The sequence below is a fragment of the Macaca fascicularis genome, chromosome 5 (assembly GCF_037993035.2).
Source record: "Macaca fascicularis isolate 582-1 chromosome 5, T2T-MFA8v1.1".
In the NCBI taxonomy this organism is placed as follows: domain Eukaryota; kingdom Metazoa; phylum Chordata; class Mammalia; order Primates; family Cercopithecidae; genus Macaca; species Macaca fascicularis.
This window is the reverse complement of record NC_088379.1, coordinates 28,904,957-29,193,314: the sequence shown is the minus strand read 5'-3', so window position 1 is coordinate 29,193,314 and position 288,358 is coordinate 28,904,957.

Genomic DNA, 288,358 nt, shown 5'->3' with positions numbered 1-288,358 from the left:
TATTTAGATTGAAAAAAGTCACCTGAGGCTAATTGTTTACTACCAGTGTTTATTTCTAACCTCTCAGCTTTTCTCACTCAAATATCCTACCCACTCAACAAGATAAATGGGTTTATCTGATTATCAATACAGCCTTCAGCTGTCCCAGAGCTCTTCTGGCCTAAAGCATCTGTCTGAACAAATCAAAGCCTTAGAATGAATACTATGTCAGGTTCTTTCAGAGAAATATCCATATAAAATAATCCACATTCTTGAACCTATATAACGAGGCAGTTGATTATTTCTAATGTAATCATATGAAACAAGATTAGTTGAATAATAAATTTTATTTTGAGATAGCGGGATATTGTTTAATAACTTGAGTATGTTTAAAAATATATGACAGCTTTCCTACTCATAGCAATTAGCAAGTATCTAGATCACAATTATTCATTTAGGCAGTGTAAGCCACATTTTTCAAGGAACTTGAATTTCTACTGCTACATGACCAAATAAACTCAACTGTTAGTAAGATGTTATGAATTTACTATTGGAATATAAGGAGGACTTAGATATGATACTGAATACCTGAAACAAATAACAGTTTGTTCAGCTATAGCAAACTAAAAAGACTTGCTAACTAAGCTGACTAGAGACTAGGATTGATATTATGTTATAAAGGTAGTCAGTTCCCCAAGGAGCAAAACTTGGACTACTTCAATAATCATCAACTTAGTGTAACACAGCACACTCATTAGAAACTATGACTTTCTAAAGTGTCAACTTCACTAGGATAAATTACCTTTCCAGAATTCCCTTGTTAGGGTGGGCTACAAGAGACATTTTTGCATGTGATTTGTGAAGCAATGGCATAATTGTTTTTTTGTGCTCTAAAGGTTGAGGCAAGGTCCACAGAAGATTTGGAGTTCACATATGTTATTTGTGTGCTGAATCACCTTGTTTATATGGGCAGAAGCTGGGTCCACAACTTTGCCACCTTCCCTTCCTTTAGCTTTTTCAACTTCCAGGCCGAATGTGGAATTAGCTCCCTAAAATGGGCAACTGCTTTTCACGAAAGGCACTACATCAGCAAGGTTGGCGGTAGTAAGAACTGGCACATTGTGGGTGGGTAGAATATTGCCCCCCACTAAGGTATCCACGTCCTAATCCCCAAACCTGTGCAAATATTACCTTAAATATTGAAGAAACTTTGCAGATATGATTAAGTTAAAGATCTTAAAATGGAAAATTCATCTTGGGTTATCAGAATAGGCTCAATGTAATCACTTAAGAACTTAGAAGAGAGAGAGACAGGAAGGTCAGAATCCAACAAAGTAATGTGGCAATAAAAGCAGTAAAAGCAAATATCATGATGAAGATACTATGCTGCCGGCTTTTAAAGTGGAGGAAGGAACCATAAGCCCAGGAATGTAGGCAGCCTCTAGATGCTGGGAAAAGCAAGGAAACAGATTCTCCTCCAGAGCTTCCAAAAGGAACAAATCCCTGTAAACAACTCAATATTATTTCATCAAGCCCTATTTCAGATTACTGACTCCAGAACTGTATGATAATACATTTGGGTTTTTCAAGCCAATGCATTTGTGGTAGTGTCTTAGAGCAGCAATAGAAGATTAATATTCATAGGTTCCAGTTCATTTTTGTGTGTATGAGCCCACGATTATGGACTCCACTTTGTTTTTGATCTTTCTCACTTTACATATATCTTCCTTTCCCAACTGTCTACCTTGAGGACTTAAATCTGCAGTAATAGGCATGAAGAAATTTGCCTTAGAGAGAGTTTTCAGCCAGCTCTCACAATTACATAAGCTAGAATCTCTATAACAAATTGTATATAACATTTATAGTGCGCTTGCATCTCTGCACCCTGATTACACCAAAGGTTCTGTCCTTATCTGGACATTGTTCTTCAAAGTGCTTAGAACTTTGTGGTTAAAGCATAGCATCTTAAAAGATGTTTCCCCATTTTTGTCATGATAATTTCTTGTTCAGAAATGTATCAGCCACTGTTAGGAATAGTTTGGGGTCACTAAAACACTCTTCTACCAACTTTTTCTTCTTAATTGACCATGGGAAACATTACCCCAGAGTTAGCTTGATGCAGAGAATCTCAACTAAACAATGATAAAATTATTTAGGGATGAAACAAAAATATTAGCTGCATATGCACAAAATGAATTTCGATCATTCAAGAGATGGTACTTTTGTACAAATTTTGCATTCAAATTATATCTAGTATATGACATTTTAGGTATATAGTGTTTAGAGGATGATGGATTTTTTGATATTCCAGATAAACATGACTTTTGAAATGCTGTTTTAAAAATTTGGAATCCTTAGGGAAATCTCTATATGGAACTTCATAAAGTTCCATTTCATGTCTTTTTCTTTTCATGGGGTTTGCAAAGTATACTATTTTCTATTTATTTTAATCTAGTTCATCCAAGGTGTATGGCTTTCTTATAAGAAAGTAAGTTGTCTATTTATAATGAAAAAGGAGACATGTAACACTTTCAAAATACCTGCAAGGCATCTGTCTTTGTATAGAAGTAGTATATCTTTGCTTCCTAGTTTATAAAGAGAAATTTGTCTATTAGATTCTGAAGTAAAGTAAAGTGGAATTGTGCTTATATATGTCTCTTCCTGTAATTTCCTCCTACATAAATGATATAGCTTCATTTTATCTCCTGGAGGCGGTGAGCCTTTTTTCTTGAAACAGTTTTGCAATAAGCTCTGAAAAATCCTTTCAGCTGCCTCAAACCCAAGACAAAGGAAGTTCATACTACACAATTTCTGGGGCATTGAAAATGTTCAGGCTGTTGGTAAATATCATCTCATCCATGCATTTCTCTCATATATATTCCTATATATATGTAGACATAAAATTATATATATATAATTATCTATCTATCTATCTATCTATCTATCTATCTATCTATCTATCTATTTATCTTTATTTTTAGGCAGAGTCTCACTCTGTCACCCAGGCTGGAGTGCAGTGACACGATCTTGGCTCACTGCAACCACCACCTCCCGGGTTCGAGTGATTCTTCTGCCTCAGTCTCCCAAGTAGTTATGCACCACCACCAAGCCTGGATAATTTTTTATATTTTTAGTAGAAAAGGGTTTTCACCGTGTTGGCCAGACTGGTCTCGAATGCCTGACCTCAAGTGATCTGCCTACTTCAACCTTCCAAAGTGCTGGGAATATAGGCATGAGCCACCGTTCTGGGCCTGTTCCAGAATATTTGACTAGCATTCTCATGAAGTGATTGAGGCAGCTATGGAGGACTCCAATTATAGCAAGAAATATCAATTTTTAAAAACTTTAGTTTATAAATGGTGCTTGAAGGTGAAGGTGTAACCTTTAGACACCTCTCTTCTTTTCCTGAACAGAAAAGAAAATCAAGAATAAAATCTAACATTTAAATGGTGTATACAAAAGTGCTGCAAAAGAATGAAAAACATTTTCAAAATGGAAAGACAAAAAGTAGAAATCACAGAAAGTGGTGTCCTTTAGGCCAAAGGAAAAGAAAAACCTAATATAAGAATCAAATGGTTTTGGAGGTTTCATTCACCACTTTAGAGCAGGGTCAACCTCAAATGATCAGACTCCTTTTTCTCTTTTTATATTAATTGTTTTAGTTACATGAATGATATACTCTCTTTCTGAAGAAGAAGTAGAGATAATCATCATTCATATTTCTTGGAATTATGATCATGTCATAAACAAACACACAGAAACACACATATCTAAAACACACACACACATCCATTCCTCTATCCACTTAACTACTTATGTATTTACATGTTTGTTTTATATCAAAGCATTACATTATACTACATAGGTATGCTATGATTTAGCTACTTCTCTATTAAACATTTGTAGTTTTTCCCCCAAATTACTCTCTATTCTTCTGTCAGATAGCGATATAATTTAGAAAGTTAATATGAGATTTTTAAATTGATATTTATTTTAGACTTAATACATGAAATATCTGTGCAATTCAGACGGAAACATTTAAAATGCTAAGAAATGTTTGAAATATTTTCAAAATTTTAAGTTTTTATAATTTGAAGGACATCAAAATCAGTGTTAACATATGGGTAAAACTGGGAGAAATACTTGGAAAAACTAACACAAGAATAGAAGGAAGAATACATAAGAATGAATATAAATCAAGGATTAAAATCCAATCACGTGGGATAATGGTAAAACTTTTATAGTTGGTAATTCAAGGCAAAGAACTACAGGTGGTATTGAATACGAACATCATTAGTCTCACTATTGAGGAAAAGTCAAACCGACCCATTGATTGAAGTGTCTACATGATATCATCTTGGGCCCGGAATCATTCTACTCCTCCAAAGTGCTCTGGCCACTTGGGTTAATAGCAGATTCCATAATTCCAGAGACTTCACCACACCGAAGAATGGCAATTCTGTTGTGGTCACTTGTCCCAAGAGTCACGGGCAGAGGCACAATGTTTAACCTCACTGGTTGCTTTAAGTGCTGTTTTCCCAAGTAAACAACTTTTTGTTTGATCTAGAACCCACTTATGCTTTTATTATCCACCACCTGTGGGCATGGGGTTCCCACACTGATCACATTTTGAAGCTCATTTAGCCTACAGTTTTCTCACTTTGGATTGTTTAGATATTATATTCATCTTCTACTTTATCAAGAATTCCTGTTATAAATATTTGGTTAGTAATACATTTTACCCTATATCTTTTTTATAATTTCCATGATTAAGGGAGAAGATGGCAGTGCATATATCCAGTGGGCTATCTTGAATTGAAAATTTTTCAATTATTTATCAAATATTTACCCTTAGTAAGTCTTTTAAAGATAATACCATGCTAGAAAGTAGTGTCCAGTTTTCCTCTATGAGATACTCTCCCAATTTTCCATTCCCTGAAATTTTCCCTCACTCTCACTTTCACATCCCTATTCTTATCTGTCTTAAATATCCTATTTCTCCCACAGAACACTAAATTTCTTGTCAATTGTCTTATATTTTCCTAAATTTGAAGCAATGCTGGTGAATTTATCTGCTTCCATTTTCTTCTTTGTGACAATCTCTGAAATTAAAGAGCTGGGCTCCATTCTAATTATGAAGGGAAAGAAAAATATGGAAAATTTTAATGAGTATGTGTTCCTGTTAGAAAAAATAAGAAAATCTGTTGGCTATAAAGGGAAGTGGAAAACCAAGATAATATTACAATGGTTTTACTGGCCACTTAACAGTCTTTATGCATCAAGAGAAATTTGAATTTTATTTAAGGTTAGAGAAATCCAAGGGAATAAAGAAGATATGTAGAATTTTGAGACTAATGCACTGTATCTTTATATAAATCAATGAAATATTTTCAAATGGTAATTGAGTCTAGTTAGCGTTATTTAATTCATAAGTAAGAAAATAATTAAATTTAGGTTATATGAAGATAATTGCATAATTATCATCAAACTAAAAATATAGTACGATGTATAGCAAATCATTTAAATGTAATTGCAAAGCAGTATAAAAAGTTTCCCCAGAAATCTGTGTAGACGTTACACAAAAAGAATCTAAAATTTGAACAAATTATGATTTAAGGAAACAGAGAAAAGCAATGTAAGATATGTAATTTTTATATAAAGATGATAGCTACTTTAACAAAATTTTTAATGCAATAAAATTCATATTAAAAGAATTTCAATAAAGAACTGACTGTCCTTAAAAAGTTAAGATTAGATTACCTTAGGCCAAAATAATCAGTACCCATTTTATAAATCTATTCATGAATAGTTGGCTTGCTAGAAAGTCTGGAAATCCTCCTTATAAATTCAGGTTGTTAACTTTTGGTATGTTCATTTCTTCCTACGTTTTGCATTAAATATCTAGTGCCTACTTAGTCCCACTGCAGAGATGCCAAAGCTCTTAGTCTAATCCACCGTTAGGTATCACCTATGCCTCAGAAGGTGCTGCTTTTTCTCTGAACTTTATCAGGACTACACAATATAGAGCTATAATTGTGATGTCCTCATTTTGAATAGAGATTAAATAAAACAGTGACTTAGTGTTATCTCTCTTGCTGATCTGAAGGGGTCAAATTTTGACAAGTGTGCGTAATGTTTAAATACAAAAATCAGGTAAACAATCCAATACTTGTGCAACCCTTGTTTTTATCTCCTCACTCCTAAAGACAAAGGACACCCTGCAGGAAGGAATTCATTGGCTCATAAGATTTGTGATGCAAATACAAAGTCTTGCATAAAATACAATTTGCATTTGATCTCTAAGTGATAGAGATCTTAGTTTCCATGTTACTGCTTGACTTGACTACCTTTTGCCAAGATAGCCAGTAAAATGCAAAGTCAAATCGAAGTTGAAGCGAGACCAGGTCAGAGAATATTAAGCTCAGCAGTTCTATGGACTCTACTAGAGATATGTTTTTCATATACTTGGGCTTAAAAATTCTTCTTTTCCTCTTCCTCTTTTTTCTTTGTCTCATGTTTATTCATTCCCATTATTATTTTTTTTTGTATATACTCATACCAATTTCCTATTAATACTTTCAAGTTTACTATTATGTAGGATATGTATACTTATAATTTTAGACAAACCAAGCCACATATTAGATTTTTATTATTAAAGTTTTCACTCCTTAAAAGTTTTTCTTTCTGCTTTTCTGGCGATCCAAGATTCATAATGATTTTGTTTGAACACCATACATTTCCAGTGTGTGGTGAAATTGTATGTTTTAGAAGGGTCAAGTCAGTAATGATAAATTCTAGACTTGTTGGAGGTAAGATAATTTATTGTTCTAGTCTAAAACATGCTGACAATAGACCTTTGTTATTTGATGAATTAAGATCCAGTATGCTTTTGGTCAGAGTTCTTTCTAGGAAAATGTAGTTATCTATAAGCTTTTACACATATCTGTTTTACTTTACTGTTCTTGCTAAAAAAAAATACAAATATTATCAAGTACTTTGAGAAAAAATAACACGGGATAATAAAATAATAAATGAAAAAAGTAGTACCCTTGTATTACACGCTTTAAGAAAATTTCAAAAATCAAAGATGATCCCGTCACAGTACGAGATTAATTCTCTGTTGTTGCTTTATCCCCTGCGAGTTGATTTATCTTCATGTACTTTTTACAAATGTCTGCTAAACACTTTGTATTTAATTTAAAGACTTTATAAACAATCATAATTGTGAAAAACAGTAACTCATATATGGAGAGCAAGAGAGTTTTGAAATATCTTTCAAAGTTCTTGCTTAGTTATTGGTTCAGCCCTTGTACAAAATATTCACTGTCTGAGCTGAGCATGGTGGCGCGTGCCTGTAGTTGCAGCCACTTGGGAGGCTGAGGTGAAAAAGTTGCTTGTGTCCAGGAGTTTGTCCAGCCCGAGAAACATTTAGAAAAAGGAAAACATTCACTCTCTCATATAGATAACATTACCAGACAATGCTGATCACTATCACATGCAATTTATGAAATCAGTCATAACATAGATTTGAAAAGGTATCTGTTTTCTTATCTTTGGAAAGCGTTTCATCAGATACCTAAATTTCTTTAAAGAGTCATTAATTTCCTCAATGGTCATATGGAATAAAACACATATATAATGATTCTTACAGTGTTATATGATGGTAGTTATCTAAGTTTGAAAATTTTGTTTCAAAATGTAAATTAATTTTAAAATTTAGATTTATTGTCAATATTTCAGCATTTTATTAAGGATTTTTGCATTGATGTTCATCAGGGATAAGGGATGTAAAGGACCTCTTCAAGGAGAATTACAAACCACTGCTCAGTGAAATAAAAGAGGACACAAACAAATGGAAGAACATACCATGCTCATGGATAGGAAGAATCAGTATCGTGAAAATGGCCATACTGCCCAAGGTTATTTATAGATTCAATGCCATCCCCATCAAGCTACCATTGACTTTCTTCACAGAATTAGAAAAAACTACTTTAAGTTTCATATGGAACCAAAGGAGCCCATATAGCCAAGACAATCCTAAGCAAAAAGAACAAAGCTGGAGACATCACACTACCTGACTTCAAACTATTCTACAAGGCTACAGTAACCAAAACAGCATAGTACTGGTACCAAAACAGATATATAGACCAATGGAACAGAACAGAGGCCTCAGAATAACACCACACATCTACAACCATATGATGTTTGATAACCTGACAACAACAAGAAATGAGGAAATGATTCTCTATTTAATAAATGGTGTTGGGAAAACTGGTTAGCCATATGGAGAAAACTAAAACTGGACCCCTTCCTGACACCTTATACAAAAATTAACTGAAGATGGATTAAAGTCTTAAACATAATACCTAAAACCATATAAACCCTAGAAGAAACCCTAGGCAATAACATTCAGGATATAGGCATAGCCAAAGACTTCATGACTAAAACACCAAAAACAATGGCAAAAAAAGCAATTTCAAAAAAAAGCACCAAAATTGACAAATAGGCTCTAATTAAACTAAAGAGCTTCTGCACAGCATAAGAAACTAGCTTCAGAGTGAACCAGCAACCTACAGAATGGGAGAAAATTTTTGCGATCTATCCATCTAACAAAGACCTAGTAGCCAGACTCTACAAGGAACTTAAACAAATTTACAAGAAAAAAACAAATAACCCCAACAAAAAGTGGGCAAAGGATATGGACAGACACTTCTCAAAAGAAGACATTTATGTGGCCAAAAAAGATATGAAAAAAAGCTCATCATCACTGGTCATTAGAGAAATGCAAATCAAAACCACAATAAGAGACAATGGCAATCATTAAAAAGTCAGGAAACAACAGATGCTAGAGAGGATGTGGAGAAACAGGAACGCATTTACACTGATGGTGGGAGTGTAAATTAGTTCAGTCATTGTGGAAGACAGGGTGACCATTCCTCAAGCATCTGGAACCAGAAATATCATTTGACCCAGCAATCTCATTACTGAGTATATACCCAAAGGATTATACATCATTCTACTATAAAGAAACATGCACACGTATATTTATTGCAGCACTATTCACAATAGCAAAGACTTGGAACCAACTCAAATGCCCATCAGTGATAGACTGGATAAAGAAAATGTGGCACATATACACCATGGAATTCTATGCAGCCATTAAAAAGAATGAATTCATGTCCTTTGCAGGGACGGGGATGAAGCTGGAAACCATTACTCTCAGCAAACTAACACAGGAACAGAAAACCAAACACTACATGTTCTCACTCATAAGTGGGAGTTGAACAATGAAAATATATGGGCACAGGGAGGGGAACATCACACACTGGGACCTGTCAGGGTGCGGGGGCAAAGGGATGGATACTATTAGGAGAAATACCTGATGTAGATGATGGATTGATAGGTGCAGCAAATCATCAAGGCACATGTATATCTATGTAACAAACCTGTGTGTTCTGCACAGGTATCCCAGGACTTTAAGTATAATAAAAATAAAATAATAATAATATTTGCTTTATATATGTGGGTGCTCCAGTGTTGGGTTTATATATGTTTAAAATGGTTATATCTTTTTGCTGAATCCTTGTCTAATGAATGTCATTCTTTGTCTCCTTTTATACTTTTTGTCTTGAAATCTGTTTTGTCTGATAGAAGTATTACTACTCTGGTATTTTCCAGTTTCCTTTGGCATGGGGTATCTTTTTTCATCCTTTTATTTTCAGCCTATATTTAAATTTATCTTTATAGGTGACATATGTTCATTGTATGAGACATATTATTAGGTCTTTTTTTTTTTTTTTTCATTCGTTCAGCCACTCTCTGTCTTTTGATTTAAAAGTTTAGTCCATTTACATTCAATGTTATTATTGATAAATAGGGAACTGCTCCTGCCATATTGTTATTTTTTTGGAGGGCCGTTTTGCAGTCTTCTTGCCTTTCTTTCCTTTTTTTCTATCTTCCTTTTAGTCAAAGTTATTTTCTCTGGTGGTATGCTTTGATTTCTTGCTTTTAGCTTTTGTGTATTCATTGTATGTTTTTTGCTTTGTGGTTACCATGAGGCCTGTAAATACAATCTCATAATCCATAATTTCAAATTGATAGCAATTTAGCCTTGATTGCATAAACAGACTAATATAACAAAAGAAAACTGAAAAACCTCTACACTTAACTTTATCCCTCCACTTTTTAATTTTTCGCTATTGCTCTTTATATCATATTGTAATGTTTATGTCTCAAAAATTGTTGTAGTTTTTTATTGTTTTATCATTTAGTCTTTCTACTTAAAAGAAGTTTATACACCATGATTGAAGTGTTATAATATTCTGTGGTTTTCTGTGTGCTTATTATTGCCAGTCAGTTTTGTACCTGTAAATAATTTTTGCTTGCTCACTGACATCCTTTTCTGTCAGGTTGAAGAATTTCTTTGAGCATTTCTTATAGGACAGGTCTGGTGTTCATGAAATCTCTCAGCTTTTGTTTGCGGGATGTTCTTTTGCCCTTCATGCTTAAAGGAGGTTTTTGTGAATGTACTATTCTAGGGTAAAAGTTTCTTTTGTTTTTTGTTTTCCCTTCAGCATCTATGCTATGACACTCTCTTGTGGCGCCTGAAAAGTTTCCACTGAAAAGTCTTCTGTAAGAAGTATTGGAACTCTATTATATGTTAGGTGTTTCTTTTCTGAAGCTGCTTTTAGGATCCTTTCTTTATCATTGACCTTTGGGAGTTTGATCATTAAATGCCTTGCAGTAGTCTTTTTTGGGTTAAATCTGGTGTTTTAAAACATTCTTGTACTTGAATGTTGATATCTTTTTCTAGGTTTGGGAAGTTCTCTGTTGTTATCCCTTCAAATAAACTCTCTATCCCCATCTTTTCCTCTACACCATCTTTAGGGCTAATAACTCTTAGATCTGCCTGTTAAAACTATTTTCTAGATCTTGTAGGTGTGTTGCATTGTCTTATATTGATTTTTTCTTTTGTCTCCTCTGACTGTGTATTTTCAAAGAGCCTGCCTTCAACCTCGTTAATCTTTCTTTTGCTTGATCACTTCTGCTAGTAAGTGACCCTAATCCATTCTTCAGTTTGTCAATTGCATTTTTCAACTCCATAATTCTGCTTGATTCTTTTTTATTATTTCCTTTAATTTGTTAAATTTATCTGATAAAATTCTGAATTCATTTTCTGTATTATCTTGAATTTCTTTGAGTTTCCTCAAAACAACTATTTTGAATTCTCTGTCTGAAAGGTCGTATACCTCTGTGTCTCCAGGATTCATACCTAGTGCCTTATTGAGTTCATTTGTTAAGGTCATCTTTTTCTGGATGATGTTGATGCTTGTAGGTCTTCATTGGTATCTGAGCATTGAAGAGTTGGGTATTTATTGTATTCTTCACAGTTGGTCTGTTTGTGCCTGTCTTTTTTGGGAAGGTTTCCCAGGTATTCGAAGGGACTTGGGTCCCAAGCCCAATAACGCTGTGTGTTTTGTAGACTTGGAGAAACATACCACTTTGTGGTCTTGGATAAGATCCAGAAGAATTCTCTGTATTACCTGGCAGAGACTTTATTTTTTTCCTTACTTTCTCCCAGAGTTTCTCTCTCTGTGCTGAGCCACTTGGAACTAGGGATTGGTGATGCAAGTACCCCTGTAGTCACCACCACTAGGACTGTGCTGGTTCAGATCTGAGGACAGCACAATGCCTTGCCTACGGACCTTCCCTTTAGGGCGACAAGTTCTCCCGGGCCCAGTGCATGTCCAGAAATATGTGGGAGCTGGGGGTTAGAGTGAAAAACATTAGCAATTTACCTTATGTTCTATATTCTACTACAGGTAAGCTGGAACTCAAGCCATAATACAAAGTCCTTCCCATTCTTTCCTCCCCTCGTTGCTCTACCCCACTGTGGCTTAGCTGGTATTTTGGGTGCAAAACAAGTCCCCTTTACTTTTTTCTCTATTTTTCTCACACAGAAGGAATCTCTCACCACAGCCACCACAGTTGGGATTATGCTGGGTCACTCCTGAAACCAGCAGGTCTCAGAGTTTTAGGCCCAAGGTATACTCCCTAGGCATTGTTGATGGTTACTCAGGGCCAAAGGCACTTCAGGCACCAGGTGATGAGTCCTGTCAGGACTGTGTTCTTTGCTTTAAGGCAGGGAGCTCTCTTTCAGCCCAAGGTGTATCTAGAAATGTCTGGGAGCTGGGGCCTGCAATGGGGCCTCACAGCTCTGCCTGGTGATGCCCTATCCTACTGTGGTGGAACTGCTATCCAAGCTGCAACGCAAACCCCTCTTTACCCTTCCCTCTCCTCTCCTTAAGCAGAAGAAAGGAGTAACTTCGATTTTTATGAGCTACACTGCCTAATGCTGGGGGAGGGATGGCACAAGCAATCCCTTAGCTGCACCAGGTGGTGTCTGTCTAGATCATGTGCCACCCTAGTTCACTGGCTCTATGCCCAGGCTAGCAGTAGGAATTGCCTAGGAATTGTATTTTTTTTTTTCATGATATAGTGTCATTACTATTATTATTATTATTATACTTCTCATAGGTGGGAATTGAACAATGAGAACACTTGGACACGGGCGGGAACATCACACAATGGGAATTGTATTCTTTATTTCCTAATCTGCCTATCAAGTTTACCCAGAACCTCAGAACACTTAAGTTCATGGTAAGGAGGCATGCTGAGAAACTCAAGTCCTAATTGCAAGACTGATTGATTCCCCTCTGGCTAGGGCTGGTCCAAATTCTCCGTTCATGAGTACATGAGCACTGGCCGAGCTTAGCATGGCTTTATTCTCCATTGTGACAAAGCAGCAATGAGTTCAATGTAAAGTTCTTCAGTCACTTCACTCCAAAGATTTCCTGTCCATGCCTCACAGCCACTGCCACGGGTGGTGTTGGCGATTTACGACTGTCTCTCCTGCCCTCCTCAATTCCTCTTACCATGATATAAAGTTAAAACCAGGTACTGTGACTGCTCGCCTGATTTTTGGTTCCTGTGACAGTGCTTTTCTGTGTGTGGACAGGGGTTAAAATTTGGTGTTTCAGTGGAAGGGGAAGCAATGGCATAGGTTTCTATTCTGACATCTTGCTGTGTTGCTGGAAGACTTTTTGTCTGGCACATTTTGCCTTTAGTGAGTCCAAAACTGAAGTTGGGCCGGGCGCGGTGGCTCAAGCCTGTAATCCCAGCACTTCGGGAGGCCGAGACGGGCGAATCACGACGTCAGGAGATCGAGACCATCCTGGCTAACACGGTGAGAACCCGTTTCTACTAAAAAAATACAAAAAACTAGCCAGGCGAGGTGGCGGGCGCCTGTAGTCCCAGCTACTCGGGAGGCTGAGGCAGGAGAATGGCATAAACCCGGGAGGCGGAGCTTGCAGTGAGCTGAGATCCGGCCACTGCACTCCAGCCTGGGCGACAGAGTGAGACGCTGTCTCAAAAAAAAAAAAAAAAAAAAAAAAAAAAAAAAAAAAAAACCCGAAGTTGTCTCTTTTTAATGTATAAATTAATAAACATATGTTATTCTATGTCCAAAGTCCTAAAATTCAAGTATTTTATGTTAAATAGTAAGAAAATATGCTTGGTTATATGACTAACTTAAAATAAAAAATATTTAATTTGACCCATAGCTAGATTTTTAATATAATGTATTTTATATAAAGAGAGAGAAAAAGAGAGAGAGAGTTAGTTTTAAGGCCTGTGATAGAAGGTTTTTACATACATTAAATACTATTGAAATGTATTACCTAAATACCAGCAAACCTGGGTTGTCTTGAAAATTAGTTTTCTCATATCAATGTGAAATAGACCGTAATAAGAAACTGGCAGAATCATCCAGACATCACTAAAGTAAGCCAATATTAAATAAAGCTTTCCTCTATAAGCAAGCTTGCTCCTATCAATATTATTTCAAAAGAGAAAGCAACAAAGGTAATAAATAAATAGAACTATTTAGGAAAAAAGTTTCTTAAATAATTTTTTCCATTTACAGTAAACTCGGTTTACACATTGATGAAACCAACAAATATAGTGTTGTAAATAACAAACACATTTGCTTGAGGGCACCACAGACTAACAGTTCACCATTTCTAACACTGAAGATTTTCACGTTTCAAATCGGCCGCCTTCTCATTTTCCTGCTCTGTCATTCATTCTCCTTGCATTTCCCTCCAACCACCTAATTCTTATCCCATCATATTTCGTTTCTGGTTGTTCCTTCACATAGTTCTTCAAAACATTAATATCCCCAAACTTTATGGCCCATGATGTTCTCATTTATCCACATTGTTGTTTGTATTGAAAATCATCAATTAAGTGGATTGAGAATGGCTTAGTGTGAAATAGCATCTTAAACAATGTTTCTAAAAAGAATGCTGGGCACTACTTTTTGAAAAAGTGCCTCTTTTTAAAATCAGTTCTGCTTAGGACAGTCCATTGGTTCTTTGACTTGCTTTGTCAGGATTTTAGCTGCTGCATCACTTAGCTCTGGGTATAGTTGGAAGCAGGTCAACCTGTGACTTATGCCTTAATAAAATGTTCTTATTATTAGCTTACCTTGGCCTTATGTGTTCACTGCTGACTCAATGGTAGTTCTAATTAAAATTCTTAATTCTTGGCTATTTCAGTACCTGAATATTGTATTGCAGCTGCTGTTGTAATCGAATGAATCAATAGAAAACAAGTTATAAAAAATTAGTTCACTTATTGTCATGCTTATATTCTGCAGTGTTGGGTAGATTTCTTTTTTTTCTCTTCTTTATCTGGTCACCAAATTTGGTTAGATTGTCATGTTCCCTTAGATAACAAATCCTGAAAATTGCTTTCAAAGCATGGCTCTATATTATTTCTAAGTGAGAACATCTTCTTCTCATGGCGTAATAGGCAATTCAGACATCCCTGGGCGTTCTAAGTGAGATATAAGACAGGTCATCCTCTGAGTTTGAAGGAGACGAATGTGGTAAAACACCATCCTGATGATGCTTTAGATTGCTGACCTTGGTGTGGGAATGAAAAGTGATTTTAAATTCAAAGCAAAGTTAGTAGAGCTTCACTGCAACCTATTAAGCTGATATCCTATGCTTGCATTTTTTCCACTTTTTGTGCCTGACCCTATCAGCCTCTGGAATTCATCACTACAGTCTAAATGCCCTCTTCCTTTGTCAGTATCTAAACACGTCCCCAAGCTTTTTGCAAGCTAGCACAGCAGATTCTCAAATAACCTGTACAACCAGTCTACTTCCCCTTAGAATGGTATCTCGTGCATATCCACTCTTGTTTTAGGAACAGTGCATGCTTTTTTTTTTTTTTTTTATGAAGCATTTTCTGAAAGTTTTAGACATCTGCCCAATACTCCTCCTCAAAGTGCTTTTAATACAATAGCGCGTTTCACACTATCTTGTATTCCTTGCTAACATGCATACTTTCCTTGTCAAACTGCAACATTGATAAAGAAAACTCTGTGCCCTATTAAAATTTGTACTTTTTGCATCTGGTATAATGTCTCAAATATACTACGTCTTCAATAAATGTTTATAGAATGAATGAAAGAATGAATGACTGTTCTATGTCATCAACTGGACCGTCAAAGCATGGTGGGTAAGTGTGGCAGATCTTACCCCCCTAAAATTGAGTTCATGTCTTGACTCTGCCTCTGACTAGCACTGCAAGTTTGTTCACATCACTTCTTTCACTCTCAATGTGTACTTATTTATAAAACGTGATGATAGCAGACCGAGCTTCATAAATTTATTATAAGAAGTAATGAGTACAAGTTTTATCAAAATGCCTTGCCTAATGACTGTGGGTGTGTTCATGCCTTTTTAGGTAATATATTTTTAATTATTCATAAATATTGAATAATATACAAGGTATCCCATATAAGTTGGTTCTACATAACGTAATAAAGAGAAATATAAAGACATACACCTGTATATTCGTCTATATTGTTGGTATTGGGGAATATGGAAGTTATTCCCCTTCACTCAAATAGATGAATTTTTATTTTTGTCATTTAGTTTTGTTTTCTCTCAGAAATACAGTAATAAACAAATGAGCTCCTCTGATGTCTTCTCTTTTTCCAGGAAAAATCACCTGTTTTATGATTATGTGGAAACAACATCTCCTTCAATGAATTACAATAATGCAAATTATTTTTCCCTCTTTCAACACTATTGTATTTTTCTTAAAAATAGTTAAGAATTCTGAGTCTCATATCTCTCAGTTGTAAAATGTATGTGTTGAAATAGATGATTTCTAATTACTACTCATATCAAGGAATCAGCTAATTTTTTCTGAGCGAGTGTTTACATCCAGGGCACCATGGCAAATGTCCAACAAAAGTATAACAATAATTTCATCCAGAAAATAAATGAAAACTTGAAGAGGAGTTTAGGGTATAGAATGAGCAAAATCAGAATTGATCATTAATTAATTCACATGTGCTTTATTCAATAAATGTGTTGTTGACCTTTTACTATGGACCAAAGGACTACTCTGTGCTGAGTGTTTAAGATTTTCTAAATATTCTTTACATAAATAATATTATTGAAATATTTTCAATTTTCTGATGAATTTTACTGTTTCCTTTGTTCTACAGATAAGGGAATTGAGATACAAAGCTATTAAAGAACTTGCTTAATAGCTCTGTATCTCAGTTCATTTATCTGTAGAACAAAGGAACAGCAACAGAGAACAAAGATGTTAAGATCACATAGTAGGTACTTGGGAGATATGAGAATCAAACTCATGTCTTTCTCAGTTTAAATCTCTTCACTAGCCTTGCTTGAGAGGATAGCATTTTCTCTGACTGGAGAGATTGATGTGTACTCTAAAGAGAGAGAAATGATGCTCCAGGCTCTAAGAAGGAAGCCCATGTTATATAATGATGAATTCCAAGGTGTCATGAGGTTCAAGGGCATCTAAGTCCAAAGTTCTCATTCTTTCATTATTATCACCATTACATCTAAAGAGAAATTTATCTTGCAGCCCTTAATATAAAGGATGCTTAGTGCAAAAACCAGAGCATCCATTCATTCCAGTATTTATTTATTTAGTCTTGAAGATATTGATTGAGTTCCTACTTGTGTAAACACAGCGCGGAACACTACAGACATAATCATGAATGAAGCTTTGGCTCTGCTCTCAATAACTAAAGAATGTATTGATTATTTATTTGCCTGTTTCCCTACTCCTGAAGGGTCTTCCTTAATCCTCTCCTATTCTTCAAAGTCCTCCTCATTGTATTGCAAGGTCTTTCTTGATCTGACACAATTTTAAAAAAAAGTTTTCCTCCTGACGTTTATTTCATTAAAATCTACTTGTCTATCTTTTCCATTGCTGGTGTTTCTTTCTCGGCTTCTTTACCTCCTCTGCACTCATTTACTCTGATTCACTTGTTCTTTTTAGCACTTTTCATTGCCTCCAAAATGACATGTAAGTTCTGGAATGTGCTGTGCTAAAGCTGGCTTGTCCTATTTGATACCTAAAGGGGTATCAATAGTTAATTGTGCTCATCTCTTCTTAATTCTGTTTAGTAACTTTATGGTGAAATCTTGAAATCAGCTTTGTGGCAGTTTGTACACCAAGAAAGTTGGAAAATATTACTAATCAGGGCTTTAAAAATTATCCAGCATGCTACTTTTGATAAGTATATCTCCTCAACTAGCCTAAGAGGACATTTTTGTCTAGTGCTCTAAGTCAGAGGGCCCGAAAAGTATCTGAAACAGTGGGCAATGCTAAATTATTATTACATGAATAATATTGAATAATCCTTTATAAAAAGTTAAATAAATTGTGACTTGATAATTTCCTAAGCAAACATTTTAAATAGTGTGTTATACCTTTAAGTAGTGTGTTTTACCTTTAAGTAGTGTGTTATACCTTGGAAATAATTAAACACGTATTTCCTTAGAAATATAATAAGTGAAGTGAGTAAATGAAGCTCCCTTATGCATTTACTGAAGATAACTTGAATACAATGATTTCTGTAATTATGCCAAATTATTCTTCGAGGAAAAAAATACTGAAAACATACCTTGGGGAGCACAGTCCCAACTCTGCCAGGCAATTAGTTTCTTAGAATATAACTGAGCAGCCCTTTTACCTGCTGGGAAATCATTGCAAAGCAAACATTGTACAAAAGTGAGTACAAGATGAAAACAGACTCAACTTTTGGTCACTTGTAAAATTAAACTATATGGAGTTTAAATGTTACTCACAACTCCATTTGTATCTATGTAGTTTCTCTTTCTTCCCGAAAGAAAGCAAAGAAACGCTTGTTTCTAGAAGAGCAATATTGAAAACTAAAACTTGTATTTTTCCACGTTCTTTTGCAAGCCTTAAGTTGGAATAGTGAGCAGGATAGAACAATTAAAAAGCACTGATTCTAGATTCTAATGTCTAATGGCTTGCATTTTTATCCAGCTTCCACTAATTAGTAGCTATCTCATTAGAAGAAAATAATTAACTTCTCTGTACCTGTGTTTCCTCAGAAGCAAAAATGTTCATAATAATAACATTACTTTTACTCAGAGTATGATGTAAAGAATAAATATGGTAAAATCTGCATAACACTTAGAACAATGTCCGGAATACTTAGTAAGTCACAGCTATTTAAATACCATATTTGCTGTACGGTCAATGCTTTATTCATATATGCAAATTCCACAGTATTTATTTTCAGTTTAGCAAGCTAATTTATTTGAAACTAGCAATTGTGTTGTGTGCTATGAGTTTTGGAAGACTAGGAAAACACATTCATTCAGAAATTCAGCATTTTCTCAGTACTCACAATGTTCTAGCACTATAGCAGCGAGCAAAATGGGTTAAAATAATCCTTACTTTTGTGGTGCTTAGACTCTATTGTTCCTTTCTTTTGAAATTTCATGATAAGTAGAGACAGTATATAAGCCACATATTATATAACAAATACCTTAATAAAGTTAATAAACCCTAGATAGTAGGTTAATTCCCAACTGGAGAAATAATGGCAAAAACTGTTGAACAGCATCTTCTTCCAAAGGAAGTTCATCTGGCTGTACACGGAGCACAGCATCAGGATCTACCGCTGGTGGGGACCTCAGGAAATTTCCAATCATGGTGGAAGGCAAAGGGGAGCCGCTGCATCTCATGGGGAAAGAGGGAACAAGAGAAAGGGAAGGGTGTCTGGTGTCTGGCTCATTTAAACATCTTGCTCCTGTGTGAATTAATAGAGTGAGAACTCACTCATTACACAGAGGAGAGCACCAAGCCATTCACAAGGGATCCACCCCTATGACCTCTCACCAGGCCTCACCTCCCACACTGGGAGTCAAATTCAATACAAGCTTTGAAGGGGACAAATTTCCAAAACATGTCAAACTGCAACTTTAAAGATGAATGATAGTGTATGCTCCCCTCCCCCCAAAGAAAGAAAGAAAAAAAAAAAAGAAACAGAGAAAGAGAAATAATTCACATTCAGTATGCTTTACTCAGCATACTTTACTAGATATAATCTAGTGTTAGTTTATAATTGAGTGGTTATTTTACAACAGAAAGAGACTATTTTTCTAACTTGTTGACATCCATCAAGGGTTTCTTGTTGTGTATTATTTCCATATATTAGAGGTTGAAATTGTGTAATGCTGACATGCATATGCTGATTCCCCACTCCCAACTACCCCAGAATATGACTGTATTTGGAGATGGAGTATTTAAAGAGGTCATGAATATTAAATATTATGAGTATTTAAAGAGGTCATAAATATTTAAAGAGGTCATGAATATTTAAAGAGGTCATGAATATTTAAAGAGGTCATGAATAAGGTCATCGAGTTATGCCCTAATCTGGTATGACTGGTGTCCTTATAAAAAGAAGAGATTAGGACACAGACAAAAGAGACAGATGAAAGATCACACGAGAACATGGCAAAAAGGTGGTTACCTGTGAGTCAAAGAGAAAGGCTGTTTGAGCAAAACAAACCTTCTGACACCTTGGTCTTGAACTTCTACCTTCTAGAACTATGAGGAAATGAATTTCTCTTGATGAAAACATCCAGTCTGTGGTGTTTCTATGGAGGACCTAGAACATGAATACACTATACTCTTAATTTTCTTAGCAGAAATTCTCTGGAAGAAAGCAGTGGTCTAATATTGATGAGATGCAGACATGAATAAGTCACAATTTAATTTCAACATTGTATTGGAAATGGCAATAGTCAAAATCCAAATATCTATTTTTTAGATTGGATGTTAATTTTTCTGATAAGAGAAATCCAAAAGCATTGGAGCAGGGTTCTGTAAAGACAGAGATGGATAATCAATCAGTTTTACAAATATTGATTCATTAATGCTTCCTGCTGTAGGTGGAATTAAACTAGATCTTGAAAGATATGAGGATGTTAACAGATCTGGAGTCCAAGGAAAAGGAACTGCACGGACAAAACAATGAGGCAGTACTTTTTGTTTATTTTCTCCAGAAAACCAATTTTCCCTTTTGTGTTGTAGATTCAGGTATGTTTAGGAAGGCCTACTGATGACTATATTTTCAGACTCTGGAGATAGTAGTTTCAGCACCAAAGCATGTATCTATCTTGGGAAAACACTTAATTTCTGAGGCTTGATTTCTTCAGCTGACAAGTGTAATAATAATAGCAACTACTTCTTAAGACTATTGAGAATGTCAAAAAATAAAGTGTATAAAATAACGTAACAATAGTGACTTGCAGAGTGTAATCACTCAAAAATGTTAGCTGTTTTTGTTATTTGGAAAAAGTTGCACCTGTAGCATTTATTTAAACGGCTATTTGTTGATAAACTTGAAAACATATGTCAATGTCAAAATATGGATGATAATGAAATAATTTTCTTTAATGAAGGGCACATATAAAACTGGAACCTGTTAAATAGAAGACTAACATGATGAGGAGTTGGAATTTATTGTGTTGATGCTATGATTACTTAGTAAGGCATCATCTCCTTAAGTGTTTCTGTGATAAACGTTTAAAGATTTCAGAGGACAAAATGATAAAACAAAAAAATTATCTGAAAGGACAAGTTGCTCCAAGATTACTTTGTGACATAGTACTTATTTTTGGTTCTCAATTTTCAAATTTCTTGTATGTTCTTTTGCTTTCTTCATCTTTTCCAACTGATGACCTCCTTTTAAACCTTTCTCTGAGGTTTAGAAGATGTGAACTACTCACTGACAATGAGTTACGAGACAGGTGTGTCTCATTCTTGTCTGGGTGGTACATCTAATTTTCAACTTTATAGGGCATGAGACATTAAAACAAAGGGTAATTTTTGTGATGGAACCTTAAATAATTTGTTGGTAGAGCAAATTTTGGGGGATTAAAGAAATTTTCATTGTTATCATTAGAGGAAATTTACATCAAAAGCTTTTTTATTAAAATTATAGTTTGTCTCTCTCCACTGAAGTTTCACAGTACACAATTGGTACTTACCTTATTTTTTTTGCATATTTTCTTGGTAAATGTAAAAAAAGGTTGTGATACTAACCATTGTTTTCCAACATATAATAATTCTAAGTAATTATAGTTGCTATTTATTTTTAAAAACCACTTTTTATTAATTATATCATGCAGTTATGAGCTTAATAAAATTTATCTCAGGAAGTTATTATTCTTATTAATATTTTATTCCTAATCTTTTTTATGTAGAAAAAAATAGTTAATTGGAGAAATTTGTGGACTGATTACTATTTGTACATCACAATTACAAATGACTCAATTGTTGAAATCTTAATTCGTTTTAGTAATGATTAAATTATAATGACATGCTTTCTCTCCCATTCTAAATTCATGTAAAAACAAGTTAGCCATGTGTTATTTCATGATTATGTAAATAATCATATAAAATTCTTAAAACTATGGTATGTTAAGCGAAAAATATTATATGGAAAAAGATCACAATGTATTATCACCAAAATAATGTGAGTAAACTTACTAAATGATAAAGCTGATATTTGAAAATCCTGGCTCTGTCTAAGATATACTAAATCTTAATATATACTAAACTTATGCAAATTCTCCAAAAAGCTATGTTTACTAAGTGCTATGTTTATTATAATTAAAGTAAAAAAAAAAAAAAAAAACTTTAATTAAGTGTATGGCAGATTCACAAGAGATCAATAAAAGCCTGGCATGTTTAGTGTATATATTTAATCCTTTTTATTCCCAGAAACCCAGAACAATACGAAACAAAATATTTCCCTTCTCTCACATCCCTATACTGTCATTAAACATGACATGGAATGGAAATTTTTGTCCTACTAAGTCAACCTTTATAATCTTAAATAGGCACATTTATAGAATGTAAAGAGTGTAAAATTTATATATAGCAACAGAAATGTTTTTGTAAATATCTATAACTTGTTTTTAGATAGTGTTTTGTGTTTTTGTTAACGTGATATAATCAACACATAAATAGATGAAATATTACGTAAATTTTTAAATATATTCATTTTATTCTCACCCTTTCCTATAGTCAAAACAGCAAGTTCATGACTTCAAATAATAATGATTTATATATCTGCTTGTTATTACATAAAAATAGTTGTACATAACATTTTTTCCTGAAATCTTTTTAAAGAATTTTATTGCAGAGCCTGGGAAAGTTGGCAGTAAGTCTAATTTTTTTTTTTTTTTTTTAAATTTCAGCACTGATAAACCTTTAGTGTGAAGCCTTTCATGGATAATCAAATTCCCATTTTCATAATACTGCAATTTATCAAATTATTTGCCTTTGCACTCTACAGCCAAATCCATTGTAATTAACAATACTTTCTTGGCCAAAGAGGATGCCATTGGAAACCTCAGATTACACTTTTTGGAGATGAAGACACAGTGTAAGAAAGGGGAGAAAAAGTAACAAAAACATTAAAAGACCACCACAATTACTCATACACATACAATGATACATTTGTTAAAACATTAAGTTTTTCTAATCTTACTATCTTCAGGTATATGTCAAAATGCTCCCCTCTATTCCAATATTTAAATTGTAATGAAATATAGTAAGACATATATACACCTTATAAAAACTATTATACAATTGGAATGTGACATATAAAGATTTAAAATGTCTGTTTACTGACCTGAAATTGAATATGAGCCACATCACGTCACAGGCAACATTAAGAACAGTAGTCATTATGGAATCATTAAATGAATAATCTTAATTTAAAAAATGCAAGCAGGGACTTTATTATTCTTTCAAATTAAACTCTCCTCCTAACAGAGACCTAGCAGAGGCAGTAAAAAAAAAATTAATTGAGGTATTTCTCTTAAGAAAATACATTTATTAGCAATGATTTATGTGAACTGATTTTCTTAGTATATGTTATGTCTAATATGTATTTTACATGTGTTCATTATATTAATCATACACACACAGAGGAGTCTTGGAATTATAAAAATAGGTAGAGTAGTGTGATTTTGATTATATAACAAGTTATGTAATAGGTTAATGTTTTTGTTTTAAAGTCATGATATTTGCTTCTCTTTTGTATATTCTAGAGATACATGCAAAAACAAAGAAAAGTAAAGTAAGCAAATCTGGTGTTCATGAAAGCCATCTTCCTTGATCTCAAACTTTTTGACAGATGAAGTATACATTTTGGCCACAGGAAAAAATAATATATTTGGTAATTTGTCTAGAGGTGCCAAGAGAAGAAAAACTGCCAAAATGGAATCTATTTTTTTTTTTTTCTGAATGAATAGTTAATTATACAACAGGAAATAAATGAAGACAGATCTTTACCACACTGAAACATTCATATACCAATGAAGATGGAAATTTTAATGATAGAGTTAGTATATGAGTTCTTCAGGTAAAAATAAATGTTAAAACATTTATAAATTGACGATAGCCATATTTATAACTATTTTCTCCGTATGTTTTTGTCAGCCCTGTGGTACTAGATTATAAATTGCTGAAACTATTTTTATTCGGTTAGGTCAACTGTTCTAATAATGTTCTTGGAAAGGCAGACTATAAAATGATGTCTGAAAATATACTTTTCTACTTGCTGCTAATTCTTTTCAATGTTTTGTGTTTTGTTTTCCCTTTACAGACTAGTGTATTAGCTCCTCATGGACAGGGTTTAAAGTCCTCTATGATGTGATCCCAGCTCATTTTTACTGTTGGTCATCATACATAAGTGCTCCAGCCAAACAGAAATATTAGCAACTTACACGTTTCATATTTTCACACATTATTTAGTATATGCTAAACCTGCACTTGAGTCGGAATGACGTATTTCCCCATGATTCAATATTTTTAAAAGTTTGTTACTACAGTTTAAGACCTCTGTCCTGGAAATTCCCAGAGCACTTTGTCTGTATGACACGTAGTAGAACTTAAATATTTTAGTCACCTCAGCTGTGAGCATCCCTGACAATGGCACTGAGTGCTATTCATCTTTGAACTTTTTTCATGCTATCCAGGATATAACATATACCTTAAAAATTAAATATTGTTTCTTGAAGAAAATACAGATGGCCCTCCTTTAAATAATACCATGGAGGAGAAAACATAAATATATTTTAGTAGGTGCTGTTGCAAAGTCAGTGTTGTGTGTTGCTAGAAGGTTAGAATTTTATAAAATCATTTTCAACATGCAATCATGAGACTTACTGGTTATGAGTTGTTTCTATTACTTATTAAAAAATTACTTGAGGTATTTCTCTTAAGAAAATACATTTATTAGAAATGATTTATGTGAATTGATTTTCATAGTATATGTTATGTCTAATATGTATTTTACATGTGTTCATTATATTAATTAATCATACACCCACACAGAGGAGAGGGAGAGAGAGAAAGAGAGAAAGAGAGAGCATTTCTACTGAACCCTGCTTTTTTCTAGGGAAAAGTATTATTCATTTGTGAAAACTAAAACAGTAAAATACAATACTTAAAGCTACCGCTGAATTAGAATTAAAATTTATAAGCATTTTTTTGGTTACAAAAACAAATGATAGTGTAAAAAAAAAAGAGTCTCATATATAAAACTTTAATAAATTGTATTTAAGTCTATTGTCGAACACATTTTCTACTTACCTTTTTGTTTTGGCTTTTAGTACTCCACACTAAACTTCAGCTCCAAATTATAACTTTTTTTAGTCTATATTTTTGTTACAATGTATTTTTTAATTTTTATTTTTATTTATAAATAAATTATAAATATTTATTTTATTTGTATTTTTTATTAAAATAACAAAAACAATAAAACGTAAAGACAAGAAGCCACATTAGGGTTTATAATAAAATCCAGCAGTCCTTTAATTAAGGTCCTAAATTAGTTAATTTTACTCATGAGGTGAGCTGTTTGGTTTTTTTGTTGCTTTTATTTTATTTATTTATGTATTTATTTAGTGGCAGGGTCTCGCTGTGTCGCCCAGGCTGGAGTGCAGTGGCATAATCATAGGTCACTGCAGTGTCCATCCCAAGTGCTCAAGTGATCCTCCTGCCTCAGCTTCCCGAGTAACTGGGACCACCGGCACACAACACTATGCCTGGCTGATTTGTTTATTGCTTTGGTAGAGACAAGGTCTCACTATGTTGTCCAGTGTGGTCTCCAACTCCTGGACTCCCCTCACCTCGGCCTCCCAAAGTGCTGAGATTACAGGCTTGAACCACCTCACTTGGCCCAAAGTGAGTTCCTTATAAAGAGAGTTTGGAGGTCAGAGAGAGAGAAGATTTTCTGTTAGCCTTGAAGAAATAAGTTTCCATGCTGTGAGAGAGGCTACAAGAATGTCACATGGCAAGAAACTGCAGTGGCCTCTAGAGGACAAAAGCAGACCAGGGTTGACAACCAGCAAGGAAACGGATGTTTGATCATACCTCAGTTAGGAAATTAATTCTGCCAACAACCTGATTAAGCTTAGAAAAGCAGAATCTTCCCCAGAGTCTCCAGATGACGCACCCTAAATTTGTCCTTGTGAGATCCTGAGCAGAGGACCCCACCTGGACCTATGACCTTCAGAAACGTGAGATAATAAATGGGTGTTGTTTTCAGCTGCTCAATTTTCAGTCATTTGTTATGCAGTAATACCAAACTAATACACGGTGAATAGGAGTAAATGTTGAAACCTTGGATTAAGACATGAAAATATTTTAGTCTCACACACTTAAAATGATTAATATTCTTGTCTGCTAGTTTCTTTATGTTATTTCTGATGTGTTTCTATTGATTATTATAGGTTGAAAATAAAATCCTTCACAATTTACAAAACATTATTTGAATATCTCCTAGATTTCAACGCTGTTCTTGAAGAGTCAGCTTCTAGTCTATGTATTTGTCTTGACTCTATTGTTTTGTGGTTACTATGTGGTTTAGAGTATACATCTTATTTTATCTCAATTCACAAAGATAATTATAATACACCACACATAGTCTATTTTACTTCCATATTCTTCCATTTCTCCTTTTCCACACATCGTGCTATTGGTGTCATACATTCTAGGTCTAAATATATTACAAAACCCACAATATACTATTACTGGTTTTGAATTATATAATCATATTTTAAAGAGTTCAAAAAGTGATTTTAAAGTCTCATACTCACTTGCTTATTTTGCATTTCAGGATTCTTAATTCCTTTACACAGATCCAGATTGCTATCTGGTATTATTTTCCTCTGCTTGAAATTTGTATTTAAAATTTATTGTGCTGCAGGTATGTTGACAATAAATTATCTCAGCTTCTGTTTGTATGGAAAATACCCTATTTTGCTCTCCTTTCCAGAATACATTAACCTAGGTAAAAAATTTAAGGTTGAGAGTTTTTCCTTCAATATTTTAAGGATGCCATTCCATTATCTTTTAGGTTGCATTGCTTCTCGTAAGAAGCTGGCTATCATCCTTAACATTGTTTCCTTCTGCATACTGTGCTCTTTATAAATATTTTGATAATTTGTTGATTGCTTGTTTAAAAATATTGATTATGATAGGCCTTATGTTGGTTCTGCTGGGGATTTCTTGATAGTGGAACTGTGGGTTCCATGCTTTCATTCAATTAGGATATGTTTTGGAAATCTTTCCTTCAACTATTCTTTTTCCACTTTCCATTATCTTTTGTAAGTATTTGGAACTACAATTACGCATATGACACATTACCGAATTATATCAAATAACGTCTTGATACTATAATTTCTTTCAATCCTTTATTCTCTGTGTATGTTTTTAGTTAGGGTTTTTGCTCTGTCTTTAACTTCACTTTTATTTTGTTATGCAGTGTCTAATCAGTGGTTAATTCCAATCAATGTACTTTATTTCAAAGACTGCATTTTTCTAGAAGTTTTATATAAGAATTCTTTTCTCTCTTCCAGTACATTTCTTATTATTTCCTCTACCTTCATTAGCATGTGAAACATATTTTTGATACCTATTTTAATATTCTTGTCATCTAGTTTCTTTACGTTATTTCTTATCTATTTTCTCCTGGTTATGAGTTATACTTTGGCTACTTGGGTCGTATTTAACTAAGTGATATATTTAATTAAATATCGTTTGCTGGATGTAGTTTTATTTTTAATGTACTAATGAATTTTACTCTACTATAAGTTTAAGAGAGTAGAATCAGTTGCATTTCTTCAAGTCATAATTTTAGGTTTGATGTAGAGTACTGATCAGTGATCAGAAGAATTTTTGGCAGCGTTTATTCACGGGATTATTTATTGCCATTAGTAAGGCAGTACATTTTCTACCCAATAGTCTACCTGATAAAAATAAATTATTTCAACCTTTGTGAACTTTGTGAATTGTGCAGAATACTGGTTAGAGATGATATTGTTCTCGTCATTAGATAGTTGCTATTCACACACGGACAACTCAGTACTCAACTAATGACTTACAATGACTGTTCTTCTAATCATTAGAGCTCCCGTCCAGTACATCTCCACCTCCCTTCACAAATTCTGGCCATGTTGGCCTCCTCAAACTACAACTCAATCTCTTTAATTTAGGAAGCTTGTTATACTTTCTATTGGTTCTCTCACTTGTGTTGTGAAAGTGCCTCCAGGCAATATATTGATGCAATCCTAGTTCACCTTGTTTATCATTCTTCTTTCAGGGATGACAATTATTCACTTCCTGCTGTCCAGTGAATGTAAATCATTACTGTTTTCTAAGTTATTTAAGAAAAAAGGTTTAATCCTACCCATTATTCCATCTTTGTAAGTATTAAGATTCCCTTAAATTAAAACAGTGTAGTAGAAAAAATAAGTTCCACTATTATGAAAAATGCGTTTTAAAGGGGTAATGACATCTCATGTCAGTAATAAATCTATTTTACAAGTTTTAGATAAAAATTAATTTTAATCTTCAATGTATGCCCACTAATTCATTAATTACATTTTAAAACATTTATAACAATATCAACAGAAAAGACTTCTAAATAATTGTAATAGGCCACTTCACACCATACTAATTTTTTCTCTTTGTGTACATACAAAAAGTTAATTATGTATATGTTTTGTCAAATAATATTTTTATTTCTAGATATTTGGGAAAATAGTTAAATGACATTTTTTCTCAGAACATTTTAATACTTAGTAATATTCACTTTAAATCTTTCAGATATGATTCCAAATTTTCAGCCACTTTTCCTTAATTTCTAGTTATTCCATCATTCCTTTAGAGACTTTTTTTTTCACATGTTATATTTCAGTCATATTACATTAAGGCTGCTTGGGCTTGATTTAAAATAAACTCATTCTGCAAAATGACAGTAAAAATCAACAAAATAAAATGTCATTGCAAACTGCCAAACTGTCTTATGTTTTGTGGCCAAAGATGATAAACATTGACTATATGATCTTTAACGATCAGGTTGACAGATCATTGGCCAAATTTCTGTCAATTCCTAGTTTCAAATTACTGGAGCAATAAATATAAGACAATAAGATAAAATGAATCAATAAATTCTGTTAGGTATTTTAAAGTGGAAAAAATATATAATAAAAACAGAAAATGTATAACAGTTATTAAATAAATGAATATACTATGTCTTGTATTATTTTTGAAAGACAAATATGTAAACATTTGTACTTCTCTTTATACCAAAAGTAAGTGGGTAAGCAAAGACAGGAACTCTTACCTAACTCAAAATTAATCTATGTGAGGCTTAAACTTGATTGCACTTCAGTCTAGTATCCATTTTCATGTGTTGCACTTATGTTAGGGAAGTTAATAGAATAAATATAGTGTTAGATACAAAACAGGTGCTTAATAAACCCATGTTAAATTGAATTTAGAACCTTTATTCCAAAATATCTTCCCTGGAGTCAGAGATCTATCAACAATAGATTGAGTAAGCAGCATCCACCAAGCTAAAAGACTTGTATTCACATAACAACACCTTAATAAAGATTACTATAGTGGTATAGATGTATAGATATTTTGGGAAAGAACATAGACACAGTTAAATGCTGAAGTAACATAATATGCAAACGGAGTAGTGTACTGTTTGACTCTTCTAGTGTGAAGTTTGCTTCTGTGGAAAATTAGACCCAGTGGGCTCTGTTTATAAATGCAGAAAGGTTTATAGGGTCTGGGTTAAGGAGTAACCAGTGCAGTTTTAAAATGACTTTCCCAAAATAACATACAGAAAGCCCTTAATTAGTGATTGCCATTCCATTTGAAAGATGAGCTGGTTAATGATGCAAATAGCTTCATTTTCTATTTTGAAAATTTAGGTTCTGTCTCAGTCAAATAAACTAGTGCCCCCAAGGTTAGTGCTATCAAGTTAACATACATTTGGCTTTTTCTGTTGATCCTAAATTTCACACATTTTGCACCCCAAGCAAATATTATGTTAATATTAAATTAACATGTTCCAGATAGCTACATGTGATGCTGAAAGCCTCAACTAGCTTGGCTTTAGAATTTGTGACAGACTGAAATCGTTGTCCCCCTCTACCTCAAAGATATTCATTGAAATGAGGAGATAATTCCAGATTATCCAGAGAGGCTTGATGTAATTACAAGGGTCCTTGTGTCAGGGAAGCAGGAGATTCAGAATAAAGAGAATGCAATGTGAGAATGGAAGACGATTGGAAGGATTCAGCTAGGAGCTAAGGAATGCCTGTAACCTTCTTGAAGTTGGAAGAAACAAGAAATGTAGGCTCTCCTGAATCTTCTAGAAGAAACCAGCCTTGTGAACATCCAAATTTTAGCATAAGAATCATGTCACTCTTCTGAGCTCCAGACTTGAAAGAGAAATTTATATTTCTTACAACACTTAGTTTGAAGTAATCTGTACAGTAATGATAGGAATCTAATAAAGAGAAGGAGACAATGTTTAAAAAATTGGCATTTTCCTTGGTTGTCTACACACGGTCATCTTCTTTACCCTTATTGTGATTTATGAAATTTGTCATTCTTTGGCTTTAATTTCCAAGTTTCCTTATTTATTTTTATATCTTATCTCACTGTCAGTAGAATATAATGTCCACAAGAGCCTGTACGTTGTTTTGTTCTCTGCTGTAATGTAACAAGACCTGGCATATGATGGGCACTCAGTGAATTTCTATCAAACAATGAGTAAAAACATGAATGGACACTATTACCATATTCGGGTTTAGAACTCTGTAATAAGAATAATGTTTACTCAGCAATGGAGTAAAAATTCCTTTAGAAAATTAGTAAAGATTTAAAATAATAATACATTACATTGAATATTGCTTTATGATTGATATACATTATCATGTATGTTTTTGAATTATAATGTAAAGTTTGAGAAACTAAAGGTCATTTTTCTTTTATCTTTCTAGTGACAATGTGTAATACAGTTTAATTATAAACAAATAACATTAACTATGACATACTTATGATCTGTCATATACACTGCTAAGAATTTCTCTTTCATCATTTTTTCATGCTAGGGATAAGGGGAAAAAATGAATTTCAGTTGTTTATCCAACATTTCATAGATGTTAAGTGGCAATTAACTGTGATTCAGCACCATTTAATGTTGACCTTATGGCCCAGGATCTCAATATGAAAAAAGCAAGAAGCCAAGTTGTCAGGTATTAAGGGGACTATATTTGAACAAAATTTAAGTCTTGATGAGTGTGTGCATATAGGTAAGAAGGAGAGATATCAGTAAAGATGAATTCAAATGCATCCATAGAAAAAGTAATATACATTGAACAGTAACCATAGGTATGGCATTAAACACAGAGTTTCTTTCCTTAAGATCATAATAATCTATTTTTGTAGACAATCATTAGAAAAATACTACGAATGATGATGTGTGGCTGTGATAGCAACATGTGCATGGACTTCTCTTACCTCCCTTCCACAGACTTCTACATCCCTCTAAATTAAGGCAGACTGGTCTTTTCAAATGCAACCACTTGCTGAAAACATTCTATAACCTTTCATGTTACTCTTGGAAAAATTATTATTCAGCAATATTAATAACCTAATCCTTGTTGCCATCTCAAGCTTTTTTCCATGACCATTTGCTAGGAGTCCCACTTTCTTTTTAATATATATGTTTGCCCATAGGAATAACTACTGCAGAAGACCATAACTCTTTCTAGAATGTTCTATGCAAACAATATGAATTTCATCACTTGGCAAATATTATGTTTTAGTAAAGACTTCCTTAATGCCCCATACATAGTCACCATTTTACAATTGACAGCCCCATGTTTAACAACTGATGAGATAAACTCTCAGAAAAATATTGTCATGGAAGAAATAAAAATTATAACCAAATTTTTACTATAATTTTTAAAACTGAATAGCAAGTGATTTTACTTTCTAAAGGAAAACCACAAAGTAGAAATGCAATGATTAAAATTCAAATAGGATAAAACAGATAAAATAAACCTATTGCCAAGGAAATATTAAAAAATAACTGGATGAAAAAGATTGTGAAAACCAAAATGGGAAAGAGGACAAGCAAGAATAGGTACACCAGAATCTAAAAGTAAAAAAAATAATAAATAGTCAACAAAAAATGGCCACTGATAGTTTTGTAAAAAATTAGAAAAAGAATGATAGATACAGAAAATAGACAATGAAGACCATTACCGACCTACTATTAAACTCCAAATAAAAAACAAAATTACAGAAGACAATATTATTTGAAGATGTAGTTGAGAAGACTTTTCTAAATACAAGAAGAGTTTACATCTACAAGTACAATGTAGTGATTAAAAGTGCATAGATTTATACCAGGCTTTCTATGTTCAAATCATGACTTCAATGATTATCTGGTTATTTAGCCTTTTGTTGCCCTACTTTAGCCTTCTAAAAAATGGTGACTTTTGCTCTTACTCCATAGAGTAAGAAGCTAATTGAATTAAATAATTTAGTCTATGTGAAGTGTTTAAACAATATCTACACAATGTACATGCTCAGTATGTGTTAGTCTTAAAGTTAAATATTTTGAGGGCACACCAGGTTCAGGGGGAATTGAGCCAAAATGGAAAGTCTCAAATATTTTGTAGTAAATGAATGTCATAGAAATGAAAAATCCACTGGGCAATTATAAAAACACATCATGTCACATATAATGATAAGAACAACTCAGACAAACTTACATTTTTCCAGTGCAACACTGAACTACAAATAGAAAAATGCCTAAAAGATCTTGCAAACATATTGTAATGTAAAATTGTATATCTATCAAAGTTACAACTTTCACTTAAAGTCTATAGAAAAACAATTTTAAAAGTCAAGATTTTCAGAAATAATTTTAACATGAATCTTACAAAAAATAAATACTTTCCTTATGGCTCTCAGAACAGCAAGCACTATGGCAATTGGCAAGAACAAGTGCCTTACAAAAGGCAGCAAAAAGGAAGCCACAAATAAAGTGGTTGATTCATTTTCTAAGAAATATTGGTATGATATGAAGACACCAGCCATATTCAATATTAGATATATTAGAAAAACACTCATTACAATAACTAAAGAGCCAAAATTATACTTGGTAGCTTCAAGAACTGTGTTTTTTGAAGTAAGCTTTGTATAACGATAAAATTGCTTTTAGAAATTTCAGGTTAATTATTAAGGAAGTTCATGGCAAAAGCTGTCTCAGTAGGATATGTACCTTACCCCGACCAAATGGGATCATGCTCAAAAAATGGCAGACTATGATTGAAACTCACGTTGGTGTCACCACTATTGACATTTGGGTGGTTCACATGTTTTGTGATATTTTTACTATAAAAGGAAACAGATGTGGAAGACTTCTGATGGTCAATACCAATAGGTCCTTCATATCCAGAAGAAAATGTTGGAAATCATAACCCAAAAGGTGCAAAAAAATGCCTTGGAAGAAGTGGCCAACAAATTGACTGCAGACAACATTGGGAAATATATGAAAAGCTTGAAAATCTAGTCATCTTCTCCGTGGTATTCCCTTAGAAGATTAAACATGCTATGAAGCGCATATTTGAATTGGAAAGCTCATGGAACTTTATGATGAAGGTAGGAGTTCTGGCAAAGACTGTGGGGAAGGCCCCAGCGCGGTGGCTCACACCTGTAATCCCAGCACTTGGGAGGTGGATCACAAGGTGAGGAGTTTGAGACCAGCCTGACCAAAGAGACCAGCCTGGACAACATGGTGAAATCCTGTCTCTACTGAAAATATAAAAATTAGCCAGGCGTGGTGGCAGATGCCTGTAATCCCAGCTACTTGGGAGGCTGAGGCAGGAGAATTACTTGAACCTTGGAGGGGGAGGTTGCAGTGAGCCGAGATTGCACCATTGCACTCCAGCCTGGGCAACAGGGTGAGACTCCATCTCCAAAAAAAAAGAAAAAAAGAAAAAAAAAAAAAGAGTGTGGGGATGATACAGGTATGACAATTGAAAGAGCTTATAGATGTAATCCACTAGTTCAATAATCTGTTTACAATACAAACTTTTGTTTTTTTTTTGATACGGAGTCTCGCTCTGTCGCCCAGGCTGGAGTGCAGTGGCGCTATCTCGGCTCACTGCAAGCTCCGCCGCCGGGTTCTCACCATTCTCCTGCCTCAGCCTCCCGAGTAGCTGGGACTACATTGAATACACCACAAACAATAACAGACTGCAGCTATAGAGTAAGAAAATGCAATTAATATAGCCAAACCCATAATTTTGTATGTAAAAACAAAATGAAGCAAAAGCAACCGATTAGAAGAGATAATTGGAGTGAAGACCTTATTTATAGTAACAACCAAAAAAGCTGAAATGCTTTAAACTACTGAAATATGTTGCATCCATGTATAAAATACATACATAGACTCTGGAAAAAAACAAGGAAATAGATGTACACAATGAAACAAAGATTATGTTTCTGTATAGTACCATTGAACATCATCAATGTATCTTGAATTAATATGCATATCTATAATCTCATTAATATAATACCTTTAAAATATTTCCATTTTAACTGGACAAGTCATAATACAGTTTTTACTATGGATTAAATGATAGTTATATAAGCTATTATTTATTTGAGTGATATTTGCTAGATATTATTTAAACCCCTTAAATGTATACATAATAATCCTCTCATGTAAGTAATATTAATATTTCCAAAGATGGAACTGATTAAGGACCTTGCTGAAGATCTCAAGACTATAGAAACAGGACTTTGAATTCATATGGTGTGTGTACAGAGTCAGCACCTTAAAAAATATGCTACATAAACAATCAGGAAATGCTGAACAACAAGAACAATGAATGGTGACTTGCTCTGCCAAGTGCAAAACATATTTTAAATCTTTAATAATTAAAATAATTAAATATTCATATATGCCAGGTAAATGGACAAGTGACATCCAGATATAGAAAGAACTATAAACAAATATTAAGTAATATATATGCTAATAATCCCATCTTAATTTAGTGAGAGAAACATGACCCTTCAATATTTTGGGTTTTTAACAGTTGGATACTATTCTGATATTAAATGTTAATTGAATTAATAATCAGACATCTTATTAATGAATTTTTTTTTTCCAATTATATAGATTGAGGAGGTCCCAGTGCAGGTTTGTTTTAAGGGTCTAATGTGTGGGGTATGGTTGAACCTTTCACCGAGGTAGTGAGTACAGTACCCAATAAGTAGTTTTCAACACTTGTCCTCATTTCTCCCCCCTACTTCTTGTAGTTGCCAGTGTCTATTATTCCCATCTTCATGTCCAGATGTACTCAATATTTAGCTTCTACTTATAAGTTAGAATATGTAGTATTTGATTTTTCTGTTTCCATGATAGTTCTCTTAGGATAATGTCTCACAGCTGCATCCATATTGTTGCAAAGAATGTGATTTCTTTGGGTTTTTTTATGGCTGTATAGTATTCAATGTTATTAATGTATATTTACCATATTTTCTTTATTTACCCCATCTTTATTTAATCCACCATTGATGGACACCTAGGTTGACTCCATGTCTTTACTATTGTGAATAGTGCTGCAATGAACACATGAGTGCATTTGGCTTTTTGGTAGAATGATTTATATTCCTTTGGGTAAATATCCAGTAATGGGATTGCTGGACAGAATGGTAATTCTACATTTAGTTCTTGGAGAAATCTCCAAAATGCTTTCCACAGTGGCTGAACTACTTTGCATTGCCACCAACAGTGTATAAGCATTATTTTTTTCTCCACAGCCATGCCAACATCTATTATTTTCCGACTTTTAAATAATGGCTATTCTGACTGCTGTAAGATTTGGTACAAACTCAAATTCTAAAATAATAGCTACAAAAATTTCCTAAAATAATACAAATTGTTATTATTTTAAAATTTTAGAACGTTGAAGTTTTTTCTAACTTTGTTTCAAAATCTCTAAAATGATTGGGAAGCTCAGTATATTCAACTACTCACAATGTAAGGAAAATGGGTGTGGCATAAAAAAACTACAAGCAAAATGTAAAGGTAAAATGACAAACTGAGAAACATTTTACAATTCATATCATAGACAAAAAGGTAACTCTTCAGGTATATAAACAGTTTCTACAAATTAGGTTAAAGCACAATTCAGTTGAAAAATTATCAAAAGCTATGAATATTCACAGAAACTCTCAAATATATAAATAATGCTTACCATTTCTTGTAAATAAAGGAAATTAAAACGACATTATTTTTAAATTCCTGAATTGTTAAAAGATAAACATTGGATTAAATTATGTTTTAACAGATATATTCATTCATTATTGATGAGGTTGCACATTGTTAAACACTATATGGAGATCAACTTGGCCATATCTATTGAAATAAAATTACATACACCCATGTGTGTCTAGCATTTCAAATGCTGAACAATTTATAATACATATAAACATGTTAAAAATAACGTATATGTCATTTTTGAATGCATTACTGTCTGTAATATCTGAAAATGCTTGGAAGCAAGACAGTTTTCCATCAATTAAAATATGAATATTATAAAATGTAAGATGCTCCTCTGTGCCAATATGGAAAGTTTGACAAGATGAATTGCTAAATGCAAAATCAGGGTTTAGAACAATGTGTATAGCATCCTATTGCTGTTAAAAGCAAGGAGTTGGAAGAGAAACATATGTTTGTATTTGATTGTGTACACTTTAAAACATCTTTTGAAGGATCACTAAAATTTAATAAAAATTGTAAGCCATTATTTTTTAAAGTGTTTATTATTTTCTGCTGCAAGGCAAAAGGTGAATTGGTTGGATGGGATCAGCTATGGGAGACAAGTAATTTTTGCAAATAAACTGGTTATATAGGGTAGAGTGAAAATGTTCTATCTTCATACCAGTTTATGTAACTGAAAGTAAATGTGGGTATAATTATGATCTTTAACCTTTCGTGAAAGAAGAGTACAACGTCTGATGAAAAGTAGAATTATAAATTATTGAACAGGAGAAAATAACATATTTTCTAGGACTACTTGGCTGCACAATCTTTTTAAAATCTTACCTATGATAAATAAAGCAGATCTTCATTCCTTTTGGCTAGCTTTCATCAGCATATAGTTTCTTCCTCTTAATGAGATAAAGCAACGATGATAATATTGTAGCATATTTACCCTGTAAACTGGTGTTTTGTTAAGGACAAATTTTTCATTGTATAGTTTAGGAAAACAGAAAAGGGGGTGAAAAGAAATCAACTTGCACGCCATATCAAAATAAGATGAGTAAAAAGCCAAAGGAGAAGGTAGAACTTGAAATCACAATAAATGTAGATTTCTTTTTCCTTTTCATCTGGCAAGAAGACTAAAATAGATAGTAAAATAAAGAAGACACATTGTAAACTGTATACTGAGAGCTAGTGTTGGACTAACTAAATTAGGCACAGTGAAATTCAGATGAATTCTGTTTTCTGAAATGTAAAATAATGAGGTAGTTAAATAAGTATCAAGATTTGTTGACTCTTCAAGAAAGTATTTAATTTTCTGTTTTCAAGTGACAGTGCATGTCAAAATAAGAGGCATAAGGAAAGTATACTTTAAAGGTTTTGAAAAGGAGTATGTTTATTTACAAGCAGTATACATTATATTACAAGTTGTGTGGACTAAATAGGCAAATGTTTCCACATGATTTATATGGCAAATTTACAATCTGTTCTCTTATCACAGTCTCAGTTTTAAACATTCTCTTGCAATGTCCCCAGAAATCACCAAATGTTCCAAAAATATTGGCTTTCAAGATTCTTTTTTTTTGTCAGAATAATTGTCTCAAATTTCATTTGGTTTTAGGATGTTTTAAAAAAGTAGTTGTGTCTATGTGTTATGTTCATCTGAAAAAAAAAGTGGCTTCAATTATTTTATTAAGGATTTATAAATGCATAAGAATTGTCAATTAATGGTATTACATAAAACCTTAAGTGTGTATGTGTATGTATATGCATATGTATATATACATATATACATGTAAACATATAAATATATAATTCTCATATATATGTATACAGATATATTATATATATATAAATAATATGTATATGTATATAGAGACATAGAATTTTTAGAGAAATGAAGTCTTGCTATATTGTTCCTGGGCTCAAGTGATCCTCACTTTAACCTCAGGCATCTTTTAAAAAGGAGCTAAAGTTTAAATGAGAAGATTGTGGGGCAAACAGTCAATGATTTTTTTTTTTTCTCTCTCATCCAAGGTGTCACAGGACTTTGGCAAGTGTCAACCTGTTCCCCACAGTTAAGTATCAAGAGAGGCTGGAAACTAGTTCCATTTCAGGAACTAGGAATCAGTAGTAGGAGTATCACATGCAGGACTAAGAGCCAAGTGGTTTTAATGGTGACTTTATTCCTACAACAGCATTGCAGGAAGCAGCGTACATACATTACAATAAATTTTTCGCAAAGAGCCTACATGAAGAAGCTGTGAGCAATACTCACCATGTTCAACAGTAGGTGTGAAATTGCCAGAAAACAAAACCGAAGCCAAGGAAAACAGAGCTGAAGGAGGGAGGAAGATGGGCCCCCGATGACATGTTTAAGCACCTGAATCCTGCTGTACCTGAAGCCATGCCATCTCAGAACATCCTGCTAACAACAAGCTTCCTTTTATCTTTTTCTTTTTTCTTTTCTTTTCTTTTCTTTTCTTTTCTTTTTTTTTTTTTTTGGTAGGCTTTCACTCTGTTGCCCAGGCTGGAGTGTAGTGGCCGAGTCACTACTCACTGCAGTCCCAACCTCATGGGCACAGGTGATTCTCCCACTTCAGTTTCCTCAGTAGCTGGGACTACAGGTGCATGCCACAATGCCTGGCTAAATTTTTGTACAGATGAGGTTTCTCCATGTTGCCCTGGCTAGTCTTGAACTCTCAGAGTCAATGCTGTATAGATACATAACCAAGCACAAAAAGAAATATATGATATATAATACTGTAATTTTATTGTTAGAATTAAATATCTGTACATTAAATAGTGAGATTTTGAAAAAATGTATATGAAATTGAAATACTCTCAGGTTTAAGAAGGAGTCTGGCAAATGCCATGTTGGAAAAGTCAGATATGGAATCAGGGTGACAATAGATTGGAGGTCAGATTTGAAAAAATGAATTACCCCAAACTTTCTTATCTGAAGCCTTCAGCCTAGCATTTCTAAAAGAAAGGTGCCCAGTATTACTTATATGGATTTATTTGCTAATACAAGCACACCTCATTTTACTGTTTCACTTTGTTGCTCTTCACAGAGGCTGTTTTTTCACAAATTGGAAATTTGTGACAACCCTGCCTGAAAGAAGTCTGTAGCACCATTTTCCCAACATGTGCTCGCTTCCTGTGTCTGTCAGCATTTTTAGCAATAAATTATTTTTAATTTAGATATGTACCTTGTTCTTTAAGGCATAATTATATTGCACACTTGTTTATAACTGTTGTATGCAGTGGGAAACCAAAACATTTGTTTTGCTCACTTCATCATGATAATTTTATTGCACAGGCCTGGAACTGAACCTGCACTATTTCCTAGGGATGCCTGTATCCCCAAAACTTATATTTGATTAAGGCAATTTTTAGTAAATTAAATATGGTTCACTTTCAGAAAAGCCATTTTTAATTTTCAACTATTATTTTATTTGCTAATTCATTAGATATTTTTTAGAATACTAAAAAGTTAAAAGCACAGTGTTTTGCATTAGAACATGCAAGAATGAATAAGAAATCGTACATGCTTTTAAGTAGCCCATCCACAATTTTTTTAATGAGTTCTAGAATTCAAACAACTTTCCTACCTGTTGTTAGGTTGTAGTATTTGAACTGATTTACTGATTTAATAGGCCAGGTAAAATTCTCATGTACTGTCTGAATTCTATGTTACAGCATTTCAAGATAAAATAGGAGTGCATCTTTAATCAATTTTCAGAACTGGAATGTGCATTATGGCAAACATTCCTCTAATACTCTTAGGGAAGTAGGACATTTTAACTCATATAGTGGCTCTAGCCTAACGCCCGGGATAAATAAGAAGTAATAAAATGAACAAATAATTAATATTCATTTTATTTTGATTAATTTTATTGTTTTAAAAATTATAATAGTATTTATACTACATGCTATAACTAATTTGTAAAAATAAATGTAATGCCAATTGTATGCAGTATGTTATTCTGACACTCTACAGATACAATTTTTTAAAGTAAAATATAGGTAGTGACTTTAGGAACTTTGCTATGTTAGATGAGATGAAACAGAGTTCTTCTGACAGGGCCACATGTGAGTTATCAAACAAGGTTCCTTAGTTGGACTTGAGTAGTATCCATTTTCTTTAGATAACTTTCCAGTTTGACACTGTGACCATCACTACCCAAAGCTGGCTTTACTATTTATATCAGTTTTTTCTTCTCTGTGGGCATTGAGATTGTAATACCTGAAAGAAAATATGTTTGTAACCATAGAAAATGCAAGGGAGAATGATGTTCACTAAGAGAAGTCTATGCAAAAGATGGCGAGAGTTTTCAAAAGAAGATTACTTCTGGTTGAAATATCAGGATAGGTTTCATTGAGAAAGTGCTACATGACCAGAGTGAATTGCCTTGCAATTGCATTAAAAATACAGCCTTCACATCTTCACACTTTCTGAGAGGCCTTTCTCAAATTCTCAAGTAAGTACTGCCCAATTTTTGAGCAATAGCTCTGTCAGTCACTGTAAGAACTAAGAAGTAAGAGCAAACAAATATTTTCCTGCCTTCATGGAGTTTACATGTTTGTCTTAGAAGCTGTGTATTAAATGAATAATTCAATGTAGGGGAGATATAACAGAGGAGAAACACAGGGTGCTATAATATTGTCATGCTACCTTTGAAAATGGTATTTCCTCAATATTTCATTTACATTTTATAGTAACTGGAAATAGGGAATTCAAGAATATGCTCAAAAGGGTTGAAAACATGATCTCAAATGCATCATGGCACAGCTAGAATAAGCATCTTGAGAAAATATCCTTCTCAATTGTTTAAAAACTTAGAGTCTCATGAATGTATTATAATGAGATAATTGAGCATATAGTAATGATTTTTCCTAGACCTTTTCTCAGAAAATGAGACACTTCAAGGTCATTATTTCTATGTTCCTTTTTGGTTATGGTGTTTATCTCTATAGGATCTCTCACTTCTAATCTATTACTGCTTAGCTTTCCTCTTCTAAGCAGATACTCCTCAAGTTAGCTACAAGTTTACTGCTGTTCAGACACTGTGCCCCTCTTGCAGCAATCTTCCAAGACATGAAATTTCTAGCAAGAAAGCCTCAGTAACCACGAATGTTTCACAGGCTGATGTATGAGGTTCTAGAAAACAGTTGAAAATATGATTAAACTGATGAGGAGTATGTATGAAGAGAAATATAGTTTACTATATCATCATTCTGAAAATAACAAATTCTTTATTCCTAGTATTTTAACAATGATAGATTTTATTAATTTTCATTTATCATCTCTTTAGATTTGGGCTCTAAGGATAACATAAAGAGGCCAGGATAAATTTGTTTAGCATCAGGCAATATGTGCAAATGATTGTAAATTAGATAAGCATTAATAACAGTCATGATTTCTTGTCGACATATTTGTGTCTCAAAAATATATATCTGCTTCTAATGAGTATATATGAAACATAAGCCATAATTCTGCCCCTTCCTGAGGTTACAGGCATTGTATGGTTCTTCCATGGCTTTGATTACAGTTGTACAGTGAAATATGTTGTTCATCCCTCTCTTCTCTCTCTCACACACACATGCATCTGCAAACAAACACATATACTCATATCCATAACATCAACTATCACAAAATATATTAATCTGAATACTGTTCAAATATCCATCTAGAAACTCCATGCATTTCAAAAATATTAAGTAAGATACTTGAATGCCCACACTTGAAGGAGGTTGCTAGGTAACATCCAGTGACCTCCCAAACTCATCTCACATTCTCATCCTGATGATCAAACTTCAAATCAGGCATTCCCATTTATAAGGGTCTCATATTTAGCAGCATTCAGGTAAGCTAGGTTTCTATCATAAAACATAAAAGAGGCCGGGTGCCGTGGCTCATGCCTGCAATCCCAGCACTTTGGGAGGCCGAGATGGGTGGATTACCTGAGGTCAGAAGTTCGAGACCAGCCTAGACAACATGGTGAAACCCTGTCTGTACTAAAAATACAAAAATTAGCCAGGTGTAGTGGCACATGCCTGTAATCCCAGCTACTTGGGAGGCTGAGGCAGGAGAATCGCTTCAACCTGGCAGATGGAGGTTGCGGTGAGTCGAGATTGTTCCATTGCACTCCAGCCTAGCTGACAGAGCAAGACTCTGTCTCCAAAAAAAAAAAAAAAAAAAAAAAAAAAAAAGACAGTCAAAAAGATTGAGCAAGAGTTAAAACTCATTAAAATATCAGAAACATCACCTCTGTTCAATAAACTAAATATTACTGCTACCACATTCTCATCCATGATGTTCAGATGAGCATTACTAATATTTGCATTGACATTTCTTTGCTCTTTATTTATTTTTTTAATTTTCAGCCCAAACTCTTCCTACTGACCTCATCTTTCTTTAGCATTTTCATTACTTATAAAGGTTACAAGCAATTCCACTGTTCTGGTAATCATTTGGTCTTTTTGAGGTGACTTTGCACATTTGGTCTCACATCCATGATTAGTTATTTCATGTAACACTTATATGACAATCTTACTTATCTCATTTTATAAATCCACATAATGAGCTGACTTTTCCTAGTGAATAACCTACAGTCATTATATTGTTTGAAGTTGAGTCTTTTCTTTTTGCCAATAGGGATTACTTGCCTTTATCTTATAGCATGCTTTAGCCGTATGTTGAGATAAAATTTCAACAAGGTTTTAAATAAACTGATTAATAAATAATCATCAAAACAGCCATACCCAGTAGTTTATATTGTGGGTATTAACATTTTTAAAAGCCACATTAATAAAAGTAAATTATATTTCGACAATATATATTTGATAAAATATTTCATTGAACCAGTATTTCTAAAAGTGTACCATTTCAATATCTAATCAATACAACATTATTAATGATATATTTTAACTTTTTCATACAAGTATTGAAAATCCAGTGTGTATTTTATACTTAAAGCACATATCAATTTAAACCAGCCACATTTCAAGTGTTCAGTATCCACAGATGGCTAGTGGCTACATTAGTGAGAATAGCCTCAGAAATACAAAAATGACCCCAATTTGCAAACTTGAAAATTTTCATAAATGATTACCTTAGTTCTTTTGTAATGATTTGTATATTCTTTTTTATATTTGAAGATTAAGTAGCTTTGACATATGATAATTGATGTTGTGACAGCCTCTCCATAAAATATCACCTTCAAATATATGGGAAATAATTTGGTTTTATTTATCACTATTATCTCTCTATTAAAGTATTTTAATATTATAGTAGCTCTCTAATGTATCAAAAATATACATTTATTTGATTGAATACACGCAGGCATTGTCTATTTTTCACATCTTATTTAATGTAGTGTTTAAACATTTGTAATAGCATTACCTGGTCCAAATTTTTCACTTGTAGATTTTAAAGTATTTCAAAAGGATTCCAAATGAAAAATTTTGAGTGTTCATTTCAGTATTCAATCTTTTTAAAAATTAAGTGATTATATGAACAAAAGACTTTTTTTTTTTGTATCATGAAATAACAACTTAATGTCATTTTTGAAATTAGAATTGTAGGAAGCCTGTATTGCTTGAATTTATATTCAAGACACTGTATAATTTTTGTGAAGACCTTTAAGCTGTCCTCAGATAACAGGAATAGATATTTAAATTACTTTCTTTTATTTTAGGTAATAATCAACGTCATACAATTCTGAGAGACTGGTATGTGGCATGCAGGCAAAGATTTTCAATTCAAATACCTGGTGTGTTTTGGTGGAATTACACTTAATTGGAACAGTAGATTTATGAAAGATATTCAATATCTCATATCAGAAGACAAATTTTATTCACTATGAACAAATTCCAAAGGTAATAAAAAACTCTTTTGCTAAACCTTGATGTAATGTTATTTGTCTGATATTTTATCATGATTAGCACTCTTTGAACATTTTTAGTTTAAGGACCCATGATTTATGTATCTTTAAATTACTTGTAAATATACTTAATAAAGTGTTTTTACATAACATACTGTCTTTAAATATGGATAAATGAAACATGATATATTAGGTAACTAAATTATTAACTTTTAAAACAATCACTTCATAAGGGAATGACCCACATGAACAACATCCTTGACCAGTAACTCAACACTCAACTTTCTCTTCTGTAAATTGACCTATAAGGAAACAGTATTTTCTATGATAACTTTTTACCAGGACATCTTCTGTTCTTAAAATATTTCTGTTTGTATGTTTTAATAAAATGCTCTTTAAATGATTAATAAAGTATTCATTTTAATTATAACCATTATTATATCATCAGACAACCTTTCTTCTCATTATATTTTACTTTAGTTGAAAAATAATGTACTTACTGAAAATGTACATTATACTTTTAGAAACATTAATACAAAACAATGAAATGTATATAAAGAATAGTTTTTAAAGTAATTTTTATTTCTAATTTTTATAGGTATACAGTAAGTGTATATAATTATGAGTTACACGAGATATTTTGATACAGGTATCCAATGTGTAATAATCACATCAGAGTAAATGTGGTATCCATCACCTCAAGCACTTATCCTTTGTGTCACAAACACTCCAATTAAACTCTTTTCATTATTTTAAAATGTACAATTAATTTGTTTTTCACTGTAGTCACGCTGTTGTGTTAGCAAATAGTAGGTCTCATTTATTCGTATTTTTTTGTACTAAAAATACTTGTAATTACAGAATGATTTTAGAAATCATGTGGATAGAATGAATAAAATGTTGCCTTTCATTGGCTTGACTGTAATCCTTACACATGTAACTACCACATTTGACAATACTTAATTCCCAAGAAAGCAAACATTCATATTAAATTAAATTAATGTTTTATAGTGCAAAATTTATTTTGTTTCAATAATATGGTGCGCATACAGTGTAGTTTCTATAAAGTTATTTATTTTTATTTATTTATTTGTTTAATAAACAGAGACCAGGTCTCATTTGGTTGCCCAGGCTCGTCTCAAACTTCTGGGCTCAAGACATGCTCCTGGCTTGTCCTCCTAAAGTGCTAAGATTGCAGGTGTGAGTCACCACACCCAGGCTATAAAGTTTGAATACCTTTATATACTAAATAAGTATCAGACACAAAAAAAGAAAACATGAATCACTATGGCTTTTTTAGAGCGGAGAGTAAATAAGGTGTTTATTGAATGAATGTATAATTAACATAAGTAAATGTCTTTATGATATTAATCAGTTGATTTTAAATACCCAAACGAATAACAAGGTTGTTTTTTATCTCTAAGTGAATGTGGGGCTTTGCAGACATGATGGTATATTTGTTATCATGGGCCTAGTGGAAAGGTGAAGAACAAAATCTTGTTAATGTGTATCTACATAACCTCATTTTGGGTGTTTTAACAATCTATCTTCAGAAGAAGACATGGCATTTGTTTGTAGATGTCTAGGAGATTGTGACAAGCTAGGGTGAGGATTTGTAAAGCAGGGAAAAAAAGAGTAACTGCAGTCTTAGAAAGGTAGAGTTTACAGAGTTGAGTGTGAACATGTGAGAAACGCCACAGTAATGGGGCAAAACAGCTATTATCTTATATCAGTTGCTTTCTCAAGAGGAAAGTAAGAGAACAAAATTCACCCACTGAACGGTCAATTCTCAACCAGTAAATACGGCACTATGCAATTTGCAAAATATCTAGGTTTTTGTGTTATTAGTCTGCTCTCACACTGCTATAAAGACACTAACTTATAAAGAGAAGAGGTTTAATTGGTTCACAGTTATGCATGGCTGGAGAGGCTTTAGGAAACTTATAATCATGGTGGAAGGTGAAAGGGAAGCAAGGTACATCTTACAAGGCTACGGGCAAGAGAGAGAAAACATATGGGGAACTGCCACTTTTAAACCATCAGAACTCCCTCACTATCAGGAGAACACCATGGAAGAAACTGTCACCATGATCCAATTACCTCCCACTAGGTTTGACCCTCCACACATGAGGATTACAATTTTGGATGAGATTTGGGTGGGGACATGGAGCCAAATCATATCAGCTTTCAATCACATTTTGTAACCTTTGGTCATATGCTATTTTAATGATATTTTAGCTGATCTGTGATTGCTAAAGGAATTATATGATTACTGAAAAGAGAAGATAAATAAGACATATTTGCCATATAGATTTAAATAATTACTTTTCAGCTACTTTTAAACTGGCTATGTATTTTTGTATTTTAGTGCCATGTATGGCATTTAGAATTCATGATTTCTAAATCAATCCAGGTAAATCTTAATTATATCCTATGATAATTGACAGCCACTATAAAACAGTCATCAGCAGTAAATAATACAATTCTAGTGCTCAGTTAACACAATTAATAAGATTACATAAAATGTACTGACAAAATTAATGGACACTGTTAGCCGTTACATAAACTGTGATATATTTATGTCATTTTATTCTAATTATGACATGAGCAATGTGAATGTATTAGAATTATGAAATGGTAGACCTAGGATATAAAAACTATTTTTAAAAACCTTGAAAAGTATGAGGGATAGGTATATAATGTCTGTTTTTACTTTTTACTTTTCATTTTAATTTTTAATATATGTCTATTAATATATGGAATTAACTGAGAAAACAAGCACACTCATATACACACACGAAGTCAAATGTTAAACATGTCTAGTTCTTCTACACTATGGCATATGAAGACATTATTATTTTAAATATCTTTCTGTTAAATGCTGTGACTGTGATGCAGTTTAAGGGATAGAGTTTTACTATTGAAAGTGTTTTAATACTTTCAATATTTTTGAAATATTTTGAAATATGCTTTAAAAAATTTCTATATATATATATATATATATAGAGAGAGAGAGAGAGAGAGAGAGAGAGAAGACCTCTGTCTGTTGTTCAGGGTGGAGTACAGTGCAGTAAACATCACAGCTCATTGCAGCCTCAAACTCCTGGGCTCAAGCTGTCCTCGCACCTCAGCTTCCCAAGTAGTGAGTAGCTAGAAATAAAGGCATGCACCACCATGCCTGGCAAATTTTAAATTTTCTTTTGTAGACACAGGATCTTGCTATGTAGCTCAGGCTGGTCTCAACTCCCAGTCTCAAGTCATCCTCTGGTCTTAGCCTCCCAAAGTCCTGGGATTACAGGTGTGAGTGACCAGGCCTGGCTAATATTATTATTTTTTTCACATGTGCCAAAGATAATTGGCTGTATAAACATTTTATTGATTGAATGTGTCATTAACTAGTAAAGTATTATGTTGATTATTTTAAAATATTGAGGATTCATGGAAAAATAAATTGGAAATAATATAGTTAAAGCAAAAGAAAAAAGACAATTTATTATCTGCTTGTACAGATGAAATCACAGAAATTTACTAAATGGTGTATTTTCTTTAAAATTATTTTCTTTTAATTTTAAAATTCTGTGCATGTTAATGTTATGTAACTAAAATGAAGATAAAAAATAAACAGTGTTCTCATTCACTGCATGAAAATCCTTAAGGGTTAAAATAACTTTTATTTCGCTCCCTGGCCTGTTTTCAGAAATTAGGTCTTCGTGTATTTTCATGTGTGTGTGTTTAAAAATTATGTTCAATTACTTATAACAATTTGACAATTGATATCCCAGGGCATCAGTTTATACTTATATAATTAAAATACAGTTTATATCATAACCTCTAATATTATAAACTTGACAGAAAATTAACTACTCCAAGTTTTGTTCAAGCAAAAATATAACGAAGAAAAAAAAGAAAAAGAAAAAGTAATATGTAAATGTTAAAGCATGAAAGCATATTATTATTCAAATGAAAATTTCATAGAATATTAAAAGGGTTTTAAAAAAATTTTCTAGTACGAATTACTTGTATTGCTATATGTTATATAACCTTTAACTATTGCTGTCTGACAAACCACCTTCAATTCTGGTAACTTAAGGAAAATAATTACTATATCTCAGCAATCACAGGGCTGTGACTTTGCGTGTCTCACCTGGGATCACTCAGGTTTCTGTGCATGGTCTGGCTTATGCATCTAGAGGTAGGCTGAAGGCCTCATTCAAGGTTGGCTTTGCTAAAAGAAGACGCTTAACTGGGGCAGCCTTGCTTCACGTAGCTTTTATCCTTTTTCAGCTCTGGAGGCCAGCCTGGGCATATTTCTAATGAAGATGATGAAGGTATAAAAGGCAAGCAAAACACACTGGATATCCTGAGATTTAGACATAGAACTGTCAGCATTACTGCTACTTGCACTCAGTTAGCCAATGTGTGGTCTAACTCACTGTTTGGACCTGCTTTTCACCCACAATGGAAGTAAACTGCAAATGGCATACATTCAGAGTGACCATTTATGCAAAGTTACTATAAAATAATCAATTTTCAATAAGATGTATATACATAATAAAAATATTCTTGTGGATATTTAGTCTCATAAGTAAATAGAGAAGAGAAAATTAATAAGATACCATTTCTTCAATCAGATTTCAAAAAATGATATTAACTTTATGGAGGCATACCCTTTCAAAAAGTAATGCAAATAAATAAAGCCAATCTGGAAAATTGTCAATATTTGCTAATATTGAAAACTTCGAGAAGCTGTAACTGAGAAATTTGCTTTCTAGATACTTAAACATTTTGCATTCATACGTTTGTGAGAATTTGATAATGCATGGGTACTCATTTCTCAGACAAGTTCACATGAAGCATACACAAGATTTATGTATTTTCAGGTGTTTCATTTGCAGTCTACAGCCTATACAATATTTCCTAAGGGCTTATGAACCCCATTCAGAGGCACATGGGAATTATAGAGAAACATATTCACAGCAACACTGTCTGCAATTGCAAAATTTGGAATTATGCTACAGGTCTAGACATGAAGGTCTAGAGAGTAAAAATGTGGTACTCTTAAGAAGTATATCATGAAGCCATCCAAACAGATGTCAATATCGATGAGTCTCAATTGCATGATAATTACTTAAAAAACACATAAAATTCAAAATTAAACTTTGAGTGCTAACGATTTCTCAGCTAAGAAACTCAGAAAATGCCAGTATATTATTCTGAGTTCACTTGAATGGGAATTAGAAGACTCACGTTAAGTATCTTAGCAAGTATTGACTATGAAAGTAGAATTCAGATTTTAATTGAAATAAGGCTAGAAGTGGGGAAAGGGAGATACATGTCTGAATAGAGGATTATAATATACCTTTAACTAATGTTATTATATAATTAACTAGTAATTATATTAAGGAGTATAGTTTATGGAATAGGTCAAAATTTATGCCCCTGAGGTCATACAAAAATTTTATTTTATTTTTCTAAAAGAAAATAAATAACTACATATATATGCAATTGCACAAGTTTTTTTTACTCTCCTAGACTCAGATTCCTCACATAGTAAGAACACGCACAATGCCAGTCACTATCAGATAAGTCTGTAATGAAGATTAATTGAGATAATGTATGCAAAGTAATAATAAGCGATTGACTTATTGAAGAGTTGTTTAACATTTATTTGTTGAATAGTGTGATGGCTAATTTGAGGTGTTAGCTTGATTGGGCTATGGGATTTCCAGATACTTTGGCAAACATTATTCTGCTTATTTTCTGTTGGATGTTTCTTTTATGAAATTCAACATTTAAATTGGTGGCTTAAATAAAGTAAATTGTCCTCATAATATGAGTGGGCCTCATTTAATCATTTGAAGACTGGAATAGAACAAAGAGTCTGATGCTACCCCTAATTAAGATAATTCTTCCTGTTTGGTAACCTCTGATTTAGGACATCAGCTTTTGTTCTGTTTCCAGACTCAAAATGGAACACAGGCCCTTCCGGGTTAGGAGCTTGCTGGCCTTTAGACTGGAATTCTACCACGTGCTCTTCTGGTTCTGAGGTCTACAGATCCGACTGGTGCTACCCCATTCGCTTTCCTAGGCCCCCAGATTACTGATTCACCCTGCAGATCTTGGGATTTGGCATAATAATATGAGACAATTCCTTCATATCTCTCTCTCTCTCTCTCTCTCTCTCTCTCTCTCTCTCTCTATATATATATATATATACACACACACACACACACACACATACACATATATGTGTATATAAATATATGTATAATTTAGAAAATTCATTTTCTTTCTCTGAACCCAGACTAATACAAACACCAGATACAAACATAAGCCAGGGTAATAACAACAATGAAGTGATCAATGGAGTTTCTTTATTCATTGAGCTTGAATTTTAGATGGGTGATGATAATAAAAGGAATGAATCAATGAATGGAAATATACAGATGTGTGAATCAATGTATGCATCGATGACTTGATGGATCCACAAAGAAAAAATCAAAGAGTAATAACTTAAATGTAATAATTAATATTTAGTGATATCAAAGTGTGTGTTTGAGAGGCCAACTTTAGATTTGATGACCAAGGACACACTTTTTAAGAGGGCTACATTTAAATTATAATATAAATAATAAGAAAAAAAACAACCTTTTAGTTTCAGAACTAAAGTGGGGGAGATAATTTTAGAAAGTGGGGGAGATAATTGCAGGAAGAAGGAAGTCAACCAGGTAGAATAAAGTGTTCAACTAGTTCTTTTTAATTCAAAGAATGAAAAAGGCCTGGGTGGTAGGACTATTATAGGGCTGGCTGGAGAAGAATGGTAAGCCTAGTCACAGAAAGCTATAGGAACCATATTTGTTTGTTTTCTTCCCTGTTCATTTGTTTATTCATTTATTTTTATTATACTTTAAATTCTAGGGTACAAGTGCACAACATGCAGGTTTGTTATACATGTGCCATGTTGGTTTGCTGCACCCATTAACTTGTAATTTACATTAGATATTTCTAATGCTAAAAACCAAGTAAAGAGTCATCATTTGATTCCAAATGCAATATGAAAACATACATGGTCTTAAGAAAGTGAGTTATATGATATGATTTATGTTTTAAAATGATTGTTTTGACTATCCTGAGGATAAGGGATTATTGGGGAATAAAAATTTGAGAGGACATTTTAGGAAACTCTTTAAGTATTCCAGATATAGATAATAGTGCTTTAATTAGGGCAATAATAATGAGAATGAAAAAACAGCAGACATGTTCAAGAGAAGCTTTTCCCATAGATTCTACAAGACTCCTTGAAAAATTGGATGTAATGACTGAAAGAAAGAAAAAAGCCAGAACATTTTCTAGCAATTCATTATTGCAAGATAATTCATAGGAATTTTCATACTGGGTATTGTCTTTCCTTTGATGACCTTAATTAAGATCTAAACAAAATGGTATATGGAAAGACCTTAAGATCCAAACAAAATAGTATATGCAAATAAATATCTATACTGTATATAGGTATATCTATAGGTTTATTTACAAACTACCTATCCTCTTAAAAATATTAGCAGTGGCATATTAAGAAAACATATTTTATGTATTCTAATACTTAAAAATTTCTCATAAAGGCAGCAAAATAATTAGCTACAATGTAAAGGTAATTCTTAAACAGTAAGGCAAGAAAAAAGACTTGGCTTTAGATAGTTCTGGTATTTAAATCCAAAATTTATTTCTAAGACTTCATAAGTCAAAGTCAAATAAGAAATTCAATGGATTAACAAAGTATTAGTTTTCTGCTAGCAGGATTCATCTGAGAACATCAATGGACATCTCAGACTTTTAATGACTCTGAATTGAGAGAAATTGTGATATGATCATTTAAACAATGTAAAGAACAGTATATTCTCTGAATTCCTTATATTTTTGGCTTAGTCATGGTGAAAGGATAACTTAATATCACTTTACAGATGACACTGCTCCTGCATTCCTTTGGCCATGCCTTACACTCTGAGGAATCCAACCAAATATCTCTTTTATTATTGACACCATATTTCAGGAGATGATTTATATCTCATGGATAGGAACATTGTTATGTTCAATCCTTCTGGATTCCATGTAGCCAAATCTCGCCTGCCTACCACCCCAGCCCAAGAACAGTGAGAAAAAAAAATTCTCTTATTTTGCTATTCCACCCAATAACCTCTCAGGTCTCTTTCTTGGGACTCAGGCCCCCTTAAAAAAAAGAAAAAAGAAAAAAATCAAAAAACAGTATTTTGCATTATACCACGTATAATCTGGAGCAGTAGAGCTCTTTACTTCAGAATAATATTTGAGCTTTACATCTGCATAGGCAAGTGGCCTGTTGAAGCAGAGCCAAATTCAATCTCTTGCTGCGCAGAAAGAAAATGTTGGCAGCGTTTAAAGAGCAATTTGTCCCCAGTGAATAGACAATATCGTTTATGAAATAGCCTCGAGTTCCTTAAGAGCCCAGCATGCAATTAATTACATTATTCATTTATTTAACAAATATTTGCTATTTATTATTTGTGTTAGTATGATTTCACTACAACTGTTATTTATAATAACTGAAAAGAATGTAAATAAAGATCAAGTAGGTTCTTTGTGCATCGTGGAAAGGCATGCATACGGGCAGCAAAATATAACCTAAGCGTTAAGTGATAATTGAACTGAGCCATTTGTGGATAAAGACCTGGGAGCGGGATATATATGAGAGAGATTTGCTTGTTGGTATGTTTGCTTTCCTAAATGGAGCACCTGTTTGGAAAGACCTTAGAAAAGGTGTTCTATTTAAATAGAACTTCAGAAACATAACGTTTTCAGACAAAAGAAAATGGTGGAAAAGCACATCACTGGGAAAAAGTAAACACACATTGCAAAAAAAAAAAAAAAAGGGGGGGGGGATATAAAGAGAAAAAGAAATGATGAATAGTTGACCTTGGCTTGAGGCTTTGTGTTTTAAAGATGAGTGCTAGAGATAAAGTTCAAAATATAGGTTAAAAATGAACTGCAGGAGCTTTGTTCTTTCCTTCCAAGAAAATAGAAATATATTCATCATAAAACATATATTAAAATGGTGCTCAGGAAAATTAATATGGCAACAAAGAGGAGAAGTAAGATGAAATCCTCCTGGATCTAATCTGGTTCCTTTCAGTCATCATCTGATACTGACACTTTTAACAATTGCCTTGCCTTAGTCCAGTGCACGACTTAAAACTTTGCAAATAAATAGTACGAAAGACTAAAGGTAATAGAAATCTCTAGCATTTCAGAGGCAGCGTTGTTAATAAAGGAAAGATGGATGGCTAAATTCTCACATTTATTCATGAAAGGGGGATGGGTAGAGAAAAACATTTTAAAGAGAAGAAATGAGTGTGCCTCTCCATGATAAAAACGAGGAAACTTTCACTAGTCATGTACTTCTGTATACATTTATACTTTTAAGGAATAAGAAGTACTGCTGCATTATTTTCCATGAAAAATTCCAGTGAAAAATAGAACATAAAGTAACACTACTAATAAAAACCGCAGTATCACCAGAAATTAATAAACACAACAGCAGCAGGAATAAAATAGAAACATTTTTCATCTTGAGATTTGTTTTAAAGAATGGGAATTGTATCCTGTGACAAATTTTTAAGGATTTCATATAACTACATATCAATTTGTATATTCCTAAAAGAATGTTATTTTAAACTATTTTAAATATATCTTCTGCAAGTTGAAAAACAAAATATAGTTTGTATGATAAAGTATGTATAATAAATTACAAACATAATGGAATAAATGTAATATAGTACTACATGTGAATGCATAAACTTCTGTAGTTTGTAATATTATATTGTTGTAATATACAATAGTTTTGCACTTCTAGAATTTCCATATAAAACATGCATTTTTAATTTTCAATTTAATCATGATCTATTGTTCAATTTGATCATGATTTTCTGTATAAAATGTTGTCTTTAAGTACATACTATGGGCCCGGTGCAGTGGCTCACACCTGTAATCCCAGCACTTTGGGAGGCCGAGGCAGGGGCAGGCGGATCACGAGGTCGGGAGATCGATACCATCCTGGCTAACACGGTGAAACCCCGTCTCTACTAAAAATATAAAAAAACTTAGCCGGGCGTGGTGGCGAGTGCCTGTAGTCCCAGCTACTTGGGAGGCTGAGGCAGGAGAATGGCGTGAACCTGGGAGGTGTAGCTTGCAGTGAGCCGAGATCGCTCCACTGCATTCCAGCCTGGGCGACAGTGTGAGACTCCATCTCAAATAAATACATACATACATATATACATACATACATACTATGAACAAAATATTTTTTATCATTATTAGATGTTAATATTTATATATTAATACATTATTTTTGCTATGTTACTTACATATTTCTTGTTTTCCTAGCATATATTTTATGATTATTTTAATTCTTAAAGTCAATTATTTCATTCATATTTACTTTTTGATTTATGACAAATTATTTTTAAGAAATAATTTTTTTCTCTGATGACAGTTGTGTCTCTCTCCTAAATGTTGTTTCTTCTTCTTCTTTTTTTTTTTTTTTTTTTTTTTTTTTTACCAAATATCATCTAAATGCATTGCCAGTTTTTATTAGGTTTTCAAAATACAAAATTTATGAAGGTACTTTTATTACTATTTGCTAATATTCTTGAATTATGGTGAAATAATTTAAATACTTTTATTCACTCTTGACATTTCTTTGAACCTACTATAAACTAAATTTTGTGAATATCATCAGGGCTTTGGAAAAGTTTTATTTTCCATATTTTGGTACTAATTTTACATTTTTCCATTATGTTAGACCTGTTAAACTATTAAAACCTTCTATGCATTTGTTTTATTAACTTCTTTTATATTTTTTCAAAGACTGAGGTATTTGTATTAGTGTCAATAATCGTTAAACAAGCATCATTTTGTTGCTATTTCTCCCTTGTAATTAACTTTTCACTGACCCAACTGTATTCAAATAAAACAACATAGGTAGATTCCTTTTCAGCCTGTATTCTGCTATCCTATGTAACTAGCAAATCCTCATCCTAAGAAAGAAAAAAGTAATGGTCCCTTTGACTATAAATTCACAATCATTTTCTTCTTTACTTTTCCAGATTGATACTCTCTCTGACACCCTCTTATGCAACCAAAACCCTCACATCTCCAACATTCCTAGGAAATACTGTCAAGATGTACAGGGAGAGTTTAGATTAAGGAATAAACTAATATTCCATTTCTTAAAATATAATATCCTTGAGATACAGGAGCATATTTTAGCTTGATATAGGCTTAGAATGCCTTAAATAAGAGTAGATAAAGTGGCTCTCAGAATGTTCATTTTTCTCTCTATTTCAGTATTTAAAACTTGGTATGCAATGAGACAAATCTGAGATAGGTTTCCTTCATTCTCACTCCACTTGCCTCGAGGTTAGGGGGAATTTCTTCCGAAATTTGGTCTTACGTCACCAATGATATTGCAAAGTTTTCTGTCTGCATGTGAGTCCTTCTGAATACTTTGGTGAGGTGGCTCATGCCTGTAAAGACAGGTGAATCACTTGAGGCCAGGCATTTGGGACCAGCCTAGTCAATATGGTGAAACCTCATGTCTACTAATAATACAAAATTAGCTAGGTATAGTGGTGCACACGTGTAGTCCCAGCTACTTGGGAGGTTGAGGCATAAGAATCACTTGAACCGGGAGGCAGAGGTAGCAGTGAGCCGAGATTGCACCACTGCACTCCAGCCTGGGTGACAGAGTAATACTGTGTCTCTTATAAATAAATAAATAAATAAATAAATAAATAAATAAAATGAAAAGTTTGGTGATAATGCATTGGAGTCAAACAGCACATTCAACTTAAAGTCATGTGACTCTCATATTTAACAAAGAGACAAAAAAGCAGTTAGCCATTTTTCTAATCCTAACTCCCTGTCCCCCCAAAGTCAGAAATCTTTTACTTGTACTTCTAGATCCACTCTTACCTTTATGTAGTCTACTCTGTGCCAGGATATAGGGTCATCAACAGATACTCTTACTCTCTAGCTTCTGGTTGGGTTACAGGATAAAAAGTATGCTAGGTTAGTGAAAGATGCGGGAGAAGGAGGTGAAGTAATTGATTTCCCTGTTTCTTTACTCCAGGGATATGCCCTGCTGGTTGACTCTATCATAGGTATGGCCAGCTGAGCTTTCCACTCAATAGGTCTATCTTCAGGTTCCAAAAACAATGTTTTTTTCTGATCTTTTCAGGCTTAGGTGTAATTCAGAATGCTCCTTCACTATGACCCTAACTTTGCAAATCTCCCTTTTATTAAAATAGCTTCATAGTACCCAACAATGTACTACCTCATTTATCTTTGGACACTGACTGATACACCATCATTGATTATATTATATTCTTTGCTACATTCGATTACTTACGTGTATCACCCTGCAGTCATCTCTCTAATCCCCATATTGACAATATTGACAAATCCTGATCAATGACCAAAACTGAAGCCTATAACTGTTACATTAAAGACACATGAATCGCAGGCTGCAGTCAGAGAACAACTTAATTTTATCTACCACTGACATTTCATATGTACTCTGAATGACTAGATCTTCCACTGCTGCAGAGTAAAATTGAGAAAAATTCAATTAAAATTAGCTTTGACTTTGACACACACATATATGCACACTCACAGCAACTGAATTTAAATAATTAATATGCAAGGCTTATGTAATGGTTGAGATTGCTTTCATTTGAAATGAAACCTGTTCTCTATCATTGTCCCTAGAGGGGGCCATTCAGTTATAATCACTTAAGAACAGTGGAAAAACTTGGGCCCATCTGAATGTACATTACTTTCATTTTGCCATTCTCCAACACTGCACAGTTCCCATTTTCTCCATCACTTTTGGTTAATTCAGTGACATCGAGAGACTTAAGTAGAAACAATGATAACCGACAATGTTGATCTTTACCTCAGTCCTGTGCTCCTGGAAAACAGAAACAGTTAAGAAATCATTTCACCGTTTTGTGTCTGGAAACAGCTTTTTGCAAAGAGATATTTTTCCCCATACGACTTAGATAAGACTCTGAGATGATCCCCTGGGTAGCCTGTGATAGGGACAGACACAACACCCCCCCAGCAATGTCATTATTTTTCTCATCAACGATTAGCTAAACAGTTTGTCCCACTGAGCCATCTGGACAAAATGCTCTCTAACTTGTCTTGACCAAAATTTAGTCAGATGTCCTCTTTTCCCATAGGCCCCTAACCTTGACCCACCTTGGGCAGGCATTGGAATGTGGCATCATCTCTCCTTAATGGCCCCTCCTGAGAATCATCTGAGCTCAGGGAAAAACATTCCCTCAATTGTCTGATCTCACCATCTGCTCAGCCAGCACCCCCACACCTGGTTCTGTCTAGTCTTATTTCCTACTCCCCGTAAAAGAAAAGTCCCTATGCCTGACTTGAAGGTGTTTGCAGATCTTATGGTCAGATTTTGTCCTTACTGCAACTGTTCCTCTTCTCTTACTGTAATAGTATTTTCAAATGAAGTGTTTCTGTCTAGATTTGTTTTCTACCTGATATAACTATATCCTCAGTTCTAAGGTAATGTACAGGTTACTCAATAAAAAGTAACTTTTTAATTCAAATTTAAATTATTTATTATTTATTAAACAGTAGATCTTCAAAACATAGCCAATTTTACAAATTTCCGACCCTGCCTTATTGTCCGTTCATAGTCTCAACACATGTTCTCTTCCCCTTTACTGAAAATGATGCCTGCATGTGAAATACTATGTACCTCCATTAAATCTATGATTTTTTTTTGTTTTATTTGCTGAAAGTAACCCTTCATGTGTGCTCTATATCCTAAGTTTTTCCAAATCCTAGAGATCTTGCTCAATTATTCCTTTAAATGTGCTCCATCTATAATCTATCTCCTTCTCCATCTATATTAGTAATTCCTATAGACTAAGAATATATACCGATATATTCTCTGGTCTTTAAAACAATGGCAACAACACACACACACAACGTTGTTTTAATATCCTACAGACTTGTTTAAATCTTTCTTTTCTTGTCTTTTTGTGTTAGATGTCCTGAAATAGTAATCTTTGTGACCTCTCCCTGAACCTGCTCTTGTTACTCGGCCACCTTAATGATCTTCACATATCATCTGACTGAAACTAATCTTTCTTTTTTTTTTTTTTTGACTCAGATTCTCGCTCTGTCACCCAGGCTGGAGTGCAGTGGTGCAATCTTGGCTCACTGCAAGCTCTGCCTCCCAGCTTCACGCCGTTCTCCTGCCTCAGCCTCCTGAGAAGCTGGGACTACAGGTACCCACCACCACGCCCGTCTAATTTTTTGTATTTTTAGTAGAGACGGGATTTCACTGTGTTAGCCAGGATGGTCTCGATCTCCTGACCTCGTGATCCACCCGTCTCGGCCTCCCAAAGTGCTGGGATTACAGGCTTGAGCCACTGTGCCCGGCCGAACTAATCTTTTAAAAACTAAATCCATCGCCGATTTTAAAGGTTACTCTATCTTTATCATATGCTTTTAACAGTACAGAGAACCTCTCTCCAACTTAAAAACATTCAGGTAACTCCATACTAAGTAGTCTAGAGGTTCTAGATGTTGTTCCCATGTGGCAATGATGGTTTCTGTCTTTCAGTTTTTCCTATCTGTCCTACTTGGACTGAATTGAAGTGGTAAGTGTTAGATTAAAGTTCAGTTCTGCGTTGGGGCACCTTTCCTTTTCCTATCTGTTTTTTGTTTGTTTGTTTTGTTATTTTTTTAATCCCTGGACCAATTTATGCTCTCATGATTTCATGTGTCATTTCAAAAGGAATAACCAATTTCATATATTCAACTCTAATATCTTACCCATGTTGTGTGCTTCCTTGAAGCACCATAAACCTGATATATCCCAAATCAAATAATTACTTTTCCCTTATTAGCTAGTTTTTTCTCCTAAATTCTATAATTTGTTTTTTCATAATTTTCTCAATTATGTTGTTTTTCATTTGGTTTCCAACAATTTTTTCATCTTCTGTCTTATTTCTATTTTTATTATTATACTTTAAGTTCTCGGATACATGTGTAGAACGTGCAGGTTTGTTACATAGGTATACATGTGCCATGGTGGTTTCCCACATCCATCAGCCCATCATCTACATTGGTTATTTCTCCTAATGCTATCCCTTCACTAGTCCCCCATCCCCCAACATGCCCAGTGTGTGATGCTCCTCTTCCTGTGTCCATGTGTTCTCATTGTTCAACTCTCACTTATGAATGAGAAAATGCAGTGTTTGGTTTTCTGTTCCTGTGTTAGTTTCCTGGGAATTATGGTTTCCAGCTTCATCCATGTCCCTACAAAGGATATGAACTCATCCTTTTTTTATGGCTGCATCATATTCTGTGGTGTATATGTGCCACACTTTCTTTATCCAATCTATCATTGATGGGCATTTGGGTTGCTTCCAAGTCTTTGCTCTTGTGAATAGTGCTGCAATAAACATGCGTGTGCATGTTTCTTTATGGTAGAATGATTTATAATCCTTGGGATATATACCCAGTAATGAGATTGCTGAATCAAATGGTATTTTGGGTTCTAGATCCTTGAGGAATGGCCATAGTGTCTTCCACAATAGTTGAACTAATTTACACTCCCACCAACAGTGTAAACGTGTTCCTATTTCTCCACATCCTCTCCAGCATCTGTTGGTTCCTGACTTTTTAATGATCTCCATTCTAACTGGTGTGAGATGATATCTCACTGTGATTTTGATTTGCATTTCTCTAATAACCAGTGAGGATGAGCTTTTTAAAAATGTGTTTGTTGGTCACATAAATGTCTTCTTTTGAGAAGTGTCTGTTCATACCCTTCACCCACTTTTTAATGGGGTTGTTTTTTTTCTTGTAAATTTGTTTAAGTTCCTTGTAGGTTCTGGATCTTAGCCCTTTGTCAGATAGATGGCAAAATTTTTCTCCCATTCTGTAGATTGCCTGCTCAATCTGATGCTAGTTTCTTTTGCTGTGCAGAAACTCTTTAGTTTAATTAGATCCCATTTGTCAATTTTGGTTTTTGTTGTTATTGCTTTTGGTATTTTAATCATGAAGTATTTGCCAGTGCTTATGTCCTGAATGGTATTGCCTAGGATTTCTTATAGGGTTTTTATGGTTTTATGTCTTATGTTTAATTCTTTAATGCATCTTGAGTTAATTTTTTATAAGGTGTAAGAAAGGGGTCCAGTTTCAGTTTTCTGCACAGGGCTAGCCAGTTCGCCCAACACCATTTATTAAATAGGGAATCCTGTCCCCATTTCTTGTTTTTGTCAGGTTTGTCAAAAATCAGATGGTTGTAGATGTGTGGCATTGTTTCTTAGGCCTCTGTTCTGTTCCATTTGTCTATATATCTGTTTTTGTATCAGTATCATGATGTTTTGGTTACTGTAGCCTTGTAGTACAGTTTGAGGTCAGGTAGCATGATACCTCCAGCTTTGGTCTTTTTGCATAAGTTTGTCTTGGTTATACAGGCTCTTTTTTGTATCCATATGAAATTTAAAGTAGTTTTCTCTAATTCTGTGAAGAAAGTCAATGATAGCTTGATGAGGATAGCATTGAATCTATAAATCACTTTGGGAATTATGGCATTTTCACAATATTGATTCTTCCTATCCATGAACATGGAATGCTTTTCCATTTGTTTTTGTCCTCTTTAATTTCCCTGAGCAGAGGTTTGTAGTTCTCCTTGAAGAGGTCCTTCACATCCCTTATAAGTTGTATTCCTAGGTATTTTATTCTCTTTGTATTATTGTAAATGCGAGTTCACTCATGATTTGGCTCTCTGTTTGTCTGTTACTGGTGTATAGGAGTGCATGTTATTTTTGCACATTGAATTTGTATCCTGAGACTTTGCTGAAGTTGCTTATCAGCTTAAGGAGATTTGGGGGTGAGACAATGGGGTTTTCTAAATATACACTCATGTCATCTGCAAACAGAGACAATTTAACTTCCTCTCTTCCTATTTGAATACCCTTTATTTATTTCTCTAGCCTGATTGCCCTGACAAAACTTCCAATACCATACTGAATAGGAATAGTGAGAGAGGGCATGCTTGTCTTGTGCCTGTTTTCAAAGGTAATTCTTCCAGCTTTTACCGATTCATTGTGATATTTGTTCTGGGTTTGTCATAAATAGCTCTTATTATTTTCAGATACATCAATACCTAGTTTATTGAGAGTTTTTAGTATGAAGAGGTGTTGAATTTTATTGAAGGCCTTTTCTGCATCTGTTGAAATCATCTTGTGGTTTTTTGTCATTGGTTCTGTTTATGTGAAGGATTATGTGTATTGATTTGCGTATGTTGAACCAGGCTTGCATCCCAGGAATGAAGTCGACTTGATCTTGCTGGATAAGCTTTTTGATGTGCTGCTGGATTCAGTTTCCCAGTATTTTTATTGAGGATATTTGCATCAATGTTCATCAGGGGTATTGGCCTGAAATTTTCTTTTTTAGTTGTATCTCTATCAGAATGATACTGGCTTCATAGAATGAGTTAGGGAGGAGTCTCTCTTTTTCTGTGGTTTGGAATAGTTTCAAAAGGAAATGGTACCAGCTACTCTTTGTAACTCTGCTAGAATTTGGTTGTGAATCCATCTGGTTCTGGCCTTTTTTGGTTGATAAGCAAATAATTACTGCCTCAATTTTAGAACTTGTTATTGGTCTATTCAGGGATTCAATTTCTTCCTGGTTTATTCTTTAGGAGGGTGTGTGTGTCCAAGAATTTATCCATTTCTTCTAGATTTTCTAGTTTATTTGTGTAGAGGTGTTTATAGTATTCTCTGTTGGTAGTTTGCATTTCTGTTGGATCAATGGTGATATCCCCTTTATCATTTTTTATTGTGCCTATTTGATTCTTCTCCCTTTTCTTATTAGTCTAGCTAATAGCCAATCTATTCTGTTAATCTTTTCAAAAAAACAGCTTCTGGTTTCACTGATTTTTTGAAGGTTTTTTTGTGTCTCTGTCTCCTTCAGTTATGCTCTGATCTTAGTTATTTCTTGTCTTCTGCTAGCTTTTGAATTTACTTCCTCTTGTTTCTCTAGTTCTTTTAATTGTGATGTTAGGGTGTCAATTTCAGATCTTTCCCGCTTTCTCCTGTAGACATTTAGAGCTCTTAATTTCCCTGCAAACACTGCTTTAGCTGTGTCCCAGAGAAATTTAGCTGGTACATTATGTCTTTGTTCTCATTGGTTTCAAAGAACTTATTTATTTCTGTCTTAATTTCATTCTTCACATAGTAGTCATTCAGGAGCAGGTTGTTCAGTTTCCGGGTAGTTGTGTGGTTTTGAGTGAGTTTCTTAATCCTGAATTCTAATTTGATTGCACTGTGGTCTGAGAGACTGTTTGTTATGATTTGATTTCCATTGTTTTGCATTTGCTGAGGAGTGTTTTACTTCTAATTATGTGGCCAATTTTATAATAAGTGTGAAGTAGTGCTGAGAAAAATGTATATTCTGATGATTTGAGGTGGAGAGTTCTGTAGATGTCCATTAGAACAACTTGGCCCAGAGCTGAGTTCAAGTCCTGAATTATCCTTGTTAATTTTCTGTCTCTTTGATCTAATATTGACGGTGGGATATCAATGTCTCCCACTATTACTGTGTGGGAATCTAAGTCTCTTTGTAGGTATCTAAGAACTTGCTTTATGAATCTGGGTGCTCCTGTTTTAGGTGCATATATATTTAGGATAGTTAGCTCTTCTCATTGCATTGATCCCTTTACCATTATGTGATGCCCTTCTTTGTCTTTTGTGATCTTTGTTGGTTTAAAGTCTGCTGTATCAGAGACTAGGATTGCAACCCCTGCTTTTTCTTGCCTCCATTTGCTTGGTAAATATTCCTCCATCCCTTTATTTTGAGCCTATGCATGTCTTTGCACCTGAGATGCATCTCCTGAATACAACACATGGATGGGTCTTGACTCTTTATTCAATTTGCTAGTCTGTGTCTTTTAATTGGGGCATTTAGGCCATTTACATTTAAGGTTAATATTGTTATGTATGAATATGATCCTGTCATTATGATACTAGCTGGTTATTTTGCCTATTAGTTGATGCAGTTTCTTCATAGTGTCGATAGTCTTTACAACTTGGTATGTTTTTGCAGTGGATGGTACTGGTTTTTCCTTTCCATATTTAGTGCTTCCTTCAGGAGCTCTTGTAAGGCAGGCCTAGTGGTGACAAAAATCTCTCAGCATTCACTTGTCTGTAAAGGATTTCATTTCTCCTTTGCTTATGAAGTTTAGTTTGGTTGGATATGAAATTCTAGACTGAAAAATATTTTCTTTAAGAACGTTGAATATTGGCCCCCACTCTATTATGGCTTGTAGGGTTTCTGCAGAGAGATCTGCTATTAGTCTGAGAGGCTTCCCTTTGTGGGTAACCTGCCCTTTCTTTCTGACTGCCCTTAACATTTTTTCCTTTATTTCAACCTTGGTGAATCTGAAAATTTTGTGTCTGGGGGTTGCTCTTCTCGATGAGTATCTTTGTGGCATTCTCTTTATTTACTGAATTTGAATATTGGCCTGTCTTACTAGGTTAGGGAAGTTCTCCTTGATAATATTCTGAAGAGTGTTTTTCAACTTGGTTCCATTCATCTGATCACTTTCACGTACACCAATCAAACGTAGGTTTGGTCTTTTCATATAGTCCCGTATTTCTTGGAGGTCTTCTCATAAGTCCTATAACGTCTTTTCAGGTCAAAATCAAATTCTGTATTTTCAGGACTTCTTTAATGTTTTCTGTCTGTGTATGTTATCTTATGTTACTATTTCAGACAAGACTATTCTCAATTTGTTTCTAAAGAAAACTTGTAAATATCTGCTAATTTACACTCAATTTACACAATCTCTTTAAAGCATTCCTTTTCATTCTTTTTTCTCTATTCTTGTCTTCATTCTTTATTTCATTAAGTTGATCTTCAATCACTGATATCCTTTTTTCCACTTGATCAATTCAGCTATTGATACTTGTGTATGCTTCATGAAGTTCTCTTGCTGTGTTTTTCAGCTGTATTAGGTCATTTATGTTGTTCTCTAAACTGGTTATTCTAGTTAGTAATTCTTCTAACATTTTTTTCAAGGTTCTTAGCTTCCTCACATTGGTTTAGAGCATGCTCCTTTAGCTCAGTGGAGTTTGTTATTACCCAGCTTCTGAAGCCTACTTCTGTCAATTCGTCAAACTCATTCTCCATCCAGTTTGGTTCATTTGCTAGGGAGGAGTTGTGTCCTTTGGAGAAGAGGCATGTTGGTTTTTGGAATTTTCAGTCTTTTTGTACTGTTTTTTCCTCATCTTCATGGATTTATCTACCTTTGTTTTTGATGCTGGTGACCTTTGGTTGTGGTTTCTGTTTAGAAGTTCTTTTTGTTGATGTTGATGTTGATGTTACTTCTTTCTAGTTTTCTTTTAACAGTCAGGCCCTTCTGCTGCAGGTCTGTTGGAGTTTCTTAGAGATCCACTCCAGACCCTGTTTGACTGGGTGTCACCAGCAGAGGCTGCAGATCATCAAAGATTGCTGCCTGTTCCTTCCTCAGGAAGCTTTGTCCCAGATGGGCACCTGCCAGATGCCAGCCAGATCTCCCCTGTATGAGGTGTCTGTTGACCCCTGTTTGGAAGTATCTCCCAGTCAGGAGACACAGGGGTCAAGGACCCACTTGAGGAGGCAATCTGCCCCTTAGGAGAGCTTGAGCACTATGCTGGGAGATACACTGCTTTCTTCAAAGCCAGCAGGCAGGAACATTTAAGTGTGTTAAAGCTGTGCCCACAGCTGCACCTTCCCCAAGGTGCTCTATCCCAGGGAAATTCAAGTTTTATCTATAAGCCCCTGATTGGGGCTGCTGCCTTTCTTTCGGAGATGGCCTGCCTAGAGAGGAGGAATCTAGACAGGCAGTCTGGCTACAGCGGCTTTGTTGAGCTGCCCTGGGCTCTCCCTGGGTCAAACTTCCCAGTGAATTTCCCGAACTTTGCTTATACTGTGAGAGAAAAACTGCCTACTCAAGCCTCAGTAATGGTGGATGCCCCTTCCCCCACCAAGCTCCAGTGTCCCAGGTCGACTTCAGACTGCTGTGCTGGCAGCGAGAATTTCAAGTCAGTAGATCTTAGCCTGCTGGGCTCCATGAGGGTGGGATCCGCTAAGTTAGACCACTTGACTCCCTGACTTCAGCCCCCTTTTCAGGGGAGTGAATGGTTCCGTCTTGCTGGTGTTCCAGGTGCCATTCAGGTATGGAACAAAACAAAACAAAACAAAACAAACAAACAAAAAAAACAACTCCTGCAGCTAGTTCGGTGTCTGCTCAAATTTCTGTCCAGTTTTGTGCTTGAAACCCAGGGCCCTTGTGGTGTAGGCACCTGAGAGAATCTCCTGGTCTGCAGGTTGCAAACACTCTGGGAAAAGTGTAGTATCTGGGTTGGATAACACTGTCCCTCACGGCACAGTCCCTCATAGTTTTTCTTGCTTAGGGGAGGGAGTTCCCCAAACCCCTTTGCTTCCTGGGTGAGGTGACACCCCACCCTGCTTTGGCTCACACTCTGTGGGCTGCATCCGCTGTATAACCATTCCCAATGAGATGAGCTGGGTACCTCAGTTGGAAATGCAGAAATCACCTGCCTTCTGCTTGATCTTGCTGGGAGCTGCAGACCAGAGCTGTTCCTGTTTGGTCAACTTACCTGCCACTGTTTTATTCTTCTTCATGTAATAAATTCCCAAATTCTTATACAATACTAATGTGCAGTGTAAATATTATTCACATATATGTATGTGTGTATGTGTATCAGAGAGCTGTTATTTTTCCAAGTAGATCTTTACTCTTATAATTTTGAAGAAGATTTTAACAAGAGTATGTAAAATATAAACCAGGAATTATATTTGAGAATCCCAGAAGATGGATGATAAAGAAGTTGATTCTAGTTGAAAGGGGATAACAGCCTGAAGGCTGCTTGATTTGTCTTTATCTTACCCTTCTCAGTAGATGGTAGAGCAACCTCATGAAAGTAATTCAGAATTGCTAGTAGAAATTATTTCCCGAATATCTCTTGAATCTGTACTTTTTCTTCTATTCTCGCCAATCCATTTCTGCTTTTCTTTCCATTCTGCCTTACTTTTGTCGATATTGTTAGAAATGATATCTGTTACATTAATTTATCTAGATTTCAACCCTCCTTACATCCTAGGGCCAAATTATCTCCGTAAGTAATGTGGTCATAAGGAAACTCCTGATCCCAATTGCTTTTAATGACTCCCTACAGCCTTACAAATACATTTTGATTTATTTTTGTAAGACCTAGGGGCTTTCTGCAATTTAGAGTCAACTTACACTTTTAGCCATACTTCTCATAAGTCTTGTAACTTCTTCTCAGGTCAAAATCAAATTCTGTATTTTCAGGACATGTCTAATGTTTTCTGTCTGTGTATGTTATCTTATGTTACTATTTCAGACTAGACTATTGTCCTCAATTTGTTTCTAAAGAAAACTTGTAAACATCTGCTAATTCATACTCAATTTATACCATCTATTTAAAGGATTTTCCTCATAAGAAAATCATCTGGCATAAACTCTTTCTTCTCAGAACTCATATACACTGTGTGAAATTTTTTACATCATTCATCACCTGGACTTATGGTCCGATGGTATTCACTGGGATGACGGGGCTAATCTGTGTAATTTTATTCTATATTGGTTGGCAAATTATAACTGTATGGGCCTCCTGAGGTTCCTCTGTTCAGTTATCCTGTCCTAGTGTGTGAGGGGTTAAGAGATTGATACTTAACTGGTGGCACCCAGGTTGAGAAGGTTTGCAACCACAGGTACCTCTTTCAGGTAGGCTTGGAGACTTTGAGGTTGATTCCATGCCTAGTGGTAATGCTAATAATAACACTCAAAACACTCAAGAGGGCAAAAGACTCAGTGTCCCTCTGAACTCATAGAGCCTATGAGCACCATCTCCTGGCCTAAATCGGAGTTACCTACATGCCTGCAGAAACTGCAGCTTCTTCCATGAACCATAGAGATTATTAAATATTTTGAATATCACTATAAACTATAACATTCTCCTACATAGTTATTTGAGTTAATGCATGTAAAGCACTTAGAACTGTCACATGTTAATTGCTCTGTAAGTGGGAGATCTATTATTTTTGTCATCATTGCTATCAATATTCACCTAAGTACCTTTCAGGTACAGATTTGCTTACTTGAACTGGCATATACTAGAGGATGTAGCCTACCTTCTTGTATATTATCTGTTTAATAATATTTTTCTTAAATATTAGTTGGAAAAATATATAAAATATTTCTCTGAATTTATTCTAAAGTATTTATGTGATGACTTCTGTGTTGGACTACAAAAAAACACAAAATACTATCTAAAAACTATCAAATTATGTCTAATTTCCAGGATTTATGACTTAAAATCAAATGTTCTACTTGAATTAAATTAAAGTCACGCTGTAACAAACTTTCAATAGATTTCCAGTTTCTATTCTTTGGTAATGACAGATTTTCTAGGAAATGCATACTATTGAATAAATAAACAGATGAAAAAATAAAACTATTTTGGTTAACAAAATGGAAATAAGAGAAGATTTGACAAGTGATAGATAGAACTGTTATTGCAGTATAGAGAACTTTCACCTCCTTGGTTAAATTTGGTTCTAAGTGTCTTTTATTTTGTAGTTGTAACAAATGGGATTGTTTTCTCGATTTCTTTTTCAGACAGTTTGCTATTAGTGCATAGAAATGCTACCAATTTTTGTTTGTTGATTTTGTATCTTACACTTTTACTGAATTTGTTTATTAGATCTAACCACATTTGTTGGTGTCTTTAGGGGTTTTCTATATATATAAGATCATGCCACCTGCCAACAGGGACAATTTTATTTATTCCTTTCCAACTTGAATGCTTTTTACTTCCCCATCTTTCCTAATTGCTGTAGCTAGGACTTCCAGTACCATGTTGAACAGAAGTGATGAAAGAGGGTATCATTGTTTTGTTCCATATCTTAGAGGAAAGGCTTTCAACTTTTCCCTGTTAAAATATGTTGGTTGTGGGCTTGTTATATACAACCTTGATTGTGTTGAGGTACATTCCTTCTATTCCAAATATGTTGAAATCTTTATCATGAAGGGCTGTTGAATTGTATTAAATGCTTTTTCTACATCAATTATATTGTTGCTTAGGATGACTCATATATAATATCATCAGATTGATTTCTGGCAGTCAATCTGCTAAGACAAACAAGTGAAAAAAAAAAAAAAAAAGATGGTGTCTAGAATTTATTCATCTTGCACGACCGAAACAAGACAGCTCAATATTGTATACTTAAAAATTTGTTAAAAGGGTACATCTCATTTTAAGTGTTATTACCACCAAAACAAAAAATAAACCAAGGAACCAAACAAACAGAAAAACCCTAAAAGGAAAGATAACGCTATTGAAGCTGACAAATCTGTTCATCACCCTGATTTTAGTGATAGTTTCACAGGTGTAGTCCCATTTCCAAAGTCATTAAATTGTACAAATTAGATATGTTCAGTTTTTTGCTGTATTAAGTTTAACTCAATAAAACGTTTAAAAAAGTTATCTATCCTGCTAAAATAATGCTGTTCATTATAATTTTACTGATTTGGTAATTTAAAAAATCCCTGTTTAAACTCTGAGATGTTCTTAGTTACAACATCATTCAGTGCAGAATTAGTTGTGGTTTTTCCTATTGAAAGTAAAAGCAAAACCCGCAATTAATTTTGCACCGACCTAATAATATTCTACATTTGTACGTTACTACAAATAAATTGTCATCTTTCATGGAGTTGAAAAAGTATGTTTCTTTTAAATTATGTATGTATTATTCAGATATGAGGAAACATTTAATGGAAAGATAATTATTAGAAATACAAAAAAGTAGAAAGAAAACAGCTGTGATATTTTAAAAAAGGATATCTTCCAATTTTCTAAACTTTGAACATAAAGGCAAAAATCCATGCATGTAGCATGAAAGGACCTAGGCATAGCTGATTCTTTCATTCCACTCATCCAATAAACGAATTTAGAAATAATGCAAATTTTGATTATGTAAATGATGAACTATCGATCAGACATAGCAGTCATATTAGAATGTAAGCACAGTTTAAAACTCACATTTCCAGGTGCGGTGGCTCATGCCTGTAATCCCAGCACTTTGGGAGGCTGAGGCAGGTGGATCACCTGAGGTCAGGAGTTCAAGACCAGGCTGGCCAACATGGCAAAACCCCATCTCTACTAAAAATGCAAAAAAATTAGCTGAGCGTGGTGGCAGGCACCTGTTAATCCCAGCAACTTGGGAGGCTGAGGCAGGAGAGTCATTAGAACCCTGGGGGAGCGGGTTGCAGTGAGCTGAGAAGGCGCTACTGCACTCCAGCCTGGGCGACAGAGTGAGACTCCGTCTGAAACAAACAAACAAAAAACTCACATATGAGCCATTCAAAATAAAGTATTGTAACATAATGAGACAGGCTTTACTCACCCCTGTAGCGCTGACACAATTTTGTCGGCCTATGACTCTTAACAATATTTCTCCCATTGTAAAAGTTATTTAAATCTAAGATTGAAAATTTTACATGACAGCAGAGTGTGACCACTAGTTTCTTGCCTACCACTCTCTATATGAAGTATTCATTTCAGTGATGTTAGGAACTGAATTATGATTGACACAGTCTCATTTTAGGATGCCTTGAAAAACTTTTTTAATTTTTTTGATTACAGAATTATCTTAATAACTATCATTTAACATATTTTCACAACAAATGTATCTGAAATATTACAAGATGACCTCAAATTTCTTCTTTTTATGCATGTGATATCAAATCAAAATTAGAGTGTATGTACATCTTTAAGACAATTGCAATTATTTTTTCTGCTTATTTTTTCAATGATTGATCAATCATGTCTTTGCACTCTTCTACTTAGTAATTGCATTCTGTGATACATAGCTCACTGAGGTTTCAAATGTGTTATTTTTATCTCTCTGAAGAGTTTATTGTTTTCCTCAAAACAATAATAAGGCATAGTAAATCCCTGGACACAGTAAGTATTCACTACAGAACTGGTTTACTGACAGTTTTCTGAAGCAGTTTTTATTTGGTTGAAAGAACTAGGACAAGTATTCTCAAAATTTAATTTCCATAATAGTTCTATTTTATTACTTTTTATTTTCAAAGAAAGTAGTGTAAAATCATTATGTCACATGATTGATAAATGCAAACACAAAAGGTAGGGATGATTAAAATTTAATAAAAATTACTAATAAATCCATAAGCTTCTGATCAAATCTCATAGAAAAACAAAAACAAGACACAGTGTCACTTAATAGCTGTTTGATTTATAAATTCTTTATTACTTTAATATCTAAGAAATATTTACTGAGTATCCATTTTCTGCAACCACTGTGCTAGGAGCTATGGAAAAATCTAGAGATGAATAAAATAAAATACCACAAACTAGTGTCTATAATCTATCAGGGTAATTAAGACAGCTGTATGAAATCTATTCAAATTATAATTTAAGAACCAAAAATATTTTAAATTACTTAATTAATTATTTATTATTTATTTTCAGGCCCAGTCTCAGTCTGTAGCCCAGGTTGGAGTGCAGTGGCAAGATCTTGGCTCACTGCAAGCTCCACCTCCCGGGTTCACGTCATTCTCTTGCCTCAGCCTCTCGAGTAGCTGGAACTACAGGCGCCCACCACCACGCCCAGCTAATTTTTTTTTTTTTTTGGAGTTTTAGTAGAGATGGGGTTTCACCGAGGACTAAAAATATTTTTAAATGTTGTGGTTCTATAATGGTAAGCAAAGAAAAGTTTTAAAAGAAATATACAAAATGATGAGTTAATATTTAAATAAAAAACCTTTATTATATAATATATGTAAAATAAATTATGTTGTATAGGTATAATAAAAGAGCTACATATGTTCGTGGAATAATGTGCCTTGATCTCTAAAAATTATGATGTTGGACTGCACTTAATGAATTTGGGAGGCATTTATGTTTCCCTGCTAAATCAAGGAGCAATTTAGAAAGCAGTAGAGGAAAACTCTAATCTAACAGCAAACATATAGGATCTGTGTGTGTGTGTGTGTGTGTGTGTGTGTGTGTGTGACAACTGGAAGCTTCTCAGCTGCTCCTCAGGAAGCCTAAGCTTATAAGGGTCACACTGGCTTTTATGGTTTAGTTGAAATCGGTTGTCACTCCCACCCTATCCTCTCATGTGCTTTAAGAAGAAACAAGCATTCTTCCTAACAAGTCTGGAGAAATGTGTACGTGCTCGCATCTTACCTGGTCATTGCTACTCTTGCTAATTCCCTTGCTTCTCTGTATTTCTATCTCTGCACGTGCAGCCACCTGTTGAACCAGTTTTCACCTCTCTCATTCCCAGATATTTCTCGTTTTTCTTCATCATCCCCAAAGAACCCATAAATAAATTTGCATGAGCTGAATTCTATGAAAAATATGACACAATGGGGAGATGCTGCTCCACAACAGAACACAGCAGCGAGCTTACAATTCAATATTATTCCCCTCCATCTTTCAAAGTCACTTGGGAAATGAGTGGGACACTGTCTGTATCTCCCTAGTATGCCTTCATTTGAAGCTCCATCTTCACGCCCTCTTCTGCCATCTCACAGGGCTTCTCTTGCCCCTTTTCTTTGACTAACAATCTGTAAAAAAAATCCTTCACTGTCTTCTATGCAGAAAAATTCAGCTTTTTCAGATCCTCCCCTATAAACTATAGTGCTTATATTTGTAAGTCTTTGAGTGCAGTAATGCTTCTCACATTCTCCAGGATTTGGCAGCACAAAGAAATGTTGATATCCCATTTATGTGCCCATATATACCATGGGCAATTCAAATTTTAAGGTAGAACTTTTTCACCTTAAAGGAAATAAGACCACCTTCATTCCCTGTAGCATTGTTGGAAGAGAAGAATCGATTAAAATTATACACACACACACACACACACACATATATATGTGTGTGTATATATATCTGTGTGTGTGCATTAATTTTACTTCCTACTACACATAATATGTATAGAAAAATAAAAACTTTGAAAATGCACAAAAAAGTCAGCCATAATGGTATGATTCAGTATAATTTTTCTCAACTGAACTTTTTTTTAAATTTTCTAAAATATGCGTGATGATTATTGTAGCTGAAAATCAGTAATAAGAAAAAGAAGAAGGGTGAGACTACAGACATAAGAGCAGAAAATCCTTCATTCAACTTTTAAAAACTAGCTTTCACAGCTTCTTCAATAAATTAAAATTAGAGCTCAATTTTTCATTACTCAAAAAAAATCTGGTTTTCACTGTTAGGTATTATCACATTTTTCTACATTCTGCCCATTAACAGAAACACAACAAAATGTGTTCTAAGGAATACAATACATAATGAAATACCAAATACATAGCTAATATTATGTATTTAAAATGGAGAACCAGCAAGAAACAGCAAGACGATATCTCTTACTTGTGTCATCAATGATAGTCAGTTGAAAACACAATTAGGCTTTGAAAACAAAATATTACTAATCTTAGTGCTTGAAACTTTTGACTTAGGTAAAATTTTCAAATCTTTCAAAATATAGAGTACTGTCTAAAATAATTATTAACATTTGTTTTTTCCCTTTCTTTCTTTCTTTTCTTTCTTTCTTTCTTTCTTTCTTTCTTTCTTTCTTTCTTTCTTTCTTTCTTTCTTTCTTTCTTTCTTTCTTTCTTTCTTTCTTTCCTTCTTTTCTTCCTTCCTTCCTTCCTTCCTTCCTTCCTTCCTTCCTTCCTTCCTTCCTTCCTTCCTTCCTTCCTTCCTTCCTTCCTTTCTCTCTCTCTCCCTCTCTCTCTCTCTCTCTCTCTCTCTCTCTTTCTTTCTCTTTCTTTCTGTCTTTCTGACAGAGGTTCACTCTGTCGCCCAGGCTGAAGTGCAGTGGTACGATTTCAGCTCACTGCAACCTCTGCCTTCAGCTTTCAAGTGATTCTTCTGCCTCAGCCTCCTGAGTAACTGGGACTACAGACATGTGCCACCAATGGGGCTAATTTTTGTATTTTTAGTAGAGACAGGGTTTCACCATATTGGCCAGGCTGGTCTCAAACTCCTGACCTCTTGATCCACCTGCCTCAGCCTCCCAAAGTGCTGGAATTACAGGTGTGAGCCACCACACCTGGCCTTATTAACATATTTTTAAGTTAAAAATACATTCAAGCTTGCTCTGAAATTTAAGGTAATTAGTTATTTCTTATTTTTGAACCACTAAGTTAGTTTTCACTGTTTTAAGATTTTTCTTACTATTTCAGTTTGTCTACTGGACAGTTTGTTACTTGAGGGCAGAAGCTATGCCTAGGTAATTTTTGTTTCTGTTTTCTATCACATTGTCTGAACCAGGATAAAGGCTGCATATACCCTCATTGAATAGACATGTGAGTGGAAGATGCCATACATTCTCTGTTACTATAATGTCCTCTTTTCCTTAATGTTGATTGATAATGGTCTCATAGTTGTGGAATTTCCTCAATCTGCTTTCTTAATTTTCAAGTTTCTCATGTTGTGCTCTGAGAAATAAATAGTTCAGTGATTACCTTTTAAATTTGATGAATAATCTTGATTATTGAAAGCAAAAAAATGAACCTATGCCAGATTTTTCCTGAATTATTATATCAATTCTTGATTAACTTTATAAATATTCATTAACTTTACAGAAAAAAATATACATTTTTGATATTTCAGTTCTGTTGAGCTTTGAATAATAAACATAGCTCACAAATATCTTTCCAGAAGCGCCTTCTATAGGAGCTAAATATAACTGAATGAAAAATAGAGACATTGGTTTGTAATCTCAACTTTGAGTTAGCAGTCGTTGTGCTAAAACCTAAATTCAAATACTCTCAAATATTATTTATCTATGTATCCCTTTCTCCATAAAATAAGCAGGTGAAATTATGTTAAATAATAATTATACATAATGGTTCAAATGTTTAAATTAATGTTAGATGACATTACTTACTGAGTGTTTTGCAAAATTGCTACTGATCACAAGATGAAATCACGGCCTGAATAAGGTCAAGAGTGCAATCCTTGAAGAACTTCTCCTGTTCAGAGGTCTCCTAATGCAGTCCAAAATCCAGTCAGCACTAAAGCACAAACAAAAATCATTGACTACATGAGGCACTATGAGAGAATGGCTTTGAATCGATTACCAGTCCAAGAACAGTAAGTACATACAGTTTGCCTTATTGATATTATGCCATTTCCATGAATGAATGATAGATTTTATTTAAAAATCCACTAGGACAACCATTTCTTGCACTGTATTTTAAAGAGGAAAAGCATTGTGTAATTGTTGCCTTGGATTTTGTCAGTAAGCCTTCTAGGTACAGATAAGTACATGTTACATATATTACTACAATAGTTATGATCAATTATACCATTTTATTTGTACATAAGTATACATTTACATTTAATGTGTAGTAGCACATTAAAAATGTTTGTATAATATTCATTTATAGAATTCTGTATTAGTTGGGGGTTCTCCAGAGAAACAGAACCAGTAGTATATATATACATATATATATGTGTATGTGTGTATATATATGTGTATGTGTGTGTGTGTATATATATATGTATATATAACTCCTGAGATTTATTATGAAACTTCAGCTCATGCAATTATAGAAGCTGAGAGTTCCACAATTTGCTGTCTACAAGCTGCAGACCCAGAAAAGCAGGTGATATAGTCTGAAGGCTGAAGAGTAAGGAAGTTGATGAAATAGATTTTACTTCAGATCTAAGGGCAGGAGATGATCGATGTCCTAGCTCAAGCAGTCAGGCCAAGAGAAGGGAAAACCAAACTTTCTCTACTTTTTGTTGTACCTAGGCTCTCAATGGGGGGGATGCTGCCCACCTACACTGCAAAGGGCCAGCTACTTCAATCAGTCCATCTGTTCCAATAATGATCTATTACAGAAACAGACTTACAGGCACACCAAGAATAATGTTTAATAAGAGGTTTAGGTATCCCATGGCTCAATTAAGTTGACACATAAAATTAACCATCACAAAGTCTTTATAGTTTACAAGAAAAAATGGCCATTGTTCAATATCTTTTCACATAAATATTATCATCACCATTTCCTAAATGAGAAAGTCAAAATATGGAAATTCAACAAATTTACTCCAGATTACCTTGTTGGTAGTAAAGAGAGATGGGCATTGTAACCAGTTCTGCTTTCAAACCAAGTCAAAGTGTGTTTGGGGTGTGTGTGTGTGTTTCATAAAACTGTGAATTGATGTATTTATTCAGCTAAATAAATACATACACAAACCAACAGTAAAGCTCTCTCCTAAGGGCTTCAAGATAATTCCTTATTTTAGTTGATCTTACTTTTTACCTCATAATTTTCTAGTGTGCTAATAAATATCAACCCTATAATGCATACTATGATGGATGTGTTTGTGTATACATTGAAAGTTTGGCTATGTTTTGTAGTTGGTTTATTTTTTGTGAGACTACTCATCAACTTCTGAAGAGTCCTTACCTTATGAGAATTGGACTAAGATGGGAGAAAAAAGGCAGAGGAAGTTTTTTTTTTTTTTTAAGAAATAAAAATAAAATTTCATATACTTTCATACTATTTAAATTATCTTACAGAACATTATTTTTTAATGTAGAAAAATGTACATGCAAAATAACACTTACATAAGTAAAAGGAGAGTTAGTGGTACTTAGAGAAGCCAAGAAATATGTCATCAAAGAAGAATAGAGTTTTAAACATGGCTTAGTGGAACTGAGTGTGGTAAATAATGAAGAACGCATTCTAAGATAGTTGAATAACATGTACTAGAAGAGCATCCTTTCAGCACAAGGACTAGGGATTATTAATTTTGTTTTATCAGCATTATGAATATTGTCTTTTATCTAATGTCATTTTTTATACAAATGAATACTTTGTTCAAGCTTTGTTGATTTTGAGAAATATATATATTTCTCAAATATATATATATTTTTGATTTTGAGAAATATATATATATTTCTCAATTATATATATATATATGTAGAGAGAGTTGTTTCCCAAATTAAAACCAGAGATAAGCATATAAAAATAAATTATTTGACATTAGAGAATAATAAAATAAACACAGTAATATGAGGCCACACCCATTACTGAGAAAGACGAGTTTATGAATGATTTGCAAACATTCAAGGCAAACATAGTTTACAGTGCACTTTCTAGTGGGGTGGAAAGTTCATAGACTAGAGAGCCACATAGTTGTGCATGTATCTCGGCTATTTCTCCATTAGCTATAAAAGTTGGGGCAATTTAACCTCTGTGCCTCAATTTCAACTTTCTCATAAGTAAACTTGGTTTAATAAAAATAGTGCCAACTCATAGGGCTTTTGTTAGGCTTAAACATGTTTATACACATAAAGCATCAGCAACTACATCTTGTATATAGTAAGCCCCAAATAATTATTTGCTATTATTATTACCAAAAGCAATAAATTTATTACTGTTTTTGATGGAACTAGATTCAGAACTTCAACCCGTGTTATTTCAACTCTGGTTTAATATATAGTATTTGTATGTTTGTAAATGTTAACATATACCCATAATTGTTCCATTGTTAGTCTTTATAAAATAAAGCAGATGCCTCTAATACAGAGCCATCTGAGTTGGAAAAATAGTCTGTGGATCGCTTTGTTTCCATTAAAAAATATATTCAAAAATGATTTTCTGTTTTCAGGAAAAAAATCAAAATTAACTATAGTTATTATTTCTGGTACTTTTTTTTTTTTTTTTTTTTTTTTTGAGACGAACTCTCGCTCTCGCTCAGTCGCCCAGGCTGGAGTGCGGTGGCGCGATCTCTGCTCACGGCAAGCTCCGCCTCCCGGGTTTACGCCATTCTCCTGCCTCAGCCTCCCGAGTAGCTGGGACTACAGGCGCCCGCCCGCCACCACGCCCGGCTAGTTTTTTGTATTTTTAGTAGAGATGGGGTTTCACCGTGTTAACCAGGATGGTCTGGATACCCTGACTTCGTGATCCGCCCAACTTGGCCTGCCACAGTGCTGGGATTACAGGCGTGAGCCACCGTGCCCGGCTTTCTGGTACCTTTTTTAAAGACATTTAATGACTTACTTTTCTCAGTGTCTGTCTTTAAATTGCTTAAAACATCCCATGATATCTTTCTAAAATATTTCAAAGAACATAGTTTGTTTCTCTTGTGAGTCTGTAGCATAGGAAAGAAAAATAATTTTTTTTTTTTTTTTTTTTTTTTTTTTTTTTTTGAGACGGAGTCTCACTCTGTCGCCCAGGCTGGAGTGCAGTGGCCGGATCTCAGCTCACTGCAAGCTCCGCCTCCCGGGTTTACGTCATTCTCCTGCCTCAGCCTCCCGAGTAGCTGGGACTACAGGCGCCCGCCACCTCGCCCGGCTAGTTTTTTGTATTTTTTAGTAGAGACGGGGTTTCACCGGATTAGCCAGGATGGTCTCGATCTCCTGACCTTGTGATCCGCCCGTCTCGGCCTCCCAAAGTGCTGGGATTACAGGCTTGAGCCACCGCGCCCGGCCTAAGAAAAATAATTTTTTAAAGGGAAATTTTCTCTTTTGAAGTGGTCGCTATTAGAAACATGGTAAAAACGATGTTGCCATGTGGTGTTTTATAATGACATGGATAGTGTTTACGCTATTTCTCAAAAATTTTGATTTTTACTAGGTTGAGAAATATGCAGCCCCCTAAATATAGTAGATATGCCATTTATGTGCACAAGTATTATAAAATTTTAATATTTATGACAGAATACCAAATAGCACAACATTCAAATTAGTGTTCATTATTTAAATATTCTATATGATAACTTGAATTGTATTTAGCTTCTTTAACTAAGCTATATTTTTACAAAAATATTTTATTTGTTTGGTTCCTGCTGCATCACACAGAGAAGAGAATTGATAACTCCAGGAATTATGGCCTGTACTACTTTTACATTTACATTGCAGAATAATTATGGCCACTTTTCTTCCTTCAGGTTTAAAATAAAAAAGAAGACTTACTTAAAAATAATTACCTACAATTTTGATTTGACAAAGATGTCAAAGCTTATTTCCTTACAGCATTTTTTTTGTGGTGGTCTGCATTAAAAGTAAAATGTTTTGATATGATATGTACTGTCATTGCATTTCATGTCTTGGATGATACAATTATGAAAAATAAAGCATAACATAGAGAAGCAACAACAACAACAACAAAAAACACCCTTAGTTTAAGATTCCCTCTTTTAGGAGAAAAATAGGAAAAGATAACAATGTATTTTTCTGTTCATTGGTTAAAATAAGCTGTTCTTTAATAATGCAGATTTCTCAGTCAGGTTCCCCAGAGTCATCAAACACTTTTTCAATGTAGTTATAAACATTATTCAAACTTCTGCTTTGATGTTGCATATGTTATGGTAAGTAATTATATATAATTTTTTAAAATATGTAAATAACTTCCTTGATATTTAGGATTGTGGAATAATAAGCAAATTAACTCATGGATTCTTGACAAATGTAATTGGCAAAAGTCAACATCTAGCCATTTTAGCCAATATGTGAGCAATATCGTACATCCTGTGTTTGCAATTAAAATGAAATATGTAGGATAACTTTCTAGAAACTTTTCAGATCCCAAAGTCCTAGAATACACACACCAAGGAACTTAAATTTTTAAATTTCTGTGTCCACTTCAAACTGAGCTTAATCTAGGTAATGTTACCAGAAGGAGGGCCTTGAGTGTAAATTGTTCAGGTTCTTGGGTTTTGAACAAAAAATTGGACAAAACCCACCAACACAGTAACAAAGGAATGATACACAGGCCTGAAGTAGCAAAAGTAGGAATTTACTGAAGTGAGAAAGCACACCACGGGGTCGGAGTGGACCCCAGCGGCAGCTCAAGGGCCCAGTCACAATGTTTTCTTGGTTTTAAGTACCTTTATTTTGAGGTTCCTATCGCTTACCCCTTATCTGGATGATGGATTTGGTATGTGGCTAACTAAAGGCTGAAGTTAATTGGCACTCTGTGCAGATGAAGGAATAGTCCCTACTTGGCCCCCGTCCAATCTAAGGCACTCTCCCTTTCCATCTGAGACGTGGTGAAAGGGGGAGGGTTGTAGGAAAGTAGTCTATGGTCTTTTGTTACTTAGCATGGGGAGATGGGGTTTACCTTTAGGAAGTTTGTGTGAATTGGCCTCAGATTCTCTGTCCCCAGACCTTGGTGTTCGTCCTTGATTCAGCATGAATTGGCCTTAAGTTCCCTGCCTCCAGACCCTATTCTCCTGGCTCAGTAATATACATAAGGAATAAAGATACATGAAAGGATAACAGATTACATTTAAATAATTCTAAGACATTTTGAAGTTGTGTCTACTTTTATTATTTGTTATGCTTGAATCATTTTATCTAGCTATTACTCTAGAATTTACTTTTTGACTAAAATGAATATATAATTATCTTTTTTCTTCAGTTGTCCAATTTTCCAACCACTAGTGAGAAGTCAGTTTTTATGTTCTTAGTATGAAATGTCACATTTATTACATAATAGATTTTTATAGAATTTGGAGTCTATTTCTGAGTTTTATCAACAATATCAGTCTTTTGCTTAAGGTTCCAATAATGTCACCAAATAAATTTATATATTTTCATTTTCTTCGTATATAATTTGTTATCTCAAAGAGCAAGTCTTCTCTCAATCCTCTTATCAATGGTTTCATGCCCATAATTTTTCACTTATTAGTTTTATTATAAAATGAGTTTATCAAGTTTCTAATTAAACTGGGATTTTAATTTGAAGTAAAAATGTGTTAAAATTAATTTTGTGATTAAAACATGTTTATAAAATAAGTGATTGCATATCAGTATAATTTTGGTTCCGTTTAATAAAATAGTATAGTTTTATCAATACGTTTCCTTTACGTTTCTTGTCAAAATGATATGGCTGTTTATCTTTTTAACTTTTCTATAAATAGTGTCTTCACAACAGTTTCTGTGGAGAGATCTACTATCTGTCTAACTCCTTGATTATTTGCCTTTTTCTAAGTATTGTTCTTCAATTCTCACATATCCCAGAATTACAACAAAGGTAAGAATTCATCATGTTGTAATGGTTAGTCAAATTGTTAAAGTTTAGAATAGACAGTTTAAAGAAAAAAAGGAATTTTAAGATATTGTACATTTTTATTAACACAAATTTGGGATGGTTGTTTTGGGACAGAACCGGAGGGAAGGAAAAACATTTAGATTAGTTTAAATTTAATAATAATATTAGGGTTGGCTTACCTGAGATTCTGGATTGAACCTGATAGAAGTTGGGTTTGGTTCTAATTTTGTACTAAGGTGTTGACGGAGAGCTATACTTACTGTAAGCCTATGCCTACTATAATTGAGGTGAATATTATTGAAAACAAAAAGTCTGTAGGACAGACATAGGAATTATGTGGTAGACACATTTTCCCAGGTAGATATAATTTCATTCCTTTGAGTAGATTCAGTTTTCCATATGGTATAATATTCTTTATGTTTCAAGAATTTCTTTTAACATTGTTTGTAGTTTAAGAGTTCTAGTAATAAATTATTTCAGATTTTGTCTATGTAATACTTTTAATTTTAGCATTGATTTTTTAAAAAATATTTTAATTTGTATACAATTCTAGATTTGAAGCTTTTTGTTTAGTTTTTCTTGCAATGCTTGAGAGATGTTGCTCCACCATTTCTGGTTTGAATTGTTTCTGAAAAATGTACTGTTATGTTTATTTCTCTGCAAATATCTTTTTTTCTAGGTGCTTTTAAGATTGTCTCTTTTTTGGGGGGGGGATTTGATTAATCTATGCCTTTGTTCAATTTTTGTAACATTTCTTGTGGGTTGAGTTTTTGAGGTTTTTGTATCAGTCGCTTTATAGTTTATATCAAATTAAAATAAACAATTTTAGTCATCAATGCTACACATATGTTGCCATCTCCCCTTTCTTGGGATATATATCTGCACAAAACTGTGCCACAGTTCCCCAATCTTGTATTCTTTTTATAAAAATTTTGTATATTTCTATGTTTGACGTATTTCAGAGAGTTTCGGTTGTTATGCCTTCAAGCCTACTAACTTTTTTCTGCATGTCTAACATGCTGTTAATCCCATTTGGTATATTTTTCATCACTGAACTTTTAGATTTTCTTTCTAGAATTTTGATTTTAGTGTCTTTAAACATGTCCTTAATGTCTTTCCTTGACATAATAAAACTTTTCTGTAGCTTCTCCAACATATGAAATACAGTTATAACACCCTTATATACCAATTTCATCATTTGTGTCATTTGTGAATCATTTAAAATGATTTTTTTATCTTATTGTTGTTGTAGTTTCATACCTCTGTATGCCTTATAATTTTTTATTGGATGCTAAACATGACAATTTCATCTTGTTAGGTGCAGGAAGTTTTTTATATACTTTAAATATTCTTAAGCTTTTTTTCTTCGACTTTTGTTTTAGGTTCAGGGTGTTACATGTGCAGGTTTGTTATATGGGTAAATTGCATGAAACAGGGGTTTGGTGCAAAGATTATTTTGTCACCCAGGTAATAAAGCAAAGTACGAAATAGAGAGTTTGTTTATCCTCGCCATCCTCCACCCTCAAGTATGCCCCAGTGTCTGTTGATCTTATCTTTGTGTCCATGTGTATTCAATATTTAGCTCCCACTTATAAGTGAGAACAAATTTTTGTTTTCGTTACAATTGCTTTTGGAGACCTCATCATTAAACCTTTGACAGGGCCTATGTCTAGAATATTCTTTTCTAGATTTTCTTCTAGGGTTTTTATAGTTTTAGGTTTTATGTTTAATTCTTTAAAAGATCTTGAGTTGATTTTTGTATATGGTGAAAGGAGAAGGTTCAGTTTCAATCTTCTGCAAATGGCCAGCCAGTTATCCCAGGACTATTTACTGAATAGGGAGTTCTTCCTCATTTTTTCTTTTTGTTCACTTCATCAAAGATCAGATCATTGTAGATGTGCGGCTTTATTTCTGGGTTCTTTAACCTATTCCATTGGTCTATGTGTCTGTTTTTGGACCATTACTATGCTGTTTTGGTTACTGTAGACTTGTATTATCGTTTGAAGTAGGGTAGTGTGATTTCTCCAACTTTGTTCTTTTTGTTTAGGATTGCTTTGACAATATGGGCTCTTTTTTGGTTCCGTATGAATTTCAGAATAGTTTTTTTTTTTTTTAATTCTGTGAAAAATGTCATTGGTAGTTTGATAGGAATAAAATTGAATCTGTAAATTGTTTTGTATTTTTTTTTTTTTTTTTTAGTAGAGACGGGGTTTCACCATGTTAGCCAGGATGGTCTCGATCTCCTGACCTTGTGATCCGCCCGCCTCGGCCTCCCAAAGTGCTGAGATTACAGGCTTGAGCCACCGCACCCTGCCTGAATCTGTAAATTGTTTTGGGCAGTATGACCATTTTAAAACTATGAATTCTTCCTATCCATGAGCATCGAATGGTTTTCCATTTGTTTGTTCAGTCCCTGTTTCCCTCCAGCAGTGTTTTGTAATTATCTTTGTAGAGATTCCTAGTAAGCTGTATCTCTGTGTGTGTGTGTGTGTTTGTGTGTGTGTATGTGTGTGTGTGTCTATTGCAAATGTTATTGTGTTCTTGATTTGGCTCTCAGCTTGTATATTGTTGGTGTATAGAAATGTCACTGATTTTTGTACATTGATTTTGTACCCTGAAACTTTGCTGAAGTTGTTTTCAGATCTGCAGTTTTAGGGCAGAGACTGTGGAATTGGCTAGGTATAAAATCATGTTGTCTGTAAAAACAGAAAGTTAAGTAACTTAGAAACAGTTTTATTCCCTTGGGATTTTTATTTTGAGCTTAGTGTTTCCCCACTATAGAGGCAAGACTTCTCTGAGTCTAATGGATTGTCCATGAATTGTAAGTTTTTCCCCTTTGGCTAATGAGAACTAATTCTTTCTCTGGACCTTTGTAAGCTAGGGGCATTACTCTCTCTACATCTTTTATTCCTGGCCAGGGATAATGTGCTTATGCATGCGCTGATTTGTGTTCAACTGAATACTTGAGAGGAACACTGCGTAGGCCTCTAAAGTTTCCTTTCTATACAGATCTCTTTCCTCTTTGTTCTGCGAACTAGAGCTGCCTTGGCTTTTTCAGACACTCATATCTGTACCTTCAACTAAAAAAGTTAGTTTTGAACTCAGTCTCTGCCTGAGTTCACCTCTTCCTGCATAATGGCCTGAAAGTTTTAGGCTAAAAAAGGAAAAATTGCAAGCTTATTTTGTTTTTGCTTTTTTGCTGTTATTGTTTTTCCTTTTTCAGATATAACTGTCCCTTGTCACCTGATGTCCAATGCCTTAAGATATGCTATTTATATATTTTCATTCAGCTTTTAACTTGTTTCAGTCAAGAGAGTAAATCTGGTCCCTGTTACTACATCTTGATTAAAAGCAGTAGTGATGTGAATGTATCATCTGTAACATTTCTACCCACTGTGATGTCCTAAGATAATCCCTGAGATATTCCTTTATCCATGTCTTAAGAAATCTTTAGTGGAACCCCAAGGTCTTTTCAACACTATAGGCCAGTCTTCATTTCCTGCTCTATGAAAGTCTGGTGATGGTATGTTGGAGCCAGTTGGTACTAGCTCACAAATGCTTACTTTTAGTTTCTCAAGAATGTTATAAATAAGTTGTTAAACATAGTCATCATTAAAAAATTATACCAATTTACAATTAGACATAATACTTAAATGTAATAAATACTCAATGCTCACTACTTGTTAATTATTTTGTTACTATAAAATTGTACTGTAGTCAATGGTCTTGAGGTTATTGGAGTCTGGTTTATCTGTATGGTAGAAACGCTAATAGTGTGCCACCAGGCATTTCCTCTCAATTTTGAGTTCAGTGATACCATATTGGTAGCTTAAAATCAGTTATGATGTGAGTACTTACACCACAGAAATCAGCACACACTACAAACAGGGTGCAATTTGTTGTTTAGTTTAAATTGCCTACACTTCAGAAAGGGATAAAAAATGTCAATAATGAAGCTTCAACTTAAAAATGTGTCATATACAGCCAATAATAGGGAATAGTATGCAAAAACTTAAAGGCAATGATTGAAAAGTGTGAGATTTGATTTTACTTATATTTATACTTACTCGTGTTAGAGCAGGGGCTTTTAATTTATAGTTTCAAGAATACGTTATACCGAAGTATATTTGAAATGTATAACTATTGTTTCTATGTATCAAATTTTTTGCAGCTTTTTCATTCTTTGTATAATTATATGGTTGTTTAATAGCTTGTTTTGATTTTGGAGATATTATAATATCCATCTGAGCATATATTTATACTCCCAACATTTTACTCTATAGTCACTTTTATTTGGTCTTCAAATTCCATTTTATGAAACATAAAACATGTTCTCAATTATTTGGCTTAAAACACATACGTACTATTTATCAAATTTATTTACTTGTATTAAGTGTTTAATTTTCAGTTAATCTTTAATGTGATATTAAAACTCTCATTAAGTAAAAACTTCTGAAATTCATTTACTCTTGTTTAATAATCAGGTAAGCATCTGGATAATTCATTCAGCAATTTAATAGAATAGGGTTTATTTTCAACTTCAGAAAGGATTTAGAAAAGATGAATTGTTTATTTTGCATTTCTTTGAAAATCTAATAAATGAGTTGTTTTAGATATTGCAAGACAAAACATGATCATTTCAGACACTATCTTTTGGGATTTGATTTTTCTTGAGTTTTTCTCTAAACTAATATGTGATTAAATTTTTCATAAATTTTAAGATTAGAAATCCATACCTTGAATCTTTTCATAATTAAAAGTGTTCATTAATTCTCATGTTGATCAGGTATAATGTGCAAAGTCTTTCGTGTTGTGGAAGATATGAATGTGACAGATCTTCTTTCAAAGTTCTTATATTCTTATAAAAGGAGATAATTCAATGCAATTGAACAAAGATTAAAATTATATTAGACCAGTGAAATTTGCAATAGGAACACAGAAAAGAGAACATCAATATTTACCTAAGAAAGTTACAAGAGAATCCACAATATATTTGACAGTTTCTTCCTTAATATTATCTAGTTAACATAGCTAGAGGAAACCTCAGAATCCTCATCTGTGAAGACTTGGGAAAAAATCAGAAAAGATGTGGAATTTTTCTTACATTACATAGTTGTAGTGACTTACTGCATCCCTCTCACCACAGCAGCTGAAAAAGATTCATTGCACAGAGATCTACTTCCTAGAGAGAGAATGCAGTTGGTAAAACAACACAGACAAAGAATGCTCTGCTGAATGAGAAAGACAGAATTTTCACCCAGCTCATTGTTGTAGGCAGTGGAGATGAATATAATAATGGCAGTCCCTAATATATGTTAGAAAGCTACATTTAAGAACTCAATCTATAATAAAATAAAGTCCACGTTCTCTAAGATTCCTGGGAATCACAAAGACACTAGATGCAGTAAGAAGAGCGTATCAAGAAAAATGGGACCTTGTGCAGTGGCTCATGTCTTTAACCCCAGCATTTTGGGAGGCTGAAGTGGGAGGATTGTTTAGCTCAGGAGTTCAGGACGAACTAGGGCAACATGGCAAAACCCCCTCTTGACAAAAAATACAAAAAATAGCTGGGTGTGGTGGTGCATGCCTGTGTCCCAGCTACTCCGAGGCTGAGGTGGGAGAATCACTTGAGCCCAGGAGATCAAGGTGCCACAGTGCTCCAGCATAGGTGCCAGAGCCATGACCCTGTCTCAAAATAAAATAAAATAGAAAATTTTTAAACCCAGAAATTGCAAACAAAGTCAAAACTGCACTGAAAAGCTTGATTCCTACATTGGAAAAATCCAAAACCACCAGCAACGGAAAAGAAACTCTACGTGAAAAACAGAGCACATAGGTGGAAAGAGTTAAGAGCAAGGTGGAATCATTTGTTCTGCTCTCTGTTCTGTTTCCCAATGCAGAAAAGAAGGGCTAGGGTCCACTGTACTGGTAACTGGGGTGCTCTGTAGATGCATTTCTTCTTTGTATACGAATGTATTTATATAAATTGTTTTCAAAAATGAAAAAAATTTTTAAAAAGTTTACTTCAGCCAAGTTTTTCTTTCTTAAAAATTTCATAATATATAGCAAACTAAAAGTAATAGATGATGTTTTGGACACAGATCTTGGAATCTAAAAGTGTTCAGATTTTATACATTGATTAGACATAACGCATAGTCCTTGACAGTTTTGTAAAACCATGTAAAGGGTGCTTGATACGGTTTGGCTGTGTCCCCACCCTAATCTCATTTTGAATTGCAGTTCCCATAGTCCCCATGTGTTCTGGGAGGGACCTTGTGGTAGGTAACTGAATCATGAGGACGGTTACCCCCATGCTGCTGCTCCCATGATAGTGAGTGAATTCTCTTGAGATCTGATGATTTTATAAGGGGCTCTTTCTTCTTTTGCATGGCACCTCTCCTATTGCCAACATGTAAAGAAGGACGAGTTTGCTTCCCCTTCCTCCATGATTGTAAGTTTCCTGAGGCCTCACCAGCCTTGCTGAACTGTGAGTCAGTTAAACCTCTTTCCTTTATCAATTACCCAGTCATGGCAGTCCTTTATAGCAGCTTGAAAATAGACTTATCCAGTGCTTCTAACTAGTTCATCCAGTATGGGTCAATACGGAGAATAAAGATTCACACTGAATCTTGTAGCTCTCCTGAAAAACTTTGCTGAGTAAAGGACACAGTAAAACTGGTGTGATGAGAAGGCATAATTTTAGACTTGGACAGGACTTGATTGATTTCTCATTTCATCACTTCTTTTTTTTTTTTTTTTTTTTTTTTTTGTTTGTTTGAGACGGAGTCTTGCTCTGTCACCCAGGCTGGAGTGCAGTGGCCGGATCTCAGCTCACTGCAAGCTCCGCCTCCCGGGTTTACGCCATTCTCCTGCCTCAGCCTCCCGAGTAGCTGGGACTACAGGCGCCCGCCACCGCGCCCGGCTAGTTTTTTGTATTTTTAGTAGAGACGGGGTTTCACCGTGTTAGCCAGGATGGTCTCGATCTCCTGACCTCGTGATCTGCCCGCCTCGGCCTCCCAAAGTGCTGGGATTACAGGCTTGAGCCACCGCGCCCGGCCTCATTTCATCACTTCTAAATGTAAGACTTTATTCATGTGATCCTCACTTGAAAAATGGCTACAGCAGCTAATATTCACAAGTGTTTTGAGGATTAAATTATATAGGATTGTGAACAAAGTATTAGCACAATTAATGACTAGTACTAGAACATAATAAAAGCTAATTAAACGACACTTGTATTTTGTTATCTGCATTATCTATTGATCTTCATTTTAGTTAAGATTTTTTTTTTATTTCTACCATATTTCACCTCAAAAAATAAGTGACTGAAAGTCTAGAAATAGTTGATAATTTGATACTACTTTAAAGGTGTTGCTAAATTAGGATCTACACTTCTATTATAACCCACATCCTTTTCTGATAACTCCACTGTTGCTCGTAACACTTACATGTCTCTAGCATTTTATTTGTAGAAAAGAGTAAGATATTCATTAATTATCATAAGCGTTAGCCCTATGCATAATAAGCAATCATTATTTAATAATATTGCATTGAAGTTCTACTCTGTGTCAGACACTGTGATGAGTGATTTGGGATTTACTATAATTAGGATAAAAATATTATATATCATCTCAAGTTACTGACATAGTAACCAGAGAGCTGTACACACATCATTGCTAGTGTGTTATAAGGGTTCTAACAGTTGTAAAGTATAGAAATGAAACAGAAAAAAAAAAACTTAATCACTAAGAGTGTGGGAGGAAAGATAAAATCATAAAACCAAGAATAAAGATACTAAAATCTTATTTGTTGTGATTTGATGGAATTAAATACAAATCAGGGACAATGTTTTGGTATCCAAAGAAATAAAAGAAAGATACAGGTGGAGAGATAAAACCTTCTTCGAAGGTGTCACAAATAACATTTAAACATTTAGAAATGAGAGTTAAATATATTGTTTTCTTTTCAAAAATGTGCTACCTGTGTTCATAAGACCTCAAAAGGTTAAATTCAGTAAACTTTTGCTTATCTTAAGCAAATTATTTTATCAGTACTGTTTCAATGTATGCAGTACTGATTATATCAGTACTAATTAGATTTATTTTTATTTTTTCCATTGATCCATTTATATACTGTTTATATACATGCTTTATTTCTTAATTTTTGCTTGGTTACTCCTTTCTTCTCTTTTTGTAGCTTTTGTTTTATGATATTTATTTTCAATAAAATGTGTAGTTTTCTTCACTCTTGAGGAGCAGCACCTTGGCAGATCATTTAACTTTCCTTTTTATCAAATGGCACATTTGGAAATTGGACTGGTTTAAAAAAAAAATGGGTTCTGGAGAAATGTCAAAGGACATAGTTACATTTTAAAATAACCTATAGTTCCTAGGGTAATTCATTTGAGTGGGGTATTTGCACTCACACTTCTATCATTTCTATAAATTCTTTTTTTAACTTAAAAATTATTACTTTCGTACTTGTGGATCTTTAATTTTTCAGTTGGAATATAATTTTATATATTTATGTATATATATATATTTTTAAAAGTTGTCTCCTAATGTATGACATACAAATCTTTTTTTTTTTTTTTTTTTTTTTACTCAATAAATCTTAAGCCAGTGTGGGTCAAGTTTAATAATATCATAAACACTTAACAATTTTTTTTTTCTATACAAGTAGGTCATAACAAATACTTTTAAAAAAATTTGGCAAAATTACAAAAAACCTATTTTTTTTGTTTTTCCATTAGAGTTGAAAGCTACTATAACTTTCTCTTAATTAAATAAAAATAAAACTTGTAAATCTGATTTTTCTTTCTTCTTTTATTTTGAATTGTTTTTATTAATTTCTTTAACAGACAGAAAAATGGCCCCCAAGATGTTCATATCATAATCCTGAAAAGCTAAAATTATATTTCTTAACAAGCCAAAAGGAACTTTGCTGATGTGTTTATGTTAAGGACCTTGAAATGGGACAAATATCCTGGATATCCAAGTAACTACAAAGGTCTTCATAAAAGGAGGCTAAAAGGTCAAAAGCAGATGAAATTGCACCTGTGGTTTGTGCACAATGAATTGTATAACTTCATTTTTGTATTGTTATAAAGAAATACCAAAGACTCGGTAATTTATAAAGAAAAGAGGTTTAATTGACTCCTAGTTCTACAGGTTGTACAGGAAGCATGGCACAAGCATCAACTCAGCCTCCAGTGAGGCCTCAGTGAGCTTACAGTCATGGCTAAAGGCAAAGTGGGAACAGACATGTCACATGGTGAGAGGAAGTAAGAGAGAGGGGAGAGGTTCCATGCTCTTTTAAAAAAAACAGATTTCACATGAACCATGAGGGAGAACTCACTCTTTACTATGAAGAAAATACTAAGTCATTCATGGGAGATTGACCCTCCCATGACTCAATACCTCCTACTAGGCCCCGCTTCCAACATTGGTGAACACATTTCAACATAAGATTTGGAAGGGTCACACACCCACGTCATATCAATAATATATAACTAATACTTGTTGAAGATGAAGGAAGTATTCTCTTTTAAATGCTTTTCATGAATCCACTCATTTAGTCTTCACAAATACTGTAACAGGGAAGTAATAATATTATTTTTCTATTATTGCTGAGGAAATGAAGGGATTAAAAGGGTATTTTGGCCCTTCTCTATATTTATTCAGCTAGGAAATTATTATAGATCATATGAATACAGAACCTGAAATTTTAAAAAAATATATACCATATTGATTTCCAGGAGAGATTAAATGGCTTACCTAAGATCATATAGCAATTACGGGTTAAAGCTGTGATCTGAACCCGGGATTCCTATAATTATTTTCCATGTCACATTTTTAGTTTTCTTCATGAAGTAAATTATGTATACTAATGATTCAAAGATAAACAGGCAACAATTAATTTATTCATGATTTATTCATTACTCTAGTCATGTACTCAATTAATATTAAATGAGAAATCTCCTGTAAAATGTAATTAGCTGAACCCTGACAGACAAAAGATACTTTATAACTGTTTGGTTAATGGAAATACGAATTAATCAATAAACTGATATTTTAAAAATCCTGGTAGTTTTCCCAATCTTGGTTTGTATTCTTTAATATTAATTATTTATTTTACTATATTAAATATTATAGATACTTTAAATCAGTATTTGAAAATGTAGGCTTTATGATAGCTAATAAATTATCAGAGTATTATTAAAATATACTTACCAAACACAGAGCTATTGACTTTAAAATGTTGTCTTTGTTTCCATCTGTCTTTGAGGTAAAAATAAAAAATACAAACAACATTGTTTTGAAGAGTGATTAGGAATTATTTCGTTAAGTAAGATAACTAAAATGATAAAATTATGATCCATACCCCTAAGAAAATATAAGCCATAGAGTATCTATGGTCTGTCTTGTGCGGATGTGAATGTCAGTGAAACTTGTTTTATTTTTTTCATGTGTTATTTAAATAACATTCTTAACCAAGAAAGCTACTTTTGTGACGTTAAAAAAAGTGACAGAAAATATTCTTATCAATCTTAAACAGATCAAAATTATTTAAGTAAAATCTGAGCTTTTTGGTTATTTGTGTGTGTATGTCCTCAGGAACATGTATAAATCCTTAGTAATTTTCTATACACACATCCATGCAGAAAAGATTGGCATTTGTTGTTATTAAACTCTAGAATGGCTTAAATAAATGCTCTTTTCCTTGATGTTAATAACCGTGGAAATAGCTCCAGTTCTCTCCAAAGTTATATATAGTTAGGCATAGCTTAATCAAAAGCTAAAGAAGATTTTTTTTTTTAAAAAAATCCCTTCCTTTTGGTTTTCATAATTTGGTCTTGTTTCCTATTCCTGTTTATGATCCCAATCATTAATACATTAGTAATGACCAATTCCAAACTTCCTGATGATTGACATTAAGTCAAAATTTGTTTCTAATTTTATTAAATATTTGTACTAGCCAGTGAATGTGTGGTCTGATATTTTATACTAACCAATAATGTGTGGTCTGATATTTTATCTTATTTATTTTAAGAGACAAGGTCTAGCGGTGTTGCCTAGGGTTGGGTGCCATGGCTATTCACAGGTGCAATCGTGGTGCATTATAGCCTTGAACTAACAGGCTTAATTGATCCTCCTGCCTCAGCTTCCTCAGTAGCTGGTACTATAGGCACTCACCACCAGGCCCAGTGTGGGGGCTAACATTTTAAGTTTCGATACTTCAGTTCTGTAGTTACAGTCCTGTAGAATAAGGAAAGGTATAGCTTGGTCAGAGGACTACAGAGCCACGTGCCAGCCCACAATCAGACCACAATCCTCTGTGTTGATGTAGGAGTTACAGTTGGCCCCCTATTCATATTCCTTTTTCTAGGAGTGTACTCCATTTTCTACCTACCTTGAATTTTGGGTAGCGACGTTCACAGCTGTACCTCTCTCTGCATCCTTCTCCACAAACAGGAAACATCTAGCCTATTACAGGGAGGTTGATTTATCAGGTGTGAACCTCTTATTTACCAGCCCACCCCTCCAGTTACCCACGGCTTCACAGATGTAGATCATCCTCTGGGCATTGGCCGTCTTCCCCTGGTTAGAGTTGTGTACTCGAGGAAAGAGTCAGGAATTGCCTGGTTCAAATTCCTCTTTCTTGATCAAGCAATGGTGCATTGGTCAGATGGATAGTGAGAGGGGTTTTTAGTAGTTGATGGGTGTCACATATATGTCAAGTGATGGACCATAGCCACGAGGCACCATTTACCCAGCACCTAGAGAATATCTGTTTTCAATAGTATGACATTAAATATTAAATGAAAAAAAAAGTCACGTTGAGATACCATGGAACAATAGTATAACATTGGTTATGTTATGGTTTAACACTTTTCCTACTGCTTTGAACAAGGGCTCTGTCTTCCTTATAGTTGACATCTCCTCTGTTTCTTTTCCATATCTTGATGCAAAGTATGGGTATTATTAAATAACTGTTCTATGGATTACATTTTTCTATTCCTCTTAATTATGTTGTTTTGTTTTCCTTTCTTTTTAACTTCTGTTTCCTGCTGATATTTTACTTTCTTGTGGTTTAAAATATCACCTCTGCGTGAATGACTACTGTATTAATTTTCTGTGACTACTGTAACAAATTATCACAAACTTGGTTCTCCAAAACAATGCAAATTAACTGCTTTAAGGCCTGGTAACAGTAATCTGAAATGAAACCGACTAGATGAAAATCCAGATGCCAGCAGTGCTATGTTCCTTTTTACAGGTACTAGCAGAGAATCTGTTTGCCTGCCCTTTACAGCTTCTAGAAGTTGCCTGCATTCCTTTCTTTGCTTGTGGCCCCCTCCACCATCTGCAAAGCCAATAACAGCCAGTTCTACTCCTTCTAACATTATGTCACTTTGATAGAAATGAAGCAGCATAGAAGCTCATATATATTTTGGCACATTGCCCAGAAAATTGCACATCATGTCTATTTTACATTTATTTTTTACATAGTCATGCCTAGATTCAAGGGGACTGGAAACATATTCCTTGGCCTCACCGTTACTTCCCAGGGAAAAGCAATTGAACACCTGGGCCAAATTCTGAATGTAAGGCCACAAATATTTCTGCATGCTCTTCCTCCCATGAAGACAAGGGCCCACATCTGAAGAAGATGCCACTTCATCAGATCTGAATATACACATTTCTTTATCACATCTGCATATGCATACCATGTCTTAAAAACATATGAACTGGCTGGGCGCCGTGGCTCACGCCTGCATTCCCAGCACTTTGGGAGGCCGAGGCAGGCGGATCATGAGGTCAGGAGATCGAGACCATCCTGGCTACCACGGTGAAACCTCGTCTCTACTAAACATACAAAAAGAAAAATTAGTCAGGCGTGGTGGCGGGCGCCTGTAGTCCCAGCTACTCAAGAGGCTGAGACAGGAGAATGGCCTGAACCCAGGAGGCGGAGCTTGCAGTGAGCTGAGATCATGCCATTGCACTCCAGCTTGGGTGACAGAGCGAGACTCCATCAAAGAAAAAACGAAACAACAACAACAAAAAACACATATGAACTAAAGCACATATGAACTAAAAATAATTTAGCTAAATCACTCAATATACAACAGTTGTATATGCCACAAAAACTCCCCTTTGGAAACGAAAAGAATGGGAGACACATCTAAATATCTGAAATGTCACACCGCTTGCAAACTAACAGTTTAGCCTGGGTAGTTTTGTGGTTGAGGGTAGGGTATATAAAATTTCTGGATCACAGATGAAGGCGAAAGACAGTTAATATTTACAGCACTAGTTGTCAGAATATTAGTATTTTGTGTATGTGTGCCTGTACTCTGGGTCAGTTCTCCCAGGGAAACATAAACACTCTTTGTATCGCCTTCACATGCAATGAGTTGTGTTACAGGAGAGGAAACATGAGCTGAGGGAATCTGGATCTTCTACAATGTGAAGTAAATGGACCTGCCATTAATTCTATCTCTCAAGGCTGTGTGTGATACAAATGTGTGATATATACAAAGTTTTCTATGCTAACACTTTTGACAGACAGTTTGGAAGAAAGGAAAATGACTATCTCACCCAAAAGATGTGCAGAAATATGAGAGACTTATGAAGAAGTGTCTCCCAAATTACCTTTTTTTCTGATGATGGCTAAATATATTGATTAGATGCTTATTCAGGTTTCTGGGATAAATTCTTTTATAAGTAATTGTGGTCTATTACTGCCTTCTGGGTGATTATTCTATAATTATTATCTTTTTAAATAAACTTTTTATTTTAGAATAGTTTTAAATTTATAGAAAATGTTTGAAGATAGGAGAGAGAATTCCTGTATACCCCACATCAAGTTTCTCATATTATTAATATCTTAATTATTATGAGGTATACTTGCCAAAATAAGTGAGTCAATATTGATACAACGTTATTAAATTAGCTACATAATTTAGTCAGATTTCATTAATTTTTAGCTAATGTCCCTTTTTTGTTCCAAGATTCCATCCAAGATACCACATTACATGTAGTTGTCATATTTCATCATGTCACATCGTACTTCTTGGTTGTGATGGTTTATTAAGCTTTTCTTATTTTTGATGACCTTGAGAGTTTTGAGAAATAATAGTGAAGTATTTTGTATAATAACCTTCAATTGGCATTTGCTTGATTTCTTTTTTTTTTTTTGCATTATTAGACTGAGAACATGGGTTTCTAGGAAAATTACTAAAATAAAGTACCATTTCATGACTTCATATCAAGAGTATATATTATCATATTTACTTACCACTGTTGATGTTGATATTATTCTTAATCACCTGGCTAAGATAGTGTTTGTCAGTGTATTAGTGTGTTTTCACACTGCTAATAAAGACACACCCTAGTCTGGGTAATTTATAAAGGAAAGATATTTAATTGACTCAAAGTTCCACATGACTAGGGAGGCCTCACCATCATGGCAGAAGGCAAGAAGGTGCAAAGTCATGTCTTACATGATGAAGGCAAGACAGCATGTGCAGGGGAACTCTCCTTTATAAAACCATCAGATTTTGTGAAACTTATTCACTATCATGAGAATAGCATGGGAAATACCTGCCCCTGTGATTCAATTACCTCTCACTGGGTCCCTCCCACGACGTGTGGAAATTATGGAAACTACAATTCAAGATGAGATTTGGGTGGGGACACAGCCAAGCCATATCAGTTAGATTTCTTCACCATAAAGTTACTCTTTTTTCTGCCTCTTTTTTTCTTTTTTCTTTTTTCTTTTTTTTTGAGACAGAGCCTCGCTCTGTCATCCAGGCTGGAGTGCAGTGGGGTGATCTCGGCTCACTGCAAGCTCCGCCTCCCGGGTTCACGCCATTCTCCTGCCTCAGCCTCCTGAGTAGTTGGGACTGCAGGCACCCGCCACCTCGCCCGGCTAGTTTTTTGTATTTTTTAGTAGAGACGGGGGGTTTCACCGTGTCAGCCAGGATGGTCTCGATCTCCTGGCCTCGTGATCCACCCGTCTCGGTCTCCCAAAGTGCTGGGATTACAGGCTTGAGCCACCGCGCCCGGCCCTGCCTTTCTATACTATACTTTTTGGAGGTAAGCCATTATCCACACACTTAAAAAGTGGACATTTATGCTCCAGGTTTTTGAGGATGAAGCATCTACATACACCATTTGGAATTCTTCTGCATTTTTATCCATTTGCTTATTTATTTATATTAATATGGGTACACGGATATTTATTTTTTTTTAACTTTTGGTTATAATCTAATACTTTTAAATGTATTTTGTTGCTCAGTGTATTCCAGATTGGACTTTTGGGAGTTCTTTCAGTTGGCTTCCGTGTTCCTTTGATATATTCCCTCCGTGTGTGTGTGAATGGCTATGCTGAGTACTTGCTTACTCTCTGACACTAGAAGATGCTCCAGATTCATCTTGTAGATATTCTGCCTCATACCTAGCATCAGCATTTTTCTAAGGAGCCCTGATTCATTTTACAAGATAATAGAAAATAATGCTTCTTGCCTATTGCTTAAACACAAAAATAATAAAATATATGTAGGGTGTTGCAGGTGGTATCAATGTTGGTAAACAGGGCAAGGTTAGTTGCAAAAACCCCAAACCTTAGAGAGAGAGAGACCTTGGTAACATAACACTTCATTCTTTTTGCAGGTTTTCAGGAGTTACACTTCATGTGGTAAGTTAGGAAACAGGGCTTCTCCCATCTTTAATTTCCAACATCCCTAGCACTCTGAGTTCCTATACTTACAGGAAAAGAAGTTGGAGACGGTAAATTTGCTTCTTTCTCACCTGTCCTAATAATTTCACTATCGTGTCCCCTTGCATGTTTTTAGCTGTCCTTAAACTTTTAGCTATCCCTTACAGAAAAGAGATTTAAAACCTACAGTCCCTGCTAGACAATTTCTTCTTAGCTAAAATTTTAAGCTATGGAAAGTGAAACAAACATTTTTGTAAAGAGAAGATGTTCATATCTAAGCCCCATAATGTTTAAGTCCAAAGTATTTCTCTCTCCCAGGCCATTTCATTAAACGACTCCTACCCTCTTTTCTATTTCGTGGACCTTTCATTAGTACTTTTAATTATTTCCAGTAAATTTGTTCTCAAATTCCTTTTATACATATCTGCCAGATTAATAATCCTAAACCTAAGATATTTTATTAAATTTCCCTGCTCAGAAATTTTTGATAGCTCTGTATTATGGCCAATAATGTCTTATAATTAATGATCTGATTATTCAAATTTCTCCACAAGCTGTATATGAGTATATATATAGCTATATATATATACACACACATGTATATGTGTATATATACACATATATACACACATATATATACACATACACATATACGTGTGTGTGTGTGTGTATATATATATATGTGTCAGTCTTTTCTCACACTGTTTCTCAATATATGTTAAATGATGCGGCCAATCTGACCCACTCATCATTCCTAGAACATACCATGTGGTTTCCCCTCCTCACTGTATTAATACCTCTCATTGTGCTCCATTTTTACTTACTTTTAAAACCTGACTTAAATGCCATCTTCCTCCAAGTTGATAGAAGTCTATTTTCTTTCTTTTGAAGCCATTTCCCTGTATTCTTATTTGTGTTATCTGGTTATTATGAACACTAGAGTATATGGGCCTGGATAACAGATATTAAAGTCTACTCATCTTTATATTACCTGTAGTAAATGATAAATTATCTTTCATAAATGTTTCATTTAGTAAATATTTGTTAAGGAAACATGCACAAATAAAATTTAAATTAAAAAAACAACTTATAATGCATAAGTTGTGTAGACAAAATGTTCTTTTATGTTAAATTAAAACCGGTTACATATATAATTTAAATGTTTAAAATGCAAAATTAATATTTCTCTGATATGATTTTAAAATTTTTATACCATCATAGTACAAATTAGTAAAGACAAATTAAAAGAGCAGGCAGTTAAATATGTAAATTGCCAATTATAATAATGAAAACTCATTTATTAGAGTTTTGGAATTTAAACATGTTTTCTCACATTACGTAAAGATACAGTAATATGAATACCATACATGCATTAAGAAGTATGCATGTGTTCAAGAAGTATAAATTGAGAAATCATGCACATTTAAATATATATTTTTTTCACATGACCGCAATGTCCTTTTAAACAAGGATTCCACTTTTTTTGCAACTAGCATCTCAAATGTCCTGGGAGGAAAAGATAACCAAATAATATTTATTTATAAAATCTTTGAAAAGTTTAAGTTAGTACATTTTAATTTGATTAAGAGTCAGGAAAAAAGAAGATATTTGAAAGGTCAACAATTAAATATCTAATCAACTAAGTATCTATAAATCAAAAAGTGTTTATAAAATGCATTCACTGAAAATATACTTAGAAAACCAACATGGTATAGAGAACTAAAGCTAGTCTTCCTAAGAAACTAGAAACTATTATCTTCCTTAAAGTGAGGTGAATTGAAAAAAATTCTGAAGCAGCACATTCACTTAAGATACTCCATATCAAACATTTAAATATGAATTATAAATTAATAATTGTGTTATGATCATTGTATTACATTAAAATGAATACATTTATCAATATTCAACAATAAATTATTCATTATAAATGTATGTTCTCGACAAATATGTGGTTAACAGGAAAGCTTTTAAGTGATTTTCATTTACTCGATTAAACCTTGTCATATAAACTACACTGATGCTCAGCATTTGAAGAAAATGGTTCTGTCCTCTGGCTTGAGGGTCCATGAACATTTGGCTTGGTCACTTCTTGCAACACATAACTGAAGACATTGTTACTTGTTTATCTAACAGCTTGAAACTCTGATGAGGCCAGTTGTACCAGACGAAGCACTAGGACTTGCTTTGGACAGTTTATTAAGTAATTAGAGCAACAAGTTGATGCGTTTCTGGTGAGTCTGAAGAATGGTGTTGGTCATGCATTTCTGAAGAGCTTAGAATTTTCTGAATTAAGGTTTTCCTCAAATTTCCAGCCTTGTCCTTTGAGTCTATGCAAGTTCCAAGGGCAGAATTACTCAGACATAAAATACTATACTTAAAATGTTGTGCACATTACACGGTTTCTTGTTCCATATTTTTTTGCTTCGTGTTTTCAAAGCTAAGTAGTCTTTATTACTTATGAACTGAGGAAGCCTATTGTATTTGATGAGTTTGATTCTCATTCTCAGTCAAGACATTGATGCTAGTCAGAGCAAAGTAGGCATTGTCATACTGCACCCACTCTCCAAAATTTCCCAAGCATCATATATATGCGATATATTAAGTATATGAGAGAGAGGTTTTCTTCTCGTGTAGCTTTGTTTTTTTATATCATATTGTGTTTCACAAGGTTTTGGTCAATGTTGGTTACCTTTAATTGTATTTTTTAACTGTTAGCATTCAAAGAAGAGCCAAAAAGTTAAGACATATCAATTCAGAGATTTATTTATAAATGGTCAACCTGTTAAATTAGTCAAAAATTGAGTCACTAACTCAAATATTGAACTTAGATTGATGATAAAACCAGCAGGTATTCTACAATTTTTGGAAGTTGGTATATTAAAATTTGTGATATAGCCATTTGAGTTGAGAAGCTGAGAATAAAGATGATTCGTGGTTCAAAATCTACATGGAGACATTCATTCTATTTTATTTAACTCCTATAATTTTGTGATCAGGAAATCTAGACTTTTCAGAATATCTCTAATAGCTTTGAAGTAATAAAGGGTAAATGTTGAATCAAATATTGCAGTTATCGTATATACCCAACAGCCAGTGGAGGTGGTCGAGGATTGAGATGCTTGGCTTTAGCAAGGAATTTCGTAAGTCACCGCTTGATGACAGCTTATCATCAAGGTTATCTACAGTAATTTTTCTCATAAATTGTGTTTTCTAAATGCGTATTATGTTTATACATTTTGGATAAACGTCTGCAAACCAAGTCACTTAAAATAATGATCCATACTTATAACCTAAAATTTTCATTTGAAATATCTCAATTTTTTTTTTTTTTTTTTTTTTTTTTTTTTGAGACAGAGTCTTGCTCTTTTGCCCAGGCTGGAGTGCAGTGGCCGGATCTCAGCTCAGTGCAAGCTCCGACTCCCGGGTTTACGCCATTCTCCTGCCTCAGCCTCCCCAGTAGCTGGGACTACAGGCGCCCGCTATCTCGCCCGGCTGGTTTTTTTGTATTTTTTAGTAGAGACGGGGTTTCACCGTGTTAGCCAGGATGGTCTCAATCTCCTGACCTCGTGATCCGCCCGTCTCGGCCTCCCAAAGTGCTGGGATTACAGGCTTGAGCCACCGTGCCCGGCCTCAATTGTTATTACTAAAAATTAACTCTAGTCGGGCACGGTAGCTCACGCCTGTAATCCCAGCACTTTGGGAGACTGAGGCTGGTGGATCACGAGGTCAAGAGATCGAGACCATCCTGGCCAACATGGTGAAGTCCTGTCTGTACTAAAAATACAAAAATTAGCTGGATGTGGTGGCGGGCGCCTGTAGTCCCAGCTTTACTCAGGAGGCTGAGGCAGGACAATCACTTGAACCTGGGAGGCGGAGGTTGCAGTGAGCCGAGATCGCGCCACTGCACTCCAGCCTGGTGAATGAGCCAGACTTCGTCTGGAAAAAAAAACAAACAAACAAACAAAAAAAAAAAACAATACTTTTCTATCTTCTATATTTTCTTTCTGGGGAAACATTTCAAAAGCAAAACCAAAGGTATCTGTGATAGATACCTATCCAACAATATATTCCCTAAGAGTCATTTTTTGATGACTATACCAATGCTCAAACTTGCAATCTTTTTATTTAACTACTAAATTCAAAATGAATTAGTTTTGTGTCTATGTGCCAGGGACTCTTTTTTGGGATGATTTTTAAAGTGGCCTGGAACATTCATAAATTTTTATCGCACCTTCAGTCTAGTCCTGTGTCTTAATTATTATTATCACTATTATTTTAAATTATTTGAGACAGAGTCTCACTCTGTCTCCCTGGCTGCAGTGCTGTGGCAGGATCTCGGCTCACTGTAACTTCTGCCTCCCGGGTTCAAGACATTCTCCTGCTTCAGCCTCCAGAGTAACTGGAATAACAGGTGTGTGCCGCCACACCCTGCTAATTTCTGTATTTTTAGTAGAGACGGGATTTCACCATGTTGGCAAGGTTGGTCTCGAACTCCTGATCTCAAGAGATCCACCGCCTTGGCCTCCCAAAGTTCTAGGATTTACAGGCATGTGCCACTGTGCCTGGCCTGTGTCTTAATTCTACACAAGGCCTAACTGGGCCCAAAATAACTGCACAAATGTAGCATAACTTCTTTTCCGTTGATTATATTACTGCTGTAATAAAATGGTTCCTTTAATTATAACTCTTGAGTTATGCGTACTTGTTTAAAGACACATTTTAGCTGAATAATTACTATACTGTAAAAATCAAAAATATTGCATGTATTTTAATGGAAAAGCAAAGTTTCTTAACAGTAATTAGTGCCTGACTTGAGTTAATTTAATACAACATTTTAAAACAACTTTATGTCAGAAACTGTGCTAGGAATCGAAGATGTACAGATAATGCCATATAGCAGAAATAATAGAATGAATACCATGTAAACTTTTGGATGCTTAAATCCACACTGGCAATCTATTAGATATGTTCTAGCAACTGATTTGTTTCCAAATGTATTTTTCTGTGTTGTGTCAGATTGTGGGTTTTAAATTTTAACTGGTAACAATTGTCTTTTCAGGTTTTGCTATTAGTTTTCTCTCTAATGCTCAAAAAGAAAAAGTGTCTTCAAAAACTAAAAGCATATATTAACTATTGTTCAGTTTTCAAAAACATTTTTCAAATATATGTATTTTTAGCAGGGTAAAAAACGAACTATTTTGGTTGGTCCGACTGGATTGTCTGTAGCTTGTGTGGCAAAAGAACTAAAATATGACAGCAACATTTGGTCTGAAATATAGATATATAACAAAGCCATGGAAAAGAAATATATGGCAGGGATTTATTCTCCAATCAATGCACAGTGAAATAAAGTACATAAATCCCCAGATGTCAATGGGAAAATAGGTGCAACGTTATCTGAGAGATACAGCTGAGGAAAAGGAATCCGCACAGGCAGCGTGTTGCTTCTTCATTCTTTACGTAGCATTTGGTGATGGTATGTATATTGTGTACAACAATTGGTATTGTGTGTATATTGAGGAAAAAAAAAACACAAATTGGCCTAAAAATTTGATTTGAAAGCTCAAAAAAACAGATACCTATTTAAAAAATACATTCCCTAAGAATCACTTTTTGATGACCATATTACGGTTCAAACTTGTAACCATGTTATGTAAAAACTAAACTCAAAATAAATTAATTTTGTATCTAGCCACATTCGTGCTCCCAGAATTGGGAGAAACTAAAGTATTTGGAGGTTCTTTTAGACAAGTAAGAGAAGCATGATAAAGAATGCATGACCTGGTTGACAGTACTAACTTTTTAATAATATTTAAACAACTTCCAATTAAAACTGCACTTTTTCATATGAAATTGTTATTGATTGAAATAAATTCCTACTGTAAATTCCGAGGCTAATTTGATCTAATTATACATAAATGGATTTAAAATTGTGTATCCCATACGAATTCTGCCTTTTATCTACATTTTTACTTATGTCCCTAGATACAAATATGTGACTATAAGCTCCTTCAAGGGAAAACTGTATTTTGTGTTTCACTGAATCCCTAGGTCATTAAACCACTGCTCTAAGCAGATAATATATTTAAGGCATATTTTAATGCATTAATAAGTTTTGTAAAAATTTATAAAGCTCTCAATTGATAAAGAAACTTAAAAAAATGCCAGCAAATGTTTGTTTAGTACCAGGCACTGTTTTGAATTTTGTTCACATGTTAACTCACCTATAAGGTAGCTGTTATGAGATTAGAAGAATTAATTTTAATGGAAAGATTTAGAAAGGTTAAAAAGTTAGCTAGAAAATTGAGAAAATTGGGGAGGACATCTCATTTATTAGTATTCATCTTTCTACATTTTAATGATGGACTTGTGGGAAAATATTTTACTTCCATAGTATGGCTGAAGTACAAAATGTACCTTCTCTGTGAAGATTAGGAGGAAGATAGCGATTTGGTTAGAAATTAGGAATGGAGTTCTCACAGAAGCCCTACAAAGACTTTGGCTAGTAAAATCATGCATGCACGCGCGCGCGCACACACACACACACACAGAGGAAGAGAAAAATGTGATAAAGAAAAGTAAATATGAAATGGTATTGACAAAAGGCATAAAGTTTATCCAACGTGAGTGGTGAATTTTAAAATACTTTAGTTTAAACTAGAGACCATCTTAGACAAAAAGAGTTCTCTCTCTTATCTTGGAAGTCTCAAATAAATGCCCCATCCAAAAGTCACAGGATATTGGTGCACACAAAAAGACAATTAAAGAGATAATTGAAAAAAAACTACAGAGATTAAATTAGAACATAAACACACACATTGCATACATACAGCCATAAATAGGTTATTAAAAATCTATATAAATTGGCAGTACTGTATTATGTCTGATCAAATGGGAGAGAGAGAGAGAAACCAAACATATAAAAAATGAAAATGAAAAAGTGCATCCTACCATTATGGAGGGAGAAAATAATTTATTTTCCACACCCTCCTGAACTTTTGTTATTTTTAACATAATTGGGTTCATATTGAATATACATTTTTTGTATTCTGGATATTCACTCCCTTATTGTGACATAGGTACGTTTGCATATTATTACATAATCTTCATAAAGATAATTCTTACATCTTCACAATATTCTGACAAGTGTATGTGTTCCCAGAAGAATGAATATTTTATTAACTTGATACACATTAATTTGATAAATATAGACAATTTAACTTTCCAAGAATTGTACCAATTTACACCATTATACTGTGATACCATTATATTGTGTGAGGGTGCCTATTTCATCACATTTTCAGTAGCATTAATCTATTCCTGGACTGTTTGTTCGATTTCTTAGATCTCTCTCTCAATTCCTGCGTTTCAGTTTAAATAACAAAGCTTTGGAGCGTATTTTGATATTGGACAGGTGAATTTGCCTAAAGATATATCTTTTTCCATCAGTGTTCTAAAAACTTTATTCCACTTTCCTTCATATTAACATTGAAATTGCTTCTAAATGCAATCAATACAAATAATCTTGAGATTTTGTGCTATTCCTAAAATCTTGTTTTCTAGGATTATTTAGGAGTGTTTATTTTTTTCTGGCTTTTCAAAGACTTTGATGTGGAATTCTGGTTCACTTTCTTGATTTGGTACCCCATAATACTTTGAGTCCCAGAGTGTACAGGTTAACTCTATATTAAATATATTTTATTATATTGAATATTTTTTATAATTCTACATTAAATATCTCTATTAAATATATTTAAACTTTTTTTTTTTTCTGGAAGTATCCATAGTTGTTCAAGAACTATATTATTTCAACCCTTTTTTCAGGGTTACTAACTTGCCTAATTTAAATATATCTTTTCTGTGATCAAAGTTCATTAAAACATATGCAATATTAGTTATTGTTACTTTTGTTACAGATATTTCACTGTATGCCTCTTGTTGCAATGATTTTTAAGTTATCAGTGCCCAAAACTTCCTAGCAACATATTAAGAAATCTTTAAGTTTCAAAAACATTTTATTACTGATTTTCTTAAACTTTTCATATATTCTTGAATTTATTTTAATCTTGCTGCTGTCTATTTAATCTTATCCTTAAGAAAACTTGTAGAGATGATAAATTCACTTAGATATTTTATATTCTTTATTTTAAAATTTTCTCTTCCTTTTATTTTGTTTGTTCTATTATAGCTTCCAGTTACAGATGTTGAAATACCAAAGTATGTTCTATACAATTATCATTTTCTCTTTTAATATACATAGCTGTACTCCAGCCTGGGTGACAGGGCAATAGTCCATCTAAAAAAAAAAAAAAAAAAATCTGAAGTGGAGCCTGAAGATTAAAGTGAATTGCTGCAATCTCATGATCACCTTTGAAAGCACGAGGAGTTGCTTCTTATGGAAGAATAAAAGAAGTGTTTTCTTGAGATGGAAACTACTTCTGAAGATGCTGTGAACGTTGTTGAAATGACAACAAAGGATTGAGAATATTACATAAACTTAGTTGATGAAGCTGTGGCAGGGTTTGAGAGAATTGACTCCAGTGTTCAAAGTTCTGTTGTGAGGACAATGCTGTCAGAGAGTATCACATGCTGTAGAAAAATCTTTCATGAAAGGAAAAGCTGTTTGCTCTGGCAGAACATAATTGTCTTATTTCAAGATACTGCCAAAGCATCCTAACCTTACGTAACTACCTCCCTGACCAGTTAGAAGCCATCAACATTGAGGCCCGACTCTCCACCAATAAAAAGATGACTCACTGAAGGCTCAGGTGATTGTTAACATTTTTTACCTAAAGACTTTTTTTTAATTAAAAAATGTTAATTTTAAAGATATAATGCTATCACACACTAAATACACTATAGTATAGTGTAAACACAATTTTTTTATGTACTAGAAAACAAAAATATTTGTGTGCCTCACTTTAATGTGATATTTGCTTGATTCCACTCCTCTTGAACTGCACCCTCAATATCTTTGAGGTATTCCTATATCACATATTGCTATCGTTTTAATTTCCCTTAGGTTTAGGTAATTTGTTTTTATTTTTTTATTCCACTTTTGTGTCCCTGTTTCATGATACTGGTTTTCTTAACTGTTTGATTATTATTTTTTTAAATTTTTGAATATTTATTTTTATTTTTAATTTTTTCCATAAGTTATTGGGGTACAAGTGGCATTTGGTTACATGAGTAAGTTCTTTAGTGGTGATTTGCGAGATTCTGGTGCATTCATCACCCAAGCAGTACACAAGCAGTATAGGCTGCACCGTATTTACAGTCTTTTATCCCTCACTCACCCCGTCCCGCTCTTCCCCCCAAGTCCCCAAAGTTCATTGTATTATTCTTACTCCTTTGCATCTCGTACCTTAGCTCCCACATATCAGTGAGAACATACGATGTTTGGTTTTCCATTCCTGAGTTACTTCACTTAGAATAATAGTCTCCAGTCTCATCCAGGTCACTGCAAATGATGTTAATTCATTCCTTTTTATGGCTGAATAGTATGTCATCATATATATATACACACACATTTGTATATATACATATTCCATTGTGTGTGTGTATATATATGTATATAAACATAGATATACTACCACCATCACAGTTTCTTTATCCACTTGTTGACTGATGGGCATGTGGGTTGCTTCCATGATTTTTCAATTGTGAATTGTGCTGCTATAAACATGTGTATGCAAGTATCTTTTTTTGTATAATGACTTGTTTTCTTCTGGGTAGATACCCAGTAGTGGCATTGCTGGATCAAATGGCAGTTCTACTTAGTTCTTTATGGAATCTCCACACTGTTTTCCATAGTGGCTGTACTAGTTAACGTTCCCACCAGCAGTGTAGAAGTGTTCCCTGCTCACCACATCCATGCCAACATCTACTGTTTATTTTTTGATTATGGCCATTTTTTTCAGGCATAAGGTGATATCACATTGTGGTTTTGATTTGCATTTCCCTAGTCATTAATTACGTTGAGCATTTTTTAAAAATATGTTTGTTGACCATTTGTATATCTTCTTTTGAGAATTGTCTACTCAAGTCTTTAGTCCACTTTTTGATAGGATTGTTTGTTCTTTTCTTACTGATTTGCTTGAGTTCATTGTAAGCTCTGGATGTTAGTCCTTTGTCAGTTGTACAGATTGTGGAACCATCCCTAATTCATTCTATGAAGCCAGAATCACACTAATACCAAAACCAGGAAAGGACACTATCAAAAAAGAAAGCTACAGACCAATATTCTTATGAACATAGATGCTAAAGTCGTTAATGAAATTCTAGCTAATTGAATCCAACAGCACATCAAAAAGATAATCCACCATGATCAAGTGGGTTTCATAATTTATTTCTGACCAGAGTTGGTACCTCTAGATGGAGTATTCATGTTTAGTGGGCCCCCAGCTAGGCATTCTACAGGAAAATATCAATTGCTTTAGTTGCTGTCTATCTTGCATATATGAGTTTGAGTTTTCTCAAGTCTTTTAGGTTTTCTGGCAAATTCTTCTATTGTGCCTTATACTTCTAGAAATAATTTTGTCTAATTCTAAAATTTATATTAGTTTTGAAATGCTGCATTTTTGTCCTTAAGTTTATTGATCTTAAACCTGTTTTCCTTTTCATTCCATCACCTTTACAGAGAAAGAAAATGTAATCAATTTGTTCAACCCATCATCAAAGATGTTTTATCTTAATCGTTTCAATGTGGATCAACATCTTGTATTTTTCTAACTACAATATATTAATCTTTTATGTTGGGGGCAATGTGCTTCATTTACAAGCGTTATCTTATTCAATTCTCAGTGCGATTAAGACATGTTCTATTATTATATTTGTTTTAATGATAGAGAAACAGAAATGGTGAAAATTTGAGACACTTGTTTACTGTTACACTGTTTTTAAGACGGGGATCAAGAGTTCTTGCCTGCATAATTTTTCCATAACGGATAGAATAGTCACTTTATCTCTCTATAAACAAGACCGGTTCAAGAATATTTGTGGGAGTAGTAATTACTCTCTGTTCTGTATCTATTTTACTCCTTCTGCTTTTTAACTTATAACTCAAGAGGCTTTTTCCGAACATCCCCTTCCCCTTCTCTAAGCTTATATCTTGCCTTCAAATATCCTGTAAGTTAACTACTGTAACAAGAAGACAGGTGTATCTCCCAAGGATGAGCATCAATGTACACTTTACAAAGAATGTGCTTAGGATATGTAATCTGCAGTAATATAATTGGGCCTACTAAAAACAAACCTATTTAAAATATTAGTTGAGATTTACCTATCTGGATATCTGATGTTTTAAAATGTGTTTTAGAAGTGGCTCTTTGATTTTCTTAGTTAATAGAATACACATCCAAAGATTTTTCTAAGCAAAGAAACGTTTTGCACCATAGAAATAAAGCATCCTCAACTTCTTATAGAGATTTGCATCAAAAGGACTTTGAATAATAAAAGGAAGTTTACTGACATTTTATATGTATTTACTTGGTATATTTTCATCATGTAATTGTTTGTTTTATATTTTTATTTGTGATTACACTTTTATATAATACAATTGCAGTTCTTGTTTATACTTTAATGTAATATGGTTGGAGCTCCAAGAGAAAAATAACAGATTGTGTTCTTTTTTAAATCTATAATCCCAGTCCCTGGCAGAGACACTAGTAGACACTGACTAACCTAATATACATTATATATATATATATATCTCGAGTACAGTGGCACAATCTGTGCTCACTGCAACCTCCGCCTCCTAGTTCAAGCAATTTTCCTGCCTCAGCCTCCCTAATAGCTGGGATTATAAGTGCCTGCCACCATGCCCAGGATTTTATTTTTTTTTGGGGGGGGTATTTTTTTCTTTTTAGTAGAGATGGGGTTTCACCACGTTGACCAGGCTGGTCTCAAACTTCTGACCTCAGGTGATCTGCCTGCCTTGGCCTCCCAAAGTGCTGGGATTACAGGCCTGAGCCACTGCACCCAGACCTAACCTACTATCTTTTAATCACAGATACTTAAACACATTTATCATTATCTTTTCCATTATCAAAATTTTAAAATATTCATTTCCTAATGATTCATGAACTCAAATTGAACTCAATAATTATTAACTGAGCACTTAAGTTGTGTCAAATGATTTTAAGTTTTGAGGATATAGAAATGAAAATATTAATTATATCTTAGAAGAACTTATATTTTGTTGGCAATACTGTGGGTAATCATTTATAATATTCTATGTTAGGTTCTACAAGATCAAACCAGTGCTGCAAGATTATGTTAGATGCATTTTCTAATTTTTCGGGAAAAAAATAGTAGAACAGACAAGACAGAGAAAGTGACATTTTAAATAGGTCATAATGGACATGTAAACACTTTGCTGAAATAGCTGGATAAGCGGTCTTATCAAAAGGAAATTGCATCATTGTATTAATTTGTATTGCATCTGTGATAAATGATAACAGACTCAGTGATTTTAAACACTTTAAAAATTATTTTACAGTTCTATAGATCAAAATTTCTACACAAGTTTCACTAGGCTGAAATAAATGTGTTTGCACTATGTTCTTTCTAAAGGCTCTAGTGGAGAATCCATTGTCATGCTTTCTCCAACTTCTAGAGGTCACATCCAGTTCCCTTGGTTAGTGGCCCACTTCCTGCTGTTCTTAACTAGCTGCATTGCATCTTTTTGTATCTGTGGGGCATTGCCACATTTCCCTTTGTTTCTCCTCCTCTGCCTCTCCCACTTTATGGAACCCTTCTAATTACATTGGACCCACCTAGATAATCAGAGATGATTATTTTGTTTAAGGGGAGTTGATTAACATCTTTAATTCCTTTTTGCCGTATAATCTGACATATTCACAGATTGCTTACCAGAATGATGTTTTAAGGAACCTGCAATGAATGTGACTAAAAAGTAGGGCATGGGGAATTACAAGAGAAAGGAGTAAAAAAGTAGCATATTGTTTAGGGATGTATGTGTAATTTAACAAGGTCTTTGACTTTATCTTATAATAAAAATATTCCATTTCCATTATTAACTAATTCATCCCCATACTGCATGAATCAGGTAAAATAATATTTATTGATTTACTGTTTCACCTATGTGCCTTAATGACTTACTCTATCCCAAGTTGGCATTTAAAAATATACAATTACCCAGCCATATTTTTATATAACTCCAATCATTTTATGACGAGCTGACAACAACTAGACTAATGCCTTCTTGCTTATAAATATTTTAAATTTTTATTTACTTTGATATACTTATATCAACCACATTTTAATGACTTATTCTTATATTATCTAGCATATAGTATTAGTTAAGTAATGGATAATGTTTAAAGCATACATTGTATAAATTGTATTAAAATGAAGGCTGCCTAGTTCTGCATTTATTTAAAAATTGGAATAAGAAATATAGCAGGTCAACAATTTCACATACCAAACTTAGGAAGAGGCTCATGTGACTGAGTGAGAAATAAAGGAAAAATTTGTTAAATAGTTAGACTCTAAGTATACATCTGTAGATATCCAGATTTCTTAGGTCTGAAAAGGAGCCTGTGAATCATAATTTTAAAGTGTCAGATGACTCTTCTAGGCTAGCCATGGTTCTTTCGTTTGTTTTCCCTGTCAATACTATATCTATCTCTACCCTGAAACACTTTTATGTTGATTTTTTGAAGAAGTATAAGAACAACAGGGCATTATATCGTTGGGTTTTAAAGAGTAGATAATATGTCAAGAAGTAATTGTTAAAACTAGTAAAATTATTATAGTAGAATGGGTAGCAGTCTGTAAATATTAGACACAGTTAAAACATAGTTTTAATCTGCATATTGCTTCATTTTCATTGCAATCGTGAGATTGTCTTTAATATGGAGTACAGAATTATGAAATTGTTAACATTTTAACTTTCACTTATCTGCAGCTTTATCAGTCACAATCACTTTCTTATTACTTCAGCAAAATAGCATTTTGGCTGAAATAATAAAATGAGAATAAAGAAATACTTTGATGATGTCTAGGAAGATGAAGTATGAGAAAAATATATTGTGCATTTCATTTACTGGCTAGTCCCCATTAGGTTGGATAATAAAATGTGTACAAGGAATGTCATCAAAATATTATAAGAAAAAATCTAGACACAAGTTCAGTTTTGATCTGGCAGTGTGCTAGTTTTATTAGCTTTAATGCATTTTTACTTCTGTTTGATTTTTTCACCTCTACAATGCTTAAATACTATTCTAACAACACTTATTAATTGCTTTGAAAATTAAATAGTTCATAAAATGTACAAATGCTAAGAACAAATAATATTATAGGTGAAACATATACAATGAATAAAATTGATTGGTATTTATAGTGTAGCTAGCATAAGCATAAGTTCTAATGATAGATAAATCAGAAACAAAATTCTAATTAGCAAATAAAATAATTCTACAAATTTAGTAAAAAAAATTGTATAACATTTGGTTTCTAATTACTTTTAAGTAAGATTCTATTTTATGTATTTAAACACAATATTAATTATGAATATTTAATATACTCACATTTTACAATTACTTAGTACATATACTGATTGTGAGCTCAATTCAATCATATATGCTCTCCCTTACAAATTTACCTTTCATATAAAAGTTTTGAGAATGAGCTCCTTTAGTACTAAACTAAGTTATGAAAATATCATTATTATTTTTATTATTATTATACTTTAAGTTCTAGGATACATGTGCACAACGTACAGGTTTGTTATATATGTATACATGTGCCAGGTTGGTGTGCTGCACCCATTAACTTGTCATTTGCATTAGGTATTTATCCTAATGCTATCCTTCCTCACTTCCCCCCACCCCATGACAGGCCCTGGTGTATGATGTTCCCCTTCCTATGTCCAAGTGTTCTTGTTGTTCAGTTCCTACCCATGAGTGAGAAAATGCAGTGTTTGATTTTCTGTCTTTGTGATAGTTTGCTGAGAATTATGGTTTCCAGCTTCATCCATGTCCCTAAAAAGGACATGAACTCATCCTTTTTTATGGCTGCATAGTATTCTATGGTGTATATGTGCCACATTTTCTTAATCCAGTCTATCATTAATGGACATTTGGGTTGGTTCCAAGTCTTTGCTATTGTGAATAGTGCTGCAGTAAACATATGTGTGAATGTGTCTTTATAGCAGCATGATTTATAATCCTTTGGGTATATACCCTGTAATAGGATTGCTGGGTCAAATGATATTTCTAGTTCTAGATCTTTGAGGAGTCGCCACACTGTCTTCCACAATGGTTGAACTAGTTTACGGTCCCACCAGTAGTGTAAAAGTGTCACTATTTCTCCACATCCTCTCAAGCACCTGTTGTTTCCTGACTTTTTAATGATCACCATTCTAACTGGTGTGAGATGGTATCTCATTGTGATTTTGATTTGCATTTCTCTGATGGTCAGTGATGATGAGCATTTTTTCATGTGTCTGTTGGCTGCATAGATGTCTTCTTTTGAGAAGTGTTTGTTCATATCATTCATCCACTTTTTGAGGGGGTTGTTTTGTTTTGTTTTGTTTTTGTAAATTTGTTTAAGTTCTTTGTAGATTCTGTATATTAGCCCTTTGTCAGATGAGTAGATTGCAAAACTTTTCTCCCATTCTATAGGTTGGCTCTTCACTCTGATGGCAGTTTCTTTTGCTGTGCAGAAACTCTTTAGTTTAATTAGATCCTATTTGTCTATTGTGGTTTTTGTTGCCATTGCTTTTGGTGTTTTAGTCATGAAGTCCTTGCCCATGCCTATGTCCTGAATGGTATTGCCTAGGTTTTCTTCTAGGGTTTTTATGGTTTTAGGTCTAACATTAAGTCGTTAATCCATCTTGAATTAATTTTTATTTGAGGTGTAAGGGAGGGATCCAGTTTCAGCTTTCTACATATGGCTAGCCAGTTTTCCCAGAATCTTTTATTAAATGAGGAATCCTTTCCCATTTCTTGTTTTTGTCAGGTCAAAGATCAGATGGTTGTAGATGTGTGGTATTATTTCTGAGGGCTCTGTTCTGTTCCATTGGTCTATATCTCTGTTTTGGTACCAGTATCATGCTGTTTTGATTACTGTAGGCTTGCAGTATAGTTTGAAGTCAGGTAGCATGATGCCTCCAGGTTTGTTCTTTTTGCTTAGGATTGTCTTGGCAATGTGGGCTCTTTTTTGGTTCCGTATGAACTTTAAGTAGTTTTTTCCAATTCTGTGAAGAAAGTCATTGGTAGCTTGATGGGGATGGCATGGAATCTATAAATTACCTTGGGCAGTAAGGCCATTTTCAAGATATTGATTCTTGCTATCCATGAGCATGGAATGTTCTTCAATTTGTTTGTGTCCTCTTTTATTTTGTTGAGCAGTCGTTTGTAGTTCTCCTTGAAGAGGTCCTTCACATCCCATGTAAGTTGGATTTCTAGGTATTTTAATCTCTTTTGAAAGGGAGTTCACTCATGATTTGGCTCTCTGTTTGTCTGTTATTGGTGTATAGGAATGTTTGTGATGTTTGCACATTGATTTTGTATCCTGGGACTTTGCTAAAGTTGCTTATCAGCTTAAGGAGATTTTGGGCTGAGACCATGGGGTTTTCCCAATATACAATCATTTCATCTGCAAACAGGGACAATTTAACTTCCTCTTTTCCTAATTGAATATCCTTTCTTTCTTTCTCTTGCCTGATTGCCCTAGCCAGAACTTCCAACAATATGTTGAATAGGAGTGGCAAGAGAGGGCATCCCTGTCTTGTGACAGTTTTCAAAAGGAATGCTTCCAGTTTTTTCCCATTCAGTATGATATTGGCTGTGGGTTTGTCATAAATAGCTCTTATTATTTTGAGATACGTCCCATCAATACCTAATTTATTGAGAATTTTTAGCATGAATGACTGTTGAATTTTGTCGAAGGCCTTTCTGCATCTGTTAAGATAATCATGTGTTTTTTGTCTTTTTTTTTTATGTTTATTGATTTGTGTGTGTTGAACGAGCCTTGCATCCCAGGGATGAAGCCAACTTGATCATGGTGGATAAGCTTTTTGATGTGCTGCTGGGTTCGGTTTGCCAGTATTTTATTGAGGATTTTTGCATCAATGTTCATCAGGGATGCTGGTCTAAAATTATCTTTTTTTGTTGTGTTTCTGCCAGGCTTTGATATCAGGATGATTCTGGCCTCATAAAATGAGTTAGGGAGGATTCCCTCCTTTTCTATTGATTGGAATAGTTTCAGAAGGAACAGTACCAGCTCCTCTTTGTACCTCTGGTAGAATTCAGCTGTGAATCCATCTGGTCCTGGGCTTTTTATGGTTGGTAGGCTATTAATTAATGCCTCAATCTCAGAACTTGTTACTGGTCTATTCAGGGATTCAACTTCTTCCTGGTTTAGTCTTGGGAGGGTGTATGTGTCCAGGAATTTCTCCATTTCTTCTACATTTTCTAGTTAATTTGCATAGAAGTGTTTATAGTATTCTCTGAGGGTGTTTTGTATTTCTGTGGGATTGGTGGTGATATTCCCTTTATCATTTTTTATTAGATGTATTTGATTCTTCTCTCTTCTGTATTAGTCTTGCTAGTGGTCTATCAATTTTGTAGATCTTTTCAAAAAACCAGCTCCTGGATTCATTGATTTTCTGAATGGTTTTTTGTGTCTCTATCTCTTTCAGTTCTGCTCTGATCTTAATTTCTTGCCTTCTGCTAGCTTTTGAATGGTTGCTCTTGCTTTTCTAGTTTTTTAAATTGTGATGTTAGGGTGTCAACTTTGAGCTTTCCTGCTTTCTCTTGTGGGCATTTAGTGCTATAAATTTCCCTCTATACACTGCTTTGAATGTGTCCCAGAGGTTCTGGTATGTTGTGTCTTTGTTTTCATTGGTTTCAAGGAACATCATTATTTCTGCCTTCATTTCATTGTTTACCCAGTAATCTTTCAGGAGCAGGTTGTTCAGTTTCCATGTAGTTGTGTGGTTTTGAGTTAGTTTCTTAATCCTGAGTCCTAGTTTTATTTCACTGTGGTCTAAGAGACAATTTGTTATAATTTGTGTTCTTTTACATTTGCTGAGGAATGTTTACTTCCAACTATGTGGTCAATTTTGGAATGAGTGCAACGTGGTGCTTAGAAGAATGTATATTCTGTTGATTTGGGCTGGACAGTTCTGTAGATGTCTATTAGGTCCACTTGGTGCAGAGCTAAGTTCAAGTCCTGGATATCCTTGTTCAATTTCTGTCTCGTTGATCTGTCTAATGTTGACAGTGGGGTGTTAAAGTCTCCCATTATTACTGTGTGGGAGTCTAAGTCTCTTTGTAGGTCTCTAAGGACTTGCTTTATGAATCTGGGTGCTCCTGTATTGGGTGCATATATATTTAGGATAGTTAGCTTTTCTTGAATTGATCCCTTTACCACTATGAAATGGCCTTCTTTCAGAGCTTGCAGTGAGCTGAGATCCGGCCACTGCACTCCAGCCTGGGCAACAGAGCGAGACTCCTTCTCAAAAAAAAAAAAAAAAAAAAAAAGAAATGGCCTTCTTTGTCTCTTTTGATCTTTAATGGTTTGAAGTCTGTTTTATCTGAGACTAGGATTGCAACCTCTGCTTTTTTGTTGTTGTTATTTTCCATTTGTTTGGTAGATCTTCCTCTATTCCTTTATTTTGAGCCTATGTGTGTCTCTGCACGTGATATGGGTCTCCTGAATACAGCATACTGATGGTTCTTGACTGTTTATCCAATTTGCCAGTCTGTGTCTTTTAACCTTACATTTAAGGTTAATATTCTTATGTGTGAATTTTATCCTCTCATTATGATGTTAGCTGGTAATTTTGCTTGTTAGTTGATGTAGTTTCTTCCTAGCATCGATGGTCTTTACAATTTGACATGTTTTTGCAGGGGCTGGTACCTGTTTTTCCTTTCCATATTTAGTGCTTCTTTCAGGAGCTCTTGTAAGGCAGGCCTGGTGGCGTCGAAATCTCTGTTTGTCCTTAAAGGATTTTATTTCTCCTTCACTTATAAAGTTTAATCTGGCTGGATATGAAATTCTGTGTTGAAAATTCTTTTATTTAAGAATGCTGAATATTGGCCTAACCCTCTTTTGGCTTGTAGAGTTTCTGCTGAGAAATCTGCTGTTAGTCTGATGGGTTTCCCTTTGTGGGTAACCTGACCTTTCTGTCTGGCTGCCCTTAACATTTTTTCCTTCATTTGAACCTTGGTGAATCTGACAATTATGTTTCTTGTGGTTGCTCTTCTTGAGTAGTATCTTTGTGGTGTTCTCTATATTTCTTGAATTTGAATGTTGGCCAGCCTTTCTAGGTTGGGGAAGTTCTCCTGGATAATATCTTGAAGATTGTTTTCCAACTTGGTTTCATTCACCCTGTCACTTTCAGGTACACCAATCAAACATAGATTTGGGCTTTTCAAATAGTCCCGTATTTCTTTTTTTTTTTTTTTTTTTTTGAGACAGAGTCTCGCTCTGTCGCCAAGGCTGAAGTGCAGTGGCCAGATCTCAGCTCACTGCAAGCTCTGCCTCCCAGGTTCATGCCATTCTCCTGCCTCAGTCTCCCAAGTAGCTGGGACTACAGGCGCCCGCCACCTCGCCCGGCTAGTTTTTTGTATTTTTTAGTAGAGGCGGGGTTTCACTGTGTTAGCCAGGCTGGTCTCGATCTCCTGACCTCGTGATCCACCCATCTCGGCCTCCCAAAGTGCTGGGATTACAGGCTTGAGCCACCGCGCCTGGCCTAGTCCCATATTTCTTGGAGGCTTTGTTCATTTCTTTTTACTCCTTTTTTCTCTAAACTTCTCTTCTTGCTTCATTTCATTCATGTGATCTTCAATCACTGATACCCTTTCTTTCACTTGGTCAAATCATCCACTGAAGCTTGTGCATGCGTCACATGGTTCTCATGCCATGGTTTTCAGCTCCGTCAGGTCTTTTAAAGTCTTCACTATGCTGTTTATTCTTGTTAGCCATTTGTCTAATCTTTTTTCAAGGTTTTTAGCTTCTTTGCAATGGGTTTGAACATCCTCCTTTAGCTCGGAGAAGTTTGTCATTACCGATCTTCTGAAGCCTACTCTGTCAACTCATCAAAGTCATTCTCCATCCAGCTTTGTTACATTGCTGGCAAGGAGCTGTAATCCTTTGGAGGAGAAGAAGCACTCTGATGTTTAGAATTTTCAGCTTTTCTGCTCTGGTTTCTCCCCATCTTTGTGTTTTTAATCTACCTTTGGTCTTTGATGATGGTGAACTACAGATGGGGTTTTGGTGTATATGTCCTTTTTGTGGATGTTGATGCTATTCCTTTCTGTTTGTTAGTTTTCCTTCTAACAGTCAGGACCCTCAGCTGCAGGTATGGTAGAGTTTGCTGGAGGTCCACTCTGGATCCTGTTTGCCTGGGTATCACCAGCGGAGGCTGTGGAACAGCAAATATTGCAAAACAGCAAATGTTGCTGCCTGATCCTTCCTCTGGAAGCTTTGTCTCAGAGGGGCACCTGGCTGTATGAGGTGTCAGTTGGCCCCTACTGGGAGGTGTCTCCCAGTTTGGCTACTCAGGAGTCAGGGATCCGCTTGAGGAGGCAGTCTGTCTGTTCTTAGATCTCAAACTCTATGCTGGGAGAACTGCTACTCTTCAAAGTTGTCAGACAGGGACGTTTAAGTCTGCAGAAATTTTTGCTGCCTTTTGTTCAGCTATGCCATGCCCCCAGAGATGGAGTCAACAGAGGCAGGCAGGCCTCCCTGAGCTGCAGTGGGCTCCACCCAGTTCAAGCTTCCCGGCCGCTTTGTTTACCTTGTCAAGCCTTAGCAATAGTGGACGCCCTTCTCTCAGCCTCACTGCCGCCTTACAGTTTGATCTCAGACTGCAAGGCTCTGTGGGCATGGGACCCTCCCAGCTAGGCATGGGATATAATCTCCTGGCATGCTGTTTGCTAAGACTGTTGGAAAAGCATAGTATTAGCGTGGGAGTGTCTCAACTTTCTGGGTACCATCTGTCATGGCTTCCCTTGGCTATAAAAGGGAATTCTCTGACCCCTTGTGCTTCCCAGGTGAGGTGATGCCTCTCCCTGCTTTGGCTCATACTCTGTGGGCTGCACCCACTGTCCAACAAGTTCCAGTGAGACAAACCCAGTATCTCAGTTGGAAATGCAGAAATCACCCATCTTCTGTGTCAGTCATGCTGGGGGCTGGAGACTGGAGCTGTTCCTATTCGGCCATCTTGGAACCGACGATATTACTATGTGTTTTACTGATAAAATTTAAAATCAGTTTTTCCTTAGAAAATGTATTAAAATTTTATAAGTTTTCTTAGCACATTATTTTCATATCAAACCACTATATATCTTTAAAGATACCATAATATATTACATTTTGGAAGCAATAAAACAAGGTAGTTATGTGTAATCCATTGCTGCTTATGAGGAGCCTCTAACCAGTGTCCACTGTCTTTCTAAAAGCTTGTTTCTTGTTGTTGGTGTTCTGTTGTTGTTTTTTTGTTTGTTTGTTTGTTTGTTTGTTTCAGTTATAGGTAAATTCATCCTTGATTTTTTGGGGGGATTTTTTTTCTCGTATTGTTTCTCTTAAATCTGCTTCTGAAATTTTAATTAAATATAACTTTCACCTTCTCAATCAATCCTTCATGTTTCCAAACTCTCCACTTCTTTTTTTTTCTATCTCTTCATCTTTCTAATGTATTTTTACAACAAATGCTTCCTGAGCATATAGAAGTTGGAGTACATCAGGGAGGAAATATGGAAAGTATTTTTCTTTGTGGACTTTATATATTATCAGTGGATAACAAGGAATAAACATAAGAACAGTAATCAAGATAGGTAGAAATTGATAAGCAGTATAGAAATAAAGACAGCAGAGTGTTAGGAGGACAATACGGCAGTGTCAGTGATTGAAGTTATAAACAGTAGTGATCAAAAACTAATTGAGAAGACACCCATTAAGAAAATTCTTGAAGGATATAAGGAAGTTAACCATGTGGGCATCTAGAAGCAAAATCATTTTAGTCAAAGAAGAAAGCCAGTGCAAGACTTTAAGGTGGTAGAATGTCTGCTCAAGGAACAGAAATGAGGGCAATGTACCTGGAATAGTTCAAGAAATGGAGAGGTAGTAGATATAACATCAGAGAGATCAGATTCATCAGTGGCTATGTTGGCTATTGTAAGCCTTTGTCTCTTGCATGGAGTTAAGAAGTCATTGATTGGGGCATAATGGCCCATGCTTGTAAACCCAGCTACTCAGGAGGATAAAGAAGGTGTATTTCTTGAGCCCAGGAGTTCAAGGCAGCAGAAAGTTGTGATCATATCATGTCACAGCACTCCAACCTGGGTAACAGAGTAAGACTTCATATCCTGAAAAAAAGAAAAGAATTCATAGATTTTGTTGGGAGCACTGATGAGGCCCGACAAAAGTAGTTATAAGTGGTCAATGTTGAAAGCAAGGAGACAAGCTTGAAGGCTATTGTAGTGGTCTATGTAAAAGAGAATGATGGCTCTATCAGAGTAATCACATTGGAGGAAAGAGATGATGTGTTTCAAAACAGAGTTGTAACAGGTAAGTTAAAAAAAAAGTAATTGTATTTGGAGGGATCTATAACAAAACAATCAAACTTCCTGATGGAATGTCTAAGGTTTACGTAAGAAAGGAGACAACCAAATATGAAATCAAGGTTTTGACCAGTCCAACTCAAAGAACAGATTTGCCATTCACTAAAATGGAGAAACTATGTCTGCAGTAGGTTTGAGAAGGAAGATCAGATTACATGGTAAGTTTGAAACATGAGGTAGGCATTCAAATGAAGATTTTGGTTAGACATTTAGACACATAAGTCTGGAATTACATACAGTGGTCTGGGGTGGCAATACAAGTTTAGGAGTCATTGCATATATATGAGTATTATTAAAAGTCATCAAATTGTATTATATAAATAAGTGAGTGAACATAGTAAAGAAAACACTCACCTGAAATGAGCCCTGAGACTCTTCAATATTAAGAGACTTAGGAAAGTGGAGTAAAAAGCAAAGAAAATTGAGAAGTAACGACTTGTAAGAAAGGAGAATAAATATGGGACTGTTGTCTTAGAATCCAAATGAAGAAAGTATACCTAATACGAGGGAGAGACAAACTTACATCAAATAGGTAAAATAAGAGGAGGAAAGATAATAAAGCACTGCTTCAGTTATACAGATGAAATTTGTAAATTGGACAAGACTGTTTCTGTGACTTGGTTAAAGATGAAAGCTTGAATAAAATGAGATTAAGAAATAAAGACAGAAAAAAATGTAAATTGAAACTATAGGCAATTATTTTGGGAAATTTGCTCCCCAAAGGAACAGAGCATTGCAGAGAAAGATTGTGGAAGAAGTGTGGATGGGAGATGTTTTTGCAATATGCCCATTTGAAAATGAATAATTGTGCAGGTAACTCTCTGAGAGGTCAGTGAGGAAATTAATCATCAGTTTTATAAAAACCATTTAGTTTGCTCTTTCATTTTTATGTGTTCACTGCCACTTCTCTGGCTTCTCTCGTTGAGGTTATTTCTAAGTGATCCACATATATTTTATCTGGTTCATTTTTAATATTTGATCAAATTCTAACACATCTGGATTTCTCTGTATTGTTTTGTAGCCCTATTGTTAATACATCTTTTATGCAAGAAAAGAAAATGTCTTCATGTAGCTGTGTGATTAGCTTCTTTGAGTTAGGGTTCTTTGAGGTGATTTTGTTTCCTAGTGCAATCAATGTTTCTCGAGATTTGATGTCTGTTGCTCCTTTGTAATCTAAATGTATTGCTCATTATACTGACTAAATTAGTGCCTGAGCTCAGAAATATGGATCCAATGGCATCTAGTTTAGAAAATATTCACCACTCCCCGATGAACAGCTTAGGATAGGGTGGAGGATGCTTTTTTGCCCAGATTTCTTAAGTCTCACTTTTTTGTATTTAAACATTTCTGTCTTTGTAATACATACAACAGTATATTTACTAAGCGCATATTGAATAATGCATTAATAAGTATTATTACTCTGTGCTGGTGGATATAACTTAGAAAGCCTCTATGATAAGGGGAGTTACAGTAAAGCACTTCAATTAAAATAATCTACTTATAATGTAGCATTGGTTATTTTAAGTAACTTTAGATAATTTGAACACTGCTAGCCAAGATATAGATTCCAGCCACAGATAAAATTTTCTTAGCTAATCACTTTTCAAAAATAAATTATTAAACAACATTTTTAAAAAAGATTTGTTGTGTGTGAAATCCAGGTATTGAACTTCTCTTGAACAATAAAATTTTTTATCAACCACAGATCCCCTTTCTCATATAACTACATCATCTGGAAGCTTCTCTCTGGAAGACCATGAGCCCTTTTCTTCAGTTTCCTACTTACCTAACTTACTATAACTTATCCTATCTATAAGAAGTTATGTTTCTTGCCTCTGGGCAGCCATTTCATATCGATATTAGATCATTGTAATACTTAACAAAAATTGTAAACATGTAATAAGGCATCTAGTTTAACAAGCAGAGTCAGAAGACAACCAATTTCCAATTAGCTTATTTTAAAAATCACAGATGTTTAAAATGATAACTACCAGACATACTGCATAGGGTTAGGGTTAGGTAACAGGTAAATACTTATACTTGTAACAGTGTACTAAAGATCACAGATAGTTGATTTTTGTTGTTGTTCATGTGAGTTAAGATTTATTTTAGGCAAATTTAGATTAGTGGTTAGTGAAAAACTCTTAGGAAATAGGATCTGCTATGACATCAACTAAAAATGTTGTGAAGTGAGGCCAATAAGAGGAAGTAATCCAAGACTATGAAAAGCATCATCAGTTACATATGGAAAACTCATTATTATTTTAGGTTACAGATTGCTTATTGCAATATAGTGAGAGAGAATCCAGATGAGATGGTGCATTTTTATTACCATGGTCCAAGTACCCATCCAGAGTTCAAGCCAAAAATCCTTGAAAAAAAGGCTTACAATTTTTCAGTGAGGCAGAAAATAAAGTAGCACCCCAGTCTGAAAAATATATGGGAATCATGGGGAACTATGATCCAAAGAGACCCCTGGGAGTTAGATACTGAATTGCACTTTAGATCAATGACTTAGGATAACCAGAAAACAATGCAGAAACCAGAAACATTAGCTTGGAAAGAGCCTACTAGAATTACCTGGTTATATAACTTAATATATCAACATATAGCAAAACTCCTTTGTAACCAAAAATATCTAAATATTTGACATACATGATTACATCCAATCATAATCTAACGAAACATCATGATGAACAAAATGATACACATTCTGGCTTTGATTTCCTGTGTATTTAATAATATTAATATATACAGTTATCAGAATCACATAAAAATCTACAAGAATCTTACATAAAGATGTTCTGAGCTGTAAAAACAAACCAGTGTAAATATCACATCATACAATGCATAAAACAAGCTTACCTGTTAAGTTGCTAAATGCTACACCATGACTTATACTGCCTTTTCCCCATAGCTTTTACTGCTGTAAGGTGCTCTGATAAGAAACCAGGTCTAATCATTTTGATGAGCTTTTAGATGAAGCCAGTTTCGTTTTTTTGAAACTAGATCTGTATATAGGTTTTCCTAGGTATCACATTTGCTTTCATTCTAAGCATATAAAGTATCAGGTTAACATGGCCAAAGCAGTTTTTAGTCGACTGGAACGTATTGATTGAAAAGCATTTTAATTTGAAATGTTTCTGTCAGATTAATAAATTAGAGTAATAAAATTATATTGAAAATACCTGCTTATGGAAAAGAGGCCATACAAAAATCAATAGGGAGGAAAATATGTAGGAGACACACTGTAAATTTTCTGAATGAAAATTAGTTTGTCTGATATAAGCAGTGTTTGATTATTAAGATTCTTTTATGGCAAGATAAGATGATGCAATGTTGCTTATCTATACATTGATCTTGTTTACATGTTATTGCTAAGAGTACAATGCAAATGCTTTCATAGGGAGAAAAGTCTGCCCAACATAATTTGATCAGTTCTTAGAATACCAAAAAATAATACATTTCATATTAGGCATATTTCAAATTGAGATAATGTAAGGGTCAGTATCTGGTGTCATGGACACAGTAGAGTATTGAAATGGAAAAAAAAATAATTGATTCAGTTTTCTACTAATTTCAAATAGCAATGGGATTTTGAACTATGTAAAATGATAGAATAATTTCACATTCCTGGATAGACAGATGACATATAAAATTGATTGATCTATTAAAATTTATAATGAAATGAAATAAAATGAAATTTTAAAATCTTGAAAGACAGAGAACACCACTTTATGATTTCGACTTAACTTAGTTTTAAACACAGTCTAACACAGACTTCACTGGGTCATAAACTTAGAACCTTATTACTTTGACAGTAATAAAATATAAATTGTCTCATATTGAAATTAGGTCTTTATACTTTGGGAGAGAAAGAGAGGCAGAGAAAGAGAGCAGTTCTAAAGACTGAGCTTTGGCTCTCTCTATACACATTTCTAAAGACGACTAATTTATTATTTTTAAGCTTCTATTCTTGTGAAAAAGACATTTTAAACAATATAATTCTTTTATATAATAACAGTAAACTAATATTGATAACATTTCTATAAATGGGTTTACTAGCTTCTGGATAAGGTTATTTTGTTTTTATATTTGTTTTACAGTCAGCTTCATTCCTCCATTTCTGCTCCTTTCTGTTATGACTTAATGGAGAAAAAACAAGATTAATGCAAAATTTAATTGTAGAAGAAAATATTCTAATTTACTTTATATAATCCTTCCATTATTGCTAGTATATTGCAAAAAATATGCTTTTTTAAATTGTTTTCATAATAGTTGATTTTTTTGTTGTTGTTTTTTTGAGACGGAGTCTGTCTCTGTCGCCCCAGGCTGGGGTGCAGTGGTGTGATCTCAGCTCACTGCAAGCTCTGCCTCACGGGTTTACGCCATCTCCTGCCTCAGCCTCCCAAGTAGCTGGGACTACAGGTGCCCGCCACCATGCTTGGCTAATTTTTTGTATTTTTAATAGAGATGGGATTTCACCGTTTTAGCCAGGATGGTCTCATCTCCTGACCTCGTGATCCACCCGCCTCAGCCTCCCAAAGTGCTGGGATTACAGGCATGAGCCATCGTGTTAGGTCATGATTGTTGATTTTTAAACCAAGTTTGTAAACATTTATTTGTAAAAACCCTAAACTCACTGTTTCCAAGGTCTTATATAGTACATCTATGCTAATGCATGTAGCTGTGCCAAATTTAACATAATATTGAGTAGGTCATTAGAGAACCAAGATCTCAGTCTATGTTCTTGATTGTATAAAAAACAAATAACAGTAATTTATGTGAGAAGTATTTTGGAATAAAAATTAAATCATAAAATGACATGTAGTAAAACTTGTGACTCATACTTTAGAAAGGTCTAATTAGGAAAAGAAAACAAATATTTCTACCTAGTTCATAACGTAAAGCCCTAAACAATGTACAGCCACTTTTCAAACTTTCTATGTGTCAAGAACAATACTAGAAACTAAGGTAAAGTTTAAGAAATGTGACTTCCTCTCAGATCACAATGGAATAAAATTGGAAATCAACTCTAAAAGGTTGCCCTCAAACAGCAGTAATATATGAAAATTAAATAATCTGCTCCTGAATGATCTTTGCAAAAATAATAAAATCGAGATGGAAATATAAAAATTGTTTAAACTGAACAATAATAATGAAACAACCTATGAAAACCTCTGGTATACAGCACAAATGATGCTAAGAGGAAAGTTCACAGCATTAAATGCCTACATCTAATATTCTGAAAGAACACAAGTAGACAGTCTAAGCTCACACCCAATGGACTAGACAAACAAGAACAAACCAGACACAATCCCAGCAGAAGAAAAGAAATAAACGAAATTAAAACAAAAAAATACAAAAGATAAATGAAACAAAAAACTGGTTATTTGAAAACATAAACAAAATTGATAGACCATTAGAGAGATTAACCAAAGAAAGAAGAGAGATCCAAATAAGCTCAATTAGAAATGAAGTAAGAAATATTACAACTGATACCACAGAAATACAAAAGATCATTCAAGGCTACTATGAACACCTTCACACAAACTAGAAAACCTAAAGGAGATAGGTACATTCCTGAAAATATACAACTTTCCTAGGTTAAATCAAGATGATATAGAAACTCTAAACAGACCAATAACAAACAGTGAGACTGAAATGATAGTTTTTAAAAATTGCCAACAAAAGAAGTCCAGGACCAGACGGATTCACAGCTGAATTCTATCAGACATTCAAAGAGTTTCACCAATCTTACTGAAATTATTCTAAATATAGACAAAGAGGAAATTCTCCCTAAATCATTCTATGAAGCTATTATCACCTTAATACCCAAACCAGGAAAAGATATATCAAAAGAATAAAACTGCAGACCAACAGCCCTGATGAACATAGACACAAAAATCCTCATCAAAATACTAGCTAACCAAATCCAACATCATATCAAAAAGATAATTCACCATGATCAAGTGGGTTTCATACTAGGGATTCAGGGAGGGTTTAACATACTCAAATCAATAAATGTGATACATCACATTAGGAGAATTAAAAGCAAAAAAACATGATCATCTCAATAGATGCAGAAAAAGTATTTGACAAAATCCAGCATTCCTTTATGATTAAAACCCTTAACAAAATTGGCATAGAAGGGACATACATAAAGGTAATAAAAGCTGTCTATCACAAACTCACAGTCAACATTATACTGATCAGGGACAAACTGAAAGCATTCTCCTGGAGAACTGAACAAAACTAGGATGCCCCTTTTCACCACTTCTGTTCAATATAGTACTGGAAGACCTAGCCAGATCAATCAGACAAGTGAAATAAATAAAGGACATCCAAATAGGTAAAGAGTAAGTCAAACTCTCGCTGTTCACTGATGACATAATTGTATAAGAATATACTTAGAAAACCCTAAAATCTCAGCCAAAAAGCTACTAGCTCTGATAAATGAATTCAGTAAGGTTTCAGGATAAAAAACCAAGGTACATAAATCAGTAGCATTGCTATACACGGACAGCGATCTAGTTGAAAATCATATCAAGTACTCAACCCCTTTTAAAACAGTTAAAATAAATTCTCAAGAATATACCTAACCAAAGAAGTGAAAGATCTCTACAACTACAAAACACTGCTGAAAGAAATCACTGGTAACACAAATATATGGAAACATACCCCAATGCTTATGGATGGGTAATATCAATATTGTCAAAATGACCATACTGCCAAAAGCAATTTATAAATTCAATGCAATTCTGATTAAAATGTAATCACCATTTTTCACAGAATTAGAAACAACAATCCTCTAATTCATATAGAATCAAAAAAGAGCCTGCGTAGCCAAAGCAAGTCTAAGCAAAAAGAACAAATCCGGAAGCATCACATTATCTGACTTCAAACTGTGTTACAGGACTATAGTTATCCAAAACAGTGTGGTACTGATATAAAAATAGGCACATAGACCAATGAGATAGAATAGAGAACCTAGAAATAAAGCCAAATTCTTACATCCAATTAATCTTCAACAAAGTAAACAAAAATATAAAATGCAGAAAGGACACCCTATTCAACAAACGGTGCTGGTATAATTGGCAAGCCACATACAGAAGAATGAAACTGGTCATCTCTCACCTTATACAAAAATAAACTCAAGATGGAACAAAGACTTAAATGTAAGACCTGATACCATAAAAATTCTAGATGATAACATCAGAAAAACTCTTCTAGACAGTTGGTTTAGGCAAAGAGTTCATAACTAAGAACCCAAAAGCAAATGCAACAAAAACAAAGATAGAGATAAATAGATGGGACATAATTAAACTAAAAAGCTTCTGCACAGCAAAATAATCAGCAGAGTAAACAAACAACTCACAGAATGGGAGAAAATATTAACAAACTATGCATTTGACAGAGGACTAATATCCAGATTCTAAAAGGAACTCAAACAAATCAGCAAGGAAAAAAAGAAAAAAAAATCTGTTTAAAAAGTGGGCTAAGGACATGAATAGATGATTCTCAAAATAAATTACACAAATGGCCAACAAACATATGGAAAACTGCTTAACATCACTAATTAGCAGGGAAATGCAATTAAAACCATAAAAAGATAACACCTTAATCCTTACTTCTGCAAGAATGGTCATAATAAAAAAAAAGAGAAAAGAAAAAATGTTGGTGTAGATGTGGTGAAAAGTGATCACTTTTATGCCGCTGGTGAGAATGTAAACTGGTACAACCACTATGAAAAACAGTATGGAAATTCCTAAAAGAACTAAAAGTAGAACTACCACTTGATCCAGCAATCCCACTGCTGTGTATCCACCTAGAGGAAAAGAAAACTATGAAAAAGACAGTTGCTCTCACATGTTTATAGCAGAACAATTTGCAAATGTAAAAATATGGAACTGGCCTAAATGCCTATCAGCCAACAAGTGGATAAAGAATATGTGGTATCTCTATACCATGGCATACTACTCAGCCATAAAATGGAAGGAAACTGGTATTCACAGCAACCTAGATGTAGTTGGAGACCATTATTCTGAGTTAAGTAACTCAGTACAGAAAACCAAGCATTATATTTTCTCACTTGTAAGTGGAACCTAAGCTATGAGGATGCACAGGCATAAGAATGATCTAATGGACTTTGGGGACTCAGGAGGAAGGATGAGAGGGGGTGAGGGATGAAAGACTACACGTTGTGTACAGTGTATACAGTACAGGTGACAGGTACACCAAAATCTAAGAAATCACCACTGAAAAACTTATCTATGTAAACAAAAACCACCTGTTTCCCAAAAACTAATGAACTAAAAATAAATAACTGAAAAGAAATACGACTCAGTACCTAAGAACCAAGTTATTTTGCCTGATCTTGCCATTTGTGAAAATAATTTTGTCTTAGTGTCAGGAAAAATTTTGTGATGAAATGAACAGCCTCCAGAATCTGATTCCTAGGAGTTCAAGTTCTGGCTCCATTACTGACTCAGTTAAGACGGTACTTAACTATTGTCAATCTAAGTTTCTTTATCTAAGTGGTAATTATGTATTTGTACATCTCTATGTACAAAATATCACAGGGAATATTTACAATTTTGATACAAGCATACAATGTGTAATGATTAAGCTAAAGTAAACTTTCAAAATATGTTATTAGAATATTTGACCAATTGGAAAATTATGCTAATTATAATACTGTAAATGATAATATAGAAAGAAGCAAATTATACACACACACACACACACACACACACACACACATATTTGTATTTGTAATTCTGCCTCCTGGGTTGTAAGACTGTGATCAACTGTGAAAATGTCTAGATTTCCAATTAATTACTACATTTTTTTCACATTATACAATGAAAAGTTAGACATAGAAATAGACCTGAAAGACACAGCCACATTTGCAAGTTTCTGATATGAGATGACCATGCACCTAACAGTCAAAGGCAGCAAATATGTAATTAGCCAGATGAGTTGCAAATAACTAAAATCTCTTTTTTCCCCCTATATTCACTGTAGGCAATGAATTGGGATATCATGGATAGGCAAGGCCTCTTCTGTTGAAAAGACAAACTAAACAAAGAAAAAAATAAAATAGTAGCAGTAGAAAGCTAGAATGGTAAATTTTACGTGTCAAATTGACTTGGCAAAAAGATACCCAGATGGCTGATAATATATATCTGGGTTTGCCTGAGAGGGTATTTCTAAAGGGAATAGCAATTTAATTAGTAGACTGAGTAAAGAAGAGCACCCTTATTAATGTGGGTAGGCATCATCCAATCTGTTGAGGGACTGAATGGAACAAAAAAGTAGAGGAAGGGTGAATTTGTTCTCTGCTGGAACTGGGACATTCATTGTCTTCTACCTTCCCATATCATTGGATTTTAGGTCTTTGAACCTCGATTGGAACTTATACCATTGGTTCCTGCTTTTCAGTCCTTTGGAGTCAGATTGAATTATGTCATTGACTTTCCAGTTTGCAGATGGCTGATCATGGGTTTTCTTGACCTTCATAACTCTGTGAGCCAATTCATATAATAAATCTCCTTTCATGTTTATGTATTGAAGTTGACTCCTCCAATCTGAAAATCTGAAATCTGAAATCCTTCAATACCCCAATTTTTTTGAGCACCAATATATCTCAAAGGAAATGCTCATTAGATTATTTTAAATGTTGGATTTTCAGATTTAGGAGGATTAATGTTACATTTCAAAAACCTGAAACACTTCTTGTCTTAGGCATTTAAAATAAGGGACATTCAACATATACATAATATGTATGTATATATGTATATATGTGTGTGTGCACATATATGTGTATAAATATAATACCTATCACATTAGTTCTGGTTTTTTTGTTTCTGTAAGACCCTGTATATTACAAAGACTGCAAAAGTACAGAAGTAATAGAAGAGATTAAAAAATAGAATTGATGGGTGCTAGATTCGTTTTAGGAAAGGTCTAATAAAGGACTCTTGAAATTTACACACACACATGCACACACACAAACAGAGGTAGAATGACAAGCTCAAGCTAAATGGAGATTAATAGCATGAGAAAAACTATACACACACTTTTTTTTTCCCTGAAAATTAATGTTTTTGCTTATTTGGGTTTCTTTTATATGACGTGTTTTATTTTAGTAAGTAGGATGTCAAAAAAAAAACCAAAACACAAATTCTGATTCCAATATTGATAGGCATTGTGCTGGGTGGTATAAAAAACGTAAAATGAATCAGGTATAAATACCACATTCGAAGAAGCTGTACACTACCATGACTCATGTTTGCAGTTGTGAATGGTCAGGAGGTGATTGAAGGAGAGGGTGGACACCACTCATCAGCCTTCCTGGAGGGGAAGGGTCTCCCCTTCCCGACCACCGGCTATAGAGAATGTAAGAGATAATTGGAAGCAGAGTTTGATTGGACAATATTAGAGATGGAGGAGCAAGAGTAAGAGACACTAATTTAGGGCTTATTAAATGAGCTATGCAGGCATGAGTTTTTGTTGTTGTTGTTGTTTGTTTGTTTGTTTCTTGATCTCTTTCTCTCTCTCTCTGTCTCTCTCTTTTTTTTTTTTTTTTCCTGAGACCAGGTCTCCTTTTGTATCCCAGGGTGGAGTGAAGTGGTGCAGTATCAACTGGTCTTTCCTATCTACTTTAATTTTTTTTTTAGAGACAGGGACCTACTATGGTACTCAGACTGGTCTCGAACACCTTGGTTCAAGAGATCCTCCTGCCTCAGCCTCTCAAAGTTCTCGGATTACAGGCATGAGCCACTATGCCATGCCAAGATACTCTGAAAAATAAATGTACTATTAGACACTATTATGAAGGATTGATTAAATATGAAATAATAAAGTCCAAAGTACTCTGCTCCAAGATGGCCAAATAGGGACAGCTCTGGTCTGCTGCTCCCAGCATGATCGATGCAGAAGATGTGTGATTTCTGCATTTCCAACTGAGCCTCCGCTGGTGATACCCAGGCAAACAGGGTCTGGAGTGGACCTCCAGCAAACTGCAAGAGACCTGCAGCTGAGGGACCTGACAGAAGGAAAACTAACAGACAGAAAGGAATCGCATCAACATCAACAAAAAGGATATCCACACCAAAATCCCACCTGTAGGTCACCAACATCAAACACCAAAGGTAGATAAAACCACAAAGATGGGGAGAAACCAGAGAAGAAAAGCTGAAAATTCTAATAAAGTACAAATTAAAATAATTAAGAATCACTCACTAAATAGAAGAACTAAAATATATGCAAAGGCCAGAGAACACACATTTTACATTTTAGAAAATGTTGTGTTCTGCAAATATGTGGGAAAAGTATAAAGTAATGCAATGTGCTGAGTTAAGTTTTGGTCATAATGAGCATAAAACAAGGCAACACTCCCTAGTAGAACTGATTTGTGGAGACTTCTTGTTCAAGAAGAGCTTTAAAAAGGGTACAAAAGCCTTGACAGAATATTATTTTTTCCTGCTACATTTGACCAAGTAGGAGTGACTTCTGAAAATGACTATTCTATGGAGTAGAACAAGCTCTTGACTCATTACTGAGCCATGGAAGTAGTGTCATGTAGGTCTCAGTGAAAAACATCCATTAGGAACAAATCAGAAGACAGTTGCACATAGTCATGCTGTATAGTTATGGTCATATTGTTAAAAATAATCCAAAAATCACTACATCTTGAAAGCCACCAAGGAATAAATAATGTTGAATATTTTTCATGTTTAAAACTAATTCTTTGTACTCTCTAATAATGTTTATTGCTGACATCTGTGAAGATTTGCCAAAAAAAAAAAAAAATTGGATGTTTAATGTCTACTTGTCAAATGTAATGTTCTCTCTGTCCTTTAATAGTTTTCTGAGAAGATGCTTGCTTTCATTTATTTTTTGAAATGATTATTTTTTCGTGGCGGTTATTCTAAACACATGAAAAAAAGCCAACACAAATCATGAATTGTTTTGAAGTGTTCTCTGGCCCAGTAGAGGAAAAAAAAAATCAAGTAACATTTTCAGAGCCAATATCTGTTAAAATATAATTAACTTACTGTATTTAAGACCTCTCCATGCTCACTCAGTAGCTAAGGGAGGACATGACCCTGCTGGCACTGTAGTGTCCTGCAGACTGTGACAGGTATGAGGCTGCCTTTTATTTATTTTTATTTAAACTTTTTTTACTTTGAAATATGTTTAGATTTATAGGAAAGCTGCAGTATAATACAGAGAGCTTCTTTAACCCTCTCACAAGTTTCCTCCATTGTTGGAATCTTACATTCCCTTGCTACATTTGTCGAAACAAAGAGGCTGACATTGGTACATTACAATCAATTAAACTCCAGACATTATTTGGACTTCACTACTTTTTTTTAACTGATTGTCTGTGTTAGTCCATTTGCATTGCTGTAAAGGAATACCTGAGGGTGGGTAATTTATAAAGAAAATAGATTTATTTAGTTCACGGTTCTGCAGGATGTACATGAAGGCTAGTGTTGGCATCTGCTTCTGGTGAGGATCTCAGAACCTCACAAACATGGCAGAATATAAAGGGGAGCCAATGGGTCACATGGTAAGAAAGAAAGCAAGAGAAGGAGGCAAAGGGTGCCAGGATCTTTCAAACAACCAGATCGTGTGTGAACTTATGGAGTGAGAACTCTCTCATTACCAAGAGGACAGCACTAAGCCATTCCTGAGGGATTCACCCCCGTGACTAAAACACCTCCCACTAGGCCCACCTCTGACATATGCAGGCTTGAGATCACATTTCAACATGAGATTTGGAGGGAACAAAACATCCAAACCATATCATAGTCTTTATAATGTCCCTTGATGTAATCCAGAATATCATATTTTATTAGTGATCATGTGTCCTCACACCCATCTGGTCTGTGACAGTTTCTCAGTCTTTCCTTATTTGTTATGCCCTTGGCACAGAAGTATTTTATACTTTTGAACAGTATCCTGTACAATAACCCCAAAACTGGGTTTGTCTTTTTTTTCTGTTTCCACTATTAGACTTGGGTTATGAGATTTTGAAAAGAATACCAAAGTTGATGTGCCCTTGTCACATTATATGTGGAAATACATGATATCCACCTAACATCACTAATGATGCCCATCTTTATCATTAGTTTAAGGTGGTATCTGGCAGATTTTCCACAGTAAGAAGACTAGATTTCCCTTTTCCTATTCTGTACTTTGAAAGCTAGGCACCAAGTTTAATGCACCCTCAGAGTGATGGGGATTTAGTAAAGGGATAAACTCCACTTCTTTGAGACAGCATCTACATATGTATATTTTTGCACTTCTTCTGTAAGAAAATTGATGTCTTCCATTTATTTGTTTATTCAATCATTTATTTATATCATGATGAATTCTTGTTTTTATATTAGTAATGATTCAATAATATTTTTGTTGCTCAGATTTCTCAAATTTTAGTCATTGAGAGCTCTTTCAATTTTGCTCCTATGTCCCTTTGGCATGCACTCTTTTTTAAAGATATTTTTTAAAACTATTTTAAAAAATCTAGTATAAAGAAATAGCATTTGTCCTTGTAACAACTTTAAGTGTGCAATTTAGTAGCATTAATTATATTCATAATGTTGTGCAACCATCATGATGTAAAGGATTCACACCAATGACCAAAACACCTCCCACCAGGCCCACCTCCAACTCTCCATTTCCAAAATTTTTCATCACCTCAGATATTACTGCTTTTTAAAAATTTTCAAATATATAATGTCTTGTTATTAGCTATATTTACTATGATGCACAATTAGATCTCTTGAATTTATTCCCCTTATCAGACTGAAATGTTTTATCCTTCGACTAACATAGTCCCAATCCCTCCACCCTTCAGTTTCTGGTAAGTATCATTATACTCTCTGCTTTTATGAGTTCAGTTTTTTAAGATTCCAAATATAAATAAGATCAGGCATTATTTGTCTTTCTTTGCCTGGCTTATTGTCCTTAACAAAATGTCTTTCAGGTATATTCATGTTGCTGCAAATGAAAAGATTTCAGTCTTTTTAAATGCTGAATTATATTCTATTGTGTATATATAACACATTTTTAATATATTCATCTATTGATTGATACTTAGGTTAATTTCATATCTTGGCTATTGTGATGAACCATGCAATAAATATGGGAGTACAGATATCTCTATGACATACTAATTTCATACCATGTAGATATATACCCAGTAGCAGATTTGCTGGATCATATGATAGTTTTATTTTTCTATTTTGAGATAACTTCATAGTGTTTTCCATAGTGGTTACACCAATTACACTTCCACTAATAGTATACAAGTTGTGGACCCCAAATATCTAAGAAAGGTTTCAGTTAATTTAGAAAGGGTATTTTGCCATTGTTGAGGATGCATACTCATGACAGAGCTTCAGGAGGTCCTGGCAACATAAGCCCAAGGTGGTCTTGACACATTTTGGTTTTATACATTTTAAGGAGACATGAGACATCAATCAATATATGTAAGATGGATATTAGTTTCGTCCAGAAAGTGAGAACAACTCGAAGAAGGGAGGGTGCTTCCAGGTCACAGATAAGTAAGAGACAAATGGTTGCATTCTTTTGATTCTGATTAGACTTTCCAATGGAGGTAGTCAGATATACATTTATGTCAGTGAACAGAGGGATGACTTTGAACAAAGTGGGAGACAGTTTTGCCCTAAGCAGTTCCCAGCTTGACTTTTCCCTTTAGCTTAGTGATTTAGGGACCCCAAGATTTATTTTTCTTTTCACATTTCCCCACTTTTCCTTTTAAAATATTTTGGAGAAAGCATTTTAGAAGAAAATGAGTTTTTGGTCTCAGGTTTCATCTGATCTCTCATGGCTAGGATGGTTTATTCTTAGATGGGTATGTCCCAAGTTACTAGGAAAGCTCATTTTTAGCAGGTTGTAAAATCTCATGTCCTGTGAAGGTAAAATAAGGGGAGGAGTCAAGAAAAACAATAACGAACCGAAGAACAATCCTGGAAAATCTATATAGGCCACATTACTCCAAAGTCCATACATCAGTAGGCAGGTATGAAAATGGCTTATGTACGTAAATAGGTTGTTCTTATTTTCTTCTGAAGTTTAAGTTGTGTAGCTTCAGTTTTCAGGGGTTTAAGAAAGCACAGCTTAGTTTTCAGTAATTTTAAATTAGAAAAAATGGGCAAAAAAGGCAAAGAAAGAAGAAAAAATTGAAAACATTATTTTGGAGACTTGTAGCCAGGAAAAGTTAGAATTCAGTCCAAACTGTAGAAAATAATAAAAATTGAAAAACATTAGTCAAGACTAGACTCTAACATTAAGTGTACTATAGTTTTTGAAACAATTCTCTCTTCAGTTTCCCATTTTTACTAAGACAAATCATGGTAGGACAGATTTGCTTTATTAAACTTGGCCTGATTATTTGTATAAAGTAAAGAAAGAATAATTATTTTTCACATAGGCTTTTAAAATTGGTTTTGATGGAACTTTTTTCCACAGAAAGAATCTCAGATAAGGCTTTTTAAAAGCCAAGCCCTGGGCCAGGCATGGTGGCTCATGCCTGTAATCCCAAGCACTTTGGGAGGCCGAGGCGGGCAGATCATCTGAGGTTAGGAGTTCAAGACCAGCCTGGCCAACATGGCGAGACCCTGTCTCTACTAAAAATACAAAAATTACCCAGGTGTGGTGGTGAGCGCCTGTAATCCCAGCTACTTGGGAGGCTGAGACAGGAGAATTGCTTGAAAGCAAGAGGCAGTGGTTGCAGTAAGCCAAGATCTCATCACTGCACTCCAACCTGGGCAGCAGAGTGAGATTCCATCTCAAAACATAAATAAATAAATAAAATAAAAGCCAAGCCCTGCCATGGGTTTGTATCCTCTGACAACTATGAGTTGGGTGAATTCCTCCCCTCTTGAGGTACAAAGACAATTTGGGATTCCTGGCTCTGTCAGAAAGTGAGACATTCTTTACTTACCACAGGTCAGAAACCTTGTACAAAAACTGTGTGGACAAGGTATGAATCCAGTTTTCCCAAGGGACTTTTACTGCCTCTATAAGTTGAGTTTGATTCCTTAAAGCAAAGCACACCATTCCAGTCAAAGCCTTAGTGAAATAACCAGCTTATCCAATTGTGTCCTGTTACATGTGAAAACAGGTTTTTATTACAATTATGCAAATAAATGTATTGCCATAAGTTAATAATACTCAAAAGTCCCCAAGTTTTGTAGAAATCAGGTAAAGAGAAACAAATATGCCCCAAATTTGGTTTGTAGGAGTTACTTAATTCTTAAAAAGCTGTCAATGCCTCAAAAGAAAAGTTTCCTTGACTCTGGAAAACAAAACAAAGGATCAGCAACACTTTATGGAAAAAGCCAAAAAGATTACTTCAGTCTTATTAGTTCAGTCCATACAGTTAACTCCTGTTCTGTTTGATATTCATGAACATTTTGGCTTTCCATGAGTCCTGAAAATTCTTCCTATATTTTGATGTCACAGTCTCCAAAATTTTCAGAAACCTGCACTCAAGTATACCTGTTAAAGTTTTATAGCTGATTATAAAACAACCTTTTAAAGACGACCAAAACAAGACAACAATTATCCAACGATGAAAAAAAGTTTTAGGGAAGCCATAAAGACCCAATTGGCAAGGAAATTTGTTACTTCTGTGGCACATGACAATTAACATTACACTTGTAATTATTACTGATAATGTACGCTGTCATATCAGAATTATATATTTTCTTTTTTTTTAAAATTTATTTATTATTATTATACTTTAAGTTGTAGGGTACATGTGCATAACGTGCAGGTTTGTTACATATGTATACTTGTGCCATGTTGCTGTGCTGCACCCATCAACTCGTCATTTACATCAGGTATAACTCCCAATGCAATCCCTCCCCCCTCCCCCCTCCCCATGATAGGCCCCGGTGTGTGATGTTCCCCTTCCTGAGTCCAAGTGATCTCATTGTTCAGTTCCCACCTATGAGTGAGAACATGCGGTGTTTGGTTTTCTGTTCTTGTGATAGTTTGCTAAGAATGATGGTTTCCAGCTGCATCCATGTCCCTACAAAGGACACAAACTCATCCTTTTTGATGGCTGCATAGTATTCCATGGTGTATATGTGCCACATTTTCTTAATCCAATCTGTCACTGATGGACATTTGGGTTGATTCCAAGTCTTTGCTATTGTGAATAGTGCTGCAATAAACATACGTGTGCATGTGTCTTTATAGCAGCATAATTTATAATCCTTTGGGTATATACCCAGTAATGGGATGGCTGGGTCATATGGTACATCTAGTTCTAGATCCTTGAGGAATCGCCATACTGTTTTCCATAATGGTTGAACTAGTTTACAATCCCACCAACAGTGTAAAAGTGTTCCTATTTCTCCACATCCTCTCCAGCACCTGTTGTTTCCTGACTTTTTAATGATTGCCATTCTAACTGGTGTGAGATGGTATCTCATGGAGGTTTTGATTTGCATTTCTCTGATGGCCAGTGATGATGAGCATTTTTTCATGTGTCTGTTGGCTGTATGAATGTCTTCTTTTGAGAAATGTCTGTTCATATCCTTTGCCCACTTTTTGATGGGGTTGTTTGTTTTTTTCTTGTAAATTTGTTTGAGTTCTTTGTAGGTTCTGGATATTAGCCCGTTGTCAGATGAGTAGATTGCAAAAATTTTCTCCCATTCTGTAGGTTGCCTGTTCACTCTGATGGCAGTTTCTTTTGCTGTGCAGAAGCTCTTCAGTTTAATGAGATGCCATTTGTCAATTTTGGCTTTTGCTGCCGTTGCTTTTGGTGTTTTAGACATGAAGTCTTTGCCCATGCCTATGTCCTGAATGGTACTACCTAGGTTTTCCTCTAGGATTTTTATGGTATTAGGTCTAACATTTAAGTCTCCAATCCATCTTGAATTAATTTTTGTATAAGGAGTAAGGAAAGGATCCAGTTTCAGCTTTCTACTTATGGCTAGCCAATTTTCCCAGCACCATTTATTAAATAGGGAATCCTTTCCCCATTTCTTGTTTCTCTCAGGTTTGTCAAAGATCAGATGGCTGTAGATGTGTGGTATTATTTCTGAGGACTCTGTTCTGTTCCATTGGTCTATATCTCTGTTTTGGTACCAGTACCATGCTGTTTTGGTTACTGTAGCCTTGTAGTATAGTTTGAAGTCAGGTAGCGTGATGCCTCCAGCTTTGTTCTTTTGACTTAGGATTGTCTTGGAGATGCGGGCTCTTTTTTGGTTCCAGTATGGCCATTTTCACAATATTGATTCTTCCTATCCATGAGCATGGTATATTCTTCCATTTGTTTGTGTCCTCTTTTATTTCACTGAGCAGTGGTTTGTAGTTCTCCTTGAAGAGGTCCTTTACATCCCTTGTAAGTTGGATTCCTAGGTATTTTATTCTCTTTGAAGCAATTGTGAATGGAAGTTCATTCCTGATTTGGCTCTCTGTTTGTCTGTTACTGGTGTATAAGAATGCTTGTGATTTTTGCACATTAATTTTGTATCCTGAGACTTTGCTGAAGTTGCTTATCAGCTTAAGGAGATTTTGGGCTGAGACAATGGGGTTTTCTAAATATACAATCATGTCATCTGCAAACAGGGACAATTTGACTTCTTCTTTTCCTAACTGAATACCCTTGATTTCTTTCTCTTGCCTAATAGCCCTAGCCAGAACTTCCAACACTATGTTGAATAGGAGTGGTGAGAGAGGGCATCCCTGTCTTGTGCCAGTTTTCAAAGGGAATTTTTCCAGTTTTTGCCCATTCAGTATGATATTGGCTGTCGGTTTGTCATAAATAGCTCTTATTATTTTGAAGTACGTTCAATCAATACCGAATTTATTGAGCGTTTTTAGCATGAAGGGCTGTTGAATTTTGTCAAAGGCCTTTTCTGCATCTATTGAGATAATCATGTGGTTCTTGTCTTTGGTTCTGTTTATATGCTGGATTATGTTTATTGATTTGCGAATGTTGAACCAGCCTTGCATCCCAGGGATGAAGCCCACTTGATCATGGTGGATAAGCTTTTTGATGTGTTGCTGAATCCGGTTTGCCAGTATTTTATTGAGGATTTTTGCATCGATGTTCATCAGGGATATTGGTCTAAAATTCTCTTTTTTTGTTGTGTCTCTGCCAGGCTTTGGTATCAGGATGATGTTGGCCTCATAAAATGAGTTAGGGAGGATTCCCTCTTTTTCTATTGATTGGAATAGTTTCAGAAGGAATGGTACCAACTCCTCCTTGTACCTCTGGTAGAATTCAGCTGTGAATCCATCTGGTCCTGGACTTTTTTTGGTTGGTAGGCTATTAATTATTGCCTCAATTTCAGAGCCTGCTATTGGTCTATTCAGGGATTCAACTTCTTCCTGGTTTAGTCTTGGGAGAGTGTAAGTGTCCAGGAAATTATCCATTTCTTCTAGATTTTCCAGTATTTGCGTAGAGGTGTTTATAGTATTCTCTGATGGTAGTTTGTATTTCTGTGGGGTCGGTGGTGATATCCCCTTTATCATTTTTAATTGCGTCTATTTGATTCTTCTCTCTTTTCTTCTTTATTAGTCTTGCTAGTGGTCTGTCAATTTTGTTGATCTTTTCAAAAAACCAACTCCTGGATTCATTGATTTTTTGGAGAGTTTTTTGTGTCTCTATCTCCTTCAGTTCTGCTCTAATATTAGTTATTTCTTGCCTTCTGCTAGCTTTCGAATGTGTTTGCTCTTGCTTCTCTAGTTCTTTTACTTGCGATGTTAGAGTGTCAATTTTAGATCTTTCCTGCTTTCTCTTCTGGGCATTTAGTGCTATAAATTTCCCTCTACACACTGCTTTAAATGTGTCCCAGAGATTCTGGTATGTTGTATCTTTGTTCTCATTGGTTTCAAAGAACATCTTTATTTCTGCCTTCATTTCGTTATGTACCCAGTAGTCATTCAGGAGCAGGTTGTTCAGTTTCCATGTAGTTGAGCGGTTTTGATTGAGTTTCTTAGTCCTGAGTTCTAGTTTGATTGCACTGTGGTCTGAGAGACAGTTTGTTATAATTTCTGTTCTTGTACATTTGCTGAGGAGTGCTTTACTTCCAATTACGTGGTCGATTTTGGAGTAAGTACGATGTGGTGCTGAGAAGAATGTATATTCTGTTGATTTGGGGTGGAGAGTTCTATAGATGTCTATTAGGTCTGCTTGCTGCAGAGATGAGTTCAATTCCTGGATATCCTTGTTAACTTTCTGTCTCATTGATCTGTCTAATGTTGACAGTGGAGTGTTGAAATCTCCCATTATTATTGTATGGGAGTCTAAGTCTCTTTGTAAGTCTCTAAGGACTTGCTTGATGAATCTGGGTGCTCCTGTATTGGGTGCATATATATTTAGGATAGTTAGCTCTTCCTGTTGAATTGATCCCTTTACCATTATGTAATGGCCTTCTTTGTCTCTTTTGATCTTTGATGGTTTAAAGTCTGTTTTATCAGAGACTAGTATTGCAACCCCCGCTTTTTTTTGTTCTCCATTTGCTTGGTAAATCTTCCTCCATCCCTTTATTTTGAGCCTATGTATGTCTCTGCGTGTGAGATGGGTCTCCTGAATACAGCAGACTGATGGGTCTTGATTCTTTATCCAGTTTGCCAGTCTGTGTCTTTTAATTGGAGCATTTAGTCCATTTACATTTAAGGTTAAGATTGTTATGTGTGAACTTGATCCTGCCATTATGATATTAACTGGTTATTTTGCTCGTTAGTTGATGCAGTTTCTTCCTAGCCTCGATGGTCTTTACATTTTGGCATGTTTTTGCAATGGCTGGTACCGGTTGTTCCTTTCCATGTTGAGTGCTTCCTTCAGGGTCTCTTGTAAGGCAGGCCTAGTGGTGACAAAATCTCTAAGCATTTGCTTATCTGTAAAGGATTTTATTTCTCCTTCACTTATGAAACTTAGTTTGGCTGGATATGAAATTCTGGGTTTAAAATTCTTTTCTTTAAGAATGTTGAATATTGGCCCCCACTCTCTTCTGGCTTGGAGAGTTTCTGCTGAGAGATCTGCTGTTAGTCTGATGGGCTTCCCTTTGTGGGTAACCCGACCTTTCTCTCTGGCTGCCCTTAAGATTTTTTCCTTCATTTCAACTTTGGTGAATCTGGCAATTATGTGTCTTGGAGTTGCTCTTCTCGAGGAGTATCTTTGTGGCGTTCTCTGTATTTCCTGGATTTGAATGTTGGCCTGCCCTACTAGGTTGGGGAAGTTCTCCTGGATGATATCCTGAAGAGTGTTTTCCAACTTGGTTCCATTTTCCCCCTCACTTTCAGGCACCCCAATCAGACGTAGATTTGGTCTTTTTACATAATCCCATACTTCTTGCAGGCTTTGTTCATTTCTTTTTCTTCTTTTTTCTTTTGGTTTCTCTTCTCACTTCATTTCATTCATTTGATCCTCAATCGCAGATACTCTTTCTTCCAGTTGATCGAGTCGGTTACTGAAGCTTGTGCATTTGTCACGTATTTCTCGTGTCATGGTTTTCATCTCTTTCATTTCGTTTATGACCTTCTCTGCATTAATTACTCTAGCCATCAATTCTTCCACTTTTTTTTCAAGATTTTTAGTTTCTTTGCGCTGGGTACGTAATTCCTCCTTTAGCTCTGAGAAATTTGATGGACTGAAGCCTTCTTCTCTCATCTCGTCAAAGTCATTCTCCGTCCAGCTTTGATCCGTTGCTGGCGATGAGCTGCGCTCCTTTGCCGGGGGAGATGCGCTCTTATTTTTTGAATTTCCAGCTTTTCTGCCCTGCTTTTCCCCCATCTTTGTGGTTTTATCTGCCTCTGGTCTTTGATGATGGTGATGTACTGATGGGGTTTTGGTGTAGGTGTCCTTCCTGTTTGATAGTTTTCCTTCTAACAGTCAGGACCCTCAGCTGTAGGTCTGTTGGAGATTGCTTGAGGTCCACTCCAGATCCTGTTTGCCTGGGTATCAGCAGCAGAGGCTGCAGAAGATAGAATATTTCTGAACAGCGAGTGTACCTGTCTGATTCTTGCTTTGGAAGCTTCCTCTCAGGGTTGTACTCCACCCTGTGAGGTATGGGGTGTCAGACTGCCCCTAGTGGGGGATGTCTCCCAGTTAGGCTACTCAGGGGTCAGGGACCCACTTGAGCAGGGAGTCTGTCCCTTCTCAGATCTCAACCTCTGTGTTGGGAGATCCACTGCTCTCTTCAAAGCTGTCAGACAGAGTCATTTGCGTCTGCAGAGGTTTCGGCTGGGTTTGTTATTGTTTACTGTGCCCTGTCCCCAGAGGTGGAGTCTACAGAGACAGGAAGGTTTCCTTGAGCTGCTGTGAGCTCCACCCAGTTTGAGCTTCCCAGCAGCTTTGTTTACCTACTTAAGCCTCAGCAATGGCGGGCGCCCCTCCCCCAGCCTCGCTGCTGCCTTGCCGGTAGATCACAGACTGCTGTGCTAGCAATGAGGGAGGCTCTGTGGGTGTGAGACCCTCCCGGCCAGGTGTGGGATATGATCTCCTGGTGTGCCTGTTTGCTTAAAGCGCAGTATTGGGGTGGGAGTTACCCAATTTTCCAGGTGTTGTGTGTCTCAGTTCCCCTGAGGAAAAGGGATTCCCTTCCCCCTTGTGCTTCCCAGGTGAGGCAATGCCTCGCCCTGCTTCAGCTCTCGCTGGTCGCGCTGCAGCAGCTGACCAGCACCGATCTTCCGGCAGTCCCCAGTGAGATGAACCCAGTACCTCAGTTGAAAATGCAGAAATCACCGGTCTTCTGTGTTGCTCGCGCTGGGAGTTGGAGACTGGAGCTGTTCCTATTCGGCCATCTTGCTCCGCCCCGAATTATATATTTTCTATAATTTTGGAACACATGTTAATGACTAATTTATACAAATGTAGCCCAAAGAAAGCCAAATACCATTTCACATTTGACAATGCTTCCTGTATAATTTTTATACCAAATAAGTCAAATATGTCATTTTTGGACTTTAGGGAATCTAATAGCATAAAGGATTAATTAGGTCAGAAGAAGACATAATTTATAATTTGATTTGGGACAGTTTCTCCAATACCATATGTTTAAAACACTTGATATCGCAAAATACTACCACAAGTTATTGTCAAATAATTCATTAATTTAACTAAAGTGAGAACTCAAGGATTTCAAAAAAGGAAAAAACCTTCATTCTTTGAAGGTTTCTTAATTTTCCAAACAATATGCTCTAAGAAAAACAGCATGAAGCCAGTTAAATTTGTTTCTCAAAATTGTATAAAGAATATATACAATTTTAGTCTTGACCATAAGATATAACTCTCATAAGCCTTTTATAATCTTTATAACCTTTAAGAAAGAGTCCGTTAATGCTTCAAGAAAACTTTGTTAATCTGACATAAGGGCCCATATGCTGATTTTGCATCAGTGTACCTTTAATATTCATGGTTAATTTATAAAGAAACTGAACTTATTTTATCTCTCAAAATCAGTCATTACACTCTAACATGCCCACCTCTTCTGCAGTAGTCCATGGGTCTTGAGGAGTTGAATGGCTTTAATTTCTGGCCCTGTTTCTCAGGAACACAGTTTATTTTGATTGGCATCTTCCACCAGGTCTGAAGATGAGGCTTTAATTGCTGTAGAGTTTAAGACTTAACAGGACTTGGTGTCCGTTTTAGATCCAGGAGTCAAAGCCCTGTAACTCAATGTCACAAAGACTTTAAAAGTACATACAGAAAAATACATAGATGGAATAATCTTAATTTAAAAAAATCCCTGTTTTTTCTAGGCAAACCAATGTTTAATAAAAATTGTATAGACATTATTTTGATAAACATAAAATCTATTAGGCCAGTTACCAAAAGGCAAAAGAAGAAACTTTCTGCAGTGCACAGAGTATTGTTAGAAGAAAACATTTTCTTTAGAATTTTAAGAAAACATTGTTATTATCAGGCCATAACAAACAGAATTCAAGAAGAAAAAACAAAATGAACAACAACAACAACAAATAAACTAATATGAGCTGAAAATGAGTTAAAGGAGAGCATTACTATTTTGCTTCTTTTAAAAGGGGAGATAAAACCAAAAACAGTGAGATGTAATAAAAGTTGAACTTTGGGTTAAAAAACTTAAAATATTTTAAAATTTATTAAGAGTAAATCAACCTCTTAAGAAAATTTCATTGTTGTTATAAATTATTTAGTGTATAAGTGTTGTTTGTTTGTTTTTACATCATACCCAATTTCTAGAAAGACCATTATAATTTCCCTTTACTCATAGGCAACTTGATCATATAAAAGTTTTTGGTTTTTAAATTTTTAAAAATAAATTCCTTATTGTGACTTACACAGACCATTCATGACATACTTGGACTTTCTGGTTTGTCCTGAACATTTCCCTTTCTTAAACAATTAGTCACTTTATTCTAGGATGAAATTTACATACAACATTCTTTCTCACATGAAAGTATTTCTTGTATAAAATTATTTCTCTTAAAACTTTCTTGCAAAAAAAAAAAAAAGAAAAATATCTTCATTCCTATAACTTTCTTTACATCTCTCTTATTTCCTCATTCCTTTTACCTTGTTTTATACATAAGCTTTAAGTAAGCTTTGAATTAGACAAAAAAATTCATCTTTTTGAAAAGACACTTTTTTTTAGAAAGAATGTTTTCCTACAATATATTTTTATTGGAAAATCCCGAAATAATGAAATATTTATTATGTAATTTAACTTTAAATTCTAAATTATGATAAATTTGTGTACAAGTATTTATCCCATTACATTTACCTAATTATTTTAGTCATTTACTGAGATTATTTATGAAAACTTCAATAGTCCTTATTTAAAGTTATTAAAACATCATTGCAAAATTATAACTGAGACAACAAAAATGATCTAACCTAACTGACTCCATATTGCTTCTAACTTCCAAACTATCCTTGTTGATTCCTGGGCATAGATTGAGCTACCTTTGGGAGAAACTTAGTGTATAAGTTAGCTTTGAAACATAGATGATAACAGTTCTTTTGCAAAACAAACCTCCTTCCTGCCTGTAGACTAGACTGACTAAAGCCACAGGATTAGAAGTTATGGAAATTTTACTAAATAACTTAAGATATACCTATTTTCATTAAACCAATACCAATGTCTTATTTGTTAACAATTATACAAGCAAAGATCATTTTGTTTTGGGCTGAGTTTATGGTTTTTTGACCCCATGCCAAATTTTGACAACTTATATTATTTGGCAAGGATAAGGATGAAATTGCTTGATCAAAAAATGCAAACAAAAATGTATGTTGGCAATTCTTAAGACATTTCTAATATTACTTTACCAATAATTTCAAAGCTAGCTCTTTTATTAGAGATTGTACTTAATCATGTAAACTGGAAAAAACATTTGACTAGTCTTTTCTTTTTTTCTGGTAAATATTTCATTTAAGGGCTTTTATTTTTCTTTAAGCCAGTTAATTAGATCTCTTTTCTACATCTTCAGTAGTGAAACATGGTGTACACATTATATAAATACATAGATGTATTAAGCATACCTATAGAAATACATCTTTTTTTTTTTTTTTTTTTGAGACGGAGTCTCGCTCTGTCACCCAGGCTGGAGTGCAGTGGCCGGATCTCAGCTCACTGCAAGCTCCGCCTCCCGGGTTTACGCCATTCTCCTGCCTCAGCCTCCTGAGTAGCTGGGACTATGGGTGCCCGCCACCACGCCCGGCTAGTTTTTTTTTTTTTTTTTTGGATTTTTTTAGTAGAGATGGGGTTTCACCATGTTAGCCAGGATGGTCTCAATCTCCTGACCTCGTGATCCGCCCGTCTCGGCCTCCCAAAGTGCTGGGATTACAGGCTTGAGCTACCGTGCCCGGCCTAGAAATACATCTTATAGATTTATAAGACTTGCTTTTTTCCGTATCTTAAACTTGCAATTGTTTGATAGCCTTTTTCATTACCCTGGCAGATGTCAGCTAAATAACCCTAAATCTGCATAATGAAGGAAACAACTCTTAGGAGAAAAATCAGATATCAAAAGTTACATTTCAAGGTACAGAGAGAAAATGTCTAGTGATGCTAGAGAGGGATTAAAGATGGATGCCAAATCAAGCATAAAATTATAGAAATCTATCACAGGACTGTATAAGGAGACCAGTTTCTTTTACATAGGGACTATCTATCTTCTGAGTTCTGGGGAGAGCCCACACTAACTCCTGGGTCTTCAAAAAGGGAGAATTACTATGAAGCTAGACCATGTGATGCTTTTACAGTGCACGTAAACTATACTCTTTCTTAAAAACCCAAGAGTAGCCTCTGTTGCAATAACTATTTTAGTAAAAAAAATCAGGTGACAAGCAGTATAAGAGCTGAGACAAACTTGTCTAATTACACTCTTGGGGTTCCATAAGGAAAATCAGAGCTTTCTCCCCAAAAGGGAGTCTGTCAACTTCTTCATTTTCTTTAAGAATCCTTAGGCTATTACAAACTATTATAGATCCCCCATGCAGTAGAAGATGCAAGCGAAAGGAGAGACTTCAGAAATAAATGAAGAAAACAGATTTCAGTCAACTGGGAAGAAAAAAAAATATTTTTGCTCAAAAAAGACAAAATCCTTAGAGAGAGAGAGAGAAAAAAAACATGAAAGCCTTTTAAATATAAACACACACACACACATAAACAGACACACACACACACACACACACATCTTGGATGTTAGCTTTTAATTAAGCTGAGTTTTAACCATTGAGCTACTTTAAATATTTTTTTATCTCATTACCATATTTAGCTAGGACAAATTGCTCCTCTTCCAGAAGTACCAAGTATCAAACCAGAAAGTGCTTGATTTAGGAAACAAACTCTGGCTGTTGTGGTGAAATAAAGAAGACAGAACCCTAGCTATGGAACTGCAGCATGGGGTAGCGGCCATTGCTCTTTCAATTTGGCCTGGCTAGCAAAAAGGTGACCTTGTTATGTAAATAAAGTCCCATACATAGTCAAAAATCTTTCCTTTTTTTTTCCTTTTGTTGGCCATTTTTTCTCCCCAGACCATACCACCTTTTCTGTGTGTGACGCAAAGGGGTGGGGGTAAGGGAGGCAGAATTTAGCCTCTTTAGAGGCCTTGTTCCTGATAATTTGGAACTTACCTTCAGATTTGATCAAATCTGATAGCGCTGGTCAAACCCAATGGAAAAAAGACTGAAATAACAACAACAACAACAACAACAAACAGAAACAGACAACCACTACAACAAAAACAGTTAAGCAAAACAAACAAATGATTGTACAACTTATGTGATTACTGAGCGCTCTAATGCTAAGGAGAAACTAAGACCAGCTGGTTGTTAATCTTAACTTTAGCCAAGAAAAAACCCCAATTCAGGTATTTACCTAGGGATGAGTCTCAGACTGAAGACTGCTCTCTACCATCCTAGAAGCAGAAAAAAACTCAAACTCATCTTCCCTGATGGAAGCGAGCTCAAACACCATGGAGGAATTACCTGCCTTCCATCGTCATGCAAGCAGGAAAACTTGCGTTGCTCGTGTTGGAAGAAAAACGAGTTGTACAGCAGTACGTTTTTTAAACCATGACCACATTTTTGGAGATTAGGGATTCTCTCAAGGGGGTGCTTCTAGGCCTCAGCAAATTTTCCTATTGATTTGAGCCATAAAGATAGCTCAAGTTGATAGCAGGTAAAGATAGGCGATTTGTTCAAGGTCAGGGGCACCTCTTCTCAGAATCCCTTTATGGTTACCAAAATGTGAAACCTGAATATCTGAGACAAGTCTCAGTTAATTTAGAAAGGTTATTTTGCCAAGGCTGATGATGCATGCCCATGACACAGCCTCAGGAGGGCCTCACAGCATGCACCCAAGGTGGTAGGGCACCGTTTGGTTTTATGTATTTTAGGGAAATGTGAGACATCAATCAACGTATGGAAGATGTACATTGGTTATATACAGAAGGCAGGACAACTGGAAGCAGGAGGGGCACTTTCAGGTCACAGATAGGTGACAGCCAAATGGTTTCATTCTTTTGAGTTTATGATTAGCCTTTCCAAAGGAGGTAATCAGATATGCATTTGTCTCAGTGGGAAGAGGGATGACTTTGAATACAATGGGAGGCAGGTTTGCTCTAAACAATTTCCAGCTTGACTTTTTTTCTTTACCTTAGTGATTTAGGGGCCCCAAGATTTATTTTCCTTTCACAGTGTTCTCTTTTCTCTGCATCCTTTCCAACACTTATTATCTTTCATCTTTTTGATAATATTCATTCTAACAGGTGTGAGGTGATATACTGTTGTGATTTCAATTTGCATTTCCTTGATGATTAGTGATGTTGAACTTTTAAAATATTCTTGTCCATTAGTATGTCTTCTTTTGAAAAATGTCTATGGACATTCTCTGTCCATGTTTTAATCAGACTATTTGCTTCCTTAGTGGTGTATTTATGATGATCTGAGTTCTTTACATATTTTGTATACTAACCTCTTATCATATGTATGGTTTGCAAATATATTCTTCCATTCGTTAGGTTGTCTCTTCACTCTATTGAGTGTTCCTTTGATTGTGCAGAGGCTTTTTAGTTTGATGTAATCTCATTGTCTATTTTTGCTTTTGCTGCCTGCCCTTTAGGGTTCACATCCAAAAAAAAAATCATTCCCCAGCTCAATGTCATGGAGCTTTACCTTCATGTATAATGTTGTTGGAAATGTAATTAGGCATGCCATGCAATTCTATGTTTACTTAAAGTTCTCGGCCGGGCACGGTGACTCACACTTGTAATCCCAGCACTTTGGGAAGCCAAGGCAGGTGGATCATGAGGTCAGGAGATCGAGACCATCCTGGCTAACACAGTGAAACTCCATCTCTACTAAAAATGCAAAAATATTAGCCGGGCATGGTGGCAGGTGCTTGTAGTCCCAGCTACTCAGGAGGCTGAGGCAGGAGAATGGCGTGAACCTGGGAGGTGGAGCTTGCAGTGAGCCGAGATCCATCCACTGCACTCCAGCCTGGGCGACAGAGCAAGACTCCATCTCAATAAATAAATACATACATACATACATACATACATACATACATTCTCACAGTTCTGTGGCTTTCCATTATCTTGAAGAAAAGTCTGAATTCCTTACTACGGCTTGGAAAAGAACCCTGGCTAATCTAAACTTGCTTATCTCTGAAGCCTCATTTGCAATTTTTTCTCATATTTTGTCTCTTAATTCAAACCACCCTTCTGTTTTCAAACTCCTTGACAACACTATTATTTCCTGTATTGAAACTTCATACGTGTTTTAAATCTCTCCCAGAGTGTGTGAGTAGGCGTGCTTTTTGATTTTTTTTTCTTTTTTTCCTGCTGTATTCACAATGCCGAGAAAGTTTTCTGACACAAAACATGGTAGAAATAAATATGTCAAATTAATGGTTAAATAAATATTTTTTTTCTGTTTCTGATATTTTCTCTGTCTTCTCCCTTTCACTTCAGTGTTAACTGGCTAAATCCCACTCATCATGCAATTCTATGCTTAAACTTTACTTCTTCAGAAAATCTTTCCCGAACCATGCCAAAAGACATTAGGTTAGTTTTTCTTATTACTAGGTTGGTGCAAAAGTAATTGCAGTGTTTGCAATTAAGGAAAACACAGGCTCTTTGGAATCCCAGCCCGTGTTTTCCTTCAGACCACTCATTGTGATTACAATGTTAACAGTTACTTGTCTTTCTTTTCAGATCAGATGGACATGTAGCTTCAGAATTCTGTTTCCCTCTTTTCTGTCTGTGTCCCCAGTGACTGTTGTACAGTTTGTCCACTCTAGGAACCCATAAGTTATTTGTTGAATGAAGGAAGGAATGAATTGAAGACAGAAAAGATTAGATACAAGACATGTGTAGGCAATGGAGCAGCTCCTGAGATTAAGGGTAATTTCTCCATGGACTCCTTATCTGGTACCTTCAGCTGCAGGCAAAAGCACCCTGGGGTACTTCAAGAAACAGGATGTAAATTGTCTGTGAAAGTGTCATTAACTCGTTGAGGCAGTGAGAATGCCATTTGAAGAAGTAATCTTGAGGTTTTAGAGTTCAGATTTTTTTTTTTTTTTAATTCAGTGGAAGATTGAAACAGACCTGGGAAATCTTTTGAAAAGATAAACATGAGCTGATTCTGTGGTAGAAAATAAAAAACCCTTACCTGTTTTAAGTTTGCAAGAGTGTGTGCTTTTTTATTTTAATTTTTTCACTTATTTCTCTTAAATGTTAATCCTCTGAAAATGTTGACATCTAACTCTGCAGGGGACGCTGTCTTTGTTAATGTGATGTTACTATTCTGTTCTCTTCATTATCATGACCTTACTGCTCTGAAAGACTCTTGTCCAGGAAAAGAAAAGTCCTAGACAACTTTATTATTCATTTTAGGAATTGCATGAAAGACCCATCAAATCTTCATTAAAAAATATCAAGGGACAGTTTACGTCTCAAAACTCTGAACTGCTTGTCTCAAATTTCTCACCTTGCTATAAACCACCAATCCTAAACAATCACATCATGATCCTTCAGGAAGCTCACACACACAAAAAAGCTTCTCACATTGACCCATTTACTTCCAATCTGTGTTAACCGAAACAATGAAGATACATAATTACATTTTGGTTTTATAGGTGAAAATAAAAATGCATGTAAATAACCAAGATTATTTTTACTACCCTTCAGCTAACAACTTGACAATTATAAAGTCATAACTTATTTAATCTTTTTGAGAAAAGCATAATGTAATAGTACATATCAAATCATACTAACCAGAATGTCATGGACATTTGCCCTAAACCACTGTAATATGGGTTTTCATTTGATTATGATGTCAAAAAATGTTTTCAATGTCAACATGTTATTACTGAAAGTGTTTGAAAATATTGTTTTACTGTACTTTAAAAAAGTTAATATTTTAAATTATTAAAAGTTAATATATTTTAAATCATATTCAAATAGAGTAAGAGAGGAAAGTATACTTCCTAATCGTGGCTATGTGGCCATTCGTAATGTGATCATTGAAACATAATTTTTGCTTCACTTTGTGTAGTCTTCTAGTAATTATGCAAGAGACAAAGTTTTATTTTGCAAAACTAAAGCAAAAGACTATCAGTTAATAAATGTTAACTGTGAAAGAAATGAATGGAGCAGCAAACTATGTATTATCTGCCTAATGCATTGCAACAACAAAGTAAATGCCACCGTCCCTGCCTTCAGAAAAATGTGTGGTGTAAATAATGCATCCTGATTCCACTCTCAAGCCCATAATCATTTTCTTATCGTATACTTAGGAAAAATATAAACAAGTGGTCTAAGACCTTGGATTTTGTTCCTATTCTGTCTTTACCTTTCCCCTCAAATTTGAAAAAGTAAATTCACTGTTCAACCTCCCTGTGTGAAATGAAAAAGTTGGATTAGACAGTTGATTTTCCAGTTGTTTTCCACAGACATTTCAGGGGTACCTTGATATGAGCAGGAATGAGTTTAGTGAGAGGAACCTTTTACTACACACTGCCTCAAATAGAGAAATTCTGATATTTCTTTTTTTATACATTGTTATGTTGTACTTCTAAGTTCCTGAAAAGCATGTATTATAATTTTTTTTTAAAGAAAGAAATTGAATACTAGAGATACTGATTTCCAATTCTCCATTCCCCAGCATTTTTTTAAAAGCTTGCTTGTACCAGGCGCTCTGCTAGATGTGTTTTAGTGCCATACTTACAATAGCCCATGTCGCTGTTTACACAGTAAAGCCACAGAACTGGTCCTGGAGTCCAGAGTAGCTGACAGCAAAGCCAACATTTACCAATGAGAATGATGATAGTAAAACTGCTGCCCCAAGAATAATGAGATAGCTGACCTTGACTTGGAGGGATACTCTTGCAAAACACTGCATATGCATGGTGTTATGTAAGTTTCACAATACTATGAGGTAGACTCTTCAATTATCCCCATTTTCAACATAAGGAAGCTAAAGTTTAAATATGTTAAGTGATTTTCCTCAGAACGTATTAAAAAAAAAAAAAAGAAAAAAATAGAACTAGTGGTAGACATAAGGGCACACACTAGAAAAAAAAAGTCACCTTAGACTTGTCATAATGTGTCTCAGGGCCTCTTTGTGGCTTACTCAAAGGAACTGGAATCCCCTGCCAGACCTTATTTGCTGTTCCCAGCAGGTGCTTACAACATGGCAGAGTTTGTTAAGCACTTGGTGGGGATGGAGAGTATGGCCTGTCCCTAGCAGGTCATAAGCTAATTGCACACAATCATTCCCCTGGACCAGGCCCATTGTGCACTGTTAGAGTTCCCCCTTTACAGAGTTTCTTAACAAATTTTATTTATATTGATCTTTACCCTGATGACTACTAATATGACTTAAAACAAAACAACTGGAGCCTAATAAATTGACTATACCCTACACTTAAACATTTTCCATAAAATCTATGGTAGAAAGGCATCCATTGCCATGTCAAATACTTGCCTATATTTTGAGATTTGACTACCGTGTCTTCTGCAATTTGAATTTTCTAGATCCCCTGAGTAAAAATACTTTTGCCTTTTATTCTTTCTAATCATGTCTATTGTTTGACTTCTTCACATTTTATATATAGTTTGGGTTATTATTGTCTAAACTACCATTTTTGCTCAGGAAAGTGTATCTTACATGATACATCAGTAATGAGTTTGGAGATCCAAAATGACTAGAATAACAGTTGAATAGTTGAATGAGAAGCATTAAACCCAAACTGGATTTTACAGACAAAAATATGTTTTGTTCCTCAGTAGTTCTCTACATTTATCAAACCACATTTGCTTTGAATATATTCATAATGCCATGGCACATTTTGTTTTTCTTCTTTGAAATTGGGAGCCAAAATTAAAATTTGCAAGAAAGTATAAAAACTAAATTGTTGAAAAAAATTCAAGTTAGCAAATCTCTGTTACAACAAATACATGCGATTTTTTTTCTCTGAGTAACACATGGTTTAGACAGGTGTTAGTATTAATAATGACAAGAAATTTGCATATTTTATAAACAAGTTTACATATGTACCACAATACCTAACACTCCATACATAAATTTCCACAGATGCATCTCTCTTGTTAAAATATGCAGAAAACTTTCTAGCAAGTATGCAAAACATTTCAGCAAGAATGCTTACTGCAGCAAAAGCAGGGGTACCTATTCCCACGACCTAGAATACATTGCGAGTTAAATTTCACCTCAGGATCCAAAAGGTAATTTAAAAATTATTTTCTGGAAATAGAAATTTTTAAAATCTTAAAATATAATATATTGAAAGCAAAATTGGCATGCTTTTACTGAAAATAAAAAAAGCTGCTGCAGTGCTGCAGTACTTAAAAGTCTTTTATCTATCTGTTGTGTTGGGGAAGCATGGATGCAGCAACACATTTATATTTCCTGTATTTGTTTTTGACCAGCAGCCAGTTAAGGCTGAAACTCTAGCCTGTGGAAGTTGGTAGAGTACATGGAGACAATGAACCAGGTGCAATGCATGAAGATTAGGCAGGCTAAAATTATAGAGTTTGTGAGGTGTGATTCCACTGTTTCAGCAGTAGCATCAATTCCTACTACAGGAAGGTGGGATGTGAAAAGAAACACCACATAAATCAAAATACATTTCCCATATATATATGTGTTTTAGAAATAGTGCATATTTCCCTTATATATGTGTGTATATCCAGTGCCTATCCATATATTAAGTTTATATCTGTATGAACAACCACTTAAAGTTTTTTTTTTTTTTATCAAAGGTTTTCACATTTGTCTTTCCTTTTTCTTTTACCACATCTCCTTGCCTACTGATAAATAGATTTTACAAAATATTTTGAAGACTTCTATAATGAAACAAAATCAGAAAAGCATACATAAATTTAAACTCTGGGTCACTTAATAAAAGTCTGTCAGTGGAGTCATACACATTTACTACATCATTAGCTACTCTTCTTGTGCATAATATCAAAATTATCTCTAGATGATTTGATTGATTGAAGATGACATGTATTTTGTCCTCTGAAATTACAACATACTTCAAAAATGGTAGCTTAAATGACCTTTACAAGCAAAATATTGACATTAACATGGTCTCAAGTGTTCTACAGAAGCAGTGGCTATTTTTGGTTTATGATCTCCTTTTCCCCGTCTCTCTGATTATTTATAAAATTTTTGACACTGAGTAAGCAATCCAATGCATATTTCCCTGAAAAATGGAAATCATGTGGGTGGGTATTCCTTGAAACTAAGGAATGAACATCTTTAAACACTTTACGAAAAAAAAAAAAAAAAAAAAAAAAAAAAAAAAAACCCTCATGTTTCAATACAAACCAATGAAAGGAAAACTCAAGGTCAAGTTATTTAGAAATTAATACATTCAAGAAAAGTAATTCTGCATGTTTTGCATGCATATATTGAAATAATAAGCCATTGCTAAAGACCTATTAGCAATTATCAAATCTAAGTCATTCTAAGACACCTTCTATTTTGAAAGGTTTTCCAATCACTACTTAAGGTTTTTGCCAGTGATGGTTCTTATAGCCAATACTGGCCATCCCACTCTGCCACATTTAACAGAGTGGACAAGGAATATTATCCTACTTGTTTTAAATTATTGTTTTGAATGTATGCTTCCACTAGACAGAGACTTGGTGGTTTACCTATATTTCAAATACAAGAATTGCCATGAAATTAAGATTTGCTTGAACTCAGAATGACCACAAAGATGTCAAATGCTCAGTGCATATTTTAAACTTCTTAAAATACCACCAACCTCTTTGTTTAATTTGCCATTTCAATGAGCCATTTTATAAGTTGAGAGATTGGTGCTTTTAGTATTGTAGCTAAAAACAAGCGTCTGCAATGGACTGTGGGTATGTGCATATGCATGTCATATACTTAAATTGTAAAACAATAAAAATGAGGAAGAAAGGAAAAAAGTAAGAATGCATACTGGAATGCTAAATATGGTAAGCAGGAATGCATCCACCTTCCCCCAAGCCATAGTGATTATTGCATGCTTCAGGCTCTTAATATCTAGAATTTTGTAAAGTCCCCCAGAATTATGTAAAATCCAAGTTATTATGTAAAGTTATACCTCCATAATTTATCTTTACTGCAGCCATCTCCTCTCCCTGCTTCTAGAGTTTTCAATTATCTGTGCCAGCCTCTTGTACTTCAATGCTATTAATGGATCAAATTCAAGCCTTCTCTTTTATCTACACCGCCCCCATAATAGGTGTCCTAAATAAAAATTATCTTACAAAGGGAGTACCTGAAAAGCAATACATTGTGAACTTCTTTTGGAGAAGAGCACTTGAAACTTCTAAGTGTAGAGTAAAAATGAAGTGCACATGAAAAATAACCTCTTATTTGTTTCAGTCTCCGATGTTGGGAAACCCGGAAAGAAATTACTGACTCAAAAGAGTACCCTTTTGAAAGTATATGATCCATCATATCTAGAAGTATTATTTGTATTTATTTTTCAAGAAAATATTATCTGTTGGCACAACTCTATTCCTAACATATTCATTTAGGATACTGAAATTATGACAGACTTCATTAATTTTTCTTGTTGTCCTTTAAATACTTCTTAATTAATTCTTCCTCACATTCAAAGGATAACTTTCTCTAACTGTGTTAGTCCATTCTTGCATTATTATAATGAAATACCTGAGGTCAGGTAATTTATAAAGAAAAGAGGTTTAATTGTCTCAAGGTTCTGCAGGGTGTACATGGCATGGCACCAACATCTGATTAGCTTCTTGTGAGGGCCTCAGGAAGTTTACAATCATAGCAGAAGGTGAAGGGAGAAGCCAGTATATCACATAGTGAGAAAGGTGGAGAGAGAAAGAGAGAGAGGAGAGAGAGGAGCCATCACATTCTTTTAAACAACCAGATCTTTTGTGACCTCAGGGAGAGAGCTCACTCATTTTCATGAGGATGACACCGAGCTATGTGATATATCTGATATGGCTTGACTCTGTGTCCTCACCCAAATCTCATCTTAAATTATAATCCAAATTTTAATCCCCACGTGTTGGAAAAGGTACTTAATGGGAGGTGATTAGATCATGGGAGTGGTTCCCCCCACTAATGCTGTTCTCATGATAATGAGTGAGTTTTCATGAGATCTGATGGTCTAATAAGGGACTTTTAACCTCTTCACTCTGCACTTCTCCTTCCTGCCAGCATGTGAAGAAGGACATGTTTGCTTCACATTCTGCCATGATTATAAGCTTACTGAGGACTTCCCAGCCATGCTGAACTGTGATTAAACATTTTCCCTTTTAAATGACCAAGTCTTGCATATATACTTCTTAATAGGATGAAAACACACATATGCAGTAAATTGGTACCAGGAGTGGAGTGCTAATATAGGAATACCTGAAAATATGGAAGTGATTTTGGAACTGGGTAACAAGCAGAGGTTGAAACAGTTTGGAGGGCTCAGGAGACAAGAAGATTTGGGAGAGTTTGGAACTTCCTAGAAACTTGTTGAATGTCTTTGACCAAAATGCTGATAATAGTGTGGACAATGAAGTACGGGCTGAGGTTGTCTCAGATAAAGAAAAGAAAGTTATGGGAACTGGAGCAACCACCCTTCTTGCTATGTGGCAATTCTACTAAAGGGCATATTTTGCCTTGATAATATTTTTATATTTAATAACCTCACTTAGAATCTCCAGGATCTATCCCATTTTACATTTTGTTGTTGTTGTTGTTTAAGTACATTTTAATGGCTTACATACTAGAGAAAACTAAGATTCACAGTTATAAAAAACTCTGTTAAGCAGAGACATAAAAAAAACTCAATAATGACAGTTTACCTGAAAAAAGCTTGCAGTTCCATATTCCCATAAGGGAATTATCAAATTGCTAGCATGCCCCTTTTTGATGGAAACCAAAACTACTGACCAGATGACATATTTATCATAGAAATTTGCTATACTGTGGTGCCATTTTTTATCAACCAGGTTGAGTTTGAATATAAATAAAATGGAACTTAAAAAAAATGAATCATTTAAGGGGCTGGGCATGGTGGTTCACACCTGTAATCCCAGCACTTTGGGAGGAAGAGGTGGGTGGATCACGAGGGCAGGAGATTGAGACCATTCTGGCTAACATGGTGAAACCCCGTTTCTACTAAAAATACAACAAATTATCCAGGTGTGGTGGCAGATGCCTGTAGTCCCAGCTACTCGGGATGCTGAGGCAGGGCATGAACCCACGAGGCAGAGCTTGCAGTGAGCTGACATTGTGCCACTGTACTCCAGCCTGGGCAACAGAGTGAGACTCTGGCTCAAAAAAAAAAAAAAAAAAAAAAAAAAATCATTTTATTTTTGCCAAATTGCATTTTACTTATAGTGCTGTAGTATAATTCCATGGTAATATATCCAAATCTGCATAGATACAATTTATCAATGTGAGAATATTTAATTGTTACTACAACTTCAGTGAGACACCTATAAAGTTGCCTCTTTTTAGAGAAAGCAGTCTCAATGCAATGAAGGCTTCCAATTTGACCATGATAGTAAACTTCAGGTGCATTCTTGGGCATCAAGCCTTGTACTGGCAAGGATAGGTAAAGAAATGCAAAGCAGCAATTTTAACGTAAATTTAGGAAGTACTGGAAGTAATGAAGGTAAATTTTTCTCTGCATGAAGTAAAACATAGACTTCCGAGAAACAAAACCAACTGTGGCCAATGTGGGAAGGGCCAAGATAGATTTTTCTTTTCCTCATCACCCTGACTATATCCAGGGCTTAAATGCAACTTGGGTGGCAAAGTTGCAGAGTTAACAAAGTAGAACCTGCATTATTATATGGCTGATATGGTTTGGCTCTGTGCCCCAGCCAAATCTCATCTTGTAGCTCTCATAATTTTCATCTGTTGTGAGAAGGACATGGTGGGAGATGATTGAATCATGGGGGCAGGTCTTTCCTGTGCTGTTCTCATAACAGTGAATGGGTCTCATAATTTCTGGTAGTATAAAAAGTGGGAATTTCTCTGCACAAACTCTCCTAGACTAATACCGAAAATTGATATCAGTAGAGTGGGGTGCTGCCAAAAAGATACCTGAAAATGTGGAGGGACTTTGGAACTGAGTAACGGGCAGAGGTTGGAATAATTTGGAGGACTTAGAAGAAGACAGGAAAATGTCAGACAGATTGGAGCTTCCCAGAGACTTGTTGAATGGCTTTGAATTAAATAATAATTATGATATAGACAATGAAATACAGGCTGAGATGGTCTCAGATGGAGATGAGGAACTTGTCGGAAGCTGGAACAAAGGTGACTCTTGTTATGTTTTAGCAAAGAGACTGGTAGCATTTTTCCCCTGCCCTAATTTGTGGAACTTTGGACTTGAGAGAGATGATTTAGTGTATCCGACAGAAGAAATTTATAAGCAGCAAAGCATTCAAGAGGTCACTTGGGTGCTCTTAAAAGTGTTCAGTTTTGTAAGGGAAGCAGAGCATAAAAGTTCAGAAAATTTGCAGGCTGACAGTGCAATAGAAAAGAAAATCCCATTTTCTGAGGAGATGTCCAAGCAGGCTGAATAAATTTTCACAAGTAATGAGAAGCCCAATGTTAATCCCAAAGACAATGGGAAAAATGTCTCCAGGGCATGTCAGAGATCTTCACAGCAGCTCCTCCCATTACAGGCCTAGAGGCCTAGGAGGAAAAAATAGTTGTGTGGGCCAGACCCAGGATCCTTGTGCTTTGTGCAGCCTAAGGACTTGGTGCCCTTTGTTTTAACTGCTCCAGCCATGGCTGAAAGGGGTCTATGTAGAACTTGGGCCATGGCTTCAGATGGTGCAAGTCTTAATACTTGGCAGCTTCCACATAGTGTTGAGCCTGCCAGTGCACAGAACTCAACAATAGGGGTTTGGGAAATTCCACCTACATTTCAGAGGATGCATGGAAACACCTGGATGCCTAGGAAGAAGTTTGCTGCAGGGTCAAGGCTCTCATGGAGAACCTCTGCTAGGGCAGTGCAGAGGGGAAATGTGGGGTTGGAGCTCCCACAAAGAGTCCCTACTGGGGCATAGTCTAATGGAGCTGTGAGAAAAGGTCAACTGTCCTCCAGACCCCAGAATGGTGAATCCACTGACAGCTTACACCATTCACCTGGAAAAGCCACAGACACTCGATGCCAGCCTATGAAGGCAGCCAAGAGGGAACCTGTACCACAGGGTGGAGCTCCCCAAGACCATGGAAACCCACCTCTTGCATCACATGACCTGGATGTGAGACTTAGTGTCAAAGAAGATCATTTTGGAGCTTTAATATTTGACTGCCCCACTGGATTCTGAAATTTCATGGGGTCTAATAGACCCTTTGTTTAGAGCAATTTCTCCCATTTGGAATGCCTGTATTTACTCAATGCCTGTACTCCCATTGTAGCTATGAAGTAACTATTTGTTTTCAATTTTACAGGATCATAGGTGGAAGGGACTTGCCTTGTCTCGATGAGACTTTGAACTGTGGACTTTTGAGTTAATCCTGAAATGAGTTGAGACTTTGGGGGACTGTTGGGAAGGCATGATTGATTTTGAAATGTGAATATATGAGATTTGGGAGGGAATAAGGGTGGAATAATATGGTTGGCTGTGTCCCCCTCAAATCTCATCTCGTGTCTCTCATAATTCCCAGGTGTTGTGGGAGGGACCTGGCGGGAAGTAATTTACTTATGGGAGCAAGTCTTTCTGGTGCTGCTCTTGTGATAGTGAATGGGTATCACAAGATCTGATGGTTTTAAAAACAGGAGTTTTTCTGCACAAACACTCTCTTTGCTGCCATCCATGAAAGATATGACTTGCTCCTCTTTACCTTCTGCCATGATTATAAGGCTTCCTTAGACATGTGGAACTGTTAGTCCAATTTCTTTTGTAAACTGCCCAGTCTTAGGTATGTTTATCAGTATTGTGAAAATGTAATAATAAAATGCACAAAGTCTGTCTAGCAATTGGTGATTGGGTTGGGAACTTAGAGCAGAGTATTTGATTGAACCAAACTTAAGACCTGATGATCATGTAACCAATGTTCTGAGGCTCTCACTTGCAAGATCAGCTACCTTTAAGTTTGTATCCTGAGGAGAGATAAAAAGTACCCTAAAAGGAGTTCTATACCCAGTATCACACACATCCTATGTAAAAAAACAAACAGAAATTTATAAAAGGGTAAGTACAGCTACTAAAACAAATAGTAATACATTTTAAAATAAACAAACACATTAATTAGCAGAGAAGGAAAAGGAAACACTTTTCAAACATTAAACAAGGAAAGGTAATTATGAAATAGAATTTGATTTTATACTTATGGAATCATGACTCATAATATTCACATGAATGCTATGAAATATGGAACAAATTGTGGAAAAGATATACTTGTTTTGGAAGAATATGAAGATCTTAGGGAATGTTTTATAAGAATAGATGTAGCCACCCAGTGAAACAGTACACTGGATGACTGCATCTAGACAAATTTCAAAGTTTAAATAAATGGCAAAAGATGAGAACAGTAAAGATACATGAAGACAGAAGGGCTAACATATATTTATTAAGTATTCCAAAAGAGAGAAAAAATATTGTAAAATAAAAACTAGTGGAAGAAGAATAGATAACATTTTTCCCAAACTTAAGACTAAAGAGTGCAAACTGAAAGTTTATAAAATGTTAGCTCTGATGGATAGCAAGCCAATATAAAAGCACAGCATAAAAAAATTAAGAATATCAAAGACAGAAAATTATAAAATATTACAGAGAAAAAAATAGAGACCTCCTAATTGAAAGTGATCTTTACATTAGAGTTCTCAGCATCAGCATGGCAAGTAAGAAGAAAATTTATTAAAATTTTCAAAATATTAAAGAAAGGCAATTAAAGGCAGACTTTCAAATTCAGTTTTAGCTAGAGTGAGCAGCAAATTAAGCTTGTTTAAAATGTATGAATAATTAGGATTTTTCATACACACAGACTATATGTAAAACAAATATGTAGGCCGGATTTTAGCAAGAAGAAATATGTGAAATATGGGAAGTAAGGGAACCTACTGCAGGTAAAAAAAAATAAATTACAAAAGTTGGCCCAAAGAAGGAAATGCATATTTTGCACATATTTAAAATTCATCTATAAAATTAAAAGAGCAATTATACACTCCCTGAAAAAGTACCAGGCCTATTCAATTTTCTTGATGAATTTTATCAACTTTTTATTTGTCATTTAATCACAAAATTTCCAAATATTTTTCTAGATCATAGAAAAAATGAAAGCCATCTAACTTGTGTTAGAAGATGTGTATCATCTCATAATGCAAACTAGTTATGAAAATAGAGCCAAATAAAATTATTAGCCAATTTCTCTTGTAAACACTGATAAAAACTAAAAATATTCACTGAATTATTTAAAGATTGATAAATATTAGAAGGTTCCATGTAATTCCATATTAACAAACTAAAGTAAAATGCACTATTTCAATTTATAATGAAGACATATTTAATTATGGTTTAAATCTATTTATAATGAACCTCAAAAGTAGAAGATAAGTGAGACTTTTATAAATGCATAATGTCTTTTCACAAAATCAAAAAAATAGGAAATTTTAGATTTCTATTTTAGTTTTTTTTAAATATATGACTTTGATATGTTTGAACATGCAATATAACAGAGTCAACATAATCAAACTTTTTTGAAGTTTTTCAAGTATAGTGAAGGAAGAAGTGAAACTATCATTGTTTGCACAATAAATGCTTATTTACAAAAATAAAATAAAACTAGTTAGTGGTCTAAAAACATCTAGCAAAATTGAGATGAAAATATTACATTTCTCAAAATAAAGCACCACTGATCTTAAAGCACCACCCTCTCTTATTTGACTAGTTCACTGATAAGAGAGAAGAGGAAATAAATGATCATTTGACATTCTCTACCAAATAAGACATTGGTTACATAATCACCAGGTCTTAAGTTTACTTTAATCAAATATTCTGCTCCAAGTTCCCAGCCCAGTCATCAATTGCCAGGCAGACTTTAGGCACTGTATTATTACATTTTCATGATGCTGATAAAGATACTTAAGACTCCAGCCTGGGTGACAGAGCGAGACTCCATCTCAGAAAAAAATAAAATTTAAAAAAAAAAAAAAAAGACTGTATAAGCACAATAAACACTTGGAATTTGACATTAAGAACACAATATCATTAATACAAGCACCACAGAAATCAAATAGTTATATGTCTAGTAAAAATGTACAAGATCTGTATGAGAAAAACTACAAACTAATTAATGAAATCAAATAACTAAATAAATGAAGAAGTATTCCATATTCATGGAAAAGAACACTCTTTATGGTCAAGATGTCAGTTCCTGTCAATTTCATCTATAGGTTGATTATAATTCCAATCATCCTAGCAAGTTATTTTGTGAATATAAAATCAAGTACCTGACATGAGTACCTACTTTCTAAGTGCAATTTATTAATCACTGTTCTTTGCCTAGCAGAAAGTAGGTCTTAATACATATACATTGCATAAATTAATGAAAGGATATCACGAGGAAGGAGGTGCAGGGTTCTAGAAGGTGTAATAGATCCCGTATGTCAATGTGAAACTAAATTTGCAGTATATTTAACCCAATTACATACTGAAAAATCCTGATAAACACTCTATTAATTTCATAGATTAATGTTTCATATCATTGAAGATTGTTTCAAAAACTTTGAAAGGAGCAAGAAAGAGTAAAGCATGTTCTCTGCATTGTCACCATCAACCATTTGGGTGATGGCACACATCCTCAATAGCTTGGGTGATAATCTGGACAGAACAATGTGAGAGTAATGGTATTTTGACATAGGAAGCTCTTTGTTACTTTTCAGCTTCTCTGCATTAGCAATGATTAAAATTTGACCTCAGGTAGCTATAGTCACTCTGTACAGTAGGCCATTATTTAATTAGGTCCCAGTAGAATATTTAATAAATGAACAAATTGTATGAATGAATGAATGAATAATAACCAGCAGATTATCATGGCTTAGAGCCAGAAGGCAGTGACCATCTTTTTAATTATAATATGACAGCGTGAAGAAGGTAAATGACTTATAAATCAAATGAAGCTCTTATGTGTTTTTAAAGCCGATTACTTAAGAAAGTCAACAAGAAAATACCTACATTCTTCTGTTAGTTAGATATATGCATTTTAAAAATTAAAGCTTGTTGCTTTATCTATTTACTTATTACCATAATATTTCTTTGAGCTTTATCTCTAATTCACAAGTGGTGTTAACAAGGTTCTGTTATTCCAAATCCTACTGTGCCCTGTTCTATAACTTCACCTTCTACCATTAACTCTATGTTGTATTGGTCCCCTAGAGCTGCCATAACAACATTGTCAGAGACTGGGTGGCTTAAAAATAAAAGAAATATGTTTTCTAGCAGTTCTGAGGCTGGAAGCCCTAGATCGTGGTTAGTTTCTAGGGAGCCCTCTCTCCTGGCTTGTGGATGGCTGCTTAATCTCAGTATCCCATGGCTTTCCTTGTGCTGGTGAAGTGGCAGGGAGAGAGAAAGAGAGTGAGAAAGGGAAAATCTGCTATCTCTTCCTCTTCTTATAAAGACAACAATCCTATTGGATTAGTATCCCATGCTTACAGCCTCACCTTACCTCAGTTATCTTCTTAAAGACCTTATTTCTAAATACAATCACATTGGAGATTAGGTTTCCACTATATGAGTTTTGAGGGAAGACAATTTAATCCATAAGACAGAGCAACCAGCTTCTCAGTGATGCCAGTCAGCACTCAACCACTCATCACTAGGATATTTCTTTTTCTCGTAGTGAAGATGGTGTTCCTTGGGCTCTCCTCTAGGTAGTTGCATTTAGGGAATAAATTCATGTAGTGAGCTTTGGGAATATACAAAATAATCCCATGCTAAAGTTCTCACTTGCTTGACCCTTATAGGTCCTACCCAAATGCCATTTCAAGGAAGTTCTGATATCTCTACCTCATTCATCATAATCAATCTTTATATCAAATTTCAATAAACTATTCATCAAAAATATTAGTGCTGTCTACAGGTATCCTTAAAAAAAACTTATATCTGGAGATATTATTGAGTGCCCCCATGTCAGTAGATATTTCATTAACCAACTTTATATGTTTCCCTACCCTCATGATGACCCAATAATGTCACTGACCATGGCACATGTACTCTCCTAAGACTAAGTAGGTGCTAGTCCTTGCTAATTAACTCCTTTAATATGTCGCTTTTAATTGGTAAGGCAAGTACATTGCTCATGTAATCATTTTAACACATAAATGATGTTTTTCCAGGGCAGGGGCTGTACTTTCTAACTTGGATTGTGCCAAAACCTGACCCTTATTTTTAATATGGAGAAATGAATAATTCAGGTGAATATCTTGAAAGCAGCATGAAGCATGAAGCATTCTTAAAAAAACAGAAACAATAAAACTTCCCTGCATAAACTCTTTTCACAGCCTCCTGGAAAAGAGTTGGTGCTTTCTTCAGGAAAGGAAGAAATAAGTGTTCTTCCAAACCTAGAGAATTCCAGAGAATCTGAGAGTTCAATATCCTAAGATTTTTTATAGAGATGCTCCCATTCTAAATCTTACCCTCCCAATATTTTCCTATGCTTTGACATGGGAAACCTATCAAGGCCAGACATAGAATATACTTAGAAGCATTGATGTCAATGCTGTAGGTGTTAAGCTTGATTTACTACAGCTGCAGGAGATGTGTGTCTCCCTAAGTGGAGGTATAGAGGCCCTCTGCCTTTCACACCTTGCCCTAAGTTAAAAGTTATTAAATAATTATAATAACTTTTCAGGGAAAGTTATTCCCTGAAACTATCATTTTTGTGTTATAAAACTTCAAAAGAATTTATAAAAAACAGCTAGAGCACTACTACACAATTATAGTTATTACTGCCTTCATATAGTTCAAGTCAAAAAAATAAAACATATCCTAGTGTTTTGTCTCAGTTTATCACAGGTGTAAACCATAGCATTCATGATGCACTATGTGCAGGATTAATCAAAATCCTAATTATTATTAGTAATGTGGTTCTTAAAGTTATCAGACTAAGGAGTAATCTAGGTCCAAAAATCTATCCTGAACATCTATTCATGACTCCCACCCTTGTACCAACTGGCATACTCAGGTTCATCAAAAGTAAAGTCTGAGAGAGCATCTGTTGAAATGTAATCCCAAAGAAGAGGGGTGAAGGGCAAGAGCAGGACCTACAGAAAATCAACATAAAGATTCTTTATCGAGATGGCCACCTCTAATTAGGCCTGATTGCTTAATACATTTAGACTGTTCACAAAAAAAGTCATAAAAATTCTATATCAGAACTGACTCCCTGGAATTATTTATTCACTTCATCCTATTTCATTGGTTTGAGAAAGGGCTAACACCCAGTAACTGGTTTTTACCAAGTAAGCTATCATGTTTACTTGTTAAAGATTTATTTTTCCATAATATCAACATCAGACAGGACACTAATGGACTGAAATGATAAATGAATAAGACAAAATCACTTCAAAATAATGTCTAACTTCTCAAAATGTCAAAAGACAGCAAACATTGGTGAGGGTGTAGAGTAAAAGACAATCTTTGTACACTGTTGGTGGGAATGCAGATTGGTGCCACTATTATGGAAAACAGTAAGGGGGTTTCTAAAAATATTAAAAACAGAGAAACCATATGATCCAGCAATTTCTCTTCTGGGCATATACACCAAAACAATGAAATCACTACTTTGAAAATATATCTGGACTCCCATGTTCATTACTGCATTATTCACAAGAGTCAAGATACAGAAACAACCTATGTTTCTGTCAGCAAAGGAATGAATAAACTGTAGTACAGATATACATTGGAATAATATTCTGCTTAAAGAAAAAGAGTTTCTGCTTTTACACAATATAGAAGAACTTGGAGGAAATTATACTAAGGTAAATAAGCTAGACACAGAAAGAAAACTATTACTCAATCTCACCTGTATGTGGAATCTAAAAAAATAAAGCCAAATATATAGAAATAGAAAATAAAACAGTATATACTGGGGATGGGGGTAAGGGTGAGGAAATTAGAAGATACCTGTCAAAGGATACAAAATATTAGATATGTAGGATGAAGAAGTTTAGAGGTCTAAAGTACAACTTGAGGATTATAGGTAATAAAATTATACTGTATTGTAGTGCTCAATTAGTAGATTTTAGCTGTTCTTGGCAGCAAAAAGAAAAATTGGTTAACTATGTCAGATGTCGGATATATTTATTCGTGTTACTATAGTGACTATTTTACTACATATATATCTCTAATATTATTATGTTGTATATTAATACTTTAAATAGACACAAAATTATTTAACAAAATCATGCCTAGAAAGTGATAAGTGTGGATGTATTTTCCAAGCACACAAAGTAGACTAAACATTCTCTTCTCATAGTTTCTTCTTCAGTGATAGCCCTAGCTCTGTTCTGTTCCTCCTGTATCCATCATAAAAAATATCAAAATATCAAATTTCTAAATTGCCACTGACTCCTTAAGAGTACTCAATCTAGAAAAGCACATTTTAATGAATGTCCTCCCAAATCTCCCAACATATGCTCCAAATTCTATAAGTTCCCTTAACATCTCTTATTGGTAATGTACCACGTTTTCCATTATTTTCTGCCTCCTTTAATAAACCAAGCTTAATTAAATCTAACTTTGGACATAGATGTATTCCATATGGTCTTTATCTGATGGGCATTTACAGGGGAATGATTCATATTTCTGCACTTACGTGTGCTTGGGCACCAAGGTGAGTCCTCCAGAGGCTTCAACAATAAAGCTCCAGGGCAGAAAGCGAGAGAGTAGCATCAAGAAAATTAGGCAAGGGCCTCTCAGGTATACCTGTATGAATGTTTCCACAGCTCATAAAAAGCCTGTCACCACAGTACAAAGATGTACCAGAGATGGGGGCAAATAGAAATTAAATGTGAAGTAAGGAATATGAAGTATATCATAAAAGAAGTATCCAAACAAAGCAGGACGAAGCTTAATTTGAAGTACAATGTGAAATGTATTCCTTTAGTCTGCAGGAATGTATATTTCTAAAATATATTGAGAAAATTATATAAAGATGATAGATATTAGTTATTATTGCACAGTGACCATTTCAAAATTACCATTATTATTATCATTATTATTATTCATTTTTTAAGACGGACTCACTCTGCTGCCTGGGCTGGTGTGCAGTGGCACCATCTCAGATCACTGCAGCCTCCTCCTACTGGATTCATGTGATTCTCCTGCCTCAGCCTCCCCAGTAGCTGGGATTACAGGTGCGGCCACCACATCTGGCTAATATTTTTGTATTTTAAGTAAAGGTGGAGTTTTGCCATGTTGATCAGGCTGGTCTGAACTCCTGGACTCAAATGATCAGTCTGCCCCGGCCTCCCTGTGCTGGGATTACAGGCCTGAGCCACCGCGCCTAGCCTCAAAATTATCAGTATTGTTTTTGAATAGCTTGTGAACAAGTTAGGGACACATGTCAAATACTATTTATGCACCCAATTCTGCATTAAAAATTTACTTAGAAGTAAAGGTAAACATATATCTGGAACTGACCTGGTCTCTGAAACAATCTGTTTATATTGAAAAAAAAAAAAAAAAAATGGAGTCTGATCTGTAAAAAAAATGGTCTCTGATTCACTATAATAGCCAGGATGATTCTCAGGAGAAGAGGTGAACACTGAGGTAACTCTTTAGGGCTTTATAAACGACAGTAAATAACAGAGATTGTTCTCCAATGATACTGGTTGCTAAAGTACTCTGTTAAGATTTGTGTAGCACTGTTGTTATGTGAGCTCCAGGTATTTCACATTTCCCTTCCATATGTTTCCCTTGAGATGTGTTATGATGTTTAAACAAAATAGCTGTCCAGGGATATTACTCTTTCCTAGCAAAAAAAGTAAAATAAAATCCTGTTATCCACGATCTTTATGCCCAGGCGGCCATTTAAAAAAATGTCTCCCCTTATGTCACCATAAACAGAATTGCTTCCTATTTCTATTTCAATAACAGTATTTTTCCTCTTTAATTTTTATCTGCTATAAAAAGTTGCCAAACCAGTACAGCCACTTTAACTCTACATTGTTTTTTATTAATATAAAATACTTTTTATTAATTTTGAGAGACAGATTTTCCTCAGGTTATAACACGTAATTGAAGTAAAGATCACATTTAATAATCTCAGATTTGTAAGATCTTTTACTGTCTTTATTAATTCATTCATGCTTTCTTTTACTCAGTCAGCAAATATTTACTGAATATTTCTGTGCCAGGCACCATGCCAGGTACTTAAAAGTAGTCGTAAACATGATACACTCAACCTTTGTTCTCATGAGGTGTATAATTTAATACCATTATGCTTAAGAATCTCATAGTAAATATGAAAAAGGCTTTTAATATTGGGATTGACCTCTAGAAGAAATTGGAAAGCAATTTCAATATTGTCTGGAAGTCCTTAGGCATTTTCTTACGCAGGTTTGCAGAGGTAGGCTGCCATGTTAGGCAAAGCAGTATTTTCCTTAGATGAAAACAGTCATTTTGTAACAGATATTTCAAAATGATGTTTCGCTACTATTAGTACTTTGTTTTTTTCACTTGCCAGACACTGAAAAACATGAGTATATGCAGTTAGAATGCATCTGAAAATAACATGGACATTTCTGGCCAGGCACGGTGACCCATGCCTGTAATTCCAGCACTTTGGAAGGCTTAGGGGGGCAGATCACTTGAGCTCAGGACGTTTGAGACCAGCCTGGGTAACATGGTGAAACCCCGTCTCTACAAAAAAATACAAAAATTAGCCAGGGGTAGTGCCGCGTACCTGTAATCCCACCTACTGGGGAGGCTGAGGCAAGATAATCACTTGAGCCTGAAAGGCAGAGGTTTCAGTGAGCAGAGATCACACCACTGTAATCTAGCTTGGGCAACAGAGTGAGACTCTGTTTCAAAAGAAAAAAGAAAGAAAGAAAGAAAGAAAATGGCATGGAAAGTTCTAATTTTAAAACACTCAGTCACTTAACGGTTCATCACGTCCAAAACTTCTTTATTTAAATACTAGCATCACTGTTGTAAGGATACCAGCGTTTGATGGAAGTTGATAAATATGCTGGAGATAAAAATACCTTCAATATATTTAATACCAAGGTCTACAAAGAAGTGGCCACTTTTGCCTTTCTTACATTTATGCAAATCCTAATATTGTTAATAAGTACAAACAAAAATATAAAGGATATTTTCTGTTTGTAATTGTTTTGAAGCATAATTTTCCAATTAATTAGTACAATGATTCTGAAAATAGAGACTGCATTTTGAGAAACAAAGTCATACATACACAAAACGTGGTAGTGTATTTACTGGGGAAATTATTAGGTAATTTACAGAAGAAAGGATAGCTAATAAGATGCCTTAAATCTATTAATAAATGAAATCCTCATTGTGTATACTTTTAAATCACATGATGATGAAATAAAAAATAAAATATTTCAATAATTACCCTGTACTTTACTACGAAGTTTGAGTCATAGTAAACTTTTTGTGCAAGTTTACCTCCTGTTGTTTGTTGTGACAGATTCTCTCCTTGACTATACTTTACTCAGGATTTCCTGAGCTTTTTTTTCAGCTAGGTCTGACTTTTGGATTTCTATATTTGTGTCTGCATTGTCAGATTTTAGCAAGAATCTTGCTAAGTCAATTCAGCCACCTTGGATATCTGATCACCTTCAATAGCTGATAGGATTACTCATCCTTCACCATCCCAAAGGTGATGTCTGATCACCTGGGCCTGTTTCCACACGAATCCTATTAGGTCTGTTTAGCAAGAATTCCCCCTTATCTCTGATGTTTCTTCTTAGCAACTTTCCATCTACTGACCCCCGCCCTGCTCCTTGACTATAAATTTCAAAATCCCCCATGTTGTATTCAGGGGGAGGTCTAGTCTCTCATCTCACTACAAGAGTGCTTTGCAGTGGTCCCTATACCTGTATCAGTGGTCCCCTCTGAATAAAGTCTTTCTTAATGTCATTGAAAAGCATCATAAATAAGTTTTCTTTAACTGTTGTCATTATAGTTCTAAATAAAAACGAAAAAACAAACCTAAAGCATGTTTTGCCATATTTCTCTTAAATGTAATGCTCTATAGAGACAGTAACAGTCTCAAATGTGGTAATCACCATTTTAAAGACTCACTATTTATATAGATGTATTTCTTCACATGTCTAAGCCACATTTGATGCTTACAATTTTATTACAAATGTGATAATGATGCATAGAGAAACACAAAGCTGTTAAGATTCCAAATTTGTTATAATATTTCACTTGTAAATTTTTATCCACTCTAATAGTTGCCATATAGCTATGTTTTCTTTTGAAAAGGAATACAGAACACTATCAAATACATTCATATGATCATATTAGGACAAGTAATGGCGTGTCTTTAATAGAAAACAGAGCAGTGATTTCCAGGTGTCAAAAGTGACAGGAGGTTTTGACTATAAAGGAGAAGCACTAGATAAGTTTTGGGGTGAAGTAATTGTTTTGTATCCTATTGTGGTAATGATTACTTTTTTTCTTTTCTTTTCTTTTCTTTTTTTTTTTTTTTTTTTTTTTTGAGATGGTGTCTTCCTCTGTCACCCAGGCTAGAGTGCAATGGTGTGATCTTGGTTCACTCAGCCTCCCAGGTTCAAGCAATTCTCCTGCCTCAGTCTTTTGAGTACCTGGGAATACAAGTGCCCGCCACCATGCCTGACGATTTTTGTATTTTTAATAGAGACAGGGTTTTACCATGGTGGCCTGACTGGTCTTGAACTCCTGACCTCAGGTGATCCACCCACTTCGGCCTCCCAGAGTGCTGAGATTACAGGGGTTAGCCATTGCACCCAGTCTGATTACATACTTCTATGTATTTCTCAGAACTCCAAAAACTGTGAACCCCAAAATGCAAATGTTGCTATATGTAAACTGAAATATGAAATAGATGTAACTAGGCTTATTCTATAGGCCGTCCATGTATATGAAAGATTTTTTACTTGAAAAAAAATTCATTTTCTACAGTCTACTGTTTATATGTTTTGAAGAGATTTATTTTTATGTTTCAGATTGTGTTAACTTTGTGGGAAATTTTTAAAAATTATAATTTAAGCATACTTTTCTTATTTGTTTTCTGAGAAATTGGTAACATTTCTAAATAATTCAATAGAATAATTCAGTAGGATAGTTAACAATGTTGACTGATTTTTATGTCTCCAGAAGCTCCAATAGCCTTCTGTTTGTAAATTTGGACAGGCTGTTCCATAAAATAGAATAGAATTTTCCAGCATTTGATATCGTGTATTGTTTCTTCTTCTTTTCTTAAATTCCCTGACTACAAAAACACTGCTAATTTAGACAAGAAATAAAATGCCATAAAGATTTCTCACTCTAATAGCATTTTAAGCGACATTCCAGGTTTTAACTCTTAGTTTCCTGTAACTTTTATTAAATCATTACTCATCACTTATCTGCCAGTCATTCTGCTTGGCGATAAGGAGATTAAAAGCTTAGTAAGAAATGATCCCTGCTCTTTAGCAACTTACAGTTTATAGGAGAGAATTCTAAAAAATAAATAACCGAATCTTAATGCTTATGGGCCATAATAGTTGTTTTCTAAAAGCAGGTAATATGCAGAGAGGTACAACTAATAATTTTTTGAACTTTTATATTGACTCTAAAAGGATCATCAAGAGTAAAACATTTAAAATACAATGTCATTACATTATTGGATAAAATCAGAGGTCTCCAATCTGAGTGAGGTTGAATTTGTCACCACACCTTCCCAGGGAAAAGTTCTTTTCCTCTCCCAACACTTAGTGATAAAGTGACTTTCTTCCATAGTGGAAAGATGGTTTGACTGGTTTATTCCTTTTTTCCCCCCACTCTTTTTGGAAGCATCAAACCCTAGGGCCCTGCTCTGTGGCAATGTCTTCAACGCAACATCCATTTGTGTAAGTACTGTTCTTTGTGTTCTCTTTTATTACCACAAAAACAGTCAAACTGAAGATCTTTACTTCATTTTGTGATGAATGGTTTTAAGTCCCATTTAAAAAATCTTTGCCTACTCAAATATTTCAGTTTTCTCCCAGAAGAATTTTTCATTTCTTCTCAAAGCTTTGAAATTGAAGAAGCTTTTACTTTTCAATTAGCTTTATGATTTAAAACATTTGTGTTTTTGGCTTAAAACTTACGTGTTTTTGTTTTTGCTGTAACAAAACCAGATTGATCTAGCACATCTGTCTAGCACAATTTATTAAAAACAAAAACAAAAACATTCTCCACTCATGAAATTGCACTGATGTGTTTTTCATAGAGCAAGTTTATACATATGTGTATTTGTACTCATTGACTCTTTATTGTGCTGTACTGGTATGTTTGCTTTCATTATTCCTATAACACGCTGTCATAAAATTACATTGTAATACATTTTAAAACTTAATGCATGACCTCCAAATTTGTTCTTTTTCTTCCAGATTATCTTGATTAATGGCGAGATCAGCTCAGTTGGAGAGACCTTAACCCAGCGGCACTAGGGGAATTAAAGACACACACACAGAAATATAGAGGTGTGAAGTGGGGAATCAGGGGTCTCACAGCCTTCAGAGCTGAGAGCCCCTAACAGAGATTTACCCACATATTTATTAACAGCAAACTAGTCATTAGCATTGTTTCTACAGATATCAAATTAACTAAAAGTATCCTTTATGGGAAACGAAGGGATGGACTGAATTAATTGCGGCAGGAACACGCCCTTAAGACACAGTTCGCTCATGCTAATTGTTTGTGGCTTAAGAATACCTGTAAGCAGTTTTCCACCCTGGGTGGGCCAGGTGTTCCTTGCCCTCATTCCCCTAAACCCACAACCTTCCAGCTTGGGCGTAGGGCCGTTATGGACATGTCACAGTGCTGCAGAGATTTCGTATATGGCCAGTTTTGGCGCTAGTTTATGGCCAGATTTTGGGGGACTTGCTCCCAACAATTAATATATATCCTATTTGTTTTCATATGAATTTTAGATATCCATTTTAAATTTCTACTAAAATATTTGGAGTTCTTAATTAGGATTCTATCAATTATATGAAGCAATTTACTCAACAATATAGAGTCTTCATATTAATGAACATGGAAAATCTCTCTATTAACCTAGGTCATCTTTAATTTCTCTAAGTAATATGTTCTATTTTCAATGTAGTTATTCCATATTTTTCTAGACTTTGTTTCTACTTATTCATTGTTTTGGGTACTGTTGAAAGTGGTATTTAAAAATTCCATTTTCAATATTTGTTTATTGCAAGTATTTGTGGGTTAAATTGATACTTATCTGTTGATCTTTTAACAAATGACATTGCTAAATATACATATTAATTGCTATAGTATGTTTGTATAATGCACTAAATTTTCCATATACACAGTTGCACGATTTATGAGTAAAGATAGTTCTACCACTTTCATCAAATCTCTTTATTTGAAGGAGGAAGAGAGTGGGGAAGTTGTCTTATTGTTTTGTATCAGATTTTTAGTACAATGTTGACCACCTGTAGTGGGAGTGAAAATATTTTTCTTATTTCCAAATAGTTGAAATAACTAAATAGTTAACTATAAAATACAATAATTATATGTTACTTTTTATAGATATCTTTACTTTAAGAAATTACCATTCTTTGTGTATTTGTTGAGTGTTTTTGCCAATAGGACATATCAAGTTTTAACAAAATCTTTTTTTATCTCCATTATTCTGTAAATGTAGTGAATTAAAGTGATTTATTTTTAAATGTTAAACTAGTCTTACATCACTGGAATACATTTGCCATGGTTATGAAATACTCATCTTTTTATTATATTGCTATTTCTCCCCTAATTTCTAATATCTTGCTTAGTCTTTATGTATCTAAGTTTATGCAAATTCCTTATAATACCTTAGTACTTACATTATAGCTTTTCTTGAAACTCTCAGAGGCTTGACATAAAACGACCACAAAAGAATATCTTTAATTATTTTCTTACTTTGTTGTATGGCCTAGAACTTGAAGAAAAAAAAGGAAAAAAACAAATGAGGTGATTAGTATGATTAACCACCAACTTAAGGTGATACGTGTAATTAGGCCTCTTTGGCAGTATGTAAGGAGAAACTCATCTTCTACAGTCTGTGAGCAGAAAAAATGTAAAACTTACTCATAAGCATGTCCTAGCTCTATAAATGTTTACATTCAAAACCCAAGAAATTCTGATATGCCGAGATTGGAGACCTTTTTGAGAAGGGTTGCTGAGACTGGAAATTTGTACATCTGGATAGATGCACTTAAATACTTCAAAATGTCAGATTCCTCTGAAACCTGTGGCTTCACATTTTTCTTCTTAAAGGATAACCATCTCCCCTTCACTGAGGATGATGTAGAAGGCTCTGAGACTTTTTTTTTTTTTTCTTTGAGATGGAGTCTTGCTCATTGCCCAGGCTGGAGTGCAGTGGCACGATCTCCGGTCACTGCAAGCTCTGCCTCCCGGGTTCACGCCTTTCTCCTGCCTCAGTCTCCCGAGTAGCTGGGACTACAGGCGCCCGCCACCACGCCCTGCTACTTTTTGTATTTTTAGCAGAGACGGGGTTTCACCGTGTTAGCCAGGATGGTCTCGATCTCCTGACTTTGTGATCCGCCTGCCTGGGCCTCCCAGAGTGTCTGAGTTTTTTTATTTTACTTCTGTTTTAAATTTAAGTGTCCATGTGCAGGTTTGTTACATAGGTGAACTCACATCATGGGAATTTCTTGTACAGATTACTTTATTACCCAGGTATTAGGACTAGTATCCATTATTTATTTTTCCTGATTTTCTCCCTCTCCTAACCACCACCATCAGGTATGCCCCAGTATCTGTTGTTCCCCTTTCAGTTTCCAAGTGTTCTCATCATTTAGCTCTATTTATAAGTGAGAACATGCAACTTTTGGTTTTCTGTCCCTGCGTTAGTTTGCTAAGGATAATAATGTCTTTTACTTTTAAGGGAGGCCTACACTGAAAATTATGTTCATGTATCCCCCTGGAAATCAAACCAGGGTCAAGTTATAAATCAACCCAGTTATTTATAAGTTGGGCTATATCTGAAAGGAACTGCAGGACCTAGCAGAGAGGAGCTAGACAAATATGTATGATCTTTGTTTCTGAGTGTGTTGAATCAAGAGTGGATGGGGAAACATAAAGTTTGATAAAGAAGAATTAGAAATAATGGAACTCTATCTCCTCTGTCAGATTTAACAGCTTGGTGAAAACTCGGAGACACTTTGTTAAGGTGTTGCTAACATATACTTGGAATTTTGGAGAAAGCAAGAATGTGTGAGTGAGATTAAATACAAGGACTGCTATCAAAGACAGTAACAAGGGACAAAAGCTTTGGATAACTGGCTATATGATATGAAAGGTATAAATATCCTTCAGTTGTCCGTGTTCAGTGGAAGGGACCAGACAGAAGTGAAATGAAATGCACTGCTTGAGAAAGAGATCAGCATTAATGAGACAGCGGTAGTTCTCCTCTGTTAGCCAGGGCTGATGGTAGGAAACATCATTACAAATCTGGGCTCCTAACAGCAATGGAGCTAATAGGATCCTAAACTAATAAAAGTCGAGGTGGTGGCAATTAACCACAATTACACAACTTATTTAATAAACAGAAAGATTGAATTTGCAGCCAAAGAGTCCTAACCTGCAAAGAGACTTGGAGATGGTAAACAGAACACAATATAACTAGATGCCAAATGAATAGGCAGCCCACAAAGGCTGATTAAAAAGAATCACAACATATTAAGGATGAATTATAAGGATGATGAACAAAGGTGTCCTATTACACGCTAAACTATCTTGTCCAGTTCCCAGAATTGATTCAGTTATCAGTCTCAGAATCCATCGACTGAAGAAGAAATCAAGTCTCTGAGAAGATGTACCTTGAATTGCCCAAATACATGTATACCTGGATGATTTCCCCAGTCTACTTAAACAAGTCTATAGCCATTTATTAAGGTAACCAAATGCAGGGTAAAGAGCAATGCCCAGATAGTTTGATGAAATGGGATCTGAGTTACTGATATCAGCGTACTTAAAGTGTCATTATGACTCTCATGTTAGATTGGGGTGGGTAGTGGGAGAGGAGGAGGTGCTGTAAGGTAATAAAAAAATACTCACCAACATTTGGCTTGCAACAGATCCTCTGGGTCAATGGCCAATATGGCAATGATTTTCTTCATTCTGAATATTTATTTGATTGGATGTATTTGGTACTTGGTAGAAAATTTGCATTAGTTTCTTGGCCTGTGATGTAAAATGTATTGAAGTAAGACAGGCTCTAGAATTGTCCTCTCCCACTCCAGCTGCAACAGCAAATAAAATTGATTTGTGCTGTATCTCACAAAGATTATATACTAGTCTATGTTTTGCTGAGATGTTCAAATCTGTCCTTCACCCTCATTGCTGGAGATGATGGGAGCATCCTTTGGATACCGAATGATGACTTACAGCTTAATCTTTATCTAGGAATTGTTCCTAGCAAACGAGATTTTCCTTTGTTAAGGTTCCATCCTCTCCCCAGGTATAGCCTACAGACAATAGCTGTTCAATGAATCTGGATCTTTAGCTCAGTCAAGGTGATTATAAAGTTCTATGTTCCTTTCGAGATTATCTGAGGCCTTTGCTACAAAGGAATCTCAGTTTAACCTCCCATTTGCCAAATATGTTCCCCCTTTCTCACATGTAATGATTTGCAACGTTCTCCCTAAGAAACTTTTCATATGCCATTCTTCATCTCAGATTCCCTTCTTCGTCTTCTGTGAGTCCATTTTCAGATAGGCTGGGCAATATTACTTTGTTTTACACAACATTTTTGTTGTTGTTGTTCTCTTATTATATTCTTCTCTATGCTTCTGGTTGGGTATTTTTAATTTACCTGCCTCTGATGTCACAACCCTGTACTTTACTATGTCTGTCTGTTGTTAAACCTATTGAAGGAATTCTTAATTTTAAAAATTACAGTTTTTATCTTCTTCAATGTCCATTGTATTATTTCATGTTAAATTATAATCTCCATTGAAATTGTTTCACCATTTATTGCATTATTGTCTCTATATTTTCTTTAAAATTTTATAGTTACTTTGAAGTTTTCTGCTACCCTCAACATCTGTATTATAAGTTGACCTACTCCAGTTTTGTCTTCACCTGATTATCATTTAATATCTGGTTTTGTTCTTTATATTATTACATTCAATATATAGGTGTTTCAGGTATCTCCTATAAGGACTTTACTTCTAAGCATTATAGGACAAAGATTTCATGGCTTTCAGATGCAGCCAGTGTCCTTTGTAATTAAATACCTATACATACAGTGGCAACCTGTGTTCTGATTTTAACAAAGAGACAGCCCAGCAAGAATAAACTATTTTCAAAGGAAGTGAACCAAGTTTTGCTTCCAGTTATACTGAGTAAACTTCTAGCAAACTGACCCTCCTAAAAATAATAGCTATAAGTCTGAGAAACAAGAATGAGAAAATTAATACATCACTCAGGCAATTTCTAAAGTGAGGATAACATGTTGTGAAAGGAAATGACATTGTCTGGTTACTCTTTTAAGTGGCTTCTAGCTTGAAGGCAAGATGGTCTTTCCCATGAGAAGCAGACAAAGCTCCAATAGAAAGCTTTCTGTGTTTTTGGCCTAAAGTACCAGAGAACAAAAGTTTGGGGTAACCAGAGCCACTAGTAATAAAGGGAGAATCATAGAAAAGAAAAAACCCTAAAGAAGAAATTTCAAATTCTATGTACAAACTCTGCTTCCATTGCTGGCCAATTGCTAAATTAATTGTGTATGGGGCCAAATCAGCACTTAGATAACCAAGTTAAGGATAAAATATCTAAGCTGAAAGGTCAACTGCTGCCCAAGAGAAATAAGTTATAGTTGGAGTCCAATCAAGTTAACTACCAGTCATGACAACAACAGAAAGAAAAGCAATAAAAAAGAAACCTTCAGAAGACTGTAACAAAATCCAGAATATACACAATATTATGTTTTAAATGGCCAGGATATATTCCCAAGTGACTTGACATAAAAAAATTAAGAAACTATAACCCATTCTCAAGAGAAAGAACAATAGTCACCCTATAGTGACTTAACTGTTGGGATTAGCAGACGAATAATTTTGGTGCATTTGTTATAGCTATGCTCAATGACATACAAAAATATAATTATAATGAAAAAAGAATAGAAAATTTCAGCAGTAGTACAAATGCTAAAACATAATCACATATAAATTGTACAACTGAAAATATAATATCTGACATTAAAGAAAACTATTAGATAGATTAAAAGCAGGACTGACATGAAAGAGGAGAGTCAATTAACTTAAAAATAGATATTTCCATAGCATCTAATCTGAAGAATTAAGTAGAAAAGATGAGAAAATTAAAGATTAACACAGAAATTAATATGTCTTTATCAAAATATCTAGCATATGTTTAACTAGAGTCCTAAAAAGAAGGATACAGAAAACAAGCAGTAGAAATATTTCTAATAATAGTTATCACAATTTCTCCTAAGTTGGTAAGCTATATAAATGTATAGATTTATGAAGAAAAGCAAACCTCAAGCAGGATAAATAAGAGAAAATCATGGCAAGGTACTTCATCAACAAATTACCAATAAAAAAGGTTAGAGGAAAATTGAAAGTAACCAAAGTAAGCAAACCAAACAAACAATGAATCAACTTCTAACACAGAAAGAAAACTGACCACTAATAGAAAAATTAAAGCTTTAAGCCATATAATAGTTAAATATCTTCAAACAGCTAAAATAATTATTCAAACCGCTAAAACTTTTATTACAGAATAAAAGAAATATTTTCAAAATAAACTAGAACAAAACAAAAACATTTAGACAAAATAACATAAAAACATTTTCAGATAAAAGAAAACTGAGAGTTCTTTGCCAAGAGACACACACTGCAACAAATGCCAAATGAACTTCTTCAAGCTGAAGGGAAATACTAGCAGTTTAAAACTCACATCTTCAGGAAGAAATCTAAATATTGGAAATAATAAATATCTCTGCTACAGTTTGACTGTATTTTCCAAAATTCTTGTATTTGAACTTAGTGAAAATATGATAATATTAAAAGATGTGGCCTTTAAGAAATGATTAAGTCAAGAAGGTGGACCTCTTCTGGATGGGATTAGTGGCCATATAAAATGACTTGAGAGATGGGATTTTCTAACTTCTGCTCTTACACCATGTGAGAACACAGCTTTATGCCCATTTTCCTTCCCCTTCTATTTCTTTCACCCTGTAAGAATGTAGAAAAAGGACTTCACTAGACGTGCAACCTGCTCACACTTTGACCTTGAATTTTCAGCTTCCATAACCATGAGAAATACATGTCTATTGTTCACAAATTACACAGTCTGTGGTACACTGTCATAGCAGACCAAATGAACCCACACAGTCTGGATACGTCTAAAATGTTTTCTAGCTCAAAATCTCTAAAAATTCCTATGACTGTTTAAAGGAAAGTTACAATACTGTCTTGTGTAATTTTATACATATGACGATTTTAGCATAAAAGACTGAGAATGGATTAATGGGCATACTAAATTGTAAGCTTTCATGATGCTATCTAAAGTGGCACAACATCTTCTTTATATAGACTATGGAATACTGTTACTGTAATAGCTATAATAATCACTAAATAAAATGCAAAGAGGTACAGCTAAAAGAAAACAGTAGGTTTATGTATGGGTTTCTGTTCTGTTCCATAGGTCTCTGTGTTTGCTTTTATGCCAGTACCGTGCTGTTTTGGTTATTATAACTTCGTAGTATAAAGTAATGCATAGCTTAGCGACTGGAAAAAATTCTGATAAATGTATCATTAGGCAAATTCATTGTTGTGCAAACATCAGAGAGTGTTAAACATAGATACTGTAGCCTAGTATACTCCCGGGCTATGTGGCATAGATCATTTGCTCCTAGGCTATAAAACTGTACAGCATGTTACTGTAGTGAAAACTGTAGGAAATTATAACACATGGCATTTGTGTATCTAAACATATCTAAACATATAAGTGGCACAGTAAAAGTAGAATATTATAATATGGAACCATAATCATATTTTATATGATTTTATAATTTTATATGAATTTATATAATTATAATTACAATGTTATGGAACCATAATCATTCAGTCCATCATTGACTGAAACATGGTTATATAGTGCTTGATTGCCAGTATGTGCAAGGCATGGCTGTCTACTATTTTTGGCATGAGAAGAAAAAGGAAGGGGGAAAATTACTGATGGCATGTTAAGCCATATGGTTTTTTATTAATTTATTTATTCTCTGATTAAAGGGAGTGTTGAAGTTTCCTATATTCTGGTCAACAATCCCAAAAGGAGGGAGGATATTCCAGGCAATAGCAGTTATCTTGGCACTAAGATGTTTTCTCCATTCACTGAGTTCTCAGTTTACAGTCAGGTACTCAGAAGACATTTTCACAACAAGCTTCATGTTTTTGATCTGTACACTGAATTTTAGGGATTTCAATGGAAAAGCTCAGGCAAATATACATATATATATATATGTATATATATTTGTATATTTAAATGTATATTTATATATTTATGTATATATATTTTGTGTATATTTATATATACAAGTACATATGTTACATATAATAGAAACCATTCTACTCTCTACTTGTGTGAGTTTAACTTTTTTAGATTTGACTTTTAAGTGAGATTATGTGGTGTTTGTTTTTCTGTGCCTGGTTTCTGTCACTTAACATAATGCCCTCCAGGTTCATCTATGTTGTTCATGTTGGCACAGTAATACATCAAACTACGAAACTTCTGCACAGCCAAGAAAAATAGTGACAGAGTGAAGTGACAACATAAGGAATGGGAAAATACATTTGCAAACCATACATCTGATAAAGAGTTAATCTGAAAAATATGTAAGGAACTCAAACAACTCATTATTTTAAAAATCTTGTTAAAACCTAGGCACAGAATCTGAATAAATATGTTTCAAAAGAAGACATACAAATGGCCAGAAAGTGTACATAAAAATGCTCACTTTCACTAATTATCAGGGAAGTTCAAATTAAAACCACAATGAAATATCACCTAACACCTGTTGGAATGGCTATTACTAAAAAGACAAAACTTAAGTGTTGGAGAGGATATGGAGAAAAGGGAACCGTTACATACTGTTGATAGGAATATAAATTAGTACAGCCACTATGGAAAACAGAATGGAGGGCCCTCAAAAAATACATGTAAAACTACCATATGATTTAGCAATCCCACTGCTGGGTATATATCCAGAGAAAATGAAATCAGCATGTCTAAGAGATATCTGCGCATTCATGCTCATTGCAGCATTATTCAGAGTAGCTAAAATACGGACTCAATCAAATTGTCCATCAACTGATGAATTCATAAATAAAATATGGCATATATACACAATGAAATACCATTCAGTCTTTAAAAAGAGGAAAATTCTTTAATTATGCCAACATGAACAACATGGATAAACTTTGAGGACATTATGTCAAGTGACAGAAACCAGGCATAGTAAATAAATACCACATAATCTCACTTATATGTCAAATCGAAAAAAGTTTACGTCATATAAGTGGAGAGTAGAATGGTTCCAAAAATACTTTTGATGATTTGCCTGTTATATGTAATGCAAGTAACTTGCTGGAGCACGGTAAACATATATATATACTAATTTATAGTTTCTTGACCAATCTTATAAATCTTTTAATAAACTCTATTATATAAAATTCTTATTACACTAAAAGCCCAGACTCCACCACTAGGGAATATATTCACGTAATAAAACTGTACTTGTATTCTCTAAATTGATACAATTTTTTAAAAGAACCCTGCTATTCAAATTAACAATATTTCAGAAGTAAAATAGACAGAAGTATAAAGAAAAACATCAAAGATTTTTGAATTGATAGAATATACCAAAAAGCTATTATGAGTTTTCCACTCTTTTAAGTTTCTAGGACCTCTATATTTTGTCAACACACATGTTAATAAAATTAAAATTATCATTTTGGGTAAATAGGGGAATATCATCTTTAAATGAAGAAGATGAAGGTAAATATTTGTCGGAAAAGTGAGTATTTTTGCCAGAATATTTTTGAGTTAATATATAGCTCTCAAGATAACCATATCTAAGGCTTCCTTGCAGAAATACTTTTTATGAGTTGTTATTTATTTCTAATTGTTTTAGGTACACAGTAATTGTATATATTTATAGATTCCATGTCATATTTTGTTACAAGCATACAATGTGTAATAATCACATCAGGGTAAATGAGGTATCTATCAACTCAACCATGTTACAAACAATCTAATTATACTTTTTAAGTTATTTTTAAGTGAACAATGAATTATTATTTATTACATCTAATTGTATTTTAGTATCCCTTAACCAATTCTACTCCCCAACCCCAATGCCCTTCTCAGCTTCTGGTAATCCTCATGCTCCTTTTATCTCCATTAATTCAATTGTATAATTTTGAGCTCCCACACATAAGTGAGAACATGTAAAGTTTGCCTTTCTGTATTGGCTTATTGCACTTAACATAATTACTTCCAGTTTCATCCATGTTGTTGCAAATAACAGAATCTCATTATTTTTATGGCTCAGTAGTACTCCATTGTGCATATGTACCACATTTTCTTTATCCATTTGCCTGATGATGGACACTTAAGTGTCTTTCAAATCTTGGCTATGGTGAAAAGCACTGAAGTAAATATGAGAGTGTAGATATCTCTTCAATAATCTGAATTGTTTTCTTTGGGCATATACCTAGAAGTGGGACTACTGGATCATATGGTAGTTTTATTTTTGCTTTTTTGAAGAACCTCCAAACAGTTTTCCATAATGGGTTTAATAATTTACATTCCCACTAAAAGTGTACAACTGTTGCCTTTTATTCATGTACTCACCAGCATTTGGATAAAAGCCATTTTAATTTGAGTAAGATAATACATAATTTTAGTTTTGATTTGCATTTTCCTGATGACCAATAATGTGACTACCTTTTCATATGACTGTCTGGCATTTATATATCTTCTTTAGAGAAACATTTATTCAAATCAATTGTCCATTTTTTGACAGAATGATTAAATTTTTCCGATAGAATTCTTTGAGCTCCTTATATATTCTGGTTACGAATCCCTTGTCATATGAGTAGTTTGCAAATATGTTCTCCTGTTCTGTGAGTTGACTGTCTCCTTTGTTGATTGTTTCTGATCCTGTGCAGAAGCTTTTTAATGAGAAGTCATCCATTTTTTCCGTTTTTGCTTTGTGGCCTCTGCTTATGGGATATTACTCAAGAAATCTTTGCTCTGTTCAGTGTCCTGAAGATTTTCCCCAAAGTATTTTTTAGTAGTTTCATAGCTGATGTCTTAGATGTAAATCTTTTATCTATTTTTGACTAGATTTTTGTATATGAAAAGAGACAGAGATTTAGTCTCATTCTTTTGCATAGGGACACCCAGTTTTTCCAGCACCATTTATTGAAGACACTGTTCTTTCTCCAATGTGTATTCTTGGAAACTTTACTAAAAATAAGTTCACATTAGACATATGTGCTTTTCTTTTTCTGGGTTCTTTATTCTATTCAACTGGTCTGGGTCTGTTTTTATGCCAATATCATGTTGTTCTGGTTACTAGAGCCCTGTAGTAAATTTGAAGTCAGGTAATGAAATTCCTCTACTTTTGTTCTTTTTGCTCAGGATAGCTTTGGTCACTCTGGGTTTCTTGTGGATCATATAAATTTCAGAATTGTTTTTTCTATTTCTGTGAATGATATTATTGGTATTTTTTATAAGGATTACATTTAAAATGTAGATTGTTTTGTGTAGTATTGACATTTTAACAATCTTGATTTTTCCAATCTGTGACCATGACAGGTCTTTCCATTTTTTTTGTTGTCCTCTTCAACTTACTTCATTGAGGTTTTATATTTTCCATTGTAGAGATCTTTCATTTCATTTCTTTGGTTAATTACTAGGCATTTTATTTCACTTGTACCTATTGTGAATGGCATTACTTTTTAACATTTTTTCAGATTTTCCAGTGTTGGCATATAGATTTTCCAATGTTGGCAAAATTCATAACATGAATTTTGTATGTTAATTTAGAATCCAGCAACTTTACTGAATTTATTAATCAGCTCTGATAGTTTTTCGATCAAGTCTTTAGGTTTTTCAAAATATAAGATCATGGCATCTGCAAACAAGCATAATTTTACTGCTTCATTTTCAATTGATTCCCTTTATTTCTTTTTATCTATCTGATTGCTTTAGCTAGCACTTCTAGTTTTATGTCAAATAACAGTGGTGAAATTTGACATCCTTATTGTGTTTCAGATCTTAGAGGAGAGACTTTCAGATTTTCTCTTTTCATTACGATATCAGCTGTTGGTCTGTTGCATTTGGCTTTTATCGTGCTGAGGTATCTTCCTTCTACACCCCGTTTTTCTGAGGATTTTTTTTTAATCATAAAGGGATGTTGAATTTTATCAAATGCTTTTTAGCATTTGAAAAGCAAGAGAAGTTTTGGAAACTGTACAATGATTTTGAAACTGTACAGTGGTTTGTTCTTGATTTTCTAATTCTTTAAAATCAATTGAAATGATGACAGGGATTTTGTTCTTCATTCTGTTGATATCACATTGATTTGCTTGCATATGTTGAATTATCCTTGTATCCCTGAGATAAATTCCACTTGGTTATGAAGAGTGAATTTCTAATGTTTTGTTGAATTCCATTTGCTAATATTTTAAGAATTTTTCCAACAATGCTCATCAGGGATATTGGCCTGTAGTTTTCTTTTCTTTTCTTTTCTTTTCATATGTCTTTGTCTGGTTCTAGTATCAGAGAAATACTGGCCTTGTAGAATGAATTTGGAAGTATTTCCTCATGTATTTTTTGGCAATACTTTGAGTAGGATTGCTATTAGTTCTTCTTTCAATGTTTGGTAAAATTCAACAGTGAAGCCATGGGGTCCAGAGCTTTCTATTTTTGCTGCAAGACTTCTTCTTATGATTTCAACCTTATTACTTGTTATTGGTCTGTTAAGGTTTGAGTTTCTTCATGGTTCAATCTTAGTCAGTTTCTATGTGTCTAGAAATTTAATTATTCTAGGTTTTCCAATTTATTTGCATACAGTTTCTCATGGTAAATTTTAATTTTTTAAAAATTTCCATGGTATCAATTGTAATGTATCATTTTTCATGTCTGATTTTATTTAATTTGAATGTCTCTGTTAATTTTAATTTTTATTTTTAACTAACTTTTTAGTTAGCCTGGCTAAAAGTTTTTCTATTTTGTTTATCTTTTCAAAATAACTTTGCTTCATTGATATTTTGTATTGTTTTCTTTGTTTCAATTTCATTTATTTCTGCTCTGATCTTTATTATTTATTTTCTTCTGCTAATTTTGGGTTTAGTTTGTTCTTACTTTTCTAATTCTTTAAAATGCGTCATAAAGTTGTTCAATTGAAGTTTTCTACTTTTTTGATGTAGGTGCTTATAGCTATAAACTTTACTCTTAGTTCTGCCTTTACTGTATCCCATAGGTGTTGGTGTGTTCTGTTTCCATTATATTTGTTCAAAATATACTTTAATTTCCTTCTCAGTTTCTTTATTGACCCACTGGTTATTCACAAGCATATTGTTTAATTTCCATGTGTTTGTATATTTTCCAAAATTCCTCGTTACTGATTTCTAATTGTTTTCCGATGTGGTCAGAGAAGACAGTTGATATTATTTGAATTTTTTGAAGGTTTTAAGATTTGTTTTGTGGCTTAATATATGATTCATTTGGTGAGGAGACAAATGTGTATTCTGCAGCTTTTGGATGACATGTTCCACAAATGTCTATTAGGTCCATTTGGTCTATAGTGCAAATTAAATCTGTCTCATTTGTTGATTTTCTTCCAGTGTGAATTTTTTACAATGCTTAAAATGGGGCATTGAATTTTCCAGTTATTATTGTATTGGGGTCTATCTCTCTCTCGAGCTCTAATAGTATTTGCTTTATATATCTGGGTGCCCCAGTGTTAGGTACATACATATATTTACAGTTGTTACATTCTCTTGCTGAATTGACACCTTTATCATTGGTAATGACCTTCTTTGCCTCTTTTTGTAGTTTTTGTCTTGAAATCTATGTAGTCTCCTGTAAGTATAGCTACTCCTGCTCGCTTTTTTTTCTTGGTTTCCATTTCCATGAAATATATTTTTCCATCCCTTTATTTTCTATGTATATATGTCTTTATACTTCAAGTGTGTTTCTTGTAGGTAAGATATTGTTGGGTGTTTCTTTTTAATCCATTCAGTCACTCTATATATTTTGATTGGAGAGTTCAGTCCATTTATATTCAATGCCATTGATAAGTGAGGACTTACTTTTGCCATTTTAAAATGTGTTGTCTTTTCTATCTTTTGTCCTTCCTTTCAGTGAAGATGATTTTCTCTGATAGTATGTCTTAATTTCTTGTCTTTTATTCTTTGTTTATCTGTTGTATGTTTTTTGAGGCTTGCAAATAATATCTTATAACTCATTATTTTAAACTGATGACATCCTAACGCTGATTGCACAAGCAAGCAAACTAACAAGTGAAAACTAACAACACTTTAAGTTCATCCCCCGACTTTTTATTTTTATATTTAGCTAGTTAGTTAGTTTATTTATTTACTTATGAGATGAAGTCTTGCTCTGTCACTCAGGCTAGAGTGCAGTGGCACAATGTTGGCTCCCAGGTCCAAGTGATTCTGCTACCTCACCCTCCCAAGTAGCTGAGATTACAGCCGTGTGCCACCACACCCAGTTAATTATTATTATTATTATCATCATCATCATCATTATTGTATTTTTAGTAGAGACAAGGTTTCATCATGTTGGTCAGGCTGGACTCAAACTCCTGACCTCAGGTGATCTAGGGATATAGGCTTGAACCCTGACGCCTGTCCAATCCCCCCACCTTTTAACTTTTCACTAGTTCTATTTATATCTTATTGTCTTTCTATATGTTGACAGCATATTGTAGTTATATTTTTATCAGTCCATCTTTTAGTCTTTCTAATAAAATTGTAAGTAGTTTGTATATCACAATTACTGTGTTATCATATTCTGAGTTTTTCTGTGTACTTACTGTTACCAGTGAGTTTTGTACCTTCAGATGGTTTCATACTGCTTAATAACATTCCTTTCTCTCAGATCAAAGAACTTCCTGTAGTATTTCTTGTAGAACAGATCTGGTCTTGATGAAATCCCTCAGTTTTTGTTTGTCTGGGAAAATCTTTTTTCTCCTTCATGTTTGAAGCATATTTTTGCCGGCTATATTAAGACTATTCTATTATACAAGTTACTTTTTCTTCAGTACTTTAATATTCATTTCATTATTTCCTGGCCTATAAGGACTTCACTGAGAAGTTTGAGGCCAAATGTATCAGAGCCCCATTGTGTGTTATTTGTTATATTTTTGCTGTTTTTAGGATCCTTTCTTTATCCTTGATCTTTGTGAGTTTGATTAATAAATGTCTTGAGGTAGTCTTGTTTGGCTTAAATTCACCTGATAGTCCGTAATTCTTGTACTTGGGATATAGGTTTGGGATGTACTCTCTTATCATTCCTAAAAACAAAACAAAACAAAACAAAACAAAAAAAACCCTCTATACCTCTCTCTCTCCTCTTTAAGGCCAATAACTGGTAATTATTAGATTTGCCCTTTTGAGGCTATTTTATAGATTTTGTAGGCATCCTTTATTCATTTTTATTTTTATTTTTTGTCTCCTCTGACTGTGTGTTTCCTAATTGCCTGTCTTCAAGCACTCTAATTTGTTCTTCTGCTTGTTCAGTTCTGCTATTGAGTCTCTGATGCATTCTTCAGTAAGACAATTGCATTTTTCAACTCCAGAATTTCTGCCTGATCCTTTTTAAATATTTCAGTATCTTTAATTTATCTGAATAGATTCAGAATTCCTTTTCTATGTTATTGTATACTTCTTCAAAACAATCATTTTGAATTTTATCTCTGAAATATCTCTCCAAATATTTGGAATGATATTTCCATCTCTCCAAAATTAGTCACTGGTGCCTCATTTAGTTCATTTTGTGAGATCATATTTTCCCAGATGGTCCTGATGCTGTGGATGTTCATCGCTGTCTGGGCATTGAAGAGTTAGGTATTCATTGTAAGCCTTCACAGTCTGGCTTTTTTGTACCTGTCTTTCTTGGGACTGCTTTTCAGGTATTCAAACAAACTTAGGTATTGTGATCTAAGTTTTTGGTCACTACAGCTATATCTGCATTAAGGGGGCACTTCAAACCCAGTAATGTAGTGAGTCCTGCAGAGTTACAGAGGCACTGCCTTGAATAAGATCTCAAAGAATTACCTGTATTACCAATCAGAGACTCTTGCTTTTTCCTTTACTTTGTTCCAAACAAATGGAGTCTCTCTGTGCTGAGCTGCCTGAAATTGGGGGAGAGAAGATGGAAGCAGCTCTGTGACCACCACAACTGAGACTATGCTGGGTCAGACTTGAAGCCAGCACAGCACTGGATCTCACCGAAGTCCTGTGGTAACTACTGTCCAGTTACCACAAATGTTTTGTCAAGTCCTTAGGGCTTTACAACCAGCAGATGGTGAAACCAGCCAGGATTGTGTCCTTGTCTTCAGAGTGATGAGATTCCCCTCTCCTTGCCAGGTTTCAAGATACCATCCAAGAGGTATGGCCTGGAGTCAGAAATCTTGGGAATCTATATGGTACCTATTCTCCTGTGGCTGAGCTTGTGCCCAGCCACTAAATGTTTCCCACTCTTCCTCACCCTTTCTACAAGCAGAAGAGTCTCTCTCCATGTCCACGATACCCCCCCACTCCAGATCCTGGGCAAGTATTGGTTGGGTACTGCTGATACTCACTCAAGGTCTAAGAGTTCCTTAATCAGCTTGTGGTGAATTCTGGAAGGTCTGGAACTCTCCCTTTGGTGCAGTGTGCTACCCTCTGGGGCAGGGCATGTCCAGAAATGCTGTCTAAAGTCTTGAAATCAGGAACCCCAAGATCTCACTGTGGCTAAGCTAGTACCTAAGCTGATATTTGGTTCTTATGAAAGAGCTCTTTTTGTGTGGCAAGTTGTTCAATTTGGTGTTCCTATAGGCAGAATGATCGGTGGAGGCTTCTATTTGGCCATCCTGCTTTCCCTCCTCTTGAGATATTTTGTCATTAAACACTCTAGACTTGTTAAAATACCTTGTGCTTTCCCCTAGAGAGGTGAATGACATTCTTAATGAGCCAATAATCATTGCTTGCATGTCAAATACCATGATTGTAAAAATTTGCATATTTTCTCTTTCTCTCTGGCACCATATTATTATGAGGTAGCTATCTGAGAAAGTGAATCTGAGGATGCAATGTTTGTTTAAATAATCAATTCTCCAGGCCAGACAGGAGGGCTAAGGAATCAGCATGATTATTTTGGTTCTCACGTTAAGTGATGTTATTTTGTCTAGCTTTTATCTGTGATAAAATTAATTTTTCACCGTTATCTGACTCTTTTGTGTAACTTTTCAATTTGTTCACAGCAGGTATGTAAAAGGAATGCTATTTATTGTGCTTTCTGAAAAATTTAATGATGTACATTCTGCTTTTTATAACAAATTCAGATAGAAAATTACCCATAATTAACAATAAAAACATTGTTATTAATGTTGCCCAATATAGAAAATCTAGTTCAATTAGAATTTCAGAAAAATAAGGCTTTTTAGCATAATCGTGTCATATAACATGTAGAACATCAGCTTAAAAAGTACCTTTACTGAAATTTAATTTTAATTGTATACCATATATTTTTATCTGCAAAACTGCCGATCCAAATTATCTTATATGCTATAATAATTGCTATAATTTTATGATTTCCTCAGAAAAAATGAAATCTGAAAAAAACTCTGAAAATCTTTTGGTACATTAAACTAATGAACATTATTCCTGCTAAAGTCTTGCTCAAAAGAACATAAAAGTTGAACTTTTATGAACAAAATAAACATTTTTATAAAGACAAACTTATCAAAATTAATATGATTGATCTGAAATGCACTTTGCAAAAAAGTTAGAGTTTAAAAAAAGAGAATAGAAATATATACTTTGATAAAATACTTATCAATCATATAATTATAAAGGTTATGAGACAATATGTTAAAGTGAGTAGCAAAAAACAGGTAGAGCTATAAGTTGACAATAGTGAAAAGCGAGAAGCAAAAAACAGAGCTATAAGTTGACACTAATGGAATAGAGTGAAAAAAAAAGTCAAAAGCTTAGATGATACTAGTTTTCTTCATCAGATTTTCAAAGATTTTGTGTCTTTAAAATAGCATTAAAACAGACAAAAACCACAGCCGGACGCAGTGGCTCACACCTGTAATTCCAACACTTTGGGGGACTGAGGTGAGTGGATCACGAGCTCAAGAGATCGAGACCATCCTGGCCAGCATGGTGAAACCTGTCTCTACTAAAAATATAAAAATTAGCTGGACATGGTGGCACACACCTGTAGTCCTAGCTACTCGGGAGGCGGGGGCAGGAGAATAGTTTGAAGCCTGGAGGCGGAGGTTGCAGTGAGCTCAGATCGTGCCACTGACACTCCATCAAAAAAAAAAAAAAAAAAAAAAAAAAAAAAAAAAAAAAAAAAAAAACCTTTGAAAATCTGCTGAAGAAAATTAAAAATCAGAAAACAAAATTATAATACAGTTATGAAAGAGAAAATGAAATGTCTAAAAGACAAATAATATTAAAGACAAGTATTTGCAACTTAATTGTAATACAGTAGTTTCTCTTTATTTGTGGGGGGTTTACATTTTAAGACCCTCAATGAATGCCTGAAAGCACAGATAGTACCAAACCCCATATATACTATATTTTCTCCTGTACATATATATCCATGTTAAAATTTAATTTATAAATTAGGCACACTAAAAGATTAGCAGCAATATCTTATAGTAAAATTGAATATTAATAATTATGATAATATACCAGCATCACTATTCTTGCACTTTGAAGTCAAATTAAGTTTAAAAAAAAAAAAAGTGTTACTTGAACACAAGCAATAAGATATTGCAATGGTGAATTTGATAACTGGTAAGACTACTAAGTAACTAACGAGCGAAAGGGACAATTCATGTCCCAGGTAGAATGGAGTGAAATAGCACAAGATTTCATCATGCTACTCAGAATGGAGTGCATTTTGCAACTTACGAATTGTTTATTTGAAATTTTCCACTTAATGTATTTAGACTGCAGTTGACCATGGGTAACTGAAATCATGAAAAAGAGGGGATTACTGAATAACAGTGAAAAGTTAATGACAACATACTTTTCTCAGGCAATCCATGGTGTCAGGGTTTTCCTGAAGAGTGTTAAAAAACTTTAACAGACTATTCACTCAGAGATGAATATTTCAATTAATTAAAAGACACTATATTCACATCATTTTATATCTGACTTTTATCAAACCATTTCGTGTTATATGATTTCTATGTTCTTTTGGTATTACAGGCCGTGGAAGTCCTTCCCTCAAATATATGATTCTGAATTCCCAAAATTGTTAAGCAAATTATCAACAAATACTACATTCAATTATATAAATCTTGGATTAAAATGAAAATATCTGTTGAAGAAATTTGAAACAAATTATCAGCAATTATTTGCAACATTTAAACGGAGAAAATGACTTTAACATTATGCAGGAAACAGAAGAAGAAAACAAGGACAAGAAACACTAGAGAGAAATGTTCAATTGACGTCTCAGGAAATTCTCATATTTGTTCTCAGATTGAGTATTTGAAGTGGCTCATGAAAGTGATAAAAGTCACAGAGACTTCTGGAAATTTGAGATGCATGCATCTTTTCCCCTTTGGAGCCCTTAGTGGTAACAAGTCTCATGGAGTTCCCTGAGCCACCACAGAATGGTGGAAGCTCTCCAGGAGTGGTACTGTGGTGTGGAGAGACCATTTGAGAGAGACTGTCACAATCCTTCACAAATTCAAAAGATCCAGAACAGCGGGAAGAGCACCTAAATGTTTTTCTAATCTCTCCCTCTAGCCAGAAGAAAGGTAGAAAATTCAGCTGAGAGAGAGCCAATATGATAGGTGACAAAGTGCTAGCAGCACTCACTCTCAGCGCCTCCTCGGCCTCAGCGTCCACTCTGGCAGCGCTTGAGGGCCCCTTCAGCCTGCCCCAGCACCGTGGGCGTCCCTCTCTGGGCTGACTGAGGCCAGAACCCCCTCCCTCTGCTTGCCGGAAGGTGTGGAGGGAGAGGCCCCGGCGGGAACCAGGGCTGCGTGCTGCGCTTGCGGGCCAGTGTGAGTTCAGGCGGGTGGGCGCGCACGCACTCAGCGGACTCCGCACACTGAGCGACCTGCCCGCACTGCCAGCTCAGGGCAGTAAGGGGCTTAGCACCCAGGCCAGCAGCTGCGGAGGTTGTGCCGGGTCCCCTAGCAGTGCCTGCCCGCTGGCGCCACACTCAAAGTCTTGCTGGGGCTTAGCTGCCTCCCTGCGAGGCAAGGCTCTGAACCTGCAGCCTGCCATGTCTGAGCTCCTCCCCTGGCGGTGGGCTCCGGGGAGGCCTGAGCCTCCCGGACAGGCGCCGCCCCCTGCTCCGTGGCGCCGGGTCCCATGGAGAGCCCAAGGGCTGAAGAGTGCAGGCTTGGCTCTGGGCCTGCAGTCCTGGTGCAGGATCCACTGGGTGAAGCCAGCTGGGCTCCTGAACTGGATGGGGACTTGGAGAACTTTTATATCTAGGAGGATTGTGTATGCACCAATCAGCACTCTGTGTCTAGCTCAGGTTTGTGAATACACCAATTGGTACTCTTATCTAGCTAACCTAGTGGAGACTTGGAGAACTAGCACTCAGTGACTGTGTCTAGCTCAAGGATTTTAAGTGCACCAATCAGCACTCTGTGTCTAGCTCAAGGTTTGTAAATACACCAATCAGTACTCAGTGTCTAGCTCAAGGTTTGCAAAAGGCACAAATTGGTACTCTGTATCTAGCTAACTCTGTAGCTAACTAGCACTTTGTGACTCTGTGTCTAGCTCAAGGATTGCAAACGTACCAATCAGCACTCTGTAAAAACGGACCAATCAGCTCTCTGTAAAGTGGACCAATCAGCTCTCTGTAAAATGGACCAATCAGCAGGATGTGGGTGGGGCCAGAAAAGGGAATAAAAGCAGGCTGCCCCAGCCAGTGGCAACCCTCTGGGGTCATCTTTCACACTGTGGAAGCTTTATTCTTTTGCTATTTGCAGTAAATCTTGGTGCTGCTAACTTTTTGGGTCCACACCGCCTTTATGAGCTGTAACACTCAGCGCAAGGGTCTGCAGCTTCACTCCTGTAGCCAGCAAGACCACGAACCCACTGGGAAGAATAAACAACTCCAGACGCGCTGCCTTTAAGAGCTGTAACATTCACCAAAAAGGTCTGCATCTTCACTCCTGACAGCGAGACCATGAACCCACCAGAAGGAAGAAACTCCAGACACATCTGAACATCTGAAGGAACAAACTCTGGACTCACCATCTTTAAGAACTGTAACACTCACTGCGAGGGTCCGTGGCTTCATTCTTGAAGTCAGTGAGACCAAGAACCCACCAATTCCAGACACAAATAGATCTGTAGCCCTGGAGATGAGGACGATGCAGAGGGTCTGTGTGGAACGCAGATATTTATGCTGACTCTGAGGACAATAGTTTACTTCTTACTGAGTGTTCCTATTGAGTAAACTCATAGCTACTGAAATTTATTAAGATTTCCTCTAGCTGACAGGGGACTAAAAAAAAAAAAGACTAAGTTCAATGTATAAAAACAGAGAAACTAAGGGCTATCGCCACTGATCCCACAGAAATACAAACTACCGTTAGAGAATACTATAAACACTTCTATGCAAATAAACTAGAAAATCTAGAAGAAATGGATAAATTCCTGGACACATACACCCTCTCGAGTCTAAACCAGGAAGTAGTCAAATCCCTGAATAAACCAATAAGAGGCTCTGAAATTGAGGCAGTAATTAATAGCCTACCCAGACGGATTCACAGTCAAATTCTACCACAAGTACAAAGAGGATTTGGTACCATTCCTTTTGAAACTATACCAAACAATAGAAAAAGAGAGAATCCTCCCTAACTATGAGGCCAGCATCATCCTGACACCAACACCTGACAGAGACACAACAAAAAAGGAAAATTTCAGGCCAATATCAATGATGAACATAGATGCGAAAATCCTCAATAAAACACTGGCAAACCAAATCTAGCAGAAAACAGAAAGCTTATTCACCATAATCAAGTCGACTTTATACTTGGGATGCAAGACTGGTTCAACACACAAATCAATAAACGTAATCCACCACATAAACAGAACCAATCACAAAAAACAAATGATTATATCAATAGATCCATAAAAGACCTTTGATAAAATTCAACACCCCTTCATGATAAAAACTCTCAATAAACTGGGTATCAGTGGAACATACCTCAAAATAATAAGAGCTATTTATGACAAACCCAGAGTCAATATCTTACTGAATGGGCAAACACTGGGAGCATTCCCTTTGAAAAGTGGCACAGGACAATAAAAATCCTAGACAAAAACCTGGGCAATACCATTCAGGACATAGGCATGGGCAAAGACTTCATGTCTAAAACACCAAAAGCAATGGCAACAGAAGCCAAAATTGACAAATGGGATCTAATTAAACTAAAGAGCTTCTGCAGAGCAAAAAAAAATTATCATCAGAGTGAACAGGCAACCTACAGAATGGGAGAAAATTTTTAATCTATCCATCTGACAAAGGCCTAATATCCAGAATCTAAAAAGAACTTAAACAAATTTACAAGAAAAAAATCAAACAACCCCATCAAAAAGTGGGCAAAGGATATGAACAGACACTTCTCAAAAGAAGACATTTATGCAGCCAACAGACATATGAAAACATGCTCATCATCACTGGTAATCAAAGAAATGCAAATCAAAATCACAATGAGATACCATCCCACGCCAGTTAGAATGACAATCATTAAAAAGTCAAGAAACAACGGATGCTGGAGAAGATGTGGAGAAATAGGAACACTTTTACATTGTTGATGGGAATGTAAATTATTTCAACCATTGTGGAAGACAGTATAGCAACTCCTCAAGGATCAGAACTAGAAATAACACTTGACCCAGCAATCCCATTACTGGGTTTAAACCCAAAGAATTATAAATCATTCTACTATAAACACACATGCACAGGTATGTTTATTGCTGCACTGTTCACAATAGCAAAGACTTGGAGCCAACCCATTAATAATAGACTGGATAAAGAAAATGTGGCACATACATTCATGGAACACTATGTAGCCATAAAGAAGAATAAGTTCATGTCCTTTGCAGGGATATGGATGAAACTGGAAACCATCATTCTCAGCAATTTATCACAAGAACAGAAAACCAAACACCACATGTTCTCACTCATAAGTGGGAATTGAACAATGAGGACACATGGACACAGGGAGAGGAACATCACATACTGAGGCCTGTTGGAGTTTGGGGTACTAGGGGAGGTATAACGTTAGGAGAAATACCTAATGTAGGTGCTGAGTTGATGGGTGCAGCAAACCACCATGGCACATGTATACCTATGTAACAAAACTGCATATTCCGCACATGTATCCCAGATCTTAAAGTACAATAAAAATTAAAAAAAAAAAGAGAAACTTACATGTTGGCACATTTTATTTTATATTTGTGGATATAATTTACAAAATTAAAACTAAGTAAATAAATATGCATTGTCTCATACAACTTGTAATTTTCTAATTGGTACACCTCTAATTTTCTAATGGATTTTGTTTTGTTTTGTTTTGTTTTTCTACAAGGTACTATGCTCTCTATAATACGACATTTAAATGCTTGCTTAAAAGTCATTTTTCTTTAGCAAAAATCTTATCACAATTTGTACTAGCATTGTATCCATTTATCAAATGTTTCCTAAGCTCCAAATATAGCTTACCTATCTTCACATACAATGTTCATTGTCACACACTAGAAAATTAAACACTACTAGTGATAATGAAAGAAATTCATGAATTAAATCAACAATAAAACAATGTTCTGAAAGCAAAGTGTCTTTTCATTTGTAGATTGTGGTTTTGATGGTAAAGGATACATTCACTGAGTATGTATAGGGTTAGATTTTCAGTTATTTTAAATGTTAGATATATATATACATACACACACACACCTGTAATTGGGAGCTGTGTGTGTGTGTGTGTGTGTGTGTGTGTGTCATTTTGTAAACTGAGCTACACAAGCTCATGATGCATATTCTAAGGCACATTTTCATGTACGTAAAGAACTACCTGTTATCCAATTCACTATTAGGTTTCCCTTTGATGTTAAAATAACAACACATAGTTGAATCTTACCAAACATATAATTACACCACCCAGTGAGGTAGCTAGCCCTCTCTTTTCAAACCTCATCCTCCAGAATTATAAGGTATGTGCAGACACGTAAAATGTATTGATTTCTCATTTTTTTTCCCGGAACTGATACTTCTTATATATTTGTGGGAAAAATCCCTCTGTATAAATACGGTAAAATGTTTGTGTAGTTAGATTTGATTACAAAGTATGTATTTATTGATAAAGTCTTTATTTTTTCATTTTCCTCAAATATATTTTATTTATATCATTTATTATAGACTTCTTGCATTTTCACTGAATAAAGCAAACAATAAAGGAAACTACATACCAACAGACAGAGTGGCTTGGAATATTTTCATCGCCTTTCCATATATATTCTGAAAAATTATCAATATGAGGCACTAAATATGTGTATGTATATATCTCAAAAGGTAATCACGTATATATGTATTAATATATGTAGACTATATATATGAGATGTGTGTGCGTGTATGTAAGACTCATAAGATAACTCTTACTGTATTGCTTTAATGAAAATAATAAACATGCTTCAGAAGCAACTTGCTACAGTTTCATACTCAATAAAGATGAAATATTTGCCTTTGAGTTACACGGTACTCCCCACTCTGACAATCAATTTCATTCCCCCATGAGAAAACAGACAGTAAAGGAGAATGCACTAAAGTTTCAAAATTCACAAGGTAGAAAGGGCAACTGATAACGCAAAAAGTGTAGCAAAGGGCTTGACTTGAAAAGCAATTTTAAAAAGTAAGAATTGCCCTGTATCCCTTGGTTCTTTAATGATAGACTCAAATGCTCTATTTCTGCACTGTCTCATCTGACAGGAAGCTTCTGCATTTATAGATATTATCCTAAAACTTTCTGAAAGACCTAGACCTGACCTAGTCCTCACCATCTGAATAGTAAAACATGCCAACTTTGTGTCCCTTTTTTTCAGCTCAGGCAATGTAATTAAAAATGAGTCACACTTTGGGAAACACAGAAAGACACCTTTTCTTGAAATGTAGGTACAGTGCTATTTCTGGTAGATTCCAGTGGTCTAATTTATTCAAATGGCCAACAATAACCCAGCAGGGACAGTGCCTGGGGTCCTATCATAAAGTTTCTGTCTCTCAAACTACTTTCTTGAAATAAAAAAAAGCTATGGAAATTATTTTCCTTTGGCCTTCTTTGTCCTTCAATAGAAGCAAAAACTAAATAATCTCTTCCAGCAGTCTATGTGGACCCATTGCTCCTCAATCCATTGTAACAATCCTACCTCTTTGTCTAGAATGAGACCATGCTCAAAAGGCAGAAAGGTCAGCATAAAAAAGCAAAAGAGTTTGAAAATCAAAACTGTAGGATAAAAACACTATCAACTTCCACAATCAGTGTAGTGCATAACCATGTTTCTGCTCTCTCTGTGGATATATTATACATATATACACACACACACATATCAGATGTATATGATATATATAAGTAATTACATTACCTATATCTTCGTATCTTATGTAAAATAAGTACTAAATACATAATTATAGTCCCTAAAGGCACATTTTTTTCTTTCCAAGTATATTTTCCAAAATGTCAACTACTGATTCTTCTTTGAAGGAACTCAACAAATAATAATGCTGAGATTAATGGGAACTCCTTAAAATATAACATGGGTGACAAAACAAAACCCCAAAGTAAAGAATTTCTCAAGAACACAAAAAAAGCAAGTTTATTGATGCTGGCATTCAATTACTGTACTACAAAGCCTTCATTTCTTTGAAAGAACCTATTATTTTTCAAAATAATGTACAGTCCCAGCAGGTGCCATCATACTGGGTTGTGCATGCTGCATCTCTGCCAAACTCCAGTAATTATTTAGACCAGTCAGACTCTGTGTATGCTCTACACAGAATCACCATCCATTACATCACTTCAAATTGTTTGTTGGATCTTATTGTTAGGATCGTGACATTCATTACTAGGGACTAAACCCATCATTACACAGTTTGTCAAAGTCTTCAAGCAATACAGTATTTGAAAAAGAACAAGCAGAATTAGTTTCCTATTGGGAGCTCCAAGAAGCAACAGAAAAAAAAGAAAAGAATTTTCAAAATACATGTTACTTTGTCTCCAAATAGTGACAGCTCTACTTTCACAGAAATGTCAGTCAGATCAGCAAAAGTACACAACATTTAAGAATAATCAATCTATGCAGTTTTAGCTGTAGTATAGCTTTGAAAGTGCACTTTTCCAAAATATTGTATTTTCTAACAACCAAATAATACTATTACATACAATGGGGTTTTGTTTGTTTGGAACAGATAAATGATATGAGGAAATAAGAGGTGATATGGGAATGAGATGATATACTACATTACATAAGGAGACAATCATTTTATATAAGGCCTTTTATTTCAATGTGCCTTTCAGTAATATTGTCATAACCCTACTGACATTAGAAAAGTGTAAACAATTTGTTATAAACTTTAGATTAACTATTGGCTACTGGAACTTCCCTATTTTCAAAAGAAATTCCAGAGGTTATTTCTTAGTCACATCCACTATGTCTTCTAATTCAACACTTATATAGCAATCTGCATAGGACTTTATTCATGGTTTTATTTTATTTTATGGTTTTGGGGGGTAATAAATCAAAGTTTCTCTTCAATGGAGTACAAATGTAAAGAAAGTTGGCAGTGTCTGCGAAATGGAATATTTAACACCGATGAAATGCATTCACTGTCAAGGAAACCAACCTACATTACAGACAATGGCTTAGGACTTTACTTCTTCAGATGACCATTTACTCTTCAAATTACCCAGACCTATCAAAAGATGCTGCAGCACGTCCACTTAGCTTCAACTCTCTCTGTTTCACTCTGAGTGGATTTGCTGATTGTTGTTTCTTTTCCTTTAATTAACTCAGTCCTCACTCCATGCTGTAAGCTGAACTCAGGGAAGCTAAGTGCCTTTGGTACTCTTTTCCAGATACCGTTTATTCTTCATATAGATAGTCTTCATCCTCCACCTTCCTTTCTGAATTTTGTTCTTCCTTGTGGTACTATATTGCTGGAGGTAATTTTCCTTAAAATTCAACTTCTACAGTTATCTTGCTTTTTCCATTTATCTTGCTCAAATTTTAAGGAAACCATGTATGTATAAATTGTGTATTATTAGTAATTATGAGAATGACAAGAGAGAATATTAAAGTCAAATGAACTATAACCGATACCATATTTGAGACCAAATTGTGATTGGAATTTATAAGGTCACCTGAATGTGTGTGTGTAACAATGATGTCCTCGTCGCTGCCTCCTCCTCTCCCTCTTCCTCCTCCTCCTCCTCTTCTTTTTCTTCTTCTTCTTCATCTTCCTCCTTCTCCTCTTCCTCCTCCTCTTTCTCCCCTTTATTCTCTTCCTCCTCCTTTCTCTCTTTTTCTAATTTCCTAGTCATTTAAGGTCTGGGCTTTCTCTATAATAGCTATATGTTTTTCTACCCTGGTGTTATCGATTCCTGAGACTTGATTTTGAACAATATAAAATGAACCATCCTTGTTTGGGACTTGAGTTTCACAATTCAGCTATTTCTGCTTCACAGGTATGCAGATTTAACAAATTGTCTTGACTCCCTGCAGTTTCCAATTATTACAGTTTACATGTTTTAAATTAAACTGTGGGCCTCAGGCTGCTCTGGGGAGGAAATCAGTATAGGATTCCTTGTTTTGGCATTCTGAGACCACGGAAGAATGGGTTCCAAGCCCAGTGAAGGTTCGGAGAGGAAACACATCATCAGAGCTCAAGAAAAGTACTTTAGTCCCAGGAGAAAATCCCCTTGTAACTGAGCCAGCATTTCAACAGTAAGAATAAGTTTTAGGGAGAACGACTCTGTCTTATGTTTTAAGTGGACTGTAGTCTATAAAGTGTCAGCAGATATGCAAAGCAAGTCTTGAGGCAGGTAATGAAGAGTTGAACAGGAGAGACTCTCAGGCTACCTGGCATTGAGCATCTATCTTTTATAATAAGGTATTAATATATCTGAATGTTTCAGTATACTATTTTCTATTAAAATAAATTCATCAAATAATTTAACACTTCTTTGCAATTTCATTTTGGTAACCTGTTAGCAAAAAGCAGAATGCCCTTCCTACCCATTAATGGATAAATTAAATATCTGAATTATAGTAACTGAAATTTAGAGAAATGTTAAAAATTTTAGGCTTGAACACCCTTTCTTCGGCAGCAGTTTTAATCCTTAGGTCCTATTCAGAACAATTTCAGCATGTAATTGTCCAGCTGGAATACGATATGTCCACTTATGCATATTGCTTTTTACCTAGTGACACACAGTAATACTAGGTGGCCTGTTTCTTCAAGAGAAGAGTGAGGTGAAGAAGGTGTGACTGGGAAACCACACGCCATTGATGATTTGCATGAACTGTCTTACTATTAAAATAACTTAAAGATCATGATGACTATGGGCAATAGGCTTTTTCATCATCAAAAAGTGGTCATCATTCTGATTCAGTTAAGAATTGGAATTCTTTTTGGTCTGCTTCCATCAGTGCTCCCTCCTCCTGCCCTATCTCACTACCAGGAGAGTCTTAGATGATCTTCTTGCTTAGGGTCTGTATTGCTTTTTCTCTGAGTTCCTACATTTTCTTTCATGAGACAATTTAGGATGAAGGTAGTGCAGTTATATTTTCCAGCAACGAAACTATTTTCTGTTCTTACTTAATTTAGCATCTCAGATACTCCCATGTTATTGACTAACTTCGCTTTTTTTTTTTTCCGGACAGGGTCTTGTCCTGTCACCCAGGCTGGAGCACAGTGGAGAGATCAGAGATCACTGCAACCTCAACCTTCCAGGCTCAAGTGATCTTTCAAACTCAGCCTCCCAAGTAGCTGTGACCACAGTCCTAAGCCACCATTCCTGGCTAAGTTTTAAAATGTTTTCATAGAGATTAGGTCTCTCTATGTTGCTTAGGCTTGTCTCAAACGGGGCTCAAGTGATCCTCCTGTTTCTGTCTTCAAAGTGCTGAGTTTACAAGTGTGAGCCACTGCGCCTTGCCTAACTATGTTGTAAAGTAACTCCTTTACAGATTGATATATGGAAATGTTTTACTGTTATTTTCATGTATAAACTATTCTTAGGAATGTGGGCAAATATTAAAGATTAAAAGGAAGATGTTGGCACTAATAGGTACCACATTAAACAAAGTTCTGACAGAAGTATTTCTGGCTTAAGGAACTAGAGGAAGAGGTAAGAGTATAACACAGTAAGCAAAGTATAAGAAAAACATTTAAAAAGAGAAGAACCAGAGACCAGGCTTCTAAAAATTTGTGAATAAATGCTGCCCAAATCTCTGGCTGACTCCCAAATAAGGTAAGAATCAAGGAAGACTGTATGCATCCTAGTTAAATGAATGAACAGACCAGATTTTACCTGCCATCTGATAGCAAGTACCATCAGATTAATTGTCTGCTAAACTCAATGAACAAGCAAATAAAAGTAACACTCTTCAGAAGAAGAGAATACAGCCTGGTATGGTGGCCCACACCTGCAATTCCAGCACTTTGGGAAGCTGAGGCAGGAGGGCTGTTTGAGCCCAGGAATTCGAGACCAGCCTAGGCATCATGGCAACACCCTGTCTCTACAAAAAAAAAAAAAAAAAAAAAACAGAAAAAAAAAATTGGCCAGGTGTGCTGGCACATGTCTGTAGGTCCAGCTACTTGGGGGGCTGTGGCAGGAGGGTCGACTGAGCCCAGGAAGTTGAAGTTGAGGCTGCAGTGAGCCATGTTCACACTACAGAACTTCAGCCTTGGTGACAAAGTGAGACCTTTCTCAAAATATATAAATAAGAGAATATAGAGTGTTTAATATGGTAATCACAACATTTAGTAAATGATAAGAAAAAATAATGAAAACCAAAAAAAAAATAAAATTATGCTTTCTGAAAGAAAAGACAATTAAGGAAATCAATTTTGGAAGGACCCAGATGTGAATATTGTCAAATACGAATTTTCTTTAACTCAGCCGTTATAACCATGCTCAGCGATATAAAAGGAACTATTAATAGAGTGAATGAAAAGTTTATTTGACCTATTCACCTGAGAGTAAGTATCAAGGAAAAAAAATTAAACAGACTATCAAAGTAAGAAAAATGTGAAGCCAGTGTGTGAAGTTGGGGAATTGGATAGTGGGGAGGAATTAAACACGCACATACACACACACACACACACACACACACACACACACACACACACACAATATTCCAGTTGTATGAGATTGAAGCATGACTTGCATAAGAAAAATACAGTAAGCTTTTGAAAAGAGAGAATATGTAATTACTGAAAGGACAATTAAAAATTGTACTAAAAAATTAATATCCTAGTGTTTGAGACGTATATGCAAAAGGAAATTCATAGCCAAATACTTAGAAAAATGTACAGTTCTGGGTGAGGTAAATAAAAAGAAAGAGGAGGTACATTTGTATAATTTTCTCTTAGCTTTTGTGTCTTGTGGCAGATGATGGGATGGGGACCAGGGACTGTGTTACTATTATTTGAGTGACTGATGTAAAATATCATAAAAATAGGATCGCTAACTCATGTAGAAACTAAGGTTTATATAACCTTTGATCTGATGTGATATTTCTTTTATTTAAGGAGCAATTCTTGCTGGAATTGCTCCCTGCATCTTGAAAGAAACAAAAAGTGGGATCACGACTGGCTCTCCAGAGATACAATAATTATGATAATCAATGTTAGTTTCGAAATAACCATTAGACCGTGTAAGTGTGTAAGTGTTGAATTGCAAAATAAAAAACACAAAAAATACACCCATGTCTGTTTTTTAGTATAGAGATAGATTGTCATAGCCTGTGTTCTCCACTAAACAAAGCCTGATTTAAAAATTTGTTGTCATAACTTTATGAGGAATACAATTCCAGAAACAGGAGCAAAGGAAAAGGGCAGTGAGGTAGGAATGCCAACAAGCAAACACAAATGTATGTTATTGAGTAGCTATCCCAAGCATATATGACTACTCAATCTTGCAATCCCATCCTTCAAATGAACTTCACCTACTTTTCCATAAATAGAGCATTTATATTGCAATTATATAATATCTGAGTATACCTATTTCACCAAAACATAGGCTCCCTGGAGAATGTCTACAGGTGCTTAGGGAAGGATGGGGTAATGTTTATGGTATATAAATAATGGTGCTGTAGATACCATGTCCAAGATAAACTGGACTACTCTTGAAACAATTAGCTCTGTGAAATGTTTTAAAACTAGAAACTGGACTAAAAATCATAGTTTTCTATTGTAAAATTTCTTTTAATTATTTAAATTGACCTACATTCTGATGTGCTATTTCACCCTTAGTAATACTATGATTTATTAGCCATAGGTTTCTGAAGATCTGTGTACTTCGATTATATTTCAGGTTTTTCTTCCCTGCTGATGGTGCTGTTAGGCAGACATGAGCAGAGGAAAAGAGAGCCCCCCTCTCCTACCACCCCCAGCAGGAATGCCTGGTGACCAACAGGTCATAGTCAGGCATCTGTTAAACTCTCTTTTAAATAATAATTATCACAGCTGGCGCCAGGAAATGCAGTGTTCCAGTAGATAGAAAACACTAGATACTGGTGATCGGCAGCTTCCCAATAAGATTTCAGGAGCTGGGCGAGTGGACTCAAGCATGAACGCTAAGAAGCAAAATAGTGGAGGTTAGCTGGTGTATGATTTTCTTCTAGGAACACCTAACTGATAAGGGAAGAACACTTCAAATGTGCATGTGCACAACTTCCATAAACGCACTGTGCATGTGGCCCCTCCTAAGTGCTGGCAGGCTGCAGCACATGCAGACAGCCTACCCCAAGAAAAGAATCAGGAGAAAAAGAACAAAACCCTCTGGAAGCATGCCAACAAATAAAACCCCAAGTCAAAGGTCAAGCCATGCATGCGAGTCTCTCCAATTGCCCACTTGACCCTATTTCAAGTGTACATTACTTCCTTTCATTTCTGCTCTAAACCTTTTTAATAAACTTTCAATCCCACTCTAAAACTTGCCTCTCAGTCTCCCTTATGACCCCTCAGTCAAATTATTTCTTCTGAGAAGGCAAGAATTGAGGTTGCTGCAGAACCTAAAAGTTTCACTGCTGCTAACACTACCACCTTGTCTCTTCGTTTCTGGAACTCCACATTCCTTTAGATGTACACAGGACCACTGGAGAATTCTCAAGGATGATATCATCCCCAAACAACCTACACAAGACTAAGAACACCAAGCTTCTCACAGTTGCAAGTGTCATCAGGAGAACACTGTTTATTGCTTTAGTGTAGTGTAGTGATGGCCTTTGACCCATCCCAAGGAAATTTATCAAGTGTTGAGCTCTCATATCTTACATAATAAAAACATAAAACATTCCCACATCCTAGTGCTGTTTGACCATTTTTTTTTCAAAACTGTGCCAATAAAGCTCTGGCATCTACAAATCACTTACTTTCACTAGGGCACTTCAAGTCTAAGTTTGAAGGAGCCATTCTAGAGAGTATTAGAAATACTCTTCCGTCCTCTCCATGTTCATGGGTTCATTATGCAAAAGATCAAACCTGAAACACTAGTTCAGGCCATGATGGGAATGAGGGGTTCAAATATGCCTCATTACACCTTCCTCCCTTTGGATTTCAGTCACAGTTGACTAGCATTAGCATTCAAACAGAGACCTTAAGACTGGCAAAACAGATTCTTCGTAGCAATAAGATAACACCATGACAGACAGTAGGCCCTGAAAGAAATCAAAGTATTTTACCCCAAAATATATTTCTTTGACGTATTTTGAAATGGTCCTGCAAAGTTGTGGCAAACACCAACATTCTGCAGAAAATCCCTTCCTTTTCCAGGTCTTTTTCCTGATCCAAGAGAGAATAAACTAAGAGTCTGTCACTTTTTTTGGTCTGATAAAATGTATTTTTAATCTATTGTCTCTGAAGCCCACTACTTGGAGGCTTCATCTGCATAATAAGAACCTGTGTCTTCACAACCTTTTATCTCAATCCAGATACTCCATTCTATTGATTCCAGGTCTTTAGATAAACTCTTTCAACCAACTGTCAGTCGAAAAATCTTTGAATCCATCTATGACTTGGAATCCCCTGTTTAGATTTGTCCTGCCTTTCTGGACCAAATCAATGTACATCTTACATGGATTGACTAATATCTTATGTCCCCCTAGAAGGTATAAAGCCAAGCTGTAGCCTGACAATCTTTGGCACATCTTCTCAGAATTTCTGGGGACTCTGTTATGGGCCATAGTCACTAATATTTGGCTCAGAATAAATATCTTCAAATGTTTTACAGAGAGAAAAAACAGGATCAGAAGCAAAAACTTATAGTAAGTTCTTTAAGAAGAAATCCTACTGCAGTAGTTAAGGTAAAAAGGACTGAGATAAGAAAGAAGGGAAATCAAATTGGTGCCAGGCTCAAATAATTATGCAGTCTTGTGGGCTTCTCTTTCAAAAGGTTGTATAAAATACTACATCCTGGGAAGTCATTAGGAGGAAGAAGGAATAATTTGTTTTCTATTTCTTATTAACTATTGCCCCAAATTCTTTTCCACTGAATTTTAATTTCCCAAATTTCTTGAATGCTCACATATTCTTCTTAAGCAGGTCCCACAGAAAATCGTGGTCTAGCAGCAACAGGGGTGTACCAGTATTTTTGCAGCTCTTTTACTCCAGAAGTTTAGCGAGTGGGAATGTTACAGCTCTTTCACTCCCATAGTTAGATGAATTCCTACTTCTTGTCCCATGACTGAGAAGAATGAGGTATGCAGACACTGGAGAGTGAGTAAGGCAGAGTAGGATTTATTCAGTGACAGAAAAACTCTCAGCAGCAAGAGAGGTCCTGAAAGTGGATTGGCAGACATGAGACTGAGTTCAGGGGGTTTTATGGCTTGGAATAGAGAGGTACATGCTCATTAGCTTGTGGGTGGATTTGGAAAGAGTACCATTTAGAAAAAGGCATAATAATGTATAGAGCCATTTGGGGGAAGGTAGGTACATGTAAACTAGGTGAAAGATAAGGACCAATCAGGAGAAAGCATGCCAAATGGGGTTGGGAATTCTCGCTTCAGTCCGTGGATTCTAACTGAAACTGATGGCTTGGTTTTTAACTTTGTTTGAAAATTTGGTTTTTAGCTTTACACTATCCTTGCATTGAAGCATGACTTACACCAGGGACCCAATCACTGTCTAGGAATTTGCTTGCCTCCTGTTGTTATTAGTATTATAATGAACGCAGGCCATAACCTATAAAAAGTTGGTCCTCAAAGTACTAGTTAGGGTAAAATAAGTGGTCAAGAGTCCTAAAGTGAGATTGAGAGAACGTGAGATGGTGCATCAGAAATATCTTCACTGACTACATCAAATTTAGATGTATTCAATAATACATCAAATTTAGATGAAAACTCCGAAGTACATGCAAAGTTTTCATTGCACTAAAAATGTTCAGTTGTTAAGATACATAAAGCAATACACAATAAGCAATTCTAGCCCTGAGACCCTAATGAGAAATTCAAGCTTTTCTATGTGAGGGTTTCCTATGTGCGCAGAGCAACCCCCGTTCCCATTAGTGACATAAAAGTCAAAATGGCCAAAACTCAACCTGAATAAACAGCAAAATGAAACAAACAAATGAAGAATAGAATAGTGTCAAAAAGTAGTCAAAGATAAAAATTTTGCTGACCTAAATTTCAAAATTGAAAGGGCTCTCCAAATTATAAATGAATTGAATGACAATATTCATTCATGAGTTTAGCTTTAAAAAGTTAGACTAATTTAAAACATTCTGTAAGTTATCAGACACTTAGGGAAAACGTTTTATCTAGGGATAAACATAGAGTGTTTTTTTGGATCACTTAAATACCGTATCTAGAAGACAATACATTAAGATATACGTAAGTTGGAGCATGAAGGCAGTCACATTTGGCCAGTGGTACATGTCAAGTGTTTACAGCAATGGCCAATACATATCAGATGCCCAATAAATACTTTTCCAAAGAATAAATGAATGTTAAAGGAGAAAACAAGTGCTATAAAATTACTGACTAAATATATGAATAAGACTAAATACCATAGTTTTAGAATCAGCCTGGATATGTATTTCGAAAGTGATGTGTGGATTTTACTTTAAAACATCAATATTTATAATATAACAGAAGTTATATCCTATACAATTATTTAAATTTATGGCAATTACACATACTACCAAATATTTCATAATGTTACATAGTTTAGAGATTATTTTAAAGAGTACATGATCAAAAATATTTAGAGACTGCTGGCGTGGAAAGTATTAGTCTTCAAAAATGCAGATTAGTGGAATCTGTTAAATGATTATTCATGTAATCTTTTGTTCATTCAGCACTAAGCTCCCTTTTGTAGCAGGCAACATGATACGCATTGGTTTTACAGTGATGAGCAAGTGAGACTTGGTCTCTCCCTGACAGAGCTTCTGGTTTAGCAGTAGATTGTCAATGATACTAAAGTAATAGTGCAAGTGGAAGATACTAAAATTCACTATATTAAAATATTCTTTTAACCTCACAGGAATACTTAATAAATCAAATGGAATCAGATATAAATCCTTATGTATCCTTACTGAGGACTCCCAAGTTGTATTTTTTTTTTTTTTAAACACATCTCTAAAATAGTCACTTATAAAATTTCAATTCACCTTAAATACATTTCAATCAAATTGATCTGGACTCTATCATATACAAACTCACCGCTATGATAACACAAATAGAAGTCCCTCATTCAAAACATATATTTAAAAAAAGATCAAAGAACATTTTTTATATATGGTATCAAGTTTTCATCAATGGTACTTTCTTCAATCAATTACAATAAATAGTATTTGCCTATTTGTTAAACAAATTTATTAAAGGGTATATGGCAGTCAAAATGCACTATTTTTCTGCATATTTCTCTTTTATTTCAGTATGTGTTCAAGTAATTTGGATCACCTAAACTGCATGTTTATAAAAAGTAGCCCTTTATTTAAGACACTGGTTACAAGTCAGCATCTTCATTAAGTTTTTCCTACCAACCAGTAGACAAGAACCCTTTTTTTCTTTGTAATTCTAAAAAATTTAATGTGCTTATTTTATGATATCATCATCATTAATATCACCATTACTATCATCTTCATCTTTCATAATTTTATATTATATTACAGTTAATTCTGGGTTTCTCATTTCTATTATAATTTATAAAGTAGTTTGTTAGACACTTCCATACTAGTGGTTTATGTTGCTAAACTCAATCTTTGTGATCAAAACATATCTGATATAATCATCTATCAAATTTGTGCAGATTTTCATTGACATAAAAATCTTCAAATTTCTTTTGGACCACAGTAATTTGGTCATGGTATGTAGATTTCCTTTCTGTTATCAGTGTCATGTTTGATTGTCTCTATTGAGAAGGCTAAAAAGATCAAATGAACTTTATATGCCATATTTTTTAAATAAATTTTTTCTTGTCTAAAAAAGAATCATAATCACCACGCAATATGAATTACTATAAATAGACCAGAAACTCTGCCTGTGAAGAATCATTTCTGTTATTTTATAAAATATGGTATTTGAACTCAAATATAGAGGGCTTTTTTTGACTCTTTTAAAGATGTACCATAAGGAAAATATCTAAAAACAAAGAACAAAGCCACATGCTAATTCTACTCCCGAAATGTTATTAATGTTGCTATAATTTAAATATATTATTGATTTACATTGTATCCTAATAAAACTATTGTTTATTTTTAGTACTTCTGTCTTTCAAATTAAAGGGAGATTTTGCTTCTGGACTCTTATAATTATCGTTATTGAATATTTATTTTAAAAAATTGCATTTTTGGAAAGATAAATTTAATAATGGGAATTTGTTACATCTAAAGTGCTTAGGAAATATAGAGAAAAATACCACAGAGAACAGGCATGTAGCAACACCAGGCACATATAGTTAGATATTTTTCTCCACTGAGATTCCTAAACCTCATATTCAATGGCAAGTAATGAATTGTGTTGATTTTGTAGATTGTCGATTTATAGTTGTGCTGATGCTGGCTGAAGGATAACCTATTATTCAATAACTTTGTTCTCTCCAGGGGGAATAAAAACCATTACACAAGAATCCCTTCCCTGTTTTATACACAAACAAGGGGTTAAGTTCAGAGACTATAATCCTATTTTGTGTGTGTATGTGTGTTTTTCTTAGAACATTTTTTTTTTTGTGATCTAGCAATTGAGTTGCACCTGCTCTCAATCACTCTATATTTTACATTATATCATATGTTCATGCATAAAACAGGACATATTACAGCCCTATATTCTAAAGTGTCTCAGTGGGAGGGATTTAAAAAAAAAAAAAAAAACTTGCTTGCTTAAAGATTTCAGCGTTTCCATGTACTGTGTTTTTCCTTCTCAGAATGTAATTGAGTTCCATGAGAGATCTGGCACATTTCCAAAACGCAATAAAAATCGTTAATGAGCTAGACTACACAGAAATGGTATTTATTGAAAAATCTGTTTCCTGTGGAGCTGGTGAAATGTACAAACCCTTGTTTGAAGATGTGTATGCCATGTGGTACTTCAGTATACAAAGGAGCTCTTCTTATTTCAAATTTGAAAGTATACAGAGAAACACAAAAGAGAACACTTAAGCATGCAAAAGGAGCAAAATGAGATCATATTGTTTCCAGCGAGTATTAATACTTCACATATTGTAAACCCGTAACAGTTTTTATATTTAACAGTTACTTTAAATGAACTGCTGCAGTTAAATCACTCAAGAGAGCCTCATATTCATTAGAAGATATTGGTCAACTAAGATAATATAGATCTTATTTTATTGAAAGATAGCTCTAGGAAATAAGGGTCGTAAGACAGTATAAATCTGTAATAATCAAGCGTGTGGAATCATTAGTGAGTTGCAATCTAAGATAATTTGATGCTGTATTTTATTTCTTTGTAGAAATTTTGCACACACCATGTTATTTTGTCTCTCACTCCGGAAACTGATAAACAAAAGAAAGACGAAGTAACAAATCTGGGGTCAACAATACTACAAGTATTTAATTTTGAGTGATGTAGAGCTGTGTTTTACTGTTGTTTTTCAGGCAAACCATGCTTCTTTATCGGATTTTTTCAACTCTGCACATCTTTCTTCCCTTTGAATCTTGGCTGCCCCCTTTTGGTCATGTCTCTGGAGATTTTCACTCAAATCCAGAAGTGTTCTGTTACGGGGCGGAACGCTTTACTTTATTAGAGTGATATAGCTGTGTCTCTGTATGCCATGTAAGATAAGAAAGTGGAAGACAGGCAGGAAGGCAGGAAGGCGGGAAGGCAGGAAGGCAAGAAGGTAGGAAGGGAGGGAGGGAGGGAGGGAGGAAGGAAAGAAGGAAGGAAGGAAGGAAGGAAGGAAGGAAGGAAGGAAGGAAGGAAGGAAGGAAGGAAGGAAGGAAGGAAGGAAGGAAGGAAGGAAGGAAGGAAAGGAAGGAAGGAGAGGAGGGAGCAAAACAGATGGGAGGAGGGAGAGAGAGAAAGACAAAGGAAAATGTAGGAAAGAAAAAGGGAAGGGTAAAGGGGAGGGAAAGGTAGAATATATTCTGGGATCTTCCACAGTATTGTGCCTTTATAAATGGTTAGCCCTGTGCAAAGAAACACATTAAAAAGCACTGCAACATTTCTGTGTTGGAAGGAGAAATCGCTCAACAGCTACCGGTTGCATTAATATAAATCCTGCTGCCTCAACTGAAAGCAGAAAGCGTTAGTCTCACCATGTGTTTAGAAAGGTAGGTCAAGTTTAGAATTATTACAGAGTTAACAGTAGTTCATATAAATAATTTGGAAAGACATGTATTAGTTAAGCAAGTAGAAGTATAATTAAGTCTCATGACAATAGTTCTGTAAGGTTTATAAAATCTTCCCATTCACTCTTTAGTTGCATGCATTGTATACTTGCATTCTTACATTCTTAGAAATCAAAGCAAGTATTTCTGTGGACCTCTTGATAATCATTGAACCAGGTGTGATTTTCTTTTTTTTTCTTTTTTTTTTTTTTTTGAGTTGGAGTCTTGCTCTCACTGTGTCACCAGGCTGGAGTGCAGTGGGGCACGATCTCGGCTCACTGCAATCTCCGCCTCCCGGGTTCAAGCAATTCAATTCTCCTGCCTCAGGCTCCCAAGTAGCTGGAACTACAGGCGTGCGCCACCACGCCTGGATAATTTTTGCATTTTTAGTAGAGATGGGATTTCACCACCTTGGCCAGAGTGGTCTCAGTCTCTTGACCTCATGATCCCCCTGCCTCAGCCTCCCAAGTGCTGGGATTACAGGCCTAAGCCACCGTGCCAGGCCCAGAAGGTGTAATTTTAACAACAGAATTAAACCAATTATCTGGTCTAGGAACCGACATCAACCTGTAACTTAACACTGGGGCAGTATTTTCATCTTTTCAGAACTATGTCTTTACTAAAGATTTTGTTTGTTAAATTAAAAAATGTCTCTGACAGATACCAAGTTATTTTCTGAATTGCTTGAAAAATATATGAAAATTCTTAAAAAGATACTGTAGAAAACAATGATATAATAAGAATCATAAAACAAAATAGATTATCTTTATTGTCCCAAATAAGTTCTTGACACTCAAACATACAAAGGTAGGCACAATCTCCCAACATACAGATATATGTAAGCCTATGCTCATGTCTGCAGAGATAATGAGTTAGGAAACTAAGCAATCACAGCTTGTAATATGGGATCTAATTCTAATTATTTGTGTTATTTTAATCATGTAAATTCTAATCCTTTAGCTCTCAGTTTTTTCTAAAATAATAGATTTAGGCTGCAGTTTCATTAATATTACATGGTTCAGCTTTAACATTCTCTGGTTTATTTTCTGTACACTGACCAATCTAATTTACAGAGTATTTCAGTGTATCTCTCGTTCTTGGATACTTTTATGTCTATTCAGTGGTTTTGCTTAAGCTACAATAAAATAACTCCTATACTTTTATTTGAGAATTGGAACTATTTTAAGGGAAAATAACATGTATATCAGAATACAGTTAATTCTATTAAGTCCTCACTTTTCAAATCCTCACTTGGACCTATTCACACCATTTTCTTACCCCTGTTTATGCTTACAGATCATGGTCAGAAGTCAAATAACTAACATCAGTTGCTAATCACCTTAACTATTTTAAAACCACAGATACTACCTGTATTTCTCCTTGCAGAAATGATGATGAACCTTAATATTGTGGCAAAAATGGTGGAGCTAAGAAATCTCACTGTTTCTATTTTTTGTTCACTTTTTCTACTTACCACCTAAAATTCAAGAAGCTCTGTCTCTTGTTCTCTCCTTTTCACATATATTTATTTTTTCCCTTTAGAGTAGCAGGCCCATCTTTCTTTTCCACTGTGCTGCCAGGACCTACAGTTCTACTGTACCTAAAATACATCTTCCAACTGCTCACTTTACTCTTCAGTCTTAAAGGCTAATGGGCTGTTTCCCTGTTAAATGTACTAGTAAAGTTAAAGATTATCATTTGCTATCACCTAGAGAAGTCAACATTTAGGGGCATAAATAGGACTGAAGTGTATTTCTCTAAGAAGAAACAGCTCTTCTTAGAGAAGTAAGTGGAAACGAAGTATTAGGAGTGCCATGACTCCTCAGCACAGTCTTCACACTGTCCAAAGCAATTCCTCTCAATCTCATCATATCTCTGCTATAAGGAAAGAGGAATTCTGAAGCCGTGGGTAATCTGCAAATTGGCAGTTTCATTTCTACTCACATGGCTTAAGCCAAAACATGGCTATACCAAGTTGCTAGATATGTTTTTGCAGTTGAGCAGCCATATGGCCACCTAAATTTCAGAGGGATCTATAACTAAATGGAACAAGGTGGTAATGGCTATTTGTTGACATTTGCTTTCCCTGCCATAATTGTTTATCTGAAAACCTCTCATTTCCCACTCACTACAAATGTTACAATGGGTTTTCTATTTCTCAACCAGTATTTTCGTTCTGATTGAGAAATAGGAAACCCATTCTATAACATTTGTAGTTAACAAAAAGTCTCAAAACATTTTTGTTAAGGCTCACAATTTTCTATATAGGACATGTGGAATGTGTTGCCAAAGGTGATAGTCATTTTCATGTTTTATCCTTAACTGTTAAATATTTGACACTGCTATATATACTTTCCCTTCTCAAATCACTGATTTTTATAACTAAATTTATGTAATGATTTTCCATTTATGAATGCTCTTAATAAACTTTTTTTCTTTCTCAATCTTCTTCATCACTAATGATGTTAGTGGGGATATAGTCTCACTATAAACAACTTAGAATAAAGTAAATGGTGAACATTGAATAGCTTTGTACCCATTATTGTCTTCTTTATTAAAAGGGAAAAAGTCCTGTAGACTGATTACTGTAGCTGATTATTCAAATGCTTAACTCAAGGGCAGCTTGGATATGTAAATTCTGATTATAAGAACTTCATGTGACGTGAAACACATCATATATACTGGGTATATTTTGAACTGGCTGCAGAACTTATAATGATTTTATTTATTTATTTATTTATTTTTGAGAAGGAGTCTCACTCTGTTGCCTAGGGTGGAGTGCAGTGGTGCAATCTCGGCTGACTGAAAGCTCCTGCTGGCAGGTTCATGCCATTCTCCTGCCTCAGCCTCCCAAGTAGCTGGGACTACAGGCGCCCACCACCATTCCCGGTTAATTTTTGTATTTTTAGTAGAGATGGGGTTTCACAGTGTTAGCCAGGGTGATCTTTATACCTGGACCTCGTGATCCGCCCACCTTGGCCTCCCAAAATGCTGGGATTACAGGCTTGAGCCACCTAGCCCTGCTCTGACCTTTCTATTTGTACCATCTTCCTCCCATTCATAGTAACAGCCCCTCACAACCATTAGGAACAATGTAATTCTGCTCACTTCCTCCTTCCAAACTGACTGGGCCAGGCAGAGTAACCTAATGTAAGTTGAAGCAATCATCACACAATACTTGTATTTAGAATAAAAAGTGGTGTAAAAAGAGTCAAAGAGACAGGGAAGACAGAGAGCTAGCGAGCACAAATGAGCCAGCGCCCTTGTGAACAAAGCAGAGGAAGAGAGTTTGCAGAAGAGAGTAAAGACAGGACAAGAGAAGCAGAGATAACGAGGGAAACTAACACTTCCTAGTTGCCTATCAGCCTTCTAATTCCCTGTTCCAGAAGTCTCTCAGCCTTAATCCTGGTATACTTTGAGAACTCTGTGAAAGACTCCTGCCTTCTCATAGCAAACTACCTCCCATACTTCTTTTGCTCAAATTAAGTTTTGTAACCTGAAAGTAGAGAGGCATATAGGACATAAAATTATGTATTTAAATTTGTAGCTATACATCTCTACCCATGATCTAGAAACAAAATAGACGGGTTTCCGGAATTGGTGGGTTCTTGGTCTTGCTGACTTCAAGAATGAAACCACGAACCCTAGCAGTGATTGTTACAGTTATTAAAGATGGTGTGTCAGGAGTTTGTTCCTTCAGATGTTCTGATGTGTCTGGAGCTTCTTCCTTCTGGTTGCTTTGTGGTGTCGCTGACAAGAGTGAAGCTGCGGACCTTTTTGGTGAATGTTACAGCTCTTAAAGGCAGCGTGGACCCAGAGTCAGCAGCAGCAAAATATAGTGCAAAAAGCAAAAGAATAAACCTTCACCAGTATGGAAAAGTACAGAGCAGGTTGACACTGACTGACGGGGGCAGCCTGCTTTTATTCCCTTATCTGGCCCCGCCCACATCCTGATGATTGGTCCATTTTACAGAGAGTTGATTGGTCTATTTTACAGAGAGCTGGTTGGTCCATTTTGCAGAGAACTGATTGGTCCATTTTGACAGAGTGCTGATTGGTGCATTTACAATCCCTGAGCAGAAACAGCCCTTCTTAGAGAAGTAAGTGGAAATGAAGTATTAGAGGTGCCATGACTCCTTAGCACAGTCTTCACACTTCTGTGTCCAAAGCAGTTCCTCCCAATCTCATCATATCTCTGCTATCAGGAAAGAGGAATTCTGAAGCCATGGGCAATCTGCAAATTGGCAGTTTCATTTCTACTCACATAGCCAAAACATGGCTATACCAAGTTGCTAGATATGTTTTGTCACAGTGTTGATTGGTGCATTTACAATCCTTTAGCTAGACACAGTGCTAGACAGAAAAGTTCTCCAAGTCCCCACTAGGTTAGCTAGATACAGAATACTGATTGGTGTATTTACAAGTCCTGAGTTAGACACAGAGTGCTGATTGGTGCATTTACAATCCCTTGGCTGGACACAAAGATTCTCCAAGTCCCCACTAGACTCAGGAGCCCTGCTGGCTTTACCTAATGGATCCGGCACTGGGGCTGCAGGCTGAGCTGCCCACCAGTCCCGAGCTGCACACCCCACTCCTCAGTCCTTGGGCAGTGGATGGGACTGGGCGCCACTGCACTCAGCTCTCATCGGGGAGGCTGGGGCCATGCAGGAGCCCATGGCAGGGGGTTGGGCAGGGGAGGCTTGGGCATGGCAGCCTGCAGGTCCCAAGACCTGCCCCACCGTGAGGCAGCTGAGGCCAGGAGAGAATTGGAGCGCCGGCTGGCATTGCTGGGGAACCCTGCACATTCCCTGCAGCTGCTGGCATGGGTTCTAAGCCCCTCCCTGCCCCAGCGGCCAAGCCCACACCCACCCAGGACTGGCGCTGGTCCACAAGTGCCCAGTGCAGTCCCGGTTTCCACCTGTACCTCTCCCTCCGCACCTCCCGGCAAGCAGAGGAAGCAGGCTCCAGCCTCCTCCAGCCCAGAGAGGGGCTCCCACAGCGCAGCCGCAGGCTGAAGGGTTCCTCAAGTGCCACCCCAGTGGGCTCCGAGGCTGAGGAGGCATCCAGAGCGAGCGAGGGCTGCCAGCACGCTGTCAGATGTTTCAATGGGAATTTCTATATATTGTTTGCGGTTGGTTTCTGTAAAAAAGACAAAAAAATAAAAATAAAAAACTTTTCATACTTTTCTGAATAATTAAAACGACTTGTGAAAAATGTGAGGTAATGTATAGCAACTGAGTATGTTAGTAACAATAAAATATAATGAGTTGTTTTTTAAGTGAATATTTTGATAATAAAATTGTAGATCAGCTATATACTAGCATGAGTATAAATGAATTGAGAACTACGTTTCACAACATATAGCATAGATTTGTTCAAGAGTGTTGAATAATGAATATAGTCAAAAACATTTTTGTTTTTCATTTTTTACCACTTGTCTGGGGAACATAAAAGATAGATTATGCCTTTCCTCTTTCACACAGTTTAGCCTAACTTCATTCCACTGATCACCTCAGCTTTTTATAAATGAACAGCTACATTTATAACAGAGTAAAATTAGGTCTAACAGCTATAAGGCAATTTTTGCATCAAAGCCATTAAAGTAATTCAAAATACAATGCAATAACAAATTTTTTTGTTTGTTTGTTTCTATGGCCTTCCAACAATATGGCCTTTGTAATGTCAAATAAATTATAAAATACAGAAATTAGAAACAAATGGCAAAGAGACGGTAGCAGTAAATTGTGTGGATGTGCAAACGGATATGTGTGAATATGTATGTGTGTGTGTCAGAGAGAGAAATATCAGTTAGAATTAAGAAAATATGTCAATAGAAAGAAACAAAACCATAGTGGCAAATTGGAGATTAGAAACATTCTATGACCCCATGTGTAAATATTACAAAGACAGGCAACTGACCTTAAATAACAGAGCATTAAAATGAGTCTGTGTCACCTATAAGGTAAATTTAATAAAAACAAATTTGGCATAAAGAAATTGAGTGAGTTTTAACCAGACTATACAACTGACATATTATAATTTTGAATGATTAATGAAATAATTTATTTGAACGTGCTGATAGCGATTTATTGTAAAAATTGAAGTATATATTGTTTATAAGTTTTCTTGGACAATAGTCTTTTTTAATAAAAATTAATTATCATTTCTTCTCTTTTTGTTGTGCTGTATAAAGTGTAAATTATGTCTATTTTGTTCCTTGTAATTTTATGTTACAGAAACTTTGTTGATCATACTAATTATATTTTTGTTTTGCTGATGTTTTGTAGTCATAAATTCATTGTAGTGCAACCCTTGATCTATGACACTGATTTAAAAATTAGATAATATAAAAATATCAATTGTGACTTTGTAGTGATGCAATGCTAATAGGCATAATACTGTCTTTAAACCATCAGTCTAGATATAGGTATCTGGATTAAATAAAAAATTTACTCAAAGTTCATGATGTTCAATGGTATGAGATCCAAGACTTAAATATAATAGTGTCCTTCAAATGAAGGCAAATTGTAGAAGCACATTAGCTAAGAATACCAAATGATATAAAATAAATTACTTAGTTCTGCCTAGCATGTTAAGTAAATGGCACAATGCCAATTGCCTAACCTCTGATATAGTGGAATACAGTATGCCTTCCATTGGGTGTGCTGATTGCACTTGCTAGAAAATTTAAAGGCACTCTGGAGCCCATATTCCCATAAATTACTCCCTTGAGGACACTGTGGTAGAGTAAAAGCATGGAAAATGAGAATCTTCCCCCCTTCTTAGATATGAATGATGAATCTAGTGGGAAAAGGTAGGGAAGTTAGAAAGATGTGGGAAATGATCTCACACCCTCAAAGCTCTTTACTGTTCCTACAAAGAGCTCTAGGGAATACACTGGTGGAAGTTCCAAATCACTTTCCTGTTGTAAATCTATGGGGAAATGCCAGATGATTCTGAGGACTGCAAATGAAAAGAAACTTTTCTCTCTTTGTCACATTCAAGAAAAAGTTTGGAATCTCATTTTCTATCTTTAGGAACAGACCATTGCTATGGTTCCTACCTGAGGCTGCAGGAGCATGGGAGCATGGATGGTTTAATAAGAGTGAGAATCTGTCAACAGTATCTAAGACAGCTAAGCAATAAAGAGGATCTATTAGAAGAGAGAAATTGGAACATGTTGGAAGAAGAAAATATATAAACTTAATCTTTAGAGAAACAGTTGTTGAAAAAATGCAGAACAAATAAATCAAGATATCAGTTAGACAATTGGAAAAATAGAAGTAGGAAGGAAAAGAGGAGGAAAGCTCTTTAAATGTAAGCAATGTAGCTTAATAAATTTTTCCTATCTTTATAAAAACTCTATTTTGCCTATTGAATGTCTTAAATTTATAAGCTGTTAAATTTCACTGATACTCATTTTCATATTAAAAGATAGATTGAATGTAGTCATTATTCAAGAGTATTTGCTTGTATTCAACAATAAACTTAGATCAAAAAAATAAGAAATAATAATGATTAGAAGTTTCTGAGAATGGAAAGTGAGAAAGTGATGAAGTTGGTTTTTGGGTTTCTAGGAAGTTACAAGAGAGTCACATAATCAAGTTCATGGGCAACAGACATATCAACACATGATCTAGAAGGAAAAATTTGTAATTATTTCAGCAAGTATCCACTAGTTTGTAACCCCAGTTTTCTTCCACTTATTTAAATCTCGAGTTTACAAAATGGAATTAAGAGGATTAAAATGTAAAATATTTATTTTTTATTTCTATCTATTCACTAATTCATATATCCAGTTTACATTATTAACAACCTAATATGTACCAAGCACTCTAGTAAATACTGGAGATCAGACTAAACAGAATACAGAGAATTTCTGTATTTGTGGAGTTAACAGTACTACAGGAAAGACATAGACAGTCTACTGCTAATTATAAATGTGATTATTGTTGAAAAGGAGAAAAAATGAAGTCATATTATTTGGTAAGTTGTGCTGGTTCAATTATTCAACTTTAAAAATACATCTTCCTTTGTTTACAGTTGATTAATTTTCTGACTTTGCTTTAGCATATTTTCTTTACTATTACATTGCAACACCTCTGTATCAGGTAAGGTGGTCTTACAATTTCCATTTTTGGGACCAGGCAAGAAAACCCATGGAGCAAAAGGGCATCACAACATAAACAGGGCCCTCAAACTACTGTCAATGGTGCAAATCCAGGTGGCTTTTGTATGACCCCAAATCTATGTACGGTTTCTACATTTTGAAATGACTGAAACATACCAATTAAAGAACATTTTGTGGAACATAAATTACATGAAATTCAAATGGTGGTGTCCATATATAAAGTTTTATTGTAAAAGTCATCTTTCATTTACATATTTTTTATGTCACCTTTCCCACTGCAAGGGCAGATTTGAATAGTTGGGAAAGATATCATATGGCCTGTGAAACTTAAAACGTTGATTATCTATATGGTCCCTCTCAGAAAATGTTAACCATTTCTGGCAAGAAGAGGAGTAATTCTTAAAATTTTCATAATACCTAAGTTTGATTGAGTGTTTTATTATGTGTGAGTCAAAATCCTTGCGTGTATTAAATTGAGCAGCAAATGAATTTATGATCAAAGAACTTCCTTCCTCTTATAAATATGAAAATAAAAGTGAAGTGTTTTCCTAAGGTCAGAGACTGAGTTTGAACAGGGATTTTAACCTCAACAGTTTGGCTCCAAAGACTCAATTCTTTTTCTACTGGCCTATGCTTATGCTAGGAGTAGACTGAGCATGCACAGTTTTCAAGATCCCCTCAAACTAGAAGTTACTATAATCTGAAGCCCAAACTCTTTTGTATAAATGGGTCACATATTTCTGTTAACTGTCTATTTGGTATTTAAAATATTTATGGGGAACTCCACCAACTGTAATTTCTGCTCCATTATTTAAAACTGAAAATAAACACAGTATCATGAAAAAGTCTCCTCTTTGTAGGATTTATTTTATTATCATGTCCATTGTCTATAGTGATGAAGGCCACTCATTCTTCACTGGCCATGGAAGTGATTGAATTTAAGGATGTATAGTAAACTCTTAATTTCTTATAGGGCCAGAAGTCTCATTTATCTTTTTATCCTTTTTGCTTTCAATAATCTATGACAGAATTTGGAAAAATGTAGGTGTTTTTATTTTTGTTATTTATTTATGTATTTATTTTTTTGAGGTGGAGTCTCACTCTGTTGCCCAGGCTGGAGTGCAGTGGCGGCGATCTCGGCTCACTGCAAGCTCCGCCTCCCAGGTTCACACCATTCTCCTGCCTCAGCCTCCTGAGTAGCCGGGACTACAGGCGCCTGACACCACACCCAGCTAAGATTTTGTATTTTTAGTAGAGACAGGGGTTTCACCGTGTTAGCCAGTATGGTCTCGATCTCCTGCCCTCGTGATCTACCCGCCTCGGCCTCCCAAAGTGCTAGGATCACAGGCTTGAGAGGTGTATGTTTTTAACTAAGAATAAAAATTTATTATTTTTATTGAACTAAAATATTTTACAAATATGTGGGGTACAACCAAAGTATTTGTTACATTCATAGAGTGTGTAATGATCAAGCCATGGTATTCAGAGTATCCATCACCTGGTGTATTTATCATTTCTATGTGTCAGTAACATTTCAATTTCTCTCTTTTAACTACTTTAATATATACTATATAATGTCATTAACTATAGTCACCCTATTCTGCTACTGGGGCTTATTTGTTCTATCTAATCGTATGTTTTTATCCACTAATTATCCTCTTTATATCCCCCTTTCCACCCCCGCACGGTTCCCAACCTCTGGTATGTATCATTCTATTCTCTGTCTCCATGAGATCAATGTTTTTAGCTCCCACATATGAGTGAGAACATCGACATCTGTCTCCCTGTGCCTGACTAAAGCAGACACCTAATCCACATTTGTGTTGCGACCTTAGTGGCACTCACTATTCAAGAAGTTAATCCTCCCAGTTCAAGATTCATACTCAAATCAAAGGTAAATGATTGAACAAGAGTAAGTTAGATTCATTATGGCATGTAATATGTTCTTTATGTCAGAATCATTGGTAGGATAATGAACATCAAATAATCATACTTGCTTTTATTCTGAATGAGTTTAAAAGAGGGGAGCAAGACCTAGGATTCAGGTAGCTTACTTTTAAGTTTCATTATAAACTGCAAAGCGCTGCTCAATACTACCCTCTGCAACCTTTTAATAAAATGGAGCAAAACTAATAAAAGAAAAATTCATCTAATCCCCACACAAACTAATATAGATACCTCAAAGTCTTTAGTCCTGTGCCCAGTAAGAGATGCTAAACCAACAAAGTTCATCAACTCTCTTTTTGAAATGCACTTCATGCCATATTTAAAAAGTGAGGTGATTTCTTAAGGCCAGAGACTAAGAGTCTATGAGTCAGACACTTTTCTAAGTTTTTCTCTTTGTGTGAATAGAACTCTACAGTGAGCATTAAGTCTCCAGTTAAAGCGGTACTGAGATTCACTACTTCAAGGAGTCACCTGCCTTGACCAATTCTTTTGTTGTTGTTGTTGTTTGTTTGCTTGTTTTTGAGACAGTGTCTTGCTCTGTTGCCCAGGCTAGAGTGCAGTGGCATTATCTCAGCTCACTGCAAACTCTGCCTCCCAGGTTCAAGTGATTCTCCTGCCTCAGCCTCCCAAAGTGCTGGGATTACAGGTGTGAGCCACTGCACCTGGCTGACCAATTCTTTATTATCTTTAAGTCATTAAAAAAAATTATTATTATGTATGTGCCTTTAATTCTAGTTTTATTTGTGTGGCTTTCTGTATATAATCCATTACTTACTAAATTATAATTTGCATAAAAGAGAGTCAAATATTTATTTCTTAGCCTTTTGACATTTATGATAGCACTGAGAAATTCTGTAGTTTTTAAATAAGAGCTTTGAAATAATGAAATAATGATTTTTAAAATTTAATTTTATCTTGAAATTTTAATAAAAATATAATCATTCAGTGGTATTCATATTTACAAAGGAATTCAATATAAACATCCAATTGTTATAAATCATAACTTTATGTACATGAGTGAAAGCTGAAACTTTCAAATAAGTCAGACATAGGAAACTAGAATTACAGTAAGAAATGCCTGAATCAAGTTCTTTTCTTGTATACAGTTGGTAGGAATGTAAGTTATTACAACCACTATAGAAAACAGTATGGAGGTTCCTCAAAAAACTAAAAATAGAACTACTGTATGATCCAGCAATCTCATTGTTGGGTATATATTCAAAAGAAAGAAAAAGAGCATATCAAACATATGTCTGCACGCCTATGTTTATTGCATCATGATTCACATTTGCCAGATATCAAATAAATCTTTGTTCATCGATGAATGAATGAAGAAAGAAAATAGGTTTAATTGGAATATACCTGAAATATTATTCAGCCATAAAAAAATGAAATGCTGTTATTTGCAACAACATGGCAGAAATGGAGGATGTTATATTGAGTGAAATAAGCCAGGCACAGAAAGTAAAATATTGCATGTTCTCAAATCTCATGATCTCATGGTTCTAACACTGATGTTTATTTCTATTGAGTAATTTTTAACATAATATCCTTATTTCAGCAAGAGGGAATATTGGCATTAGTGTACTTGAATTGATTTTCTATTTTTAATTTGAAAATTTATAAATGCTTGCATGCAAAGCGAAAGCATTCTTAAATGATGCAAAGTAGGTTAAGCTTTGTTGCAGGGACAGTAAACAAAAAAGGAATTCATGGAAGTTTGTAAGATGTGAATCCTCAATCTTTGGACCCACAGTCAAGTGTGATTCCAATGAAAGAAAGGATTTAAGTATTACTCAAGCTCCTCAGAACTCCAATTAGCTCATCAGATTGTTCAGTTGTTACCTCCTATTTTATTATGCAGCAATAAGACACAACAGGATAATCAAATCACAAAGATTATAGCATGCCTTTGCTGAAGTTGCAAGTCACGAGTCAGAAAAAAAGATGACTGCTTACTACACGAATTGCAATAATGACTTCAGAATTTACTGTTTAGAGCAGCTCCTTGCCATCATTATACAAATAAAAAATAAGTCAGTGGACATATTTGGAGTTCTAGTACAATGCCTGACATGACTGACAACCAATTATAAACTTTGAACTGTTTATTTTGAGTGTAATCTCAGTTCTTAATAAAATTCTTTGTCTACTATGGTTTAAAAATACATGCTAAAAGTTTCTCATGTAACAGATGTGGGTATTTTTTTGGTCATCAAAGTACTCCTTCTTTGGCCCTTTGTTCACCTTTTTAGTGTGTAATTCCTGAGGCTATAAGAAAAAGAAAATGCAGAATACTATTACTGACTATAACTCCCATTTGACCTGATAAATCCCTGGCTACCCAGAAGGAAACCAAGATGAACTAAGGTTAACAGAATCTTCTTACATTTGAGCACCAGCTAAATAGAAAACAGAAAAAAAAAAAAAAAAATACAACAAGATGAGACATAATACTACTCAAATAAAATTACTATAGGGACATAAGGAGAAATAATATAATTATCTAGTCTATATCCTATTCAGGAAACTGGGTTTAGCTTCACTAATCCCAATACAAATTGTCACTATATTTTCAAAATCATGCAATTTGCCTCTGGTGATGGACAGACATCAACATTACAGCATTTCCTTTATCGCCTCAATAGTGCATTTAATCTGCCTTCCTGACTCTACTTAATGATTTTTAATAACTTCACTGCAGTTAAGAAAATGCAAAATAAATGGATTCTTTCTTCTATAATAAAATAACTCTCTATTGTATAATACTTAGGGAGTTTGGAGAATGATTTTATTAATTCTATAGTGACGAGATAGATTGGCTTTAGCTAATAGTATCATCATAACATAAAAATTATTCCTTGTCTATATATCAAAGCCTAAAAGTTTAATTACTTAGAAAGATCATATTCAAAACATATTTACAAAGTAAAATGTGCTTTCTTTTTTTGTTAAAATTACATCTTAACAAGTACCATAATAACTAATCATTAATTATTATAATGATATTTGGGATAATTTCAACATGATTTTGTGGGAGCAAACCACTAAAGTAATGACAATTTGGAGTTCTCTTAAATTTAGTCAGAATAATTGGTCAACGGAATTCAGTGGAATTATCAACATCCATGTCTCTTATTTCTTATGTTCTTTGAACTCTGAAACTTATTTTATCATGTTTTTTTCCTTTTATCCTCTAAAAAGATGCTTGTAAATTTCTTCTTTCCTGCTCAGAAATCCATTTGAATGTCTAAGTTTGTCAGAAAATATGTGGCTATGAGTTACTCTCTCACTATTCTGTTTTAATAGTATATATAGGACAATAAATAATATTGGAATGAATGGTTATGAGTCTTACATCAAAAAGCAGATCTAATACTTCTAACACTTTGCAGATGGAGGTGAGGTTTAAGCAAATTTTAAATGGTGGTCCTTTTGAATGACGCTTCTGAGATCCATAGTGGTTCTCATTAAGAAAATAAGAAATTAGATGAAGATTGTAGTGGCATGGTGCAAAGAGGAATCCCAGAATATGAAAAATAATTTGTCTGTGAAATTTAGTTGATTCTATAGTAAGTAAGGGATAATGGTGCATTTCCCGAAACAAGAAAATGTAGTAGCAACTAGACCTCAAAGGAGTGCAGAAACCATACAAGTTGCTTGGCTATATAATTTTTGATATAGATATTACTCCCATATTTGGTCTTATAGGAGCTGAAAGTTTTTTTTTTCTTTTTTTTTTTTTTTTTTTTTACTTGAACTACTTTGGAGTCACATCTTTCAGACTTTGTCAAAAATGAGTTATCTGTAGTTTCAGATGAGAAAAGTAAGTTCCTTAGCTATTAAACGAGGCAGTGCTTTTCAATGACAACTTAGAGAAAAGAGTCAGCAACAAGTCCAGGCAAGAGGTGAAGTTTTTACTCAATAAGAGTGTATTTAAAGTTACCTGATTTTTCTATTTTATTTATTTAACAAACACTTATAAAGGACTTACTATCATCGGGAACTCTCATAAGTGCTATATAAATATTAACCATGAAATGAGGAATGCGAGAGCTTAAAAGAATAGCCAAGCACCAATCACACACCTTTAATGAGTGGCAGTGTTGGGAGACTCAGAAGATGTAACATCAGTTTGAGTCAGTAGGTTACCACTATGCTATGCTGCCTCATAGATACATAACTTTCAAAAAAATTTTTCTAACATTTTATTTCCCTGTAAATAAATCGAGGATAAAATACCATGCATTAGCTTTCCCTCTCAGTTGGAATAGTACATGTAAAGGCACTTCATAATGAACATTTTATTGTTCATAACAGTAATTAATTAAAATGGAAAATAATGATTAATTTGTCATGCTGCACCAGATACTTTGAAAATCATTTTATATTCATCATTTCATTCAATACAGCCATCCTATGAGCTTGGGAGGGTATGCTATCATGCTGATTTACAGATGGTAAAATTCTGTTCTATTTACAATTAGTGTTTGTACTTATAATTCTTCTGATATTAAATAGAAGGTATTCAAAGATAGATATTTTCAAAAGTGGTGTTATTATACACTTATCTGTCACCATTAATTCTTCAGTGTCATAATTAATTTATTAGTACTAATAAATTTCCAAATTTCTCTAGAGATGTACTTTTAACAATATGAATTACATCATAAATGACATTATTCTTATAACAACTGAAACTTCTTCATTTGCATTCTAACACGCTTTGTTGAGTGGGAGAAAAATAATAGAGTAACAACTAGAATGCTAGAAATGGCATATATTAATACGTCACATCAGATGAATCATTCTGTTGAATATATGCTGATGTATTTTTTAAAAGCATATATATTTAAGCACATATTTTAAAAGCATATATTTTTAAAAGCATAAAAATATAAAGATATCCCCATCACCTTCTTTTATAAATTAATACTCATAGACAGCATCGTATTTGGTATTCACTACTGCTTTTCTGGTATTTATGTGGCTATAATCTATCTGGTCCTTTTACCAATTCTTAATAAGCTTCAATATATTTGCTAAGAACAAATGTCTGACAGCTTGAAGCCAAATCAATAATGTCAAAATACCAACATATCTAGTATATCCCAATTTGATTTTATTAAAATAATTGTAATTTGTTTTCAACCAATATTTTAAAGGGCAACTTATTTAATGTCTCAAAATAGGTTTTGAGAGTTTTAACATTGTTTATATTCTGATTGAGAAGACAAGTCTATATTGTAGTATGATGTGATAAGTACATAAAAAGATGGAAGTTCGTATCCACAGTTCAATCTTTAAAAGAATGGATAACTCGATTTGGAAAGATTGCGGCATGCTTCCCTGAGGTAGTGATAGTAGACTGAGATTCAGTACATGGACAGTAATTTCACATATAGATACAACTACAACAGTAATAACAAACATATTTTATGGTATGTTGTATTATGGAATAAAATTGATCTTATACAATGTTACCCTAATCTTCTGTAAATGCTAATAGTTTTTCCTCCAAAAATTACATATGCATACATGAATTCAAAGTTGCAAACTCACATTTAAGGGGTTCATGCCCAATGAGAACTCCCTTCCCAGCTATGAGGTCCTTATAATTTAAAAAATGGTCATGAAAGAGTTAATGAGATAGAAAATAGTAGGATTTTTATCTTTATACATCTTGATATCACTTTATTTCTAAATAACCAATAAAATAGAATTGAAAAAAATCTCAAGCTCAGATTATTCTTTCTCTCACTGCATTCAAAGATTATTTCAAAAAACTCAAATCAGTTCGTGTTGCCTCTCTGCATGAAGAGCCCACCAACTTCATCATGGCCCCAAACTGAAGTCTCAACTCAAGTGCTTGGGATATGAAACTATTACAACCTGATTCTTAGCGTCATTTTTTGGCTCTTCCCACATATTCTGTGATATAGTCACATTAAACTTTAAATTCTTCCCTAAATATGCTGTATTGTTTTCCTAATTCCATGTCTTTTTACATATATGCTGATCATCTGCCTAGAATGTTCTACCTTTTGCTTGATAACTTTATAGGACAAAATTTAAAGATTTTGTTTTACAACCTTTTATATTGTCCCACACCTCTTGCATCTTCTGTTCTGTAGTTTTTCAGTTTTATTCATTTTGTTGATTTATTTTATTTAGTTCTGAAGAAAACTCTGTTGATCTATCTTCAAGTTCACTGATTCCTTGTCTTGTCACATCTACTGATAAGTCCGTCAAAAAAAAAATTATTCATTCTTGTTACTGTGGATTTGATTCCCAGCATTTTCTCTGGATTATTTTTTAGAATTTTAATTTTCTGCTTACATTACCCATCTGTTTTACATATTGCCAATTTTTTTTTGTTAGGGACTTTAACATATTAACCATAGTTATTTTAAATTATTTGTGTGATAATCCCAACATTTGTGTTATATCTGAGTCTGGATTTGATGGTTGTTTTATCTCTTCTGACTTGATTTATCTTGCCTTTTGTTATAAGTTGTAAGTTTTTGTTGAAAGCTGTTGTGTCAGGTAATAGGAAACATCATAAATAGGAATTTGGTTTATTTTAATCTTGCTAGGTGCTTATTTGTATTTAATGTTGCTGTAATCATAGGAACCAGAGGATTCCAATTCCTTGAATATTCTCAGTTTTGTTTGCCCTCTTGGTATGGTGCTTACCTGTGTACTGCATTGCCCTAGCAGAGATTCTCCATGAGGACCTCGCCCCTATGGCAAACTTCTTCCTGGGCATCCAGGAGTTTCCATACATCTTCCAAAATCTAGGCAAAGGTTCCCAAACCTCAATTCCTGACTTCTGTGCACTGGCAGGTTCAACACAATGTGGAAGCTGCCAAGGCATGGGGCTTGCACTCTCTGAAGCCACAGTCTGAGTTCTATGTTGGCCCCTTGCAGCCACAGTTGGAGTGACTGGGATGCAGGACATAAAGTCCCTAGGCTGCACATAGCATAGGGACCCTGGGCCCAACCCACAAAACAACTTTTTCCTCCTAAAACTCCAGGCCTTTGATGTTGGAGGTTGCCATGAAGACCTCTGATATGCCCTGGAGACTGTGTCTTGCATCTCTTTTTTTTTTTTTTCTCTCATTTTCTACTGATATTCTACAGTGCCCCTGATGGTGTGATAAAGTGTGGAGTAGGGGAAGTTTCTATAATATTCTGGATTTTCGGTTTTTTACTGAGGATTTATCTTGAGATTTTGTCCCTCACAAGTGTTTCTGTCCCTCTTTATGTATTATGGATAGCTGTTTTTCCACCTGCTGGTTATTTCATTTCCTGGATACAATAGTCCTACCTATTTTCTAGAAACCCTGGTCTTGGTCAACTCTTTTTTTTTTTTTTTTTTTTTTTTTAACCTTCCTCTTGGGTAGGACAGGAAGGCTAAGTGGGGATCCAAGTGAGAAATGCCCCCTTCACTACAGCTGAGATAAAGTTCTCTCATAATTTTGTGTTTAGGCAAAGCCTTTTCTTCTGGAAGATAAGCATTTGTAGTGAAGAACACTCTGATATGCTTTGCAAAGGTTATTCCTCTCTTCTCCCTCCCAGGATTACAAAGAGGTATTTTTCAACTTCCAAACATGAGAACCTGGTGGAATTCTAAGACTATGGGTTCGCAAGACTTTTTGCCCCTGAAGTTAGTCCATACAAAGGTTCCAACAATTTATGAAAATTACTATTCACATGTTTCTCTCTAAATTTTGAGATGGTGATTTTCCCTTTGATGAATCCAAGAAAAGTTATTCATTTTCAATTTGTGATTTTGTTGTTGTTGCTCTTGTTGTAAAAGTGAGTGTGACAACTACTAAGCTTTTTCTACATTGCAGTTTGATATGGTTTGGCTCTCTGTCCCCACCTAAATTTCATCTTGTAGCTCCCATAATTCCCATATGTTGTGGAAGGAACCCAGTGGGAGACAATTGAATCATGGGGGCAGGTCTTTCCCATGTTGTTCTCATGACAATGAATGGGTCTCATGAGATCTGGTGGTTTTAAAAATGGGAGTTTCCCTGCACAAGCTCTCTTTTTGCCTGCTGCCATCTACGTAAGATGGGACTTGCTCTTCCTTGCCTTCCTCTGTAATTGTGAGCCCTCCCCAGCCATGTGGAACTGTAAATCCAATAAACCTCTTTCTTTTGTAAATTGCTCAGTCTCAGGCACACCTTTGTCAGCAGCATGAAAACAAACTAATGCAGTAAATTGGTACCAGGAGTGGGGTACTTCTGAAAAGATACTGGAAAATGTGGAAGTGACTTTCAAACTGGGTAACAGGCAGAGGTTGAAACAGTTTCGATGACTCAGAAGAAGACAGGAAAATGTGAGTAAGTTTGGAACTTCCTAGAGACTGGGTGAATGGCTTTGACCAAAAGCCTGATGGCGATGTGAACAATAAGGTCCAGGCTGAGTTGGTCTCAGATGAAAATGAAGATCTTGTTGGGAACTGGAGCAAAGGTGACTCTTCTTACATTTTAGCAAAGAGACTGGTGGCATTTTGCCCCAGCCCTAAAGATTTGTGGAATTTTGACCTTGAGAGAGCTGATTTAGGGTATCTGGTGCAATACATTTCTGAGCAGTAAAGCATTCAAGAGGGGATCTGGGTGCTGTCAAAGACATTCTGTTTTAAAAGGAAAATAGAGCATAAAAGGTTGGAAGTTTTGCTGCCTGAAAATGTGTTAAAAAGAAAATCCCATTTTCTGAGGAGAAATCCAAGTTAGCTGCACAAATTTGCATACGTAACAAGGAACCAAATGTCAATCCCCAATCCCATGGGACAAATGTCTCCAGGGCATGTCAGAGGTCTTCATGGCAACCTCCAACATCAAAGGCCTGGAGTTTTAGGAGGAAAAAGTTGTTTTGTGGGTTGGGCCCAGGGTCTCTATGCTATGTGCAGCCTAGGGACTTTATGTCCTGCATCCCAGTCACTCCAACTGTGGCTGCAAGGGGCCAACATAGAACTCAGACTGTGGCTTCAGAGAGTGCAAGTCCCATGCCTTGGCAGCTTCCACATTGTGTTGAACCTGCCAGTGCACAGAAGTCAGGAATTGAGGTTTGGGAACCTTTGCCTAGATTTTGGAAGATGTATGGAAACTCCTGGATGCCCAGGAAGAAGTTTGCCATAGGGGCGAGGTCCTCATGGAGAATCTCTGCTAGGGCAATGCAGAAGGGAAATGTGGGGTGGAGCCCCCACACAGAGGACCTACTGGGGCACGGCCTACTGGAGCTGTGAGAAAAGGGCTACTGTCCTCTAGACCCCAGCATGGTAGATCCACTGACAACTTGCACTGTGTTCCCGGAAAAGCCACACTCAACACCAGTCTGTGAAGGCAGCCAGGAAGGAGGCTCCACCCTGCAAAGCCACAGGGGCAGAGCGGCCCAAGACTATGGGAACTGACCTCTTGCATCAGGATGACCTGGATGAGACAGAGTCAAAGGAGATTATTTCAGAGCGTTAACATTTGACTGCCCTGTTGGGTTTTGGACTTGCATGAGGCCTGTAGTCCCTTTGTTTTGGCCAATTTCTCCCATTCGGAACAGCTGCATTTACCCAATGCCTGGACCCCCATTGTATCTACAAAGTAACTAACTTGCTTTTGATTTTACAGGCTTATAGGAGGAAAGGACTTGCCTTGCTGTGGATGAGACTTTGCACTGTGGACTTTCGAGTTAATGCTGAAATTAGTTAAGACTTAGGAAGACTACTGGGAAGGCATGATTGGCTTTGAAATGTGTAGATATGCGATTTGGGCGGGGCAGGGGCAGAATGATATGATTTGACTGTGTCCCCACCTACATCTCATTTTGTAGCTCCTGTAATTCCCACGTGTTGTGGGATAGCTGCAGCACTATGGCCCCTTTCTATGACATCCCTGAAGGACAGTGGTGAACAGCACTTTTCCCACTGGGTAGAATTTTGAGCAGTGTATTTGGTTGTGCACTATGCATGGAGGGAGTAATGGTCAGATGTGCAATTATATACTGATTCATAGGCTGTCGCCAATGGTTTAACTGGTTGGTCAGGGACTTAGAAGAAGTATGATTGGAAAATTGGTGACAAAGAAATCTGGGGAAGAGGTATGTGGATGGTCCTCTCTGAGTGGTCAACAAGTGTGAAGATATTTGTATCCCATGTGAGTGCTCACCAACGGGTGACATCAGCAGAGAAGGATTTTAATAATCAAGTGGATAGGATGACCCGTTCTGTGAACACCACTCAGCCTCTTTCCCCAGCCACCCCTGTGACCACCCAAAGGGCCCATGAACAAAGTGGCCATGGTGGCAAGGATGGAAGTTACACATGGGCTCAGCAGCATGGACTTCTACTCACCAAGGCTGACCTGGTTATGGCCACTGCTGACTGACCAATTTGCCAGCAGTAGAGACCAACAGTGAGCCCTCGATACAGCACCATTCTTCTAGGTGATCAACCAGTTATCTGGTGGCAGGTTGATTATATTGGACCTTTTCCATCATGGAAAGGGCAGAGGTTTGTCCTCACTGGAATAGACACTTACTCTGGATATGGGTTTGCCTATCCTGCATGCTATACTTCTGCCAAGACTACAATCTGTGGACTCATGGAATGCCTTATCCACTGTAATGGTATTCCACACAGCATTGCTTCTGACCAGGGCACTCACTTTATGGCTAAATAAGTGTGGAAATGGGCTCATGCTCGTGGAATTAACTGGTCTTACCATGTCTCCCATCATCCTGAAGCCTCTGTACTGATAGAATGGTGGAATGGCCTTTTGAAGTCACAATAACAATGCCTACTAGGTTAAATACTTCGTAGGGCTGGGCCAAAGTTGTCTAGAAGGCCTCACTGGTATGCTCTGAATCAGGATCCAATATATGGTACTCTTTCTTCCACAGCCAGAATTCATGGGTCCAGGAATCAAGGGGTGGAAGTGGAAGTGGCACCACTCACCATCACCCCTAGTGATCCACTGGCAAATTTTTTGCTTCCTTTTCCCACGACATTACATTCTACTGGCCTAGAGGTCTTAGCTCCAGAGGGAGGAACACTGCCACCAGGAGAGACAACAATGATTCTGTTCAACTGGAAGTTAAGATTTCCACCTCGACACTTTGGACTCCTCCTACCTTTAAATCAACAGGATAAGAAGAGAGTTACAGTGTTGGCTGGGGTGATTGACCTGGACTATCAAGACGAAATCAGTCTACTATTCCACAATGGAGGTAAGGAAGAGAATGCATGGAATACAGGAGATCCATCAGGGCATCTCTTAGTATTACCATGCCCTGTGATTAAAGTCAATCGCAAAATACAACAGTCCAATACAGGTAGGACTGCAAATAGCCTAGGCCCTTCAGGAATGAAGGTTTGGGTCACTTCACCAGGCAAAATCTATGACCTGCTGAGGCACTTGCTGAAGGCAAATGGAATACAGAATAGACAGTAGATAGTGGAAGAAGGTAGTTATCTTCTTCTACCAGTACGATGATGTCAATACCAGTATGACAATGTCAATACCAGAACGACAATGCCAACAGTTGCAGAAACGAGGACTGTAGTTGTCATAGGTATTTCCTCCTCCTTTTGTTAAAAATATGTTTGAGAGGCAGGAGAATGGCGTGAACCCAGGAGGCGGAGCTTGCAGTGAGCTGAGATCACGCCACTTCACTCCTGCCTGGGTGACTGAGCGAGACTCTGTCTCAAAAAAAAAAAAAAAAAAAAAGAAATATGTTTGTGCATATACAAGTATACACTTGTACTAAGAAAATATCTTCATTTTATTTCCTTTTTCCTATATCATGTGACGTAAGGTTTATTGACTTCATATCAGCATTTAACTATTGTTAACTTTATGTAATAGTATTTGGTTTTGGGACTGGCGTGTTTCTGGTTGTACAAAGGATAGTTGTATTATGTTAGACGTAATTATGACCTTATTATTGTCTTTGTTTGAAGATTATGTCTGATCTCAGGAGATGTGTATGGGTTCAAGTTGACAAGGGTGGGCTTGTGATAGTTAATACTGAGTATCAACTTGATCGGATAGAAGGATGCCAATTTTTTATCCTGGGTGTGTCTGTGAGGATGTTGCCAAAGGAGATTAACATTTGAGTCAGTGGGCTGGGAAAGGCAGACCTACCCTTAATCTGGGCAAATACCAACTGATTAGCAAGGGTTTGGCTTTCTAGACTAGTTCCTGCAGAGATTGTGGGCCAGATTGTATTTTTATGCCTGTTCGGGTCGTTGTCCATTTCAATATTTAGTCTCTCAGTAAACATCATCCCCGTCTTGAAGGGCAGTCTTATTATCTTTTCAGTGACTAGTCTACAGCTAGAACAAAGTACTTACATGATTGATATATATTTGTTGAAGGCATGATTTAATTCATAAATTAATAATTTATTTTATTGTCCCAATAACTTCAAGGTTTTCAAGATTAATACTAATGTGCCAATTTATTTTAGATTAATAAACTGGAGTCCATAAATTCTCAAACAAAACCATAATAAATGTTTAGGTCCATATTGAACATGGGTTTGTTTTCATGTGCTATTTTTAATATTCACTCCAGAAACATTCATATTATAATTATTACATATCTACTATGCACCAGTCTCAGCACTATACATAATCACTTTTATTGTTTAACTTTTTCTCATAAAATATTATTAATAAAATATTTATTATTTAACTTTCTCTCATAAAATGTTATATTAATATTTAACATATTAATATAAAATATTAATGAAGTTTATATGCAAATATAATTTATAAATAAATCAAATGATTTTTTATTTTCACTAGATGTTATATCCATCTCTAATTACAAAGAACATCTGATTATTCAATTAAGCAATTTTAAGAATTAATGCAAAACAGGATTTTATCTTATTCTTTACCTCAATTTTTTTCAGCCAAATTTTAATTGAAACATTATTATGGGAAAAAGTGTATATAATACTGTATGCTTCCATAACATCACCTATTCCTTTTCTAGAGTATCTTTCCCTTTTTATCATATACATTATGCCTTTTTCTCTTTCATTTTTCTCTCTGTCTTTCTCTACTTCCTCCCCTAAATGTATCTTCTTATATTCATTTATTAGTCCAAAACTATGACAGATCGAGAAAACTTTTACATCACTATAAGCTTAAAAACAACAGTAATAACAATCACAAAAGCATCATGCTAGTTAAAATTATGTAGGCTTTACTAGTGGTTCTCAGAGTCTCCAAACACACCTATTAACAAGAGGCAAGTATTATATAGCGCACTTTAGGTTAGGTATAATTACTCGCCTCAGTGTATAAATAAAGAGGCACAAAATGCTGAAGGTTTTATGTGTACTACATAAGGATTATAGAGACCAAGAATGAGTCATATTGAGAGAAAAGAGGATCAAAAACTAGTAGATTACCTAATAAAGGGTAGAAGAAAATGTGATTTATTAAATTGTTTTATTAAAATAAGACTGATATAAGGTAGTTGGGCTGATTTATTTATCTGCAGTCTAATCATGAGTTAAAACACCGTAATCACTTCCTTTTTATGAACTGAGCTTGTAGATGATGTCCCAGAAGAGAAGAGATTGTAATAGTAGCAGCAGATAGAGACCAACACATCTCATATCGACTGATTTTTCAGATCTATAAAAATCCACACATTCAGTGGAGGCCCTGTGGCAAACAAGTGATAAAAAAAAGCAAACATTTTAAGCCAAAACAAATAAAAACCAGCCTTGCAGCTCCATTTCATTCAAAAAGCTTCCCTATAAATTAGAGCAATCTGGTCTCAAGGAGTCTCTTCTCCAGTCTCAGAGACCAAACAACATTAAAATTTAACAAATAGAAGGAACTATAAGGCCTGAGGACTGTCCTTGATCAAATATCCAATATCCCTTTCATTTACTGTAAACAGGTAAATTCTGGTTAATCCTAGATGGATTGAAAGCAGCAGGAAACTTAAATATGCAATTCATGCTGAAAAGACTCTTCCTTTAGGCACACTCAGAAAGAACAAATGGTATTTATTTTCAGCAGGCTCAATATTGGTTCTATGGAAGCAGAGGGGGAAATATACATATGGATAAACCACAGATAGAATATCTGAAAATATCTGCTTTCTTTTCAAAAAGGTTGGCATTTTAAGGACAACATTTTGACAAATGTACTAATTTTGTTCCCAGAGAGTCACAAAATCTAAGAGGGACTGGGTCTACCACCCCTGGCAGAGAATCTGACTGCCTTTACTCGGCCTATTCTCCCTTAGGAGTGAGCCATAGGGATGGTGGGGCACTGGCAATCTTAGGGTAGACCCTCTGGGCTGTAAAGAAAAATTGGAGTTCATAAATCAAATGGCAGAAATAAAGTATATATGGCAGAATTCAAAGTCAAATAAAAACTCTGAAACTGTATATCATAGTAACAATAACATTCGCTATTTTAAAAGTATCAGGAGGTGCCAGGTATTATACCGAGCACTTTAGATTAGGTATCACGATTCTCTCAGTTTATAGATGAAGAGGCACCATTTGCTGAAGATTGTACATGTAGTATGTAATGATTAGAGACACCAAGCATGAGCCATATTAAACAGAGAAAAGAGGTTCTGAAACTATGAAATTATATAATAAAGGGCAGAAGAAAATGTGATAAGGCTGCAGCAATTCTGGAAGTAGAATATAGGAACTTAGAAGTCTATCAGCGTCTAGACAGAGAAAGATAGCAAGAGGAAAAAAGTTGTTCAGTAGCGTATTTTATTTCTAATGGACATAATTTCCATATATTATCCATTAAGGATTACACACACACACACACACACACACACACACACACACAGCTGTCTCTCTGTATGCATGGGGAACTGGTTTCAGGATCCTCTGTGGCTCTGTGGATAATCAAATCCGCGAATGCTCAATTTCTTTACATAAAATAATGTAATATGTGCAAATAACCTAAACACACCCTCCCATATATTTTACATTATCTTTAGATTACTTATAATACCTAATACAGTGTGAAAGTTTGTATAAAAATAGTTGTTTTACTACATTTTTTAGGGAAAAATAAAGAGAAAAAAAGCTCAGCACATGTTCCGTACAAAAGCAACTATGAATTTTTAAAAATATTTTTGATTCACACTTGGTTGCATCCATTGATGGGATATCCACAAATACAGAGGGCTGACTGAGTATATATATTAATGCTGATAAAGGTAAATCAGAGACCTGGATAAAACACTGTATTGCATTTGTATGAATAGAAGGTACACTGCTTCAGAGTGAAAAAATAGTGGCTCTGGCATGTGAGAGTCAGCACATCTGTCCTACGTAAGTTCATGGACAACAATCACCACCAAATTTTTGGCTAATTCATTCTTGTAGTAGAATGGTCCCAAGATCTGCAGTCATTTCAAGCTGCTTTTTATTGAGTGTGATGAACTTCCGAGTATTTAATAGTTTAAGGATATGTGTGAATCCATGAAGACTGGAAACAAAATGCAAATTTTCATATAATCTTTTCTAAAGAACATTTGAAAAGATTGTGTTTTAGGATTTTTGTTCCAGATCTAGTTTAGACACTTACTAGCTGTTTGAATTTGAACAAGATATGTGATGTATTGGAGTTCCATTTTCTGTACTAGTATACAAAGATGAAGATGCTCCTAGAATATGGGGATGCTGTTAGAATTAAATGATTTAAGTCAAGTTAAAATACGTTGTACATTTTAAAGAATATAAACACGGTGATCATTACTATACTGAAAATATTGATTTTAAAAACTACACAAAGTCGTCATTTTAAGAAAAAATCAAATAAATAGAGAAGACACAAGAGAAAACATATTAAATATCGTTATGTGGCCAAAGATTATATACATAAAATATACCAGTAATCTGCTTTCTCTGAACTAAAGTTCAGTTAGTCACCGTGGATTTTTAAATATCTTACAGGTATAAAGTCCTCTTGAGGATGTGCGACATCACAATTTAAAAATTCTTTCTGGAGAAGAAAACTGAATAAATAGAGAAAATGGAAAAGTATAAAGAGAAGAAAATAAAATAAGAAATGGATAAAAAATAGGTAGATATTGACTCAATATTTATAAAGAAAGCAAAAGAGATGCAGAAGCTCTAGCCAAAAATCTCCTTGTGACTGTCTATTGCTTTAATATGAGAGAAATATTCTATTAAAGTTTATAAATATTAGAATAAGCACTAAGCAATAGAATAAGTTTGAAATACTAGACAAGCAGCTGATACTTAGTTCTCAAGGTCTAGCCCTCTATTGAGTCATTGGTGAATAGCGGAGAAGAATGTGTTCTTTCCATTATAAAGAAGCAAACATCCTTCTCAACCTTGTAGTTTTTTAAGTTACATTTTGTGCTCAATTATTACTTATGACTTTTAAAACAGTTAGCTGGAAGTGAAAAAACTTTTTTCTATAGCAGCTATAGTCATCCAGGAAAAATTAAAATGTTCACTTAGTCTTAGAGACAAAGCCCATGTTGATATTAAATTAGGATTTTCAAATCGAGTGAAAAATTTTTTGGCAAAAACTTGAGCAGTGAAATTATGTTGACCTTCATTGAGAAGAAATATTGAGTCCAAACTCCCTAAATGTTAACTTTTGAACCAAATTAGTGTTTAGAATGATTATAATAATTTGATGTTTCTGCTAATAGTTTTTGTATAACAGCAGCATATTTGACCTTTTTAAAATGTCAGAAATAATATTTAATATTAATACGCTCTTCAGCCACTTTAAACACTCAGGTAATATTTAATATTAAAAATAATAATCTTGATATTTGTACTCAAAATGTCATCATATATTGCTGAAGGATGATTCAATGTCTCTCTAAAATTGATGAATTCAAATATTTCTTCCACAAAGCGGTATAGGAATTGGAATGGATAAAAGTAATTTATTTTTGTAGAAATCAAGTAGACTGTACTCAACATAAAGTGAAGTGCAATGAAGCCCATTTACATTAATGCAATTTTTATTGTGAGGATAATGGTAGTTTAGAATATGAATGGTTGGAAAGAAAAAAACTATCTTAGTGTTGGCATCAAAGCCCCTAAGTAAAAAATTCAGGGAATGCTTGTAATGATGAAGCTTAGGAGAATATTAGTTGTCTTAGTCCATTTTCTGTGGTCTTAAGAGAATACCACAGATGGGTTAATTTAGAAACAATAGAAGTTTATTTTGGCTTACGGTTCTGGAGGCAGAGAGGGTCAAGATTTGGTAGCTACATCTAGTCAGCTTCAGGTGAGGGCCTTGTGCTCAGTCATCACATGGAAGAGAGATGGCAGGGAAAGCAATCATGCAACAGGATCAAAACACAAGCAACAGCCTAGCCTTATAATACTCTACTTTCTAGGTCACTAATCCAGTCCCATGAGTGTGAGAACCCACACCTTCCTACAGAATTAACCCGGTCCTGTGAGAGTGGCATTATTCCCTCTTAACAACCTAACCACCTTCCTATACCACCACACAGGGGAATGCATTCCCAACACATGAATGTTGGAGGCACACTCAAACCACGACACTAGTTAAGATACAATTTCAAGTAATTTCTGTCTTTATATAAGCAATATATTAAATTTTTGTTTCACTGTTACCATAAACTGCAGTTGTACATCTACAGCTAGAATCAGTTGGAAAATTTTTATCAATTTGGTTCATTTGAGCACCCATCTTCATCTTACTTGAATACTACTTTAAATGGCAAGCAATTTACACGAACATTTTTTAAGGGATTCATGTAAAATAAATACAAATGTTTCTCTTAGATACCTGACATATAAACATACATTTCCTTTTTTAAAGAAAACAGCCTATGCACTATTCTGCCTACTACTATAGTTGTTATATCAGGAAATATCAATGTGGTGCTTATATACGTCTTTTGAGGTCTTCTGGGTAAGAGTATTAACCAGAATACTTCAGAGTGTTTATGAAGATTAAATGAAGACATTCATGGTCAACACTTGATATATGGCTTGGTCATTAATAGGGGCTCCAGGCCAGGTGCCAGTGGCTCACTCCTGTAATCCTAGCACTTTGGGAGGGCGAGGCGGGCGGATCATGAGTTCAAGAGATCGAGGCCATCCTGGCCAACATGGTGAAACCCTGTCTCTACTAAAAATACAAAACTTAGCCAGGCGTGGTGGCAGGCGCCTATACTACCAGCTACTCCGGAGGCTGAGGCAGGAGAATCGCTTGTATCGAGGAGGCGGAGCTTGTAGTGAGCCGAGATCATGCCACTGCAAAACAGCCTGGGTGACAGTGCGAGACTCTGTCTCAAAAATAATAATAATAGTAATAATAATAATAAGTGCTCCATAGAGGAAGCAAAAAAATTTTTGAGAGGCAGTGGTGACTACTTAAAAGAATTTAAGCATGGAGTGACTGACACACAGCTGGTATTTGCAGCCATCTTCAAAAATTACTGATAGTATGATTTAAGTAACAGAGTAGGATTGTGTTTTACAAAAAAATAACGCTTTTAATTATAGTATGAACAATTGTGCTGAGGAAGGTTTTGTGATCATTAATGTTGTTCACTATTATTTTGGGTTCTTCTGAGAATACTATAGCGCTTCACTTTTCTATCCATGAAGTGTGAGTGAAATAATGCCAGCCACTTCTAGAAGAAAACATTAAGAGCTAAGGCACAAGTGAACACTTTCTCTTCCCTTGTTAGCTGCAATGCTTCTTATTTTTGGAGATTTTAAGAGTGTGAATTTCTGAGTAAAGAATATGTGGAAGAAGTTAATTTCTATTAGCATGCTGGTTCAAACAATTGTGGGGTTCTCTTAAGGCCTGGGTGGTAGCCAGCAAGCAACTTGATGTTAAAGGTAAGAAAAATGACAAACATTGCTGTTAGTAGAAACTATTCTATGACGTGTTGGCAGAAGCTCCTGGTTGTGATGATGACTCTCAGGTACAAATTTGGTCACTCAAGCCGGGCGCGGTGGCTCAAGCCTGTAATCCCAGCACTTTGGGAGGCCGAGACGGGCGGATCACGAGGTCAGGAGATCGAGACCATCCTGGCTGACACGGTGAAACTCCGTCTCTACTAAAAAATACAAAAAACTAGCCGGGCGAGGTGGCGGTCGCCTGTAGTCCCAGCTACTCGGGGGGCTGAGGCAGGAGAATGGCGTAAACCTGGGAGGCGGAGCTTGCAGTGAGCTGAGATCAGGCCACTGCACTCCAGCCTGGGCGACAGAGCGAGACTCCGTCTCAAAAAACAAAAACAAAACAACAACAAAAAAAACAATTTGGTCACTCATAGGATGAATTCAAAAACAAAAGTTTAAAAATGGAGAGGGTTTCTGTTAGCTGCAGTTGGCAAGTAATTCAAGTAAATGGTAGTTGCTAAAAGTAATTAGCTAATGAGCAAACAGGAATAAAAAGGAATACAGCAGTTCCATGAATTCAGGGATCTTCAGCATTCAAAAAGACAGCAGATTCTTAACCCCAAAAGACAAAATAATTAAAGATTGGAGTTAGACAAAATAATTTAAATTTAGCTTTCAGGTAATGGCTAAATTAAGGGTATTAAGGAACCTACTTATAGGAAGCAGAATTAGGATAATTTTTTTTTTTTAATCACCAACACATCTGGAATTTTAGAATTTGTAGGCTCCCTTGCTTATTATAAATGACTCATTTTTTTTTTCTTTTATGAATCAGAAAGGGTTGGGATATTATATTAATGTTCTACCACACAATGTTCTACCATTGTAATTTGTATGGTGGGAGAGGCAGGTAAACGTGCAAATATCCTAACCTTTTAGTTTATGGGTTTCTTATGTCCCCTAGAAATCTTGAAATTTCAACTTGATCCTGTGAATGAGTAGGGATTTGGATTATTACTCCTATGTTTGGTAAGAATCAATTTTATTAGATAAAGAAATGAGACCCAAATAATTGTTGAAAAATAAAGTATGCACTAGAAAACTGCACTTTTCCATTGAGGAGTTGGTTACCTGGGCCAAAAAGTATGAGTAGAAGTGGTATAAATTATTGCCAGGCAGAAGCTCACTGTGCATGTTTTTTTTATGGTCCCCCCTTCCTTTTACAAATGCCAAGTGTTGAAGGCTTTGTGCTTTGGTGGGTGTCCTGAAGTGAGGGTTACAGAGATCAGCATGAGTCACAAATACAACATAGACAGAACGTATACATGAGAAGTAAACTCCTATTTATTTATATTAGTGAAATATCAGGTTATATTTTACAATGACATATCTCATTTTTTCTCAATGTGGGAAAAGAAAGGAGACAAAACAAAAACAAACCAAATTTATGAGAATGTTAAAATAAATAAGCCAGAGATACGGTAGCCAACTAGAATGATGGGTATATGAAAAGCAGCAGAGTTATCTAAGATGTAAAATCTGATAAAATGAAGTAATCTTTTGGAAATGGGAGAACAAAGCATGGATTCAAATGCAACATTTGAATTTATTGCTCAGAATAGTTTCATGTTAAAACTATCCATAGAGAAAAACAGAAAGCATTTGAGGCATAGAAGGTAAGTGAGTGGAGTTTTGTGTCTTTGTAATTCTAGCGATTCACATATAAATATTTAGAAGACAGTTGGATATAAATTTAAAGCTCAAGAGGAATAACTGTGTTAATAATGCATATCTGAGAGTCATTATTTTGATCATGGCAGTTAAGATGCAATAATTTAGCCAAGAAAACTGTAGGAGAAGATAAGAAGCAGATAGCCAGGAGGGGAAAAAAGAAAAAAAAAAAAAGCATTTATAAGGAAGCTGAAGAGTAAGCTTAGTGGTAGGAGAAAAAGCTTAATAATCTGGGCCACAGAACCAAACAATAAGAATATTTCTTAAAAGCGAAGTAAGTTCACAGTCAGATGGTCCTGCAGGTTAAACAACGTAAGATGAGGCGGGTTTTAGAGTTCACCACATGGAAGTCATAAACGTCCTTAATGGGAGCTCTTTTAATAGAGTGCTGTTGATATTGTGTTTAAAGAGTAACAGGGAATGTAAGAAAGTAGAAACAATAAGTGGTGGGCAACCCTCTCACACAGTTAAGATATTACAACAAGCCAGGTATACCATGTTAGGTGGACTGAGTTACGGGTCAGGAGTAAGATTCTGTAATAAATTCATTTTTGTCTTCTATAAGAAGAGAGGCTTAAACATGTTTAAATAATAGGATGAAGTAACCAGAAGTGAGGGATTGAAGACAGCACAAATAGGTACAAAGAGCTTCTAGAAAGAAGGATCCTGAGCGCTGGTAAAATTATTTATTTTATGTAATACCAAGACTATATCTTCCCTCCAAACAGAAGTGGAGGACGAAAAGATGAAAGCATAATTTTTAAATGTTTCTTGGGAAGGTGAAATTAATTTGAAAGATTATTTTCAGTTTCTACTTTCTCTTTAAAGTAAAAGGGAAGGTCATTGGTTCAGATTGAGTCAGCCATGGCAAAGTCACATGTTTTGGTTTAAAATAGTGAGTAGGAAATCTATAAAAATATCCAGTTCATACTGAGGGATTATTTAAGGTGGAAATAATTTGAGATTTTTCTCTAGCAGTTTTAGGACTTCTGAGTATTAATGCAAACGATGCAGTTAATTTTTACTAGGGTTGTGACTGTACTAGACCTATAAGGCATGAGGCCACCAAGAGAAAGGGTTCAATTATATTAGACATTGAACTTCAGAAGTGATACATTAACGGGTCTAAACGGGTTATAAAAGAAAGGAGCGAGTAACAGAAAGCACAAAAGAGCAGTGATTGAATAACTAAGTCTAATTATAGTCGTAACCATGCTTATGAGGGAAATATTTTAAAATATAGGAGGCTATATTTTAGTACAGAAGGTTATTTTTGTTTGAAATTTTTAGATTTATATCATCACTGTTACGTTTGTGTGTATATTCAGAATGTGTAATTTAGAATTGTATCTGAAGTATGATCGGACAAGATCAGACACAGAAATTCAGGTAACTTGCTGAAGATGTTTGTGAACTGCCAATAAAGAAGTTGGCTTTGGAGTGGAGGCCATCTGTTTCTTAACCACTATCTGCAACTCTCTATCGGTAAGTTTATACATGGTTAAACTGTCACTAAAAAGATATTTATGAAAATCTGACAAGGTGTTTAGAGAAAGAAACAATTGAAGTTAGCAAATATAAAGAATCATAGGAAACAAACTAGAAATTTTTAAGGATGATTCTATACTCATAAAGAAAACAGCAGTAACAGAGTATGTATTCTGGGAATTATATACAATTAAAGTAATTTTTAGAGACTATCTTTCAGTGTGTGTGTATGTGTGTGTGTGTGTGTGTGTGTATGTGTATATATATATATATATATATATATATATATATATATATATTTTTTTTTTAGACGGAGTCTTGTTTAGTCGCCCAGGCTGAAGTGTAATGGTGCCATCTCAGCTCACTGCAACCTCTGCCTCCTGGGATCAAGCAATTCTTCCACCTCGGCCTCCTGAGTAGCAGGGAGGAACCCGCCGTCATACCCGGCTTTTTTTTTTTTTTTTTTGTATTTTTGTAGAGACAGAGTTTCACCATGCTGGCCAGGCTGCCCTGACCTCATGATCCACCCTTCTCGGACTCCCAAAGTGCTGGGATTACAGGCGTGAGCCACTGCTCCCGGGCATTCAGCATACTTTTATTTCCACACATTTTTTAGTCAAATCTTTCACTAATTTTTCTTTAGTGTCCTTTCCTTTAGTAATCTCATTTCCCTTAAATTACAGATAATATTTCACTTCATTCTCTGGGAAAAATATACAGAGATAGAGTTTTAAAATGGGTATTTTATTTTTTATTGTAAGTAAATTTGGGCTTTGGTAAGTTTCAAGATATCACTCAAAATATTGTCTAATTCTGAAGATCACATATAATAACAGAGATCATTTTATCAGAAAACTTAAATAACATATTTAGTCTACACAAAATAAAATGCTAGCATTCAAAAAAATGAACAGTTCAAACCTAACATGTTTTACAAGAACATCATTCCATCACTATTAGACTAAAAATGATCTAATATTTAATGATAATTCTAACATAAGAATGGTCCAGTCTGAAATAAACACAACCTTATTTTTTTATTTGCAAAAAATAAATTCTTATTAACTCGCAAAAAGTTTAGAAAATTAAAACTTTTTCTATATTATTTTGCATCTGCTTGATAGATATAAATAAAGTTGAAAGTAAAAACATTTTGTGAGTTAATTTTTACTTCAATTCAATAAACATTTATCGAGGAGCTAATGAACCATGTCTGATATGACGCTGTGCTAAAATCAGTAAGATATCGGACCTCAAGGAGTTGGCAGTCTAATGGGGGAGAAAGACACTTGTTCAATTTGCTACACTAAAGAAATATAGTTTTCTCAGACCTAAGGGGAAGAATTAATGTTGACTGAGATAACAGGGTAATGCATCATAGAACAGGTTACAGGACATTTGAACAATTAGTGTTGTTGAATATGAGTATAGATAAAGCAAGCATGAAATACAGAACTAAATTTGTAATTGTGACACAGCATATACGGAAACTTTTAACAAATACATATCTTCTCAAATTATACAGTAAAAAAGACTCAGCAGACGTCTGTTTAAAAGTACATGTGCCCACACATGCATGCATGCACACACACATGCACACATACACACCAGATTCTATACCATTTCTGAGAAATATTAGAGAAACCACTTTATATATACCTAGCACATATTTCCCTAAATGAGTTTTGTTGTAGGGAAAGCATTCACTATTAAAAATTTGTACATAGATTTTTGTTTATATATATATAGAGAGAGAGAGAGTTCAAGTTCTGGGATACATGTGCACAACGTGCAGGTTTGTTGCGTACATATACACGTGCCATGGTGGTTTGCTGCACCTACCAACTTGTCATCTACATTGGGTATTTCCCCATTTGCCCTAATGCTATACCTCCTCTGTCCCCTCATTCCCCAACAGGCCCCAGTGTGTGATGTTCCTCTCTCTGTGTCCATGTGTTCTCATTGTTCAACTCCCACTTATGAGTGAGAACATGCGGTGTTTGGTTTTCTGTTCTTGTGTTAGTTTGCTGAGGATGATGGCTTCCAGCTTCATCCATGTCCCTGCAAAGGACATGAACTCATTCTTTTTTATAGTTGCATAGTATTCCATGGTGTATATGTGCCACATTTTCTTTATCCAGTCTATCATTGATGCGCATTTGAGTTGGTTCCAAGTCTTTTTAATAAAAACTTTTATTATATTTATTTTATTTTATCATTCATCATATCGAGTTTGTTAATAAACTTTTATTATACCTATCAAGCAGATGCAAACTGTTCTGAAAACAAATATATGAAAGTTTACTTTTATCATTATTTTTATCTTAATAACTTAATAGTGTAAAAAAATGCACAATCTTCATAAAATACATTGTATTATATGTGTAGTGAATTTGGTACAAAGATATTTCATCATGGATGTGATTCTAGGTTTTATTTTGAAAATGATTAAAAATATCTTGATATTATTTTGCATCCTTTTGGAATATTTTAGCAGAGCTCTGGGATATGTTTCAACTTTTTAAATGCATGATGATTATCAATGATGTACAAATATAATACTACAAATCATGCTAATTATCATTATATAAATACATAAGAATCCTATATTTTCTTTTATAATTATTGCAAATGAAAATGGAATTGTTCTCCCATCACCCAACTAGAAATTTTATTCAATTTGTTTTCATCACAAAGATTACAAATGACAGATGACAGTGACCATCGGGAGCAAATTGAATAAAATTATTAGATGTGAAGTGCTGGAAGAAGAAAAGTACAAATAGGAGAGACCTGTGTATTTAACCTAGCTAAGCTTGGGGCAATAAGACTAATGTCCAAACAAGAAAAGGCAAACTGGGGAGATAATAGTCATAATCAAATTTACTGACAGTAAGGGTTATACATAAACTTCACAGTGAAAGCAATTTTCAAAGAGGTGAAATTCATTAAATAGTTTGCTGTTTGGAAACAAAAACCCAAATCATGGCCAAATAAAACATCATTTTATTCAATCAATAAGTGCAGCTATTAGTATATTACAAAATGTATTTATTTTTATGCTTATGGAATGTGTGAGACCTGGAGACTGTAAGCTTCATGTGAGTAAAGATATTTCTTGCTCTAAGGCATCACTTTACCTCCTGTTTGTCTCATCTGTCTCACAGTTTCTGGTGACTTGATCCATTGCCTTCTGTAACCAATTCTGTGCGGTCACTGGCAAACTTCACTTGGACACACCCATGGTATAATCCTCTTATGTCCTACAATGACTATTCCCTATTGATAGACAGATTCATTCCAGGCATGAATGTTTGCCTGGAATTGCGAGTTGACATGGCGATGCTATGTACTTAGATGCAGTGATGAAGTGGAGGGATGGAATCTGGTTTTAGAGGTAGATGTGATCCTGTGTGGAGAAATTCCTTTTCTTTTGTAACCTAGCAGAGAAGTACTGAGAAGCGGCTGTTTGCATGGTTTATTAAATACTTCACAAAAAGTGAGAGTCATCCTCATGTTGGCTCTTTTATCTGTCCTCTTCCTGTCTCTGCTCTCTGAAATTTCATTCTCTAAAACACATTTAATATTTGCTTTAGGTTCTGTCCTGAAACTAAGCTAAAATGTGTGATGACCTGTACATCTCAGAAAAGTGAGAGGAGTTTCCTTTTTCAGGAAGGGAACGTTGAGTGGGATTGTCTTCATAACCTTAGTGAAGGCTACATGACTGAACCCACACCAATCAATGAATTATGCTTCTCAACACACAGCAACAACATATTTTCTTTTAAGACTTATATCCCCCGACCTAATGCGTACATTCACACACGTTCTTTCTCTCTCTATCTCATATTACTGCCACTAGACCATATACTCAATGAGGCCAGAATATTTTATATGTTCTTCACTTATATAACTCTTAACACCTAGAATATAGTACAAAAATATATAAATAAATGAATTCATTTACTGAGGAGAGACTATGTGCTAGGTACTCTTCTAGGTTTGGGGAAAAATATTAGTAAGTAAATAAAACAAAGATACTTTTGTGATGGAGTTTATGTTCTATTTAGGTAAAATGTGCAGTAAACAAAGAAATAAGAATGTGTGTGTGTGTGTGTGTGTGCACGTGTCCACATGTGTATTTACATCTGTATATATGTTACATAGATACAAAATTTAAACATATAACAATTATATATATATGATAGTGAGAAGTACAATATGGAGCAAATAAAGCAGGGAAGGGGATAAGGAATATCTGATGAGGAAGGATTAGATATTAATAAGTTAATTTGAATAAATAGATGAGTAAATAAATTATTGACTCAGGGACAGTCAAACTATGCTGGTATTGTCTTTCTCCTGGTCTTGAATTTGAGTAGATAAGATATAGTCACGGAACTGCTGGCCATCAACCTGAGTCTTCCAGGGAAATCTAGCTGAGGGTCCACCCATCATCGAGGGAAATGGAAATGGAGATAGCAGGCAAACACCTCGATGATATAATATCAATCACTGGACCTAGAGCCACTATTATTTTTATGATATCTTTGGTTATATGAACCAATAAATGTTGTTTGTTTTTAGAGAGGCTGAAGTTGAATAATCTACCATGTACAACTGAAAAAGTTCAACTAAGACAGATGAATAAAAAAGTTCTAAGTCTGAAGGCTTATTTCTTAAAACTTTAAGTGTACAATTTATGAAGAGGCAGACACACCTAAAATGATATTTTGGCTATAGATTGTAATTTATAAAGAAGATTGCGGTTAAGAAAATTAAATTCTACCACATTGTTGCATCACCGAAGTTCCATTATTTCTTTTATTTTTAATCTTCTCCACTCTCTTTCTTAGTATTTATCTTTTACTATGTCTTTTTTTAGTTTTCCACATCTACCTATCCATCTGTGTAATTAATCACAGTTGCAATATCTTTCTTAAAAAATACATAAAGTCTTTTCAAAATTTTACAGATTTTTTTTTACCAAACAGAAAAAATATTGAAAAATATTAGTTCATTTAAAATAGAAATGTAAAGGTAGTAACAAATATAAATTATTTGAAAATAAATATAATACATGAAAACTTTTATTAAAAGTGTGCCAAAGTAAAAACTGGTTCAGAAAATAGAATTATTTGGAAGGGAGGTCAGCATGATGGTGAAATTGGAAGGCCCAGCTCTTGTTCTTTCACAGGAACGCAGTGTGAAAATGATATACAGCCCAAAATGCCTTTATGATGAGTCCAGAATCCACTTAAAAACTGATAGAACCCAGGATGAACATAAAACCAAGAAGAGCAGCATAGAAACAGATAAGAAGGGCAATTTTACTTTACCTGCATCAATCCAGACTGGCACAGATAAATGCTTATTGCTTCATCCTGTGACTTCCTCTGCTGGAAGAAAGAGAGAATGGAGCATGTATCCAGTCTTTCAGCCTTTCAGAGCACTCGTCAAAGATCCAGTTTCTGGCTCACCTCATACTGAGCACTGACAGAGATCGCACATTCCAGACACTTGGAAAAGTTAGAAACAAAGGAAAAGAGTCAGGTGGCTTTTTACAGATATCATATCTGTGAGACTGAAAAAAGATTCAAAACCATGGTTCTCCCTCAGGAGGGTGCAAGAAGAGAAGGATGTGTCTCCAATGTTTTTGACTTGTTCACTGCACTTATTAAAGGGACTGGTTTCTGTACTGCTCAGCTTGGCTGATCAGTAAAGAATTTTCCCATCAAAGCCACTGTATAATGACTGGGAAAGGTGGTTGTTTCTTTAAATAGGCAGACACCAACACAAATGTATAAACAAATGAAGAATTAGGAAAAAAAAAAGTGACATAAGCAAAGGAACAAAACAAATCTCTAGTAATTGACCCTAAAAACAGGGTCTGACAAATAATTCAAAATATCATCTTCAAGAAGCTCAGTGAGTTGCAACAGGACACAGATAAACAATAAAATAAAATTAGAAAAACAACGCATGAAAATTTAGAATATAAACAAAGAGACAGACATAATTAAAAAGAACAAAATACAAATTCAGGAGCCAAACAATATAACTAAAATGAAAAATTCACTAGAGGGTTTCAGCAGTAGACTTGATCAAGCAGAAAACCAAACAAACAAATCCAAAACTTACTAGAAAATATTCAGTCAAAATAAAAAATTAAGAAATAAAAAAGAATAAAGAAAGCTTAAGAACTTATGGAACTCTCGCAAGTGAAACAACATATTTACTATGGAATTCAAGGAAGGAGAAAAGAGAAAGTAGGGGGACATTATTTAAAGAAATTATGTCTGAAAACTTTTCAAATCTGTGGAGGGAGATAGACATTCAGAATTATGAAGCCAGAATGAATCATAAAGAAATACTTTAAAGAAATATATACTGAGCCATATTATAACCAAATCATTACATTCAAATAAAAGAGGGATTTTTGAAAGCACCAAGATAACAGTGACTTGTCACATTTAAGGATCAGATTTCTCAGCAAAAATCTTGCAGGCCAGAGGAGAGGGATGTGATATATTCAAGATACTAAAACAAAAACAAAAGCTGCCAAACCAGTACACTATATTCAGCAAACATGTTCAGAAATGAAAAAGTGATAGTTTCTCAGACAAACAAAATTTGATGAAATTTATTACCAATAGGTGCAAGAACAAGAGTGAATATTCAAGAACAGGAAGTGGAACAAGAGGGTCATCAAGTTAAAATGAAAGTATGCTACACAACAATATGAAAGCATGCAAAGTATAAAATTCACAGGTAAAGGTAATTATTTAATATATAGATAAATGCATAATACCCTAATACTGTAATGGTGACATGCAGTTCATGTTTAACTTCAGTGTAACAGTTAAAAAATATTAAGAATAACAACAACTAAATAATTTCATGGATATTCAACATAAAATATGTAAATTTTGCCACCAGTAACTTAAAATATCAGGGGAGGGAGAATCAAAATTGCAGGGTTTTTGTATTTGATTAACATTAAATTGTTATCAACTTAAAATAGACTGTTATAAAACGTTTTATTTAAGCCTCATGCTAAGAGAAGAAAAAAATATATCCATTGGTATAAAGAGAAAAAAATGACAGGATTAAAGTATATCACTACAAAAAAATCATTAAATCAAATAAGAAGACAGTAAGAGAGAAAGAGAAGGGAAAGTTAACTGCAAAAAAGACAAAAACAATTTAACAAAATGGCAATAATAGGTTTTTACCTACAAAGAATTACTTTAAATGTGAATGCATCAAACTCCACCAACAAAAATAATGGAGTGGCTGAATAACAAAAACAAAATATCCAATATTATTAATTACAAGAAACTTGCTTTAGGTTTAATAATATACATAAGCTGAAACTGAAGGGATGGAAAAATATATTCCATGCAAATGGCAGCCAAAAGAGAACAGCAGTGACTATAACCGACAAGATAGACTTTAAATCAAAAACTGTAAAAATAATACAAAGGAAGTCATTAGATACTGAGAAGAGGGTCAATGTATCAAAAAGAGAAAATTGTATTATGTATAAATATATATAATTATACCTTATATAATTATATATGACAATATAATTATATATAATATATCATATATGCATTATATTATACAATTCAATGTAAATATAATATATGCTTATATGTAATATAATTTATATTGAATTATATATTATAATTTATATTAAATATAATATACATATTATATATTATAAATGCATATTTATATTTTACAATATTTAAAATATAAATGTTATATATTTAAATATATATTATTTAAAGCTAATTGGCAAATCATTTGCTCTTTAAAAAGAACAAAATTCTATCATATGTGACAAGATGGGAATGAACATAGAGAATTTTATGCTAAGTGAGATAAGCCAGTAACAGAAGAAAAATACTCCACCATTTTGCTTATATGAGGTATCACATATAGCCAAACACATAGAAACAAAGAGGACAATGGGGGTTGCCAGGGATTGCGGGAAAGGGAAATATAAGTTAATTGTTGAAATGATATGAAGTTTCAGGTATGTAAGATGGTAAATTCTAGAAATTAACCGTACAATATTGTGCCTATACTTAACAAGATTGTATTCTGAACTTAAATTTTTAAGAGGGTAAATTTAAAATTAATTGCTTTACCACAAGTTAAAATAAGAAAACAAAATGATAAAGCAAATAGAATTTGTGGAGTATGTTAAAATAAATTATAAGTTAATACAAATAATTAAATGAACATTGGACTGACAAAAGGGCTTGAATTCTTTCTATGCCATTTTGTAGCTCATGTGATGTTAGGTTACACCTTCCTCACAGGTAGTCAGAGAGTTAATAAGCCAATGAATGTAAAGTAATATCTTGTTAACAAATTTTGTTTCTTAGCCTTTAAAACTGATTGCATTGTTGAAATTATGCTTTGGTACTTTTCCTCCACTGTTAAACACTTTTCTGCATCACTCGTCACTTCTGTGTTTATTTTTCTCCTTTTTTTTCTTTTCTGAACTTTTATTTTTGGTTCAAGGAGAACATGTACAGATTTGTTATATGGGTAAAAAATTTTGTTAACCAGGTAGGGAACATAATACTCTTTAGGTCATTTTCTGAACTTCACCCTCTCCCCTCAGGTAGGCCTTGGTGTCTGTTATTCCTATCTTTCTGTCCATGTGTACTCAATGTTTAGTTTCCACTTACAAATGAGGATATGAGGCATTTGGTTTTCTGATCCTGTGTTAACTTGCTTAAAATAATGACCTCCAACTGCATCCAAGTTGCTGCAAATGAGATGTTTTTTTGTTTTTTTCTTTTTTTCTTATGGACTATTCCATGGCGTATATGTACAATATTTTCTTTATCCTCTCCACTGTTGATGGACATCCAGGTTGAATTCATATCCTTGCTATTGTGAATAGTGCTGCAATGAACATGTGGGTGCATTACCTTTTTCATAAAACCATAATATTCCTTTGGGTATATACCCAATAATGGGATTGCTCAGTTGAATGGTAGTTTTGTTTTAAATTCTTTGAGAAGTCTCCAATCTGCTTTGCATAGTGGTTTAATTAATTTACATTCCCACAAACAGTGCTATTACTTATGTTATAATGTATGATGCTGATGACATTGGAAATATTATAACAACATGAAAGTTTATCACACTAGCTTTATCAAGTCATCTGTTTGTTTGCATAATGCCCTAGGAAGGCATTATAATAATTCCATGATATAAACTGTGGTATGAGACACTGAAAATATATATTTTTTACTTTATTTTATCCCCTTTTTTATTGGTAAGTTGGTAAGTAGTCTTGTACTACCTTTGTAAATATTTATTTAATGATATCTGATTGGAAATTACATTTTGTTCAGAAAAAGTGACTTTTGAACCGTGAATAAGAAAATAGTTATTTATCAGTTTAATCAACACATAGAAGAAATATTGTAAGTCACTAGAAAGTTAGGTTAATACTCAAAAACTGGGCCTTTAGGGACAGGAAATTAGTAGCTTCTGGAATTAGGTTGTAACAAATATGTTAGAAGCTTGAATTAAAGTAAGATGCTTGAATCAAAGTTTATACACATAAAATGTGGACAGTCCAATAGACCTCTGACAATGCTTTGAGGATGCAAGATTAAAATTGTATAGACAAATTATACTAGAAATGTTACAAGTAAATATATTGAATATTTAAAATTTTTAAGCATTTTTTAAAATAACATTACTCTTCATGTTTGTAAATCAAGTGTTGATAAGTTTTACCTGTTAATCATCTATAGAGGTTTTTATAACGCTAAAAATAAAGGTTGACTAAAAGTCATCATTTTCCATTTTCTCTCATTACATTTAGAAATACTATTCGCCTTGTATTTTAGCTGCAGCTACTTTTTTTTTTTTTTTCCCCTTTTAGTTCCTTGAGAATGGCTCCATGAGCAAAGATCTTGCTCTTGACTGAGGAGTAAGCAGTCTTCACTCAAGATAACTCATGGAAATGGAAGCACAAATTGGAAATACCAACAAAGTGGCATTATTTAAAAGAAAGAATGAAAAAGTATAGGGATATCACAAGAAATTAGAAATCAAACCACCCAAATTAAAGTATGAATATTAGAAGATATTTTATATCAATCTAGTAAAAGTAATATACAGGTATTATTGATTTAACATAAATAATCTAAGTAGAATTTATAGTGAAAGGGTACTGATTTCTAAAGTGTATTTAACGATACAAATACCATCTCAAGGAAACTACTCACATCACAAGCTGAAAAGATAAATTCCCAATTAAATAGAGAAAGAGGCTATCATTACATTTCAAATGACTGTTACCTCTCATAAATTTATTTTTAAGGTAGAAAGTCACTTTACAGAACATAATGCAGCTCATTATGAGGAAATTCTGTTTAATTATAGTGAGTCAGTATCTATAAAAAAGATTTTTCTTAGAGAAAAAGACTACAATGAGTTATCTGAACAATCAGTTTGGCTCTATCTGTCAGGATGAAAATTTTAAATGATCCCAAGGATTAATAAAACTTTGAACAAATTGAATAATTTGGCGAAAATTAATACACTGGTCTATTATCTCTGTTGCCAAAGCATTTTTAGTAACTCGATTTTACACATAGCAGATTACATTGTCATTGTTCTATACATAGCCCTATCTTCTATTAGACTGTAGCCCTATCTTCTATTATCCTTCTCTAGGGCAAGGGCAAGGAGAATACCATTTTGACCTATCTTAATTTTACAACAAATGGGACTCCAAATGCTTTATATGTATAACTCTTTTGCAGAGGACCTCGTCTAGTAAAACCAAATATGGCAGGTGTTTTTTTTTTTTTTTTTTTTTCAATCTGCATTGCTCAGTTGAAGCTTGAACTTATTATCTTTTGTTACCTGAGATTTGCTAAGCCTGGTAGTGAACAGGACCATGAGTTTCAGATGAATTAAAATCTCTCCTTACTCTGCCCAGCTTGCTAATTTAAATTAGTCTCTAATCATCTCCCTATTACCTTTTGGCTTTTTATTCCTTAGGAGACAGGTCCTTCTTCAAGAGTATTTGCCATGATGCTGATGATCTTTTTTTATTTATAACTCTGTAGTCCCCCAAAATCCACCCGGAAACAGTTGTGTTAGCTATGATCTTTGAATGTAATGTTTTAGTCTTTCCTTTTGAAGCAGAGTAGCCAGTTATTTCTTTGTCTATTCAAAGTATTTCTGACTCAGTTCTTTTGTATCCCTGGAGATCTCAGCATGCTGTGTATTACAAGTCTTTGAAAACTGATGAGTAAAAATAGTAAGTGAATGGATTACCTTTGCTAGTATGTTTCAAAGATTTACAGCTTATATATACTCTTGATGTCTAAAAAAAAGAGGGCTTCTTCTTTAGAATAATATATATTCTAAATTCCTCTGCCTGAAGATAATATTAATTTTTCCCTCCAAATGAAGATCAGTTGTGGTAAAAATACACAAAGCATGCCAAATCAGGGATTTTGCTCATGTTGACTGTGTATATTTAACAAAGGAGGAAAAAATGTACACTTATAAAAGTTGTAAAGTGAAATGAAAATTTTTTTAAGTGCAAAATACTCTTTCTGAAGTAACTTAATATTGTCTGACAAACAAAAAATGACATTTAAGTTAAAAATAACATTTACATGTTATGATGGTGAGATGCTGTGGATGAAGGTGCACTAGACTCTGCTCGAAGAGTCTCAGGAAGAGGAATGTCATCTGACCTAAATATATGAAATATAATAAAAATTTCTAAGGGGTGCTCCGACCCACTGAGCTCTCCCCAGTTCTCCTTAAGAGCCACCATTGCGCCACCATAGGTTTGTCTGGAATGATTGTTTCTCTAGAAGTTCAGTGAATTAAAGAGTGACAAGTTATGTCGTTAGCGATGGATAAAAATGGAGGTAATAGTATTAATTAACTGACTATTGTAATAGCCTAAGCAATGGATGATGGTGCCACACCATAGCAGATGACCATATGAGAGATATAAAAAGCCAGAATTGATGTGATATAGTGGCAAACAGAATGTTAATATAGAGAATGAGAAAGAACACAGGTGGTCTCCCAGGTTTTTGTATTGGCCAACTTGATGACTGGAGTATTATACACAGTGTGCTTGCTGCTGTGAAGGATTTGATCATTTTTAAAAAATGTACAAGAGCGTAATCCAAATGCTCTGCTTAAGTTTCTTAAGGGTCAGTTTAATATTTAAATATGATGGTGGATTATTGAATATGTGTCTTCCATGCTTATATTTACAGCAAAATTTATCTATCACTTAGACCAACTGATTGCCTTATTTAGATCAAACTTCAGCCTTCCTGCTATAGAAACAAGAAAGGGAGCATCATTTGTACTGTTGGGTTGATCTTTCTTTCCTATTAGAAAAATTGCTTCATAAAACATTTGGCTCTTCTAATACATTTTTGTTTAAGAAAAGTATATGTATCTTAATTTGACCAAAATAAAAGGTTTTGATACCCGTGGATAAAATGTTGCTACATCTACTGTTGCATTTCCATATGTCTTAAACCTGTAATGACTTTCTAGACTGTACTTACAGATTACATCTAGAATTTGACCTTTACCTAATGGGTATCCAATTTCACAAGTGTAGGGATACTGAATTTATTCAGGCATTCATTTATTTAAAAAAAAAAAATTGGATTATACCATGTGCCCAAAACTAAATGTGCTATATTATTGGGTTGCAAATGCGTCTTGGGTGGTCCTTGTTCTGAGAAACTTACAATTTATGTAATTATTGCAATATGATATGATGTGTTAAAAAGGTCCTACAAAAATGCTGTAAAAAATAAGAAAAAAACATAACTGACATTTCTCTCAGAGAAAGAAAGGGGAAAGAAGAGAGAAAGGGAGAGAAAAAAAAGATAGAAAGAGAGAGAGAGAGCAGAAGCTTCAAAGAGCTCGTGATAGTTGAGTCATGTTTTGAAGAATGAGTAGGAAAATGAAATTGAGAAATGTTGGCTGTATGGGAGCATATAGATAGAGGGACAACATTTGCAAAGGATTTGAGACGTCCTAAATGAGACAATATTTGAAGAGAGACATGTCAGTAGTACAGAGCATACAGAGGGAACAGTAGAAAGAGAGTGGTGAAAAAGGACAAAGCCTTACCTTATTACTATTTTTAACTCCTCTATTGGAATTAGAACTTTCTGTGTTGTCACGGAAACCTAAGTAAATTACCATAACTAAGAAGTTCACATGTCTGACTTTCAGCTTGAGAATAGCATTGTTGATAAGCATGTTTTGTCTACAAGAGTGGGGAAAATTTCACCGGGGAAAACTGTGATGAAGACTATTTCTAGTCTATAAAATAAAATAAAATGGGGAGCATAGATAGGAGAATGGTTAGAGAAACGCAGATAAGATGACAAGTTTGAAATCTATTTAGAGGCTAGAATAGATTCTGATGTCTAAGATGAGGAAGTGTAGCAAAATTGCCGAGTTGCCAACTGGAAAACTCAGTGAATGCTGATGCCATTGAGTTAAAATTAGGAAACAGTTCAAGACTGAAGGTGTTTTTTGAAAACTCATCATAGGGAAGTAGAATTAAACACCATCTAATGGATAAGGTCACTTGTACAAACATACAGAACATGAACAAAGAGGATAACGTGCAAAACTTTGCGTGTATGTAACCCTGGCTAAGAATGAGAAGGAGTTAATGCAGAATAAGGAGACTACTGCCAAGGAAATCTCCAAAACTAAGAACTTCAAGAAGGATGCAAAATGAGTTAAGAATAGCAACTATACGTGGAGAATCACATAAGATTAAAAAAAAATTGAAAAGTGTCTAATTTTTAAAAATTAGATATTGGTTGATAAGTAGTAAAAATGCATTTTTGGTGGTTTTCTTTTTTAATATATGTGTGGAAATCTGGCTGCAAAAAGTTGAATAGGTTGGAAAACATTTATAAGTGCAAGATTTAACCCATGCTCCAAGGAGTGAATAAAAGAAATCAAGGAGTGGCTATAGAAAATGCTGAATCAAGGGATTCTATCAACAGAATGCAATTGAGCATTCATTTACATTATATAGTCAAGAAAATGAAGGAAAAACAGGTACTAGTACATGCAGTACACCTATAGGTACTATTTCTTCCCCCATGAATTCTAACTGCCCTTGGAGTGGGCATTAGAATTCATGGGGGAAGAAGTAGTACATATTGATGGCATAATTACTTTTATAGTATAGGAGGAGATAAACTTTAGAGATAGATAAAAAGTTTTAAATAACCCTCCTGTATGTAAATAATTAGAGTCCATACTCACAACCAATCTTCTCAAGACTAATTTAGCATTAAATGATATATGAGTAGAACTCTTTATAATTGGGCAGATCTTTTAAGTTCTATAAAGAACAAGCTATGGCAGCCAACTGATCAACAGACTGAAAATCTGGACTTCCTTTTTAGTAACCAAATGTTCCCCTAGGATGTGTAACCTGCTTGTTAAGGTAACACCTAGATTTTCCATTTAATATAATGAATGACAGAGCTTAACAAATATCATGCTTCACACTTCAGAGCTCAATGAAAGTGATGCAGACAATCAAAGAAGCAAGATACCTGATTCCTCACGTCCCATTAAATGTCACATTCAGTACGCCTCAAATATAAGTAAACAATCAAACCGACATAACTTTTAAACCATAAACTAGTTCTTACCAGTTCTTGCCAGAAATATTACCTGATGATCTCAAATTTTTCTTTTCTTTTTTTTTTTTTTCTTGACATAGGAGACAATGCCTGATACAAAGAATATGACAGAAAATGAGATAATGAACTTGATAAAAAAAAAAAAAAATCAGTCCTTTTATTCTGTAGAGCAGCCGAACAGGATAGGAAAAGTCATTTAGGGTGAAAGAAAGACTCTGATAGCATAAGATAAAGAAACTTGAAACTAGAAGAAATGATAGAAGAAACTTCATACTTACCAGCATGGAGAAGAAAAATTTCAGTGAGGGCAGGGAACTTTATACATTTTAAGAGTAGTCACAGATAGAGGAGATTAAGTTTGTCTGCATAATGTTATATCTCTGTGACCAATTGATAGAAGTCAGAGAAAATAGGTTTTGGCTCTTTGTAAGGGAGCATTGTATATGTAATAGTAACATACATTCAATCATAAAAGAACTAGATCAAGGAGTCATATCTACATTAACGAAGATATTTAAACATAAATCAGACTATTTTTAAGGAATTTGCAGTACAAGCCCATGGTTAACAGTTCTGCTGAAATGACCTTGAAGTGATGATGTCCAAATAATTTATTTTTAAGATGTATTAACATATTATTTTATCGAAATATTTTATTAGAAAAAAAGGCCCAAATTATTTACCCCATTGTAAAAGCATGTTGTGTTTGAGTCAAACGTTTGAGAATCTCTCTCTTTCACCAGTACTTACCTTCATGTATAAAATTTCTAAAGTAAAAGAAGAAAAAGGAAGATGAAACCTTGCAAAAAAATCTATAATCTAAATATCACAATTTGTTCTAAAATGGAGAGTGGTCATCTTTTTTCTTTTATATTTTTGAGACCTAGGCTTTTTGTTTATGAAAGAAGTGTACATTTTTTACATGTATGATATATAAATAACATGCAATACTATTCACCAATTTAAAGTGTAAAATTTATTAATTTTATCATATGTATTAACCTGTAAAACCATAACCAAAATTAAGATAAAGAACATGTTTGTTAACTCCTGAGTTGCCTTTTGCCCTTTAGTAGTCTCTCCCTTCTCTCTCCCAAACACACTCTTTGCATCATCTACAGACAAGGACAACTGCTTTCCTCATAATATTTAATTTTTTATTATCTATACTTTCATATAATTTAATCATGTGGTATGTACTTGACCTCGCCTCTTTCACTCAGCGTAAATATGTATTAAGTTTCATCTATGTTGTTTTGTGTATCATTTATTGTTATTTCATTCTTTTATTGCTAAGTATTACTCCATTTTTGGCTATGCTGCAGCTTCTTTATTCTTGCATCTGTTAATGGCCATTTAGGTTGTTCCTACGACTTTTCCATTTCAAATACACTTGTTATGAGCATTTACCTGTAAGTCTTTATTTTTGCATATGCTTTTATTTCTCTTAAATGCAGAGTTCCTACTTAGTGGGCCCAAATCAATAAATTTAGCCTAATCCAACTCTATATTCCTTCCACCATTATCCCACCCCCTTAATATCCATTCTCGTGCCTGTTCTCCAGATTTCAGCTTAGATAAATTAGAAAACTAAAGCAATTCTTTTCAAGTGCAATGCACTTCTTATGGTTTGCGCTCTCAACCTCACCTCTAGAGACCCACCGGGACTTTAGTCATAGGTCTAGAAGCAAACAGGAGTATTTGGGGTGACTCCTAAGGAGAATCAACATTATCTTTCCAGGCAACTGTCTCAAGGAGGCCATTACTCTTTCTTCAGGCAGCATAGGATTTATTTCCTCAGACAACGGTGGAAAGGCTGATGGCAACATGGGTTGGAGAGGAGATGTTGCCACTAATGGGGATAGGGAAGCTGTTTCTTCTGGCAAAAAAAAAAAAAAAAAAGATTAATCAGAGTTTACAAATTCAGTGTCCACAGCTCAATTAGGGTCGTTCACACACTTCCAGTTTCCAAGTCACAGAGCCCCAATCTTTTCCAATCAATGCTCTCACTTTAACAGTAGACACCTGTTGAGGCTGTGCATACACCTTTCATTGCAGGATAGTCACTCGCATGATAAGAGCTTCTGTCTGTTGATTCACAATTTCAGCTCTTTCTCTACAGGAGATAAGACTCTTACGTGGGGCAATCTTAGCAGACTGGAGGCTCAGTGTTTGCTTCTGAAGCCGGGAGTTTGAATCTCTGAGTTCATCATATTCTTTCATCATTTTGTCCCCTGAACTTGGGAGCAACCAACCAGTTTCATTATGTTCCTTGGTTCTCCACATATGGTGAAAGATATTATGCATAGAGTCACTAAACTAAATATATATATATATGTACATATATATGCACACAGGGACATATATACATATATATAGACAAATATATATGTATATATTTAGACAGAATTTTTTGCAAATTCTGTTTAAGACATCAACCCTTTCTAGGTTTATTTTTAACTAATAGATATTATTAACCCACTAACGCATTTGTTAAAAATCTCTCCTAAATCCTATGAACTGCCTTTGTGTCTTTGTCAAAAATCAGTTGTTATATTTGTGTGCATCTGAGATTTCTTTTCTGTTGTCTTGCTCTATATGTCTCTCTATATACAGATACATATAGAGAAAATTCTCTATATAGATACATATATATCTATAGAGAGAGAGGAATTTTCTCTATTTCTACATGAAGGGTTTCTTTTTGAGTTTTTTTATTTGTTTGTTTAACTACAGTTTATATAAGTATATGGGTGTTTATTAAGTATTAACTCACATGATCACAAGGTTCCACAGTAGGCTGTCTGCAAGCTGGGGGGCAAGGCAAGCCAGTTCGAGTCCTAAAACTGAAGAACTTGGAGTCCGATGTTCGAGAGCAGGAAGCATCCAGTACAGGAGAAAGATGTAGGCTGGGAGGCTAGGCCAGTCTAGTCTTTTCACATTTTTCAGCCTGCTTTATTTTCTAGCAGGACCGGCAGCTGATTAGATGGTGCCCACCCAGATTAAGGGTGGGTCTGCCTTTCCCAACCCACTGACTCAAATGTTAATCTCCTTTGGCAACACCCTCACAGACACACTCAGGAACAATACTTTGCATCCTTCAATCCAATCAAGTTGACACTCAGAATTAATCATTATCATGTATATACATATATATGCACACACTGAAAGTTTATATATATGTATATATGTGTATCTATGTATATAATGTATATATTTATCTGTGTATATATATGTGTGTGTGTATATCTATATTTATACTGGCCTGTTTATATACAAGTCCATAAATATTTCTATTCATAATCATTTGTATCTACATTAAGCTAAACATGATACAGGAATGTTCAGTATTTTAGATTTTAGTCATTCCAATAGGTATGTACTAATATTTTATTGTTCTTTTAACCTAAAATTTTTAATAAAAATATTTTGATAATTTATATTTTTATTTTCTGTCTTTATATCTTCTTTGGTGAAATGTCTGTTCAGATTTTGTGCATTTAAAAAATTCAAGGGTTTTTTGGTTGTTATTGGGTTTTAAGAGTTATCTGTGTATTTTGAATAGAAGTTCTCTTCAGATATATGTTTTGCAAATATTTTCTTCCAGTGGCTTCTTTTTTCATTCTCCTAATGGTGTTTTTCACAGAGAAAAAGGTTTGGATTTTAGTGAAGTCCAGCTTATCAATTTTTATTTCTTTCACTGATCATGCTTTCAGTGCTGCATTTAAAACTTCATCTGCAAACCAAAGGCTATGTAGCTCTTCTAAAATTTATTTTGAAAGTTTTAGAGATTTATATTTTATATTTAGACCTATGATTCATTTTGATTTTTTTGCAAATTCTCTTTAAGATGTTAACTCTGTGTCTAGGTTTATTTTTAACTAATGGATATCTAATTGTACTAACCCATTTGTTAAAAATCTATCCTAAATCAAATGAATTGCCTTTGTGTCTTTGTCAAAAATCAGTTGTTATATTTGTGTGCATCTACTTCTGAGTTTTCTGTTGTCATGCTCTATATGTCCATTTTTTTTTTAACCAATACTATACTTCCTTGATTGACATAACTTTAGAAGAGTGTAGGTCTTCTAACTTTGCTCTTCTTCAGTTTTATGTTGGCCATACTATACCTTTCATCTTCTCATATGATCTTTAGAATCATTTTGTCTGCATCTGCCAAAGTTTTTGTAGGGATTTTTACCAGGGTTGAATTGAATCCATTGATCAAATTGGGAAAAAAATGACAGCTTAATAATATTGAGTTTTACAATTTGCAATCTCAGACTATCTATATCTCCATTTATTTAGCTATACTTAGATTTTTAATCTATATTTTCTAGTTTTTCTCACATCAACTCTACATATTTGCTAGACATTATTAGCCTCATTGCATTTATAATTTTTTATTTTAAAAATCTGTATATAAAAGTACCTAACTTTTATATATTAATCTTGGGTACTGTAATTTTGCTATTTTCACTTATTAGTCTCATAAATTGCTTTCTCAATTCTTTGGTCGTTTCTTTATAGACATCATGTCAGCTGAGCAAAAAAAGAGTTTCATGCTTTCTTTTCAATTAGTATATCATTTATTTTATTATGTCATTCTATTTACTACCTTGGATTTTCAATACAATGTTGAGTAGCAGTGATGAGAAATAGCATCCTTGCTTTGTTCCTAATTTTAGGGGAAAAATCTAATAAATCAATTTTAAATATCATAGATATTTTGTAAATGGTTAGGTAAGGTTGAGGAATTTTCTGTATTTCTAGGATGAGAGGTTTCTTTTTAAGTTTTTTTTTTTATTTGTTTAACTACAAAATTGTATTGGATCGAATACCAATTGATACAATTATGTTATTTTTCTTATTTATATTGTTGCTATGCTGGATTCTATTTACTAATAGAACAATATGAAGAAGACACATAGCATAGCATAGCAACAATTTAAGAAGAAAAAAGTAGAACCATCATTGCATACCCAGAATAAACCCACATGGTTGTGATATATAATTTATCATAAATTATTAGATTCAGTTCGCTAATATTTTGTGGGGGCTTTTGCATCTATATTCATAAAAGTTACTGGTGTAGTTTTTTTTTAAAGAATAATATGTTTCTTTTCTGTGTTTTTTATTAGGGCTACATAGAATAATATAGAGACTGTTCCAACTGCTTTTATTTTTTAGAAGAGATTATGGAGAATTTGCATTATCTAGTCCTTAAATATTTGGTATGATTCACCAATGCAACCATATAGGCCTGGTACTTTCTCTTTTGGAATATTATTTATTATTGATACAATTTCTTTAATAAAAATAGGGATATACAGGTTATCTCTCGTGCTGTGGGCTTTAGTAATTTGTTTCTTTTAAAGAATTGGTCTGTTTTATCTACATTATCGAATCTGTGGCTTAGAGCTATTTATTATCTTTTTAATGCCCATGGATGACTAATAATGATGTCTTCATTTTTGACATTGGCAGTTTGTGCCCTCACATTTTTTTTACTGGTTAACCTGACTAGAGATTTGTGAATTTTGCTTATATTTTCAAAGAATCAGCTTTTGATTTTGTTAATGTTCTCTATTTTGTTTCTACTTCAGTTTTATTGATTTCTGCTTTGACTTTTATTTTTTTCTGCTCTTCTGCTGGCTTCATACTTAACTTGTGCATTATTCTCTTGTTTCCTAATGTGAAACCTAAGATTTTTTTATGTTTATTTTTTCTAACATAAAGAAATATTGTATATATAGAGAAAAACGTATGTATAGAAAATACATAAATATAGATTTATATCACTTAGTACTATCAATTTCATTTTAAGCACTGCTTTTTAAACTTTTTTTGTTTGTTTGGTTGGTTTTTTTTTAAGACAGGATCTCACTCTGTCACCCAGACTGGAGGGCAGTGGTGTGATATCCAAAAACTGAGCCTAAAGGGTGAATTGATTCTCCCACCTCAGCCTTCCAAGTAGCTAGGACCATAGGCATGTACCACCACGCCCAGCTAATGTTTTTGAATTTTAATAGAGATGAGGCTTCACCATGTTGCCCAGTCTGTCCTTGAACTCCCGGATTCAAATGATATACCTGCCTCAGCCTTCCCAAAGTTCTGGGATTGCAAGCATGAACCAATGTGTCTGGCCTAAGCACTGCTTCCCTTATATCACACACATTTTATTAATTTATATTTTCATTTTCATGTACTTTAAAATAATTTTTAATCCTGTTGAGAGCTTTTTGACCCACTTTCAATATATAAATTTGTTTTTTAATGTTCATATATTCTGAGATTTTTCAGCTATTTTCCTAATTGAGTTCTAGTTTCATTTCATGTGATCTGATAATTTCCTTTAACTAATTTATATTAAAATATGTTAAAGAGTATTTTATGGCCCATAACTTGCTCTATTTTGGTGAATGTTTCATGTGAGCCTGGGAGAAATGTGTAATCTGTTTTTCTTGGATGAAGTAGTCTATTACTGTCAATTAGATTAAGATGATTGATAGTGCTGTTCAGGTAAATCCTGACAGATAATTGTCTGCTTTATCTATCCATGACTAAAAGAGATGTGTTGAAGTCTCCACATCTCCAACTATAACAGTGGCCTTGCACATTTCTCCTTTGAGTTTGATCAGTTTTGTTTCACATATTTTGATGTTACCGTGAGACACATATCTGTTAAGGATTATTAAATATTCTTAGATAATTGATCCCTTTATCAGTTTGTAATGCCTCGCTTAATGACTGATTATCTTGTTCTGAATTCTGCTTTGTCTGAAATTAATATAGTTCACGAAGCTTTATTTTGATTAGCGTCAGCATAGTCTATTTCTACTTAATATAGAGTACATTTCTAAGTTTAACTGATCAAATTCTTTATACTTAAATTAGGTTTCTTATAGACAACATTTTGCAATTTCTTTCTATTCACTCTGACCATCTATGCACTTTAATCAGTGCATTTAGACCATTCGATTTAAAAAGAATATTAAAAGGTTTTTGGATTAACATCTACTTGATTTTTAATTCTTTTTGAGATTCCAACAAATTTACTCAATATTGATGTAACTACACAAAATTTTATATGTAACATATGGTCTTTGATATTACAGAACTTGACCTTCTAAAGTTACTTACAGGTGAACAAAAGCATGCTGCATTTCTGTCCTAACCAACGGTGTTGCAACCATACCCTCTCATGGCTTTTCACTAGGTACTTTAAACACATTTTCTTTCCCTTAAAAATAAGTGGGGGAAAAAAACCTTCTCCATTTCCAATCAGAAAAACATGTTAACTCAGAATTATCATACTCCCATGAAGTTTCAGCAGATTTTCAACACCATAAATAGATTTTGAAGTCCTTTGCCTAAGCATTTCTAAAAATGTTTCACTGTTGACCAAAAGAAGACACAGATTTCTCATTAAACTTTGTTTTAATGGATATCAAAATTATGTAATGGATTTTTGGTCACGTTACTTCCATTAAAAAGTACCAATTATTAAAACTAATAGATTAAAACTGCCACACACACACTCATGCAAAACCCCAAAATGGTTCATAAAACATTTTTCTTTCCTTCTCAAGGTTTTACGATCCACTGTTATCATTAACCAGTCTCTTACTTAAATGGCCGATTGAAACAAACAGTTCTAGGACCTTTTCCTCACCACCGATTAAGACTGGGTCAGCAGTCGTTAGGGATATTTATTGAGTCTTCTGAGCTATCTGGGTTAACTTAGTGACCTTGGCATTTCCAGCAGGCTTCTTGTCCACTGCTTTGATGACTCCTACAGTAACTGTCTGTCTCATTGCAAACAGCAAAATGATTCAAAAGAGGACAAGCAGAGGAGCTCTCAACAAACATGCACCTGACAGGAGCCATATCAATCACTGGATTTCAGGAATTTAGGGCCATCTTCCAGCTTCTAACTAGAACAGCAATCAATCTTTACCTTCAACTCAGCAAATTTGAAAGCAGTGTAAGCTGTGTGATGATCCATCACAAGGGCATAGCCAGCACTGATTTGGCTTGGATGGTCCAGGAAAATCATCTGAGCAATGAAGCCAGCTGCTTCCATTGATGGGTCATTTTGCTGTTACCAGCAATGTTGCCATGACAAACATCTTAGACACATTCTTGACATTGAAGCTTACGCTATCTCCAGGAAGAGCTCTACTCAAAGCTTCATTGTGCATTTCAACAGACTTTACTTCAGTTGTAATGATAACTGGAGTAAAGGTGACAACCATTCTGAATTTGAGAACACTGTCTCCATTCAGTGCACAGGGCTCAATGCCATCAATTTTGCAGATATCTGGAAGGGCAGACCTAAGCACTTGTCAGTTGGGCAAGTTGGTGTTAGGATGCAACAAAAAGCTTCAAGCAGCATGGTTCCATTGACATTGCCATCTTTACAGGTGACTTTTTATCCCTTGAACCAAGACATGTTAGTACTCGGCTCCAGCATTTTGTTCCATTCCAACCAGAAATTGCCACATATAGTACTGCTTCAGTGTTATAGACAATTTTTTGTAATGTAAGTGCTGACTTCTTTAATAATTTCCTCATGTCTCTTCTGACTGTAGGGTGGGTCAGTGGTATCCATGTTGTTAACATTGACAATTAGTTATTTCACATCCAGTGTGTAAGTCAGAAGGGCATGCTCATAGGTCCGTCAATTCTTTGAGATACCATCTTAAAATCACCAACACCAGCAGCAACAAATAGGACAGCACAGTCTGCCTGAGATTCTTATAACCATGGTTTTGATGGAGTCTTTATGTCCTTGGGCATTAGTGATAGTAATTTAATACTTTCCGGTCTCAAATTTCTGCAAGGAGATATCAGTGGTGATGCCATGCTCTTGTTCAGCCAAGCATACTTGAAGAAGTCCTCTCCCATCTCACCGGCCTTCTTATCAAATTTTTCAATGGTTCTTTTGTCAATCCCACCACATTTTTAGACCAGATGGTCAGAAGTGATGAACATGCTCGAATCTATGTGTCTAATGACAATGATGTTGACATGAGACTTTTCTCTCCCATTTTGGCTTTAAGGGGTTATTTTCTCAACACTTGTTCTTTCATGGCAAACTCATTGAGAAAAAGTTTTATCTTTTTTTTTACTAATTGCATTTTTATTTATTTCTCCCATTTTTCTCCCTTCTCTGATTTAAAATGAATGTTTTGTTTGTTTCCAGTGATCTGTTTTAGCCTATTAATAGTGCTTTTGTTTTTAATTTTTGAGTAATTGCCTAATATGGTTTGACTTTGTGTCTCCATCCAAATTTCACGTCCAATTATAGTTCCCAATTTTAGGAGAAGGACCTGGTGGAAGGTGATTGGATCAAGAAAGCAGATTTCCCCCTTGCTTTTCTCATGATAGTGAGTGAGTACTCATAAGATCTGGTTGTTTGAAAGTGAATAGCACTTCCTCCTCCTTTCTCTCTCTCGTCACTAGGTGAAGATGTGCTTGCTTCCCTTTTACCTTCTGTTATGATTGTAAGTTTCCTGAGGCCTCTGAAGCCATGCTTCCTGTACATCCTCTGAAACTATGAGTTAAGGAAACCTATTTTCTTAATAAACTACCAGTCTCAAGCAGTTTTTCTAGAGTAGTGTGGGAACATCCTAATACAGAAAATTGGCACTAGAGAAGGGAGGCATTGCTGTGAACCTGAAAATGTGGAAGCCACTTTGGAACTGAGTAATGGGCAGAGGTTGCAACAATTTGGGGGGTTCAGAAGAAGACAGGAAGATGAGGAAAAGTTTGGAACTCCCTAGACACTTGTTGAATGGTTGTGAACAAATTGTTGATAGTGATATGGATAGTGAAGTCCAGGCTGAACTGGTCTCAGTTGGAGATATGGATTGGCTCTGTGTCCCCAACCAAATCTCACCTTGAATTGTAATAATCTCCACATGCTATAGGAGGGACCCAGTGGGAGGTAATTTAATCATGGGGGCAGTTTCTCCCATGCTGTGATTTTGAGTGAGTTCTCATGAGATCTGATGGTTTTATAACCATCTGACATTTTCCTTCCTGGCATTCATTCTCTATCCTGCCACTCTGTGAAGGTGACTTCCATCATAATGGTAATTTTTCTGAATCCACTCCAGCCATTCAGAACTGTGAGTAAATTAAACTGCTTTCCTTTATTAATCACCCAGTCTTATATAGTTCTTTATAGCAGCGTGAGAATGTACTAATACAATAAATTGGTACCACACAGAGTGAAGTGCTTCCATAAAGATACCCAAAAATGTGGAAGTGACTTTGGAACTGGGTAACTGGCAGAGGTTGGAACACTTTGGAGGGCTCAGAAGACAAGATTATGTGGGAAAGTTTGGAACTTCCTAGCGACTTGTTGGATGGCTTTGACCAAAGTGCTGATAATAATATGGACAAGGAGGCCAGACACGGTGGCTCAAGCCTGTAATCCCAACACTTTGGGAGGCCGAGAAGGGCGGATCACAAGGTCAGGAGATTGAGACCATCCTGGCTAACATGGTGAAACCCCATCTCCACTGAAAAATACAAAAACCTAACCGGGTGTGGTCGTGGGTGCCTGTAGTCCCAGCTACTGGGGAGGCTAAGGCAGGAGAATGGCCTGAACCCGGGAGGTGGAGCTTGCAGTGAGCTGAGATCAGGCCACTGCACTCCAGTCTGGGTGACAGAGCGAGACTCCATCTCAAAATAATAATAATAATAATAATAATAATAATAATAATGTGGACAGTGAAATCCAGACTGAGGTGGTCTCAGATGGAGATAAGAAACTTGTTGGGAACTGGAGTAAAGGTTACCCTTGCTATGATTTAGCAAAGATACCGATGGCATTTTTCCCCTGCCTTAGAGATCTATGGAAATTTGTACTTGAGAAAGATTATTTAGGTTATCTGGTGGAGAAAATTTCTAAGTGGCAAAGTGCTCAAGAGGAATAAGAGTATGAAAGTTTAGAAAATTGCAAACTTGTGATAAAAAAGAAAAATGATGCACTAGAAAAGAAAATTCCATTTTCTGGGGAGAAATTCAAGCTGGCTGCAGAAATTTGCATAAGTAATAAAGAGCTGGATGTTAATCACCAAGGGAATGGGAAAAATGTCTCCAGGACATGTCAGAGAGCTTTATGGCAGTCCCTCCCATTACAGGCCCAGAAGCGTTGGAGGGAAAAATGGTTTCATGGGGAGGGCCCAGGGCCCCCTTGTTGTGTCCAGACTAGGGACTTGGTACCCTGCATCCCAGTTGCTCCAGCTCCAGCCATGGATAAAAGAGGCCAAAGTACAATGCAGGCTGTTGCTTTGGAGGGTGCAAACCCCAAGCCTTGGCAACGTCCACATGGTGTTGGGACTGAGGGTGTGCAGAAGGCAAGAGTTGAGGTTTGGAAGCCTCTGCTTAGATTTCAGAGGACACTTGAAAATCTCTGGATGGCCAGGCAGAAATCTGCTGCATGGAGTAGACCCCTCATGAAGAAAATCTATTAGGGCAGTGCAGACGGGGAATGTGGGGTTGGAGCCCCTAAACAGAGCACCCAGTGGGGCACTGCCTAGTGAAGCTGTGAGAAGAAAGCCACTGTCCTCCAGACCCCAGAGTGGTAGACCCACTGACAGCTTGCACGTTGCACCTCAAAAGGTCACAGACACTCAATGTCAGCCTGGGTGAGCAGCCATGGAAGGTATACCCAGTAGGGACACAGGCACAAAGCTGCCCAAGATGCTGGGAGCCCAGCCCTTACATCAGTGTGGCCTGGATATGAACCATGGAGTCAAATGAGATTATTTGAGAATTACAAGATTTTATGACTTCCCTTCTGGGTTTTGGACTTGAATGAGACATGTGGTCCCTTTGTTTTGACTGATTTTTCCCTCTTGGAATGGGTCTGTTTACTCAATGCCTGGAACTCCATTGAATCTTCGCAGTGACAAACTTGTTTTTGATTTTACAGGCACATAGGTGAAAGGGACTTTCCTTGTCTCAGACAAGACTTTGGAATTGGAATTATGATTTAATGCTGGAATGAGTAAAGATTTTGAGGGACTGTTGGGAAGGCAAGATAGTGTTTTGAAATGTGAGAAGGACATGAAATTTGGGAGGGGCCAGGGTCCAAATAATATAGTTTGACTCTTGGTCTCCACCCAAATGTCAGGTTGAATTTTAATTCCTACTGCTGGAAGAGGGACCTGGTGGGAGGTGATTGGATAATGGGGACAGATTTCCCCCTTGCTGTTCTGTTGATAGTGAGTGAGTGCTCACAAGATCTGGTTGTTTGAGAATGTGTACACTCCCCCCTTTCTCTCTCTCTCTCTCTCTCTCTCTCTTTCGTCACCATGTGAAGATGTACCTGCGTCTCCTTCACCTTCTGCATGTTTGTAAGTTTCCTGAGACCTTCCCAGCCATGCATCCTGTACAGCCTGTAGCACTGTGAGTCAATGAAACTGCTTTTTAAAAAGATAGTAAATTACCCAGTCTCAGGTAGTTCTTTATGGCAGTTTGACAACTGACTAATACACTGCCCTAGAGTTCACAATAAGCATTTTTTTATACTAATCTAAGCCATCACTGAAATAGAACTAAAGCATTTCATATGTAATATAAGTAAATTATATAATAATAATTTGGATCTTTCCTTCCTTGTGTCATTGCAGTCTTTGATTTAACTTATTAATAATGTATAATCAATCACCCTATACATTCTCATTTAATTGCTTTATACACACAATTATATTATATATATTTAAGGATTTAAAAATCAAAAACACATTAATTTACCTTATTATTTCTTCAGCACTCTTTGATTTTTTTCTCTATTTCCTTTTTCTTTGTAGATCTAAATTTCCAACATGTATTATTTTACCTCTACCTGAAGAAATTCTTCTAGTTTATTGAAAATAAACTCCTTCTGTTTTTGTCTTTGCAATATCTTACATCATTTTAAAGAATAATTTAGCTGGATAAAAATTTCTAGTTTGGCACTTTATTCTTCTTTCAATATTTTACATATTTACTTCATCTTCATTTACTTATAATCTGAGAAGTACTCTGCATTTTATTAATTTTCCTCTGTAAGTAAAATATTTCCCCATGTCAGCTTCCATTCAAGATTCTTTTTCTCTTTGGTTTTCTGCAATTTGAATATGATATACCCAAAAAGAAGCATAATTTTGGTATTTATCCTGTCTTGTGTTTTTGACTCTTCTGGAATTATGATTTGATTTCTGTCCTTGATTCTGTAAAGTTCAGAGCCATTATTACTTCAAATATTTCTTATGTTTGTTCTTTTCTTACTATTTTCTTATAGGACACTTATGCACTTTTGAAACCGTCTCAGAGATCTTGGATATTGTGTTTTGCTTTTACATTCCTTTTTTCCCCTTTTTCCCAATGTAACATTTTTCATTTAATTTTGTGATGTTTGAGAACACAAATAAGGAAGGAATACTAAATTGAAGAAATCTGCTAAGAGAAAATTTGCATTGGCTTAATATATACCAGTTAACTTACTGGATATTCAGATTACAATAAATTGGTATACTTGTCTTAAAATAATTGAGCACTTATAGTTCTATTTAATAGTTTCTAGTATTATCAATATCAATAATCAAAATTATCTGGTAACCTCACAGCTTAGTGCTTGTAAACTGCTGTCAGCAAAGGAAAAGTGTCATCAGCAAAGGAAAAAGAAAGAATGAGACATTTTAATAACTGTAGAGTCTCACTGAGGAAGTTTCTGGGACTAGAAAAGGAGACATTAACAGATGGGAACATTTTGAGGCAAAAAATGCTAAAATTTAAAAACAGAACCAAAGTAGTCCCCTCCTATAGGCAGAAAATATGCTCCAAGACTTCCAGTAGATACCTGAACCTGCAGATAGTATCAAACCCTCTATATACTCTACATATTGTTTTTTCCATAATTTTATAGGAAGAAGATTGTCTTATCTTAGATCTTAGCAAACTCAGCATATGATTTTTTTCTTTCCTCATTATCAAGAACATCTACCTTGTCACTTATAAACAAAGCACTTTACAGCTTCTCTTTGGCATATTCAAAATGTCAGCATTTCACTCTTGCACTTTGGAGCCCTTATTACATAAGCTAGGGATTGCTTTAGAACAAGCTCTACCATACTGTGGCAGTCAATCTGATCACCCAAATGGCTACTAATGACAAAGAACTTCTACAGATAGAGATGCTGGACAAAGTGGGGATGCATATCTAGGCTGAAATGGAGCAGGATGGGATGGGGTGGCACAAGACTTCATCTTTGTGCTCAGAATGGCATGCAATCTAAAACTTAGGAATTGTTTATTTCTGAAATTTTCCATTTAATATTTTCTAATCACAGTTGACCACAGGTAATTAAAACCGTGAATAATAATAATAATAAAACTATGGAAAAGAAGTGCAGGGGGTCAACTACTGAACTGTATTTTTTTGCTAGGGATGCTGTAGCAGAATACAAAAACAACAAATCTATTTTCTCACAGTTCTGGATGGGGGCTGGAAGTCCAACATTGAAAAAGTTAGTTTTCCCTGAGACCTCTCTCTTTGGCTTGCAGATAGTGCCTTCTGACTGTGTTCTCATATGGTCTTTTCTCCGTGTGTGTGCACCCTTGGAGTCTATTAATCACACATGGACACCCGTGTTAATTAATTTGGGCTACACCTTTCTGACCTTATTTAATCTTAATTGTTTTTTTTTTTTCTTAATTTTCTTACTTCCTTTATTTATTTATTTATTTATTTTTTTTTTTAGTCAGGTCTCTCATCCATTCTGAAGTGCAGTGATTTGATCATGGCTCACTGCAACCTCTTTCTCCCCAGCTCAAGTGATCCTCCAATCTCAGCCTCCCGAATAGTGGGGACTACAGGCACATGCTACCATACCTGGCTAATTTGTGTATCTTTTGTTGAGATGAGGTTTCACACTGGTCTCAAACTCCTGAAATCAAACAATTTTCCTTCCTTGACCTCCTGAAGTGTTGGAATTGCAAGCATGAGCCACCATGCCCGGTCTTAATCATTTCTTTAAAGATCTTACAGATACAATTACACACTAAAGTGCTGGGCTTTAGGACTTTAATATATAAATTTGGGAGGGACCCAATTCAGTTCATAACAAATATATCTACTGACCTGGTATTAAAATTCTTAAAGATATGTCAGAATGTAAAAATATATTTCTAATTCATTTAAAAATTATGTTGTTCACTTATTCTCCCAGCATATTGGAAATTTTACTTCTGAGAATAGCATTTGGTGTTCAAGATATTACTCTTATTGCTTGGTATTTTATTCTGTGAGTACTTCTGTTTTTCACATTATAAGAGTCATGAAACCAGACCTGAAGGATGACATAAAGACAAATCTGGAAAAGCAGCTCTGTCTGGGATTGCTGTTGTCTATTATGATCCATTGTGCATTTCTATTATACACTCCAGATGGCAATGGCATTTTATTTTATTTGTTTTGCTCTTCCTGTCTTTCTGTAGATATAAAGTACCAAAAGTACTATGAGTTACCTTGAGGTTATAGCCGTGTAGCTTTCCTGGTGTTCTAAAAACTTGCCTAAAGTAAAGACCAACAACTAAAAGAAAACCTTATCTCCATTTCAAAATATATTTTCTAGCAGTTCAGTTGAGTTATTATTAACATACAATGAAAATCCCCTTTCATGTGTTGTATGAGGCAGTGGAATAGGATAGTTACTAAATTGACTTCCTTTTTTTTTTTTTTTTTGTGACAAGGTTTTGTTTTGTCACCCAGGCTGGAGTGCAGTGGGACAACCATAGCTCACTGCAACCTCAAACTCCTAGGACAAATGTTCTTCCCACTTCAGCCTCCTGAGTAGCTGGAACTATGGGCTACTAGAAAAACGATCCTGGTGAGAGAAAGAGGATTTATACTGTATAGCAGCTTTTTCTGCCCTTGTTTCTAAGTAGGAATGGAATTATCCCATTGACTGTAATAGCTAGATATCTCAGATTTTATAGGACAAATTAAGGCAATCTTAAGGTTCAGAAAGTGTTTGGTTGCACAGTTCTTAGACTACATCTTATCTCTTATTAAAAAAAAGTGAAAGTGTATTTCTATAATTTATCCAGATAGTCACATCCATTTTAGCAGTAATAATTACTTGGTATCAAATCACAGAATATGAGATTAATTATTTTACTGGTCTAAGAGCTAGAGTGGAAGCTGATGGAATACAAATGGAGAATTGAGATGGGTCATCTTTGGCATACATGAAGTTGAAAGGAGACAAAGTAAGAAAAATCTCATAATTTTTCAAATTTTAACATTGCGTATGACACTTTGGGAATTTTCCATTTTATCATAATATTATCTTGTATCATACTCTCCAGATGGCATTTCTAGAGTCAAACAAATATTGTAGTTATAGGTCTCAGTTCACATAGAAGCCCTTTGATGTGATAACATCCACTTTTTATCAGAAGAGTCAAATATATGTTTCTAATGGGAATGCTGTTCATACTGTGTTGGCAGAGAGGTTTTATCAATGGGGTCAACAGAGCAGAGAAAACAGCACATAAAGTTTGCTGCAGAGTTTTTCATTCATAGAACTTCTGCAGCTGGCATGAAGTTTACACCAGTGCTCTGATTACAGAGACATGAGGGGCAAACTCTTCAAAGGGAAGTGTGGACTTGAGAGAACACACTATTCAAAAGACTTCAATAAGTGACTCAGAGATGCCCTTAACAGTTCACATCACAGGACTCGAGGTTATGAAGATTTAAGAAAATCCCAGTGAAGTTAAACTCCAGTATTTAGAAGTTAGGAGCAAGGTTTGCCAGAGGGTATCTTTGATTATGTAACAGATCTCCTCCAGCTCAATGCACTGAAGACAAATTTCAATTTTGATTATTGACAAATGAAAAATTGATTTTATGATGGTTAAGCAACATTTTCACAAATGGTATTCACTCAATTTTGTTCCATTGAGTTGGCAACCTGTGGAGACAGGGAACTCGTATCTCTTTCCCAAGCTACGTATGCTTTTCCTAACTGCTGCACTCTGACTTTATCTGGTGGACAATTTTTTTTTTTCACAAGGCATGCTGAATGATAATTGAAAAGGAAAATTATGCTGTGTAACTCTGCAGTGAGAAGCAGTTCAGTGCTTCCTATTGTTTGAAGAACAAATGCCTTCTTATCACAATGGCCTAGGTAGAAAATAAGAAGTTTCTTGATCAGAGGATTGGCATGGTCTCCCCAAGAGCCACAAGGGATAACTAATGACTGATCATTACCAGTAGTGTCATGATAATCTGTTTTTTATTAGGTATGTGGGCACATTCTGACTAGTACAATGAGCTGAAAGGTGTCTGGGTAGTACTGAGACTACTCACACACACACACATAAACACACACACACACACACACAGACACTATTGTTTCAAAAAAGAAAGCCTTTTACTGTTCTCCTCCTTAAAACTGATCAAAGTACAGCAACCATCTTGTACTTAGAAGAAAGGTCACCTTGCCAAGAGTGATAGAATATGAAGACAAAACATGGGTCATTAATGACACTGCTGAGCAGCTGAGCCAATACTAGAAATATTTCCAGATACATACGAAACAATGCCCCTGGAAGTAGTACTCTAGCTGTATTTTCTGTAACTTCTTCCAGGTTTACTTATTCCAAACTGACACTTAACTTCTGGCGTTATTGTGAAGACAAAAGAAATTATTCTTTCACTTATTTTCCATAAGACAGGAGACTTAGCCACACATTATTACTTAAAAATCTATGGAATAGATGTGAATGATTAATACATACTTAGTTACAAATGGTGTATTGCTTTATGGTTTTATATGATACATATCAGTCATTGTCTTTTGTGAATCCTTCCAGTTTTCCAGAGGTTATTACAGAAGGAATGGCAAGAATTTTAGACCTTCTTGGGATCTCTTCTTTTTATGCCTGAAGATTATTGTCCTTTTATGCAATTATTACTTACTGATAAAAGCACTATTGTAAAAGTAGGCCACCAGCAAGGTAGCGAGTTGATATATCAAACAGTTATTAACGTCACGATTTCTGTTAATACATAAAAAGGACATTAAACATTTTTCCCTCATAGTTGAATATTAAATGTATTGTGTCAGTACCATGTTGAGACACATCATGGCAAATAGCTCTGAGGCTTTAATAAGGACATTTGTAGTATACTGTAATCCAGTGAACGTAATTGTACACAAATTAATAATGATGCTCTTATTATCAATAGGGAACATTCATAACCACCTCTGTAGTCATGCTGTGATACTTTCAAAATCTGTCTTTTGCTTACTGAGTCACTACATTCTCATCTTGGGAAAGCCATTTACGTACTTATTCTGTTAGCTGCCTATCACTGTAGTTTATAGAGTTTGTTTTGCCATCTCCATCAAGACATTACATTGTGATGTGTTCATTTTCTCTCCTTCAGATACCTTTAGAAAGGAAACATACATTATAGAAGAACCTCATTATTACATGTGTGAACATTTTGGCAAATAGGTTGAAAAGGGGGATGGTGCAATACTTACGGGGATGATAGTACCTCCCTAAATCTGTTTTACCAATTTTTCTTTTTTTTCTTATTTATTCACATTTTTTGCATCCTTTGTGAAGGAAGCTATTTTGTAATGAAAAGAACAAAGTAAAATAATAGACACATGAAAAGGTAAGTTAAATCTGAATGCAGAAGTGAATCTCAACCTCACCTGTAATTAACATTTTCACTATCAAGTTCAAATTCTGCCTTTTGTTTCTCAATTATCCTTGCATACTCTTGCTAAGAGTCATCACTTTTCATGTCAATTTACTATTCTGTTGCATCATATTTTCAGGCCTATGGGTTTATATTTACTTCAACTGTTTTTCCAAATATCATCTTATACTTAAAATAAATAATTAAGACCTTATTTCTCTGCTATCATTATTTTCATGTTAACACTTAATAATACTCAATTAAATAGTACTAGCATTGAGTTATGCATTTTTAAAATACATATTAACCTCATTATTTCTTCTCTACCTAAAATTCCTACTACTTATTCTTTTCAATATTGATGCTTCCATTTTTAAAGGATTTAAAAACAGTTGCTTTTTCTATTAGTTATTCCAACAAGTAGATATAGATTAATTTTTCATGTCATTTTTGGATTTATGGGTTTGGATTTATTTCTAAAATGTTTTTATGCCAAAGGAATTTCTTATTTGGATAAGGTTCAGGATCTTTTAGTATAAACAAAATAAAGAGACCTTAAAATACTAATGCTTTAAAAATCCTGTAGATATAAGATGGATATTGCAGCAAAATGTTTTTACTGGATAAAATAGTAGAAATTACTTAATATGGTCCTAAATGAGACTGATTCAATGAATTACTTTAAACCCATTTGTAAGCACACATTTCATATGATGCTTCAGAAAACACATAATAAATTAGAAAATTGTATGCAATTAATTAAGAAAACAAACAAACACCAAAAAAAGCAGTGTCCCCAAAAGAATGTAACATATTTCTTGCTTTAGTCCATTTTCATGCTGCTGAATACATACATACCTGAGACTGGGTAATTAATAAACAAAAAACGGTTTAATGGACTCGCAGTTCCATGTGGTTGGGGAGGTCTCACAATCACGGTGGAAGGCAAAAGGCACGCCTTACATGGCAGCAGGCAAAAGAGAATGAGAGTTGAGTGAAAGGGGGTTTCCTCTTATAAAACCATCAAACCTCATAAGACTTATTCACAACCATGAGAATACTATGGGGAAAACTGCCCACGTGTTTCAATTATCTCCCACTGAGTCCCTCACACAAAACATGGGAATTATGGGAGCTACAATTCAGAATGAGTTTGTTGGGCCTACAGTCAAAACATATTATATCATATTTTTCTGGAAATACATATGTAAATATGTAATCTTTTAACACTGAGCTGGTTAGAAAAATATTTAAGGGATTTAAAGTTTTTCTGCTTTCATAGCGGATAAAAAATTTTCTTTGATGTACTAATGTTCAATTGGAATTCACCTGAGGCTGCTTTGGTCTATGGCTACAATTTGATGCAGTTGTATGATATTCTTACTGATTAATCTTGCTTGAAGCTACTATAAACTATGTGCTGCCAAATGTTTTGGGAGAAATCAAATTGGAGAGGTGGAATCTTAGTTCAGAGGGTAACAAGCGATTTTGACTAGTGATTTTCATCTTTTCTTTGCTCAAAGAAAACATCGTAAAATCTGTTAATGGATGCCATCTATTGATGGAACCAATAAAAGTAGTTGTTCTGTATTTTCATAGTTTTTAAATAAAAATTTAACTTCAATTTTCACCAGCTTCCTTTGAAAATATAAGCTACAGTGGTCGATGTTTGCTGTTCAATTATGTCTAACCAGCAGCAAAACAAATTAGTTCCAATCTCGCGTACTACCAGTTCTTACTGGATTCTAGATTTCTCATGAATGTTTTTTGGGCTGTATATCATTTTCACATTGACTTTTTGTGGAAGAAAAAATAAAACCTTTTACTTATTTCATCAACGTGCTGATCTCACTTCCAAATAATCCTATTTACTGAACCAGTTTTTACTTTGAGACATTGTTAATACAAGTTTGCATGTGTTACATTTATTTACACATGATTTATATTTGTTATTGCTCTTATATTTCCATTTTAAATGAACTGATATTTTTCAATATTTTTCCGTTTGATTAAAAAATCTGTAAAATCTTGAAAAGACTATGCATCTTGTTTTTTTAGAAAACATATTACAGCCAACTAATTAGACAGGTGGATAGATGTGGAGAACTCATCTCCATTAGGCACATTTCTTACAGAAAATAACTGTTAACTATGACATTTCATCAGGTGAGTTTATCATTTGTGTTAACATTTATGCTTTCAAATATCTTATTTTATAGTTTAAATATTATTATTTTTGCCACTTTGTACTCCTTCCAATTGTGCAACTTTTCCTGTAATGAGAACACAAATGTTTTTTTCCAAAATGAATATGTAAGCATTTTTAGATAAAATACATATCAGCCTTAATCTGTATTATATTAAAACATGCATTACTACAATATTTCATGTAAAATATTGCAATTTATTTATTCCACATTGACTGGGTCAGTACTGCTGCGGTAAATAACTTGCCTGTGTAAATCTTCAACTTAATTCTAGGGCTTGGTTTTTATACGTGCTTCTAACTACTAAGGCCATGCAATATTGACAACTACCACTGGGTTCTGATTCATTAAATAAAATTCACTTCTACAGTTCTTTTTAGTTTAAAAAGGGCATGTTTATTCTACCTGTTACCATTGAGTCTTTAAAGCCGTTTTTGCTTTGTTCTCAGTTCTGTGTTTGTAGTGTGATTCGTCATTTATCTGTAAACAGTGGTCGGATAAATGGACAGATCTATCTAAACTGAAATTTCTTGGTATCATTTGTCATCCAATTAAAAAGAATTTAAAAGGCAAAGCCCTAAAATGAAATTTAAAAAAATATATATATATAGGGCTAGATGTGATGGCTCATGCCTATAATCCCAGCACTCTGGAAGGCCAAGGTGAACAGATCATTTAAGCTCAGGAGTTCAAGACCAGCCTGGATAACATGGATGGCTGTGATGATACATGCTTCTAGCCCCAACTACTTAGGAGACTGAGTGGGAGGATCACCTGAGCCTGGAGAGGCTGAGACTGCAGTGAGCCATGATTGCACCATTGTACTCCAGCCTGGGAGACAGAGTGAGACCCTCTCTCTCTCAATCTCTCTCTCTCTCTCTCTCTCTCTCTCTCTCTCTCTCTCTCTCTCTATATATATATATATATATATATATATATATATATGAGGATCATACAAAAGTCATTGCTTTGCCATTACTTTTAGTGGCAAAACCACAATTACTTTAGTACTGTCTCTCTCTCTATATATATTTAGATAGATAGATAGATAGATAGATAGATAGATAGATAGATAGTACTGTGATTCTTTCAAACAAGTGAATAATTAAAACATACATTTTATATCAAGTGGTTTAAAGTATATATTTTGTGAAAGATTCTGTAATGGTCATACTTTAAGTAAAAGGGTAATTCAACAAATCAAAACCCAGACACTAAGTAAAAATATCCAGACTTTCTCAATCTATCAACCTCTCCTACATCTTGGAACCTCATCAAATTGCAAAATGTTCCACGCTTACAGAGTTAGTAACTAAATTATGCACTATTCAAAAATGTAGAGTGAAGAGCAAATGGGTTCTTAAGAAAATACATTGAATATAAAAACATTTTATTGTTTACTCTTCACCTCTGACATAATGGAAAGAGTAGTCAAAGTTGATAAAACTCTACTTTGCTCCTCGTAAAATGCAATATGTAGATGCCTTTATCACTAATATTTCAAGATTGGATGAGATATTATCTTTCTCATTGTTTTAGTAACTGCAGAAATGTCAATGTGACTACAATGCTGTGAGACAGATTTGCTATTAATTCTAATGTATGATACTGTGGGAATGTATTAAGAGGTAAGTCAGATGAGCTAATTAAAATTTTATTGTGTACAAGTAAAAGAAAAGTAACATCACTCTTCAGTTTTGTTTTGTTTTGTTTTTTTCTGTTATTTTCTGACAGTGTGCAGATAACCTCAGACACTAGCTTGGGTTGCTAAAATAAGTGTGTGTGTGTGTGTGTGTGTGTGTGTTTGTGTGATGCAACTCAGGAGAAAGATAAAAATTTGCTTTCAATATGACATTTACATGCCAGCCCTTGATTTACATATGCAGAGGTAGCAAGACATTAGCTTAAAGTACCGTTCCAGCATATTTCTAAACATGATGTCCCATTTATGTTCAAAATGATGTGGATGGAATCAATTAGGAGAAACAAGTGAGTTCCAAGACATACTTTTAAAAAGCTGCAGAGTTGCTTAGTAACCTCATGTTATACCTCATTTCCCAACAGAGCTATAAGGCTGTCAGAGTTGGTAATGGAGCACTCCAGAAAGAATTAAGTCTCATGTGCTCTGTCAAGAACATGCTCATATTAAGTATGCTAGGCCTCAGAAGTTGTCCACACATGCTTAATAATACATGTAGCAGGACACTGGTTGGGGAATGTGGCTTTAAGTTATGACCTGACATAAAAATCTTGTTTATTTTCTTTATGCACACTGTATTGCCACAAATCAGCATAAAGTGCATCTACCATTACTCTAGGGAAAACGTTCATTCAAGTGTTTCATTCTGCACAGTATCGCTTGCCATTCACTTGGCTCCTCTTTGGCAAAACTTACTGCAGTCTGCACCTCATACACTTTGTGTATTAGGATTTCACACATGAAGTGATGAGGGGTTTTAATTTTCCTTAACGTTGTCCAGGCAGCCATCCATCCACTCATAAAATTGCATTCCTATATAGAAACTATATTTATAAAATATTGTAAATAATTTTTACATGTCATGCAGATAAAACCGGGCTTCATACACATACACTAAACTGTAAATATAACTTTAAAAAGGATGACTCATGCTCATAAATCATTTCAACCCATAACAGCCTGTAAATTTTTGCATTAACTTTTTGAACTATTACTTCTTTTTTTAATTTGCCAGAACAGGAAAAAAATACTGGCAAGCTGGAAGGACATCTTTTTTGAATTGCAATAATTAGTATTTGAGAATTCATAAGCTGTGAAAGATGCGTGCATATCTACTTTTCTTTTTTTCCATTGAGATGCATTAGCTGACTGCCTTCATCAAGTAACAATGCAAATGACAAGTCTTGATTTCCAAGTTAAAGATCTAAAGAGAAGAAAATCCCCTATTATCTCCTACTCAGCTATTTGACACATGATTATTAAATTATTAATTCTTATATAAACTTTGTGAGATATATTGGGAGCAATCATTATTTTCATTTTTAATATGTAAAAGATTTTGTAAGCTTCTATAGCTGTAGTTTAACAGACTATCATGTGGCTAGATCTTAGAAAAAATCATAATCACTTATAAGATTTTATTGGAATATTTTATAGACACTATAATAAATTATGTGGTTGATAACCATGTGTAAAGTCTTATTTCAGGAAAAAATTAAAAATCTTATTTAGTTTATGTTCAACATCCCTGAGAGAGTTTGGCCCCCTTTCCCGTAGGTCATGGCCTTAGATTGTAGGGCTAGAAATGTAATAGTAATATACCTTTCACCAAGGCACATGAGAGAAACATATAGATCATTCCTCTTAAAAGTAATTATTTTAAAAAGAGAGATGGAAAAATGGAGAGAGAGAGAAAGCACAACAGAATTACAAACACCAGTCCTCTAGGATTATTGCCATATAATGCTTAACACTATGATCATCCATGAAAGCAAACCAAACCCTCAAAAATGAAGATGTATCAAATAATGCAAAGCTGATTTCATTTTTCCCATCCTTTGAAAGGCAAAAAACTGCAGAGAAGGCTATTGAAGCATTAATTGCCACACAAAAAAGACCAAGGTCACAGTGGCCCAATAGGCTAGAACTTTTTTTTTTTTTTTAATACTTGCAGATGAGGTGGTCTCACAGGCTAGAAATGATTGACTATGATATTGCCTCATTGTAACTATGACTTAAAAACATATAGTATTGGCCAGGCACAGCAGCTCACGCCTGTAATCCCAGCACTTTGGGAGGCCAAGGTGGGCACATCACGAGGTCAGGAGATCGAGGCCATCCTGGCTAACATGGTGAAACCTTGTCTCTACTAAAAATACAAAAAAAAAAAAGTAGCCGGGTGTGGTGGCGGGCGCCTGTAGTCCCAGCTACTCGGGAGGCTGAGGCAGGAGAATGGCGTGAACCTGGGAGGCGGAGTTTGTAGTGAGCCAAGTTCGCACCACTGCACTCCGGCCTGGGCAACAGAGCAAACGCCATCTCAAGAAAATAAATAAATAAAATTAATATATATAAATATATATGTGTGTGTGTGTGTGTGTATACATATATGTGTGTGTATATATATGTATGTATATTATAGTATTATACAACCAATCAACAGACTCTACAACTAGCTAAATAATTATGTCTTATGGCTATTTCAAGTATTCAGTTTCACCTATTCTGACCTCAGAGAGTGTATTTATGCAATCTGCAAGATCAGAAGAGATCTCTCTATTGGTTGTCCTTATAAAGAAGCACAGAAAAAGAAAATGCCTAATCTTAGTCCATTTGTGCCGCTATAACAGAATACCTTATAATGAGTAATTTTTAAATATAAATGTATTTTCTCACACTTTCAGAAGCTGGGAAGTCCAAAATAAAGGCACCAAAACAGGTTAAGTTGTCTGGTGAGACTGCTCTCTGCTTCCAAGATGGTGCCGAATTGCTTCATCCTGGGCAGGGAAGAAAAGTGGTGTCTTCACATGTAGAAGGGCAAGAGAGGCAATGCTGCATGAAGTATCTCTTACAATACCTTAATCTAATTCACAAGAAAGCAACCCTTGTGGCTTAATCACCTCTTAAGGTATCCCGACTTAATACCGACCCATTGGCAAACACCTGAACTGGAGGGACACAAGATAGTACACCCCTTCCCTATCCGTAAATACATAATAAATGCCCTGCCATGAAATGTGTGCACATAATTTTCTGAGCCATGAATTAGAGAATTAAGATACTTTGTTATAGTTAGACTTTAAAAAGTGAACACCAAAGTTTCGATATTTAAGTTTGAAGGACAGGTCAGCTGTTAATAACTGCTGAAGAAAAACTGTTATATCTGCTGTCCTCTTTATTTACAGGTTGGGGTTGTCTCGGCACAGTGAAACAAGAGGCAAATGAAGACTCTTTCATATTTATTTCCCCAAAAAATCCTATCACAGTATCCTTTTGCGACATTTTTTTTCTGCCAGAGATTAGAGGTTTTAATCCCACATTCCGTAGGGCATAGATGTGCCTGTCTCTGGCAGGTACATCCTTTTCTTCAAATTTCTCCTCTGGGAATACACTCTTTTCTCTTCTGACTCTTCCACTATCAGCTGAAACATGGATCAGTCACTCCAGTCTGTCTGGAATTTGTTCTAGACTGTTTGGCATGTGGACATCATGAAGCATTTTCCTAAAAGTAGTAAGTTGTATTTACAGCTCACGTCACGCAATAGCCATGACAGAGTTAATATTCAGTCTCATGTAAGGTACACAAAGTTGGCATTTTTAAATCCCGTTTTACAAAGACACGGCCTATAGCTCAGCAAGTTTAACTTTTTTTTTCTTTCTTTCTTTTTTTTTTTTTTTTTTTGAGACGGAGTCTCGCTCTGTCGACCAGGCTGGAGTGCAGTGGCGCGATCTCAGCTCACTGCAAGCTCCCCCTCCTGGGTTCACGCCAGTCTCCTGCCTCAGCTTCCCCAGCAGCTGGGACTACAGGCGCTCGCCTGTATTTTTAGTAGAAATGGGGTTTCACCATGTTAGCCAGGATGGTGTCAATCTCCTGACCTTCTGATCCGCCCACCTCCGCCTCCCAAAGGGCTGGTATTACAGGCATGAGCCACCGCGCCCAGCCAAGTTGAACATTTCTGAGTCTCAGAGCTAATAATTATGGAGTCAGAATTGTTGCTCTTCTCTATCTGACAATAAATGTTCATGCTGTTTCCTTGGTCGCAGGCTGCCACACCCGCACCATTCCCCCAAGGGGAAAGAAAAAAAAAAAAAGGAATTAAAAGGCATTGCTAGCAAGGGTACGAAAAAGAGGACTCCATCAATGTGTGTCATTTCCAGTGAGATAATAAAGCTAGGCTCTTTCCATCATAAGTGATCACAGGGTCACTTATGATGGAACACAACTCTTGTGTTCAGAACCCAACTCTGATATTTGAATGATATGAACTTCTTTTAATAAGCCAGTTCCCTCATCTTTAAATGGCAATGGCTTCTGAATCATGTAACTGTGGTGAGAATGTGAAAGAACAACATACATAAATTGTGATCATAGTGCCTGGCATAAAATAAATGCTCAAAATATTTTAATTATAATCATGGTTACGTTTATCTCTAGGTTCAGCCAGACTAATGTTTCATAAAGCTCAGTGGGTGGGGGTGACAAGAACCAGGTATGTTTCCAATGGTTACCTCTGTTTTGTCCCATTTATGTTTTGTATCTACCAGAATAGTCTATGAAGACATTAAAGATTCAAGAGAGTTAAGTGACTTCTATAAAGACATATAAGTAGAGGGAAAAATACTTTTCTATAACCCAGGTATCTTCATTCACATATCAGATTAATCAAAAAACACCTTACCCCTACATTCACTAATTATCCTAAATGTTATCTTATGTGTTAACAAAAGTCTTGGATGAAATTGCTAAATAGACAAAGAAAAGGTATTGATCAACGTGGAATGTTTGATATACATCTATTGTTTGAGAATTACAATAGAAAAGAAAAAGAGACATAAAAAACAGAATCACAGCTTTATCTCTTTTTAAATCATTTTCTTTTCAAAGAGCTAATGCAAAAGTCTACAAAAGGCACAATAGATAAATCAAAAAATCAAAGAGCTTACATTCTACGAAAGTTAAATATTTTTGAGTATATAAGTTCATAAAATACAGATTTGTTTATTCAACAAAGCAAAAGAGATAAACATAACTTTGGTGACTATTTGAGCATACATATATCACATTTCGGCATGTAAAGAAATAATATAACCAGATAATTACATGACAATATATTAGAAAAAAAATAACTGTTCAACTAATTTAAAAATGGTAGAATTTTTAATATGAAGACAGTCTTTTTGTGAGGTAAAGAATGACAATTCTATACACCTCTATATTTTGGCAAATGTTGCTTTGTAGACATATTACCCTAATATTACCATGAGTTTGGGGTTTTTTAAAGTAGGTCATAGGAAAAGTAATTTCAATTCAATCTTGTGATATATTTTGTTCTATGCTATTTATGCAAAAGAACAACCATGAAAGGCATTTTTCTTTTAAATTTAAATTTTAAAATTATACAAAACAAATGATAGTCTCACCTGACATAGTTAGAAATGATTTTATTCCTAATATGCCATCTCCATGGTGTCATTCATCTCAAAAGTCAAGTACAGGATTTAGACTGTAATATGCAGATTCTGTTAAATCTGATGTTAATAGGACTAATTATATAATTCACAAACATTAACTTTGGTGTGAATGAAAGCGTATGTATTTATATTCATTTTTAAAGTTTACAATACTCATTAATGCCAAATGAAACTCTTTCTACTGGTTTCAAACTTGTTACAACACATAAGTATATGTTTACTCTTGCCCTTTTTTATGCAAAATCTTATACATTCAAATTGTATCTTCTCTTGATATTCTAAAAAATATGCCATTTTTTTTATTTCTCACATTCTCATAATAGGAATCTTGAGAATGTTAATTCCAATAACTGCATTCTTCCTAAATGTGTGTGAGACAGGCACTTCAAGTAGGTTTTTATCTTCTTTGTCTCTCTCTTTACCTCTCTCTCCCTCTCCCTTTCTCTCTCTCCCTCCCTCTCTATCTCCATATTTACTTGCATTTATGTGTAAGATCCCCATATGTCTTCTTTTTTTAATAGAATTTTAACAATTATAAATAACAGCTAGTTATCCCTTATTTATTGGTGATAAATATATAAATAAATATTAATAATACAAATAAGTATGAATTGTGCTATACAAAGCAATAAGCATAATTGAAAAAAATGCAGATGCTGCCACTAGAATACTTACAGTTTTATTAACTTTGAAGGTCCAATTAGGAAGGAAAAAAAAACATATGTTAGGGTCAGAGTTACAGAGAAGCACCAAGTATATCTTGGCCTATGCAATGCTATTTAATTTAGTCGCATATATGTGCTTTTAAACATGGTTCTGCATACTTATGATTTTTGAAAAAAATGCCATAAAATTATTCTTTATGTTAATTCTAATCATTGGTCCTTGGTATGACTAACTTTTTTTGATCTGAAATTTAAATTCAATTATTTTTAATACTGCTGTCATGTCTCAATAGCATTAATGAATTATGGGTAATAAAACACTCAGGTGTTCTCCCAGTTAAACAGTCTACATTATGCAACGAAAGTAGCTCAAATGTATTATTTTCATAGCAGTGAATTTTCTAGATAATTTTGATTCGATATTTTAGATCTTTCAGTATTTCTGTCGCAATAGATCTTATTGGGACGCTTTTTAAAATTTTTTATTTATTTATTTATTTTTGAGACTGAATTTTGCTCTTGTTGCCCAGGCTGGAGTACAGTGGCATGATCTCGGCTCATTGCAACCTCCACCTCCCTGTTTCAAGAGATTCTCCTGCCTCAACCTCCTGAGTACCTGGGATTACAGGCGTGAGCCACCACACTCGGCCTGGGATGTTTTAAAGTTAATTGTCAAAGTCACAAAATATTTATTACTTCTAATATTAGTTAAGTGTTTAGAGTTTAGCATATCTATTATAAATAGACATATTTATTTAAATTTTGCCTTGTTTTGTATTATTTTAGTCCACCTAGGAAACTATTTTCTAACGTTTGCTATTACACAGTTCATAAGATGAAGGGAAGAATTTCACCCAGGACTTCTGTCATCTACTTTCCAGTCATTGTTTGGGTGCTGTTATAGTCTATTTACTGTAGCTTACTTATATGTGTTTATATAGTGTCCTTTTTATATATGTCCCCTTTTTATTTTATATAGGCTGCATAACTCAAAATACTATTAGAATAAGGTATCCATAAAATACTTTCTATTATATTGTTGCTTTTTCCCCAGTATGTAGAGTGTGTGTCTGTATAAAATATATAGAACATATGTGTTTCTAATATGGATTTTTCAAAAACTAATATATTGATAAATTTTTGGTACAAATCTTTTGAAGGAGTTTTCTAGAAGCAAATCAGTTATGAATTTAAACAAGGACCTCCCAGTGGCTAGGAATTAAACCTTGTTGCAGTCGTTCACAGGTGTAAGGAAACCAGAAAAGGATGATTTAATATTTGATCAACATGATGAAGCTCACCTCTGCAATTAGCATTGACTTCCAGCAGTTGGGATACAATCAGAAGATTCTTGTCATGCAATGTTGAAAGTGGAAAGGACTCTGTCTCTACAATCAGCTATGGATGTTAGATTTTCTTCTGCATTATTATTATTATTATTATTATTATTATTTTGTCACAGTAATTCTCCTAATCTGTAACCCCTCCCTCTCTTTCCTACTTCATTCTTACCTCTCTCACTGTTTCTCGTGTGTGTGTGCGTTTTGTGTAAGGACCACATATGTTCTATGTTAATATGAGAATATGTTAATATGAAGATATTAACTAGGAGGTAAATATTTGTTGAAAAAATAAACACAGATCGTGTGATTATATTGAAATACTTTGCCAGCAAAGATTATTATATGGAAGATGTTGTTACTGTTCCAGAATTGGTAACTTTGAATAAATTATTTACCTCTAGAGTTACGTTGCTACAAAAAAATTATATCCAATAATTTCTAGTGGTTTTTTACTAAGCAGATACATTTATATATAAGAAAAATTAACATTAACAAGAAACTTCAATATAAATATTCACAACTATCTAATAAATAAGAAATATAATAAATAAATAGGAAAGAAGTTGCTACTTGTCCCATTAAAGCTAACTGAATAGAAAGAAAAGCTTTTAATTAAATCTACACATTTTCAATTTCTAAACAAAATATGAGATAAGAATAATTTAAGACCAATTTTTATACCTCATTATTCCTTTAATCATCTTATAATTTTAATTATTATTATTATTTGGATTGGCCATTGCTTTGATATTTTCTACTTTGCAGAAATATTCATAATAAATTTCTACCTAAACATCTAGAGCAAGTGAGACTCGTAAAATCATCCAATAGATGGTGCTAACTGTGGCATTTGCTAAAACACTGACAAGTCTGTTAAAGGCATTGAGCTTTGTTGAAATGGATTTAGTCGGCTTTTAGTGAGTGTCATAATAACCTCAGTGTAATGCATATCTTAAATGAGCAGTCGTAGAATGTGTTCTAAAACTCATCAAGTTTTATTGGGAAGCTGATAGGCTTTATTTCCGGCTGTACAGGTATAGTGAATCATAGGGAGTGTTAGGAAAGAAGTTCAATGAGGATTCAACCTTGAATCTTTCTGCTCGTTGGAAATCCCAATTAGGAATAAGACACATATATATGATTTATATAATGTCTTTCCTCCGTAAGACCTAATGTGACACATACATTACCTCTTAAAACAAACAACATCCTTTGAAAGGTTAACCATAACTCTGGACAAAAAGGTAAGGATCAAGAAACTGTCTTGCTCAAATTAGTCCAATGGGAAGCAGTTCATATTATAAAATACTATCATGGAGAAAAGAAATAAACCATGTGATTTAAT